The sequence below is a fragment of the Anomaloglossus baeobatrachus genome, chromosome 1 (genome assembly GCF_048569485.1).
Source record: "Anomaloglossus baeobatrachus isolate aAnoBae1 chromosome 1, aAnoBae1.hap1, whole genome shotgun sequence".
NCBI lineage: Eukaryota > Metazoa > Chordata > Amphibia > Anura > Aromobatidae > Anomaloglossus > Anomaloglossus baeobatrachus.
The window spans coordinates 331,354,752-331,643,109 of record NC_134353.1 but is presented as its reverse complement, the minus strand read 5'-3'; the positions used below and the strand labels follow the sequence as shown (position 1 = coordinate 331,643,109).

Below are 288,358 nucleotides of genomic sequence, written 5' to 3'. Positions count from 1 at the left end.
TAATGGGGATAGGGGAAAATATGTGTAACTGGGTTAAAAACTGGCTCAGTGATAGGAAACAAAGGGTGGTTATTAGTGGTACGTACTCGGACTGGGTCTCAGTTCATAGTGGGGTACCACAGGGGTCAGTATTGGGCCCGATTCTTTTCAACATATTTATAAATGACCTTGTTGGGGGCATGCGGAGTAGAATTTCAATATTTGCAGATGATACTAAACTCTGCAGGGTAATCAATACAGAGGAGGATAATTTTATATTACAGGGAGATTTATGTAAATTGGAGGATTGGGCTGAGAAGTGGCAATTGAAGTTTAATGTAGATAAATGTAAGGTCATGCACTTGGGTATAGGAAATAACATTTATGATTATGTACTTAATTGTAGAACACTGGGTAAAACAGACACAGAAAAAGACTTGGGTGTATGGGTGGATGGTAAACTTCACTTTAGTGGACAGTGTCAGGCAGCTGCTGCCAGGGCTAATAAAATAATGGGATGTATTAAAAGAGGTATAAGTGTTCATGAAAAAAATATAGTTCTACCTCTGTACAAGTCACTAGTGCGACCGCACTTAGAATACTGTGTACAATTCTGGTCACCGATATATAAGAAGGACATAGCTGAACTGGAGAGGGTGCAGAGAAGAGCGACCAAGATTATTAGAGGAATGGGTGGGCTGCAATACCAAGACAGGTTATTAAACTTGGGGTTATTTAGTTTGGAAAAACGAAGGCTTAGGGGGATCTAATCACAATGTATAAACATATGAGGGGACAGTACAGAGACCTTTCCAAAGATCTTTTTACACCTAGGCCTGTGACTGGAACACGGGAGCATCCGCTACGTCTTGAGGAAAGAAGGTTTAATCATAATCACAGACGAGGATTCTTTACTGTACGAGCAGTGAGACTATGGAACTCTCTGCCGCATGATGTTGTAATGAGTGATTCACTACTAACATTTAAACAGAGCGTGGACGCCTTTGTTGAAAAATTTAATATTACCAGTTATGTATATTAGATTTTATGACAGGGTATTGATCCAGGGAACTAGTCTGATTGCCGGATGTGGAGTCAGGAAGGAAATTTTTTCCCCATTGGAACTTGTTTGCCACATTGGGGTTTTTTTTGCCTTCCTCTGGATCAACATGTTAGGCTACGGGTTGAACTAGATGGACTTAGAGTCTCCCTTCAACCTTAAAAACTATGATACTATGATACTTACAGCTCTCCGGCCTCTCTCCTATTTTTACCACCCATCGCCATCCTATGGTCACTGAAAGACTGATCAATCTTGTGAGTGACCTGCCTCTGCCGCCAAAAATCCCTCTTGAGCAGGTACCATTATTCCCTGGTCCTAACAACATTTTTAGATCTGGACTATAGATATGTGCTTGCACAAGATTCCTGGTGAATAAGGCAGGTTACTCAGACAAGAGTGACTTGTCATTCAATGACCAGAGGACAGCGAGGGATGTGGAGGTTGGAGAACTGTAAGTGCTGAGCCAAGCCCCATATGCCACTCATTTACATTCAAAATTAGAAAAGCAATTACGTGGAAATGGAAAAAAGGATTGAAAAAAAAAACAAAGGTACAGAATTTATGTGTATTACAGTGAACTTGTACAGATTCGATCAGTTAGGACTACTAAAAGATTTTAGGAAAAAGAGAATTGTATTCAGCTCACCCCTCTTCACTCCAGGATGCCACCACTGATGCACGGAGACGCCCTGGCCTGGGCGGGAGGAACATTAAACAGCAAGACAAAAGATCCAGCATCAGGACGGAGATATAATATGAAACTGGGAATTTATTAGAATCCATTAAAAATGTAGGTACAGTGGGGAACACAGTGACACAGGGGAGCAGATGCTATCCTACGCGTTTCAACCTTACGGTCTAAGGGTATGTGCACACGTTGCTTTTTTTTCCGCGCGGAAAAAAACGCACCCTCTGGCAGAGGGGAGAATTGTAAACAATGCTTTTTGAGAAAAAAGGCATCAAAAACGCATGCGTTTTTCATGCGTTTTTCATGCGTTTTTTTAGGTGCGTTTTTTAAGACTTGTCAGTGTTAATAAAGTTGGTTGAACACAGACCTTTGGAAAAAAAAACCTGTGATGTCATTTCCTTCTCCACATTCTGTTTGGATAAATGGGAGGGCTTGGAATGGAAGGAGCACCATTTGAATTTTGGAAAAGTTGAAATAAACTTCGCGCACCGAGCCCCTTGGGTACCTATACGTCAGAAAACCCCCACAAGTGACCCCATTTTGGACTCTGCACCCCTCAAGGATTTTATTCAGGAGCATATTAAGCATTTTGAATCCACAGCTACTTCACCCAAAATGTTGCTGTAGCAACAATATTCTCACTTTTAGGCCCGTTTCACACGTCAGTGAAAAACACTGACGTTTTTCACTGGCGTGTAAAACACGCACATGTCCCTCCGTGTGCCGTGAATCACGGCACACATGGGTTGTCTAAGTGCAATCCGGGCTCCGTTCTCCGTGGCCCGTGATTGCACTCAGTAATCATCTCACCTGCGCCCGCTCCCGCTCTCCATGGTGCTGATCGCTCCCGCGGTGCAGCATCCGGCTGGCGCTGACCCCCGCAGCAGCTGCTTCCGGGTCGGCTGTGTAGCGCATCATGAATATGCGCGACAATAATGAGCCGGCTCAGAAGGCTGCATGGGCTGCAGAGGACATCGCTGGATGCCGGGTGAGTTAAAATGATTTTTATTTTAAAAGCACGTTTTTTTCTGGCACGTGTTTCACGGACCACACCACTGCGTGGTCCGTGGAACATCAGTGATGCCAGAAAAAAATGGACATGTCTCCGTGCGGCAATCACGCACACGCGGGTACGCTTGCACGGAGACACGTGCAGTGAAAAATCACTGACGTGTGAGCAGACCCGTTCATTACAATGGGTCTGCGTATGTCAGTGATCCTGGTACGTTTAAAAAAAAGCACAAATGTACCAGAATCACTGACGTGTGAAAGGGGCCTAAGGCTATGTGGCCATGATCCAGCGACACGGCGTCTAGTACACAGTGTCAGCCTTCCTGCAGCTGCCCATGCCCACGATTTGGGTTCAGACTGCTGTGGACTTTAGCTCTATTCTACCTGCAGAGAACACTCTCGTCTCCGCAGCATAAATTGACATGCTGAGGCTCGGGAAGCTGCGCCACCGGTCAGTTTATGCTGCGGAGAAAAGAAGCACAGTGGGCATGGGATCTCCAAAAATCCTTCCACTGTGCTTCTACTGCACAACGCAGCGTTATGGACGCAGGGAAAACACTCAGCGCCCATAACGCTGCAAACCCTGATTGTGGGCACACAACCTAAAAAGCGTCAATGGATGAATGGATGTCAAATATATATAACGTCCCACCCCCGCCTGCATATTCTAAGCTGGCACCTTTAGTACCTTTCATGTGGCACTAAAGGGTGCCTAGCTTAGTATTTATCCAATAAAAAAAAAAAATAAAAAATGAAAAAAATGGCGTGGGGTCCCCCCTATTTTTGATAGCCAGTCAGGGTAAAGCAGACAGCTGTAGCCTGCAAACCACAGCTGGCAGCTTCATCTTGGCTGGTGATCAATTTGGAGGGCTCCCCAGGCTTTTTTTTTTATTTATAAATAAAGAATTAAAAAAAAAATAACGTGGGGTCCCCCCAAATTAGATCACCAGCCAAGGTGAAGCTGACAGCTGGGGTCTGGTATTCTCAGGGTGGGAAGAGCCATGGTTATTGGACTCTTCCCAGCCTAAAAATAGCAGGCCGCAGCCGCCCCAGAAGTGGCGCATCCATTAGATGCGCCAATCCTGGCGCTTCGCCCCAACTCATCCCGCGCCCTGGTGCGTTGGCAAACGGGGTAATAAATGGGGTTGATACCAGATGTGTAATGTCACCTGGCATCAAGCCCAGCAATTAGTGATGTCACGGCGTCTATTAGATACCAGACATAACTAATTGACAGTAAACAAAAGCAAAAAAAAATGACCAAAAATTTTTTATTAGAAAAAACACTCCCCAAATCATTCCCTTGTTCTCCAATTTAATCAAAAAAATTTGAAAAAAATGGTTCCGCAGAAATCCATATGGACGTCCCACGTCGCCTCTGGACCTTCTAGAATATGGGGGCACGTTCAGGGAACGTATCCCCCATTTTCTAGGAGGGCAGACCCTCCATTTGAGGAGAGTGGGTGCAAAGAATCTGCACCCACTCTCCCCGGGTCACAGCTGCAGAGTGCGAGCAGCCAGCACAGCTCACACTGAACACAGTGCTGGCTGTCAGCTGCTCTGCACATGTGACCGGCCGGCGTCTGCTGTGAAGGAGGAGGGGGCCGCGGGGGATCAGCGCTGCGACCGGACAGGTGAGGGGGAATACCGGGGGAATAGGGGGTGACCGGGCAGGGCCTGGGGGGGCATTTTTCTGTCGCATGTGTTATTGCACATGCGACAGAAATCATAGGAGCAGGGCGGCCGGTGCGCTACTGTGCGCACGGCCATGTTGGATTTTCTGGAGGGGGGTCGGTGCGGGCACTTTGACGACACCGGGGGCTTTCCTGGACTTTGCCAGGAAGTGAGGTCAACAGGAAACCTCTTGACCTCACTTCCAGGTAAATGCCTGCGTTCTGGCGTGCCGACAAAGGCCGCGGACCGCAACAAAAAAGCAGCTCACTGCGGTGTAGCTGCGTTCTGACCCCCATCATTGAATTAATGGGGGAGAGAACGCAGCCACACCGCACAAAAGAAGTGACATGCTGCTTTTCTTTCCGCACCGATTTTTGGCATCAAAAACGCTGCGTTTAGAAATGCAGCGTGTGCACTTATTTTTCAGCTTTCCCATACACTTTGCTGGGAAAGCTGAACGCATGCAATTTGCCACTGAAACGCTGCGGTTCAAAACGCAGCGTTTCCGCGGTAAAAAACGCAACGTGTGCACACAGCCTTAGTCATGGAATGCATGATATCTCTGAAACAAGTTATTTAAAGACATGCAAAAAACGTCATAGGTATGCATGTGCTGGCTGATTAATTAGAAAACCAGGGAGGTATACACCCTTTGTGAGTTACATAGCAAACAGCACATGAGACAAAGAATAAATGAACAAATAAAAACAGAGATATAAGTGAATAAAGTATGCAAAAATATTACATACAAAATACATAAACTGAAAAAAGGAAAAATTGAAGAAAACAAAAAGTGAAATGTTAAAAACATGTAATTGCCATGTTTGGAATATGAGAAAACTAGGTAAGGAAAATTTGATTGTCATATTAGATACAAAAATGTATATGTTTAGTATGGTGGGAGTTTTAGAAAGACTTTATTTTTTTGTAGCCATTTTTAAGGTGTGTGCTGGAAAATATCATGAAGGGACCAACAATATTTATACATATATTATAATATGTCAGCAAGTAGTGGCTCATAATTTGCTTCATCAATAAAGCTTTTTATATTTTATTCAGATCCAATAGGAGTATGAAAAAAAACTATTTAGGACTGGGGTTTTTTTAAAAAAAAAAAAGTTTATATATTGGAAAAATTTAAAAAAGATGCAAAGTTATTGGTTTTATCGGTTATGTATGATATATAATAGTGTATGGGCATAAAGTGGCCCATAGTCTACTTTATCAGTGATAATTTTATATATTCATCAAAAACATGTCAGATGTGCAGGGGTAGCCAAAAATTCAAGTATATTGAACAATCAGGTCTTGCCGAGTGTTCAAACCATGGGGAGTACGAGTGCCAAGTTTGAATATCCAGAAGGACTCTCTGTTCAGGAGCTTCCTCCTGTGGTCTCCTCCTCTGCATATGCCTGTGAAGGAAGTAAGGCATCTATTATGTATTGAAACAAAATGTTTAGATACCGCAGAAATATTCATAGCGGAAGAGTTCAGTGCGTCTGACATGTGACGCCTGATGCGTTTTTTGAGAGGACCCCCTCTGCATCCGACATACTGGACCCTGCAAATTATGCATGCTATGAGGTAAATGACATGAGGGGTGTTGCAATTTATGTAGTTTTTAATATTGTATGACATGCCAGTGTGCACAGAGGTGAAGGATTTACTCCTATTGGCATAATTGCATGAAATGCACTGATTGTGACCACAGCGATAGAAACCTGTGCACGATAGCCAATTTGCGGTAGTTTTTTGGCTATTAACAGTACTGGGTGACAAAATATTAGCTAGACTGATTGCACGTTTAGCCACAAAATTAATTTTGTGTTGATTAAGAATTACATTAAGGTTCTTATCTTGGCATAAAAGGGGCAGATGTTTTTTTATAATGCTGACAATATCACTGTACTGGGCAGAAAATGCAGTACTAAAAGTAATTTTGTTTTGAATTTGATTATTTCTGATAGTTTTGCATTTGAAGAGATCATCCCTATTGATACCACTGTACCTACGTTTTTAACAGATTCTAATAAATTCCCAGTTTTATATTTATATCTCCGTCCTGATACTAAAGATTTTGCACTTAAAGGGATCTTCCTGGGAAATGTATTGCTCTATAAATAAATATTAATTACAATAATATAAATGACTTATCTTAGTGACAGATTATCAATATCTTCGTCGTCTTGGAAAACCTTTTTTAAACTCTTTATTGACCAGTTTCATTTTAAAGTTATAAGTTATGTGGCGCCCCTGAGGCTTCAGTTGCCACAGGGTAAAGTACCTCATTTAAGGTGCTGTATTTATTCCCTGGTAAGTGAAGATGTAAGACACAGGAGTACACAGTGGCTGAGGTGAGAGCTGATAGCTCCCTCAGGACCGGCGCAGATGGGTTCTCTGTAGGACTACAAGTTACTGGGATCCATCAAACACAGCACAAGGAGGAAGGTGTTACGGGGGAACCGGCAGATTAGGACCAGGGGGTATATATCCCAATCACCAGTCGGGGCCCACCGTGCTCCAGATGATAATGGAGCTGCTAGCACCCTGTGGGTTAGGCGGAGACTATAAAGCTGGATGGCTCTGAGATAATCCAGGGAATCGGTCACGTGTGTAGCGACACATCAGACCGGACGACAACCCAGTTAGCGTTTCGGTGGAATTGGCGCAACCCCGACCACGTGTGCAGGGAACACGTCAGGCCGGATGGTGACCAGGTAGCGTTGACCGAGAAGACCGCTGCGACAGCACCCTGTCGGCCACGTGTGTCAGACACGACAGGCCGAGCGGTCCTTCGATTAGCGTTTCTGGTCACTACACGAATGGCCACGTGTGTAGAGGACACGTCAGGCCAAGGGATCACACCAGTAGCGTTGACTGGGAAGCCAAGGAGGATAATAGGTTCACACACCCAATCCTGGAACACCCTGTTAACTCCACAGGGGTCCTGGGGTATGCTGTCCGTGCGCGTAGGAGGCACAATCGGACAGGTGGCGCAACAGGTGTGTTGTCCGTGTGCGTATAGGGCACTCTCGAACAGGTGACGCAGCAGGTATGCTGTCCGTGTGCGTAGGAGGCACAACTGGACAGGTGACGCAGCAGCCACAGGCCGGTTAACGCCACTGGACTGCTCTAGCACAACAGGAACGGTAGCAAGGAAGCACGGCGCCTGACCCTCATGTGCTGAGCCACTAATCTTGGCGTGACAGGCACCATTCGCCTAGCCCTACCTACCGCTTCCAACAAGGCTTATGCCACCATGAATTTTAAGTGAATATGAGTGAAGACTGCGCCCCTCCATGTTGTTTCCAGCCCCTTTTATAACCTAGATCCACCCCAAACCCAGGGTGGAACCACCAAGGTCCAATAGCAGAGTGCCATGTCATCAGCGACGTCATCAGCGGCCTATCCGGAACCGCCACGTCATTGATGACCTCATGGCAGCCACGCCCCAAACACTTCACCAGTCATCGTCTGACGACCAATAGTGAGGTGCCAGATCATAGGGGCGGGTATCTGCGAGCCAGTCTGGAGTGGCCACGTCATCAGGACACCTGACATCCTCTGCCCTATCAGGGCCTGCCACCTCACGGACATGCTCATTGAGGTCCTTACCGGACCTAGCCTCTGATGCACTAAGTGCCTGAGCATGCTCAGTTGCCTGAACAACAGACTCAGAAATCAGACTATCTGCCTGAGCATGCTCAGTAGGCACATCCCAGAACACAGCACGAAGTCCAAGTACCTGTGCAAAGAGGCTGTTAGGATTAATTGTGGGAGCATGCTCAGTAACCTGAACCGAGGACTTAGGCGGGTTTTGCACGTTGCGACATCGCAAGCCGATGCTGCAATGTAGCACGCGATAGTCCCCACCCCCGTCGCAGGTACGATATCGTGTGATAGCTGGCGTAGCGAAAATTATCGCTACGCCAGCTTCACACGCACTCACCTGCCCTGCGAACGTCGCTGTGGCCGGCGACTCGCCTCCTTCCTAAGGGGGCGGGTCGTGCGGCGTCATAGCGAGGTCACACGGCAAGCGGCCAATAGCGGCGGAGGGACGGAAATGAGCAGGATGTAAACATCCCGCCCACCTCCTTCCTTCCACATATCCTACGGAAGCCGCGGTGACGCCGGTAGGAGATGTTCCTCGCTCCTGCGACTTCGCACACAGCGATGTGTGCTGCCGCAGGAGCGAGGAACAACATCTGACCGTCGCGTCAGCGTAATTATGGATTACGCCGACGCTGCACCGATGATATGATTACGACGATTTTGCGCTTGTTAATCGTATCATCTAGGCTTTACACACTACGATGTCGCATGCGATGCCGGATGTGCGTCACTTTCAATTTGACCCCACCGACATCGCACCTGCGATGTCGTAGTGTGCAAAGCCTGCCTAAGTCTCAGAAATTACACAATCAGGCTGAGCATGCTCACTAGGCAAAACACCGGGCTTAGACTCTGGCTGGGGTAAATCGGCGCACGCATGCGCACTAGCCGCCTCTCCACACTTAGATGTGGTGGAAGGAGCAGCCAACTGGATGACCCGAGGCACGGCCAAGAACGGCAGCCCGCGCCTGGGCGCAACAGGAACCGCAGCAGGCTGCTTCCGGCTATGGCGGCACCGGTTCGTAACAGAAGGGCTCACAGTCCCCAACACCGGTTTTGGCCTCTGACCTATCCGGGATCGGCTGAAGCCCATCACAGCGGGGAACGGTGCTCTAAGGGTGATGACCTTAAATTGAAAAAGGACCTTGAACTGCAGCCTCTGTGTCGTCCCATTTCTACCAGTGCCGTCGCCCCTGCGCTCCGGCACCATAGACTACTACCACCATCATCCTCCCTAGGGCCAAGCTCTGCCTGTGAACAGCTGCGTTACCATCTGCCCCAGAAGAGAGAAGTCACACAATGGCGGCTAATAATTGGCTGCACACCACAGGTGGCGTCACAAACAACTACCCCTATCATCCCTTATCCCCAGCTTTATTGACACCGCTGGGATCACGGAATTGGGCCAGGCCACCGCAGCGATCCAGGAGAAAACCCACGGCCCGATGACGGGTAACCTCAGACCCCGTGGGTGCATCACTTACTTACATCACTAAAGATGTTGTTTTACAAAAACTCCTGGTCTCTTAATCTGGCAGATGCAAGGTTCTCCCTAATGGGGACTCTTTAAGGTGTTCATGTACCCTAATGGGTAACTTGGAATGAGTTTGTCTTTAAGAAAATATTTCTGTCATGGTGTAAATAATTCTTTAAAATACAGAACAAATTGGGGGCCGAGAGGCAAGAGACAATACGAACAAGACGTTTTTCCTGCTGGCTCGGGTGAAGGCACTACCTATGTGTTTACTTTCCATAGATGCGGAGAAAGCCTTCGACCAGGTCAGCTGGAGTTTCATGTTGGCAGCGTTGAGACAGGTGGGGATGGGTGACAGGTTCCTTAGAGGGGTGGTCTCCCTTTATAGTACACCGACTGCCAGAATAAAGGTAAATGGGTCCTTGTCCGCGCCAATTAGCATAAAAAATGGTACCCAGCAGGGTTGCCCCTTTGTGAGGTAGCGTGGTCGGCTGCGCAGCAGAAGACACGGGATCCAGGCACCAAGGGTCACAGCACACGGTTTAATGTCCAAACAAAAGTCCACAACAATACACATGTGCCTCTCCGGCAGAGAACTCAGGGAGTTGTGTTCACTCCCTCACACCCGGCACACCCGCCCTTGTTCCTGTTTCCTTTTAACCCTTCCTTCACCCTGTAGGGAAACAGCATTAACCCTGGAGTGGAGTTACTTTCTATCATGGAGTGAGCACAACCGGGGCGAGACATACCGGCCGTCATAGATAACCCCGGTCACAGTCTCACACCTTGTACCCCCTCCTATTTGTCCTCGTAATGGAGCATTTGGCTATGGCCATTAGACAGAACCCAGATATAAAAGGGATAGAGGTGGGAGAGCACCAATGTAAAGCGGCATTATATGCAGATGACCTCCTCCTATACATTACACAGCCTCACATATCCTTTCCCTCCTTGGTTAGGGAAATTGAGAACTTCGGACATATAAGTAACTTTAAAGTTAACTATAATAAATCGGAAGCCTTGAATTTCACTCTGCCTGGGAGAGAAGTGGACCTTATTGCATCCAACTTTCCTTTTAGATGGCATACATTGGCCCTGACTTATCTGGGGGTGGCGGTACCACGGGACAGTTTCAAGATTTTTCACCTTAATTACCTCCCTTTGCTAGAGCGCACTATAAGAGATCTGAAACAACTTGATAGACAGAAACTGTCCTGGTTTGGACGTATTAACGTCATCAAGATGGATGTCCTCCCTCGTTTTTTATATATCTTTCAAACGGCCCCTATAGTACTACCATTTTTTTTCTTTACTAGAATACAGTCAATTATTAACAAATTTGTGAGGGGAGGGAGGAGCTCTCAGGTGGAGAGGAGGGTGTTGAGTAGGGTTAAGGGAGAGGGGGCAGGGTTGCCAGACTTTAAAAAGTACCACAAGGCATCCCTTCTGCTGAGACTACTGGATTGGCAATTTAATAGGAACACTAAACAATGGGTGAGTCTGGAGCAGGTCTGCACTGAAACACCCCTGCGGTTCCTCCCGTGGATCACACCGCTGCGGAGGGGACGGATAGATGGGGAGGCGGAGTTTCTCAGGGCATCGCTGAGGGTCTGGGACGTTGAGGTCCTGGTCCACTCTCATCACTTTTCTTTAACCCGGAGTTTCCCCCAGGGGTGGGAGTTGAGTGTTTCTTATGTTGGAGGAGGAGCGAGGACACACAGATAGCCCAGACTTTGCACGGTTTGGAGGTGCCCCCCTTTTCAGCCCTTTTGCTCCCAGAGGGTCGGCATCCAACGGCTTGGCTGGAATACCTTCAACTTAGGTCCTTTTTGATGGCTGATAACAGACTTGGGCATTTTGCGGCCCCGCCCACAAAATGTGAACAATTATTTTTGTGGGAGGATTCTCCCAGGCATCTTTTGTCACTGGTTTACTCCTTCCTGACTACAGAGGCGGATATGGGGGACCTTAAATATATCGAGAAGTGGAATAGAGATTTGGGTACTCCCTCCTCTTTTATCCTCACCCATAAATTTTCCATTGCCTGCGCTGCACAGGAAAAAAATTATAAGATTCTGACTCGTTGGTACAGGTGCCCGGATACTCTACACGCAATATTTCCTTGGGTCTCAGATAGTTGCTGGAGGTGCGGAGGTGAGAAGGGGACGATGCTGCATATCTGGTGGGACTGCCCATTGATGCAGCCTTTCTGGAAGTCCGTGTTCAAGGCATACTCTGTGATTTGCGGAGAGCAGTTGGTAGGTTCCCCTCAGATGGCATTACTTTCAATTCTCCCGGGATCACTTAAATCACAGAAAATGGGCCTCCTGAGATTCTGTCTTACAGCGGCACGCATGGTGATCCCAAGATACTGGAGATTGACTGGTGTGCCATCTATGAGGGAGTGGATTGTGGAGATGGCCATCATTCACAGGATGGAGTCCCTCACGGCAGAGACCAATGACTCAGTGGATAAATTCCTTAGGATCTGGACCCCCTGGACCGTGGCTCTTGATTCCCTACCATTTCAGAACCTTATTGGTAACTCATAACCTGGGTTACGTCAGTCCAATGTAGTGGCTCGAGTACTGGGGAAGTAATCCCTGCCATGCCTTTTCTCCCTCCCTTTGCTCTCCTCCCCCCCCCCCCTCCCTTCTTTTCCTTATCTTTCCCTCTTACTACTTTCTTTTCTTTCTGTTTCTATTTAAACCTATTTTTTTTTTTCTTTCGGCAGTGGCGTCGTTTTGGTTGAGGCGTAATTCTCCTTTGGAAGGAGACTGTTCGTATTATAAAATGTGGTTACATGTCCTATACGTGCCTTTTGGTAGTTAGTAAAAGAGGATGTATTAGTTAGGATGTGGCTTATATTTTTCTCTGTAAGTTGACACAAAGTAATCACTCATCTGAATTTTCTTTTTTTTTTCCTGTAAATTGTCTTGTTTACTTTAATAAAGAAAGATTAAACATAAAATACAGAACAAAAAAGATGTGTCACGTTAATTCCTTTATTGATATGTGTAGCTAATGAAAGGGTTTATTGCAAAGCTGTAATTCGTGTAAGGCAAAGCTATAAAGCTAAATTGGTATGAAGCATTGACAAGCACTGCGGAAAATGCATAACCAAAGCACGTCTTAAATTTCCCCCTTATACTGTGCTGCCTGGTTGAGGCTACTGTAGTATATCATTACTATATATTTTATTCATAACAGGATTCAGGAGTTAGAGATACTTTCTTCATTATTGTCTTTCCATCGTATGTGAAGGGAACGAGACTTGTGTAGCATTTGTTTCTATCATAAGTGTAGCAAGAATCCTCATAAGGTTTACTGCAGCTTCCTTGAGAAACAAGAACTGGTTCACCACCAATTTCAATTTCAACTGGGTCACATTTTTTCCATCTAAAAAAAAATGAGAAATATAAGGCTAACTACAATGAAGTGTTTTAATAGTACAAATACAAACTAGATGAGGAATCATTATTGGTAAGAGCTGGTATAAAAATATTGTATCTTACAGGTTGGAAAGATTATAAACAAATTTGATTCGTAATGGAGAAGTTGGATCTGAAATGTTCATTCTCCTCCTCAGTGGAACCCTGTAGGTTAAAATACAAAACCATGTTATAAAGTTTTCATAGAACACTAATAATAATGAATATATCATTGATAAAGTTTGCGACATAGTGAACCATTAAGCTAGTTAATTAACGGCATGCTTTGCAAATACTATGAAATTTCTGGAGTAAAGGTATGTACACACAACATTTTTTTCTGTTGGAATCCACTGCGAAAACTTGAAAAAAAGTAAATGCTCAAAAGAATAAACATATGCATTTCTATATAAAACAACTTGATGTGCATTTCAGGTTTCTAAAATCGTTAAGCGGGTAAAAGAAGTTACCTGACCGTCTTGTGGCCTGAACGTCTTTGGATCATTCTGCTAAAAATAAAAGCGCTAGCAGTCTCTTTATTATTCATTGGGGTGGAAAAAACGACTGTAAAAAAAGTCTCAAAACCATGAGAAAACCCACTAAAAAAATGACAAAAAAGACACTTCAGGGTAAAAAGACGCCAGAGTTTCCAAAGCATTTTCTGATTTAAAAACGTGTCTGGTTTATCCTCTTCACGACCATGGACGTACTGTTACATCCAAGATCGTGTTGCTGCCTTTGATGTGGGCTCCCATGGCGAGACTGCATCGTTCCCTGCACACGTCGGCTAATCTGATGAGCCAACGTGTGCCTCCAACAGCCATGGGCGGATTTCTGGTGCTGTTTCTGAAAGACATCACAAATGCAAGTCTCCACCCACCAGCTCAGAGAAGACTGAAAGTTAGAGACAGACTCAATGGAGGGAAATAATGCTGGATACAAGTCATGTAATAACCAGAACAAGGGTTAATCCTCATGCACACTCAAGAATCACCTAAGAACGAAGTCAAGGTACGTGCTAGGTTTATGGTAAAATACAAGGCGCCTGAACAGGGACTTGAACCCTGGACCCTCAGATTAAAAGTCTGATTCTCTACCGACTGAGCTACCCAGGCTCGTGCATAGCAGCACATTTAGCACATTTATGAAGAATATCTCACTATGCATTTCGATGAACCTTCAGAGATGTTACTTTTTGCTTATGACTGTACACAAACAAAACCAAAGTCCGCACACATTCTGCCACAGAAAGCAAGTGCCAGGTTATATCTCCTGGTATTCTCTATGGAGACAAAAGTGGGGAAAAGGAGTAAGGAGCATCGTGAAAGACAATAAGAATTGGCTAAGTATAGTCAGGTGCAGCTGCAGTATTAAGCAACTGTTTAAGCTTTTTTTCAAAACTCAATTCACTGCCACACAGATCATTAGGGCTGTGTAATGTCTCACATACTTTTACAGAGAAAAACAAAACAAGGAGTCTTCGATTTCTGTGTGCTGTTTCTGAAAGACATCACAAATGCAAGTCTCCACCCACCAGCTCAGAGAAGACTGAAAGTTAGAGACAGACTCAACGGAGGGAAATAATGCTGGATACAAGTCATGTAATAACCAGAACAAGGGTTAATCCTCATGCACACTCAAGAATCACCTAAGAACTAGAGATGAGCGAACCGGCCGTGGTTCGGCTCGAGTTCGGTTCGTCGAACGGAGGTCTCGTTCGAGTTCAGTTCGGCGAACGTTCGACGAACCGAACTCGAACCGCATAGGAAACAATGGGAGGCAATCACAAACACATAAAAACACCTAGAAAACACTCTCAAAGGTGTCCAAAAGGTGACAAACAACTCACAACACAACACAAACACATGGGAAAGTGACAAGGACATATACTCATGCGAAAAAAAAAGAGCAGGACAAGGAAAAAGAGGAGGAGACACACATATGGGTATATGCAAGGGAACGTCCATGCTATTACTGTGCAACTTGAGCCCTGCTCATTTTAGGCTTCCAATCTGGATAAATTGCCTGAGCTCACCATGTACGCCTTGGGGATCTTGTTGTGTCCCGCAGCCAGCGTTCTCTCGGAACGTGTCCTCAGTGCTGCTGGGGGTGTGCTGACAGCTAAGCACACGCATCTGTCCACTGACAATGTGGACAGACTAACGTTCACCAAGATGAACAAGTCATGGCTCTCAGAGGACTTTTCTTCCCCTGGCTCAGCCAGGGGAGCTGAAAGGCACGCGTATTTTTGAGAGTGCTTCATGCAAAGCATCTTTTTCATCTTGAAAATGGGGGTCAACTGATGCCAGTCAAGTGGGGTGTGTGTGGCCCAATTAGTGGAAACGAGGGAGACTGTGGTTGGAGTCCCCTTGCTGTGTTTTACATGCTTTTAGAAGGGCATGACATGGCTTAGAGCTTGACTTTCAGCATCTGCAAACTGTTGGCTACCAAAATGCTTCCTTTCCAACCTTTTTAACCGAGGATTTTCGAGACCTTATGCCCATCGCAGCGCCCCAAGAGCCGATGCCCAGGCGCCACTCCTTCTCCAACAAAGACGTGCACGCGCTACACCAGCATGTCACACCAAACATCACCGCTTCTTTGAGAAACTGTGTGACAGGGTGCATTTCACCACAGATACTTGGCCCAGTAAGCATGGACAGGGGCGTTACATGTCGCTGACTGGGCAATGGGTTACTATGGGGAGAGATGGAGAAGGGTCTGCTGTACAAGTCTTGCTGTCCCCACGAGTTGTATCAATCCTTCCTCTGTATGTAGAAGTTAATACACTGCTTCTGCCTCCTCAACCTCGTGTGGGTCCTTCACCTCGGCCCAAACCCTGTGTGGTCAGGGCACCCTTCCTTGTAACTGCGCACAAGGAAAACCACACACCTCCTCCTTACTATGCTTGCAGCAGAGCTCAATGCCATCATGCGGTCAAATGTTTACTTTGAAATGTATGGGAAATGTGAGTCACACCGCTGAGAAGTTGTGGACGGTTAGCTCTTGAGACCTAGTTTCATCAATGGTTGTCTCCACTCAACCAGCAGCCAGGGAAGGCCGAGTGTGACAATGATGCAAATATGGGTGCGGCCCTTCGCCGTGACAATGTGACACACGTGCCTTGTGTGGCTCACGTGTTGAATCTAATTCTCCAGCAATTTTTAAAACACCATCCCGGCCTACATGGCCTTGTGCAGCGGGTACGCTCGCTATGTGCTCACTTCCATCATTAGCACACAGCAGCTCAACAACGTTCGTCGCTCCAGAAGTCTTTAGGTCTGGTGGTGAAACGCCTGAAATGCGATGTGCCGACACGCAGGAATTTGAATCTGCACATGTTGCAGCGTTTGTGGCAGCACCGCCGAACCCTGCTGCAATACGTTATGACATATAGCCTGGCCTAAGTTGATCCAGAGGTGGTGCAGATCACGCTGCTGGAGTGGTGTCAGATCAAGGACCTATGCACCCTTCTACACAGTTTACAAATGTCGACGAAGATGTTTAGCACTGGCAATGCCATTCTCAGCGTGACAATTCTGGTCATCTACATGATGGAGCACACTGTAAGCATTATTCGGAGTCAGGTGTTGGGACAAGAGGAAGGGGAGGAAGTACAGGAGGAGTCATATGCGGAAGGAATAACAAGATCTACGAGGTCCAGATGGTCAGCGGCACCTAGGCGGCAGTCATGGTGGGGGAGAGGGATTAACAAGGGCGCATAGTATCAGCAAAAAGTGTTGAGGAAGGTGCAGGAGCCCATGAAGAAATGGAGGACGAACTGGCGATGGGCATGGAAGACTCAGCAGATGAGTGAGAGCTTGCTCACATTTCGGTTGTGCGAGGTTGGGGGGAGAGGGCAGAGGAAGGAGGCACGATTCTCACCTCTCTGCCACCAACACACCAAGGACTTGGTCCTCCTGGATGAACAAGACACATGACCGCCTTCTTGCTGCACTACCTACAACATGATCCTCAGATTGTACGAATTCGAAGTAATGCTAACTACTGGGTTGCCACACTGTTAGATCCCCGGTACAAGACAAAATTTGGCGAAATAATTCCTGCCATAGAAAGGGACGCATGTATACAGGAGTATCTGCAGAAGGTGGTACGCAATCTTAGATCTGCTTTTCCACTAAACACCAGTGCTGCACAGAGTGAATCTCAACGCTTTGTCATGGATAGGAGGAAATGGTCTTTTACTTGTCCACATCTGAAGGACCGAGGGCTGGCTGCTGTGCTGAGATGGCATTGAGTACGGTGTCCCTGCAGAGTTGCACTTTTGGTCATATACAAAATGAGTTGAAAAACGACAGATGCTGGTGGAAAGGGGAACAGGTGTGTTGGAAAGGGGAAAAAAGTTTTTGTCCGTGGGTTTGGTGGTTAAGCAAAAGTAACATTTGCTGAAGAAACACCATCTGTTACGGTGGGACTGGCAGATTTGGATAAGGTGGTATATACTATGTTACCGCTATATAACGAAAATTAATAAGAAAAGAAAGAGGTATATATCCCCATCAGCAGTCAATGTCCACCGTGCTCCCAGATGGAAAAGGAGAGGTTGGCAACTGGAAGGTTAGGTGGAGGATACAGAGCTGTGTGGCTATGAAACTAATAGTAGCCTGAACCGAGTTAGACGCCACTCGGATCTGGAGACTGGGAGCCCTGTTAGCGTCACAGGGTCCACACGCCCACCCAGCTCAGGAACTCCCTGTTAACATCACAAGGGCCATTGAGTACGCTGACCGTGTGCATTGGGGCCACACCTGTGGACAGCAGGCGCATCAGCAGCAGCAGGCCTGTTAATGCCACTGGGCTGCACAAGCAGGACTTGTAGGACAGGAGCTGGTCTTAACCGTTCTGCGATATCAACTGTGGTGGCGGCCTGCATCGACGCCCTATCCCTGCCTACCTCTGGCCTAAAGCCGCAATGGGTTCAACACATGGAGTTGTGCTCTTTCGGAGCATAATAGAAGACTGCGCACCTCCTTGTTGGCTCCAGCCCGTTTTATAACCTGGGTCCGCCCCAAACCAGGGTGGACCACAATGCACCTCCTGGAGACAAAAGCAGAGTGACACGTCATGAGTGGCATAACTAGCGTCCTATTTGGAAGCGCAACTTCAATAATGACCTCATGGCTGCCACGACACAAACACCTCACCAGTCATCGTCTGACCATCAATAATGAGGTGACAAGTCATAGGGGCGGGCCTCTGCAAGCCATTTGGGAGTGGCCTGGCCACATCGTCAGGACACCTGATGCCCTGTGGTCTATATGGGCCCCCCACATCAGGGGCAGGGCCAAAGAGGTCATTACCGGACCTAGTCTCTGATGCAGTAAGTGCCTGAGCATGCTCAGTAGCATGAAATACAGTCTCTGAAAAAAAGACTATCAGCTTTAGCATGGTGTCTAGGCACAAAACAGGACTTAGACCCGGCACGGAATGCAAGTACCTGTGCAAAGAGGCTTTTCGCACTAAGTGTGAGAGCATGCGCTGTATCCCGAAATGAAGACTTAGCCTCAGGAATGGCACAGTCAGGCTGAGCATACTCACTAGGCGAAACACTGTAGTTAGGCTGCGGCTGGGGTAAATCGGCACACGCATGTGCACTAGCTGCCTCTCCACACTTAGATGTGGAGGAGAAATTGCTCTTCGGGTGTGGACTTGGAGATGCTGTCTATGAACAGAAGGAAAAGCTAAAGGTGTGTGTTACAGCAAGGAGCCACCGCGGAAACACTTCTTTCAATTGTGAGGGGAGTCATTTTGGAGTTTGGTGAGGAGTACCGTAACGCCAGTGAGCAGCATCCTGTGCCACAGACCAACATTCTTACGGTGCTGTCTATACTGCTAACCGTGAGAGTAGCGTAAAGTCTGTATTTCTGGCAACTGGACATCACAGTACCCGGGTACAGTAGGCTGTGCCCAGACAATAATGCGGGCACGCAACACTTTGTTTTATTAGCAAAACACATATCTGTTCTGGGTAGGCCGACTATTTATAGACAATAAGACTTGCTGCCTCTGCACTGTCAAATTGTCACGTACAGTTTAAATCATAGAGGGACAGCGACACATGTTTGCATTGACTGTTCATTTTCAAGATTTCCATGACTGTGTTGCAGAGCTGTGTGGTTTGAATTCACACTGTTATCATCTGCATTATCTGTGAGGCTTCAGCTAACAAGGGTATTCAGGGGGGGTAATGTGTTTTGTCTATGTTTACGTAGATAACTGGGAAGCTCTTGTGATGCACCACTGGTAAGTCGTGTTCGCACACACACACACACACGCACAAACACACAATTACTGCTACGCAGAGGGATTAGCAGGTAGTAGGCAACAGAATAGATTGTTCAATTATTTAAATTGTATGCATGGTTCTTATTGTTTGTTTTGGTAAAGTTAAACAATCATTTATCAACCCAACTGCCTAGAGTCCTTTTCCTGTTGCCTGGTTTTGCTGCATACTGGGGAGCCCACCCTGTACACGACTTAAAATGAAGCATAAGTCGCAATGTGAATTTCACTGTGCTACAATGTGGCCTAGCGTGCCTGTGCAATCACCGCCTGCCCCATCAAGTGCATCTGCGTGCTCTTCATCCTCTGTGACTGTGGGGACAGCAGTCTCACATGGTTTTTCACACTGAACTTCCACCCCTTTACACGCAACAGGGAGTGTGATTGGCAGGTCATCACTTGTTTTGGAAGTGGAAGCAGATGGTATTGTTGAGCTGTCAGACATCGAGAAAACCAACATTGGATGCAGGCTACATTATATCCACACCTGCACCTTCGTCACAGATTGGCTGGACTACCTGCATTTAATAATTGCATTCCAGAAATGGAAAGGAGTGTAGAATGCACATGTGTTGTACCTTGCTTGGCAGCAAAGGAACACTAACTTAGTATTACAGACAATTTTAGGAAGGCAGAAAAAGAGTCAGCTCTTTGGGCAAATTAAATAGCGTGGCAAAAGTGGACAGGTGGGTACAGTGGCCGTGTTCTGTGGGTACCAGGGCAGTAAAGGAAGCCTCACTTTCTATCCCTCCAAATGATCAAATGCAGCAACGAATTCCCTGAGTTTGCTATAAAATTAGCATAGCAAAATGTGCATGAGGGTGTCGTGCAGAGGTGCTGCAAATAGATTTGCACCAGTGGAACACTAATGGAAGTCCAACAGTCACTTCTTATATGCCACTAAATGGCAGCATTTTTTGCTATTATTATAGCTTATTAAAAACAGAGCAGGAGGGTGTCATGCAGAGGTGCTAGAAATAGCTTTGCACCAGTGGGACAGTAATGAAGTCCAACAGCCACTTTTAGGATGCCACTACGTTTCCTCAGTGTTTGCTAGTATAATGGCTTAGTAACAATGAGTCTGAGTGTGCAATGCAGAGGTGCTGGAAATAGATTTGCAATAGTGGGACACTAATGGAAGTCCAACAGCCACTTTTTGTATGCCTCTAAATGGCAGCATTTTTTGCTATTATTATAGCTTATTAAAAACAAAGCAGGAGGGTGTCATGCAGAGGTGCTAGAAATAGCTTGGCACCAGTGGGACAATAATGAAGTCCAGCAGCCACTTTTAGGATGCCACTAAATGGCAGCATTTTTTGCTATCATTATAGCTTATTAAAAACAGAGCAGGAGGGTGTCATGCAGAGGTGCTAGAAATAGCTTGGCACCAGTGGGACAATAATGGAGTACAACAGCCAGTTCTTGTATGCCACTAAATGGCAGCATTTTTTGCTATTATTATAGCTTATCAAAAACAGAGCAGGAGGGTGTCATGCAGAGGTGCTAGAAATAGCTTGGCACCAGTGAAACAATAATGGAGTACAACAGCCAGTTCTTGTATGCCACTAAATGGCAGCATTTTTTGCTATTATTATAGCTTATTAAAAACAGAGCAGGAGGGTGTCATGCAGAGGTGCTAGAAATAGCTTTGCACCAGTGGGACACTAATGAAGTCCAACAGCCAATTTTAGGATGCCACTAAGTTTACTCAGTGTTTGGTATTATAATGGCTTAGTAACAATGAGTTTGAGTGTGCAATGCAGGCAGACGTGCTGCAAATATCTTTGCACTAGTGGGACAATAATGAAGTCCAACAGCCACTTTTAGGATGCCACTAAATGGCAGCATTTTTTGCTATCATTATAGCTTATTAAAAACAGAGCAGGAGGGTGTCATGCAGAGGTGCTGCACAAAGATTTGCACCAGTGGGGCACTAATGGAGTACAACAGCCACTTCTTGTATGCCACTAAATGGCAGCATGTTTTGCTATTATTATAGCTTATTAAAAACAGAGCAGGAGGGTGTCATGCAGAGGTGCTAGAAATAGCTTGGCACCAGTGGGACAATAATGGAGTACAACAGCCAGTTCTTGTATGCCACTAAATGGCAGCATTTTTTGCTATTATAGCTTATTAAAAACAGAGCAGGAGGGTGTCATGCAGAGGTGCTAGAAATAGCTTGGCACCAGTGGGACACTAATGGAGTAAAACAGCCACTTCTTGTATGCCACTAAATGGCAGCAATTTTTGCTATCATTATAGCTTATTAAAAACAGAGCAGGAGGGTGTCATGCAGAGGTGCTAGAAATAGCTTGGCAGCAGTGGGGCACTAATGGAAGTCCAACAGCCACTTTTAGGATGCCACTAAGTTTCCTCAGTATTTGCTAGTATAATGGCTTAGTAACAATGAGTGTGAGTGTGCAATGCAGGCAGACGTGCTGCAAATATCTTTGCACTAGTGGGACAATACAGAAGTCCAACAGCCACGTTTAGGATGCCACTAAGTTTCCTCAGTATTTGCTAGTATAATGGCTTAGTAACAATGAGTTTGAGTGTGCAAATGGCAGGAGGGTACAGTGGCAGGGTTGTGGGTCTGGGTACAGGAAAGGAAGCCTCCCTTTCTATCCCTCCTAATGGGGAAATGCATCGAGGAAATCCCTGACCTTAGCTACACAGAAGCTGTCATCTTGTGTAGCTGTTAAAATCTGTTTTCATGGCCCTGACTGTCACCTATGGCTCTGACCCTGCCGGTATTAGCCCTTACAAGGGCTGAAAGAAACTTCTATCCCTATTCTGTATAGTGCTGTGTATAGAGCGTACACAGCAGTATCAGAGACAGGAGCTACGCCAGCGGTGACTGACACCCAGACGCAGAAGAGATAATGGCGTCCGGACGGGCAGATACTCGTTTTTATAATGCAGGGACATGTGACATGGACATCCTATCACACATGCCGTTGCTTCTCTGGCTAAAAGTCCACTTAGCTGTGTGTGTGTCTGGGATTGGCTGACATGCTGGCCCGCCCCACTACACGCGCGCGCTTAGGGAAGGAAGACAAGGAGAAAAAAAAAAATGGTGATCGCCATTATCCATACAGCAGTGATCTGAATGCGCTGTTCCCGCACACTATACACTGAAATTTCATTATAGTGTGAGTCACAGAGTGACTTACACTATTACAGCGGAAAGCCAGCTAGTAATTAGCTTGTCTTTTTGCTGCTAGAACCGTTCTAGAACGTATCTAGAACTATCGAGCTTTAGCAAAAAGCTCGAGTTCTAGTTCGATCTAGAACAGCCCCCAAAATCACTCGAGCCGCGAACTGGAGAACCGCGAACCGCGCTCAACTCTACTAAGAACTAAGTCAAGGTACGTGCTAGGTTTATGGTAAAATGCAAGACGCCTGAACAGGGACTTGAACCCTGGACCCACAGATTAAAAGTCTGATGCTCTACTGACTGAGCTACCCAGGCTCGTGCATAGCAGCTCATTTAGCACATTTATGAAGAATATCTCACTATGCATTTCGATGAACCTTCAGAGATGTTACCTTTTGCTTATGACTGTATACAAACAAAACCAAAGTCCGCACACATTCTGACACAGAAAGCAAGTGCCAGGTTATATCTCCTGGTATTCTCTATGGAGACAAAAGTGCGGAAAAGGAGTAAGGAGCATTGTGAAAGACAATAGGAATTGGCTAAGTATAGTCAGGTGCAGCTGCAGTATTAAGCAACTGTTTAAGCTTTTTTTCAAAACTCAATTCACTGCCACACAGATCATTAGTGCTGTGTAATGTCTCACATACTTTTACAGAGAAAAACAAAACAAGGAGTCTTCGATTTCTGTGTGCTGTTTCTGAAAGACATCACAAATGCAAGTCTCCACCCACCAGCTCAGAGAAGACTGAAAGTTAGAGACAGACTCAACGGAGGGAAATAATGCTGGATACAAGTCATGTAATAACCAGAATAAGGGTTAATCCTCATGCACACTCAAGAATCCCCTAAGAACGAAGTCAAGGTACGTGCTAGGTTTATGGTAAAATGCAAGGTGTCTGAACAGGGACTTGAACCCTGGACCCTCAGGTTAAAAGTCTGATGCTCTCCCGACTGAGCTACTCAGGCTCGTGCATAGTGGCACATTTAGCACATTTATGAAGAATATCTCACTATGCATTTCGATGAACCTTCAGAGATGTTACTTTTTGCTTATGACTGTACACAAACAAAACCAAAGTCCGCACACATTCTGCCACAGAAAGCAAGTGCCAGGTTATATCTCCTGGGGAAAGTGGGGAAAGTGGGGAAAAGGAGTAAGGAGCATCGTGAAAGACAATAAGAATTGGCTAAGTATAGTCAGGTGCAGCTGCAGTATTAACCCCTTCATCCCCGGCCACTAAAACACCCTAATGACCGGGCCATTTTTTGCAATTCTGACCAGTGTCACTTTGACAGGTTATAACTCTGGAACGCTTCAACGGATCCTGGCGATTCTGACATTGTTTTTTCGTGACATATTGTACTTCATGTCAGTTGTAAATTTAGGCCGATACTTTTTGCGTTTATTTGTGAAAATTTAGGAAATTGTGCGAAAATTTTGCAATTTTCAAACTTTGAAAATTTATGCCCATAAATCTGAGAGATATGTCACACAAAATAGTTACTAAGTAACATTTCCCACTTGTCTACTTTACATCAGCGCAATTTTCGAAAGAAATTTGATTTTCGTTAGGAAGTTAGAAGCGGTCAAAGTTCATCAGCAATTTCTAATTTTTCCAACAAAATTTACAAAATAATTTTTTTTAGGGACCACATCACATTTGAAATGACTTTGAGAGGCCGAGGTGACAGAAAATACCCAAAAGTGACCCTATTCTAAAAACTGTACCCCTCACTCTGCTCAAAACCACATCCAAGAAGTTTATTAACCCTTTAGGTGCTTCACAGGAACCAAAGCAATGTGGAAGGAATAAATGAAAATTTTACTTTTTAACACAAAAATGTTACTTTAGCCATAAAATTTTCATTTTTACAAGGGAGAAAAGAGAAAGTGCACCCTACAATTTATTGTGCATTTTCTCCTGAGTACGCTGATACCCCATATATGGTAAAAATCAGTTGTTTGGGTGCACGGCAGAGGTCGAAAGGCAAGGAGCACCATTTGAATTTTTGAACGCAAAATTAGCTGCACTCATTAGCGGACGCCATGTCGGGTTTGAAGACCCCCTGAGGTGCCTAAACAATGGAGCTCCCCCACAAGTGACCCCATTTTGGAAACTAGAGCCCTCAAATAATTTTTCTAGATGTTTGGTGAGCACTTTGAACACCTGGGGGCTTCATAGAAGTTTATAACGTTGAGCCGTGAAAAGAAAAAAAATTTTTTTTTACCACAAAACTGTTGCTTCAACTAGGTAGCTTTTTTTTTACAAGGGTATCGGGAAAAAATGCAACTTAAAATGTATTGTCCATTTTCTCCTGAGTACGCAGATACCTCATATGTGGTGGAAATCAAATGTTTGGGCACACGGCAGAGCTCGAAAGGGAAGGAGCGCCATTTGAATTTTTGAATGCAAAATTAGCTGCACTCATTAGCGGACGCCATGTCAGGTTTGAAGACCCCCTGAGGTGCCTAAACAATGGAGCTCCCCCACAAGTGACCCCATTTTGGAAACTAGAGCCCTCAAATAATTTTTCTAGATGTTTGGTGAGCACTTTGAACACCTGGGGGCTTCACAGAAGTTTATAACGTTGAGCCGTGAAAAGAAAAAAAAATTTTTTTACCACAAAACTGTTGCTTCAACTAGGTAGCTTTTTTTTCACAAGGGTATCAGGAAAAAATGCACCATAAAACATATTGTGCAATTTCTCCTGAGTACACAGATACCTCACATGTGGTGGAAAGTAATTGTTGGGCGCATGGCGGGGCTCAGAAGAGAAAGAGCACCATTTGACAGCAAAATTGGTTGGAATCATTAGCGGACGCCATGTCACGTTTTTAGACCCCCCCTAGGGTGACTAAACAGTGGAGCTCCCCCACAAATTACCCCATTTTGGAACTAGACCCCTCAAGGAATTTATCTAGATGTTTAGTGAGCCCCTTGTACCCCCAGGGGCTCCACTGAAAGTTGATAACGTTGAACCGTGAAAATTATTTTTTTTTTTTTAATTTTTTTTTTAAATTTTTGCAGCAACAAGGTAGCTTTTTTTTTTTTCTCTTTACAACGGTATCAGGAAAAAATGCACCATAAAACTTATTGTGCAATTTTTCCCGAGTACGCAGATACCTCATATGTGGTGGAAATCAATTGTTTGGGCGCATGGCGGGGCTCAGAAGACAAGGAACGCCATTTGACTTTTCAAACGCACAGATGCAGTGCACTGATCGGCCGCTGCAGCAGGCACGGTCGGATGAGATACAAAAAGCGCTGGGGATACGGAAAAAAAAAAAAGTCACGCCAAAAATTGAGCAGGGATGCTGATCGGCGGGACGCACGGACAGATGCAATACTTTTTTTTCCGTATCCCCGACGCTTTTTGTATCGCATCCGTCCGTGCGTCCCGCCGAGCGCTGATCAGGGATGCACATAATGGATCGGCATCCCTGCTCAATTTTTGGCGTGACTTTTTTTTCCGTATCCCCGATGCTTTTTGTATCGCATCCGTCCGTGCGTCCCGCCGAGCGCTGATCAGGGATGCACATAACGGATCGGCATCCCTGCTCAATTTTTGGCGTGACTTTTTCCGTATCCCCGATGCTTTTTGTCACGACAAAAATTGAGCAGGGATGCCGATCCGTTATGTGCATCCCTGATCAGCGCTCGGCGGGACGCACGGACTGATGCGATACAAAAAGCGTCGGGGATACGGGAAAAAAAGTCCCGCCGAAAACTGACCACGAATGCAGATATGTTATCTGCATCCCTGATCAGCGCTCGGCGGGACGCACGGACTGATGCGATACAAAAAGCGTCGGGGATACGGGAAAAAAAGTCCCGCCGAAAACTGACCACGGATGCAGATACGTTATCTGCATCCCTGATCAGCGCTCGGCGGGACGCACAGACGCATGAGGTGTAAAAATGGACAGGGGATAGAGGAAAAAAAAAAAAAAGTTATACTCACAGTACCAAGAGGATTAGCAGGAGGACAGCTTTACAGCGTCAGCCAGCAGGCAGGAAGTTGGACAGCTCAGCAGAAGACCCAAAAAGAAGGACCCAGCGATGGAGGCAGATGTGATCGGCCTGTGAAGACAGGTAAGAGGACGTCGGGGGGGACAGCAGAGGGGGAGGAGGACAGCAGAGGGGGAGAGCAGAGGAGGAGGGAGATACCGGAGGAGCTGCAGAATAGAGATCACGGGGGAGGCCGGCAGATTGGGATGTCGGGGGGAAGATTGGGATGGTGGGGGGCAGATCGGGATGGCGGGGGGCATATCGGGATGTCGGAGGGCAGATCGGGATGTCGGGGGGGCAGATCGAGATGTCGGGGGGGCAGATCGGGATGTCGGGGGGCAGATCGCAGGGGGGGCACGGGCAGGGGCCATTACGGGAGCGCGCAGGAGCAATCACAGAAGCGCGCAGGGGCTGCAAGGTGAGCACAATACTCACCACTCCTGCTCCGTGACGTGGCAGCAGCAGCGGTGGCATGGTACCACTAGTACCAGCCAGTGCTGCACGCTGCTGACATGTTGGAGGAGGGTCCCCAGACCAACACAGGCCTGGGGAGGGCGACCACCAGCAAATCAAACCGCCCCACTGCACACTGATTGGAGCGATTGCGCGTCATAGCACGATCGCTCCAATCAGTGCTGCAGGGGCTGGGGGCGGCATGTTTGAGATCCACCTATGATCTCCTGTACCTGCTACGGCATCTCATAGCTGGATCTCACAGTATCGCACTATTTACGGCATTATTTTTACCGAAATCAGTGCGAAAGATGTGGTTGGCGGTTCAGATTTGAACAGCCAATCACATCGATCGTCGATGGGGGGTGGCGATGCCACCCCTCCTGGGGTGAAGCAAAGGTCCTCTGCTGTAAGAAACAGCAGGGGACATCATTTGAAAGCCGTTGCTATGGCCACGGCAATCAAATGAACTTTAGGCAGTAAAATTACGTCCCTGGTCGTTAAGTCACGTTAAAATAGGACGTAATTTTACTGCCCGCGGTCGTGAAGGGGTTAAGCAACTGTTTAAGCTTTTTTTCAAAACTCAATTCACTGCCACACAGATCATTAGTGCTGTGTAATGTCTCACATACTTTTACAGAGAAAAACAAAACAAGGATTCTTCGTTTTCTGTGTGCTGTTTCTGAAAGACATCACAAATGCAAGTCTCCACCCACCAGCTCAGAGAAGACTGAAAGTTAGAGACAGACTCAACGGAGGGAAATAATGCTGGATACAAGTCATGTAATAACCAGAACAAGAGTTAATCCTCATGCACACTCAAGAATCACCTAAGAACGAAGTCAAGGTACGTGCTAGGTTTATGGTAAAATGCAAATCACTTGAACAGGGACTTGAACCCTGGACCCGCAGATTAAAAGTCTGATGCTCTACCGACTGAGCTACCCACGCTCGTGCTGCACATTTAGCACATTTATGAAGAATATCTCACTATGCATTTCGATGACCCTTCAGAGATGTTACTTTTTGCTTATGACTGTACAGAAACAAAACCAAAGTCCGCACACATTCTGCCACAGAAAGCAAGGGCCAGGTTATATCTCCTGGTATTCTCTATGGAGACAAAAGTGGGGAAAAGGAGTAAGGAGCATCGTGAAAGACAATAAGAATTGGCTAAGTATAATCAGGTGCAGCTGCAGTATTAAGCAACTGTTTAAGCTTTTTTTCAAAACTCAATTCACTGCCACTCAGATCATTAGGGCTGTGTAATGTCTCACATACTTTTACAGAGAAAAACAAAACAAGGATTCTTCGATTTCTGTGTGCTGTTTCTGAAAGGCATCACAAATGCAAGTCTCCACCCACCCACCCACCAGCTCAGAGAAGACTGAAAGTTAGAGACAGACTCAACGGAGGGAAATAATGCTGGATACAAGTCATGTAATAACCAGAACAAGAGTTAATCCTCATGCACACTCAAGAATCACCTAAGAACGAAGTCAAGGTACGTGCTAGGTTTATGGTAAAATGCAAAGTGCCTGAACAGGGACTTGAACCCTGGACCCTCAGATTAAAAGTCTGATGCTCTACCGACTGAGCTACCCAGGCTCGTGCAGAGTAGCCCATTTAGCACATTTATGAAGAATATCTCACTATGCATTTCGAAGAACCTTCAGAGATGTTACTTTTTGCTTATGACTGTACACAAACAAAACCAAAGTCCGCACACATTCTGCCACAGAAAGCAAGTGCCAGGTTATATCTCCTGGTATTCTCTATGGAGACAAAAGTGGGGAAAAGGAGTAAGGAGCATCGTGAAAGACAATAAGAATTGGCTAAGTATAGTCAGGTGCAGCTGCAGTATTAACCCCTTCACCCCCGGCCACTAAAACACCCTAATGACCGGGCCATTTTTTGCAATTCTGACCAGTGTCACTTTGACAGGTTATAACTGGAACGCTTCAACGGATCCTGGCGATTCTGACATTGTTTTTTCGTGACATATTGTACTTCATGTCAGTTGTAAATTTAGGCCAATACTTTTTGCGTTTATTTGTGAAAATTTAAGAAATTGTGCGAAATTTTTGCAATTTTCAAACTTTGAAAATTTATGCCCATAAATCTGAGAGATATGTCACACAAAATAGTTACTAAATAACATTTCCCACTTGTCTACTTTACATCAGCGCAATTTTCGAAAGAAATTTTTTTTTCGTTAGGAAGTTAGAAGGGGTCAAAGTTCATCAGCAATTTCTAATTTTTCCAACAAAATTTACAAAATAATTTTTTTTAGGGACCACATCACATTTGAAATGACTTTGAGAGGCCGAGGTGACAGAAAATACCCAAAAGTGACCCCATTCTAAAAACTGAACCCCTCACACTGCTCAAAACCACATCCAAGAAGTTTATTAACCCTTTAGGTGCTTCACAGGAACCAAAGCAATGTAGAAGGAAAAAATGAAAATTATACTTTTTAACACAAAAATGTTACTTTAGCCATAACATTTTCATTTTTACAAGGGAGAAAAGAGAAAGTGCACCCTACAATTTATTGTGCATTTTCTCCTGAGTACGCTGATACCCTATATATGGTAAAAATCAATTGTTTGGGTGCACGGCAGAGGTCGTAAGGCAAGGAGCACCATTTGAATTTTTGAACGCAAAATTAGCTGCACTCATTAGCGGACGCCATGTCGGGTTTGAAGACCCCCTGAGGTGCCTAAACAATGGAGCTCCCCCACAAGTGACCCCATTTTGGAAACTAGAGCCCTTAAATAATTTTTCTAGATGTTTGGTGAGCACTTTGAACACCTGGGGGCTTCACAGAAGTTTATATTGTTGAGCCGTGAAAAGAAAAAAAATTTTTTTTACCACAAAACTGTTGCTTCAACTAGGTAGCTTTTTTTTCACAAGGGTATCAGGAAAAAATGCACCATAAAACATATTGTGCAATTTCTCCTGAGTACGCAGATACTTCACATGTGGTGGAAAGTAATTGTTGGGCGCATGGCGGGGCTCAGAAGAGAAAGAGCACCATTTGACAGCAAAATTGGTTGGAATCATTAGCGGACGCCATGTCACGTTTTTAGACCCCCCCTATGGTGACTAAACAGTGGAGCTCCCCCACAAATTACCCCATTTTGGAACTAGACCCCTCAAGGAATTTATCTAGATGTTTAGTGAGCCCCTTGTACCCCCAGGGGCTCCACTGAAAGTTGATAACGTTGAACCGTGAAAATTATTTTTTTTTTTTAATTTTTTTTTTAAATTTTTGCAGCAACAAGGTAGCTTTTTTTTTTTCTCTTTACAACGGTATCAGGAAAAAATGCACCATAAAACTTATTGTGCAATTTTTCCCGAGTACGCAGATACCTCATATGTGGTGGAAATCAATTGTTTGGGCGCATGGCGGGGCTCAGAAGACAAGGAACGCCATTTGACTTTTCAAACGCACAGATGCAGTGCACTGATCGGCCGCTGCAGCAGGCACGGTCGGATGAGATACAAAAAGCGCTGGGGATACGGAAAAAAAAAAAAGTCACGCCAAAAATTGAGCAGGGATGCTGATCGGCGGGACGCACGGACAGATGCAATACTTTTTTTTCCGTATCCCCGACGCTTTTTGTATCGCATCCGTCCGTGCGTCCCGCCGAGCGCTGATCAGGGATGCACATAACGGATCGGCATCCCTGCTCAATTTTTGGCGTGACTTTTTTTTCCGTATCCCCGATGCTTTTTGTATCGCATCCGTCCGTGCGTCCCGCCGAGCGCTGATCAGGGATGCACATAACGGATCGGCATCCCTGCTCAATTTTTGGCGTGACTTTTTCCGTATCCCCGATGCTTTTTGTCACGACAAAAATTGAGCAGGGATGCCGATCCGTTATGTGCATCCCTGATCAGCGCTCGGCGGGACGCACGGGCTGATGCGATACAAAAAGCGTCGGGGATACGGGAAAAGAAGTCCCGCCGAAAACTGACCCCGAATGCAGATACGTTATCTGCATCCCTGATCAGCGCTCGGCGGGACGCACGGACTGATGCGATACAAAAAGCGTCGGGGATACGGGAAAAAAAGTCCCGCCGAAAACTGACCACGGATGCAGATACGTTATCTGCATCCCTGATCAGCGCTCGGCGGGACGCACAGACGCATGAGGTGTAAAAATGGACAGGGGATAGAGGAAAAAAAAAAAGTTATACTCACAGTACCCAGAGGATTAGCAGGAGGACAGCTTTACAGCGTCAGCCAGCAGGCAGGAAGTTGGACAGCTCAGCAGAAGACCCAGAAAGAAGGACCCAGCGATGGAGGCAGATGTGATCGGCCGGTGAAGACAGGTAAGAAGACGTCGGGGGGACAGCAGAGGGGGAGGGGGACAGCAGAGGGGGAGAGCAGAGGAGGAGGAAGATACCGGAGGAGCTGCAGAATAGAGATCACGGGGGAGGCCGGCAGATTGGTATGTCGGGGGGCAGATTGGGATGGCGGGGGGCAGATCGCGATGTCGGTGGGCAGATCGCGATGTCGGAGGGCAGATCGGGATGTCGGGGGGGCAGATCGGGATGTCGGGGGGGCAGATCGGGATGTCGGGGGGCAGATCGCAGGGGGGCACGGGCAGGGGCCATTACGGGAGCGCGCAGGAGCAATCACAGAAGCGCGCAGGGGCTGCAAGGTGAGCACAATACTCACCGCTCCTGCTCCGTGACGTGACAGCAGCGGCAGCAGCAGCGGTGGCGTGGTACCACTAGTACCAGCCAGTGCTGCACGCTGCTGACATGTTGGGGGAGGGTCCCCAGACCAGCACAGGCCTGGGGAGGGCGGCCACCAGCAAATCAAACCGCCCCACTGCACACTGATTGGAGCGATTGCGCGTCATAGCACGATCGCTCCAATCAGTGCTGCAGGGGCTGGGGGCGGCATGTTTGAGATCCACCTATGATCTGCTGTACCTGCTACGGCATCTCATAGCTGGATCTCACAGTATCGCACTATTTACGGCATTATTTTTACCGAAATCAGTGCGAAAGATGTGATTGGCGGTTCAGATTTGAACAGCCAATCACATCGATCGTCGATGGGGGTGGCGATGCCACCCCCCCTGGGGTGAAGCAAAGGTCCTCTGCTGTAAGAAACAGCAGGGGACATCATTTGAAAGCCGTTGCTATAGCCACGGCAATCAAATGAACTTTAGGCAGTAAAATTACGTCCCTGGTCGTTAAGTCACGTTAAAATAGGACATAATTTTACTGCCCGCGGTCGTGAAGGGGTTAAGCAACTGTTTAAGCTTTTTTTCAAAACTCAATTCACTGCCACACAGATCATTAGGGCTGTGTAATGTCTCACATACTTGTACAGAGAAAAACAAAACAAGGATTCTTCGATTTCTGTGTGCTGTTTCTGAAAGACATCACAAATGCAAGTCTCCACCCACCAGCTCAGAGAAGACTGAAAGTTAGAGACAGACTCAACGGAGGGAAATAATGCTGGATACAAGTCATGTAATAACCAGAACAAGGGTTTATCCTCATGCACACTCAAGAATCACCTAAGAACAAAGTCAAGGTACGTGCTAGGTTTATGGTAAAATGCAAAGTGCCTGAACAGGGACTTGAACCCTGGACCCTCAGATTAAAAGTCTGATGCTCTACCGACTGAGCTACCCAGGCTCATGCAGAGCAGCCCATTTAGCACATTTATGAAGAATATCTCACTATGCATTTCGATGAACCTTCAGAGATGTTACTTTTTGCTTATGACTGTACACAAACAAAACCAAAGTCCGCACACATTCTGCCACAGAAAGCAAGTGCCAGGTTATATCTCCTGGTATTCTCTTTGGAGACAAAAGTGGGGAAAAAGAGTAAGGAGCATCGTGAAAGACAATAAGAATTGGCTAAGTATAGTCAGGTGCAGCTGCAGTATTAAGCAACTTTTTAAGCTTTTTTTCAAAACTCAATTCACTGCCACACAGATCATTAGGGCTGTGTAATGTCTCACATACTTTTACAGAGAAAAACAAAACAAGGATTCTTCGATTTCTGTGTGCTGTTTCTGAAAGACATCACAAATGCAAGTCTCCACCCACCAGGTCAGAGAAGGCTGAAAGTTAGAGACAGACTCAACGGAGGGAAATAATGCTGGATACAAGTCATGTAATAACCAGAACAAGGGTTAATCCTCATGCACACTCAAGAATCACCTAAGAACGAAGTTAAGGTACGTGCTAGGTTTATAGTAAAATGCAGGGCGCCTGAGCAGGGACTTGAACCCTGGACCCTCAGATTAAAAGTCTGATGCTCTACCGACTGAGCTACGCAGGCTTGTGCATAGCAGCACATTTAGCACATTTATGAAGAATATCTAACTATGCATTTCGATGAACCTTCAGAGATGTTACTTTTTGCTTATGACTGTACACAAATGTGGCGCCCTGGACAAGCCAGGGGCCACAGAGAACAACACCAACACATCCCACACTCCCAGCAGGCAAACCGAAGTCAGACACAAAACCCTTGTTGCCTTCTTCCAGGGGCTGATGTTCACACCAGGGGGTGGGCCAGGCGGTTGGCCACACCCACCGTGGAGTTCACAGTCCTGGAGGCGGGAAAAGCAGGCAGAACAGTGTTGGTAGTGAAAGTGGAAGAAGGGAAAGTAGTGAGAGAGGAGAAAAGTGACAGCTAAGCAGCCTGAAGTTTGTCCGGGTGTGTGGCCCGGACAGATCAGCAAGGTTGGCAGACGGTGGTGACCGTCTGCAGGAGTGGCCGATTGGAGTCTACCGTAAGGACCGGTGGCCCGGCGGTACCGGACCGGTACGCAAAGAGAAGCCAGCACCATCTGGCAGGGGCTTACGGACCCCGGCAAGGCTAGGAGTTGTCGTGAATTTGCCGAATTCTTTAGTGAAGGGAACCTCCTGGGTTTCCCAACAGCCAAGTCCCGACAGAAGGCAACAGTCGAACCAAGTGAGGGAGACACCGCCACCGCCAAGGCAACCGTTTCCCAGGGCCAGCGCCTGCGGGCAAAAGGGGCTCCTCCGGCCCATATCCAAGCCGGGGAGCGGGTTACCGGTGGGAACCCATTGGAACCGTACAAACTACTTAGGTGCAGGGAAAGGCAGTCACCATCAACCTGCCGGGAGAAAACAACACCGCAGCCGTCTGTGGGACCCGTCCATCCAGCCGTGTGTTTTACCGAGAACTGTGTCCTCATCATTGGCTGAGTGAGTACCACCGTGCCGTCCTGCACAGCGCTGCCCCCGCGACCCTGCACCTCACCAGGCCCCGTAACCTGCCATCCATCCCTACCCCATCACCGGGCCCCGGGACAACCCTACCCACGGAGGGGAGAACTAACAACCAAGCTGCTCCCTGTCACCGCTCCCGGGATCCCCGTCTAGAGCAGCGGTGGTGTCAACAATATCACCACAACCGTGGGTGGCGTCACGGACAATAATCAAAACCCCCACAATCAAAATCCCCTTTTCACTCACGAGCGAGGAACGCCGCTCGAGTCCCCGGGATCCGGCCCACCGCTCGAGCCACCACCGAGCAGCAGCGGCAGCCGCAGCACCAGCTGCGGCCGGACCTGAGCAGTGGGAGAGCGCAGCGTCCCCTCCGCCCGCTACACAAACAAAACCAAAGTCCGCACACATTCTGCCACAGAAAGCAAGTGCCAGGTTATATCTCCTGGTATTCTCTATGGAGACAAAAGTGGGGAAAAGGAGTAAGGAGCATTGTGAAAGACAATAAGAATTGGCTTAGGCTATGTGCCCACGGTGCTTTTTTTTTCAGTACAAAAAAAGCTGCTTTTTTCTGTGCTTCTTTTCATGCTTTCATGCTTTTTTTCATGCTTCTTTTCATGCTTTCATGCTTTTTTTCTTGCTTCTTTTCATGCTTTTTTTCTTGCTTTTTTACCTGCGTTTTTTCATGCTTTCATGCTTTTTTTCCTGCTTTTTTTCATGCTTCTTTTCATGCTTTTTTGTTACTATTGAATGCTTGTTTCAGCTCATTAAAGTTGGATATGAAAAAAAAGGTGTTCTGATATTATTTCCTTCTTCAACCCATTTTCTTCAATCTCCATTTTGGAATAAAACTGACAGGAAAATGATGACCCCTGAGACTCTTATGCTGCGCAGGCCATACCTATACCTGCTTATAATAATTGTGATGAATCTAGTGCGTCGTCGCAGAAGACAGGTAAACTAAAATCTATTTTTTTTTCTGTTACATTTTATAATCATGTGGTGTTTATAAAGTGTTTGGTTTTTTTAGGCTCTGTCTAGAAAACCAAGAAAAATGTGGGTACACCCAATGTTATCTGACCGTTCTGAAAAGGGTCATTTCCATGTTTTGTACATGGATTTAAGAAGGTAAGTTAAAAAACATTTACAAAGCTGCAATCGGATGTTAACATTTTTTTTTCATGTCCATATTTTTAATTTTTTTTTACAGCTATCCTGAGAAATTTATTTCTTTTTGTCGACTGACCATCCATGAATTTGATCGCCTGTTGAATATTTTAGAAGCAGAGCTAAAGTATTCTGACACGATTATGCGACAGGCGATCTCTCCTGAAGAGAGGCTGCTCATCACCTTGCGGTAAGTTTTTTTTTACGTGTAAAGAAATTTTTAAATGTACCGTATTTTTCGCTTTATAAGACGCACCTGATTACCCCAAAATTTGGTGAAGGAAAAGAGAATTTTTTTTTTTAATGTTAAATGGGGTCCATCTTATAATGCCAATGTCCGTCTAACAAATCATGTAGGGTATATGTCCCTCATAACCTTCCATCCTAAAATTAGCCCCCTTAATCTGGATATGGCCCCCTTATATTGAATATAGCCCCCTTGTGCTGGCACACGTTTCCTGTGCTGCCTATGGCCCCCTATGGATTGCACACGTCCCTCTGTGCTGCCTATGGCCTCCTATGGACTGCATATGTTCCCCTGTGCTGCCTATGGCTCCCTATGGATTGAACACGTTCCCCTTGTGTTAGATATGGCCCCCATGCTGCTGCCCATAGTAAAATAAAACACTCTTTCCTTACCTCATCCAGCGCTGATCTCCCTCCTGTCTCTCTCCGTGCTTCTGTTCCTCCACTTCCTGGTTCTCGGTGCGGTCATGTGATCGGCACAGCAGAGTGAGATCATCGCTGCGTGCCTGATCACAGTGGAAGCAGGGACATGGGGAGAAACGCTGGAGGGGGTAAGTAAAGCTTTTTTATTTTAGGATGAGCAGCAGCATAGGGGCCATATCTAACACAGGGGGAGGGCATGTGCCATCACAGGGGGCGCAGGCTCATATAATATGCACCGCTCCCCCAGCCCCTCACTGCGGTGCGGTTTCAGCACCACGGTGATGGACAGCGGCTGTGCATATTATATGAGCGGGAGCAGGAGATCCAACGCTGCCGCCCGCCCCCAGCAGCGCTCCAGAGCTGCCCCCACCTCCCCTGGACCCTGCAGTGTGTATATATATACCCCCCTTCCCCCCGTATATTCGGCTTATAAGACGCACCCCCTACTTTCCCCCAAAATTTGGGGGAACAAAAGTGTGTCTTATAAAGCAAAAAATACGGTATGTTTCCCCATTTATTAAAGGAAATACTGTATTGTTGAACCCTTTATCCTCTGGGTGATTGTAAAGTTATCTTTTGTTCCCTTTTTTTTTTTTTATTTGTTTCACAATCTTGCCATTGAGGGCTTTTGACAAAAACAATTTTTTTTAGCATGGTGTACTGTAAATGGAAATAAAATTACCACCATCGTACATGAGACTAGAGCTGCTGGGAGATCCCAAATTTCTGTAGGGTGATGATACCCAAACGGTTGGTTAAGTATATGATAGTGGCCAGTCAGACGTATATTTTTAGTTAGCTGAGGATCGATTTTCAGTGTGAGGTGCAGGTCCCTTGAACTGAGCGTGACTGCTGCATAGAAATACAAGAAAACTTGCTTGTTTCAGAAGATATGCTTGATAGTCCACGGATTGTGATGTTCCCTCATACAACTGAAACACCTGTGTAATTGTGTCCATAACTAAATTTTGTATTCCAATAATGATAAACTTTACTGTGCACTGCACTATTCTCAATATTATGTGTGCAGTAACATCATATAATTTTTAGGGGTGTATGTTGATTGATTTCCTTTTTATTTTTGGCCACAGGAGAGAGCTATGCATCACTGCACCTCCAATTTAGGGTAAATCCACCATTTCCAGAATTGTGAGGTGCACATGCAACGTGATCTGGCAGAAGTTGCAGCCCATGGTGATGCCTTCCCCAGCCGAGGAGACTTGGCTACAGGTTGCAGCAGGCTTTCAAAAAGTAGCCAACTTCCCCAACTGCATACGTGCCGTTGATGGCAAACATGTGAGGGTGCAGAAGCCACCGCGATCAGGATCACGCTTCTTTAATTATAAAAAAATTGTTTAAAAGAACAGAGAGTCCTCAGTGGTTGATACCTTTTAATGGCTAACTGAAAAGATGGTAATAATTGCAAGCTTTCGAGACTACTCAGGTCTCTTCATCAGGCATGGTATAACACAAAATCTGAAGAGTCACGTATTTATACACAACAGGACTTAGAATAGTGCAGTAAAAAAAAAAAAAAAAAAAAAAAAAGAACAAGTTATATGAAACAGAACTATCTCTATGGCAGGGGGACAAGCTGTTCTAGCCATAAATACTGCTGCAGTTCAGTGTGAAAGTTTTATTGTCCTTTGATAAGGGTCTGGTCCAGGGCTGTGACACGCTCGGATGGTCAGAGGAGCACATCTTTTAACTGATGTAAAAAGACATGAATCCATGAGACACATTCATTCCTTCTCTGAATGTGTCAAAGGTCATCATAAGTTTGTACTCCCATAGTCTCCTGTCTCTCTGGCTCCTCTGACCATCCGAGCGTGTCACAGCCCTGGACCAGACCCTTATCAAAGGACAATAAAACTTTCACACTGAACTGCAGCAGTATTTATGGCTAGAACAGCTTGTCCCCCTGCCATAGAGATAGTTCTGTTTCATATAACTTGTTCTTTTTTTTTTTTTTTTTTTTTTTTTTACTGCACTATTCTAAGTCCTGTTGTGTATAAATACGTGACTCTTCAGATTTTGTGTTATACCATGCCTGATGAAGAGACCTGAGTAGTCTCGAAAGCTTGCAATTATTACCATCTTTTCAGTTAGCCATTAAAAGGTATCAACCACTGAGGACTCTCTGTTCTTTTAAACAATTTTTTTATCTCTACTGGCTAACACGGTACAAAGATATATTTTACTTGTATCTTTAATTATAAGAAGTATTTTTCAGTGGACCTCATGGCGGTGGCTGATGCACATTACAAGTTTATTGCCATTGACGTTGGTGCTTATGGTAGTACGGGGGATTCTCGGGTGTTGCGAACATCACAGATTGGTCTTCAAATTCTTCAAGATTGCGGTACGCTCCCAGCCCCACGACCTTTGCCGGGTTCCACACATCCAGTTCCCTTTGTGATGGTATCGGATGAGGCCTTTCCCTTAATGCCAAACCTGCTGCGCCCATACCCACGGAGGGGACTGAATGCCCGGCGGAGGATTTTTAATTACCGGCTGAGTCGTGCACGCAAATATGTGGAGTGCACCTTCGGAATCATCAGCAGTCAGTGGAGGATCTTCCACTCAGCCATCCAGTTGGAAACAGGCACAGTTGACACTGTGATTAAGGCATGCTGTGTTCTCCACAACTATGCTCATGAGTACAGCACTGACATAGTTGAGGAGACACAGCTGCCAGCATTTAATCCAGTGCTCAACTTGTGTCCTGGACGGCCATCCAACTTGGGTGTCTCAGTGCGAGAGATCTTCACTGACTATTTCATGAGTCCAGAAGGTGTCGTGCACTGGCAGTACTCCTGTGTCGGTGAAGTGCAGCCTGATCAGGAGAGAAGTATGGAACTCCATTGAAAATTGATTACGTTATCAACAGAACACTGCAGTGCTTTGAACAGATGAATACGCCGGTTGTGAAGATGTTCAACAAAGTTGAAATCATAACACCTGTGATGAAAATTTCAAAAATAATGTTATGTACTTTAAACTTCAGCACTATCTGGATTGTATATAATTAATAACAATTCTTGTTTCAATAACCACACTGAAATTATTTATTTTGGAACATTAGAAAATTAATAAATTTGTTATTGGTTAAACATTGCTCTTGTATTTTTTTTTCGAACAGAAACTTTATAGGAGGTATAATATTGGTAATTTATTGGAATGTAATATGTAAACAAAAATGATCTTTCATAACTCAAAGTCACATTTTTAGTAGTCTTCCGTGTTCAGTGTTCCGGTTGTGGCTTCCGTCAGAATTTTGTCTAGCTGATGGTTTTGATGGAAGACCCAACGGGAACAGTGAACGGTGGACAAGACGTAAAGTGCAAACACAAAATTTAAATTATTGCTAACAATGCAAATGTAAAAATTTACCATATGACAAATATTAAAGTGCAAGAATAACATTTACCAAACAATGTGAAATTAGATGGACTGGAATGACTGAGATGAAAAGCCATAACCAGCAAGGCTTTCGGAGCGAAGGCCTACATTACTTGAGGGGCCAGATCTTTGGTTTCCTCCAGCAAACTGGGTTACCTCCCCACCTTCCATATAATTAGGGAATGTGCTGGGAAGTCTACCAATATTTACATTTTGATGTTGCACAGGTTCACCATATGCTGGCAAACTATAGCCTAGTCTGCCAGCATATGGCTGCTGCTGAAATCCTTGCCCTGTTCTGTTTATTGGTAGCCAAGCATTTTGTATTGCATTTACTACGTAGCCAAGTGAAGGCAATGGTGCCTGTGACTCATATGCATCCAAAAGGCTGTAAGCTGCAGCCATAAAGGAGGAATGCCTGTCTCGTGGCATTTCTCGCACACGAGTAGCTACCGAGTATGCAAAGTGGAGGAAGTTATCCTCCACCGTTGATCGCCTTAGAAGGCTGATTGCTTCTTCTGTGATGTCACTTTCATCTGCTTGCTTTAATTTTCCTCTTTTTCCTTTTGCCCTGCTGGTTTGGCCCTGTCTCCTTGCAGTATTTAGATTACTAGTAGGTAAGGTAGCTGCTGTACTGATGGCAGCTGTGGTTGCAGAGTTGGTAGAGGCTGTGCTGATTAGGTCGCTTGTTGATGGGCCTGCAACTGTGGAAGTAGTTGTGACTGCTTCGTCAGATGTAGCCCAAAAACAGCTGGGCTCTACATCGCTTTCCAACAAAGGTGAGCCCTCTGCACTCTCAAGAATTTCTTCTGACTCTGTGTTTGGTTTGGGAATATTCCCTGCAGTTCTGTTTAATAACCAGAAATAGATGTTAACAATACATATCAATTTATCATTGTGATTACAAGATTAGAAGGCTTGAAACTTACGGCCGCAATGTTCGGCTTGTCAGGGTGAATTGAAGTTCCTCAAAGTAGGCACATGTATTTTTTAGTGGTGACGAACTGCTACGATTTTGCTTGAGTAGCAATTGATTAAAACGATCACGCACGGATCGCCACCGTTTTCTGACGTCTTTCTCTAAAAAAATAACAAAACATTGTTTGTTTGCTTTCCATAACAAAAATAGTGTGAGTGGAAGGGAATAGATTGAAAGTTATAGACAATCCCTTCCAGAATAAAATTACATTTGAATTATATTTTAATTAAAAAAACATATCAACAGCCTTTGTCCATTCCTTTTTTAATTCTGGTGGAGGGATGTTCAGATAAATTTGTGACAAATTACTTACCAATTGTAATCTGTAGTTTCTCACTAGCTTCATCCCAGTGAGGGAACAAATCCCTACATACAGAGGTCCAGCCTCTTTTCTCGGGTTTGTTTTTGACTGTACCCATATGAAGCAGCATCCCACAAGTCTGGGAGATCCTCCACCTAAAATGAATATCCAAATGTCATTAGATACCATAAAGAAACATTACACCCAGACAATTACCATATTTTGTTCAGATTATAAGACACACTTTTCCTCCCAAATACTGGGGAGGAAATTGAGGGGTGCATGTTAAAATACGAATGTTGCTTACTGGGGGATGGTGAAGAGGAGTCACATTAGGCAGGGGCGTTGCTGCGGACTGTGCTGGGCTGCAGGCACTATTCTGTGCCGAAGCTGTAGGCGGTGAGGGCTTCAAATAATGACGCACAGTGTTGGCATGTGCGCAGATACAGCTCACGGCTCAAGATCTCATCTGTGCACGCGCCGTCTCCGGCCCAGTGATGTCCCAGCAGTGAACTTAACGAAAATGGTGCCCGGTGGTGGCGCGTGCGCAGATGAGATCTCAGGTTGTCATTGAGTCGAAAAGTCAATCTTCAAACATGCCGACTCTGGGCGCCATTTCTTTGAATTGCATATTAAGTCTCTATATAATGACCATTTAAACATACCTAGGAAAGCAACAAAAAGGATTTCAATACACTTTTTCCATCAAGAAAAACAAGTCCTCAAAAAATTCCCTTAAAAATTACATTTTATTCCATAATATAATAAAAGCTAGAAGAACAGTTTATAAAATTTAAGCAAGGGGTCCAAACCTGGACACAGGAACAGGTTTGGACCCCTTGCTTGAATTTTATAAACTGTTCATCTAGCTTTTATTATATTATGGAATAAAATGTAATTTTTAAGGGAATTTTTTGAGGACTTGTTTTACTTGATGGAAAAAGTGTATTGAAGTCATTTCTTTGAAGTCCGCTCTGCCAACATCTTCAGAATGGCCCGTGCCTCACCGCCCACAGCAAGTGCACATGAATACATAGGGATGCAAAGGGGAATATAGAAGTGTGTGCATGTAGGTATGTTTGTCAGTCCAAACAAGCAGAGAAGTTAGACTGAAATAAAGACCGACAACACAACCTAGCCTCAATTTAGGCATGAGAGACGGTACTCACTATATTAAACCCTTAACGACCTAGGACGTACTGGTATGTCCTAAATCATTAAGGGGTAATCACTGCTGGCTGCAGTTTTGAACTACAGACGTGTGTATCAGGCGATAACAGTAATGTTTGGTATTTAGGAACTCATACCGGTCTGAGGCATCACACCAACACATCACTTTTACCATTCAGTGAACACGGTGAATACAATACCCCCAAAACAATCATGCAATCACATTTTTTTTTGCACTTTTCCCGGACTTAGAATTTAGCCATTTTCAAATACACTACATGGTAAAACCTCATGGTTTCACTCACAAGTATATATCTCGTCACACAAAAAAAAGACCCTCACATGGCAAGAATTAGACCCTCACATGGCAAGATTAGAATTTAACCATTTTCAAATACACTACATGGTAAAACCTCATGATTTCACTCACAAGTATATATCTCGTCACACAAAAAAAAGACCCTCACATGGCAAGATTGACAAAACAATAAAAAAGTATCAGCTGTCTGAAGAAGGGGAGCAAAAAACAAAAAATAAAAATGTAAAATCGCTTGGTGGTTAAGGAGTTAAAGGGAACCTGTCAGGTGCGATATGCACCCAGAACCATGAGCAGTTCTGGGTGTATATTGCTAATCCCTGCCTAACTGTCCCTGTATACACTAGCATAGATAAATTTCTAAATATTGTTTATTATATGCAAATGAGGCCATGGACTAGTCACACGGGCGTTACTTCCCCTAGTTAGTCATCCTCGTTAGCACGCCCACAGTGGTGTAATAACATACTAATGAATATGCAGCGACGCCACATATACCTCACTCTTGATGGCGGCTGGCTAAGGATGGATATGTACTATATATGATCAGGAGTCCCAATATTTCTGGTCATGCACACTATACCTCACTGAAGCCAGGAAGCTTACACCCAGCATTAGTTTAGTGTGCATCTGTGGTGCCCTGGCCTAGCCAGGTCGTCACAGATAAAACACAAACACCCCCACCCCCATCAGACAGGGACAACAGCCAAGCAAAGATCCTTGTTGCCTCCGTCTGATGTCCACACCAGGTGGGGCGGAGCCAAGCGGTTGGCTCCACCCACCAAGGCGTTCACAGGCCTGGAGGCGGGAAAAGTGACAGCTCAGAGTTCAGTGTTGAGCAGTGAAGAGTGAGGAGTGAACACTTGGGTGTCTGGGTTTGTGGCCCAGGCACTGACAGCAAGGTTGGCAGACGGTGGTGGCCGTCTGCAGGAGTGGTGGAGCAACGCGGAACCGTAGGACCGGGGACGGGCGACGGCCCGCCGGTACCGACCGGGGAGCGAAGTGAAGCCAGCACACACAGGCAGGGCCATTGGACCCCGACCAGGCTTGGAGCCTCCGTCAATAGTCAGATCCGAATGTGACTGGAACCCCAGGGGTTTCACAACAGCGAAAGTCCCGATTGAAGGCAACCGCCCACACCGTGAGGGTATACAGCTACCGCCTAAGGCTAGAGACCCAAGGGCCAGCGCCTACGGGCAAACGGGCTCCTCCGGTACCTATACACCGGGGAGCGGACTACCGTTGGGAATCCATAGTAGTCAGAAGAAGAACATCAAGGTGCAGGGAAAGACAGCCGACATCACCTGTCCGGGGAGAGACACTGCAGCCAGTTGCGGGACCCGTCCATCCAGCCACTTGGTTTACCGAGGACTTTTTACCTTTCTTGCTGAGTGAGTACACCCGTGCCATCCGGCACCGCGCCGCGCTGTCCCTGCAACTCTGAACCTCACCAACCCTGCCTCCCCGTCACATCATCGGACCCCGGGACCACCGACCCCTACCCACGAAGGGGGAAAACAACATCCCAGCTGCTCCCTACCATCGCTCCCGGGATCCCCGTCACCAGCAGTGGTGGTGCCTATCTTCACCACGACCCGTGGGTGGCGTCACGGACTAAATTCCCCAAACCAACCACCCCTTTCACTCATGGGCGAGGAGCGCCACTCGAGTCCCCGGATCCGGCCCACCGCTCGAGCCTCCGAGCAGCCATCTCAGCAGCGCCGGACCCGAGCGTTAGCAAGCGCAGCGCAGTGGCGTCCTCCCTGCCCGCGACATATCCATCCTCCGGCATCTGCCATAAACAGTGAGGTGTGTGGTGTCCCTGCACATTCATTAGCGTGTTAGTACGCCCACAGAGGTGTGCTAACAGGGGTCTGACTAGCCAGGGGAAATAACACCCTTGCAACAAGTCAGTGACAGCATTAGCATATAATAAATAATATTTAGAATTACTTTTTCTAAAAATCTCTTTATTAATGGGACAGTTAGGCAGAGATTAGCAATATGCACTCAGAACTTCTCATGGTTCTGGGTGCATATTGGACCTGATAGGTTTCCTTAGGGTATGTGCGCACGTTGCTTTTTACCTGCTTTTTTGCTGCTTTTTCTTCTGCGCTGTTTAATGCCAAAATGGATGTGTTCTTCTATTCAAGCAAAGTCTATGGGAATTTGGGTTTCTTGTTCACACTATGTTGTTCAAAATGCTGCCTTTTTGTGGCAGAACTTTGGTCAAAAACTCAGCTTTGCAGTGCAAAACCCAAATGGCAAAAACAATTGACATGTTGCTTCTTTGAAAAGCTGAGTTTTTGACCAAAGTTCTGCCACAAAAAGGCAGCATTTTGAACAACATAGTGTGAACAAGAAACCCAAATTCCCATAGACTTTGCTTGAATAGAAGAACACATCCATTTTGGCATTAAACAGCGCAGAAGAAAAAGCAGCAAAAAAGCAGGTAAAAAGCAGGTAAAAAGCAACGTGCGCACATACCCTTAGAGGCTCATTCTGTTGCACTAGTGCGGTGGTAAACAGGATAATAATTGGAGTTGCTGTCAGCTGGGTAGTCTAAGCTAGCATCAAGCCCAATGGTTATATTAATGTCAAGCCATCTATCAGACACCTGACATTAATAAGCTATTATTTTTAGCAATAACAATACAAACAAATTTGACAAGTCTTTTATTTGAATAATAAAAAAAACAAAAAAAACAATGACTGACGTAATTCAATGTATGTCCCACAATGTCTCAGAATCAGTCATCCTGGCTATGTAGATTCCTTCATAGAAGAAAGCCACATAGCCCCTGTCAGCTGATGTTTCCTTATCTCCCAGTGTTTACAGCCTTTCTGTGGGAAACCCTGCTGACTCACAAGGTGAGCACAGTCCATGCAGGAGCATTAGGGTACCGTCACACTTTAGCGACGCAGCAGCGATCCCACCAGCGATCTGACCTGTCAGGATTGCTGCTGCGTCGCTACATGGTCGCTGGTGAGCTGTCAAACAGGCAGATCTCACCAGCGACCAGTGACCAGCCCCCAGCCAGCAGCGACGTGCAAGCGATGCTGCGCTTGCACGGAGCCGGCGTCTGGAAGATGCGGACACTGGTAACTAAGGTAAACATCGGGTATGGTTACCCGATGTTTACCTTAGTTACCAGCGCACACCGCTTAGCGTGTGCAGGGAGCAGGAGCCGGCACTGGCAGCGTGAGAGCTGCGGAGGCTGGTAACGAAGGTAAATATCGGGTAACCACCTTGGTTACCCAATGTTTACCTTGGTTACAGCTTACCGCAGGCTGTCAGATGCCGGCTCCTGCTCCCTGCACATTCAGGATTGTTGCTCTCTCGCTGTCACACACAGCGATGTGTGCTTATCAGCGGGAGAGCAACAATAAAAAAACGAGTTACCGGGTTTGCTGGAGATCCCCCGCTGGGATGAACTCTTCCCCTTGTGACGTCAGCAGGGTTCCCTGCAAAGATGTGACGCGGTAAAACACCGCGAGAATACTGAATGCCTGCTGCACTGTCTATGCCACATAAGTGCAGGGAACCCCCGCTGACGGTACAAGCTGAAGAATTCATCTCTGTGCACGGATCTCCAGGAAACACCAGTGAGCCTCCTCCATGCACCTTGTGCCATCAGCGGGGTTCTCTGCAGAGACGTGTGGATGTAAAACACCGTGAGACCTCGGAATAGATGCTTGGACTGGCTCGGGGGCAGGACGGCAGACATGGAAAAAGTTTGTGGAGTTAAGTGGTGTGTGTGATGATGGGGGGAAAGTGGAAATTGACCGAGTGGATGTATGGAGAGCGTGTGTGTGTGTACACGTACCAGCTGAATTAATTTCTTCACATTTATGTTCATTCGATTGTACCACGACATGGTAGCTTATTCTTTTCTTTCTTCTTCTATCGTCTCCAAAATAGTGTACTCTTGTTCCTCTTCCTCTGACCTCACATCCTGCCTTTCTATTTTTGTTATAAAAAACGCCCAAACGCATAAAATAAAGCAATGTGGGCATTACACATGCGTTTTTTCCTGCTTTTTTCCACTACTCCATTGAAGTCAATTGGTGAAAAAAGCAGGAAAAAATGCTAAAACAATTGACATGTTGCTTCTTTTTTCAGCAAGAAAAAAAGCAACTGAAAAAGAAGCAACGTGGGCACAGCAAGTTCCGATTCTCATAGACTTTGCTGGGATGCTTTTTCCTTGCTTTTATTGATTAAAAAAAGCAATGAAAAACGCTAGAAAAAACGCTATAAAAACGCCCTATGGGCACAAGGCCTAAGTATAGTCAGGTGCAGCTGCAGTATTAAGCAACTGTTTAAGCTTTTTTTCAAAACTCAATTCACTGCCACACAGATCATTAGGGCTGTGTAATGTCTCACATACTTTTACAGAGAAAAACAACACAAGGATTCTTCAATTTCTGTGTGCTGTTTCTGAAAGACATCACAAATGCAAGTCTCCACCCACCAGCTCAGAGAAGACTGAAAGTTAGAAACAGACTCAACGGAGGGAAATAATGCTGGATACAAGTCATGTAATAACCAGAACAAGGGTTACACTCAAGAATCACCTAAGTACGAAGTCAAGGTTCGTGCTAGGTTTATGGTAAAATGCAAGGCGCCTGAACAGGGACTTGAACCCTGGACCCTCAGATTAAAAGTCTGATGCTCTACCGACTGATCTACCCAGGATCGTGCATAGCAGCACATTTAGCACATTTATGAAGAATATCTCACTATGCATTTCGATGAACCTTCAGAGATGTTACTTTTTGCTTATGATGGTACAGAAACAAAACCAAAGTCCGCACACATTCTGCCACAGAAAGGAAGTGCCAGGTTATATCTCCTGGCATTCTCTATGGAGACAAAAGTGGGGAAAAGGAGTAAGGAGCATCGTGAAAGACAATAAGAATTGGCTAAGTATAGTCAGGTGCAGCTGCAGTATTAAGCAACTGTTTAAGCTTTTTTTCAAAACTCAATTCACTGCCACACAGATCATTAGGGCTGTGTAATGTCTCACATACTTGTACAGAGAAAAACAAAACAAGGATTCTTCGATTTCTGTGTGCTGTTTCTGAAAGACATCACAAATGCAAGTCTCCACCCACCAGCTCAGAGAAGACTGAAAGTTAGGGCTAAGCCCTAATCGGACTGAGAAAACAATCGCAGCATGCTGCGATTGTAAGCTGAGTCTCTTTCTCTCGCACCCATTCAAGTGAATGGGGCGAGAGAAAAATCGCACTGCACTCGCGGTACACCGGTGTACTGCTAGTGCAGTGCGAGAATGGCAATAGCCGGCTACGCAGTAGAGAGGGAGAGAAATCCCTCCCCTCCTGGGTGCCGGCCCGCCCCCCGCAGCTGAGGTCTGCTCGCACGAACGGACCTCAGTTGCAAACACACAGGCATGACACTCGGCTCTGCTGTACTGCCAGCACGAGCCGAGTCTCATGCAAGTGGATCGCAGTAGTGCCCGTGTGGCCCCAGCCTTAGGGACAGACTCAACGGAGGGAAATAATGCTGGATACAAGTCATGTAATAACCAGAACAAGGGTTAATCCTCATGCACACTCAAGAATCACCTAAGAACGAAGTCAAGGTACGTGCTAGGTTTATGGTAAAATGCAAGTTGCCTGAACAGGGATTTGAACCCTGTACCCGCAGATTAAAAGTCTGATGCTCTATCGACTGAGCTACCCAGGGTCATGCAGAGCAGCCCATTTAGCACATTTATGAAGAATATCTCACTATGCATTTCAATGACCCTTCAGAGATGTTACTTTTTGCTTATGACTGTACACAAACAAAACCAAAGTCCGTAAACATTCTGCCCCAGAAAGCAAGTGCCAGGTTATATCTCCTGGTATTCTCTATGGAGACAAAAGTGGGGAAAAGGAGTAAGGAGCATCGTGAAAGACAATAAGAATTGGCTAAGTATAGTCAGGTGCAGCTGCAATATTAACCCCTGCACCCCCGGCCACTAAAACACCCTAATGACCTGGCCATTTTTTGCAATTCTGACCAGTGTCACTTTGACAGGTTATAACTCTGGAACACTTCAACGGATCCTGCGATTCTGAGATTGTTTTTTCGTGACATATTGTACTTCATGTCAGTGGTAAATTTAAACCGATCATTTTTGCGTTTATTTGTGAAAATTTAGGAAATTTTGCAAATATTTTGAAAATTTCGCAATTTTCAAACTTTGAAAATGTATGCCCATAAATCTGAGAAATATGTCACACATAATAGTTACTAAATAAACTTTCCCACTTGTCTACTTTACATCAGCACAATTTTCGAAACAAAATTTTTTATCGTTAGGAAGTTAGAAGGGGTCAAATGTCAGCAATTTCTCATTTTTCCAACAAAATTTAGAAAATAAGGTTTTTTTAGTGACCACATCACATTTGAAGTGACTTTGAGAGACCTAGGTGACAGAAAATACCCAAAAGTGACCCCATTCTAAAAACTGTACCCCTCACTCTGCTCAAAACCACATCCAAGAAGTTTAGTAACCCTTTAAGTGCTTCACAGGAACCAAAGCAATGTGGAAGGAAAAAATGAAAATTTTACTTTTCAACACAAAAATGTTACTTTAGCCATAAAATTTTTATTTTCACAAGGGAGAAAAGAGAAAGCGCACCATGCAATTTATTGTGCATTTTCTCCTGAGTACGCTGATACCTCATATGTGGTAAAAATCAATTGTTTGGGCGCACAGCGGAGTTCAGTAGGGAAGGCGCGCCATTTGAATTTTTGAACGCAAAATTAGCTGCACTCCTTAGCGGACGCCATGTTGGGTTTGAAGACCCCCTGAGGTGCCTAAACAATGGAGCTCCCCCACAAGTGACCCCATTTTGGAAACTAGAGCCCTCAAATAATTTTTCTAGATGTTTGTTGAGCACTTTGAACACCTGGGGGATTCACAGAAGTTTATAACGTTGAGCCGTGAAAAGCAAAACAATTTTTTTTACCACAAAACGGTTGCTTCAACCAGGTAGCTTTTTTTTCCACAAGGGTATCAGGAAAAATGCACCACAAAATGTATTGAGCATTTTCTCCTGAGTACGCAGATACCTCATATGTGGTGGAAATCAAATGTTTGGACACACGGCAAGGCTCGGAAGGCAAGGAGCGCCATTTGAATTTTTCAGTGCAAAATTAGCTGCACTCATTGGCGAACGCCATGTCGGGTTTGAAGACTCCCTGAGGTGCCTAAACAATGGAGCTCCCCCACAAGTGACCCCATTTTGGAAACTAGAGCCCTCAAATAATTTTTCTAGATGTTTGGTGAGCACTGTGAACACCTGGGGGCTTCACAGAAGTTTATAACGTTGAGCCGTGAAAAGAAAAAAAATTTTTTTTTACCACAAAACGGTTGCTTCAACTAGGTAGTTTTTTTTTCCACAAGGGTATCAGGAAAAAATTCACCATAAAATATATTGTGCATTTTCTCCTGAGTACGCAGATACCTCATATGTGGTGGAAATCAAATGTTTGGACACACGGCAAGGCTCGGAAGGCAAGGAGCGCCATTTGAATTTTTGAGTGCAAAATTAGCTGCACTCATTAGCGAACGCCATGTCGGGTTTGAAGACCCCCTGAGGTGCCTAAACAATGGAGCTCCCCCACAAGTGACCCCATTTTGGAAACTAGAGCCCTCAAATAATTTTTCTAGATGTTTGGTGAGCACTTTGAACACCTGGGTCTTCACAGAAGTTTATAACGTTGAGCCGTGAAAAGCAAAACAATTTTTTTTACCACAAAACGGTTGCTTCAACCAGGTAGCTTTTTTTTCCACAAGGGTATCAGGAAAAATGCACCACAAAATGTATTGAGCATTTTCTCCTGAGTACGCAGATACCTCATATGTGGTGGAAATCAAATGTTTGGACACACGGCAAGGCTCGGAAGGCAAGGAGCGCCATTTGAATTTTTGAGTGCAAAATTAGCTGCACTCATTAGCGAACGCCATGTCGGGTTTGAAGACCCCCTGAGGTGCCTAAACAATGGAGCTCCCCCACAAGTGACCCCATTTTGGAAACTAGAGCCCTCAAATAATTTTTCTAGATGTTTGGTGAGCACTTTGAACACCTGGGTCTTCACAGAAGTTTATAACGTTGAGCCGTGAAAAGCAAAACAATTTTTTTTACCACAAAACGGTTGCTTCAACTAGGTAGCTTTTTTTTCCACAAGGGTATCAGGAAAAATGCACCTCAAAATGTATTGAGCATTTTCTCCTGAGTACGTAGATACCTCATATGTGGTGGAAATCAAATGTTTGGACACACGGCAAGGCTCGGAAGGCAAGGAGCGCCATTTGAATTTTTGAGTGCAAAATTAGCTGCACTCATTAGCGAACGCCATGTCGGGTTTGAAGACCCCCTGAGGTGCCTAAACAATGGAGCTCCCCCACAAGTGACCCCATTTTGGAAACTAGAGCCCTCAAATAATTTTTCTAGATGTTTGGTGAGCACTGTGAACACCTGGGGGCTTCACAGAAGTTTATAACGTTGAGCCGTGAAAAGAAAAAAATTTTTTTTTACCACAAAACGGTTGCTTCAACTAGGTAGCTTTTTTTTCCACAAGGGTATCAGGAAAAATGCACCACAAAATGTATTGAGCATTTTCTCCTGAGTACGCAGATACCTCATATGTGGTGGAAATCAAATGTTTGGAGACACAGCAAGGCTCGGAAGGCAAGGAGCGCCATTTGAATTTTTGAGTGCAAAATTAGCTGCACTCATTAGCGAACGCCATGTCGGGTTTGAAGACCTCCTGAGGTGCCTAAACAATGGAGCTCCCCCACAAGTGACCCCATTTTGGAAACTAGAGCCCTCAAATATTTTTTCTAGATATTTGATGAGCACTTTGAACACCTGGGGGCTTCACAGAAGTTTATAACGTTGAGCTGGGAAAGAGAAGGGACGGCTGCGATACAAAAAGCGTCGTGAATACGGAAAAAAGTCACGCCAAAATTTGACCACGGATGCAGATACGTTATGTGCATCCCTGATCAGCGCTCGGCGGGACGCATGAGATGAGATACAAGAAGCGTCGGGGATATGGGAAAAAAAAGTCCCGCTGAAAACTGACCACGGATGCAGATCCGTTATCTGCATCCCTGATCAGTGCTTGGTGGGACGCATGGATGGATGCGATACAAAAAGCGTCGGTGATACGGGAAAAAAAGTCCCGCTGAAAACTGACCACAGATGCAGATCCGTTATCTGCATCCCTGATCAGCGCTTGGCGGGACGCACGGATGGATGAAGTGTAAAAATGGACAGGAAACAAGAAAAAAAAGAAAAGTTATACTCACAGTACCAAGAGGATCACTGACCAGAGGAACTGCAGAGGAGCAAGAAGGCAGTGAGATGGACAGCTTTACACGAGCAGCAGGCAGGACGTTGGACAGATCAGCAGAAGGACCCAGCGATGGAGGCAGATGTGATCAGGCCAGTGAAGACCTCGGATGACCTGTGAAGGCAGGTAAGAGGACGTCGGGGGGAGGGGCAGGGGGGATGGGGAGAGGGGGGGGCAGAGAGGGACTGCAGAGGGGGCGGAGAAGCAAAGGCAGAAGGAAGGAACTTTGGAAGCAGAATAGAGATGACAGAGGAGGCAGGCAGATCGCGTGGGGAGCAGATCGGGATGCCGGGGGGCAGATCGGGGTGTAGGGGGGCATATCGGGGGGGCACGGGCAGGGCCTTCACGGGAGCGCACAGGGGCCTTCACGGGAGCGCGCAGGGTCCATCGCGAGAGCGCGCAGGGAGCGGAATACTTACCATTGGAGCAGGAGCGGTGACATCAGAGGCTGCGGCGGCAGCAGCAGCGGTGGCATGGTACCAAAAGTACCAGCCAGTGCACGCTGCAGACATGTTGGGGGAGGGTCCCCAGACCAGCACAGGCCTGGGGAGGGCGGCCACCTGCAGATCACACCGCCCCACTGCACACTGATTGGAGCGATTGCGCGTCATAGCACGATCGCTCCAATCAGTGCTGCAGGGGCTAAGGGGGCGACATGTTTGAGATCCATCTATGATCTGCTGTAGCTGCTACAATAGATCATAGCAGGATCTCACAGTATCGCACTAATTCGGGCATTATTTTTGCCAAAATTAGTGCGAACGATGTGGTTGGCGGTTCAGATTTGAACAGCCAATCACATCGATCGCCTATGGGGGTGGCGATGCTACCCCCCCTGGGGTCAAGCAAAGGTCCCCTGCTGTAAGAAACAGCAGGGGACATCATTTGAAAGCCGTTGCTATGGCCACGGCAATCAAATGAAGTTTAGGCCGTAAAATTACGTCCCTGGTCGTTAAGTCACGTTAAAATAGGACGTAATTTTACTGTCCGTGGTCGTGAAGGGGTTAAGCAACTGTTTAAGCTTTTTTTCAAAACTCAATTCACTGCTACACAGATCATTAGGGCTGTGTAATGTCTCACATACTTTTACAGAGAAAAACAAAACAAGGATTCTTCAATTTCTGTGTGCTGTTTCTGAAAGACATCACAAATACAAGTCTCCACCCACCAGCTCAGCGAATACTGAAAGTTAGAGACAGACTCAACGGAGGGAAATAATGCTGGATACAAGTCATGTAATAACCAGAACAAGGGTTAATCCTCATACACACTCAAGCATCACCTAAGAACGAAGTCAAGGTACGTGCTAGGTTTATGGTAAAATGCAAGTTGCATGAACAGGGATTTGAACCCTGTACCCGCAGATTAAAAGTCTGATGCTCTCCCGACTGAGTTATCCAGGCTCGTGCATAACAGCACATTTAGCACATTTATGAAGAATATCTCACTATGCATTTCGATGAACCTTCAGAGATGTTACTTTTTGCTTATGACTGTACACAAACAAAACCAAGGTCCGCACACATTCTGCCACAGAAATCAAGTGCCAGGTTATATCTCCTGGTATTCTCTATGGAGACAAAAGTGTGGAAAAGGAGTAGAGTTGAGCGCGGTTCGAGGTTCTCCGATTCGCGGCTCGAGTGATTTTGGGGGCTGTTCTAGATCGAACTAGAACTCGAGTTTTTTGCTAAAGCTCGATAGTTCTAGATACGTTCGAGAACGGTTATAGCAGCAAAAAGACAAGCTAATTACTAGCTGGCTTTCCGCTGTAATAGTGTAGGTCACTCTGTGACTCACACTATTATGAAATTTCAGCGTATAGTGTGCGGGAACAGCGCATTCAGATCACTGTTGTTTGGATAATGGCGATCGCCATTTTTTTTTTTTTTCTTGTCTTCCTTCCCTAAGCGCGCGCGTGTAGTGGGGCGGGCCAGCATGTCAGCCAATCCCAGACACACACACAGCTAAGTGGACTTTTAGCCAGAGAAGCAACGGCATGTGTGATAGGATGTCCATGTCACATGTCCATGCATTATAAAAACGGACATTTTCCTCCAGCACGCCATTATCTGCCTTCTGCGTCTTGGTGTCAGTCACCGCTGGCGTAGCTCCTGTCTCCGATACTGCTATGTACGCTCTATACACAGCGCTATACAGAATAGGGATAGAAATTTCTATTAGTCCTTGTAAGGGCTAATACCGGCAGGGTTAGAGCCATAGGTGACAGTCAGGTCCGTGAAAACAGATTTTAACAGCTACACAAGATGACAGCGTCTGTGTAGCTAAGGTCAGGGATTTCCTCGCTGCATTTCCCCATTAGGAGGGATAGAAAGGGAGGCTTCCTTTCCTCTACCCAGACCCACAACCCTGCCTCTGTACCCTCCTGCCCTTTGCACACTCAAACTCATTGTTACTAAGCCATTATACTAGCAAACACTGAGGAAACTTAGTGGCATCCTAAAAGTGGCTGTTGGACTTCCATTAGTGTCCCACTGGTGCAAACCTATGTGCAGCACCTCTGCATTGCACACTCAAACTCATTGTTACTAAGCCATTATACTAGCAAACACTGAGTAAACTTAGTGGCATCCTAAAAGTGGCTGTTGGACTTCCATTAGTGTCCCACTGGTGCAAACCTATGTGCAGCACCTCTGCATTGCACACTCAAACTCATTGTTACTAAGCCATTATACTAGCAAACACTGAGGAAACTTAGTGGCATCCTAAAAGTGGCTGTTGGACTTCCATTAATGTCCCACTGGTGCAAACCTATGTGCAGCACCTCTGCATTGCACACTCAAACTCATTGTTACTAAGCCATTATGCTAGCAAAAACTGAGTAAACTTAGTGGCATCCTAAAAGTGGCTGTTGGACTTCCATTAGTGTCCCACTGGTGCAAACCTATGTGCAGCACCTCTGCATTGCACACTCAAACTCATTGTTACTAAGCCATTATACTAGCAAACACTGAGGAAACTTAGTGGCATCCTAAAAGTGGCTGTTGGACTTCCATTAGTGTCCCACTGGTGCAAACCCATGTGCAGCACCTCTGCATTGCACACTCAAACTCATTGTTACTAAGCCATTATACTAGCAAACACTGAGGAAACTTAGTGGCATCCTAAAAGTGGCTGTTGGACTTCCATTAGTGTCCCACTGGTGCAAACCTATGTGCAGCACCTCTGCATTGCACACTCAAACTCATTGTTACTAAGCCATTATACTAGGAAACACTGAGGAAACTTAGTGGCATCCTAAAAGTGGCTGTTGTACTCCATTAGTGTCCCACTGGTGCCAAGCTATTTCTAGCACCTCTGCATGACATCCTCCTGCTCTGTTTTTAATACGCTATAATAATAGCAACAAATGCTGCCATTTAGTGGCATACAAGAAGTGGCTGTTGTACTCCATTAGTGTCCCACTGGTGCCAAGCTATTTCTAGCACCTCTGCATGACACCCTCCTGCTCTGTTTTTAGTAAGCTATAATAGCAAAAAATGCTGCCATTTAGTGGCATACAAGAAGTGGCTGTTGGACTTCCATTAGTGTCCCACTGGTGAAAAGCTATTTGCAGCACCTCTGCATGACACCTTCATGCACATTTTGCTATGCTAATTTTATAGCAAACTCAGGGAATTCCTTGCTGCATTTGATCATTCAGAGGGATAGAAAGTGAGGCTTCCTTTACTGTCCTGGTACCCACAGAACACGGCCACTGTACCCACCTGTTCACTTTTGCCACGCTATTTAATTTGCCCAAAGAGCTGACTCTTTTTCTGCCTTCCTAAAATTGTCTGTAATACTAAGTTAGTGTTCCTTTGCTGCCAAGCAAGGTACAACACATGTGCATTCTACACTCCTTTCCATTTCTGGAATGCAATTATTAACTGCAGGTAGTCCAGCCAATCTGTGACAAAGGTGCAGGTGTGGATATAATGTAGCCTGCATCCAATGTTGGTTTTCTCGATGTCTGACAGCTCAACAATACCATCTGTTTCCACTTCCAAAACAAGTGATGACCTGCCAATCACACTCCCTGTTGCGTGTAAAGGGGTGGAAGTTCAGTGTGAAAAACCATGTGAGACTGCTGTCCCCACAGTCACAGAGGACGAAGAGCACGCAGATGCACTTGATGGGGCAGGCGGTGGTTGCACAGGCACGATAGGCCGCATTGTAGCACAGTGAAATTCACATTGCGACTTATGCTTCATTTTAAGTCGTGTACAGGGTGGGCTCCCCAGTATGCAGCAAAACCACGCAACAGGAAAAGGACTCTAGTCAGTTGGGTTGATAAATGATTGTTTAACTTTACCAAAACAAACAATAAGAACCATGCATACAATTTAAATAATTGAACAATCTATTCTGTTGCCTACTACCTGCTAATCCCTCTGCGTAGCAGTAATTGTGTGTTTGTGCGTGTGTGTGTGTGTGTGTGTGTGTGTGCGAACACGACTTACCAGTGGCGCATCACAAGAGCTTCCAAGTTATCTACCTAAACATAGACAAAACACATTACCCCCCTAAATACCCTTGTTAGCTGAAGCCTCACAGATAAGGCAGATGATAACAGTGTGAATGCAAACCACACAGCTCTGCAACACAGTCATGGAAATCTTGAAAAGCAACAGTCAATGCAAACATGTGTCGCTGTCCCTCTATGATTTAAACTGTACGTGACAATTTGACAGTGCAGAGGCAGCAAGTCTTATTGTCTATATAGTCGGCCTACCCAGAACAGATATGTGTTTTGCTAATAAAACAAAGTGTTGCGTGCCCGCATTATTGGCTGAGCACAGCCTACCGTACCAGGGTACTGTAATGTCCAGTTGCCAGAAATACAGACTTTACGCTCCTCTCTCGGTAAGCAGTATAGACAGCACCGTAAGAATGTTGGTCTGTGGCACAGGATGCTGCTCACTGGCGTTACGGTACTCCTCACCAAACTCCAAAATGACTCCCCTCACAATTGAACGAAGTGTTTCCGTGGTGGCTCCTTGCTGTAACACACACCTTTAGCTTTTCCTTCTGTTCATAGAGAGCATCTCCAAGTCCACACCCGAAGAGCAATTTCACCTCCACGTCTAAGTGTGGAGAGGCAGCTAGTGCGCATGCGTGTGCCAATTGACCCCAGCCGCAGCCTAACTACAGTGTTTCGCCTAGTGAGTATGCTCAGCCTGACTGTGCCATTCCTGAGGCTAAGTCTTCATTTTGGGATACAGCGCATGCTCCCACACTTAGTGCGAAAAGCCTCTTTGCACAGGTACTTACATTCAATGCCGGGTCTAAGTCCTGTTTTGTGCCTAGACACCATGCTAAAGCTGATAGTCTTTTTTCAGAGACTGTATTTCATGCTACTGAGCATGCTCAGCCACTTACTGCATCAGAGACTAGGTCCGATAATGAACTCTTTGGCCCTGCCCCTGATGTGGGGGGCCCATATAGACCACAGGGTCTCAGGTGTCCTGACGATGTGGCCAGGCCACTCCCAAATGGCTTGCAGAGGCCCGCCCCTATAACTTTTCACCTCATTATTGATGGTCAGACGATGACTGGTGAGGTGTTTGTGTCGTGGCAGCCATGAGGTCATTATTGAAGTTGCGGTTTCAAATAGGACGCTAGTTATGCCACTCATGACGTGTCACTCTGCTTTTGTCTCCAGGAGGTGCATTGTGGTCCACCCTGGTTTGGGGCGGACCCAGGTTATAAAACGGGCTGGAGCCAACAAGGAGGTGCATAGTCTTCTATTATGCTCCGAAAGAGCACACCTCCAAGTGTTGAACCCATTGCGGCTTTAGGCCAGAGGTAGGCAGGGATAGGGCGTCGATGCAGGCCGCCACCACAGTTGGTAACGCAGAACAGTTAAGACCAGCTCCTGTCCTACCAGTCCTGCTTGTGCAGCCCAGTGGCATTAACAGGCCTGCTGCTGCTGATGCGCCTGCTGTCCACAGGTGTGGCCCCAATGCACACGGTCAGCGTACTCAATGGCCCCTGTGATGTTAACAGGGAGTTCCTGGGCTGGGTGGGCGTGTGGACCCTGTGAAGCTAACAGGGCTCCCAGTCCCCAGATCCGAGTGGCGTCTAACTCGGTTCAGGCTACTATTAGTTTCATAGCCACACAGCTCTGTATCCTCCACCTAACCTTCCAGTTGCCAACCTCTCCTTTTCCATCTGGGAGCACAGTGGACACTGACTGCTGATGGGGATATATACCTTTCTCTTTCTTTTCTTATTAATTTTCGTTATATAGCGGTAACATAGTATATACCACCGTATCCAAATCTGCCAGTCCCACCGTAACAGATGGTGTTTCTTCAGCAAATGTTACTTTTGCTTAACCACCAAACCCACGGACAAAAACATTTTTTCCCTTTCCAACACACCTGTTCCCCTTTCCACCAGCATCTGTCCTTTTTCAACTCATTTTGTATATGACCAAAAGTGCAACTCTGCAGGGACACCGTACTCAATGCCATCTCAGCACAGCAGCCAGCCCTCGGTCCCTCAGATGTGGACAAGTAAAAGACCATTTCCTCCTATCCATGACAAAGCGTTGAGATTCACTCTGTGCAGCACTGGTGTTTAGTGGAAAAGCAGATCTAAGATTGCGTACCACCTTCTGCAGATACTCCTGTATACGTGCGTCCCTTTCTATGGCAGGAATTATTTCGCCAAATTTTGTCTTGTACCGGGGATCTAACAGTGTGGCAACCCAATAGTTAGCATTACTTCGAATTCGTACAATCCGAGGGTCATGTTGTAGGTAGTGCAGCAAGAAGGCGCTCATGTGAGCATCCAGGAGGACAGAGTCCTTGGTGTGTTGGTGGCGGAGAGGTGAGAATCGTGCCTCCTTCCTCTGCCCTCTCCCCCCAACCTCGCACAACCGAAATGTGAGCAAGCTCTCACTCATCTGCTGAGTCTTCCATGCCCATCGCCAGTTCGTCCTCCATTTCTTCATGGGCTCCTGCACCTTCCTCAACACTTTTTGCTGATACTATGCGCCCTTGTTAATCCCTCTCCCCCACCATGACTGCCGCCTAGGTGCCGCTGACCATCTGGACCTCATAGATCTTGTTATCCCTTCCGCATATGACTCCTCCTGTACTTCCTCCCCTTCCTCTTGTCCTAACACCTGACTCCGAATAATGCTTACAGTGTGCTCCATCATGTAGATGACCAGAATTGTCACGCTGAGAATGGCATTGCCAGTGCTAAACATCTTCGTCGACATTTGTAAACTGTGTAGAAGGGTGCATAGGTCCTTGATCTGACACGACTCCAGCAGCGTGATCTGCACCACCTCTGGATCAAGTTAGGCCAGGCTATATGTCATAACGCATTGCAGCAGGGTTTGGCGGTGCTGCCACAAACGCTGTAACATGTGCAGATTCAAATTCCTGCGTGTCGGCACATCGCATTTCAGGCGTTTAACCACCAGACCTAAAGACTTCTGGAGCGACGAAAGTTGTTGAGCTGCTGTGTGCGAATGATGGAAGTGAGCACATAGCGAGCGTACCCGCTGTACAAGGCCATGTAGGCCGGGATGGTGTTTTAAAAATTGCTGGAAAATTAGATTCAACACGTGAGTCACACAAGGCACGTGTGTCACATTGTCACAGCGAAGGGCCGCACCCATGTTTGCATCATTGTCACACCTGGCCTTCCCTGGCTGCTGGTTGAGTGGAGACAACCATTGATGAAACTAGGTCTCAAGAGCTAACCGTCCACAACTTCTCAGCGGTGTGACTCACATTTCCCATACATTTCAAAGTAAATATTTGACCGCATGATGGCATTGAGCTCTACTGCCAGCATAGTAAGGAGGTGTTTGGTTTTCCTTGTGCGCAGTTACAAGGAAGGGTGCCCTGACCACACAGGGTTTGGGCCGAGGTGAAGGACCCACACGAGGTTGAGGAGTCAGAAGCAGTGTATTAACTTCTACATACAGAGGAAGGATTGATACAACTCGTGGGGACAGCAAGACTTGTACAGCAGACCCTTCTCCATCTCTCCCCATAGTAACCCATTGCCCAGTCAGCGACATGTAACGCCCCTGTCCATGCTTACTGGGCCAAGTATCTGTGGTGAAATGCACCCTGTCACACAGTTTCTCAAAGAAGCGGTGATGTTTGGTGCGACATGCTGGTGTAGCGCGTGCACGCCTTTGTTGGAGAAGGAGTGGCGCCTGGGCACCGGCTCTTGGGGCACTGCGATGGGCATAAGGTCTCGAAAATCCTCGGTTAAAAAGGTTGGAAAGGAAGCATTTTGGTAGCCAACAGTTTGCAGATGCTGAAAGTCAAGCTCTAAGCCATGTCATGCCCTTCTAAAAGCATGTAAAACACAGCAAGGGGACTCCAACCACAGTCTCCCTCGTTTCCACTAATTGGGCCACACACACCCAACTTGACTGGCATCAGTTGACCCCATTTTCAAGATGAAAAAGATCCTTTGCATGAAGCACTCTCAAAAATACGCGTGCCTTTCGCCTTCCCTGGCTGAGCCAGGGGAAGAAAAGTCCTCTGAGAGCCATGACTTGTTCATCTTGGTTCTTTTTTCAAAAGCGAGGGGACTCCAACCACAGTCTCCCTTGTTTCCACTAATTGGGCCACACACACCCCACTTGACTGGCATCAGTTGACCCCATTTTCAAGATGAAAAAGATGCTTTGCATGAAGCACTCTCAAAAATACGTGTGCGTTTCGCCTCCCCTGGCTGAGCCAGGGGAAGAAAAGTCCTCTGAGAGCCATGACTTGTTCATCTTGGTTCTTTTTTCAAAAGCGAGGGGACTCCAACCACAGTCTCCCTCGTTTCCACTAATTGGGCCACACACACCCCACTTGACTGGCATCAGTTGACCCATTTTCAAGATGAAAAAGATGCTTTGCATGAAGCACTCTCAAAAATACGCTTGCCTTTCACCTCCCCTGGCTGAGCCAGGGGAAGAAAAGTCCTCTGAGAGCCATGACTTGTTCATGTTGGTTCTTTTTTCAAAAGCGAGGGGACTCCAACCACAGTCTCCCTCGTTTCCACTAATTGTGCCACACACACCCCACTTGACTGGCATCAGTTGACCCCATTTTCAAGATGAAAAAGATGCTTTGCATGAAGCACTCTCAAAAATACGCGTGCCTTTCGCCTCCCCTGGCTGAGCCAGGGGAAGAAAAGTCCTCTGAGAGCCATGACTTGTTCATCTTGGTTATTTTTTCAAAAGCGAGGGGACTCCAACCACAGTCTCCCTCGTTTCCACTAATTGGGCCACACACACCCCAATTGACTGGCATCAGTTGACCCCATTTTCAAGATGAAAAAGATGCTTTGCATGAAAACTCTCAAAAATACGCGTGCCTTTCACCTCCCCTGGCAGAGCCAGGGGAAGAAAAGTCCTCTGAAAGCCATGACTTGTTCATCTTGGTTCTTTTTTCAAAAGCGAGGGGACTCCAACCACAGTCTCCGTCATTTCCACTAATTGGGCCACACACACCCCACTTGACTGGCATCAGTTGACCCCATTTTCAAGATGAAAAAGATGCTTTGCATGAAGCACTCTCAAAAATACACGTGCCTTTCGCCTCCCCTGGCTGAGCCAGGGGAAGAAAAGTCCTCTGAGAGCCATGACTTGTTCATCTTGGTTCTTTTTTCAAAATCGAGGGGACTCCAACCACAGTCTCCATCGTTTCCACTAATTGGGCCACACACACCCCACTTGACTGGCATCAGTTGACCCCATTTTCAAGATGAAAAAGATTCTTTGCATGAAGCACTCTCAAAAATACACGTGCCTTTCGCCTTCCCTGGCTGAGCCAGGGGAAGAAAAGTCCTCGGAGAGCCATGACTTGTTCATCTTGGTGAACGTTAATCTGTCCACATTGTCAGTGGACAGATGCGTGTGCTTAGCTGTCAGCACACCTCCAGCAGCACTGAGGACACGTTCCGAGAAAACGCTGGCTGCGGGACACAACAAGATCCCCAAGGCGTACGTGGTGAGCTCAGGCAATTTATCCAGATTGGAAGCCTAAAATGAGCAGGGCTCAAGTTGCACAGTAATGGCATCGACGTTCCCTTGCATATACTCATATCTGTGTCTCCTCCTCTTTTTCCTTGTCCTGCTCTTTTGTTTTCGCATGAGTATATGTCCTTGTCACTTTCCCATGTGTTTGTGTTGTGTTGTGAGTTGTTTGTCACCTTTTGGACACCTTTGAGGGTGTTTTCTAGGTGTTTTTATGTGTTTGTGATTGCCTGCCATTGTTTCCTATGCAGTTCAAGTTCGGTTCGTCGAACGTTCGACGAACTCGAATGAGACGTCCGTTCGGCGAACCGAACTCGAGCCGAACCGCGACCGGTTCGCTCATCTCTAGTAAGGAGCATCGTGAAAGACAATAAGAATTGGTTAAGTATAGTCAGGTGCAGCTGCAGTATTAAGCAACTGTTTAAGCTTTTTGTCAAAACTCAATTCACTGCTACACAGATCATTAGGGCTGTGTAATGTCTCACATACTTTTACAGAGTAAAGCAAAACAAGGATTCTTCGATTTCTGTGTGCTGTTTCTGAAAGACATCACAAATGCAAGTCTCCACCCACCAGCTCAGAGAAGACTGAAAGTTAGAGACAGACTCAACGGAGGGAAATAATGCTGGATACAAGTCATGTAATAACCAGAACCAGGGTTAATCCTAATGCACACTCAAGAATCACCTAAGAACAAAGTCAAGGTACGTGCTAGGTTTATGGTAAAGTGCAAGTCGCCTGAACAGGGACTTGAACTCTGGACCCGCAGATTAAAAGTCTGATGCTCTACCAACTGGGCTAACCAGGCTCTTGCATAGCAGCACATTTAGCACATTTATGAAGAATATCTCACTATGCATTTCGATGAACCTTCAGAGATGTTACTTTTTGCTTATGACTGTGCAAAAACAAAACCAAAGTCCGCACACATTCTGCCACAGAAAGCAAGTGCCAGGTTATATCTCCTGGTATTCTCTATGGAGACAAAAGTGGGGAAAAGGAGTAAGGAGCATCGTGAAAGACAATAAGAGTTGGCTAAGTATAGTCAGGTGCAGCTGCAGTATTAATCAACTGTTTAAGCTTTTTTTTCAAAACTCAATTCACTGCCACACAGATCATTAGTGCTGTGTAATGTCTCACATACTTTTACAGAGAAAAACAAAACAAGGATTCTTCTATTTTTGTGTGCTGTTTCTGAAAGACATCACAAATGCAAGTCTCCACCCACCAGCTCAGTGAAGATTGAAAGTTAGAGACAGACTCAACAGAGGGAAATAATGCTGGATACAAGTCATGTAATGACCAGAACAAGGGTTAATCCTAGAGATGAGCCACCCCTCTGGAGTTCAAGTTCGGTTCGTCGAACGGTGCCCCGTTCGACGAGCCGTTCGACGAACCTCTCGAACCTCATTGAAAACAATGGGAGGCAATCACAAACACATAAAAACACATTATGTATGCACACATACAGTTAATAAACATTGCCATAACACTTACCGGTGCCCGCGATCCGTCCTGCACTCTGTCTCTCGCCGCTTTTCCATCGGTAATTACTGCATCCTATCGGTAAACCAGCAGTGATGCAGGACCTATCATGACGTCAAAATAGCCATGTGACTAGTCACGTGTCTTTTATCTCATTGGCTACAGACTGGTCACATGCCTTTGACATCATGATAGGTCCTGTCATTGCACTCTCCGGTACACAGTGCACGTTTGTGTATCGCCGTGTACCGGCGACATGCTCTGGCACAAGGTCGACTCCCCGTTCTGCATCCCCGTTCCAATTATTGACCGGCTGACACAGCCGGTAAATAACGGAGATCACCGTTGCCATAGCAACACGCCTGTTAGTGGTTACATAGCCGCTGCAGCACCGGGAATCACGTGATCGGAGCACCGTTGCTATGGCAACCCGTCTGTCAGCGGTGATGGTACTGCTAACAGCCAGCAGCACTGATCACTCACTGAGTGAAAAGCCTGCACGGGGAGCAGCATCTTTCTCCCATGCAGTGCTGCTGATGGAGCAGAGCTGCATATGTTGAAGGAGAAAGAAGACCGAAGACCATGGATCGTGGAGGGATAAGAGGGAGTAATAAACATGGAGTCTCTAAGTTTGTCTGTGTATTTATTTCTATTAAAGTTTTTTTTCCCTGTGTGGTGCCTTTTTTTTAACCCTTTATTGGAGATTCTTAATGGCCGGGTCAAACTTGCCTGACATTAAGAATCTCTGGCTTAATACTAGCTAGTAAAACAAAGCTAGTATTAACTCATTATTACCCAGCAAGCCACCGTCACAAGGGCAGCTGGAGGAGTTGGATACAGCGCCAGATGATGGCGCTTCTATGAGAGCGCCATTTTCTGGGGCGGCTGCGGACTGCAATTCGCAGCAGAGGGGCCCATAAACCTCGGGCTAACCTGTGCTGCGGATTCCAATCCCCAGCTGCCTAGGTGTACCCTGCCGGACACAAAAATGGGAGTTGTTTTTTTTTAATCCTTTCATGAAATTCATGAAATAATTAAAAAAAGGGCTTCCCTATATTTTTAGTTCCCAGCCGGGTACAAATAGGCAGCTGGGTGTTGGGGCAGCCCGTACCTGCCTGCTGTACCTGGCTAGCATACAAAAATATGGCCAAGGTGAGGTCATTTTTTTTTTTAGTTTTTAGGGAAAAAAAAATAAAAAATGCTTCCCTGGATTTTCCATTGACAGTGAAGGTAACACCAAGCAGTGGGGGTTAGTAGCCAGTAGCTACTTGGATTACCCTTATCAAGCAATACAAAAAATGTAGCGGGAGCCCATATATTTTTTTTTTTACTATTTATTTAAATAACTTAAAAAAAAATGGGCTTCCCTGTATTTTGATTGCCTGACATGACAGTGCTGTAAAAATAAATCATTAAAGCGCTCCGCGGTATTTTTTTATTTTCAGCGCAGTTAAAGTAGACAGCTACGGGTTGCCACCCCCATCTACCTGGCGTTACCTTGGCTGGCAATCAAAATACAGGGAAGCCCATTAATTTTTTTTATTTAAAAAAATAGTTAAAAAAATGACGTGGGGTCCCCCCATTTTTGATAGCCAGCTCGGGTAAAGCAGACGGCTGTAGCCTGAAAACCACAGCTGGCAGCTTTACCGTGGTTGGGGATCCAATGTGGAGGTCACCCCAGGCTGTTTTTTATAATTATTTTACAAATAATAATAGTTACCAACCTCATGTCCTATTTAATGAAACTCAGCACTCTTTATAACATAATTACACACAACCATGGATGTCAATGGACACCCACATATACGAGTGACACGAAAGACAGTAAAAAAGACACCTTTATTAATATTGATTAAAAAGTTTAAAACAGACAAAAGGTACCGTGAACAGAGAGGGACACAGTCAGGAAAAATTACCAAAAATTGATGGTTTTTCAGGTGACCAAAATTATACACCCGTACCGATATACCTGTCTAGACTAAATGTTGAAAAATTGCAGTGTCCTGCGCTGCTCAATGGTTATGCTAAATCACTACTCAAATGCTATGCAGATGGAAATCCACCAACCTGCAGAGTATGGGTGCGAATATTAATTAACAACCATGTGCAGAACACAGAGTGCAGTAATAAAGTATTCCACCTGCAGTGAAAATCCACTTGCTACCCCTCACCCATCCAGATCCATGCATTGTCTGCGCATGGCGTATGTGCAATTCATGCCAATATCAGTCACACCCCTAAATGGGGCAACCTTCCAAGTTGGAACTATCTATATAATATGACATTCACCAAAACAAGTACGGTGAAAAAAATAGCTTAATAAAGCATGATACATGCCAGGCACAGGCAACTGAATGGATACCGAGGGGGGAGGGGGGGTGGTGATGCAGGCAGACTTAAACAGGTAAGATGGTAAATAACAGGTACATTGAAAATGGAAATAACAAATTACATCACCTGAAAAAATCCTGCCGCGGCCCTCACACTCCGACACGTGTTTCGCAGTTGCTTTCTCAAGGAGCGTGCCAGAGGTGAGGGGCAGGCTGGTTAAAAAGGCTGAAACAGCCAATGGAGATGAGCTTTTCAAATCATGTGATCAGCTAAACGTAAGTGAAACCACCTAAGGACGTAGCGCATGACAACCGTTACCACCACCGCTAATGAAATACGCTTCCTATATACCGCGATCACGTGCCCGTGACGTCACGGCCCATGTGATAATGGAACCATGGAAACCACGGGACGCTTTCAGACGCGGTTTTGGAAGCGAGCGAGCAGTTCAGCAGGCATGCGCACTAGGTGGATTCACACACATAGAAACAAACCGGAGATATTCTAAGTCTAAATGGGCTTTCAACAAACCGCCTCATGTTACACGGGGTCCGCACATATTATAACACTATAAACAACACACAATCATGGCGAGGAATAGGAACAAACACTGCATCAATAACCATGTTCTAAAAAACATAATGCAATTTTGGAGGAATATAGATTTTGTAGGCATTATCTAGCCAACCTCATCATATCATAACATCCCTATATCCATAGTTACCCACGGAATGCGCTCGGCCGCCACCGCCGCTTGTTAATGCATACATAGATATATAGATGTATAAAATTTATACGCAGTGTTCAACCATCCTCGCCATGTTGTGACATCCTTATCAAAAATTGGGAGATTTATATCAAAAGACATACATTGCTATATACAGTACAGAATACAAAGTACTCCCCCCGTTTACCCATAAACAACATTCGGCCACCTCTACCACTTTTTGGTGCAAACTCAAACATATAGTAACACCATTACTTCCTATAAGACATAAAAGCCCAAATGATTATAGTCCATAAGAACAGGATCCTCTTCATTTCTTTAGATAGACTCCATAGCCCATTGAACTCCAGAGCGCTGATGTGGGAAAATATGCTCCAGAAATAGGTAACAGCCAGACAAGGGTAACCTAATGAACTGAAAAGACAGACAATTAAAATTACATAAAACACCCACCACATACACCTAACTAAAACCAGGTATAGCCATTGATCCGCATCAAAAGATCACAATAACAAAACCAAAAGTAGACCCAAATGCATTGAAAGGCCACCTAAACACCCTATAGGAACGCTGAGAATCCCATGTTCTCATTCAGACCATTGGGGGCCAAAGTTCCCAATCTATAAATCCACTTGCTTTCGACCTGGGCAAGTAACCTGCCCAGGTCCCCCCTCTTGTTCCCATGGAGATCATATCTATACCCTTAACTTTCAACATGGTGGGATTACAGGAATGAAAGTTCTTAAAATGTCTAGGAATGGTCTTCAAAAGACTTACATCATCAATGCCTTTAGCCTTCTCTATATCTAGACAGTGCTCACAAACCCTAATCTTTAACTCCCTCGTGGTCAAACCAATGTATACCTTTTTGCAAGGGCATTCAGCCCTGTAAATGACCCCCCTTGATGAACACGTGATTCTTTGTCTGATCTCGAACTCACGGGATCCATCAAAGTTATGGAATCTTTTTGCCTTCACGAGGTTGGCACACGCCTTGCATAGGCCACAAGGGAAGAAACCAAACAGCGGTTGACCAAGCGTGCTAACCCGAGATGGTTCATAATGGCTGTGAACCAACATGTCTCTCAGATTCTTAGCACGCTTAGCCACCAAAGACGGCCGCGATGGAAGAATTGATCTCAAAATTGGATCCGTCATAAGGATGTTCCAATGTTTATGAACAATCTCTCTCAACTCATCCCATCTACTGTTATAAGTTGTGATAAGACGCACAGTTGGTTCATTCTTGTTGCTGTCTTTTACAACATTAGAAAAGAGAAGGGAATTTCTGGTCGATTTCATTGCCCTCTTAAACCCATGTCTGATGACTCTCCGACTATAACCTCTAGTCTCAAATCTATGTGCCAGTTCCTCCGAATGAGTCATAAAACTGGCATCATCCGAGCAGATCCTCCTTATTCTAAGGAACTGGCTACTAGGAATCCCCTGGATGGTACTTTTGGGGTGAGCAGAGGATGCTAACAACAACGAGTTGGTAGCCGTAGGCTTACGATACACTTGTGTAGATAACAGGCCATTAGATGACGCAGCAATCCTCAGATCTAGAAAATTAATGGTGCGCCCATATTCAAAGGTAAGTTTAATGTTCAAATCGTTCTGATTTAAACATTGCATAAATTCCTGGAGACCACTGAGGTGACCCTCCCAGATGAACAGAACATCATCAATATACCTGACCCAATTTTGGACCTGATGTGTACATAAGTTGTTATCATCCACGAAAATTTGCCGCTCCCATGCCCCCAAGAAAAGGTTGGCATAGGAGGGCGCACAGCAAGCCCCCATGGCAGTTCCCTGCGTCTGTAAAAAAATCATACCGTTAAACGTAAAAATGTTATGTGTCAAAATAAATTCTAACAAAATGAGTATTAAATCAACCGTTGGTCGCGAGATGTTACTAGCCTTCAGGTACCATGAAACCGCCCTGAGACCATCCTGGTGTCTGATGGAAGTATATAAAGACTCAATATCTGCCGACACCAACAGCATGTTATCTTCAAGATGAATACCATCTAATCGTCTCAGGGCGGCAGTGGTATCCTGAATATAAGATGGTAGTTCACAGACCAACGGTTTCAAATAAAAATCAATAACCTGACAGACTAGTTCTATCAGGCTGCCATTGCCTGATATAATGGGTCTGCCAGGGGGGTTTGCTGGGTCCTTGTGTATTTTTGGGATCAGGTAAAGTGCTGGGAGTCGTGGATGAAGTCCCTTTATGGTATCCAGGAATTTTTTCGGTATTATACCCTTATCATATGCTTGCTCCAAGATCAAAATCAAAGAATTATGAAAGGATGAGGTAGGATTATATGGCAATTTCCGATAGCAATTAGTATCACCCAGCAATTTGTTGGCTTGCTCCTCGTACTTGTCACACGGCCATATGACTAAGTTGCCGCCTTTATCAGCTGGCTTAATCATCACATCCCGCCAGGACTGTAACTCCTTCAAGCCTGCCCATTCAGCTTTGTTAAGGTTGCGGGATGGTGGTGGCAAGACAGCCAAACCCTCAATTTCCTCAGAGACAAGCTTGGTAAATACCTCTAAGGCCGGGCAGATACTCAAACTGGGAAATTTTTTTGATTTATTCATCAATTGCAATGGAAAATTACCAACCTCATATCCTGAGCTTTCCTCCTCCAAGGATTGTAAGACCAAAAGTGCTTCCTGTTCCTCCCTAGTGGTAAAGACGTCAGAAACCTGTGTTTTGTGATGTAATTTTTTAAGCAATATTTTTCTTGAAAAGAGGTGAACATCCTTCACCGCTGTGAACGCGTCTAAAACATTAGAGGGAGAAAAAGTTAGTCCTTTTTCCAAAAGCCGAATTTGTGTATCGGATAGCTTGTGCCGAGAGAGATTAATTACCTGTGGTCCATCCTTCCGTTTGTCCCGTGGATTGAATATGTCATATCCTTTGCGTTTATGTCCACTATACGAAGGATTTCTTGGACCCTCAGAACCACTAGTCGACACCATGCTCTCCGATACCGAATTCAGAGACTGATTGGACGCAGACCTAGACGTCGTTAGATTCGATGCCTTCTTTGTCTGCCATTTATATATTGTATTGGACTCAAAATCGTGGACATCCCGCTGATACTTCTTCAGTTTGTCAGCGCTAATCTCCTTCTCCCAGCGTTCAAAGTCCTTGTCAAGGCTTGCAAACAAATCATGCAATTCATCCTTAGACAGATCTTTTTGAATGACCTCCTCCAAATCTTTAATTTCTGTCTCTAATTTTTGCAGGGTAATTCTATTTTTCTCGTTTATGATTTTAATAAACTCAAATGAACAGGTGGCAGCCGCCTTACGCCATCTCATTATCAGGTCCTCCTGTTCCAAATCGAAACTGGGATACAAATGGATTCTAAGGCCCCGAGGTATTATTTCCTGTTCACAGTAGCGTTCCAATGCATTATTCGTCCACCAAATTTTAGTTTTTTTATGTAAAGCATTTTTGTATTTCTTGATGCTATCTTTGCAAGACACCTGGGGTAAACTCGTGACGGCACCTTTGCTGAATAAAGTTGAAGCTTTAGAAAGCCAGCTCGTTTCTCTGGCTTTAAAGTCCATATTGGAGTTGGACCAAGGACTTTGAACGCTGGGAGAAGGAGATTAGCGCTGACAAACTGAAGAAGTATCAGCGGGATGTCCACGATTTTGAGTCCAATACAATATATAAATGGCAGACAAAGAAGGCATCGAATCTAACGACGTCTAGGTCTGCGTCCAATCAGTCTCTGAATTCGGTATCGGAGAGCATGGTGTCGACTAGTGGTTCTGAGGGTCCAAGAAATCCTTCGTATAGTGGACATAAACGCAAAGGATATGACATATTCAATCCACGGGACAAACGGAAGGATGGACCACAGGTAATTAATCTCTCTCGGCACAAGCTATCCGATACACAAATTCGGCTTTTGGAAAAAGGACTAACTTTTTCTCCCTCTAATGTTTTAGACGCGTTCACAGCGGTGAAGGATGTTCACCTCTTTTCAAGAAAAATATTGCTTAAAAAATTACATCACAAAACACAGGTTTCTGACGTCTTTACCACTAGGGAGGAACAGGAAGCACTTTTGGTCTTACAATCCTTGGAGGAGGAAAGCTCAGGATATGAGGTTGGTAATTTTCCATTGCAATTGATGAATAAATCAAAAAAATTTCCCAGTTTGAGTATCTGCCCGGCCTTAGAGGTATTTACCAAGCTTGTCTCTGAGGAAATTGAGGGTTTGGCTGTCTTGCCACCACCATCCCGCAACCTTAACAAAGCTGAATGGGCAGGCTTGAAGGAGTTACAGTCCTGGCGGGATGTGATGATTAAGCCAGCTGATAAAGGCGGCAACTTAGTCATATGGCCGTGTGACAAGTACGAGGAGCAAGCCAACAAATTGCTGGGTGATACTAATTGCTATCGGAAATTGCCATATAATCCTACCTCATCCTTTCATAATTCTTTGATTTTGATCTTGGAGCAAGCATATGATAAGGGTATAATACCGAAAAAATTCCTGGATACCATAAAGGGACTTCATCCACGACTCCCAGCACTTTACCTGATCCCAAAAATACACAAGGACCCAGCAAACCCCCCTGGCAGACCCATTATATCAGGCAATGGCAGCCTGATAGAACTAGTCTGTCAGGTTATTGATTTTTATTTGAAACCGTTGGTCTGTGAACTACCATCTTATATTCAGGATACCACTGCCGCCCTGAGACGATTAGATGGTATTCATCTTGAAGATAACATGCTGTTGGTGTCGGCAGATATTGAGTCTTTATATACTTCCATCAGACACCAGGATGGTCTCAGGGCGGTTTCATGGTACCTGAAGGCTAGTAACATCTCGCGACCAACTGTTGATTTAATACTCATTTTGTTAGAATTTATTTTGACACATAACATTTTTACGTTTAACGGTATGATTTTTTTACAGACGCAGGGAACTGCCATGGGGGCTTGCTGTGCGCCCTCCTATGCCAACCTTTTCTTGGGGGCATGGGAGCGGCAAATTTTCGTGGATGATAACAACTTATGTACACATCAGGTCCAAAATTGGGTCAGGTATATTGATGATGTTCTGTTCATCTGGGAGGGTCACCTCAGTGGTCTCCAGGAATTTATGCAATGTTTAAATCAGAGCGATTTGAACATTAAACTTACCTTTGAATATGGGCGCACCATTAATTTTCTAGATCTGAGAATTGCTGCGTCATCTAATGGCCTGTTATCTACACAAGTGTATCGTAAGCCTACGGCTACCAACTCGTTGTTGTTAGCATCCTCTGCTCACCCCAAAAGTACCATCCAGGGGATTCCTAGTAGCCAGTTCCTTAGAATAAGGAGGATCTGCTCGGATGATGCCAGTTTTATGACTCATTCGGAGGAACTGGCACATAGATTTGAGACTAGAGGTTATAGTCGGAGAGTCATCAGACATGGGTTTAAGAGGGCAATGAAATCGACCAGAAATTCCCTTCTCTTTTCTAATGTTGTAAAAGACAGCAACAAGAATGAACCAACTGTGCGTCTTATCACAACTTATAACAGTAGATGGGATGAGTTGAGAGAGATTGTTCATAAACATTGGAACATCCTTATGACGGATCCAATTTTGAGATCAATTCTTCCATCGCGGCCGTCTTTGGTGGCTAAGCGTGCTAAGAATCTGAGAGACATGTTGGTTCACAGCCTTTATGAACCATCTCGGGTTAGCACGCTTGGTCAACCGCTGTTTGGTTTCTTCCCTTGTGGCCTATGCAAGGCGTGTGCCAACCTCGTGAAGGCAAAAAGATTCCATAACTTTGATGGATCCCGTGAGTTCGAGATCAGACAAAGAATCACGTGTTCATCAAGGGGGGTCATTTACAGGGCTGAATGCCCTTTCAAAAAGGTATACATTGGTTTGACCACGAGGGAGTTAAAGATTAGGGTTTGTGAGCACTGTCTAGATATAGAGAAGGCTAAAGGCATTGATGATGTAAGTCTTTTGAAGACCATTCCTAGACATTTTAAGAACTTTCATTCCTGTAATCCCACCATGTTGAAAGTTAAGGGTATAGATATGATCTCCATGGGAACAAGAGGGGGGGACCTGGGCAGGTTACTTGCCCAGGTCGAAAGCAAGTGGATTTATAGATTGGGAACTTTGGCCCCCAATGGTCTGAATGAGAACATGGGATTCTCAGCGTTCCTATAGGGTGTTTAGGTGGCCTTTCAATGCATTTGGGTCTACTTTTGGTTTTGTTATTGTGATCTTTTGATGCGGATCAATGGCTATACCTGGTTTTAGTTAGGTGTATGTGGTGGGTGTTTTATGTAATTTTAATTGTCTGTCTTTTCAGTTCATTAGGTTACCCTTGTCTGGCTGTTACCTATTTCTGGAGCATATTTTCCCACATCAGTGCTCTGGAGTTCAATGGGCTATGGAGTCTATCTAAAGAAATGAAGAGGATCCTGTTCTTATGGACTATAATCATTTGGGCTTTTATGTCTTATAGGAAGTAATGGTGTTACTATATGTTTGAGTTTGCACCAAAAAGTGGTAGAGGTGGCCGAATGTTGTTTATGGGTAAACGGGGGGAGTACTTTGTATTCTGTACTGTATATAGCAATGTATGTCTTTTGATATAAATCTCCCAATTTTTGATAAGGATGTCACAACATGGCGAGGATGGTTGAACACTGCGTATAAATTTTATACATCTATATATCTATGTATGCATTAACAAGCGGCGGTGGCAGCCGAGCGCATTCCGTGGGTAACTATGGATATAGGGATGTTATGATATGATGAGGTTGGCTAGATAATGCCTACAAAATCTATATTCCTCCAAAATTGCATTATGTTTTTTAGAACATGGTTATTGATGCAGTGTTTGTTCCTATTCCTCGCCATGATTGTGTGTTGTTTATAATGTTATAATATGTGCTGACCCCGTGTAACATGAGGCGGTTTGTTGAAAGCCCATTTAGACTTAGAATATCTCCGGTTTGTTTCTATGTGTGTGAATCCACCTAGTGCGCATGCCTGCTGAACTGCTCGCTCGCTTCCAAAACCGCGTCTGAAAGCGTCCCGTGGTTTCCATGGTTCCATTATCACATGGGCCGTGACGTCACGGGCACGTGATCGCGGTATATAGGAAGCGTATTTCATTAGCGGTGGTGGTAACGGTTGTCATGCGCTACGTCCTTAGGTGGTTTCACTTACGTTTAGCTGATCACATGATTTGAAAAGCTCATCTCCATTGGCTGTTTCAGCCTTTTTAACCAGCCTGCCCCTCACCTCTGGCACGCTCCTTGAGAAAGCAACTGCGAAACACGTGTCGGAGTGTGAGGGCCGCGGCAGGATTTTTTCAGGTGATGTAATTTGTTATTTCCATTTTCAATGTACCTGTTATTTACCATCTTACCTGTTTAAGTCTGCCTGCATCACCACCCCCCCTTCCCCCTCGGTATCCATTCAGTTGCCTGTGCCTGGCATGTATCATGCTTTATTAAGCTATTTTTTTCACCGTACTTGTTTTGGTGAATGTCATATTATATACATAGTTCCAACTTGGAAGGTTGCCCCATTTAGGGGTGTGACTGATATTGGCATGAATTGCACATACGCCATGCGCAGACAATGCATGGATCTGGATGGGTGAGGGGTAGCAAGTGGATTTTCACTGCAGGTGGAATACTTTATTACTGCACTCTGTGTTCTGCACATGGTTGTTAATTAATATTCGCACCCATACTCTGCAGGTTCGTGGATTTCCATCTGCATAGCATTTGAGTAGTGATTTAGCATAACCATTGAGCAGCGCAGGACACTGCAATTTTTCAACATTTAGTCTAGACAGTGTGAGGTAGCGTCGTCGGCTGCGCTGCAGAAGACACGGGATCCAGGCACCAAGGTTCACAGCACACGGTTTATTATTCAAAGCAAAGTCCACAATAGTACATATGTGCCTTTCCGGCAGAGAACTCAGGGAGATGTGATCACTCCCTCACACCCGGCACACCTGCCCTCGTTCCTGTTTCCTTTTAACCCTTCCTTAAGCCTGTAGGGAAACAGGATTAACCCTGGAGTGGAGTTATTTTCTATCATGGAGTGAGCACAACCGGGGTGAGACATACCGGCCGTCATAGATAACCCCGGTCACAGTCTCACATACCCCCCCCTCAGTTCAAGCGTGCGGGGTTGAACTCCTGCCATCAAACACGGGCCGCGGGACAAGGCATCGGCGTTGCCCTGCAACCTACCGGCCCGGTGTTCAACCGTAAACCGGAAGTTCTGCAGGGAAAGGAACCACCGGGTAACCCGGGCATTCCGTTCCTTGGCGGACCTCATCCAGACCAGTGGAGAGTGATCCGTCACCAAGCGAAACTGCCGTCCCAGCAGGTAATAGCGTAGGGACTCCAAGGCCCACTTGATCGCCAGGCACTCCTTCTCCACTACGCTATAATTCCGCTCGGGAGGGGTGAGCTTCCTACTTAAGAAGGTGACGGGGTGTTCCTCCCCCTGAACCACCTGAGACAGCACTGCCCCCATGCCGACCTCCAAGGCGTCAGTCTGTACTATGAACTCCTTCCGGAAATCAGGGTTTACAAGAACGGGCTGTCCGCACAGGACCCCCTTCAGGGCCCGGAAGGAGTCCTCGGCCTGCGGAGTCCAACGCACCATGACGGACTTCTTGCCTTTGAGAAGGTCCGTCAAGGGGGCTGATAGTCCCGCAAAATCCTTTACAAACCTCCTGTAGTACCCCACGATACCCAGAAAGGCCCTAACCTGCTTCGTGGTCAGGGGTCTGGGCCACTTCTGGATCGCCTCAACCCTGTTAATTTGGGGCTTAATCACTCCTTGGCCTATTACGTAGCCCAAGTAGCGGGCCTCCGTGAGTCCCAACACACATTTCTTGGGATTGGCTGTCAATCCGGCTGTTCGAAGCGCGTCCACCACCGCTTGTACCTGTTCCAAGGGGGTCTGCCAATCGGAGCTGTAAATAATGATGTCATCAAGGTATGCTGATGCATACGCCTGGTGGGGTTCCAGCACTAAGTCCATCAACCTCTGGAACGTGGCCGGAGCGCCATGTAACCCAAAAGGCAAGACAACATAGTGGAAGAGACCCTCCGGCGTAACAAAAGCGGTTTTCTCCTTGGCGGACTCCGTCAGTGGCACCTGCCAGTACCCCTTGGTCAGGTCGAGCGTGGTAAAATATCGCGCCTGTCCCAGCCTATCAATCAGCTCATCCACCCGGGGCATGGGGTAGAGATCGAACTTGGATATTTCGTTCAATCTCCTAAAGTCATTGCAGAACCTTAAGGAGCCATCGGGTTTTGGTATTAGGACAATAGGACTAGCCCATTCACTCCGGAATTTTTCGATGACCCCCAGGCGTAGCATTGTCTTCACTTCCTCTGATATGGCTTGTCTTCGAGCCTCCGGCACCCGGTATGACTTCAGGCGTACCTTCAGGTGAGGCTCGGTGACAATGTCATGTCGTATCAGACTGGTCCTACCCGGCAACTCGGAGAAGACATCGGGGTTCTGTTGAACCAGCCGTCTGGCCTCTCGCCTCTGTTGCTTGGTGAGGGCTTCTCCAATCCTTACTTCCGGTTCGTCCTCTCCGGAGGTTGCTGGAGCCGGGTTTGAACGACCCGAAGAGGAGGGGGATGGGGGAAAATCAACCATCAGGCTTTCCCGTTCCTGCCATGGTTTTAATAGGTTGACATGGTATATTTGTTCAGGTTTCCGCCTACCGGGCTGCAATACCTTATAGTTGACCACCCCGACTCTTTCCTTTATCTCGTAGGGGCCTTGCCACTGAGCCAGGAATTTACTCTCCGCCGTGGGGATCAATACCAACACCCGATCCCCGGGTTTAAAGGTCCGCACGGTGGCTTGTCTATTGTAGCGGCCGCTTTGCGCGGCCTGAGCCTCCTGTAAATGCTCCTTCACAATTGGCATGACCGCGCTTATGCGGTTCTGCATTCCTAAAATGTGTTCAATCACACTTTTATGGGGGGTGGGCTCCTGCTCCCATGTTTCTTTTGCCAGGTCCAACAATCCCCGGGGATGTCGCCCGTATAACAATTCAAAAGGCGAAAACCCCGTGGATGCCTGTGGCACCTCTCGTATGGCAAACATCAAATAGGGAAGCATCATATCCCAGTCTTTCCCGTCTTTGGAAATCACCCTTTTGAGCATGGTTTTCAGGGTTTTATTGAATCGTTCCACTAAACCATCCGTCTGAGGATGATACACAGACGTACGCAACTGCTTGATCTGGAGTAGCCGGCATAGCTCTTTGGTCACTTTAGACATGAATGGGGTCCCCTGATCCGTAAGGATCTCCTTGGGCAACCCCACCCGGCAGAACACAGCAAACAACTCCCGAGCTATAAGCTTCGCCGCAGTATGTCTGAGAGGTATCGCCTCTGGATACCGGGTGGCATAGTCAACGATCACTAGGATATGCTGGTGCCCTCGAGCAGACTTTACGAGGGGCCCCACCAGATCCATCCCTATCCGTTCAAAAGGGACTTCTATAATGGGTAACGGTACCAACGGACTGCGAAAGTGGGTCAGGGGTGCGGTAAGCTGACACTCCGGGCAGGTTTCGCAGAACCGTTTTACCTCCCCAAAGACCCCGGGCCAATAGAACCTTTGCAATATTCGCTCCTGCGTTTTCTTGACCCCTAGGGGACCACTCATCAGGTGTTTATGAACCAAGTCGAGGACCCGCCGGCGATACGGCTGGGGCACCACCAACTGCTCTACCCCTACGCCCCGTACTTCATCTACCCGGTAGAGTAAATCCTGCTTAAGAGCGAAATGTGGGTACCTTACCTGGGCACCGGGCAGCTGTGCCACCCCGTCAACTACTGTCACCCGACTCCGGGCATGTATTAACGTAGGGTCCTGGAGTTGGGCTGTCCCAAACGTATCCGGGGACGCCTCCAACTCCGGGATGGGCTCGACCGTCTCAGCCTCTCCTGCCAATACCTCTAGGGGCGACCTATCGGGTTCACATTCTGTCCCTATCATGGGGACCCCTACGGCAGGCGTCCCGGATTCAGGATTGTAGGGCTCAGGTCCCGGACTGACCAATATCTGAGGGGACTTAGGAGGTCCCTTCCATAAAGTCCAAAAATAGGGCAGATCCCTTCCTAGGATCACATCATAGGGAAGAGTATTAATAAGTCCCACCTCATGTTGCACCTGACCGCAAGGTGCTGTGATGGTGACAATCCCCGTGGGATAGTCTCGGCGGTCCCCATGTATGCAAACCACCCCCACGGTACGTCCTGTGGCCTTTACTTTAGCCCTTAGGGTTGATCGCACAAGGGTCACTAAGCTTCCGGAATCCAACAAGCCTGTAACCGGACATCCATTCACCTGTATTTGGCACAAGTGGGGCTCAGTCTCTGGGTAGACCAGGTCAGCGGTACACACCACCTGAGCATACATTGAACCCCGCCGGGTAACCCCACAATCCATGGGCTCCGTGGTGAGTGGACACTGGGCTTCCATATATCCCACCCGCTGGCACCGCCAACATCTAATAGGGAAGGACACCCCCTTGACGAGTTGTCGTTTAGGGTACATAGTTTTCCGGACCTCAGGGACGGAGGGTGCGGCCTCAGACGGGACGGTAGCGGACTCCCGCACCGGTGTCAGCGGTGGGTCCTTGGCCCTAGGCTTGGAGGGGCCGGACCGACGGGCGGTACGCAAAGTCTCAGTGTCCCGTATCAAGTCCTGCGTAGCCACATGCCGCTCTACCAGGCCCACTAATTGGTCCAGGGTACTTGGGTCGCCCTGTCCTACCCACCGTTGAATGGTGACGGGTAAGGTGCGCACAAAACGATCAACAACTACCCTTTCCACCATTTGCGCCGGGCTCAGTGTGTCAGGCTGCAACCACTTTTTTACGAGATGCAACAAGTCATAGGCCTGTGAGCGTACGGGTTTGGCTTCCTCATAGAACCACTGATTTACCCGCTGAGCCCGTACATAGGTATTCACCCCCATCCGAGCAAGTATTTCGGCTTTCAGGGTCGCATATTCTAAGGCGTCCTCGGTACAGAGGTCCAGGTACGCTTTTTGGGGCTCCCCCGTCAGATAGGGCGACAATACCTCAGCCCACTGGGGGGGTCGGCAGTTTTTCCCGCTCGGCCACCCGCTCAAACACCGCCAGGAACGCTTCCACATCATCCCCCGGGGTCATCTTTTGCAACGCTTGTCTCACCGCTTTCCGGACGCTGCCGTCGTCACCCGATCCCGGGGTTGTTGCTGCCGGTCCGGCACGGATCGACTTGGCCAGGAGAACCATCTGTTCTTGGTGTCTTTGTTCCTGCGATTTCAAGGATTGGAGTATGTGTGCATTGGTCTGCTGCTGCTGTGCATTAGCCTGAGCCAAATGCTTTAGTATGTCCTCCATTGCGTCGCCGGGTTTGGGCTGTAGTATAGCCGCTCGAATCCAGGACATGCGCTGCTGGGTCACCAGGGATGGATGCTACACCTCATCGGGCTGGCATGCCCGCATTCTCCACCATATGTGAGGTAGCGTCGTCGGCTGCGCTGCAGAAGACACGGGATCCAGGCACCAAGGTTCACAGCACACGGTTTATTATTCAAAGCAAAGTCCACAATAGTACATATGTGCCTTTCCGGCAGAGAACTCAGGGAGATGTGATCACTCCCTCACACCCGGCACACCTGCCCTCGTTCCTGTTTCCTTTTAACCCTTCCTTAAGCCTGTAGGGAAACAGGATTAACCCTGGAGTGGAGTTATTTTCTATCATGGAGTGAGCACAACCGGGGTGAGACATACCGGCCGTCATAGATAACCCCGGTCACAGTCTCACAACAGGTATATCGGTACGGGTGTATAATTTTGGTCACCTGAAAAACCATCAATTTTTGGTAATTTTTCCTGACTGTGTCCCTCTCTGTTCACGGTACCTTTTGTCTGTTTTAAACTTTTTAATCAATATTAATAAAGGTGTCTTTTTTACTGTCTTTCGTGTCACTCGTATATGTGGGTGTCCATTGACATCCATGGTTGTGTGTAAATAATAATAGTTACAAAAAAAAGTAGGGTCCCCCCCAAATTGGATCACCAGCCAAGGTAAAGCGGACAGCTGTGGTCTGGTATTCTCAGGGTGGGAAGGTCCATGGTTATTGGCACTTCACAGCCTAAAAATAGCAGACCGCAGGTGCCCCAGAAGTGGCGCATCCACTAGATGCGCCAATCCTGGCGCTTCACCCCAGCTCATCCCGTGCCCTGGTGCAGTGGCAAACGGGGTAATAAATGGGGTTGATACTAGCTGTAAGGTCACCTGACATCAAGCCCAGCAGTTTGTGATCTCATGGCGTCTATCAGATACCCGATATCACAAACTGTCAGTACTTAGAAAAAAATAGACAAAAAAAAATGTGTTTGAAAAAACACTCCCCAAAACATTCCCTTTTTCACCAATTTATTGTAAGGAAAAAAAATAAGGGGGTCCCACGATGACTCTGGACCATCTAGAATATGGGGGGACACGCTCAGGGAATGTATCCCCCATTTTCTAGGAGTGCAGACCCTCCATGTGAGGAGTGTGGGTGCAATGAATCTGCACCGACTCTCCCCGGGTCCACAGCAGCAGAGTCCATGTCGTAAGTGTTGCTATCAAAGCTGCAATGCCCTGCTCATGAGGTAAGGGCATGCCTAATCAGGAGAACTATTCTACATTTCCAAATATTGGTATTTGCTGATATTATTGCTATTCCACCTACTATATATTGGGGATAGGATCTTGGAGATGGAATACCCCTTTAAGTCCAGTTATCCAGCTGAATGAATACTAAACAACAGAGCTCGCTATTTAGACATGTTTTCTTGTGGCGTATAACGGACTCTCATGTTTGGTAGTCGTTCAGCAGGGCAACTATAAAATCAAATACCTCCATTTGGAAATATAGTATAGCTCTCCGGATCAACTATGTTCCTTACCTCATGAGCAGAGCATTGCAGTTGCTTACAGATGCATGGTTACCGCCACTCACAGTGTCTGAACACAGGAAGCTGAGCTGACTGCTGCTCTGTGCATGCGGCAGCATCTATTGTGAAGAAGGGGCCGCGGGGGATCAACGCTGCACAGGTAGGAGGGTCACCGGGGAACACCGGTGGGGTTATAGGGGGTGACCTGGCAGGGCCTGGCGAGGAGTTTTCTGTCGCATGTGTCATGGCACATGCGACAGAAATCAGAGGAGTAGGGTGAATGCGGCTGGCGCGCTGCTGTGCGCATGGCCATCTTGGATTTCCGGGAGGGGGTCGGTGGGGGGGGCACTTTGGCGACATCGGGGGACCGGAGGGGACCGGGGAGGAGATTTATCTCCCATCTGACATGTTTGTTCATGCCAGATGGGAGATAAATAAATAATTTTTTACCGGTGCTGTCATTTACTGTAATGTGATCATCGGTATACAGTGTATACCGGTGATCACGTGAGCGGGGACCGGAAAAACCGGACTGAATCATGATCTCCAGGGTCTCAGCTACCCCCTGAAACCCCGGAGATTTTCTGACGCTGGGGGGGGCGCTATTCACTTATTTCTGCCTGCTGTTTATAAATGGCAGATCAGAATAAGGCTACATTCACATGACCAATCCATATTTGCGGTCCGCAAAAAACGGTCCTTTTTTTTCACGGGTGCATCCGTGTGGTATCCGTTTCCATTCCATATACGGTCCGTATGTCATCTGTTTATCATCCGTGTGCCTTACCTTTTTTTTGCGTACTGCAAAAAAACTGAAGGAGGGAAAATACATAAATTTACCCAGGATCCATAGCTTCAACCTACATGAGGCGGTCACATGTTCACTCCAGAGCCATTTTCTACTGCTTTTCACAGCGTAGAGCGCTCTGGTGATTTTCCTGTGCTTGTACACTTCATATCAGTCTTTTCTGTCATTATAATGACAGACAGACACATTATGTCCCACTCTCCTGCATTTTGTAATTTTGCACCCTTTGGTGCCTTTCATGGGGCACTAAGGAGTGCTTAGCCTTGTACTTACAAAAAAAAACAAATAAATTTAAAAAAAAATGACGTGGGGTTCCCCCTATTTTTGTAGCCAGCTAGGGTAAAGCAGACAGCTGCAGCCTGCAGACCACAGCTGGCAGCTTCACCTTGGCTGGTAATCCAAAACTGAGGGCACCCCACGCTGTTCTCTCTTGTTGGAGCCATAATTCATGCCAGTCCACTTGGTGCAACAGCTCTCCAAGGTGTGATCACTCCTTTTTTAGATGCAGACTAACAAGCAGATCTTATTTGATGCAGGTGTTAGTTTTGGGAATGAAAATTTACAGGATGATTCCATAATTTTTGCCAGGGGTTGTATATGTATAATGTATATTTAGATGGGATGCCTATTCCACTAATATTGAAATAATTTGCTGTGATATTATAATTGGAGATTCATCCACATCAGGTGGTTGATCATATGGTTTTCCGTGGATATATTATGCAACTTTAACCTGTCTGCATTTTTTTATATAGAGGTATTCAGGAGCTGTGTTTGATATTTCATAGCACATGACTCTGACGAATAGCTGATCTGCACACTGCACTTTATGTGGTGATGGTGGTAGTTTATTGTGGATGATAAATAGGTTTAGTGAGTAGAGATGAGCCACCCCCTAGAGTTCAAGTTCAGTTCGGTTCGTCGAACAGAGGACAAGTTCAGCGAATGTTTGATGAACCCCATTGAAAACAATGGCAGGCAAACATAAACACATAGAAAACACCTTCTAAGGTGTCAAAAAGGTGACAAACAACTCACAAGACACCACAAACACATGGAAAAGTGACAAGGACATATACTCATGCGAAAACAAAAGAGCTGGACGAGTAAAAAGAGGAGAGAGACACAGATATTGGAGTATCTGCAAGTGAACATCGATGCCATTACTGTGCAACTTGAGCCTTACTCATTTTGGGCTTCCAATCTGGATAAATTGCCTGAGCTCGCCAGTTATGCCTTGGGGATCTTGTCATGTCCTGCAGCCAGCGTTCTCTCAGTACGTGTCTTCAGTGCTGCTGGGTGTGTGCTGACAGATAAGCGCACGCGTCTGTCCAGTGACAATGTGGACAGACTAACGTTCATCAAGATGAGCAAGTCATGGATCCGTAAGGACTTTTCTACCCCTGTGTCATCCAGGGTAGACGAAAGGCTGGTGGATTTTTTATAGTGCTTCATGCAAATCAACTTTGTAAGTTTGCAACTGGGGGACAACTCATGCCAGTGAAGTGGTGTGTGTGTGTGGCCCAATTTTTGGAAAAGAGGGAGACTGAGATTGGAGTCCCCTTGCTGTGTTTTACATGATTTTAGAAGGGCATGACATGCCTAAGAGGTTGACTTTCAGCATCTGCAAGCTGTTGGCTACAGAAATGCTGCCTTTCCATCCTTTTGAAACAGAGAATTTTTGAGACCTTATGCCCATCGCAGTGCCCCAAGAGAAGATGCCCAGTCGTCACTCCTTCTCCAAGAAAGGCGTGCCTGCGCTACACCAGCATGTCACACACAACATCACCACTTCCTTGAGAAACTCTGTGTGTGACAGGGTGCATTTCACCACAGATACTTGGCCCAGTCACCATGGACAGGGGCGTTACATGTCGCTGACTGGACACTGGGTAACTATGGTGAGCAATGGAGAAGGGTCTGCTGTACAAGTCTTGCCGTCCCCACGAGTTGTGTGTCAATCCTTCCTCTGTATGTAGAAGTTCCTCCACTGCTTCTGCCTCCTCAATCTCGTCTAGGTCCTCAACCTCCACTCAAAACCTGTCTGGTAAGGCCACCCGCATTGTAACTGTGCATAAGGAATCCCACACACCTCCTTACTATGCTGGCAGCAGAGCTCAACGCCATCAGGCGGTCAAATCTTTACTTTGAAATGTATGGGAAATGTGAGTCACACCGCAGAGGAGTAGTGGACAGTTAGCTCTGGAGATCGAGTTTCATCAATGGTTGTCTCCACTTAACCAGCAGCCAGGGAAGGCCGTGTGCGACAATGATGTAAACCTGGGTGCGGCCCTTCGCCGTGACAATGTGACACATGTGCCTTGTATGGCTCATGTGTTGAACCTGGTTGTCCAGCAATTTTTAAACCACTATCCCGGACTAGATGGCCTTCTGCAGAGGGCACGGTGTAATGCCTGCCTGGATCCACACACTCAGACGGGCTGTAAAGGATAGGCTATAGGGAAGCCACTCAACAAGCTGCACCTCTAGAACCCTGAAACCCTTTAACCACTATACAGGGATTTGGAATTACACAGGGCCCAAGGTGCTCAATACCTGTGGAAGGCTGCAGTCCGAGAGAGTAGTAGTCAGGCAGGGTCAAACCATGAATTGAGGAACATGAACAGAATCGGATGGCCAGGACTTAATCAGAAAACAAGCAGAGGTCAAATGCGGATCGGGCAACAAGGTACATAAACAGCAGGCAGGAGACATAGTCAGGAAACAAGCGGTAGTCAACACACAAAATCACAAAACAGAACTGGGCGGAACAGGAACCAGAAGTTCAGAACTATGTCTGGCAGTGGTCAGCAGACAGGAGGGGCCTACAAAAGGGTGTGGTGTCTTCCCATTGGTTTTAACTGAATGATGGTACTTTAGCTGTGAGACAACCACCACCTACAGTCAGCCAGTGGTACTGCAGATCTCAAGGTAACCCAGCCCAGTGGTTGTGCGGAACCTGCGGCCACCGGTGCCGCTGGTATTGACTCCTCTCCCATCACCAGCACTATCTATGAAAGGAATACGGTGTCACCTGGCGATCGGAGTACAAGTTGCTGGAGTGGACTCCGGTAGTGACGTAACAGCCGTGTGCAACAATGATGTAAACCTGGGTGCGGCCCTTTGCCAGGGCAATGTGACACACATGCCTTGTATGGCTCACGTGTTGAACCTGGTTGTCCAGCAATTTTTAAACCACTATCCCGGTCCACATGGCCTTCTGCAGAGGGTACGCTCGCTATGTGCTCACTTCCACCGTTAACACCCCGCAGCTGAACAACTTGCATCGCTCCAGAAGTCTTTCGGTCTGCCTGTTCACCGCCTGAAATGCGATGTGCCGACACGCAGGAATTTGAATCTGCACATGTTGCAGCGTCTGTGGCAGCACCGGCGAGCCCTGCTGCAATACGTTATGACTATGCAATACGTTAGCCTGGACTAATGAGATCCAGAGGTGGGGCAGATCACGCTGCTTGAGTGGTCTCAGATCAAGTACCTATGCACCCTTCTTCACAGTTTACAAATGGCGACGAAGATGTTTAGCGCTGACAATGTCATCCTCATTATGACAATTCCGGTCAACTACATGGTGGAGCACACTCTAAACATTATTCAGAGTCAGGTGGTGGGACAAGAGGAAGGGGAGGAAGTACAGGAGGAGTCATATGCGGAAGGGTTAACAAGATCTACAAGGTCCACACGTCCAGCAGCACCAAGGCGGCAGGCATGGGACGGTGGGGGAGAGGGATTAACAAGGGCGCATAGTATCAGCCAAACTGTTGAGGAAGGTGTAGGAGCCCAGGAAGAAATGGAGGACAAACTGGCGATGGGCATGGAAGACTCAGTAGATGAGGGAGAGCTTGATCACATTTTTGTTGTACGAGGTTGGGGGAGAGGGCAGAGGAAGGAAGCATGATTCTCACCTCTCAGCCACCAACACAGCAAGGACTTGGTCTTCCTGGATGCGCAAGACACATGAGTGCCTTTTTGATGCACTACCTACAACATGACCCTCTGATTGTCCGAATTCGAAGTAATGCTGACTACTGGGTTGCCACACTGTTAGATCACCGGTACAAGACAAAATTTGGAAAAATAAGTCCTGCCATAGAAAGAGACGCACATATGCATGAGTATCAGCAGAAGCTGGTACGCAATCTTAGATCGGCTTTTCCACTAAACACCAGTGCTGCACAGAGTTAATCTCAACGCTTTGTCATGGCTAGGAGGAAATGGTCTTTTACTGGTCCACATCTGAGGGACCGAGGGCTGGCTGCTGTGCTGAGACGGCGTTGAGTAGGGTTGTGACGCCCTGGGCAAGCCAGGGGTCACAGGTCATGACACCACCACACCCTACACCCCGGATAGGTACACCAAAGCTACACAAAAATCCTTGTTGCCTTCCTCCAGGGGCTGATGTCCACACCAGGGGGTGGGCCAGGCGGTTGGCTTCGCCCACCGAGGAGTTCACAGCCCTGGAGGCGGGAAAACCAAGCAGATCAGTCTAGTCAGAGTCTGAAGTGAGAGTGAAGTGGTAGAGGAACAAGAGAGAGGAGTAAAGGTGGAAGAGAAAGTGACAGTTGAGAAAGCGTGAAGTTGGTCCGGGTGTGTGCCCCGGACTGAGAACAGCAAGGTTAGCAGACGGCGGTGACCATCTGCAGGAGAGGCTGCTTGGAGGTTGCCGAAAGGACCGTGGACGGGTGTTGGCCCGGCAGTACCGGAGCGGTATACGAAGAGAAGCCAGCACCATTGGCAGGGGCCTTTCGGATCCCGGCAAGGCTAGGAGTCGCCGTGAATTTGCCAAATCCATCAGTGAAGGGGACCTCTGGGTCTCCCAACAACCAAGTCCCGATTGAAGGCAACAGTCCAACCGTTAGAGAGAGACACCGCCAAGGCACCAGTTTCTCAGGGCCAGCGCCTGCGGGCAAAGAGGGGCTCCTCCGGCCCATATCCAAGCCGGGGAGCGGGTTACCGGTGGGAACCCATCGCTACCAACATAGACTTAGGTGCAGGAAAAGGGACCGTCACCGTCAACTACTGGGGAAAAGCAACAGCAGCCGTCCGTGGGAACCGTCTTTCCAGCCGTGTGTTTTACCGAGAACTGTGTCCCCGTCTCAGGCTGAGTACCACAGTGCCGTGAGGCACAGCGCTGCCCCCGCGTCCCTGCACCCCACCAAACCCTGCACCGGCCCCGCCATCCCTCATCCCCCAACTCATCACCGGGCCCCGGGACGACCACCCCCTACCCACGGAGGGGAGAACCAACAACTTTGCTGCGCCCTGTCACCGCTCCCGGGATCCCCATACAGAGCAGCGGTGGTGTCCATACAATCACCACAACCGTGGGTGGCGTCACGGACAATGAACTATCCCAAAAACCAAACCCCTTTCACTCACGGGCGAGGAGCGCCGCTCGAGTCCCCGGGATCCGGCCCATCGCTCGAGCCACCGAGCAGCAGCAGGCCGCAGCAGCAGCGGCAGCCGGACCCGAGCAGTGGGAGAGCGCAGGGTCCCCTCCTCCGCCCGCGACAACTTGGCGTCAAGAACAGGATCTTACCGCTCTGCCGTTGGGTAGAGGTGCGCCTTGTGACCGCCGGAGGTGTCCGGCCGGAAAATTTCAGAAGTCGCCATCTTTGGTGCGAAGAGTTCCCGCTCGAGCGTCTTCTCGAGTAGCGGAGGTGCGAAGGCCAAAACCCCGCCCCGATAGAGGAGGGGCCGGAAAGAGGCTAAGGGGGACGAAATTGAGACTGAGTGCATGTAGCCGCGGCTATAAAAGCGGGGACGCCAGGACTCTGCAGCCATCTTGTTCCTGGGAGAAGCCACCAGCAACATGTGGATGCCGTCCCGAAGCACCGTGGCCCCCGCGCCTGGAACTGCGGCGAGGGTGGAAATCCGGACCGCGCAGCTCTACCAGAGGCTGCAGGTCAAAATGCAGCTCCTCATGGAGGAGTGGGAGACCGACATGGCGGATGTCATAGCGACCGTGCGGAGGCGTGAGGAGGAAGCTGAGGAAGGGAGGGTGAGTGACCCACGCCCCGATGCCCTTGAAGGGCCGGTCATCGCGGCTGCGGGACCCGGTCAAAACCCTCTCGCCCTGCTGCCTCCCTCGCCACCCGTCCCGGAAGCCGTGACCCTGCCACTAGGCCCGCTGCCACCGCAATCGGTAGCGATACCCAGCATGTCCGCCCAGGCAGACCGACCTGCAGCTGGAGCCCGTAGCCGACCGGAGGTGCTGCCATGGAAAGCCCCGAAAACCGAACCGGAGGCGTCCCCCGAGAGAGTCCCCGAGCCGGAGCCGATAGCCCGCTCCATGCCGAAGGCCCAGCAGAGGAAAGCCCCTGTGCCCATCCCCCACACCTCGGCTGAGGTTGCGCCTGGTTGCCGCTGCAAGGCGGCGTCCAAGGCCAAGACACCGCGGGACCTGCCGCCCAGATCAACAGTAGTGGGCAGCGTCCGAGAGGTCTCGCGGGGCCCGACCCGTGCGCCGGAGCTCGCAGCAGCGCTGTATTGGGACAGGGAGCCGGTACCGCTGGGCCTGGAAATCTGTGAGAGAGAAAGAAAGAAGGCAGAGATGGTGGCTCGTACGATCCGGGAGAAGGAGAGCCTGAGACAAGCTAACTTCCGGGTCCGGGGCCCGCGGTATGAAGGGCAGGTGAGGCGGTTTGATGTCCGCCGGGGCTATGGATTTATTTATGTCAATAAGTAAGGGTAAGCTGGGCTCAACTGCTTTGAAACCTGGTGCTCGGGAGAAAAATAGTCCATATGATGATAAAGAACCCCGGCACACAGTATGGAAGGAGGATAAAACAGTCAATGGTTTTTGTAATATGTTCGAGTTTTATTCAAAAAGGAAAAAGTTTTCACGGAGGTGTTCTAGGATATCTGGGGAAGAAAAAGAAGAAAGTTATTTAAGTCATTATAGTGACATACAACTAATATTTCATGGATTCTCATTATGCGAATGAGGAGGATTAAGATATTCAAAGATGAAAATTACAAACATGTTAATATAACATATATATATATGTATATACACACATAAAGGGTATATCTCTGATGAGGAGAGATAGATAATCATGTGATATATATTAGAAACACTGTCATGGTGCGGGAGGAGTATCACTTGGATCAAAAGGACTCCAGTGGACAGTACTTATATTATGAACAAATATTAAATCTGATGTAACAGGTAATACAAGCATTAGAAATAAAAATAAAAATAAATATAAATATAAAATAATGTAATACATGACCTAACATATAACCTCATATTCCCTGTTAAGACCTAAAGGTTCCAGGGTTTTGAGTGTATGGATCCAGTAGGCTTCTCGTGTCTTGAGTCTACTGATCCTATCACCCCCTCTTCTGATGGGGGGAACGTGTTTTATGACTTGGAACCGTAGCTGAGATATGGAATGGTTATAAGAAATGAAGTGAAAAGGTATGGGTAAAAGTGTTTGTTTGCAGCGAATTGTGGATTTATGTTTACTAATGCGGTCTCGGATATGCTGGGTCGTTTCCCCAACATATCCGAGACCGCAAGGACACTTGATCAAATAAATGACGAACGAGGACTCGCAGGTAAAGAAACCCCTAATAGCGAATCGTTGGCCTGAGTGTGGATGTGTGAAGGAGTCACCCTTAGTAATGTTCAAACATTGGGTACAATTTAAGCAGGGGAAGGTGCCCTTGCGTTGTGATGTTAAAGTAAGTTGAGTAGGAAGAGGTGTGGTTGATCCAATGTCGGCTCTTACTAGATGGTCCCTCAGATTCTGAGATCTTTTATGGCAAAAGAGTGGTGGTTGACTGAAAGCAGGGATGGAAGGATAAGATTGTGACAGTAGAGGCCAGTATTTACGTATGGTGTCTCTAATGGGTGTGTTGAAGGGATGATAGGTTGAGACAAATGGAATTCTAGAGACCTCCTTATTTATCTGTAGATTCCGTGTGGGTGACGGAGATTGTCGGGAGATGTGTAAGGGATAGCCTCTCTCTTGGAATTTACGAGTCATCTCATCATGACGGGCTATGCGAGTATCAGGATCAGTCACAATACAGGTAATTCTGTGGTGTTGTGAGAGTGGTAGAGAGTTCTTTACATGCCTAGGGTGACAACTAGTGTAGTGTAAAAGGCTGTTTTTGTCAGTGTCTTTTGTGTAGAGATCAATGGAAATGGTACCTGTGTCATCCAAAATTACGGTAGTGTCCAAGAAATGGATGGAAGTAGGATCCTGATGGAGGGTGAAGGTCACATTAGGTATACAACAATTTAGAAAGATTAGGAAATTGTTCAACGTTTCGGCTCTGCCTCGCCATATGACGAACACATCGTCTATATACCTTTTCCCCGTTACGACATGTGTCTGAAAGAGTGGAGAATTATAGATATGATGTTCCTCAAACCAGGCCATAAAAATATTGGCATATGGGGGTGCCATATTAGACCCCATCGCTGTGCCTCTCCGTTGAACATAGAACTGATCTCCAAAGAGGAAGAAGTTTTGTTCAAGGACTATGTGCAAGAGGTCCTGGCAAAAAGTATGTTGATGATCGGAGAGATTACTGTAGTGTTCGAGGAACCAGTTAACAGCCTCTATACCAAGATGATGATCTATACTGGTATAGAGGCTGTTGACGTCAAGTGTGGCTAAAAGGCAGTCAGCAGGTATGGAGCCCAGGGATCGAATATGGGTTAAGAAATCAGTGGTATCTTTTAGATAGGAAGTGATGCTTGGAACCAAGGGGGACAGTATTCTATCAAGGGTAATGGCCAGGGGAGAGAGGATCGAATCTGTGGACGCCACAATTGGACGGCCTGGTGGTCGCGTGAGATTTTTATGTATTTTAGGAAGCACATAGAAGACCGGTGTGATGGGATTGGTTTTTTGCAAAAACTCAGCTAGTTTTTTTATCAATAGTACCAGTCTGTAGATGGTAATTGATGGTAGTGGAAATGGTCTGCCATATTTGGGAAGTGGGATCTCTGCTAATAGGTGTGTAGGTAGCAGTGTCATGGAGTTGATTGTGGATCTCCGAAAGGTAGTAGGTTTTATCTAAAACCACAATCGCCCCACCCTTGTCGGCTGGTTTGATGATTATATGTGGATTATTTTTCAGATTAGTGATGGCACGCGACTCATCAGGAGTGCAATTGTGTTTAAGATGAAATTTACCCTGATGTATGTCATTGAGGGTGTGATTAATCTCGGTTGTGACTAAGGAAAAATACGTTTCCACTGGGTGATAATTCTTAGGGGGGCAGAAACTGCTAGGATTACGTAGGCCTAGGGTGTTAAGCTTAAACATCTCAGTGGACCCAGAATTATCAGGTTCAACATAACCATCTTGGGAAGTATTAAAATGCACTTTAAGGCGGAGATTCTGGAAATTATCATCAGAGCTAACAGACAGGCTGAATCTACAGTGGGTATATGAAACGAGTTTAGCTTCTAGTCTGAAAAAGAAAGAGGCAGTGCTGGAACAATGGGCCCCCTGGGCGACTTCTCCATATGCCGCGGCTCTCCCGCAACCTTCTAACTCCCCACAGTCGCCAGGCTCCTCTGAACCTTGAAGTAACTTAGAGCTGGCCCCTTGAGACAGATAACCCCAGGGAAAATGCTAGACTCACTAAGATAATTTATCTATATGGCTGCTCACCATCTCCCCCCCCCACCCTTCCCCCTATGTTTTTCCTTAGTTATCCCTAGTTCGTATTGTAGGGGTATTTAATGTCCCACAATGATATGTTGATATACCCTATATGTACTCTGTTTTTGTATTGTTACCTGTATGTGGTTTGACATGGTCAAATTTCTTTGTTATATGCTGGAAATTTAATAAAATCTTTATGATTAAAAAAAAGAGGAGAGGCCACGGAGGAAGAGCTGCTGTGTACTAGGTGGCAGACGTTGGTCTGGGCCTAGTGGGAGCTGGAATCCGGTTGCGGGGAATAGTGTCAAGGGGCACGGACTGCCGAGGATGACAGCCAGCGGCCTTGAGCTATCACCGGGCAGGGACCAGGGCACGACTGGGTACGTGGAACCCAGGAAGGAAAGTAGCTTCACGCATTTTGGTAATTTACCCGATGGAGGTGAAGACTTCAAGTGTCATCCCCAACCCACTCCAAAATCGGGGTACTAGCGCACCGATGGGATAGGACTTTCCCACTACAGTCCAAAGAAATCCTACGCGTTAACCCTTAGAGCAAACTCAGTCCGTTAGCCATACAGGTGAGCGAGACCCGGAGAGTTTCATACCAATAGGTCCAACTGAGACTAAGGTGCCAGGAATAGGGTCACAGACCAACAACAACACCAGGGGCACGGATCCAGGCGTGCTCTCCGCAGACTACAGTGGTGCTCAGAACTTTGGTTTACAAGCTGTTGGTGTGGTTATTCTGAGACTGAGTACATTGGAAACCCCCTGCACCAATTCCCCAATGGCACCCACACACCGTCCATCACCAACGGGCCCCGGGACACCAACCCCCTACCCACGGAGGGGGTAAACATCAGGCTGTTGCACCATCGTCACCGTGCTCCCCAACGGCAGCGGTGGTCCCTCACATTACCACGCACCGTGGGTGGCGTCACGAACTTTCCAACATCCCCCTGTACATATCTCCCCCCTTCTTTTAATCGAGTGTCCGCGCGGACTCCCCCGGATCCGGAGACCCCTCGAGCCACCGTGTCTCCGGATCTCCGGCTGGCGTAGGGGTGGTACACCTCGAAAAAACCTGGCGTCACGAACAAGATACGAGCAGGACCCACTTACCTGGGTGACGTGCGCCTTGAAAGCCGAAGACTGCAGGTCCGGAGTTCTTTTCCCGCCAATTCCGCCATTTTCCGTCATCTTTTCGCACCAATACCCTGTCTTCCCCGAGAAAGCACGCAAAGATTAAACCCTGTCCCTCGTCTTCCTGAAGAGGCCGGAACCGGAAGTTCCCAGAAGGCCACGGTCAGCGAGAGAGTGCTGCGAAAAGACCGAGGGGGCGGGCCAGAATGTGTTACTAGCGGAAGTGGAACAGGGACGCTAGGACTCTGCGACAACGTTCCTGGAAGAAGCAGTGGCAAGATGGTGGAGCGAGACTGGTCCCCGGAGCGTGCTGTCCCCGGCACCGCGGCATTGATAGAGGAGGAAACAGAGCAGCTGTGCCGGAGGACGCGGACGCAATTCCTCTTCATTCTGAGCCACTGGAGGGAAGAGATGAGGAGCCTGGCGGTGGCGGTGCGAGCCCGTGAGATTAAAATCCCACGTGAAGAGGGGGTAAGCGGTTACCCAGTCCCTGCTGATTGCATAAATCCGGCCAAAGTGGCTGAGGGATCCGGACTGTCCCAGAACGCGGTGCGCGCTCCACAGCCGACTACCTCGTCCTTGGCAGACGCCGAGCTGCCCCCACCAACCCCGGCAGTGGAACCTTCAGTACGTTTATCAAAGTCTCCAGCTGCAGAGATTCAGAGCAAGGCCCTCATTCCAGCCACAACAGCGGTCCCCCAGACACTGGCCGCATCACCGTGCCCGTCTTCTGAGGCGGAGCACCTGGACCCTGCAACCCCGGCTGCAGAGCAGTCGGTTGATCTGTCTACACCAGCGGGAGTGGAGCCAAGATGTCTGCACCCACTGCCGCGCGGTATCCCGACGGCTGTTGGGGCCGCCAGAGTTCAAATTAAGCCAGAGCCAGATAGGGAGCTGAGGCCGGACGCTGATGCCCCCTACTGGGAACAACAACCACACCAGCAGCAGATGATGCCAGTAATGACGACGCAAGAGCGACAACAGCGAGAGATGCTTGCCCAAACCTGGAAGGAGAAAGAGTACCTGAGAAAGGCCAACTTCCATGTCCGTGGCTGCGGCACAGAGGGTACCTCAGGCGAATTAACCCCGAGAAGGGATGGGGTTTTCTGTGGGAAGCGGATCTCTCAGAGGAAGTGTTTGTCAACCGCCGAGATGCTGAGCAGCATCTTCCCAGTGGTCACCCAGATCGTAACCTGGTTGCCGGAGTACTCATCTACACCCGCCATTGGGGTGAACGGGGCTGGTATGCCTTAGATGTTAAGCGGCTTGCTATAGTCGATGAGCGAGTAGTACCAGCCACCGCTGTTGATTACCTGCCTCCCAGTGAGCGGGAATGAATGTTAAATGCTTCAGTACTAACAGTTGCGATGCCATAGAATGTTAGGTATCGGTGTTTCGTTTGATATTTTCCACAGTTTATTTTTCATATAGAAAATGTTAGTGAATCAACCAGTTTTTAATGAAAAGAGTGAAGGTGACCTGATTTTCTAAAAAATTGACAAAGTGTGTACACCGGTACATGGACTCCGTTCAGTTTTATATATTTTAAGTAAAAATGGACCACAGTCACAGGACTGGCGTGACCAACACAAACTTGTGTCTTGTATAATAGTTGCACCTCCTGTGCCTGCCAGAGTTGTCAAAGTTACAAAACTCGGGACCTTAACCCGGTCATGGACACTTTAGGTTTCCAGGGGGAACAGTTGTTTGGGTAGCGGGTTATTGGGATCTGGGACGTTGGAAATGGGCTGTTGCAAAAAGGGGCTGCAATGGAGTAGGTTGAGCCTCCGTTACCAGTAAAACCGTTAGCGTCCCACCGTTGGGTGACGAACTCTAAAGTAGTATTTTAGTAACGTTAAGTGGGATGGACCCGTTAAAATAAAGCTTGTTAACTTATCTTTTTTTCAGTTCCAGGAAAACAAAATAAACCTCTATCATCCTGTAGCTTGCGGACGAGCTACGTTTAACCAAGGGGGAATGTGACGCCCTGGCGTATCAGGTCATCACAGGGTATTGTGCAATCTGCCCTCCCGCACAGTATCCACCCTCCTTGGATAATGGATCCCAGTCCTCTGGTGTTGTTAACAACTAGTCCAATCAAAATCCAGGAACACTTCCCACTTGAACCTACCAGACACACCATTGGGGGCCTGAAGGGAATAGGGCTGCCTACTTGGGGGCTTGGTGAGGAGAAAATGAGGACAGTGTCAGTTGACAGTTGACAGTGGAGTGTGAAGGAGGTGGTTCTCAAGAGGAGAGGCCACGGAGGAAGAGCTCCTGTGTACTAGGTGGCAGACGTTGGTCTGGGCCTAGTGGGAGCTGGAACCCGGTCATGGGGGATAGTGTCAAGGGGCACGGACTGCCGAGGAGGGCAACCGGCGGCCTTGAGCTATCACTGGACAGCTGCCAGGGCACAACAGGGTACGTGGACCCAAGGCCGGAAAGTAGCTTCACGCGTTTCGGTAATTTACCCGTCGGGGGTGAAGACTTCAAGTGTCATCCCCAACCCACTCCAAAATCTGGGTACTAGCGCACCGATGGGATAGGACTTTCCCACTACAGTCCAAAGAAATCCTATGCGTGAACCCTGAGAGCAAGCTCACTCTGTTAGCCATACGGGTGAGCGGGACCCGGAGAATTTCATACCAATGGGATCAACTGAGACTAAGGTGCCAGGAATAGGGTCACAGACCAACAACAACACCAGGGGCACGGATCCAGGCGTGCTCTCCGCAGACTACAGTGGTGCTCAGAACTTTGGTTTACAAGCTGTCGGTGAGAGTTTCATACCAATGGGTCCAACCAAGACTAAAGGCCGCTTTACACGCTACGACATTGCTATTGCGATGTCGTTGGGGTCACGGAATTTGTGACGCACATCCGGCGCATTAGCGATGTCGTTGCGTGTGACACCTATGAACGACTTTGAATCGTCGCTAAATCGCTCATCGGTGACATGGGGGTCACTTCACAAATATCGCTGCTGCAACATGTACGATGTAGTTCGTCGTTGCTGCAGCAGCACACATCGCCCCGTGTGACGCCGTAGGAACGAGGAACCTCAGCTTATCTTCCGCCGCCCGCAATGCAGAAGGAAGGAGGTAAGCGGGATGTTACGTTCCGCTCATCTCTGCCCCTCCGCTTTGATTGGGGACCCGCTTAGTGACGTCGCTATGACGCCGCACGGACCGCCCCCATAGAAAGGAGGCGGTTCGCCGGTCACAGCAACGTCGCAGGGTATGTAAGTAGTGTGACGGGTCCGGGCGATGTTGTGCGCCACGGGCAGCGATTTGCCCATGTCGCACAACCGATGGAGGCGGGTACCCACGCTAGCGATATCGGTAACGATATCGCAGCGTGTAAAGTGGCCTTAAGGTGCCAGGAATAGGGCCACAGACCAACAACACCAGGGGCATGGATTCAGGCGTGCTCCCCGCAGACTACAGTGGTGCTCAGAACTTTGGTTTACAAGCTGTCAGTGTGGTTATTCTGAGACTGAGTGAGTACATTGGAAACCCCCTGCACCTATTCCCCAACGGCACCCACACATTGTCCATCACCAACCCTCCTCGAGCCACCGCGTCTCGGCCGCTGGCGTGGGGGCAGTACATATTGATAGATATGGAGACGTTTTTGTGTTGATTCGTGAAAGCTTGTCTAATTTGGTCTCTTAGTTTTGAAACATGTGGCAAAGTCTTGTTCAGAAATGAAGCGGATCGAAAAGGACAACAGCAGACAGAGGAGGAAGTTAAGTTTTGAATAACTGTATGAGCTTATGGGATACAGACGATATATGGGTTGTAAAGTAGTCCTGTTTAGCTGAGAGCCGACTTGAATGCGAAAATTGCTTGTTTGAATGGGTGAAGACTTTCGGCAAGTACATTTTCTTCCAGCACCGCTCCGCAACTCTGGTCACGTGCCGAAGCTTTTTCATGAGATTGGTGTGCCAAGGTTATATATTGATTCTTTTTCTATTAATATGCATAAGGCCCTGTGCGCACACTACATATTTTGCTGCGGTTTTTGCTGCAGAAAAGGTTTGGTTTTTGTTCATAAAGTTCATGCAGTCCTTCCCCAGCAAAATCTATGAGAAATCCAAAATGCTGTGCGCACACTGTGGTTTTTTGTTTCCCCTACAGGTTTTGCTGCAGAAATTCTGCAGCAAAAAGAATGAGCATGTCACTTCTTTTCTGCAGGTACCTACGGTTTTGCCATTGATTATGGTTAAAAACTGCAGGGACAAAACCACGGTAAAACCGCATGTGGATTTTCGGTGCATTTTTTTGCCGCAGGTTCGGAATTCTGCCAGAGGGTGTGTATTTTGGTTAAGAAACACATCTCCCCAGTGCGCACAGACCCTAACAGTGATGACCAAATAAATAGCTGACGCTAATGTGGCACTATAGAAAACAGAGGCTGTGTCATGAAATGAAGATAAGGTGAACAGCTGTAGTAGTAGAGATTCAAAAAAGCAAGCAAATGTTGAGGTGTGAGGTTTCTGTGTCGGTGCGCTAGCTGCTGGACCTGGGGGGGGGCAGATGGAGACGTTAGGGATGAGAAAGTGATTAAATGGTGGGATAAGTGAGGTTATGTAGCGAACGGAGGTGGGTAAAGATGAAGTTTAGTGTATGTCTGTATAAATGTGGAGAACCATAGTACACAACCAAAAGATGAAGGCAATGACGTGTTTGGAGGCTGCCAACTGGTGGGTGTGCATAGCGATGTTGAAGTCACCCATGATGATGGTGGGAATGTCAGAAGAGAGAAAGTGAAGAAGCAGTTCCAGGTGATGGCAGGGCCTGGAAGTTGGTATATGATGGTCACTTGGAGGGAAACTGGATCTGGGCAATGGGAACTTCAAAGAAGAAAAGGTTGGAGGGTAGAAGTGGGATAGGGCTGAAGGTGCAATTATTAGAAAAAGCCAGCTCTTCCATGTTTAGTGTATAGAGTAGTCATTGTTATGCTGCAGAACTTGGATCCAGTGAAATGCCTCCCTGATAGCATTGCATGATGGATAAGTATCTGTATTTCTCAGGCTTGAGGACACCATTCATCTTGAACAAATCTTCAACATCATTTGCTGAAATGCAGTCCCAAACTTACAAGTAACTTCCACAACATTTCACTGTTGTTTGCAGACACTCATTATTTTACTGCTCTACAGCCCTCTGGCAAACAAATTGCTTTCTTTTACAGCCAAACATGTCATATTTTGACTCATCAGTACAGGACATTTGCTGCAATGTTCCTGCACCTCAATTCCATGAAGATGACTTCTGACCAGACTTCTCTGAATAGTAAGTGGGCATATCTAGGTCCTACTTGTAGCTGCTAGTTCTGAGTTGATGGCACTGCTAAACATCTTCCCAAGTTCATGTGTGTAAGTGTACCTAGAAGAATTGATGCTGTTTTTGAAGGCAAGTAGAGGTCAACCAAATATTGGTATGATTTCTCTTATGTTTACTCACTTTGGATTTTATTTTTTATCAAGTTAACAATTAATGCTTCTATTGTGAAACATTCTTATTTTGCAGCATGTATTCCACATCTTCATAAAACTTTGACACAGTTTGTATGTTTACCAAAACTCCATTTTAAACTTGCCCACATCTGAAACACCATAAGAAAGATTAGGTCAGTAAGACATCGACATGGGCAGGCTTAATACAGTCAGGGAAAATGACAGTTTTAGTCTAATAAAGACTTATTTTGTGGCTTAACCCCCTCCTGACATGTTGATTTAAGGCCCTGTGCGCACTTCCCGTTTTTTGCCGCGGATTTCCTGTGGTTTTGCTGCATGTTATGTTGATAACATCTCTGCAGTGATTCACTAGCAAAACCTATGGGGAAAAAAAATGCAGCTGTCAAAATCCGCATAGTGCGCACAGCATGTTTTGCTGCGGGATTCCCGCAGCAAAAACAATTGCATGTCACTTTTCCGCACGTCGCTGCGGCATTTCACTCCATTGACTGCCATGTAATCGTGAAACCCGCAGGGAATAACGCAGGCAGCAAATTCTGTGCGGATCATTGCTTTTTCCTGCGTTATTCCCTCCGGTATTTCGTGGTTTACGTGCGGTAATGTTCATCGCTGCCCTGCGTCTTGCAGGGAAGTGATGTCATTATGACAGGAAGACGAAGCGGAGCAGAGCAAAAACATACACAGACCACAGACACACCCACACATCACACTCACACACAGACATATACAACACACAAAGAAAAGCAAACGGACATATAGAAAAAAAACCACGTGTGCTCCGCCGTATTTTTACTGTCCAGCCGAGGTAAGCACACAGCGGCGGCCCGGTATTCTCGGGCTGGGGAGGGCGAGGGCCAGGGATAATGCCCCCCCCCCCGCAGCCCAGAATTTCAGCCCGCAGCTGCCCCGGGACTGGCGCATCCATTATGCGGCAGTCCCGGAGTGTCCCCAACTCTTCCTGTTGCCGTGATGCGGTGGCAATCAGGGTAATATAAGGAGTTAATGGCGGCGGATTGCCGCAACTAAAGCCTGCTTTACACGTTGCAATTAGTTGTACAATCGCATTTGCGATGTGACACGCCCAGGTTGCATACGGGATCTTATGAGAGTGCACGTAGGTCGTTCATTTGCTGTCACACGAGCGTTAGTAGTCTATGTTAAATTGATCAATTTTGTGTGCGATCCTTTAGATCATGTGTTCTGTGATGTATGCATTGGGCACCTTTTTTTTTTTTTTATTTATTGACTTGCCAAGCGTGTGTAATGTGTAGAGATGCGTTTTTACTATGTCATCTGCCATTCATCTCTGCTACATGGCCGCTGACAGCAGACACAGACAGCCATGTAGCAGCGGTGAATGGTAGTTGACAGCAGACACAGACAGAGCCGCACTGTCAGAATGAACTCGGGTGAACCTCACCCGACTTCATTGTCATGCTGCGGCTCTGTCTGTGTCGTGTCCTGATTAGTGGTCACCTGTGAAGGATTCACCGGTGACCGCTAAACTCCTGAGTAACTGAATTGAGCAGCCCTCTCTCATATACTCACCGATACCCGATCCGCGGCGCTGCACGGCATTCACACTGCTCCGGCGGTTTTTACTATTTTGAAAAAGCCGGCCGCCCATTAAACAATCTCGTATTCCCTGCTTTCCCCGCCCACCGGCGCCTATGATTGGTTACAGTGAGACACGCCCCCACGCTGAGTGACAGGTGTTACACTGCACCCAATCACAGCAGCCGGTGGGCATGTCTATACTGTGTAGTGAAATAAATAATTAAATAATTAAAAAAAACGGCGTGCGGTCCCCCCCAATTTTAAAACCAGCCAGATAAAGCCATACGGCTGCAGGCTGGTATTCTCAGGATGGGGAGCTCCACGTTATGGGGAGCCCCCCAGCCTAACAATATCAGCCAACAGCCGCCCAGAATTGCCGCATACATTAGATGCGACAGTTCTGGGACTGTACCCGGCTCTTCCCGATTTGCCCTGGTGCGTTGGCAAATCGGGGTAATAAGGAGTTATTGGCAGCCCATAGCTGCCAATAAATCCTAGATTAATCATGTCAGGCGTCTCCCCGAGAAACCTTCCATGATTAATCTGTAAATTACAGTAAATAAACACACACACACCCGAAAAAATCCTTTATTATAAATAAAAAACACAAACATATACCCTGGTTCACCACTTTAATCAGCCCAAAAAAGCCCTCCATGTCCGGCGTAATCCAGGATGATCCAGTGTCACTTCCAGCGCTGCTGCATGGAGGTGACAGGAGCTGCAGAATACACCGCCGCTGCTCCGGTCACCTCCACACAGCAACTGAAGACAGCCGCGCGATCAGCTGAGCTGTCACTGAGGTTACCCGCTGTCACTGGATCCAGCGGTGGATGCAGCGGTGGCCACGGGTAACCTCAGTGACAGCTCAGCTGATCGCGCTACTCACCGCCGCTCCGGTCACCTCCACGCAGCAACTGAGGTGAGTAGCTCGATCAGCTGAGCTGTCACTGAGGTTACCCGCGGCCACCGCTGGATCCAGTGGCCGCGAGTAACCTCAGTGACAGCTCAGCTGATCGTGCGGCTGTCTTCAGTTGCTGTGTGGAGGTGACCGGAGCGGCTGTGTATTCTGCAGCTCCAGGCACCTCCATGCAGCAGCGCTGGAAGCGACACTGGATCATCCTGGATTACGCCGGACATGGAGGGCTTTTTTGGGCTGATTAAAGTGGTTAACCAGGGTATATGTTTGTGTTTTTTATTTCTAATAAATGATTTTTTCAGCTGTGTGTGTTTATTTACTGTAATTTACAGATTAATCATGGAAGGTTTCTCGGGGAGACGCCTGACATGATTAATCTAGGATTTAGTGGCAGCTATGGGCTGCCAATAACTCCTTATTACCCTGATTTGCCAACGCACCAGGGCAAATCGGGAAGAGCCGGGTACAGTCCCAGAACTGTCGCATCTAATGTATGCGGCAATTCTGGGCGGCTGTTGGCTGATATTGTTAGGCTTGGGGGCTCCCTATAACGTAGAGCTCCCCATCCTGAGAATACCAGCCTTCAGCCGTATGGCTTTGTCTGGCTGGTTTTAAAATTGGGGGGGACCGCACGCCGTTTTTTTAAATTATTTAATTATTTATTTCACTACACAGTATAGACACGCCCACCGGCTGCTGTGATTGGGTGCAGTGAGACACCTGTCACTCAGCGTGGGGGCGTGTCTCACTGTAACCAATCATAGGCGCCGGTGGGCGGGGATATACAAGATTGTTTAATGGGCGGCCGGCTTTTTTAAAACAGTAAAAGCCGCCGGAGCAGTGTGAATGCCGTGCAGCGCCGGGGATCGGTGAGTATATGAGAGAGGGGGATAGACTGACATGGACAGAGAGAGAGGGACAGAGATAGTGACCGACTGACAGAGATTACTGAATGACAGACATTGTGAGGCGCTTCAGAACGCAGCTTTTCAGCTGCGCTCTGAAGCGGACCTTTTTTAAGCTGCGGTGCAGAGCGCACACCTGCGCACATAGCCTCAGACACCAAAATCGTATGAGGGATGTCACACGTTACAATTGACTAGGTTCGTGCAACAAAACGCTCAATTCTAGACAAAGATACGATGTGTTTGCGATCAACGGTTTTGCGTTCAATCCTGATCGCACGTAGATGTCACACGCAGATACCTCACAAACGATGCCGGATGTGCGTCACTTACAACTTGACCCCAACGACGGATTGTGAGATATATTGAAGCGTGTGTAGCGGGCTTAAGTCCAGGCTTGATCATGGTAGCGTCTATGTGACAGCTTCCATGATCAACCCGTAAGTAAGGTGAATAAACACACACCGAAAAATCCTTTATTTTAAATAAAACACAAAAAAGCCCCTGGTTCACCCCTTTATTAACCCCCCGAAACACACAGCTCCGGCATAATCCACGTCCTGCGACGCTTGCATCCAGCCACGACTGACACACTGCTGAATGCAGCCTCACAACGAGACAGACTGCAGAGAGGTAATTACCGGTCATTTCCCACGGCCGGTAATGTGAACAACACATTACCGCTCGGGAGAAATGCAGCATGTGCTCACAGGGACTCTATCTATCCTTCTATCTATTCTTCTGTCTGCTATCTATCTCAGAAGGAAATGACTTTTTTTTTCTTCTTTTTTTTTTCAATGTGCTTTATTGCATTGAATGCATTAAAGCACATGTACCAACCCGCACGCGGCAATACCGCGAACAATACTGCGGCAAACCGCTTACACCGTTATCTTGGTGTAAGCCCTGGAGAATTCAGTGTCGCCCACCGGCTAGTCAAGCAGATGTAAATCCAAACTGCTTCCCATGCCAATCTCTTGGCAGTGATATTAGAGAGCAGTGCATAATTAGTTTGGATTTACATACGCTTGACTAGCCAGTGAGCTCAGGGTGACTTACACCAAGATAACAGGAGTAGGTACAGCAATTACTCATCCTTAAAGGGCTATCCAAGCCCTATTGCAGGGTACATTAGTATTGCACTAGAAAAATCACCTGACCGATTCCATTTAATGAATGAAGTACAAAGTGTCATGTGTCACCACAAATATTAGTGCAGTCCCAGCTGGAAAAATATCTGTAGCACAGTGAACGCTGTCACTCATCATGCATTTATGGTGGGAGGATAGTAAGCCCCTGACATGTCCCAGCTCTGCCCATTTTGTCAGCGGTGTGACACAGGCATAAAAACTCCAAAAGTCGCCAAATCTTTGTGCAACTTTTTACACCTGAATTCTGGTGAAAAAACATTGAGGCAAAATACACAAGCCTAACAACTGCTAACTAGAAATTAGTGCCCCTGATTGTACAGATGGCATGGTACCAGCCACAAGAAACAAATACCATGACAGAAGTTACCTGAGACCTATAGCAAATGTTCCACTGGAGTCCAGCAATCCTCATTAAAAGACTCAATAGTTGCTGGAAGGAAAAGGTTAAACACCACGCTGCTGTGAAGAAAACATCACAGATGGTTTTTTCCTGATGAAGTTGCTGAGCCTCCAAAATGCATAGAAATAAAGATGACATCCTGTGAATACTTCAGTTTGTTGTTCACAGCAGCGTGGTTTTTAAGGCTACATTCACACTTGCGTTGTTTTGCATCAGTCACAATCCGTTTTGTGACTGATGTGACGGATGCGTTGGAGATTTGGTGCAACTGATAGGTCGGATCAATGATCCGTTGTAGCAGTTTGTACCAGAATCCAGCTGTGGCCGCGGGTAACCTGAGTGACGTCACCGCTGAGAACGCGACTCACTTATTTGCTCCGTGGTGCTCATAAGGAGCGGTGGTATTCTACAGCCGCTCTTGTCAGCTTCCAATGTAGCAGAGCTGAAAGCGTTATGGGACATTGTGTGGATTACGTCAGACCTGGAGGCGTATTTGGGTATTAATAAAATGGTAAAGAGGGTGTTTTTATGTGTTTTATGGGCTATGGGCTGCCATTAATTCCTTAATACCCCGATTGCCTCCACACCAGGGCAATTCGGGATGAGCCGGGTAGAGTCCCAGGACTGTTTCATCTAATAGATGCAGCAATTCCGGGCAGCTGCTGGCTGATATTTTTAGGCTGGGGTCTCCACAAAACGTGTGGCTTCCCATCCTGAGAATACCAGCTCTCAGCCATGTGGCTTTACCTTGGCTGGTATCAAAATTGGGGGAGACCGCACGTCGTTTTTTTTTTTATTTATTATTTATTTAGTTATTGTACTGCACGATATAGACCCGCCCAATGGCGGCTGTGATTGGTTGCAGTGAGACAACTGTCACTCAGCACAAGGGTGCATCTTACTGCAACCAATCATAGGTGCCGGTGGGCGGGGGAAGCAATGAATACGAGATGGAATAATGAGCAGCTGGCATTTTCAAAAGCAGGAGAAGCCGCCGGAGCTTTGTGATAGTTGTGCAGTGACGCGCCCGTGATCGGCGAGTATGAGAGAGGGGGTGAGAGGGAGAGAACGACAGAGAGAGAGAGAGAGAGAGACACACACTGACAGAGAGAGAGTTACCGACCGACATAGAGAGAGACTGACCGACCGACCGAGAGACCGACAGAGACAGAGCTTTTCTAACCAGAAAGGAAACATCTGAGCATGCTCTGTTGCTAAAAGACGGAACCGTTGCCAGAATCCGTCATTTGACGGATTCAGGCGCCCATAGGCTTCCATTATAAAACACGGACACAGATGCCTCCGTCGGCATCCGTTTTTTCGCCGATGGAAAAAAGCGTTACATTCAGCGTTGCTCCCGCCTGACGGTCAGTCAGTAAAAGACTGATCTGTCACGTGGCGGATGCAACACAAGGCCATCAGTCACAATCCGTCCCTAATAGAAGTCTTTGGGGGGAAAAAACGGATTCCTGCAAAATATTTTGCAGGATACCCTAATTACTCAAGGCGACGGATTGTGGCTGATGCAAAACAACGGAAGTGTGAATGTAACTCTTTCCCTTACAGCAACTATTGATATCTCTCTACGGGGACTGCTGCAGTTGTGCCTATCGGTTATGCTTCTACAGTGGTTGTGAGTTTTCACAATTTCTCCAGGTGAACAACCTCCTTGTTTGTAAAATCTGATTTACTCAGATAAAACCCTATTTGCGCCTTTCTTTCTTTCCAGTCTCTGAAATACATAGGACTCTTCAGACAATTTTCCCCCCTCTGCTCTACCAAATAAAAAAAACCGCACACATTGCAAACCTTTCTAAACTCAGTAACTAATTGGCTTAACACCTTGAGGGATGCAGGGAAAACCAAACCCTTAAAAGGGAATCTGTCTCCACGTTTTTGCTCCCTCATCTGAGAGCAGTGTAATGTAGGAGCAGAGACCCTGATTCCAGCGATGTGTCACTTACTGAGCTGTTTGCTGTCATTTTGATAAAATCAATGTTTTCTCTGCTGCAGATCTAGCAGTTATACAGAGCTCATGAATATGCTGGACTATCTTGCAGCAAGCCAAGTAGTCCTGTAATGATAATCTACTGCTGATTAATCAGTAATTTTATCAAAACTACACTAAGCAGCCCAGTAAGTGACATCGCTGGAATAAGGATCTCTGCCCCTACATTATGTTGCTCTCTGATTAAGTGGCAAAAACCTGGTGACAGATTCCCTTTAAGCTGTGTGCCCACGATGAGTGTTTGGTGAGCTTTTGCATATTTTCGCTGTGTCAAAAACGCAGTGTCTTCTGAACGGGCCCTGGAGCAGGGAGAAAACATACCCGACGGTGAGACTGTGAGACTGTGAGTACCTTGGGCCCTGCATGTTCAGCAGCACAAGATATGCAGACACAGAGGCCTGCGCTGGCAGAGGGAGGAGGGGGGAGATGTGGAGCAAACAACACCTGTTTTCACTGAGGCCATACTGAGAGACATTCTGGCAGCAATTAACTCTTGCAATACCACATTGGCCACTCTAAGCAGCCAGATGGGAACTGTCACCTCAGATATGGCCTGTATTAAACGTGAGCTGCAAGGGATGACTGTCAGAATGGGGGAGCTGGAGGAAAGAGTGAGTACAACAGAGGATAAATTACCACCAATGTCACGAGAGCTGGGAAAGGCCACACAAAATATCTCCACACTGCTAAACAAGGTGGATGATTTAGAGAACCGCTCCCGCAGAAGTAATTTGAGACTGGTGGGGGTCCCAGAGAGGATGGAGGGCAATGACCCACTGAATTTCGTTGAAAAATGGCTTAAAGACACCATGGGAAAAGACATACTATCCTCTTTTTTCACCATTGAAAGAGCGCACAGGGTCCCTGCGCGTGCCCCACAGCCGGGAGCACCCCCACGTCCTATTCTGATTAAACTACTGCACTATAAAGATAGGGACACTATCCTGCGCAGAGCCAGAGATATCAAAAAACTTGCAATTGATGGGAGGAAGATATCAATATTTCCTGATTTCTCCATGGAAAGGCAACGTAAAAGAGCGCAATTTATTGAGATCAAAAAACGATTGCACAACCTACAAGTGCCATATTCCATGATGTAGCCTGCTGAGCTGCAGATTGCTGCGAACGGAGAGACTCATTTTTTTGATACGGCTGGGGCGGCATTGTCTTGGCTGGATATCAATGAGAGATCCCTGAGGAGGAAGAATACCTGAGATTTCCCTTTCTGCCGCCAGGTGTTGTTTTTGTTTGGGACGCTATGCTGGTGAGCTCATTACAGTTAAATTCATCTAGGATCCAGGTTGGGAGACGGCCGGTTCATTGTGGACACACGCTGCACTAGCGAGTTGTGGACCCCCCTCCCTGCATGGACTTAGGGCGTATTTTTAGCCCTGATTCTCTCTATTTGGGAGAAATGTGTAAGATACACTTGATTTTGAGGGCAGGGGCACTGCGCACTGGTGTGCGGAGCCCTATCTCTCTCCTTGTTTTTCTTGTTTATTGTTGTATGATGCAATCTGTTTGGGAAGTGTGGTGTGCCTCAGTCGTGTCGCTCAACCTAATGTTTTTGAGAATCGGTGGAGAACGACTCTCTCCTACAGGTATGAAGTATCCGTCCGGATCATATCTTAGTCTACGCTTATGGCGACATCTTTAAATATTGTAGCGTGGAATGTTAGAGGGCTCGGAGATGCGAACAAAAGATGTGCTATATTTACTCACCTACAGAAACTTTTACCGGCTATTTTATGTCTCTCCGAGACCCACATGGTCAGGGATAATGTTCATTGGCTGAGGAAGGGATGGATCGCGCATGAATATCATTCCACATACTCGACCCATGCACGGGGTGTGAGTGTGTTGGTGCACAAATCCATCCCGTTCTCATGTACCAAATCAGTGATTGACCCGGGGGGCAGATTTGTATGTTTGCTTTGCACGCTGTATGGTATACAATTTATTCTGGTTGCGATATATATCCCTCCACCATATTCAGTCGAACCGGTAAAAAGGATATTGTCTATTTTAGATTCCCTTCCATCTGTGCCGACGCTTTTGATAGGGGATTTTAATAATTACTTACATCCCTATCTAGATAAATTACACTCGGGAAACATATCGGAGAACGCCGCCCCGACTTCATTTGCTAGAATGCTAACAGAGCTGGGTTTTGTAGATCTTTGGCGTGCCCAACACCCCACAACCAAACAATTCTCCTGTTACTCTAGCTCCCACCACACCATGTCACGGATAGACTTGGCTATTGGAAACGCACTTATGGCCTCATATACACAAAAGGTGGCCTACCTACCTAGAAGTGTATCTGATCACTCACCATTACATGTCACGCTTCCATGGGAAAACCCCCTCGCTCTGCCCAGGCCTATCTGGAAACTTAATCCCTTCTGGATCCAGCTTATTGGGGGATCTTTATATGATAACATTCTGGAATACTTTCATCTTAATGAGTGCTCTGCACCGCCACACATAGTTTGGGACTCTATGAAAGCTGTGGTAAGGGGCATATATATTAGAGAAATATGCATACGCAAAAATCAAACCAAATGTTACACCCAGAGTCTGATTCAGAAGGTTTCTGATGCGGAGGCTGCGGTGGTGCTCAACCCGACAGCAGAAACTAAAAACACTCTAGAGAAGGCACAGATGTCACTCAAAGAAAATCTCATGTCGGTGGGAGAAAATAAACGCTATTTCCTTAAACAAAATTATTTTATGGCGGGGAGGGTGTGGGGCACCTACTGTCCTCAGTCATTAGAGCACAGGAAGGATCTTCTTATATAAATAGGTTAAAGACGGAATCAGGTGACTTTGTAACAGAAAGCGAGGATATAATAAGAGAAATAAAGAGGTATTATATGCGGCTATACACATCAGACTGTGACCTCACGGAGACTGAGATTGAGCAGTATTTGGATGCTCTCTCTCTTCCTACACTGAGTGATGTAAACAGGGAATTGCTGGACCGGGACATCTCATTGGAAGAACTGGAGGAAGCGCTTGGCGAGACACAAAATGAAAAAGCTCCGGGAACGGATGACCTGCCTGGAGAGTTTTATAAAACGTATGCACCCTTACTGCTACCCAAACTACTTAAGGTATTTGAAGAATCTGAAAGGCAGAGGGTCCTCCCGCCCTCTATGAGGGAAGCCTTAATAGTCTTAATATTAAAACCCGGAAAAGATCCAGAGATCCCGGATTCGTATCGCCCAATTTCTCTCCTACAAACAGACATTAAATTGCTGGCCAAGGTGCTCGCCAATAGGATGTCCCGAGTCATCTCATCTATAGTGCAGAGTGATCAGACAGGATTCATTCCATGCAGAGCCACATCTATGAATCTCAGGAAATTATATTTGGGAATTCAACATAGTTCTGAGGTACCGGGGGAAAGGGCAATTTTGTCTTTAGACGCCGCTAAGGCGTTCGATAGCCTTGAATGGGAATATATGTGGGCTGTACTTCGGAAAATGGGCTTTGGACATAGATTCATAAATTGGGTAAAACTGCTATATGACTCACCGGTGGCGAAGGTTAGGGTTAATTGCAGGGTCTCCGAGTCTTTTCCTCTTGGAAGAGGTACTAGACAGGGGTGCCCGCTTTCACCCTTGCTATTCGCGACTGCAGTGGAGCCGTTGGCAGTGGCAATACGGAAATCCAGGGAGGTAGAGGGATTTCGGTGTGTAGCAGTGGAACAAAAGATATCATTATACGCAGACTATCTACTCTTATATTTAGACAGGGTACGTTCCTCGATTTTGCCGGCAATGAATATCATTCGGGAATTTGGACAGAGGTCTGGTCTACGAATCAACTGGTCCAAGTCGGCTTTAATGCCGTTGGACCCCCTTCCGGGGGACTTTTCGGACTTACAGATTCCAGTTCCTGTGGTCCGGGAGTTTAAATATCTGGGAGTAATTGTCAGCCCAATCCCGAAGGATTTCCAGGCCCTAAATCTGGAACCCCTGTTACAGCGATTCAGAGCAAAAGTGCATACCTGGTGCCGTTTGCCGCTATCAAATATCGGCAGATCCAATTTCATTAAAATGGTAATGATGCCACAATTACCATACCTTATACATAATTCTCCAGTGTGGATATGTAGGGAATTTTTTGTAAAAATTAATACAATATTCCGGGAACTTATTTGGAAGAAAAAGGATTCGACTGGAAGTACTACAGCGGGGAAAGGAGGAGGGAGGACTGGCGGTACCAAACCCATATATATACTATATAGCCTCCCAGATGCAACATCTGAGGGGTTGGGGCAAAGAAGGAGGGTATGATACCAGTGGTGATATAGTGAGAGAGGGATCAGTATGGAAGTACCCAGGTTGCCGGTTGGATGTGGGACAAAGACAGATAAATGGGGCACGATATCCCACACTGGCTATGATATTCCGGGTGTGGGACAGGGGTAAGTCTCTTTTGGGGATAAGCGGACCTACAGAGCTCTGGCCACTGTGGCAGAACCCCGACTTGCCAGAAATTAAAAAATTAGTAGGGTTCAGAGGATGGGAGGATAAAGGGATCCATTTAGTGTCACAAGTACTACAAAATAATACTCTTAAAAGCTTTGAACAACTGAGAACGGAGTTTCACCTTCCGCATGTCTTCTTTTATCAGTATTTGCAGCTGAGACACGCACTGGAAAGACAGGGGAGGACAAACCCGGTAACAGTGACACATAATCAAACATTACATAGGCTGCTTACATCTGAGTCCTCTAAGGGTCTTATTTCGGAATTATATAAAAAATTACTACCTGCCCATCTGGAAACACATCCATTGATTGTTAAAAGCAAATGGGAATGAGACGTCGGTCCCCTGACGGAAGGCCAGTGGTCTGATATATTGGAACAAGTTCCTAAACTGGCGGTATCGGAGTGCCAAAAGCTGTCTCAAATATATCTCATCCACAGGGTATATAAAACTCTCAGTCTACTATTTAAGATGGGACTCAGACCAAACACACAGTGTGTTAGGTGTGGACAGGATGATGCCCATTTGATGCATGTTATGTGGGAGTGTGGACACATTGGTGATTTCTGGAACCAAACCCTGGGACTTATAGATCAAATATATCATATCACAATACAACCGTCGCCCCGCCTGTGCCTGTTGAGTCTGTGGGAAGGAGAAGTGGATCTGGATTCTCCAACAGCCCTGGGAATAGCATGTATCTTGTACCAAGCAAGAAAGCTACTTGCATATCACTGGTTAGACCCTCTACCACCAACATTACCAGAGCTCAAAAACGAATTAAATAACGTCATAAGATTGGAAAGGGGAGTTTATTTAAAAAGAAAAACATTGAAAAAGTTTTACAGCATTTGGCGGCCATGGATGGAGTTGCCGGGCCTACCCTCTAGTGCACTGGTTCGGGATGCAATGCTGGACCGGTTACTGTTGTGCCTGCAGTGATGGCATGTGTGAGGAAGGGAATTAAAACTAGTTTTTTCTGTGACGAAGTGGACTTTGAATGAAGAGGTGAGAGAGGACTGGAATGGTTTCATGGATGACTGCACGGAGAGGGAGGGGCGGGAGAGTATAGCAATATGATGTGGAGCGACACAGCTGATGGAGGAGGTGTTACTGTTAGTCTGAGGCATTATTGCATAATTTAAGTTTTGTTTATTTGTAGAGCCACGAGGTTTGTAGGCTCAAGCTATATAATATAATTATGATTTGAGAACTCTATTATTATATTTACATACATGCAGAGAAAGAACCTGATTTATAAATCACATGTGTTTATCTGTTTATTATCAGTTATATGAAAAGTGAAATACTCTCTGTATTGATCCCTAATGATTTAATAAAAAAAAGATCTGATTAAAAAAAAAAAACGCAGTGTCTTACAATCCTGACAAAGTGTTTGGGATTTATAGAAAACTCCTGCCCACTGTACTTTATTTTTTACTCAGCAAAAAAAGTGAGCTGCGGTGCACTTTTCAAATTTGAAGCATGTCAATTTCACTTGTATGCTGAGATTTATGTGCAGATTTTTCCCATAGGCTTTTATTAGATTTTCACTTGTCCTGTCACTTTCTCACTATATACAAGGTGGCCATAAAATAACCTAAGGTGTTTGGAGCTATGTGCAGACTGACCCAGTGGACAGAATTGGCTGTATATTGGTATGTATGCTATTCAAGGCATGGGGAAACGGAAGGCATCTTAAAAAAAATTATACCAAAACTCCCCACCAAGTGAAAAAAGTGGCGCTGTACAGTGAGCGAGCGGCCCAAAAATCATGTGCTGATAATTGGAGATGTCACAAATGTTCCACAGACTAGCATAACTGTTCAATATGGCCACCATCACACATGGTGGTCATGTTCATCCTATGCAGAACATACTCAACGCTTGTGTGTAACATGTCTGGTGGGATGCTGCGCACTTACAAAATGATGCGGTCTTTGAGGTCAGCAAGAGTGTCCACATTTCCCCGAGTAAACACGCTCTTTCAAGTGTCCCCACAACCAGTGTTGTGGCCATGTGTTGGGGAAAGAGCGGCTCAAAATCCTGTAATCGGGAAAATGTGCACGCAGAACATTCTTCACATGATTTGCGATGTGAGGAGGTGCTCGATCATGCATGAAGGTAGTCGTCTGAAGACACTGATGCTGTTAGAGTTGTGGATCGATCACTGTTTCCAGCATTGTTTGCATTTCTTCATAAAAGAACGGTCCGAGGATGAATGATAAGGTGAAGCCACACCAAATGGTTACTTTTGGCGAATGCAGTGGAACCCCCTCGACCGCATGTGGATTTTCGGTAGCCCATATGCAACAGCTTTGTGTGTTCACCGTTCCATTTAGGTAAAAATGCGCTTTGTCGCACCACAGAATATTCCATGGCCAATTGCCATCCACTTCCACTCTCGCCAGAAACATGAATGCAATTGTCATGCAGGTATCATTGTCATGAGGAAGAAGTTGTTGATGATGGCCAATTTTGTACTGGTATGCCCGCAAGACCTTTCGGAGAACTTCCACACTGTGCTGTATGGGAGCCCCAATTGCCTGGAAACACTGCATGCACTGCTGTTCCCGGCAGGGTTCTTCGTGCCCTGCTCCATGACGGCAGTGACAATGTCCTTCACAACCTCTCTGCTTACCGGTCGTCGCCCTAGCTGAACACTCAGTTGCCCTGTTGCCTCAAAATGTGTCATCTGTCTGACCGAATTGACAGCCATTGGACCGCTACATGTGTGAAGGTCTTTCAAACAACGAAAGGCTCTCACTGCAGCTGTAGCATTCCTGGCATGCTCATAAAACAACCGCACTAAGGCTATGTGCGCACTTACCGGATTTTGCCGCAGATTTTCTGCGGATTTGCTGCATGTTTCGCTGCAGAAAATGTTCATAACATCTCTGCAGTGAATCACCAGCAAAACCTATGGGAAAAAAAAATCCTGTGTGCACTATGCGGAATTTGACAGCTGCATGTTTTTCTGCGGGATTCCCGCAGCAAAAACAATTGCATGTCAATTCTTTTCCGCACATCGCTGCGGGATTTCACTCCATTGACTCCAATGTAATCGTGAAATCCCACAGGGAATAACGCAGGCAGCAAATTCTGTGCGGTTCACTGCGTTTTCCTGCGTTATTCCCTGCGGTATTTCGCGGTTTACCTCCGGTAATGTACATCGCTGCCTGCAGTTTGCAGGGAAGTGATGTCATTACAGGAAGAGGAAGCGGAGCAGAGAGTAAACACACACATCACAGACACACACAGACATCACAGACACACACAGACATCACAGAACACATAGACACAGACACATAGAACACACATAGAAAGCAAACGGAAATATAGAAAACAAAACACATGGGCTCCGCTGTATATTTACCGTCCAGCCGAGGTAAGCACACAGCGGCGGCCCGGTATTCTCAGGCTGTGGAGGGAGTGGGGCAGGGTTAATGTCCCCTGCCTCACTCCCCCTCCCGCAGCCGAGAATATCAGCCGCAGCTGCCCCGGCACTGTCGCATGCATTATGCAGCACTACCGGAGTGTCCCCGGCTCTTCCTGCAGCCGTGTAGCAGTGGCAGTCAAGGTAATACAAGGAGTTAATGGTCACCGCCATTAACTCCAGGTTTGATCCTGGCAGCGTCTATGAGATATGAGACAGCTGACATGATCAACCCGTAAGTAAAGTGAAAAAACACACACCGAAAAATCCTTTATTTTAAATAAAACACAAAAAAGCCTCGTTCACCCTTTTATTAACCCCTCCCGAAACAAAGGTCCGACGTAATCCACAGCTCTGGCGTCCTGCGATGCTTGCATCCAGCCGCGACTGACACACAGCGCTGAATGCAGCCTTGCAGCGAGACAGCAGAGGTAACTCCAGGGCATTTCCCACGGCCGGTAATGTGAACTCACTGCCGACCGTGAGAAAAGCAGTGTGCTCACAGGGACTCTATCTATCCCTCTATCTATCCTTCTATCTAGCCCTCTGTCTGTCTATCTATTCTTCTGTCTATTTCTCTATCTCAGAATGAAATGACTTTTTTTTTCTTTTTTTTTTCAATGTGCTTTATTGCATTGAATGCAATAAAGCACATACCAACCCGCACTCGGCAATACCGCGAACAATACCGCGGTAAAACCGCGGCAAACTGCATGCGGTTTTCGGGTTCGGTTTTCCCGCGTTTTTTTACCGCGGGTGTGGTAATCTTTGAATACCTGCGGAATTTTCTTGAGAAAATTCCATTTTCCAGTGCGCACATAGCCTAACAGCGCACGATCCGGCAAAGAGACAGACATCTTGTAGACTGAGCCACTCGATTCATCTCCCCTTACAATAGCCAGTGGCATGACATACAACAGATTTTTGTGAAGCATTGGGGGGTGCTCAAGACAGATCCTGTGCTAAGAAAGGTGGTCTCTGATCGCCCACTCATGACTGCCAGACGGGGCAGAAGCCTGAACGATTTACTGGTTCATAGCCACTATATTTCAAAATCAGGTCTGCCCTTTCATACAGGTCGCCCCAAATGGGGTTGCTTCTCCTGTGGCTCTTGCCTCGCCTGCCGCAATATCAGACGGACCACCACTTTTTTGGCGGCGAACTCCAGCAGACAGTATGAGATTCGTCACTACATTACGTGCAGTACTGCTGCAGTCGTGTATCATGCCACATGTGGGTGTGGACTGATATACATCGGACTAACGTCACGTGAACTCCGTAGGAGAACATGTGAACATGCACGTGATATTGCGGCAGCAGCTGAAGTGGAGTCTATGGAGTCCCTGAAGACATTACCACGCCACTTCAAGCTCAAGCATAATTGTGATCCATCGAGCTTAGTGGTTTGTGGAATTGACAAGATACATATGGGCATACGTGGGGGCGACCTTATGAAGCGACTGTCACAACGAGAAGCCCAGTGGATTTTTCGGCTTGGGACAGTTGCCCCTGACGGGTTAAATGAGAGGCTTTCATTCTTACCCTTCCTATAGCACATAATTATTCTTTTTTTATTTTTTTTTTGTTTTTGATGAGTACTAATTTTTACAGCCCCTTGCTTTATTTGCACTATGGCTATTTCTGACCTCCTCTTTAGCTTACTTGGTATGGCCATCTCCCAACGGTTTAGATAAGGGACTTCCCTATATTAGTATTATCTCTACCTGTTTGGGTACATAGAGGTATTCCTTTTTTGTCTCCTTTTATTTTATTATGACCATTCTATTAGTGTTCCTCTGTATTGATATTTATCTTATGCTGCAAGTCCTGATATCGGTTTTTCCTATGCCTTCATTGTATATATTATTTTTAGCAGTGATCCATATTGATTCTTATCTTTGTATCTTTTTTCTTTAGTCTTTTTTTCATTTCTTTGCCTGCGGTGGAGTATATACCATCTGTATGAGGGATGGACAACGTGGACCGGATATCCAGAAGTCCTGGAGGATTTGTAGTAATCTGTGTTCACTGTGAACTTTACTAGTGACTGCAATGAGCACAATTTCTAATCTGTGTTATCAATGGACAGACACCACTGGTGCCACCTTGTGGATGTCTTATGGTATTAGTGTGGCTGTCTGACTAAGATTGCTATGGTGACATGAACTATGCTCTCTGCCCTTACTTTCGCCAGGACTTAAGATGAGTGCTGTGGCTCTGTGCTATTTTGGATTGTTTACTATAATTACAAGGAGCTCTACATTTAATTATGTATCTTTGCCTGCCTACCAAAGTACCAGACACCACTGATACTATGTGCAATTCTATATAAAATTACTGTGATTACATGAATTGTGCTTGTTGCCCATACTGCTGCCAGGACTTAAGATGGAGACCGCTGTTCAGCGCTGTCACAGACTCACTTCGATCCGGCCTCGGTGCTATGGCTTCTGGGTATGACGTCACCAGGAGGCTTTCCTGGAACCCGGAAGCCATATCGAGTGCCGGCTATCGGAGGGATACGCTCGCTCAGCTGAGTCCAGACACAGAGGTGATTATCACAGTGAGTCCCCACCTCTTGCCTCTATTTATACACCGCTGGCACACTGCTGGCCACGGTCTCCCGTTGAAGCACATTCGAAACACGTGTCGGGACCGGGTCCACATGTGAGGCTGACAGACTCCCTTTCTGGGTGCTATACATACCACAGGTAGGTCCTTCAGGTGCCAATTTACCCACCACTATATGACCTTTCTTTTTTTCCCTGAGATTATTCTGGTGGTGTTACATACTGGTGTACTCAGGCCCTGATTTGGACCTTATCCTGTTGGTTACTGTTTAATGTATGGACATTCCATCACTCCACTAGCCCAGGGGGTATATGTGGCGCCCCTGGACCTGGTCGCCACAACAGCATTGCCCCTCCACAGGGTTAATGCTGAACCTGGAGGTAATTGGGAGGTCTATTGGCCAGTAAATTTACCATCCAATGCAGTTTCTCCCTCAGGCCAGCAGGGGGAGCTCTGAACCTGGAGTTCCAGGGAGCATTCCTTAAGTCTGACCTGAGGGAGGAGTTAGGGTTCAGTCTGTGGAAAGAAAGCAGAGAGAGCAGACGCAGAGTAGTGCTGTCCTGCGGACTGGGGCCTGGAGCTGGAGTAGCTTGGCCCAGTGAAGCAGGAGGAGCAGAGAAGCACAGAAGAGACTCGGACATCGGAGTCTGTGGTTGCCAGGGTATAAAATCCTTCCCTGGTGGCCGAATCTGGAGGGCAGGAGAGCTGCAAGCACCTGGCCCATCAGCAATCTGAAGGTACAGCTGCATTCCAAGGGCCCGGTGTGGACTCCAGCAGAGAAGCACCAGGGAGGGCCTGCGCAGCCTACCACACAGAAAAAGGGACGAACCACCGGTCCCAGCAGTAAGAGGGCCATTGCCAATCCAGAGAGCAGGGTCCTATAACAGTAAGGAAAGAACAGGAGTAGGCCTCATACTCATCTGGCCAAAAAGATACCTCAGTTACTTCCAGGCCGGCCGGAGCCCTCGACCACCTGTAACGGTCTCCCAGGACTAACCGTTTGCAAAGTAAAAGAGGAGAAGGTAAAGAGACTGTTGTTTGTGTCCGGTCCTTTCACCGGCTGTCGGCCCTGCACTACACCTTACACCATAGACTCTCACGAGCACCAACAGTGTCCCCGGGGCACAGCTCCACCTGTGGGGAGCAGTACCACCATTGCTGCCATTCCATCACCCCGGAGGCCTCATACAGCAGCGGCGGCTTAATAGCCGCAAACCACAGGTGGCGTCACGACAAATATAAACTTTATTCACCCCAAGTCACCAGCCATATTAATTGACACCCACCAGGGCCACGGAGCCGGGCCCCGCCACCACCGACGACCCCTGGACTAGTCCGGCCCGGCACCGGGTGTCCCATAGCCCTGGGGTGGGCGAGTCATATACTATTGATATCTTTTGGTTACTTATATGCCCCCCCCCCCCCCTCCCGGGATATAGTAATACTACTTTCTTACCAGTTTTAGTTAAGGGGTAGTCTGTCTCCCTCCCTGGGACCTTTTTCTCTCTCTGTCTCATCTAATTGGATTTTAACTATGTATGTCTAACTACTAACTGTCATCACATGTGATTTTTGATATTTGCACTTTTTGTAATAATAAAAACTGTATACTTTTTCACAACTGTGGTACAGCAGTTTTACTTAAAAAAACATGATAAATACCCCTTCTTGTTCACAAGTTTTTGTATCTTGTAGACTGAGTAGCAAGGCATGCTCACTGTACAGCGCCACTTTCTCACCTGGTGGGTAGTTTTAGCATAAAAAATTTTTTAAGATGCCATTTCCTCATGCCTTGAATAGCATACATACCGATTTTCCGCCAATTCTGTCCACTGGGTCAGTCTGCACAAAGCTCCAAACACCTTAGGTTATTTTATGGCCACCTTGTACAGCATATTGTAATATAAAAAAAACACGCAAAAATTAAATACACAACAAACAATGAAAACCACAATAATAAAATTGTTAAAAAATAAAGTAAATTTAATTTATAATTCCCATATCAAATTTCTTGAAATTCTAGAAAGATTTTAAAGTAGATCTGTCAGGTCTCTTACATGAGGTCAGCAAGGAATACAGGAAAAAAAATCTTGATTTAAAGCAAAAAAATTTAGATTTTTTTTTTTTTAAATGCAGTATTTTTGTGTAAAAAGCGCTGCAACATGCTGCCAGCACTCATACAGAAAGTGTTCTGCTTCCCCTGGTCATAGTCATTGACAGATCTCCTAAATAAAGAGCCATACAAGAAAATGGAAAGAAAATGCAGGCGCTGTGAAAGAGGGTCAACAGGAATCAGACTTTTTAATGAGTCCAGGCATTGATATAGCTTTTTACATGCAAATATGAAATCATAAAAAAAAACAAAACAAAAACAATCACAAAGCACAGCATTCCTCCCTCTACTGATATGCTGCCCTCAGATAAAGTAGAGCAGTACACCTGGCAGATACATCTAGGGTTTTCATTCATCTCTTTTAGACTTTTCAGTTTCCATGATTAGAGCTGGGAGATCAGTTGGAAGACGAAGCAGTTCTTCTACCTCTTCTTGGAGAGCTTCAGCCTTTTCATTTAATAACATCTAGAAAAAAAACCAAAATGTGTATTCTCCATTAGATAACTCACAGCGACTATGCTTTTCAATTAAAGGGAGTCTGGTCAAGAGGCTCCAACAATTGCTTTTGCATGTGTGCGCTTCACTGGTGAGTGACAGCTCTGGCTTACCTGGAAAGCTCAAGCAAACCAGTGCTGTCACACCAGGCGTGAGCATGCATAACTAGTGGGCAGAAAAAGTGCACTATGTCTCTTTGCCACAGAAAGGGATAACCAAGCATACTAATTAGCATATACAATTAAGCTTAAAGAGGTTGTCCTAAGGATAGGTCATCAATGTCTGATCGGTTGGGGTCAGACACCCCACGCTCATCTAAAAAAAAAACAAACAAATTGATGAAACGTACGTAGGGGACTTGGTGCCATTCCAACAGGAATCAGTGTCACCAGGTTTGTTCTTTCATTGTTTAAACTTTTTTTGATGCCTGTCATTTGATACATGTCCTCCATAATAACTCCTTTGCAATTGTTGCTGTGGATTTTACATTGGAACATTGGCTTATTACATATTATTGTCATTTCTTTCTTTGTATATTTTTTTATCTAGTGCACTTTCATTGTTACTACACCCCCTTTTTGTTTAATTTCTATTTAATAAAATATAAACTTTATCATGTTTGCTTCAAATTTTTGTGTATTGGTTTTGTGCCCCACGCTCATCTGTTCATCAACATCATCTAGTGCAAGGCTATGACCAGAAATGCTCAGTTCCGCAGCTGCCTAGTCTTCTGATAGCGGCCGAGTACTGCACATCCACCTCCTATTCATTTGAATGGGAGGTGGATGTGCAGTAACTGGCAGTGGCTGCTATCAGAAGATAGAGCATCTCAAGAATTGAGCATTGCCTGCTGCCACCACCAGCACCAAGACCAGCTGATCAGTGGGGGTGCCAGACCCCGGCCGATCAGACATTGGGGATCTATCCTAAGGATAGGTCATCAATGTTAAAGTAAAGTAATGGACAACCTCCTTAAGTTTCTGCAGAATGGAGAAAACCTATTAGGTTATATATCCCCTACAAGCCTATGGGGTGATTCATCAAGATTGGCATGAAAATGAGAAGAGGTACTGGAGTCAGGCACTTCTGATTCATATAGAGATGTACGTGTCTTCATGAACCAGGAGAATCGAATAAGTGGCAAACACCTCTGTGTGTACCTCCCCACAGGTCCTACTGTGGTCCCTGCTAGAGTAAGATTTATGGCATTATCAACACCGCCACACGTCAATGTGACGAGCGGCAGTTGCTACACCCCAATCCTTCCCAAACTCCACGACCAGGTTGTCGGAGCTAGGCAAAACTGGTGCGAGACTACTAAAAATCTCTAAATTTTGGCACAATCGCAAGTTGTGCCAAATTTATGTGACTATTCAAAGTTTTATTCTCCAGAAAAACACTATATAAAGAGTTTATGCTGCTAGTTTGGGCTGACAAACTACTTTCAACATGGTGTTGTTAATGTTATCTATATACGTACTGTCACTAGTTGGCAGCGCTAGCTGTGTTGAATGGGGTTCATGACTTTATAAAGCTATAACTAACAATAGCATGGCATGTATATTCACCATGAGAGACACTGAAGGAATGAAAATAAATAAAAGATAAATTACTGTAGATTCTCACCTTTGCTGAGCAAATTATCTGGTTTGCTTGGCGTTTTGACAAATGCTCTATGGTTTTCACCATCATTTGTGGATCAGCATTAGCCAAATGTGCAAGGGTGGTGTAACCAGCATTGTAAAGTTGTTTTGCTCGGGCCTACAGAAGAAATAGAAAGTGATGATATAACTAGGCTTCCTTTTACATTTTGTGTTCTCATTTATCAGGATTAATTAAAAATATACTAATATACTATACACATACACAAGCATGTGATGTGAATTCTAGCACCAAGATCATGTAGTATCTATTCCCACTGAACCAATAATGGCAAAGACTATAGTACAGCATAAGAAAGGAAGAATTAATGGGAATGTACATGTAGAAAACACAGAAAGATATTTGAACAAATCGTCCTTCTTTTGGGGGCGGTTTTAGGCATCTTATCATCGGCCTTATCTCGGATCACAATGCACCGACTGGCCACACGCCTTTTAACCTGAGCAGCACAGGACAGCTTCATCTATTTCTAAGAAGCCAACACGCTAGGGTCAAGAGACATGCGATCAGTCCATACATTGCAATCCATGATGAGACCGCTGATAACAGACGTCTGAAAGAGTCCTTACTCTCCTTTTATTGCCCATGTTATGTCTCGTGCTGCAATCAATACATAAAACATGCTTCTAGAACTGTCCCAGATGATTGATTGGTTTACTCCTTCTTTAAAAACCTCAAATCAGTCCCTATCTGGAAGGTAAATGGTAGTATTCCTTCGCCGCTGCTTTCTGCTATAGAAGAGCAGCCACACTAAAGCCCCCCATATACTGTATTTTAGATGACTGAGCGATGTTTCGGTCAATCATTCGGGAGACAGTCATCTTAACTGACTGCCTCATACATAGGAACATTCATTCACTCTTGTATTCACTATGACAAATCCACTGACTGACATATCCACCAGTGGCTCTTCTCCAGAACAAAGCAATTGGCAGTCTGAAATCCCACATGTCCAATCGACATCTCCCCTGATGGCCGGTGCCCCCTATACACAAGAGTATCAGCTGTACCCGTCTGTAGCTGTGGATGCGGCTGATAGTCTAATGTATATTGGGGCTTAAGTCCCATCTCTCAATGAATCTCTACCCCTTAAAGGGAACCTGTCAGGTGTAATATGCACCCAGCACCACGAACAGTTCTGGGTATATATTGCTAATCCCTGCCTAACTGTCCCTGTATACACTAGCATAAATAAAGAGATCTTTAAAAAAAAAAAAAATATTTCTAAAAATCTTTTACCGTATGCTAATGAGCGCAGGGATTAGTCCCCTGGGCAGTAGTTCCCGGACCAGTTGGCTCCATTAGCATGTTGGTCCGCCCCTGTGGGTGTGCTAACATGCTAATGAATATGCAGCATCACAGCATGATCTCACTCACCTCTCCACCGTATGATGGAGGATTTCGGCTCAGTGTGCATGACCCCGGAGTTCTGGTGATTCACACTATGAAGCTGGGTGTACGTGTCCTGGCTTCAAACTGAAGTAATGAGCTTGACCCAAACTCCGGGGTCATGCACACTGAGCTGAAATCCCCCGTCGGACGCGAATGGCGGCGGAGAGGTTTTGAGAACATCCTCTGACACTGCACATTCATTAGCATGTTAGCACCCCCACAGGAGCGTATTAACATGTTAATGGGGCTGACTAACCACGGGAACCAATGCCCAGGGGACAAGTCCCCTCTATCATTAGCATACGATAAAAGATCTTTAGAAATACTTTTTCAAGATCTCCTTATCTATGCTAGTGTATACAGGGACGGTTAGGCAGGGATTAGCAATATGCACACAGAACTGCTCTTGGTTCTGGATGCACATTACACCTGACAGGTTCCCTTTAAATCCTGCTTTCAAGACAGTAATCAAGGTATGTGTTGTGCTAATATGGTGAATTGGTAAAAACTATTCTCTAAACAAGTGTTCATTATATTCTATAGACGTTAACATTTCGAATGGAGCTTTTCTTGCTTACATATTATTCATGTCAAATGTCATTTCTTTAATTTCACTAATGTATGTTCCATGAGTGTAGTAAAAATATTTAGTAGCTGCCGGTTTCTGCTGTTCTTGATGCTACTACGGTCTAGTTATGACTAGCTGGAATGCTCAAGTGTTTCCTGGGCAAACCAAAAGTCGCTTTTGAATGTAAATCTATGAGAGCTGGAACAAGGCTCTCATAGACTAACACTGACATCTTGTGACCGTTAGCTGATGACAGAGCAGGAGAAGAGAGAAGACAGCAGTTGGTAGTGTTTTACTGCAGACAGGGAACAAACATTAGTGATAGCACTCCAGCGGTGAAATAAAAATGCCAGAGTGATTCTTTAAACATGCTGGTGACCACCATTGTCTACCAGAATAGTAAAACCTCTGACAGGGAAAGTGAATGACGCTGATTATCTCATTGAATTGCTCCTGTCAAAATGTAAGTAAATAAACAGTCAGTTCTTGAAGTTGATGTGTTACAAGTAGGAAAAATGGAAAATAGTGTGTATGGAAAGACCCAAATTATGAGGTCTAGGTGACTGTGTCCGAGCATTTCCAAAATGGAAGGTGTTGTGTGTGCCTTGGTTGCCTAAAGATATCCCACCTAGTTCTATCCCACCAAAGAGCTACTTTAGAACAAATTGCTGGGAAGTGCTGGATATCAAAGATAAGTGATAGAACCATTAGTGTTAGTTTTGGTATGGTGCCACATGACCGAAGACTGGTCAGAGTGCCCATGCAAGACCATGGAGAGCTAGAACATGGTAGACCTGTCTAGCAATGTTATATTAGAAACTTTTGATCCCTGCATTTAGACAAAATACACCCCTTGATGACAACATTATATCCACCTATAGCAGAATAATCTGCTCTTCCACACTGCAAACATTATGCAAAATGTAAAAACAAGTCCTATGTAAAAGAGCCCCATCTAGCAAGTTACAGGACATCTACGTCTTATAAAGTCTAAAGGGTACTTTACACGCTGCGATATCGGTACCGATATTGCTAGCGAGCATACCCGCCCCCCGTCGGTTGTGTGTCACGGGCAAATCGCTGCCCTTGGCGCACAACATTGCTAACACCTGTCACACGGACTTACCTTCCTTGCGACGTCGCTGTTGCCGGCGAACCGCCTCCTTCCTTTCTAAGGGGGCGGTTCGTGCGGCATCACAGCGACGTCACATGGCAGCCATCCAATAACAAAGGAGGGGCGGAGATGAGCGGCTGAAACATACTGCCCACCTCCTTCCTTCCTCATTGCCGGTGGACGCAGGTAAGGAGATGTTCGTCAATCCTGCGGTGTCACACATAGCGATGTGTGCTGCCGCAGGAACGACGAACAACATCGTACCTGCAGCAGCAACGATATTTGGGAAAGAAGAGACGTGTCGAGTAACGATTTTTCACGTTTTTGCGCTTGTTGATAGTCGCTCCTTGGTGTCACATGCTGCGATGTCTCTACCGGCGCCGGATGTGCATCACCAAGGACGTGACCCCGACGATATATCGTTAGCGATGTCGCAGCGTGTAAAGCACCCTTAAGGAATGATGGGTCAAAAGTAGGGCTGAGCGGATCCGGACTGTAAAAGTCCGGATCCGCGCGGTTTCAATGATATCTAGATGCCGGACGCGGGATTCCGGGTGCACAATCCGGGTTTGGCAAATAAAGTGAAAATACCGTATTTTTCGGACCATAAGACGCACTTTTTTTCCTACAAATTTGGGAGGAAAGTGTGGGGTGTATCCTATGGTCTGAAGCTGCGGGGTAGGGAGCTGTGGGGAGTCAGCGCTATGCAGTGGGATCACAGGAGGCAGGGAGGGTCGCTGCTGCAGGATGCCGGCTGCTGGAGAAACCACGTGTGCCCGCTGCTTAAAGTCAGTGAATATTCATTAGCTGCTCGCCGCCCACCTCTCTCTGCAAAGATATGTATGGTGTGAACACTGCACTATTAAGGGTGGTATTGAGGTGCTAGTGAGAGGACCAAGGTCCGGACTCTAAACTGTAAATTCAAAACACTGCACTCTCATCAGCATAAGGTAACAGTAAAAGAAAGTCAACAGATTCGTTTTTATCGTGCAAAAAAAGTGTCTTTATTTATGAAAAAGTAGGTGGGAGGGACTAAGGGACGTTTCGGCCCAGACTGGGCCTTCTTCATACCAAGTCACACTGGGAAAGGGTAAAGAAAAAGAAATCACTATTTACATATATCACAGAAAAAAACATATCAACAGATCATATACATATATACATAATTACATGGAAAATCATGTCCTAGTTGTTGTAAACTGCACAGTAATAGCATCTCAGCAGTTGAAGTGACTCTCCAGTCCTCACAGCAAATAATGAAAAATGAAAAGACAAGATCTGACAATGCATGAAAGGTTTGCATACCTCCAATCATAGATGAAGTAATATCACAGAGGGAATTTTTTTCTCTCTCTCTCCTTTTTAAGGGGTTTTTTTTTTTTTTTTGATATGGAAATGGTGAGGAACTCCACCCAGGATAAAATGAATGTGGTAGTTGCAAAATGCAAGCCCTGCAGATAAAGGCATGATTATGAAAGGATAGTATTTCTATAAGGGGAGTGACACTATGGGGGAGGGGATAACGGATTACCTTGCTCGTACTAGCAAATGAATAATTATTGGAATTTGTCCTTTTATATTGGGAGAGTTTAATGACTCGTGGTCCCTAAAGGATGAGAAAGTCTGCAGTCAGCAGGTAACACATGATATGTGACACCCCCACGTAGTGCATCCCCTGCATATCACCTTAGGTTTACAGTAGGTGGATATGGTCACGTATAATGCACCTATGTCTACAAGCATAGGGGGCTTATTTGCATCTGTAATTACGGGGGATAAGTCTTAGTAACGACATTACATGCAAAAGGAGAATACAGCGGTGCGTAGAGGTTCATGAAGTGACACATATTACCTGTAGGCTTTAGGATAAGAATGTAGCAGTGGGTAATGGAGTCCTCTGAAAAGCAGAAGGAGGAGTGAAGCGTTATCAGATTGGAGGTAGAAAGGATTAGGGACAGATAGAATTATCACATACCTTTGCAGCCGTCTTCCCAGACTGTGGCTTAGAGCAATGAGTTAACAGGTTTGGGAGCTATTTAACTCCCAAACCCGGAAGTGCCTGGACACGCCGGCGCCTGCGCAGTGGCGACCTGCGCTACTATTAGTGTATTGATGGTACCGTTAAGACGTGAATAGAGGCGCCCGCGCATGCGCGGTAGGGTTGAACTCGTACATAGACGTAGGAGGATGTTTATCCTCAGCGTGTCGTTAGAGATCAATGTAGGGATAGGAGGCGGACACTGAATATGACAGTCTGTTGGTAGTGAATGACTGTTGGTACCAGAGGGGAAATTATCTATCCAGTCACTGTATAGGGCAGTAATGTATAGAACATTTGGAGGTATAGGGACATAAAGACAACTGCAATGTAATACACAGGCATATATATAAAATATAATAACTTCCTCATTTTGTCAAAGACCAGTGGTGATTAGTTTACATATAAATATTTTGAGGTATGACCTAGGAAAAAAACACATAAAAAAAGGAAGGGTCCCAATATACTAGTAGAGTGAACTATCATTACCATCTATATATGACTAAAAATAGAAAGTGCTGATTTTATACGTTACCATCTAATAGTGAGTGAACGATGGAAGAAGGAAAGGTGAGGATGGTATTTCTCAGGTTTTCTGTAAAAAATGTACCATAACATAGTTAATACGGTTTAGGGCAAATACATAGGTTCAGTACCATCATTATACTAGCCAATCTAGTTCTCTATTAAGACCTTTCGGTGCTAGGGTTTGTAGCTTATGGATCCAGAAGCTCCCTCTTTTTTTGAGAAGCTCAATATGATTTCCTCCGCGCCTGGGCCTATAAACTTTATCAATGACCTGAAACCGCAACTGCGCTACATTATGCTTAGCTTCGTGAAAATGGTGTGGAATAGGTAGCCATAATTTTCCACACCTAATGGTGGATTTATGGCTAGCAATGCGGTCACCGACATGTTGGATCGTTTCCCCGACATACAATAGTCCACAGGGACATTTGATGATGTATACAACAAAATTGCTCAAGCAGGTAAAGTATTCTTTTATTCGAAAGCTTTTGCCAGACCTGGGGTGTGTAAAGTGGTCTCCTTTGATCACGTTCGAACACGATGGACAATTTAGACAAGGGAAAGTACCCGTACGTTTTGGTGCCAGCAAGGTTTGTACATTTGTCTTGTCGCTGCCAATATCCGCTCTGACCAGGGAATCCTTTATGTTTTGGGGTCTTTTCTTGCACATGATAGGGGGGAGTATAAATGGCCCTATCTCTGGATATGCTTTTTTTAGGAGCGGCCAGTGGCGATTAATGATATTGTATATTTTAGGCATAGACGGGTGATATGTGTGGACAAATGGTATCCTTTCCACTGTCGCTGTGTCTAACCCTAAAGGGGTGGTAGAAGATAGTCTTTCTCTTTCTGTCTTAAGCAGTGTTATTGGGTAGTTACGTTCTAAGAACCGATTGGACATTTCTTCTAGTCTCTGCTCTCTTGTGTTCTCGTCCGATACTATCCTTGTGACTCTTGCAAATTGAGATCTAGGTAGACTATTCTTGGCTATTGGCTATATCTTCTTTAAGGGAAAACAAGACCATAACTATAAAACCCGCTGACAAAGGTGGAGCAATCGTGGTCCAAAATACACATGACTACATTAATGAAATTAAACGCCAACTTAATGATACTATGACTTATCAGAAAATACCCTCAGACCCGATATTCAAAATTCAACAGAAAATCCAAAAATTTCTATCTATCCACTTTGACAAAGGTTCTATTGATCAATCCACCCGTACTTTTCTCACTAAATTACATCCCATAACACCGGTATTCTACTCATTACCTAAAATCCATAAATCTCTCATTAATCCTCCTGGCCGGCCCATTGTAGCATCGACAGTCTGTTCTTTCTCCCCTGTCAATTTATCTAGAGAAAGTCCTTACCCCCTTGGCTAAAAATACCAAGTCTTTTATCTTAGATACCAACAACTTTTTACAAAAGATCAGAGACCTAAAACAGGTTCCCCCTAACAGCTTCCTCTGCACCTGGGACGTAGGTAGTCTATATACTTCAATTTCCCATCATAAAGGCATCAGGACCACCAAAATCGCGCTCAATAAGACTAACCTGAGCCAGGACTCGATTGACTTCACTATAGGCCTCCTCGAGATAGTCCTCAATGAAAATTGCTTCCTTTTTAAGGACGATTTTTACATCCAGAAACACGGGACCGCGATGGGCTCGAATGTAGCCCCAGCGTATGCAAATTTGTTTATGGACTATTTTGAGGGGCGCTTTGTGTATTCATATCCAGCCTTTGATGAACTGGCGTTTCTATGGGCTCGCTACATAGACGATATATTCTGCATCTGGCAGGGTGACTTGGAAAGCCTGCTTTTATTTTATGATCATATTAACAAAGTGTGGCCTGAGCTCAAATTTACGCTGAGTCATCATCAGGAAGAAATTAGTTTCTTGGATACGGATATCAAAAAAGACACAATGGGCAATCTATCTTCAGATCTTTACCGGAAACCGACCGATCGGAATTGTATGCTCCTATACAGTAGCTGTCATCCTAAATCAACTAAGAATAGTCTACCTAGATCTCAATTTGCAAGAGTCACAAGGATAGTATCGGACGAGAACACAAGAGAGCAGAGACTAGAAGAAATGTCCAATCGGTTCTTAGAACGTAACTACCCAATAACACTGCTTAAGACAGAAAGAGAAAGACTATCTTCTACCACCCCTTTAGGGTTAGACACAGCGACAGTGGAAAGGATACCATTTGTCCACACATATCACCCGTCTATGCCTAAAATATACAATATCATTAATCGCCACTGGCCGCTCCTAAAAAAAGCATATCCAGAGATAGGGGGGGGGGGGGGGGGGGAGTATAAATGGCCCTATCATGTGCAAGAAAAGACCCCAAAACATAAAGGATTCCCTGGTCAGAGCGGATATTGGCAGCGACAAGACAAATGTACAAACCTTGCTGGCACCAAAACGTACGGGTACTTTCCCTTGTCTAAATTGTCCATCGTGTTCGAACGTGATCAAAGGAGACCACTTTACACACCCCAGGTCTGGCAAAAGCTTTCGAATAAAAGAATACTTTACCTGCTTGAGCAATTTTGTTGTATACATCATCAAATGTCCCTGTGGACTATTGTATGTCGGGGAAACGATCCAACATGTCGGTGACCGCATTGCTAGCCATAAATCCACCATTAGGTGTGGAAAATTATGGCTACCTATTCCACACCATTTTCACGAAGCTAAGCATAATGTAGCGCAGTTGCGGTTTCAGGTCATTGATAAAGTTTATAGGCCCAGGCGCGGAGGAAATCATATTGAGCTTCTCAAAAAAAGAGAGAGCTTCTGGATCCATAAGCTACAAACCCTAGCACCTAAAGGTCTTAATAGAGAACTAGATTGGCTAGTATAATGATGGTACTGAACCTATGTATTTGCCCTAAACCGTATTAACTATGTTATGGTACATTTTTTACAGAAAACCTGAGAAATACCATCCTCACCTTTCCTTCTTCCATCGTTCACTCACTATTAGATGGTAACGTATAAAATCAGCACTTTCTATTTTTAGTCATATATAGATGGTAATGATAGTTCACTCTACTAGTATATTGGGACCCTTCCTTTTTTTATGTGTTTTTTTCCTAGGTCATACCTCAAAATATTTATATGTAAACTAATCACCACTGGTCTTTGACAAAATGAGGAAGTTATTATATTTTATATATATGCCTGTGTATTACATTGCAGTTGTCTTTATGTCCCTATACCTCCAAATGTTCTATACATTACTGCCCTATACAGTGACTGGATAGATAATTTCCCCTCTGGTACCAACAGTCATTCACTACCAACAGACTGTCATATTCAGTGTCCGCCTCCTATCCCTACATTGATCTCTAACGACACGCTGAGGATAAACATCCTCCTACGTCTATGTACGAGTTCAACCCTACCGCGCATGCGCGGGCGCCTCTATTCACGTCTTAACGGTACCATCAATACACTAATAGTAGCGCAGGTCGCCACTGCGCAGGCGCCGGCGTGTCCAGGCACTTCCGGGTTTGGGAGTTAAATAGCTCCCAAACCTGTTAACTCATTGCTCTAAAGCTGGTGTCACACTAAGCGACAGCGACAACGACGTCGCTGTTATGTCACCATTTTCGGTGACGTAACAGCGACCTTGTAAGTCGCTGTTATGATCGCTGCTTAGCTGTCAAACACAGCAACGCAGCAGCGATCATAACGTCGCTACATGTGCAGAGAGCAGGGAGCCGCGCTTAGCGCTGGCTCCTTGCTCTCCTAGGTACAGTACACATCGGGTTAATTAACCCGATGTGTGCTGCAGCTACATGTCACAGTGCAGAGAGCAGGGAGCCGCGCGCACTGCTTAGCGCTGGCTCCTTGCTCTCCTTGCTACAGTATACATCGGGTTAATTACCCGATGCATACTGCAGCCACATGTCACAGTGCAGGAGCCGGCACTGGCAGCAAGAGCGGAGGCTGGTAACCAGCGTAAACATCGGGTAACCAGGGAAAGGTCTTCCCTTGGTTACCCGATGTTTACGCTGGTTACAGCTTACCGCAGCTGCCAGTGCCGGCTCCTGATCGCTTCATTTCGTCGCTCTCTCGCTGTCACACACAGCGATGTGTGTGTCACAGCGGGAGAGTGACGACCAAAAAATGAAGCTGGACATTCAGCAACGACCGGCGACCTCACAGCAGGGGCCAGGTCGTTGCTGGATGTCACACACAGCGACAGCGACGGGACGTCGCTGCAACGTCACAGAAAATGGTGACGTAGCAGCGACGTCGTTGTCGTCGTCGTTATGTGTGACACCAGCTTTAGCCACAGTCTGGGAAGACGGCTGCAAAGGTATGTGATAATTCTATCTGTCCCTAATCCTTTCTACCTCCAATCTGATAACGCTTCACTCCTCCTTCTGCTTTTCAGAGGACTCCATTACCCACTGCTACATTCTTATCCTAAAGCCTACAGGTAATATGTGTCACTTCATGAACCTCTACGCACCGCTGTATTCTCCTTTTGCATGTAATGTCGTTACTAAGACTTATCCCCCGTAATTACAGATGCAAATAAGCCCCCTATGCTTGTAGACATAGGTGCATTATACGTGACCATATCCACCTACTGTAAACCTAAGGTAATGATATGCAGGGGATGCACTACGTGGGGGTGTCACATATCATGTGTTACCTGCTGACTGCAGACTTTCTCATCCTTTAGGGACCACGAGTCATTAAACTCTCCCAATATAAAAGGACAAATTCCAATAATTATTCATTTGCTAGTACGAGCAAGGTAATCCGTTATCCCCTCCCCCATAGTGTCACTCCCCTTATAGAAATACTATCCTTTCATAATCATGCCTTTATCTGCAGGGCTTGCATTTTGCAACTACCACATTCATTTTATCCTGGGTGGAGTTCCTCACCATTTCCAGATCAAAAAAAAAACCCCTTAAAAAGGAGAGAGAGAGAAAAAAATTCCCTCTGTGATATTACTTCATCTATGATTGGAGGTATGCAAACCTTTCATGCATTGTCAGATCTTGTCTTTTAATTTTTCATTATTTGCTGTGAGGACTGGAGAGTCACTTCAACTGCTGAGATGCTATTACTGTGCCGTTTACAACAACTAGGACATGATTTTCCATGTAATTATGTATATATGTATATGATCTGTTGATATGTTTTTTTCAGTTTTTTTCTGTGATATATGTAAATAGTGATTTCTTTTTCTTTACCCTTTCCCAGTGTGACTTGGTATGAAGAAGGCCCAGTCTGGGCCGAAACGTCCCTTAGTCCCTCCCACCTACTTTTTCATAAATAAAGACACTTTTTTTGCACGATAAAAACGAATCTGTTGACTTTCTTTTACTGTTACCTTATGCTGATGAGAGTGCAGTGTTTTGAATTTACACCTCTCTCTGCAGTCAGCGGGGGTGAGGAGCAGCTAATGAATACTGGAATGAATACAAGTGTTTAATGTAAACAGCGGTCACACGTGGGAACTCCAGCCTACGGCAACGGCTGGGGAGACTGTGTGTCCGCTGTGAAGGAGGCAGGAGCAGGGAGCCGCTGCAGTCATATCTGGCCCGGGGTAAAGTGCAGATCACTGCAGTGTCCGGGCCAGAGCACGGCATACCTTCACAGCACAGCCGCAGTCTCTGTGCTGAGGGCTCAAATTACTTTCACTTTGCTCCTGCCTCTGCACTTCTGCACTAGAAACAGTCTCCCTTAGGCTGCTTTCACACCTCCGGTTTCTGCAATGCGGCACAATCCGGCACTTTGCAGGAAAATCGCAACCGTTTTTTTTTGCTGCCGGTTGCGTTTTTTCTGCATAGACTTTAATTAGTGCCGCATTGTGCCGCATGGGCTCCCGTTCGGTCCGGTTTTTGCCGCATGCGGCAGATTTAGCCGATGCGGCGGCCGGATGGAACGTTGCCTGGCATGTTTTTTCGTGCGGCAAAAAAAAACCGCATCGCGCAGCATTCGGCCGATGCGGCGCATTTTTCAATGCATGCCTATGGCGGCCGGATGCGGCAAAAACCACATCCGGCCGCCGCACGCGGTTTTTGCCACTGCGCATGCTCAGTAGCATGCCGCAAGCGGCAAAAACCGGACGGGCCGCATGGGAAAAACTTATGCAAAGGATGCGGTGTTTTCACCGCATTCGTTGCATAGCTTGCACAGCCGGATTGAGCCGCACAGCTCAAGCCGGATGTGTGAAAGCAGCCTTAGCTGACATGGACCTATAGTGATGTAATGCAGAGGGGTGGGCCAGAGCAGCACAGAACAGCAGTGCCCTGCCTCTTCATTATATCACTGCAGGTCCTTGAGATAGGAGAGGCTTTGTACTGCCAGGACCAAACTGAAGCATGGTGAGCAGCACATCAGTAAAAGTAAGGCAATAAATAATATAGTATATAAAGGCATTACTGTACACCTGGATGGGGTTGGATCATATATATATATATATATATATATATATTTACACACACACATACACACACTATATGACTATATATATATACACACACACACACACACACACACACACACACACACACACACTATATATGTAACTATACACACACACACACAATATATTATATATATATATATATATATATATATATATATATATATATATATATATATATATATATATACATACATACATACACACACGCACACACACTATAACAATATACACACACACACACATCAGATTGGAGGATCACACATATAATGATGGGGAACATACATATTCCACGATGGGGGCCATATATACCTGGAAGGTACCCAGAATGGAGGATATGAGGACAGAATTTGGGGATATTATTACCTCAGTAACACTGTCAGCAGTAAAATAGCAGTGTGTCATGACCACATTCTTTTACTTTAATTTTATTTTTTTTCTATTTTTTCCTCCTCTAAAACAAGGGTGCGTCTTATAGTCCGAAAAATACGGTAAATAAAACAACAAATAAGCTTCAGTTTCATACTTACCGAGACCCGGTGTCATGGCGGCACACTACTTTCGAGTCGCGCTTTCAATTCCTGTACTGTGCACGCAATCACACAGCTTTCCGTGTTTTCCCCGCCCACCGGCCATCCTCTCATCTGTGATTGGCTGCAGGCTGACGCGTCCCCCAGCCTGTGACAGTCTCTGCTGTGGTCATCGCTTATTGCGGCTCAGTCATAGGCTACACTCAGAGCTGGCAGTCTTCTCTATGGCTGCTCGCTCTGAGATGTAGCAGTGCTGGATGTGTCGCCGTGGGACGTCGTGTTGGTTACGCCGGACCCGGAGGCTGTGTTGGGGGTTAATAAAGTGGTGAAGGAGGGCGTTTGTATTTTATTCCAAATAAAGGATTTTTCTCTGTCTTGTTTATTTACAGGTTTGTGATGCAGGTATCTGATGGATGCCTGTGCCATCACAAACCGAGGGTTTAGTAGCAGCTGTGCGCTGTTATTAACCCCTGCTATTACCCCGATTGCCACCGCACCAGGGCACCGGGAAGAGCCAGTATTGCACCGGGATTGTCACATCTAATAGATGCGGCAATACCAGGCGGCTGCGGGCTGAGAATATACCAGCTCCCAGCCGGCATTATCATGGCTAAGATGAAAACTGGGGGGACCGCACGTCGGATTTTTTTTTTTTAATTATTGATTTAAATAAAAAAAAAAAAGCCTCATGCGAGGGACTCCCACGAGTCTGACATTGCAGCACAGCCGCACACTTCTGACAGGAGCGTGCATGTGTTTCTAGGTACTTGCACACTCATGCTCAGAGAACGGCAGGCTGTGCCGGGTGATGTCATGCTTGGCAGACCCGTACGAGTCTGACATCACCGACACAGCAGCACGCTCATGTTCAAAGAACGGCAGGCTGTAAAAAAAAAAAAAAAAAATATTTCAGCACCAAATTTGCATCCCTTGGCCCAAAAATAAAAAAAAAATTCTGCCAGCAAGTGGAAATTTGGTGCTGATAGCTGGGGCAGATGACTCCAGCATGAAATGTGCACCTCCTGGCAAAAAACCATGGCAAGAATCGCGGAAAAATAACCGCGGCAAAAAAAATGCGTCAAAACACCGCGTTTTTTTGCCAGGAGGTGTAGATTGGATGCTGGAATATGGTGTAAAAATTTCAGCATAAAATCTGCATCTCTTGGCCAAAAAAACTGCGATTTTTCTGCTAGGAGATGCAGGTCTGTGAACTCAGTGACCTCCACCTGAGGTCAGGTTATCTGCGATCACAGATGAAGGACCGTGGGAACCTCCAGCTGTGACCGCAAATGACCTGAGTAACGTCACCGCTCAATGCGCAGCTCATTCATTCTCTGGAGCTCACAGAGAGCGGTTGGTCGTGCCTCTCTCTGTGATATTCAGATGTAGCAGAGCTGAAGCGGCGTGGGACCTCGTGTGGATTACGTCGGAGCTGCAGGGTGTTGGGGGTTAATAAAGTGGTGAAGGAGAGGGTGTTTGTATTTTATTTAAAATAAAGGATTTTTTTCTGTCTGTGTTTATTTACTGTCACTTACAGGTTTGTGATGCAGGTATCTGATAGACGCCTGTACCATCACAACCTAGGGTTTTAGTAGCAGCTGTGCGCTGTCATTAACCCCTGCTATTACCCCGATTCGCACCGCATCACCCCACCGGGAAGAGCTGGTATCGCACCAGGATTGTCACATCTAATAGATGCGGCAATACCGGGCGGCTGCAGGCTGGAATACCGGCTCCGGAAGGTAAAAGCGTGACCCGGAAGGAGTGTGCCACCATGACAGCGCCTAGGTGAGTACACCGCGCTCGCTCCTACTCCCCTATCCCCTCCACAAACGATTTTAACCTCCGGATTCCAGTCCCCATTGACTTATATCGGTACCGGGTTCTGGAGCGTATCGGACTCTTTAAAATCTGGCAGTGATTTGCCGATACCGGATTTTAGGCCGTTAGATCAGCTCTAGTCAAAAGCTATTTGTGGGGAGGGGGGTTAAGGTGAGAACCACACAATTGTAGGCAGTTGGTCTTATTGTTATGACTGACCACTGAATATTTCAGCTTTACTAACCTCTAAAACACCAGCCACTTCCATTAGGGGAATTAGCTCGGATTTAACACAATAACTAAGCTTCTTGGTGACACCCAGAAGAAGAGCTTTGTAGGCCCAGAATTCATCCAGCTCCTGTATTGAAACAGAAAACATATAAAAAAGAACTGCAACAGTGAAAAAATAAAAAGTATTTTAAATAAATTGTTTGGAAACAGAAATACATTGCATTGAAAAAGTATTTATAACCTTTGAACTTTTCCCTATTTTTTCCATGTTATAGCCACAGACTAAGGTTACATGCGCACGCTGCATTTTTTGCTGCGTTTTTGGCTGCAGTTTTGTTGTTAGAACTTTCTGATATTTGACATCCCAGCAAAGTCTATGAGAAGTCAGATTTGCTGTGCGCACATTGCAGTTTATTTTTGTCAGCGTTTTGTCAAAAGTTTGTGACAAAAAAAATGCAGCATGTTCATTCTTCCTGCGTTTTTGTCAAGATATGTCACAAAAACGCATGTTGTGAAAAACTCACCGAAAACACAGCAAAAACGTACCTACAATTACAAGAATTTGTGACATTTCCAGGCTCTCTCTGACAACGTGCAGTTTTGGCTGCAGTTTGTGAACACAAAAAGATCCAGTGTGCGCATGTAGCCTTAATTGTATTTTATTGGGACTCAGAGGAGACCAAAGTAGAACCTTTCGGGCTAAATGCTATGTGTGGCAGAACACTAACACTGCACATTAACCTGAAAACACCATCCACACCGTCAAACAAGGTGGTGGCAGAATCATGCTGTGGGTGGCTTTTTTACAGTAGGGACTGTGAAGCTGGTCAGAGTTGATGAGAAGATGGATGGAGCTAAATACAAGGCAATCCTGAAGAAAAACCTGTTAAAGGCTGCAAGAGACTTGAGACTGGGGTATAGCTTCACCTTCCAGCAGTACAATTAGGGCGGTGTAACACTTGCGATTGCCTTGCGTGTATCTCGCGCGCAAGTCTCGCGTTGCATTACCCGGCACGGACTCGCACTCTCTTCACAGGACCGGGTCAGTTGCATAGAGATGCATGCAACTGACCCGGTCCTGTGAGGAGAGTGTGACTCCGTGCCGGGTGATGCAACGCGAGACTTGCGCGAGATACAAATGAGGCAGTCGCAAGTGTGATACCGGCCTAATGCGGACGTCACACGATACGATCTATCGTGCGATCGTATCCGCCCCCGTCGTTTGTGCGTCACGGGCAATTAGTTGCCCGTGGCGCACAAAGTTGTTAAACCCCCATCACACGTACTTTCCTGCTGAGCGACCTCACTGTGGGCGGCGAACATCCACTTCCTGAAGGGGGTGGGACATTCGGCGTCACAGCGACGTCACACAGCCGCCGGCCAATAGAAGCGGAGGGGCAGCGATGAGCGGGACGTAAACATCCCGCCCACCTCCTTCCTTCCGCATAGCCGGCGGGAGCCGCGGGACGCAGGTAAGCTGTGTTCATCGTTCCCGGGGTGTCACACGGAGCGATGTGTGCTGCCCCGGGTACGATGAACAACCGGCACAAAGAAAAATAAACGACTTTTTAAAAATGAGCGACATGTCAACGATACACGATTTGTTACCGATTTGCGAACATTCAGAGTCGCTCGGAGAGGTCACACGAAACGACGTCGCAAACGATGCCGGATGTGCATCACGAAAACAGTGACGCCGGCCACATATAGCACGATAGATCGTCTAGTGTGACGCCCGCATTACTCTAAACATACTGCCAGAGCTACAATGGAATGGTTATATTACCCCCTTCACCCATGGGTGATTTTCCATTTTTTTTTTTATTTTTGCTCTCCTTCTTTCGAAAACCGTAACTTTTTTTATTTCTTCGTCAAACTTGCCATATGAGGGCTTGTTTTTTGCGGGATGAGTTGTACTTAAAAGTGAAACTATAAGTTTTACCATATAATGGACTGGAAAACAGCAAAAAAATCCAATTGCCAAAAAATTGATAAAAAGTGCAATTGCACGATTGTTTTTTGTAGTATTTTAGTCACTGTGTTCACTATACGGTAAAACTGATGTGTTGATGTGATGCCTCAGGTCAGTAGGAATTCATAGACCGCAAACATGTATAAGTTTACTTAGCTATAAGTTAAACATAACTCCAAAAATTGTCGTTAAAAATTGGCGAAAACCGTAGTGCTCTTATGTTTCAGGATATGGGGCTCAGTGAAGGCTTATTTTTTATGTCTCGAGCTGACATTATTGGTACCATTTTTGCGTAGATGCTATGTTTTGATCGCCTGTTATTGCACTTTGCACAAAATCTGCGACGACCAAAAATAATCTAATTTTGGCGTTTGGAATTTTTTTTTGCTGATATGCAGTTTACCGATGAGATTAATTGATTATATATTTTCATAGATCGGGCATTCCTGAAAACGATGATACCAAATATGTGTACATTTTTTATCCCTTTAATTTTCAATGGGGCGAATGGGGAGTTATTTAAACTTTTAGTTTTTTGATATTTCATAAAACTTTTTTTTTATTTTATTAGTCCCCCTAAGAGATTATAAGATTCAGCAGTCTGAACGCTGATTCATTTCTCCTGATCAAATCAGCATCGCTCTGTTCTGGAGAAATCCTGCATTCTTGTTACAACCGGCCCTCTGTTGGCTGTAACAGGAACTACGTGATGATAGCAACAGGAGTCATCACATGACCCTGTGATACCATCGGCTCCCTGTGATTGCGTCACAGGGCCTCCGATGGCGGAGGGAAAAAAAAGAATTTTGTTTACTTACCGTAAATTCTTTTTCTTATAGTTCCGACATGGGAAACCCAGACCATGGGGTGTATAGCTTCTGCCTCCGGAGGACACACAAAGTACTACACTAAAAGTGTAGCTCCTCCCTCCGAGCATATACACCCCCTGGATGACAAATCTAACCAGTTTAGTGCAAAAGCTGAAGGAGGACATCCACCCATAAGTAGAGATAGAGTAAAACCCAGAATAACCGGAACCTCTGTCTACAACAACAGCCGGTGAAAACACACGGAACAAGAACTGCCAACAGGCAACAGGGAGGGTGCTGGGTCTCCCATGTCGGAACTATAAGAAAAAGAATTTACGGTAAGTAAACAAAATTCTCTTTTTCTTCATCGTTCCTTATGGGAGACCCAGACCATGGGACGTCTCAAAGCAGTCCATGGGTGGGAATAAACAGAAACTGAGAAGTAGGCAAAACCTAACTTCACAAATGGACGACAGCCGCCTGAAGGATGCGTCTGCCCAAGCTCGCATCTGCCGAAGCATGAGCATGCACTTGGTAGTGCTTCGACAAGGTGTGCAGACTAGACCAAGTGGCAGCCTGACAAACCTGCTGAGCCGTAGCCTTGTGCCTGAAAGCCCAGGAGGCACCGACAGCTCTGGTCGAGTGCGCCTTAATCCCTGGCGGTGGGGGCACCTGAGAACATTGGTAGGCATCGGATATGACCGACCTAATCCAACGAGCTAGGGTCTGTTTAGAAGCCGAGAGACCCTTGCGCTGACCCGTGGTTAGCACAAAAAGAGAGGTGCACCGCCTAAGCACAGCGGTGCGTGACACATAGATCCGGAGCGCCCACACCGCTTTAGATATAAAGTATGCAACGCTTTCTCAAAGCGATGCACAGGAACCGGACAAAAGGAAGGCAATGAAATGTCCTGGTTAAGGTGGAAAGGAGACACCACCTTAGAGAGAAAGTCCGGAGTCGGACGGAGAACCACCTTGTCTTGGTGAAAAAACCAAAAAGGGTGACTCCGAAGAGAGCGCAGCCAAATCAGAGCCTCTCCTGAGAGAAGTTATGGCCACCAGAAAGACCACTTTCTGTGAAAGACAAAACAAAGAAAACCTCCCAAAGAGGCTCAAAGGGGGGTTTGTGTAAGGCCGTGAGGACCAGATTGAGGTCCCAGGGATCCAGAGGCCGCCGGTAAGGCGGAATGATGAGAGATGCGCCCTGCATGAAGGTGCGCACCTGAGCCAGTCGGGCGATACGCCGCTGGAACAACACTGACAGAGCCGAGACCTGTCCCTTGAGGGAATTGAGGGAAAGTCCTAGCTGCAGACCAGACTGTAGAAAGGACAGGATGGTCGGCAAGGAAACGGCCAAGGAGCATGGCCGTAAGAGCGACACCAGGACAGGAAAATTCTTCAAGTCCTGTGGTAAATCCTGGCCGAGGAAGACTTCCGAGCCTGAGTCATAGTGGAGATGACCTCGGAAGGAATGCCTGAAGCCGTCAGGATCCAGGACTCAAGAGTCACGCCGTCAATCTGAAAGCCGCAGAATTCTGGCGGAAAAACGGACCTTGTGAGAGAAGGTCTGGGCGGTCCGGGAGATGCCACGGCACCTCTACGGACAGACGGAGCAGGTCTGGGTACCAAGCTCGCCTGGGCCAGTCTGGAGCAATGAGTATGACCCGACGGCCCTCCATTCTGATCTTGCGCAGGACTCTGGGCAAGAGAGCTAGAGGGGGAAACACGTAGGCTAGACGGAACTGGGACCAATCCTGAACCAGCGCGTCCGCCGCCAAGGCCTGAGGATCGTGGGAGCGAGCCACGTAAACCGGGACCTTGATGTTGTGCCGGGATGCCATTAGATCCACTTCCGGAGTGCCCCACTCGCGGCAGATTGACCGGAACACTGCCTGATGCAGGGCCCACTCGCCGCTGTCCACGGTTTGACGGCTGAGATAATCTGCGTCCCAGCTTTCTACGCCTGGGATGTGGACTGCGGATATGGTGGACTTGGAGTCCTCCGTCCACTGAAGGATACGTTGAACTTCCAACATTGCCAGGCGGCTGCGTGTCCCACCCTGGTGAGTGATGTAGGCAACTGCTGTCGAGTTGTCTGACTGGACTCGAATGTGCCTGCCCGCCAACAGGTGGTGAAAGGCTACGAGAGCTAGGAGCACAGCTCTGATTTCCAGCACATTGATCGAGAGGGCTGATTCGGACGGAGTCCAAGTGTCCTGTGCTCGGTGGTGGAGAAACACTGCTCCCCAGCCGGATAGACTGGCGTCCGTGGTGAGAATCACCCAGGACGGGGCCAGAAAGGAGCATCCCTGGGACAGAGAGAGGGGCCGAAGCCACCACTGAAGAGAGCTCCTGGTCTGTGGCGACAGAGCCACTGGCCTGTGCAAGGAAGAGGTCCGCTTGTCCCAACAGCGGAGAATGTCCAGCTGCAGGGGACGCAGATGGAACTGAGCAAAGGGAACCCCTTCCATTGGCGCCACCATCAGACCCAGCACCTGCATGAGGTGCCTGATGGAAGGACGGCGGAGCCTCAGCAGAGAGCGTACCGCCAGATGAAGGGACTGCTGTTTGACTAAGGGCAGCTTCACAAGTGCCGGTAGAGTCTCGAATTGCATCCCTAGGTACGTAAGTTCCTGGGTCGGGGTCAGAGTGGACTTGGGTAGATTGACAAGCCACCCGAACTGGACTAGAGTGGCGAGAGTGAGTGAGACACCCCGCTGCCAGTCTGCACAGGATGAAACCTTGACTAGAAGGTCGTCCAGGTAAGGAATCACTGCCAACCCCTGGAGGTGCAGAACCGCAACCACTGCTGCCATGACCTTGGTGAATACTCGAGGGGCCGTGGCTAAGCCGAAGGGGAGAGCCACGAATTGGAAATGTTCCTCTCCGATTGCAAAACGTTGCCAACGCTGGTGTGAAACTGCAATTGGCACATGCAGATAGGCATCTCTGATGTCGATGGATGCTAGAAAATCTCCTTGGGTCATTGCAGCAATGACCGATCGCAGAGATTCCATGCGAAAGTGCCGCACCTGAACATGCTTGTTGAGAAGCTTGAGATTCAGGATGGGCCGGAAGGAACCGTCCTTCTTGGGGGCTAGGAAGAGTTTGGAGTAGAAACCTCTGAACCGTTCCCGGGCGGGAACCGGTACAATTACTCCGTTGGCCTGCAAGGAAGCCACGGCCTGAGAGAAGGTGGCGGCTTTGGAGCAGGGGGGAGCGGACAGAAAAATCTGTTTGGCGGGCTGGAAGAAAATTCTATCCTGTAGCCGTGAGAGATTATATCTCTCACCCACTGATCGGAGACGAGTTGGAACCACACGTCGCCAAAGTGGGAGAGCCTGCCACCGACCAAGGACGATGCTGGCGCAGCCAGATAGTCAAGAAGAGACTGCCTTAGTGGCAGCGGCTCCTCCGCTTTTTTGAGGACGCGTCGTCGTGCGCCAGCTGGGTTTCCGATCCTTGGCTGAGTTAGTGGACGAGGCTGAGGACTTAGAGGATGACCAGTTAGAGGAACGAAAGGAACGAAACCTCGACTGGTTCCTGCCCTGGACAGGTTTCCTGGTTTTAGTATGTGGCAAGGAAATACTCTTCCCATGAGTAGCTTCCTTAATAATTTCATGCAGTTGTTCACCGAACAGCCGGGACCCAGCAAAGGGGAGCCCAGCAAGGTACTTCTTTGAAGAAGCATCTGCCTTCCACTCTCGAAGCCACAAGATCCTGCGGATAGCGAGGGAATTAGCGGAAGCCACCGCCATGCGGTGAGGAGCCTCCAGAATGGCAGACATGGCATAGGATGAAAAAACCGAAGCCTGGGAAATTTAAGGCAACCATTTCGGCATAGAGTCCCTGTGAGAGAATGCAACTCTGCCAGAGAAGCAGAGACGGCCTTAAGAGCCCATACCGCTGCAAAAGACGGACGAGGCCCCTGCCGCCTCATATACAGATTTGGCCAGAGGGTCAACCTGGCGGTCAGTGGGATCCTTAAGTGAGGTGCCATCAACCACAGATACAACTGTCTGGGCTCTAGACACCGGAGGATCTACCTTTGGTGAATGCCACTCCTTGACCACCTCTGGTGGAAAGGGAAAACGGTCATCAGAACTACGCTTTGGGAAGAGTTTGTCAGGACAGGCCCTGGGCTTGGTCACAGTGGCCTGAAAACTGGAGTGGTTAAAGAACACACTCCTTGCTCTCTTAGGTGAGGTAAACTGGTGCTTCTCTACCAGAGAGGGTTGCTCCTCTAATACTGGTGGATTGAGGTCCAGTACAGAATTAATGGACGCAATCAAATCACTAACATCTGCATCACCTTCGGTGAGATCAATGGGGCACATGGAGGTAGCGTCCGAGCCCACAGTAAAAGCATCCTCCTCGTCCTGCGATTCAGCTCGTGAATCAGAGCCGCGGGACGAGGAAGGAGAGGAGCCCCTGCGTCTCCTTTTAGGAGGACGGGGTCTGGGACCAGATGAAGAATCCTCTGCGAGCTCTGTTGAGCGAGCCATAGCAGCAGGGGCACCCTGAGAAGGGGGCTGATGCATGCTCAGCAGAGTCCGGGACAGCTGTCCCATGGAGTCAGCAAAGGACTGGGAGATAGACTTAGAGGAGTCTACCCAAGCCGGGGGTTCAGCCACCGGAGCCGGAGCAGCCGGAGGGACCACTGGGGATGAGACCTCAGGCTGAGGCACCACCATGTTAGAGCAGGCATCACAATGTGGATAAGTGCTCGGTTTAGGCAGTATGAGCTGACATGCAGTGCATATTGAGTACAGCCTTGCAGCCTTGCTCCTAGTGAGAGACATGCTGCTGAGGTGGAGGTTCTGCAGTAAAGAACACACTCCTTCAGAATGACCCCCAGAGAGTACAAGAAAGTCCACAACCAGAGGTTGTGGCCGTTTTGTGTGCCCTCCGGATTCCACAGCTTGGACCCCCAGACAGATGCAGAGCTGCAGCAGCCAGCGCCAATCAGTGTGTGAACGCTGATAAAATGGCGCCGGAGTGAGGAGGGGGGGGCGGAGGATTAGTCCAAGAGCGGGAACCGGAGGGCCAAGGGGATATACAGGGGAGGGAAACATTTCCTCAGAGAGGAGTGTCCTCCCCTCTGCTGAACGGCAGGTGGGCGGCGCTGCACTGTTCCCCTGCATGACTGACATGCAGGGGCAGTGAAATCGAAACTAGGCCGCATCTGAAGCCAGGGCCTAGATTTTTCCATGCGGCCGACGAGCAGGCACCCTCGGCGCGGTTCTCAGGAAAAAAACCAAAGAACCGGCCGGAAATCACAGCAAAGTGACAAAACACACTCTCCCCACAATAAATGTACCCGGGACCCCTGAATAACGTCTCAATACTTAGCTTATGAGACGCAGGGCCAGGTCCCTGGGGGGGGGGTGAACGCTCCGTCCGGCAGGATCCTGACAGGGCTGCGGATGGAGACCGGTCTCCTGCAAAGCAGAGAGAACCGTGATGGCTCCCACTTCAAGCCAGAGCCTCAGGGGATGGTGAAGGAGCGCGGCATGTGAAGGCTCCAGCCTTGTAAAATCAACCTTAACAGCACCGCCGACACAGTGGGGTGAGAAGGGACATGCCGGGAGTCCAGACTGGACCCGCTTTTCTTCCAAATCTTTGAAATCAAAAATCAGATGAGAATGCATGTGTGTGTGTGACCTCCTGAACACAAAGCATTGAACTGGTTAGATTTGTCATCCAGGGGGTGTATATGCTCGGAGGGAGGAGCTACACTTTTAGTGTAGTACTTTGTGTGTCCTCCGGAGGCGGAAGCTATACACCCCATGGTCTGGGTCTCCCATAAGGAACGATGAAGAAAGGCGTGTTCCCTGCTATGGCACTTTAAATTGTGGTGTCACATTTTGACAGCACAATTTAAGGGGTTAACAGGCGCGGGAGGATTTTGGATCCACCTGCAGCTGCGAGGCACACGTCTGCTGATCAAATATCAGAAATGTGCATGGATCACCACCGGCTCATCACAGCAGCCGGTGGTGATCACGCCTTCATGATTTAGGACGTACCGTTACATCCTAGGTCGTGAAGGGGTTAAAGCATATTCATGTGTGCGAATGGCCCAGTCACAGTCCAGACCTAAATCCCATTGTGAATCTGTGGCAAGACTAAAAAATTGCTGTTCACAGACGCCTCCATCCAACCTCACTGAGCTAGAGCTATTCTGCGAAGAAGAATGGGCAAAAATTTCTGTCTCTATATTTACAAAGCTTGTAGAGACAAACCTCAGAAGACTTGCAGCAGTAATTTCAGTGAAAGGTCCTATAAAGTATTGACTTGATAGGGAGGGAATGAAGGAGGGGGGTGGAGGCGAAGAATAATAAAAAAAAAAATCACAAGTTTCAGATTTATAGTTTTAAAAATGTAGAAAACCATATATCATTTAATTTACACTTCACAAATACTTGCTACTTTGTGCTGTTATATCACAGAAAGGCCCAATAACATACATTTCAGTTTCTGGGTTCAACGTGGAAAAGTTCACAGGATATAAATACTTTTTCAAGGCACTGTTTTTGACTAGATTGTCACTTACTGGTCAATATTTAATTATAATAGCCACCTAAAATATAGACCAAAATCAGATGTGAGAAATGACTGTAGGATCCCTGTATGTTGTAACACAAGTAAAAGGTCATGCCCACAGTGGCCGAGCGATTTCCATTTACACATTCATCTGGTGGAGTTACCTCACAAAAATGCAGGACGCAGGAGGAGAAAGAAGCAGACGAGCTCAGAAGATTCTGAATAAACCCTCGTGGCACATTATATTTTGTAGACACGGTCCATATGTCTAGTTCCTTCATGAGGGCATATAGAATGAAGGCAAGATAAAGCCGATTCACCTCTCTTTCTTCTGCACACTAAAACAGAATGGTCATAGTAAAGAACCTGAAATAATATGATTATTATGCAAACCCATAGATTACAAGAAAATGACAGAGTAAAGGCCGCTTTACACGCTGCGATATCGATATGACTGATATCGCTAGCGTGGGTACCCGCCCCCATCGGTTGTGCGACATGGGCAAATCGCTGCCCGTGGTGCACAACATCGCCCAGACCCGTCACACTACTTACCTGCCTAGCAACGTCGCTGTGACCGGCGAAACGCCTCCTTTCTGAGGGGGCGGTTCGTTCAGCGTCATTGACGTCCCAGCTGCGTCACTGAATCGCCGCCCAATAGAAGCGGAGGGGCGGAGATGAGCGGGACGAACATCGCGCCCACCTCCTTCCTTCTGCATTGCGGGCGGGAGGCAGGTAAGGTGAGGTTCCTCGTTCCTGCGGTGTCACTCGTACCGATGTGTGCTGCCGCAGGAACGAGGAACAACTTCGTTACTGCTGCAGCAACGATATTAGAGAATGGACCCCCATGTCACCGATGAGCGATTTTGCACGTTTTTGCAACGATGCAAAATTGCTGAAAGGTGTCACACGCAACGGCGTCATGAACGTTTTTTTGTTGTAAAAGTGCATCCTGTTTTTACAAAGAAAAAACGCATGCAAACGCATGTGTTATTTTGCAGGATCCTGTCACTTGAAGTTTATGGGCGGGCATTGGAGTCATGTGATCGGGAGTGAGGGGAACTGAACGTGATAGACTGGGAGCCGGCATCTGACAGCTTCGGACGCTGGTAACCAAGGTAAACATTGGGTAACTAAGCAAAGTGCTTTGCTTGGATACCCGATATTTACCTTGGTTACGAGCGTCCGCAGCTGCTAGAAGCCGGGCTGCCTGCTCCCTGCACACGTAACCAAGGTAAACATCGGGTAACTAAGCGAAGCGCTTTGCTTGGTTACCCAATATTTACCTTAGTTACGCACGTCCGCCGCTCTCAGGCGGGGGAGAGAGGGAGAGGGAGGGGGAGAGAGAGACTGATCACGCCAGGCTGGTTTCTGGGCATGCTCAGTAGAGCAAGCAGGATCCTGTCTATCAGCATGCCAGCGTTCACATGCGTTTGCGTGCGGTATAGTCAGGATCCAGTGAAAAACAGTATTTAGACGCAGCTCAAAAACGCTACAAGTAGCGTTTTTGAAAAAAGTAAAAAAACTGCAAGTCGCTGGATCCTCACTATAACGCACGCAAACGCATGTTGACGCGAGTCCATTGCAAATGCATTGAAATTAAAACGCATTTGCATTGGATCCATTCTTGCGGTAAAAAAACGTTCATGACGCATGTTAAAAAACGTAGTGTGAAAGCAGTTTAACAGATCCTGTAAGAAAAAACCCCAGATCCGTTACAAATGCAAGAGCAATAAAATGATTAAATAACAATCCATTAACTGATCCATTCTCCATTGACTCCCATGTTAAAAAAAAAAAAAAGGTCTGGCAAACATTAGTTATTTAAAAATGGACAAAAAGTTGTGTTTGCAGGACTTTTTTCCCAACAGATCTCTGCATGATCTTCTACCGAATGATTACTGGACATGTGAACTCAGCCTTAGGGGTACTTTGCACGTTGCGACATCGCTAGCCGATGATAGCGATGCTGGTGGAGGCAGGTAAGGAGATGTTCCTCACTCCTGCGGCTTCACACACAGTGATGTGTGCTGCCGCAGGAACGAGGAACATCATCGTATCTCCTATTGGTGCGACATTATGAAAATGTCCGACGCTACACAGATCACCGATTTATGACGCTTTGCGATCGTTTATCGGCGCATCTAGGCTTTACACGTTGCGATGTCGTTAAAAGGTGCCGGATGTGCGTCACTTTTGATTTGACCCCGATGATATCGCAGTAGCGATGTCGCAACGTGCAAAGTACCCCTAAGATCGGTCAAACAGCTAAAGTGGTTTTCCTACACATTTTACACTTCTATGAATACACTGTGGGGACAATTCATCAAAGCTTTTAGGCCAGAAAACTGTCTGAAAAACTGTTGGGAAAGCTGTGAAAAGTTAAAAACTTGTAATTTTGGAGTTTTTTTTTTTTTTAAAGTTTAAATCAGCTCTACTAAAATGAGCTGAGGAGGATCCAAAACTGGACAGCGCGAGTCCACTCCCGCCCATCCAATTCATTAAAAGCGCTGCAGTAGCATTTTTGACACAGCACACAGAGGATCACGTAACTTTGAAGAATTTAGTGCATGTGCCTATTAAAGAATTTGGTGTCTTGTACTGCAACAAGAATTGCAAAGCTAGACCAGCCCTAATGAATCAGCTCCTGTATGACCAAATAATCAGTTTCATTTTTTATAGATTAACATTTTTAAAAACTAGTTTCAGTCATTTATTTTTCAATAGGAAGAAATATAACTATAATAAAGCCAATACTATATTCAGATCTCTGATTTGTTGGTGACAAGCCAGCATTAGATTAGGTTTCTGTCTTGACGCACTGTTCATGGTCATCTAACAGAACTAAAAATGGCTTCCATGAATGGGCTAACGTATAGGTTGCCCTGGCCTACAACCTTTACAGGGATCTGTACTTACACAGAGTCCCCTGACCTGGTGCTATGGAGTCAGCTGCTGTTCAGTGGTGCAAACCAACAAGAAAAAAGTCAGGTAGGAGGTACAGTGGAACCTCGGTTTACGAGTAACTTGGTGTGCGAGTATTTCGCTATATGAGCAAAGCTTACTGTAAATTTGTAAATCCGTTTAGAAGCAAGCTTTGCTGCACGAGCAAATACTCACTGCACACATTTCTGGTTCCGTACTTTCAACCGCGCTCTGGCCCGCTTTTGCAGTCTGCACAAACACACACACACGTACAAACACACATGCACACGCACATATTATGCTCACCTTACCTTTCGTTCAATTGCCGGCCTCCCAGTTCTTGTAGTTCGCCGATACAGGATGTGTATCGAGCAACAATCACGACAATGGAGGAACTTCCGCTGTCAGCCGCTTCTCAAAGGCAGCACGCTGACCAATCAGAGGCAAGTGGCTCCTGCCTTTGACGTCAGCGCTCAGGCAGCAGAAGCTACGGCATTGGTTGTGATGGTTACCCGATACACATCCTGTACCGGCGAACTACAAGAACCAGGAGGTCGACGAAGAAATAGAAGATAAGGGGAGCATAATATGTGTGTGCGCGTGCGTGTGTTTGTGCATGTGTGGAATGGCACAATTGGTGACTAGGATGGGACATTGAACAAGTTGTGAAACGAATTGTCTGAGCTTGCATTATTTCCTATGGGAAATTTTGCTTTGCTAGATGAGTAACTTGGTTTACAAGCACACTCCCAGAATGGATTGTTCTATAAAGCAATGTTCCACTGTAGTCCTGGACAAATTCTTGAATAAAGGCCCCGTCACACTAAGTAACATCGCTAGCAACATCGCTGCTAACGAACAACTTTTGTGACGTAGTAGCGATGTTGCTAGTGATGTCGCTGTGTGTGACATCCAGCAACAACCTGGCCCCTGCTGTGAGGTCGTTGGTTGTTGCTGAATGTCCTGGGCCATTTTTTAGTTGTTGCTGTCCCGCTGTGAAGCGCAGATCGCTGTGTGTGACAGCGAGACAGCAACAACTAAATGTGCAGGCAGCAGGAGCCGGCTTCTGCGGAGGCTGGTAACCACGGTAAACATCGGGTAACCAAGAAGCCCTGTCCTTGGTTACCCGATATTTACCTTTGTTACCAGCCGCCGCAGCTCTCACTGTCAGTGCCGGCTCCTGCTCTGTGCACATGTAGCTGCAGCACACATCGGGTAATTAACCCGATGTGTGCTGTAGCTAGGAGAGCAGGGAGCCAGCGCTAAGCATTGTGCGCTGCTCCCTGCACTGTGCACATTTAGCTGCAGTACACATCGGGTAATTAACCCGATGTGTGCTGTAACTAGGAGAGCAACGGCCAGCGCTAAGCGGTGTGCGCTGCTCCCTGCTCTGTGCAGCTGCACCCTGTACTCTATACCCTATATATGTACCCTGTGCAGCTGCACCCGGTGTGTGCTGCTCCCTGCTCTGTGCACATTTAGCTGCAGCACACATCGGGTAATTAACCCGATGTGTGCTGTATCTAGGAGAGCAGGGAGCCAGCACTCAGTGTGCGCTGCTCCCTGCTCTATGCATGTGTAGCTGCGTGCGCTGGTAACCAAGGTAAATATCGGGTTGGTTACCCGATATTTACCTTAGTTACCAAGCGCAGCATCTTCCACGCGGCGCTGGGGGCTGGTCACTGGTTGCTGGTGAGCTCACCAGCAACTCGTGTAGCGACGCTCCAGCGATCCCTGCCAGGTCAGGTTGCTGGTGGGATCGCTGGAGCGTCGCAGTGTGACATCTCACCAGCAACCTCCTAGCAACTTACCAGCGATCCCTATCGTTGTTGGGATCGCTGGTAAGTTGTTTAGTGTGACTGGACCTTAACTGGAGTGAAACTGAAGTTTAGTTAACAGATTTTAAAACTCAGATGTATTGAATAGTCATGAAAGGGTAAAAACAGCCTTGTGCCTACACCACTACTGTAACACACTATCATCTTATGTCATAGTGTATTGATATCTATCTCCCTCAAGCATCAATAATAAGGTACGTGACTTTCTACTTTCTTCATATACAGAATTGTACTGTTATGTACATTACCTTATTCACACGATGACCTGATACTTTTCGGGCAAGAAAACTTTCCGGGACGCCTACATATCCTGCCACTTTCTGATCAACCGGATCAAGGAGATTAAACTGAAAAATATATTTTTAAAGTTCCGTGGTTAAAACATGTGAACAAACAGTGATGAAGGCAACAGAACATCTAGCAATTCTATCTATTTTACCTTCATTTCAGATACGTTTCTCATTAAAACCGGGAAAATAATTCTCCATATTCAGGATGTTGTGCCCTTCCAGAAAACTTTATTTACTGTCTGTCTCTTTGGCATCTCTGTACAGTATATCATCACTAACATCAGTCACCAACGAGATCCCTGATCTCAGGCACCTTCTAGAGCCAATTTTTAGAACATATTTATAACCTCTATAGTGTTTTGAAGTCCTTACACTTGTAGGCTATGTGTGCACGTAGCGTTCTGTCCCTGCAGAAATTTCTGCAGCGATTTGAACAGCACATGGGCGCTTCAAATCGCTGCAGAAAGAGACCGTAATGAAAAAAAAAAAAGCAGATTTCATGCGCTCTGACTGCAGCTCCTCCCATAGACAGGGCGGGGGCTGCAGGCAAAGTGCATGGAAGAAGTGACATGTCACTTCTTAGAACGCACGCTTCGGGCAGCAGCCGAAGCGCTGCGCTCTAATACGCCACGTGCGCACGTGTCATGCATAATCTTCATAGATTATGCTGGGGACGCAGGACGCATGCAGTTACGCTGCGGTGCAGATCGCAGCGTAACTGCATGCAAATACACAACGTGCGCACATAGCCGTAGAAGGATTAATCATTTTACCTGTCGAAAGTAAATCATCCAGTCCGGGCTGCACTGAGTTACCATGTCATAGGGGGTCACAAGGTAAAGAAGATGAAGATGGCTCTGAAGTACCAGTCCCCCCAGTCCCTTCTTCAGATCACCATAGAGCACGTTACAATAGGATATATCAATTGACCCTATAGGAAATGGAAGGAGTTAGTGCAAACACAAGCCAAGTAATGATAAAATAGTGGGCACACCTCACAATTACCCACCTTTATAAGTTGCGTGGCCAAGCTCTGATACCTCAAATATAGACTGCTCTGTTTCAGGGTGCTGCTTGGGGCACACAAGACCTTGGCTTGTCAGATACTCTAAAGACTCTCTTGTTATATCCCATAAGGACTTTTCATTACTCAGATGTTTTTGCTGAACACTGAATAATGTATAACATGCAAACTGATAGATGTCTTCTGGCGTTTTTGCAATCTTTAAAAAATAAAAAGTTATATACATTAATGTAGGGGGGCATACTAGAATTATCTGTTGGGAGTGGTGGTAGTCGTCATATAACAAATCTGGCACTGTGTTGCGTAAATCACAGAAATCATGACACAGATGTGAACAGAATCTAAGGTATATTTCTTGGAAATAATGAAAGGAATTTTCTCAAGATCAATCTTCAGGAGTGCCTCTCAGCTTCTTGCTTACTCACGGGCAGTGTGCTCCTGATAAGTGACAGTTCATTTCGGTGGTATGGTGGGGCTGCTGGTCCGAAATATGCGCTCTCTGATGTCACAATCAGAAGCAACTTTACTTCTGCAGCATCGGAGGAACACCATAGAACTGAAGCTGGGTGCTTCAGAGCAGAGCCTACAAGCTCTAGAACCCAGGACAGGCAAGTAGGGAGGATCTAAGGCAGGGGTGCACAATCTATGGCTTGGGAACCACATGTGGTTCACAGGACCATGATGTGTGGCTTGCAGCTGTCTGCCAGCTTGGTGCATTGTGCATCAGATCAGGTGAACATCTAAGAAGAACAGGTCTGCAGAAGGTGATATTTCTCAGAGGATCAGATAAGGATGTGCCTATACTGTGTCTGTCTTGCACACACATACATATATTATATATATATATATATATATATATATATATATTATGCGCAATAGTGTGATGAGTGTGCTTGATGTAATAATACTGACTGGACGTAAAGTGGCCACTGCTTGATTTAAGTATAGTGCCTATCAAGAGAGGGGGCAAAGGTCCTGGTGTGCTCTGGGGAATTTTTGGCTGTTTTTATACCAGGTTCTGGGTGGTACAGCGATGTGGCGTGGGGGACTGAATGTTGCTCGTGACCATCTCTCAGAGCTGAATGTGGCTCTCACAGTTAAAAAGTTGAGGATCATTGATCTAAGGAATCACTCGGCCTTCTCTTGGTTTATGACAATCTTAGCATCCACATAGAGAAGTATCATAACTTAGTGATCTCGAATTAGTGATTAAGTTAATTATACTAATTACTTAAGAAGTGTACCAGGGCCTATAGGTATGTGTAAAGTATGAGCATTTTTAATGTATACCTTCAGCCCAATCAGTGAAAGCAGCAAGCTTTGGAAGCCTTTTCCACAGTCATGCATGAGATTGCTGTAGCAGTTTTCTGGTGGTTTACTAACCAGCTCTCGAGCCTTAAAAGGAAAAAAAAGCAAAAGTAAGATAGAGATATACAATTGAGGACCATGCAAGACTGCAGTCATCGCAGATCCACTGATCAAACATTTAGTTAGGTGATTTTTGTGATCCACCAGATTTAAGCAATACATATAAAAGTTAGAAAGTAATGGAGCACAGCCTAAACCTTACAAGCTCTATGCAGAACCAGCATCTGGGTAATGATCTGCTAAACATTTAAAATAATGTTTTTTACAGGGCATTTTCAGTTTAAAATATTTATGCTAAGTTTGAAATGATCTATCCTCGTGATAGGGAATAACATCCTGATTGCTGGGGTCCGACTGAGGCTGCCAAAGCAAGCTGCGCATGTGGCCATCTCTGAGAGACCAAGCATGTATAGAGCAGATGTGCGCATGTTTGACCTCTGTTCCATGCAGACATGGCTCGTCAGAGCAGTTGGACCACCAGCGATTGGGAGGTTATCCTTTATCCTGTAAATAACGAAATTTTAAAACTTGCCACATACCCTTTGCATCTGTACACAGCTCTGTGAGCACACTCAGACAGAAGCTGTGTACTCCAATATCCTGAGTGGCACACTATTTGGCGGTATATTGATGAATTAGTGGGGGTCTCCATATGCAGACACCCACTGATCTGCAGTCAATTAAGGTGAATGCCAAATATGAAAAACACTGTGAAAGTTTACTCTTTAAAGGGAACCTGTCAAGTCCCCCATGTCCTCCAACTCAGCAGCACTAACATGTGAATGCCAAAATTCCCTGCCTAACCAGCCCTATATAATGCTATTTACTAAAAATCAATGTTTAAAAAAGCATTTATAGAGTGTGCTGTTGCCAATTAGGGCCTTCATTACTCAAAGGGGCATTAGTTCCCCAGACTAGTTGTCCTGCTTTCCCTTTTATCATGCCCCTGGGGGTGTGATAACATGATTTCCATCGCAACGCCTGGAAATCTTGCGCATGGATGCAGCTCATTTCAGGAGCATCACTGTACTTCAGAAGCTGGGTGTACGCGTCCTGACTCCAAAGAGGCACACTGCGCGTGATCAGAAGTGCAGAAGCTGTTCTGCACACTGCGGGACGCGTACATCTGACTTCTGAGGCACAGTGACGCTACCAAAATGCGCTGCGCACATGTGCAAGATTTCCAGGAGCTGCGATGATGCCAGCTTGTGAAAATCATGTCATCATGCCCACAGGGGTCAACTAGTCTGGGGAACTAACGCCCATTCAACTAGTCAAAGCTCTAATTAGAATAAGAACAGCACACTTTATAAATGCAAATGCAGAAATGCGCTAAGAATGTATTAAACATGGCTGCAAACGAGTTTTGCCAAATAACATAGTATAAAAAAAAAAAAAGCAAAGTAACTATATTTAAAACATCCCAAACAATAAAAGACAACATTTTGCAGTGTCAAAAACACAATAAAAACGCATGTAATTAATTTAATAGGTGCAAAAATGCTGCAGAAAATCTGCAACATCAAACACTTAACAAAGACTTGGAATGTAGCCTTAAAGGAATTTAGTTTGCAGCTGGCACGGCCTACAATCCTCACTTATGGGTCCTTATTTACTGGAGCTTTTGAAGCTTTAGAGTTGACATCTCATAACAGCTCAGCTATTGATCATATTGTACAACATGAATCACATAATTTGTGAGCAGCCATTATATTAGTGGTTGTGTTTTTGTTAGACTTGGCTTATTACAGGGAACCTGCTCTATAAGCTGCGGCAACCACCACTGTGCTCTTATATACAGCATTCTAACATGCTGTATATAAGAGCCCAATCCGCTGTGTACAACATAAAAAACATTTTATAATACTCCCTTAAACCAGTCGCTGCGGTGGATGTGGCTCAGATGGGCATCTTCGTCCTCTGGTGCCGTCGCCGCCTCTTTCCGCCATCTTTGTCACCACCTCTGTTGTCCTTCTGAAGCCGCAGTGCATGACACGTCATCCACACTTGCCGGCATTCAGGTCCTCAGAAGGTGCACTTTGATTTGCCCTGAGCAGGGCAGATCAAAGTATTGTAGTGCGCATGCGCAGGACCGGCGACTGTGTATGACATAGACGCGTCATGCACCACGGCTTTAGAAGGAGGACGAAGATGGCTAAAAGAGGCGGCATCGGCACCGGAGGACGAAGACGCCCATCTGAGCCAGCCACATCCACCGCAGCGACCGGTTTAGGTGAGTATTATAAAGTGTTTTTAATGTTCTACACAGCGGCCTGGGCTCTTATATACAGCATGTTAGAATGCTGTATATAAAGAGCCCGGTGGTGCTGGCCGCAGCTTATAAAGGAAAAAAAATGGTGACAGGTTCCCTTTAATTTTAGTGGTTTAGTCATACTGAGCTTTGGTTCTTATTTTCCCCAGGTCAGGATGGAGGAGACATCACCTTCTGCTTATGTATATGACTCCGTTGTTTCTCAGTCTGGTATCCTACATTTACTAGAAGTCTTGCCTTGTAAAGAGGAAGTTTTATTAACAAAACCAGTGCTTCTATACATTATACTTGGCATATGCAATATAATTACCATTTCCTTGTCTTTTTCCTGTAAGATAAGAATACTTTCCCCGGCATTGTCAATACCAGCCCGACCAGCCCTGCCAACCATTTGTTTATACTGGGCCCTCTTGAGGAAATCCTTAGCTACATAAGGAGCTCGCAAAATGACCCTGTAAGAGAGAGTAAAACAATAACAAGATGAAGAGATTTTCACAGAAATTGTATAAATAATGTTCACATTCTGTTACCATCTTCTTTTTGCCATGGATTTCTGAGTAGAAGCTAGAGCAACAATTTACTTTGAAATTCAGAGTCCCCGATTATACGTGGCAGTGTATGAAGGGCAGAATTTAGCATACGCTTCTAAATAGCAATATTCTATATCAATGAAATATATATTTATGTACATATAGAGATTTAAAAAAGCAATTGGCCCAGGAAGATAACCCCCCAATATACTGTGAGAACCCTTGTCAAGGCATACATATCCCTCATAATGGCCTAATGCAGGGGAAATGTAGCACTACAGAGTGGGAGATCCATGCACATCAGCTCTCGCTCTGTTGTAGCAAATGGAGAGGGTCCTAAGTAGCCCTTTATGCCATTAATAGGCCTTAACAGTACAACAGATAACTGAAAAAAATGGCCAGTGACTAAATAATCTCATGAAAAAGTGATGCCCCACTCCAATCAATAATAATACACGACAGCTACCAGATCAAGGCATACATTATAATCCAGTAGCTGTCTTACTGAAGCGGTTGGATCTTAATTCCTATACGTAACCAAGTATATATGTCTTAGCCTCTCTAGATATTTTAGTATTAAATACTCTATTAAGTCTGATACTCCTTTCCAATATTTATGGAGTTGGGTGCACTCTCGGCATATTGATCAAATCAACGAAGTATGTTGTGTTTTCGACACAGCGAAAATACACAGTATCTAAAACTCTCAAAAAATTAAATCCTGGGCACACGGCCTAAGAGTTCAGAAATGATAAAGAATATGCTATTACTGTATATAGTGTATTTTTATTTTACCCTTTTAAAAAGGGAATCTGTCAGGAAGTTATTTTTACCTATGGTAGTAGTGGCATGGCTACTTGACACGCCCCAATGCACTTCCAGTCCAATTACATATACCGTATTTTTCGGATTATACAACGCACTTTTCCTCCCAAAAATGTGGGAGGAAAATGAGGGGTGCGTCTTCAAATCCGAATATAGCTTATTGGGGGGGCTCTTGGGTGTGCGAGCAACCAGGTGCACGCGGCGGCCGGCTGCCTCTCTGTGCGGGTGGCCTGCTGGCTGCCACTCTGTGCGGGTGGGTGGCTGTGCGGACTGCGATGGCTGTGCGGCGGGTGTGCCAATCTGTCCGCAGTCCCGGTTTCAAATGATAGCATCGGGAGTCAGCGCGTGCGCAGATGGAGCTCTTGGATGCGCATGCGCTGCTCCAGGCGCTATCATTTGAACCGGGACTGCGGACAGACTGGGACACTCACCGCACCGGCTTGCTCCACCACTGACCCGCACCAGCCTGTTCCACCGCTGACCCACCTAGCGCCACTCCCACTGACCTGCTGCCATTGCCAGCACAACCTCTGCCTCCTGTGACCACGCTCCATCACCACTGATGCCCCCCTCTGGTAAAACAACACTGGAGTATAAAACGGACCCCATTTTTATTTTGTTTACCTTTTTTATCTCTAAATTTGGGGTGCGTCTTATAATCTGGTGCGTCTTATAAAACGAAAAATACGGTAACTTCTATGTTAGATTTCTCATGGCTGACACAAATAAGTAAAAAGATCAAGTTGCCCGGTTTCCTTTAAATATCTGAATGAAGCAAATAGCAAAATTGGCTAGCACTGACCTTCTGGCAGGTAAATTCACCCCAGCTGCTAAGGTAGAAGTGCAGGTAAGGAGACACAGAACTCCCGAAGAATAGGCTTCTTCCACCAATTTCCTTTCATCACTGATCAGCCCACTGTGATGATAAGCAATACCGAAAGGAATAGTACGCTTCAAAACGGAGCATATGGTACCATTGCCTGTATTCCTCAAGTCGTCAATCAGTGCTTTCTTTTCTGTTTCTCTGTGACTCAAGTATGCTCTTCGATAAATAGGCAAATTTGGTATGGAATTATGCAAAGAAAAAAAAATGTTTACAATAAGCAGATCATTCAAGAAGTAATCGTAGATACACAAGAGTAAAAACTCTTCTGTTGTGGCATATTTATGCTATCATAGGTGTTAAGAATGAAAAATCTTACTTGTTGAGGTATTTGCAAATCATTTCTGCAACATTTTCACAGTTCCTTTTGGTGGGACAGAAGACCAAACAGGACTGATTGGGAATGACCTCAGTCACCAGGGCAATGATGTGATCAGGATCTATTCTAAGCATGTTACTTGAATACTAACGATAAAAAGAAATAATAAATAAATGAGAATTATACCTTTTTATTAGCTTATCCAAAAAAATGTACTCCTTTGTACAAATTAAAAAAGGAAAGAAAAATCCTAAAAAAATAAAAAAAAAATAAAAAATACAAAACTATGTTAAATGCTACGATTTCAAAGACAAAGACATCTTCATAGAATTTTATAGGTAACTGTAGTAAAACAGTAATTGGACATCAATGTCTGAATAAACCCCAGGGATATAGTAATTTAATCCCAGATAATGCTATACTGAAAAAAAGAGGATTTTTGGTACTCAACATAAAAATCTTTCTCATAACCTTCATTGGAGATGTGAAATCTGCTGCCACCTGGAGGCTGACACTAAAAATACATCTTAAAAACGAAATTCTCTTTACAAAGTACGGATACCGTTATTCAGTTAGTGCAAAAGCAGTAGAAGCAAAATAAAATCTACCCAAACAAGGAAGGATGTTTTGCCCCCAATGAAAGCTTCAAGAAAGAAATTTTGTAGTGAGTAACATAAATGGGACATCCCAAAGACGTTCCTGGGGAGGGAAAATAGAACGGTCTTGCAGAAGGAGGAATAGTAATACCTCAGATTACCAACCAAGTGAATGACACTTAAAAGTACCCTTTGCCCACGCATAGGAAAGAGCTCTGTAAAGATGTGGACTGAAGATTAAGTAGAAGGACAGACATCAGAAGATGTATGACCTAGGAGGCTTCTAGCGCTCCGGTGGAGTGAGCCGTGACCAGCTGGCGGCACCCTGACTAAACCATATCTTACCTTGACAGATTGAAATTAGCGAGTAATGGCAGCCTTAAAAAGGTGGTCAGCTCTCTGCAAGGGCCTACCTGTATGACAAACAAGGCATCCAAATATCTGAAAGGAGCTGGGAGAGACAGGTAAAGTTGCACAGTCCTACCTACTTCATATTGGGTAATAACAACTAGTGATAAGCGAGCACTACCATGCTCTGGTGCTCGATACTTGTTAAGAGCACTTGCATTCTTGGATGGGCGCAACTTGAGCACCAGAATATAATGGAAGTCAATGGGGTACTCGAGCATTTTTCCAGATTTCCTGGAAAAATCCTCGAGCCTTCCATTATACTCAGGTGCTCGAGTCACGCCCATCCGAGCATCCAACTGCTCTTAACGAGTACCGAGCACCAGAGCATGGTAGTGCTCGCTCATCACTAGTAATAACAGCTCAGGGAGATGAGAGATGAAGGACATAAGGAAGGAGAACAAGCTCCTTATTAAGATGGAAGGCGGAGAATGTAGGTAAGAGACATGACTATACCAGGAGAATATACTACATTTCTAATTGGAGGTATGTCCTAATATTATATTATTATTATTATTATTATTACTACAACTACTACATATTGGGATAAAATCTTGGAGATGGGAATAACCCTTTAAGAAGCATTATTGTTATAGGTGTAATCAAAAAATTGTGACAGTCAGATGAGTACACAAGGGCATTATTACTTTCTAGGGGGCAAAATATGGTCACTGCTTTCTAAGGCAATTGCACAGGGAATAATATTTTTAAGGAGTAATTTCACCATCTAGAGGGCACAAAGAAGGCATTTTACTACAGCGGTGGCATTATGTGGAGCAGTAAGAGTAGCCATGGACATATACGGCAGCAGCGGCTCAGTATTGGGGTATCAGCAGGATGGGAAGTTTGTGCAGGTTGGGAATAGATTGGGACGTGCTGGAAATTTGATGAGTCAAATGTGTCTGTGGTAATTTCTGCAGACGAGTTGTGGTTGGAAGAAGGCACTATGTTGGTCTGAGCCAGATGGAAAATGTGGGAAAAGTGAACAACTCCATTAAAACGAATGTCAGCTGTAAGTTTTGGTCTTTGCGTAGATGCTTTATTTTCAGTAACAGTACAGTTCTCTGCTGAGGTTCCCCTATACTCATATTGGGGTCCGGCACCATAGTTGTAATGAGGGTTAGCGGCCCATTCAGATGTTTGCCCCCTCCCCCCCCCCGAGCTAAACTCGTAGCTACACCTCTGGGTCCCATGGATCCAAAATGGTGGTCCCAATCTCACCCTGCCCTAGCAAACAGTCTTGCCCTGAGGCCTAGAAATCAGAAGGCAAGACCCTGGCCACTAGGGGCCAACCCTGGCTCAAGACTGGAAGCTAAAATTAAAAATAGGAGAACATAGGAGCAATTCTGCTAGATTCCAACCTATGGAAAAGACTTATTACAAATAAAATGGTTGAAGTGTGACATCTAAGATCTTCGTCACTCTGCCAACCCAGTCAGGAAGGCCAGAAGCCTTCAGAACTGCAACCTGAACAGCTGGTTGAAAAAACTATGTTAAGGTGCAGAAAGTGGTTAAGAGGTATGAACAGTACTGAACCTTTCTAACAGTTTGGTTATTTCTATGGCTGCATTACTCAAATGCAGCACATCACATACATGCAGGACATCCAACTGTTACATAATGTATATTACACACCAATCTCAGCACAAACGTTTCCATTTATAAATACCATAAATGATACAGCTCTGATCAGAATGTTATAGGTGGCTACATTCAGTAAAGTTTGGGGTGCAGCGCTGTTGTCATCCACCATTATTTGTATCCTGCACAGCATGGTAGTTTCTATTATGTTTTGCATATTGCACCATGGCCATTTTATTCTATTGACGTGTGTTAATAAATAAATATCTGAAAATTTCATTTACCTTGTAGTTTAGCACTCGTGATAATGTAAAGTTGTTTTCTGCTTTACTGTCAACTTCATATATACTATCTCTTAATTTTACAAACTCCTTTAATTCAACCTGGGAAAAAAACGAAGGCTTTTTTACTGACGTTTTATATGCATGGTTGCGCAGTGGCTATCAGTGCTTTCTTGCAGCAATGGGGGTTGACGATGGACAACATTGGTTGATCTTTTGAGCAGATTTCTTGCCACCATTTTCCTACCACGTTCTAACTGAAGGGGCTTCTCAGGGCTTTGTCAAAACTGGTTACTGGGAAAGGATAAAATAAAGCCATAAGCGCCACCATTTTAAACCACTGCTGACCCTGCTGCTCAGGGGTCTCCACTGGGACTGGACATGATGGCGCCCCGTCTAGTCACTCACCTGTTGAAGGCATTGATTGTCTGCATGCTCCAATGAACGAGAGATGGAATGTCATCTCATATGAAGTGGTGTAAAACAAGGCCTATGCCTTCTAGATAGGATTATATTCAGAAGGCATATGGCAAGAGAGACAAGGGTAAAGGTTCTGTTGAGTGAGATAAGGCAGGTTTCACACTTTGTTTAAAAAAGACTGCACCAAAAACTAAGCCATGAGTGGATGTGAGCTTTCCTCACTTTTGCATCCAGAAGAACAAGCCATACATTCTATACAGGAGGCATGGAAGAAGCTGCTGCATGGAAAATGCAGTATTACGCAGTGCCAATTCCCATCCGGGCACAGCTGGCATGGTGGAAGTTCAGAAGGTAAGGAACACTTATATTCTATAGTTTATATAGAATCCCACACTCTTAACACAGGGATAAGAAACCATAAGGGTCTGTATGCACTGGGAAATTTGCTTTTCTTAAGAAAAATGCGCACCCTCTGGCAGAATTCCGCACCTTCAGCAAAAAAACGCAGTAAAAACGCAGCCACTATTTTACCGCGGGTTGGTCCATGTGGTTTTTTACCATTATCTATGGCAAAAACGCAGGTACCTGAGGAAAAGAAGTGACATGCTACTTCTTTTTTTGCTGCAGAAAAGCTGCAGAAATTCTGCAGCAAAACCTATAGGGAAGAAAAAAAAAAAACGCAGTGTGCCCACAGCAATTTGGTTTTCCCATAGATTTTGCTGGGGAAGGACTGCAGAGAGGTTATGAACAAAACCGCACCTTTTCTGCAGCAAAAACCACAGCAAAAAACGCAGTGTGCACACAGGGCCTAAAGGAGTTTCCCACTTTAAGAAAATGATCCCAAAATTATATAATGCAAAATAAAAAAACAGATTGTGCTAGAATGGGGAGCTGTAAATAGTGTGTCTGTTATTTTACACTACAGGAATCCTTTGGGGCCCATTTTCTAAAAATAGAAAACCCCTTTAAAGAAATTGATATACTATATAAATTAAGTAAAATAAATATTGAAAACAAAAAATTAGCAATTGCAACTGCTTACAGGCCTGAAGTTATCCGTATAAAATTCTGCCTTCAGGAACTGCTGTAGCTCATGTACATTGTTTAATGTTGCACTCATTCCAATGATCTGTGTGGTTTCTGTAAATAAGCACAGGTTCATGGTTAGCAATTACATTTAGGAAAAGCACTCCTATGTGGACAATGGTCTCTTCTATAATAACGATAAATTCAGAAAATTCAGAACAAAGTTTTAGAAAAACCTTTCTGATGACTCCCAAAAGGCATGTAAAGATTTTACACAGTCCTTTTTTACAAAATCTGTCAATGTAATCTTCTCGCATTACTTTACATCATGTTAGAACATATCCCCCAGATTTAACCTTAAAGAGTAAAGGGTACTTTGCACGCTGTGACATCGCTAGCCGATGATAGCAATGTCGAGTGCGATAGTACCTGCCCTGTCACACATGCGATATCTTGTGATTGCTGCCGTAGCGAACATTATCGCTACGGCAGATTCACACGCACTTACCTGCCCTGCGACATCGCTTTGGACAGCGACCCGCCTCCTTCCTAAGGGGGCGGGTCATGCGGCGTCACATGGCAGGCGGCCAATAGAAGCAGAGGGGCGGAGATGAGCGGGACGTAAACATCCCGCCCACCTTCTTCCTTCCGCATAGCCGGTGGAGGCAGGTAAGGCGATTATCCTCGCTCCTGTGGCTTCATACACAGCGATGTGTGCTGCCGCAGGAACGAGGAACAACATCGTATCTCCTATTGGTGCGACATTATGAAAACGACCGACGCTACACAGATCACCGATTTACGACGCTTTTGCGACCGTTTATCGGCGCATCTAGGCTTTACACGTTGCAACGTCGTTACCGGCACCGGATGTGCGTCACTTTCGATCTGACCCAGACGATATCGCAGTAGTGATGTCGCAACGTGCAAAGTACCCCTAACTGTTGTGTAATATTGATTTATGAAATAAAAATAAACATCTTTGTAATATATCTTATCAGACAATTCTGTAGCTTTCTCTGCCAGAATTGATCAGACATTATCAAACCTCTCAATTCTGAGGTAAAATCTGTATTCAGAGAAGAAAGAAGAGGGACGAGTAGGCAGAGCTCTGCCTCTAGGTCCTCCCTCTGCCTCTAGGTCCTGCCTCTGCCTCTAGGTCCTGCCTCTGCCTCTAGGTCCTGCCTCTAGGTCCTGCCTCTGCCTCCAGGTCCTGCCTCTGCCTCTAGGTCCTGCCTCTGCCTCTAGGTCCTGCCTCTGCCTCTAGGTCCTGCCTCTGCCTCTAGGTCCTGCCTCTGCCTCTAGGTCCTGCCTCTGCCTCTAGGTCCTGCCTCTGCCTCTAGGTCCACCCTCTGCCTCTAGGTCCACCCTCTGCCTCTAGGTCCACCCTCTGCCGCTAGATCCTTTCCCCATATAATCTCCTCAGTAAGATCTGCCATCTCCTCTCTCAGTAATAGGAAAGTCTTCACTGAATACAGATTTTACATCAGAATTGAGAATTTTGATAATGACTGATCAATTCTGGCAGAGAAAGAAGCAAAATTGTCTGTTAAGATATATTACACAGTTGTGTATATTAATTGATTTATGAAATAATAATTAAAACAGCGGTTACACTGTAAGTTTAATGTGGCTGACCTAAATAGAGCCATATACACATGGCTGTTGTAATGTTCTTCAGTAAAGCTACGGCTGAGTTACTACATTCATACTGCATTGCCATGCCTCCATTAGGATATATTATTCTTGACTGTTAGGGCTTATGTCCCTACCATAGAAGCATTACTTAAAGGGAACCAATCACCAGGATTTTCGTATATAAGCTAAAGCCAGTGCTATACTGGCACTATCAGGCTGATTCTACACATACCTGTAGTGCTCAGCTCGGATGAATAGGTTTTGAAATCCAAGAAAGGGAAGTTTGTAAAATGAGCTGCTTCTTGAATGACAGCAGCTAAGGAGTAGATCATATATTCATAGTTAAGAGCAATAGTGAAGAGAAACATCCCGCACCACTGGGTATTACCTTGCGGAATCACACGTTTGATATGAGTTTTGCTCCAAAGTTAAATGTCCACCAGATGCGGGGTGCCCGTCCAGATGAGAAAGGATGAATCCAAATGTTCCAGAAATGAAAAAGACCGCGCTCCTCCGCTGTGCCGGAATCCTCTTTATTATAACACGTGCAGGTTAAAAGACAGGTGCCTTTTAACCTGCACGTGTTATAATAAAGAGGATTCCGGCACAGCGGACGAGCGCGGTCTTACATTTCTGGAACATTTGGATATATTCATAGTTATCCTCTCCCCTTGTTAGAATTAGCATAAGTATTATACAAACAAATCACTTTGTCTAGCAGGACCTGTGTGAGGTCATACCCATGTTACCAGAAGGGGCAGGGCCTCAGCCACCAAAGCTGGATACCAGGTCACATGGATATGACCTCACACAGGTCCTGCTAGACAAAGTGATTTGTTTGTATAATACTTATGCTAATTCTAACAGGGAGAGGGGATAACTATGAATATATGATCTGCTCCAGTGCAACTGTCACTCAAGAAGCTGCTCATTTTACAAACTTCACTTTCTTGGATTTCAAAACCTAAACATCTGAGCTGAGCACTGCAGGTATGTATAGAATCAGCCTGATAGTTCCAGTATAGCACTGGCTTTAGATTATATACGAAAATCCTGGTGATAGGACTACCGCTTTAAAGGGAACCAAACTATTGATATATGGCGGCCAGGATTATAACACAGCTGAGTGGGCTGGGCTGTCATTTCTGTTGTTCCATATTAAATAGTAAGGGTTACAGAAACAAAGTATCATGTGAATGCTTAGTAAAGTTACCTGGGCCCTCCGTTATTATACTTCTATCATAGGTCTGCCATTACCCAGGCTTCACTATCTTACCTGATATGGCAGCAGCCCTTCTCAGACTGCCCAATGCATACCGTGTGGGAATCTGAGACACTACCATCACTACCCTTGTTGTCGGAATACCCAGCACTGCTCATGTTCTTGCATCATTACCGTTGTTGTCAAAATACCCAGCACTGCTCATGTTCTTGCATCACTACCCTTGTTGTCGGAATACCCAGCCCTGCTCATGTTCTTGCATCACTACCCTTGTAATCGGAATACCCAGCACTGCTCATGTTCTTGCACACTACCCTTGTTGTCGGAATACCCAGCACTGCTCATGTTCATGCATCATTACCCTTGTTGTCGGAATACCCAGCATTGCTCATGTTCATGCATCATTACCCTTGTTGTTGAAATACCCAGCACTGCTTATGTTCTTGCATCATTACCCTTGTTGTCGGAATACCCAGCACTGCTTATGCTCTTGCATCACTACCCTTGTTGTCGGAATACCCAGCACTGCTCATGTTCATGCATCACTACCCTTGTTGTCGGAATACCCAGCACTGCTCATGTTCATGTATCATTACCCTTGTTGTTGAAATACCCAGCACTGCTTATGTTCTTGCATCATTACCCTTGTTGTCGGAATACCCAGCACTGCTTATGCTCTTGCATCACTACCCTTGTAATCGGAATACCCAGCACTGCTTATGCTCTTGCATCACTACCCTTGTTGTCGGAATACCCAGCACTGCTCATGTTCATGCATCACTACCCTTGTTGTCGGAATACCCAGCATTGCTCATGTTCATGCATCATTACCCTTGTTGTTGAAATACCCAGCACTGCTTATGTTCTTGCATCATTACCCTTGTTGTCGGAATACCCAGCACTGCTCATGTTCATGTATCACTACCCTTGTTGTCGGAATACCCAGCACTGCTTATATTCTTGCATCACTACCCTTGCTGTCGGAATACCCAGCACTGCTCATGTTCTTGCATCACAATCTTGCTGTCGGAATACCCAGCACTGCTCATGTTCTTGCAGCACTACCCTTTTTGTCGGAATACCCAGCACTGCTCATGTTCATGCATCATTACCCTTGTTGTCGGAATACCCAGCACTGCTCATGTTCTTGCATCACTACCCTTGTTGTCGGCATACCCAGCACTGCTCATGTTCATGCATCACTACCCTTGTTGTTGGAATACCCAGCATTGCTCATGTTCATGCATCACTGTTTTCTGTGTATGGGACTGTGTTATCTGACATCTTTTTATCAATATAAGCTTTAAATTTACTGAGCAATTTATGCCACAAAAAAAAGCTCTTCTGTAGCATCAGACTACACATGTTAGGGATTTCTCCCCACAAGCTATAATAAGTCTTTATTGCCCATAACAATGCATGCCACCACCCCACTCAACCTCTCGTTCTAAATAAGTTCTGACGGCTAGGTGACAATAACTTACCACTTGCGTACAGAATCTTAGCAAGAGTCATTTCTAAAATTGCACCGCGACTCCCTTCATTGAGCATATGCAGCTAAGGAAAAAAAGAAAAAAGAAATAAAGACATTTAATACATAATCTAAAAATATCAACGACTAACAGAATTAGTTAGACTCATAATCTGAGCCTTTAGACCTTTTCAAAATATCTGCCATATATCTATGGGAATTGTTGAGTGCAGATGTATAGAGCTGAGCCTGCACAATATCTAGCAGATGCCAGCTGTAATAAACAGCTGGAATATGCCTGTAACAGCAGCTATTAGAGCTGAGCACAAGTTCCCAATGTTACTCTTTAAATGCTGCTGTCAATATACTGGGTGCAAGCTGACTCTTCCCAATACAAACCCCTGCGCGTGACATCAGTGCAGGGTCCTGATGGGTGGCCAAGGTTCAATCACCTTGAGGAGAAGTAAAATATGTACCGTATACATGTTCAAAAAAAGCAGACAGCACACTACAAGAATATCTAGAGAGTGATCAAAGTTTAATTTGCCATGTGTGAAAATAAAAAAAAATTGCTCCAAAAAGCCTATGTCCAGACGTTTGTCAGGCTCTTTGGAGCTGAAACTTTGCGTTTTTTTTCTGCACACATATCAAATTATTGTCTTCACTTTGATATCCCTACAGTGTGCTGCCTGCTTTTTTTGTACTTATATTATTAGGTTACTGGGCTGCAACCTGCAGGCTGCCACCTATTTTCTACATTTTTTTTTTTTAGCTTGCGCTGCCTCATTTTTTTTAGCTTATATTTAAACAAATCTAAAACTGAAATTTGAATCACCCCCTTTCCCCCTCCTTCATTAAAATATTTAATATTATAATTTTTCCCAGGACTGTTGTGCGTTGTAACACATGATAAAAACATGTGTACTTTAATTTGGTATCAAAAAAAGTAAGCTCACCACGCTGAAAACAAAAAAAAAAAAACATCCCACAGGTCCATTGACAAAAAAAAAAAAAAAAAGTTACCAGTCTCAGAAAATGGCTGCACAAATCAAATTATTTTTTTCTATCCAATTTCCTTTTGTTTTTACTACTAGATACCAAACATGTGTAGGTTTACTTTAATCTAAAGGGTAAAAAAAACAAAAAAAATCAGAAGTTAGTCCAAAAAGAGTGGTGCATTTTTTACACCATTTTCCGTGACCCGTAGCGTTATTTTTCAGAATCTACGACTCCGTGATGGCTTATTCTTTTGCGTCTGGACCTGAAGTTTTTAATGCTACTATTTTTGCGCCGATGTTACGTTTTGATGGTCTGTTATTGTATTTTGCGCAAAATTTGTGGTGACCTAAATTCCGTAGTTTTGAAGTTTGGATTTTTTTTCCACTACGCCGTTTATTGATCAGATTTATTGATTTTATATGTTGATAGATATGGCATTTCTTATACACATATTTGGTATTACTGTGTTATTTTTTATTTTTTCAACCCCTTCATTTTCAAGGGGGGGGTTATTTGAACTTTTAGGTTTTTTATTTTTTTTAAAACTTTTTTTTTTTTTTCCCTTTTTTTTATTTTACTATTCTTCCTAGTGGGCTTTAAGGATCAGCAGTCGGATCGCTCATTTATTTCTGCTGATACTCACCTCTTGCCACTGACAGCAGCCAGCCGGGTGAAAAAAGAAGTGAGTCATATGAGCTACAGGAGTGATCAGATGACCCTGTTCTACCATGACAACCATCAGCTCACAGTGATCAACTCGTTGCAACGCTGATGGAGTCGGGTGAGTAAACATTTACCGCGATCAGTATTTAAATGCCGCTGTGACATTTTCACAGCGCCATTTAAGGGGTTAACAGGCGCAGGTGGAAAGTGGATCCACTCATGCCAGCGAGGCACACGTCAGCTGTACAAATCAGCTGACATGTGTGTGGATCCCCGCCGGCTGTGGCCGGCGGAGATTACACTATAGCCCGCTTAGGACGTAATTTTACTGCCCGCGGTCGTTAAGGGGGTTAATTAATGAAGACAAAATTACATAATAATAATAATAATAATAAAAAACAATAACAGCAATGACGGCACAATATTTAACCCCTTAAGGACGAAGCCAGTTTTGTACTTAATGCCCAGGCCATTTTTTCTAATTTTGACCAGTGTCCCTTTATAAGGCAATAACTCTGGAACGCTTCAATGGATCCCGGTGATTCTGAGATTGTTTTTTCGTGACATATTGGACTTCATGTTAGAGGTAAATTTAGGATGATATTTTTTTATTTTATTTGTGAAAAAATCTGAAATTTGAGAAAAAAATTAAAATTTTGCAATTTTCAAACTTTTAATTTTTATGCCCATAAACCAGAGAGTTATGTCACACAAAATGGTTAATAAATAACATTTCCCACTTGTCTACTTTAGATCAGCACAATTTTTGAAACAAAATGTTTTGGGGTTAGGAAGTTAGAAGGGTTCAAAGTTAATCAGCAATTTCCTATTTTTTCAACAAAATTTACAAAACCATTTTTTTAGGGACCACATCACATTTAAAGTGACTTTGAGAGGCCTAGGTGACAGAAAATACCCAAAAGTGACACCATTCTAAAACCTGCACCCCTCAAGGTACTCAAAACCACATTCAAGAAGTTTATTAACCCTTCAGGTGCTTCACAGGAACTAAAGCAATGTGGAATGAAAAAAAATAAAAATTAACATTTTACCTAAAAATGTTGCTTTAGCACAAATTTTCTTACTTTTTCAAGAGGTAACACCAAAAATTGGACCTCAGCTGTCAGCTTCACCTTGGCTGGTGATCTAATTTGGGGGGACCCCACGTTTGTTTGTTTTTTTAATTATTTATTTATAAATAATTAAAAACAGCTTGGGGAGCCCTCCAAACTGATCACCAGACAAGGTGAAGCTGTCAGCTGTGGTTTGCAGGCTACAGCTGTCTGCTTTACCTTAGCTGGCTATCAAAAGTAGGGGGGACCCCACGTCATTTATTTTAATTTTTTTTTTCTTTTTGGGCTAAATACAAGGCTAGGCATCCTTTAGTGCCACATGAAAGGCACTAAAGGGCGCCAGCTTAGAATATGCAGGGGGGTGGGATGTTATATATGTTTGACATCTATCCATTCATCCACTGTAGCATTTTAGGCTGTGTGCCCATAATCAGGGTTTGCAGCGTTTTGGGCGCAGAGTGTTTTCCCTGCGTTCATAGCTCTGCGTTGTGCAGAATGGTGTCTGGTATTCTCAGGGTGGGAAGAGCCATGGTTATTGGACGCTTCCCAGCCTAAAAATAGCAGGCCGCAGCCGCCCCAGAAGTGGCGCATCCATTAGATGTGCCAATCTTGGCGCTTCGCCCCAACTCATCCCGTTGCCCTGGTGCGGTGGCAAACGGGGTAATAAATGGGGTTGATACCAGATGTGTAATGTCACCTGGCATCAAGCCCAGCAATTAGTGATCGAAAAGGTAGCCCCGGCACACAGTGCAAGAAAATAGGAAAAGTCCAGGTATGGTATGCTTGAACAAAAATTTTTTATTTTTCACCAACAAACGGTACTGCCCAACGTTTCGGCCCGTACAAGAGCCTTCACCAGGGACAAAAGTACCGTGGTAAATGGTTATAATAAGAGATCTTATAGGTGCATCAGGGCCTGAAAACAGGAAGGAAAATTATGGAGTCAGCAATTTTCCTTCCTGTTTTCAGGCCCTGATGCACCTATAAGATCTCTTACCTTTTCGATTGGCTATATTTTTTCTCCCAAGCACCAGGACTATAGCAGCTGAGCATAACTTATCCCTTTTAGCAATTAGTGATGTCACGGCGTCTATTTGATACCAAACATAACTAACTGACAGTAATAAAAAAAAAAAAAAGACAAAAAAAATTTGAAAAAAACATTCCCCAAAATATTCCCTCTTTCACCAATTTATTGAAAAGAAAAGAAAAAAAAAATCGTGTCCCTGTAATCCATTGTGAAAGTCCCACGGCGATTCTGGACCTTCTAGAATATGGGGGGCACGTTCAGGGAACGTATCCCCCATTTTCTAGGCGTGCAGACCCTCCATTTGAGGAGAGTGGGTGCAAAGAATCTGCACCCACTCTCCCCCGGTCACAGCTGCAGAGTGCGAGCAGCCAGCACAGCGTCTCTGAAAGCAAAGCAGGAAGCGGAGCTGACAGCCACGCTCTGCACGTGTGACCGGCGTTCACTGTGAAGGAGGAGGGGGCCGCGGGGGATCAGAGCTGAGACAGGTACGGGGAACACCGGGGTGGGAATAGGGGGTGACCTGGCAGGGTCTGGGAAGCAGTTTTCTGTCGTATGTGTCATAGCACATGCGACAGAAACCAGAGAAATGCGGCCGGCGCGCTGCTGTGCGCGCCGGTGTGAGCGGCCATCTTGTATTTTCGGGAGGGGGGGGGGACGGGGGGGATCGGGGGGGGGGACACTTTGGCGACACCGGGGGACCGGAGGGGACCGGGGTGGACATTTATCTCCCTTATGACATGTTTGTTTATGCCAGATGGAAGATAAATCATTTTTTACTGGTGCTGCCATTTACTGTAACTTGATAATTGGTATACGGTGTATACCGTTCATCAGGTGAGCGAGGACCGGTAAAACAGGCCTGAATCATGATCTCCAGGGTCTCAGCTACCCCCGGCAGCTGAGACCCTGGACATTTTCCGACTCTGGGGGGTGCTAGACCCTTTTTTCCGACCGCCGTTAAAAAGCGGCGGTTTGGAAGAAGTACCCTAATTTGCCGCCATTAAAAGGCGTATCGGTGGTCGTTAAGGGATTAAATAAAGAAAAGGGGGCACATCACAGCGGAAGCTGGAGGAGGAATATACAGCAAGGACCCGACACACAAAGGCCCGCCCCCGCTGCACCTGTCAAAGTGCAGTGCATTTCTGCAACTTTGATTAAAGATATTTCATCAACCAAGCATCGGATATTTCTACAACAGGTATGCCTGGATTCAGCATTGTAATGCCAGTATGGCCCTCCCTGCCTTTACTTCATACTGCAAAATCCTGGTGATTGGTCCTCTTTTAAAGATCGTAAAAATACAAAAACCAAAGTTCAAATCACCCCACCTTTACTTCATTAAAGAGAAAGTAAAAAAAAATAAAAAAAATGATATATATAAAATGGATATTTGATATTGCTGCATCTGTAAATGTCCAATCTACACAAACAAAAAATAAATTGATTTGATTGGGCAATGGTGTAAAGAGAACACAATCTACAATAAAATACAATAACAGGCAACCAAAACATCACATCAACCCCAAAATGATATCAGCAAAAACATCCGCTTAGGGCGCAAACTGAAATCCTTATGGGTCTTGAAAAATGGCAACAAAATTTTTTTTTTTTTTACAAATTTCTGAATTTTTTTTCACTATTTAAATGTAAGAAAAATAAAAACTATGCATGTTTGGCATCTACAAACTTGTACTGACTTAAAGAATCATATGCCAGGTAAGTTTTACCATATAGTAAACATGGTAAAATAAAAAAAAAAAATAATATGATAAAATAGATGGTGTCACTCAAAACTACAAATGTGTCACACAAAAAAGAAGCCCTCATACAGCTATGTGGACAGAAACACAAAAAGTTATGGCTTTTGGAAAAACGGAAGAAAAAACGAAAATTGGCCGTGGAGTGAAGGGGTTAAATAAAAGAGGGAGTTACCAGTGTGACATATGTAGATTAGTACAGCAGACTGTCAGTCATTACATGTCTCACACTAGTAACTTAATTAATTTAAAATGAGCTCTGAAGGCAGATTCTCAGGGAATAATGTCCGACCCATAGATTTAAACCTCTCATTTACATATTAAGAAAAACATGGACTTCTCTGAAATAAGACATCAGATCATGAATATCAAATTATCACTTTATTCAGCTTCCTATGACTTCCATGCCCATATAGATGGCTTAGGAGGGTTGTTCCTACTGACAGAGTCCCACTAATACATATAAAAGCCCATTCTATGTAAATTACAGTAGAGGTCCCAGCATGAATTAACAAAAAGCACCATCTCACATCCATAGATCGTCAACACATTGGGCTGATTGAACCTCCTTGGGCAAAAAAATGAATGTTTTTTTTATTTAGGTATATGGAGGGATGTTCTTTTCCTAATAAACTTTCCATGGAAAGAATGACTCTTTTAAACAGTGGTAGAATCAAAATACTGAATTCACTACACCAAGGGTCAGCTCCAGAGTGCATCCTTAGCCTAATGAGGATGATAGCCCACCACATACACTACAGTTCAAAAGTTTAAGGTCACTTAGATATTTCATTATTTTTGAAAGAAAAGCACATTTTTTTCAATGAGGCTAACATTAAATTAAACAGAAATACACTCTATACATTGTTACTGTGGTAAATGACTATTCTAGCTTCAAACGCCTGGTTTTTAATGCAATATCTAGATAGGCGTATAGAGGCCCATTTCCAACAACCACCACTCCAGTGTTCTAATGGTACATTGTGTTTGCTAACTGTCTTAGAAGGCTAATGTATGTTTAGAAATCCCTTGAAAACCCTTGTGCAAGTATGTTAGCACAGCTGAAAACAGTTTTGCTGATTAGAGAAGCTATAAAACTGACCTTCCTTTGAGCTAGTTGAGAATATGGAGTATTACATTGGTTGGTTCCATTAAACTCTCAAAATGGCCAGAAAAAGGACTCGAACCAGAATAGAAAGAGAAGTGGGAAGCCCTGGTGCACAACAAGACAAGTACATTAGAGTCTCTAGTTTGAGAAATGGACGCCTCACAGGTGCTCATCTGGCAGCGTTATTAAATAGTACCCGCAAAAGGCCAGTGTCAATGTCTACAGTGTAGAGGCCACTCCGAGATGCTGGCCTTCAGGACAGAGTGGCAAAGAAAAAGCCATATCTGAGACTGGCTAATATAAGGAAAAGATTAATATGGGCAAAAGAACACAGACATTGGACAAAGGAAGATTGGAAAAAAAAAGTGTTATGGACAGATGAATCGAAGTTTGAGGTGTTTGGATCACAAAAGAAGAAGAACATTTGTGAGACGCAGAACAACTGAAAAGATGCTGGAAGAGTGTCTGACACCATCTGTCAAGCATGGTGGAGGTAGTGTGATGCTCTGGGGTTGCTTTGGTGCTGGTAAAATGGGAGATTTATACAAGGTAAAAGGGATTTTGAATAAGGAAGGCTATCACTCCATTTTGCAATGCCATACCTTGTGGACAGCGCTTGATTGGACCCAATTTCATCCTACAACAGGACAATGACGCAAAGCACACCTCCAAATTATGCATGAACTATTTAAAGAAGAAGCAGGCAGCTGGTATTCTATCTGTAATGGAGTGGCCAGCCCAGTCACCAGATCTTAACCCTATTGAGCTGTTGTGGGAGCAGCTTGACCGTATAGTGCGAAAAAAGTGCCCATCAAGCCAGTCCAACTTCTGGAAGGGTCTTCTGGAAGCCTGGGGTGAAATATCTTCACATTACCTCATCAAATTAACAGCTAGAATGCCAGAGGTCTGCAAAGCTGGAATTGCTGTAAAGGAGCATTCTTTGCCGAAAGCAAAGTTTTTAGGAGAAAATTATTATTTCAAGTAAAAATCATTATTTCTAACCTCGTCAATGTCTGGACTATATTTTCTATTCATTACGCAACTCATTTGATAAATAAAAGTATGGAAAAGACAAAATTGTCTGGGTGACCCCAAACATTTGAACTGTAGTGTATATACAGACTTACCTCATCAACAACGACCAGACCCAAGTCACTGATTCGTTCAGTTTCAATCAAGGAGTTAATAAGACTGTGACCTTTTTCAATAGTTGCAATGTACAGAGACTTTTTTGTTCTCCTTTTTATTGGAGGAAATCTTCCTTTGCTGCCAGCGTACTCCTCTATTAAAAACTCCAGGTCCACTCCAAAACTTGACAAGCCACGAACCTCGGGAAAATATGCAATATCAGAGGTTTTGTTAAAAGGTTTCTACAGCTTCATGAATGATAGAAAAATAGAGAGGAAATACAACGTGGTCTAATTTCCATCAAGGATATCCTGGATCCCCAACAAGGACATTAATATCATATCTACATTACAGGACCTCTGAATCAGTATCCAAGCTCAGCCCTTGATTCAGAGGATAGATCACTTTATGATGGTAAAACACCGGCCTACTAAGGATTAATGGGTATTCCCATCCCCTGTTTATGGCAGATCTATGTGATATGTTGTACATGTATAGAACATGTTAATCCTACCACAAGAACCTGCATCAATATCGAGAAGAGATCCAGGACATACCGCTGTCAATGGAGCTGGTCAAAATTCCCATTCCTTTGTATGGGAATTCCGACTGATTCTCTACTGAAAGCAGCGCTGATGGTGCCTTCTTCACAAGATAAATATGAGACCCATTGGTGGGATCTGCATCTAATATACCATAAAATACAAATAAAGGGAATCTGTCAGCAGGTTTTTGCCATGTAATTTGGAGACAGCAGCTGACAGAGTTCAAGGATTTGTCATGTATTACCCTACTGTGCTGTTTACTCGTAGTGAATGTTTTATCACCTGGGATTATCATTCCCAGGACAACACTTGTCTGACAATGCTGCCTCCCCCCAGATTAGTACCCCTCTGTCTATATACTTTGTACAGAGAGAGCCTGTTTTGGGCGGGTTAACTTTCTGAGCTCTGGAACAAGCCAAATCTAAAAATTCTGGTGTCACAACTGCTGCACACAGTAAACTAAGTGATACATCGTTGGATTCAGGGTCTTTTTGCACACATGATGCTGCTCTCAGATTAGATAGCAAAATCCTGCTGACAGATACCTTTAAACTTTATCCTGAAAACACATCAATATTACTATACATCATCCAAAAGTTTAATTTATCTCTTATTCGGTTTCATAATAGTGGAGACCTATGACAGTAAGTTTTATTAAACTTTAGGTAGATGTATGGTCCAGTTTAAAGTAGAATTTAATGAAATGCTATTATATTAGTACACATCAGGATCAGTAAAAGAATACACAAATGTCAATGGAAACTAAAAAAGTGCAGCATCGCACTCCTTTACGGTAATACAAAAAGCTCACAAGGTGTGATATAATTATGACTAGTGAGATTAATGGAGCAGCTAAAAAGTCCAGAATTGACCACTATGGAAAACTCACCTTTTCCTGTACAATAGCCACATAAGGCAAGATCATCAGTACGTCCCTTTTCCTGCACAGAAGTTCCTGAAGTATTACAATTTCTGCAACAAGAGTCTTACCACCACTGGTTGGTAGTGAGTAAATCAAGTTCTTCCGCCGTCGTAGGGATTCCAAAGTTAGGCATGTATGTTGCCAGTCTGAAGAAAAAAAAAAAAAGAAAGAAAATAAATATTTATTTACTGTAGTTAGAAAATCAAATGACTCCGTGTCATTGGACGGCACATCCATTATTCCAAAAATTAGTATAACAACCTTTGCAAAACTAATAAATACACAGCTGATAATTATTATACATATGTAGGTGGATCATCTATTGAAAACTATAAAACTGCACCGTACAGTTCAATTATCCTCACACTACCCATAATTCAGTGTGACAATGTTGCTGCTCTTTACTGCTCCCCATCCCCTCTGGGACATTCCAGCACACATTAGGGGGCATAGCCTGCTTCATGCTGATAGTACCAGCCAGCCCACTAATAATAGCTTCTCAGTTCTGTCCAAGAGCAGGGTTAGGGGGTGGGGGGGGGGGGTCACACTCCCGGTTCTACAACTGCAGGGAAGCAGATATTCTCAGGGGGCTGGATGTTTCGAACAGCATGGAGTAGGCCACACCCCCGATAGGATAGTAGCTGCTTTTGTTCTATCCAAGAGCAGGGGGCTTGGTGAGGGGCATGATCCCTGTTCTCCAACTGCAGGGAAACAGCTATTATCAGGGGGCTGGCTGTTACCAACAGCATGGAACAGGTCACACCCCCTGATGTGTGATGTAACGTCCCAGAAGGGAGGGTGAGCAGTGAAGAGCAGCAACAGCTTCTCACTGAATTTCAGGTGGTGTGAGGATAATAGAACTGCACTGTGCATGTCATCTTTATAGTTTATGAGGGCAGGGTCAGTAGAAGAATTTTTTTTTATCTCCCCAAAGTACCTCTTTAAGCTGGGCAACAATTGTAGAATGATTTAAGCCCGCTTTACACGCTGCAATGTATCTTACAATGTGTCGGCGGGGTCACGTCGTAAGTGACGCACATCCGGCATCGTTAGGTACATTGCAGTGTGTAACAGCTACGTGCGATTGCGATTGAACGGTAAAACGTTCATCGCATGCACGTCGTTCATTCCTCATGAATTGAACGTCAGATTGATGATCGTACCCGGGGTAGCACACATCACAGTGTGTGACACCCTGGGAACGATGAACAGATCTTATCTGCGTCCTGCGGCTCCCGGCCGGTAATGCGGAAGGAAGGAGGTGGGCGGGATGTTTACGTCCCGCTCAGCTCCGCCCCTCCGCTTCTATTGGCCGGCTGCCGCGTGACGTCACTGTGACGCCGAACGTCACCCCCACTCCAGGAAGTGGACGTTCGCAGCCCATATCGAGGTTGTATGGACGGGTAAGTACGTGTGACGGGGGTTAATCGTTTGTGCGGCACATTCAACAAAATTGAACGTGCCGCACATACGATGGGGGCGGTTACGATCGCATACGATATCGTATGCAGAATCGTAACATGTAACTTGTTTGTAAGCAGGCTTTACTCATCCCATCAATTGATGAAGGAAGTAGAGTAATAGGTTTCCAGTAAAGGAGACATTTCTCAGGGTTTCACCCCTACAGGTAAGACAGATGGGAAACTCTAATCTACATATTACTTATAGCATTAAGGGGGTATAGTGAGGCTGTGACAACTGAGGCATGTGCCACAGGTACCTGGTGAGGGTGCGAACACGCTACTTTGCCTTAATCTGGGTATATAGGTGTAGGGCAACTTAGCTTTTGCCAAAGGTGAAGGCAACAGAGCTACACCTTTGGTTTTGAGGCAACATTGAAACAAAGAAGTATCCAATTACCATAAAGTTTTTTAATGCCTTTATACTGTTCAATAAGTTCAGCAACTTTGCTGGGCAAACCGTAAAAAGGACCCAAGTCAATTTGAGACAAGGTGTCCACAGTCTTTTGTGCAACATCAAGTTCCTCCATAATAACGGTTTCTTTTATTTGCATGGTCCTAGAGATATGAGAAGTATGTACTTTAGCATTTCCAGCCAGCTTATTCTTCAGACTGTCCCGTAGACTTTTTGTTTTTTCATCTTTTGTATGGGAAGTAATGGAAGTGTATACGCCACTTGCTTTATCAATGCCACGCTTATTACATGTTTGTTCAGTGTCCGATGGTTGATTCGCATCCTCATAACAGAGAAGCTGCGAACAAGGAAGATCTTCGCATAAGTCCCAGGAGTCCGAATTATCCCCTGTAAACAATGCATTTCGATGCAATTGGTTTAGTAATCCTTTTTCTTGTACTGTGGATTTAAAGGGGTTGACGGGTGTCACACATTGGTTAGAGGTATCAGGTTTGTGCGTAACAGGTGGAGTGTTTGCAGTCTCCCGTGTACACTTTTCCTCCAAGTTATCCATTTGTGCTAGAAGAGATGGGTCCTCGGCAAAGCTGTCATATTCTCCAAACATGTCGTCATCGCTGTCACAGTCCTAGAAAAAACAAGGACTGCTATGAAGATCACACATGTACAATTTCTAAAAACACAAGGTTGCATAGTGTGTACAAAGTACTTGTGGCCTTTTACGGCCTGACGGGAATCAAGACAGGCCCAAACTGATTGTATATTCTACTGACACTCATGAGTGGTGGCATTTTATAAGTACACCTCCATATATTATATATATATATACACTATATATGTAAAGCGCTGTGGAATTAATAGCACTATATAAATGAATAAAATTACATTATATATATATACACATATATATACATACATATACATACATACACATATATATATATATATATATATATATATATATATATATATATATATATATATATATATATATATATATATATATATATATATATATATACACATATACACATATATATATATATATATATATATATACACATATACACACACACACACACACACACATTAATATATATATATATATATATATATATATATATATATATATATATATATATATATATATATATACACACACACACACATACACACATTATATATATATATATATATATATATATATATACACACACACACACACACACACACATATATATACATACACACGCATACATTATATATATATATATATATACATATATATATATATATATATATATATATATATACAGTGCCTACAAGTAGTATTCAACCCCCTGCAGATTTAGCAGGTTTACACATTCGGAATTAACTTGGCATTGTGACATTTGGACTGTAGATCAGCCTGGAAGTGTGAAATGCACTGCAGCAAAAAAGAATGTTATTTCTTTTCTTTTTTTTTTTTAAATTGTGAAAAGTTCATTTATTATTCAACCCCTCAATCCACCAGAATTCTGTTTGGTTCCCCTAAAGTATTAATAAGTATTTCAGGCACAAAGAACAATGAGCTTCACATGTTTGGATTAATTATCTCTTTTTCCAGCCTTTTCTGACTAATTAAGACCCTCCCCAAACTTGTGAACAGCACTCATACTTGGTCAACATGGGAAAGACAAAAGGAGCATTCCAAGGCCATCAGAGACAAGATCGTGGAGGGTCACAAGGCTGGCAAGGGGTACAAAACCCTTTCCAAGGAGTTGGGCCTACCTGTCTCCACTGTTGGGAGCATCATCCGGAAGTGGAAGGCTTATGGAACTACTGTTAGCCTTCCACGGCCTGGACAGCCTTTGAAAGTTTCCACCCGTGCCGAGGCCAGGCTTGTCCGAAGAGTCAAGGCTAACCCAAGGACAACAAGGAAGGAGCTCCGGGAAGATCTCATGGCAGTGGGGACATTGGTTTCGGTCAATACCATAAGTAACGTACTCCACCGCAATGGTCTCCGTTCCAGACGAGCACATAAGGTACCTTTACTTTCAAAGCGTCATGTCAAGGCTCGTCTACAGTTTGCTCATGATCATTTGGTGGACTCTGAGACAGACTGGTTCAAGGTCCTCTGGTCTGATGAGACCAAGATCGAGATCTTTGGTGCCAACCACACACGTGACGTTTGGAGACTGAATGGCACTGCATACGACCCCAACAATACCATCCCTAGAGTCAAGCATTGTGGTGGCAGCATCATGCTGTGGGGCTGTTTCTCAGCCAAGGGGCCTGGCCATCTGTTCCGCATCCATGGGAAGATGGATAGCACGGCCTACCTGGAGATTTTGGCCAAGAACCTCCGCTCCTCCATCAAGGATCTTAAGATGGGTCGTCATTTCATCTTCCAACAAGACAACGACCCAAAGCACACAGCCAAGATAACCAAGGCCTGGTTCAAGAGGGAAAAAAATCAAGGTGTTGCAGTGGCCTAGTCAGTCTCCTGACCTTAACCCAATTGAAAACTTGTGGAAGGAGTTCAAGATTAAAGTCCACATGAGACACCCAAAGAACCTAGATAACTTGGAGAAGATCTGCATGGAGGAGTGGGCCAAGATAACTCCAGAGACCTGTGCCGGCCTGATCAGGTCTTATAAAAGACGATTATTAGCTGTAATTGCAAACAAGGGTTATTCCACAAAATATTAAACCTAGGGGTTGAATAATAATTGACCCACACTTTTATGTTGAAAATTTATTATAATTTAACTTAGCAACATAACTTGTTGGTTTGTAAGATTTATGCATCTGCTAATAAATCCTGCTCTTGTTTTAAGCTTGCAGGCTCTAACTTATTTGCATCTTATCAAACCTGCTAAATCTGCAGGGGGTTGAATACTACTTGTAGGCACTGTACACACACACACACACACATTTTATATATATATATATATATATAAATATACATACACACACATACACGCATATATATATATATATATATATATATATATATATATATATATATATATATATATATATATATATATAAATATGCGTGTATGTGTGTGTGTATATATATATATATATATATATATATATATATATATATATATATATATATATATCTATCTATCTATCTATATATATATATATATATATATATCTATATAATTGCCTTATTCTGTCTGTCTGTCTATCTGTCTGTCTTGCTCCAAAATTGTGTCCTTACGGTGACACAAAGCTGATTGGCCGCCGGGCTCGCCATGGCCCCGCCCCCCCGCACGGATTGGCCGCTCGCCCAGGCTGCGCCCCCACACGGATTGGCCGGCCGCTCGCCCAGGCTCCGCCCCCCCCACAGATTGGCCTCTCGCCCCGGCACCCTGCAGGCATTGGCAACTCGGCCACGCCCCGCCCCCCTCACGCAATGCACGCTAGCTCTGGCCCCGGCCCCCCACGCATTCCCCGAACCGACACGGTCACGGAACCACGACTCCCAGGTGAGTACTGTACCCCCGGGAGCCCACATCAGCGTACGCCGCCAACCCAGCCAACACATACCCTCGCATTGCTGGGGCTGGCCGGCGTATGCTGGTGTGGGCTCCCGTGCGAGCGGGGGACGAGATACGCTGGTAACCATGGTAGCATAGTTACCAGCGCATCAAGGTCCTGCAGCGGCGGAACATACACACACGCACACACATAACAGCACACACACACACATCAGATCACACTCACTCTCACACACACACCTCACACACACATCACATCGCATCCACACACTCACAACATCCTGGGATATCGCTTGCTTCTCGGCGGCGATACTGTGCAGTGAGCTTCCAGGACCTGCCGGAGGATCACATGGCCAGAAGCATGTGGTATCTCCGGATGTTGTGAGTGTGAGCGCGTATGTGTAATATCGTCAATGTGTGTGTGTGTGAGTGTATGCGATCGGGTGTGTGTGAGTGTATGCGATCGGGTGTGTGTGTGTGTGTGTGTGTGTGTGTGTGTGTGAGTGTATGCGATCGGGTCTGTGAGTGTCGCCAGAGGAGCACGGCGTGCTGGAGGAGGCTGGGAGGAGAGAGGCTGATCCTGGGGAAGGCTGGGATGGGGAAGCTGGGAGGGGGGAGGCTGAGAGAAGAGAGGCTGATGCTGGGGGAGGCTGAGGCTGGGGTAGGCTGGGAGGAGAGAGGCTGATGCTGGGGACCGAAAAGGCTGATGCTGGGAGGAGAGAGGCTGATGCTGGGAGGAAAGAGGCTGATGCTGGGGGAGGCTGAGGCTGGGAGGAGAGAGGCTGATGCTGGGAGGAGAGAGGCTGATGCTGCGGGTAGAGAGGCTGATGCTGGTGCAGCATGGGGGATGGAGCACGTTTGGGAGTGCGCAGCATGGTGGATGGAGCACGTTTCGGAGTGCGCAGCATGGCGGATGATGCACGTTTCGGAGTGCGCAGCATGGCGGATGGAGCACGTTTCGGAGTGCGCAGCATGGCGGATGGAGCACGTTTCGGAGTGCGCAGCATGGCGGATGGAGCACGTTTGGGAGTGCGCAGCATGGCGGATAGAGCACGTTTGGGAGTGCGCATGGCGGATGGAGCACGTTTGGGAGTGCGCAGCATGGAGGATGCAGCACGATGGGGAGTGCGGAGTATGGCGGATGGAGCACGTTTGGGAGTGCGCAGCATGGTGGATGGACCACAATTGGGAGTGCGCAGCATGGTGGATGGAGCACGTTTGGGACTGCGCAGCATGGCGGATGGAGCACGTTTGGGAGTGCGCAGTATGGGAGATGGAGCACGATGGGGGTGCGCAGCATAGGGGATGGAGCACGATGGGGAGTGCACACCTCCCCCTAACACACACACACACACACACACACGCGCGCGCGCACTGCACATCACACCACACACACACTGGGAACCACAAACAACTGCCCTACACAGACACCCACACACACACAGACAAAGCTGCACACACACAACACCCAACACACAAACACCGCGGCACACACAAATATACGCACATACCGCACAACACACACATTGCACAAAACATACCTCCCCCCAAAACACACCACACACACAAACTGCGCAACACACACACACACAACGCTACAGACACACAGCGCTCCACAAACAACGCAACACACGCAACACACCGCTCTCACCCCCCGTCACACCCAGACAACACCCAGAACATGTACAGCGCCCTACACAAACACTTGGTAACTACACACAACAACATCTATATATCTATATATATATATAACAAAAATCATACATGAACTACACAATACGTAAATTCTAGAATACCCGATGCGTAGAATCGGGCCACCTTCTAGTATATATATTATATATATATATATATATATATATATATATATATATATATATATATATATACACACATACATACATACATACACACACACACACACACACATATACACATACATATATATTACACACATTTTATAATATACATATATATATATATACACAGTTAGGTCCAGAAATATTTGGACAGTGACAAGTTTTGTTATTTTAGCTGTTTACAAAAACATGTTCAGAAATACATTTGTATATATATAATATGGGCTGAAAGTGCACACTCCCAGCTGCAATATGAGAGTTTTCACATCCAAATCGGAGAAAGGGTTTAGGAATCATAGCTCTGTAATGCATAGCCTCCTCTTTTTCAAGGGACCAAAAGTAATTGGACAAGGGACTCTAAGGGCTGCAATTAACTCTGAAGGCGTCTCCCTCGTTAACCTGTAATCAATGAAGTAGTTAAAAGGTCTGGGGTTGATTACAGGTGTGTGGTTTTGCATTTGGAAGCTGTTGCTGTGACCAGACAACATGCGGTCTAAGGAACTCTCAATTGAGGTGAAGCAGAACATCCTGAGGCTGAAAAAAAAGAAAAAATCCATCAGAGAGATAGCAGACATTCTGAGAAAAAAGGAATTGACTGGTGAGCTTGGGAACTCAAAAAGGCCTGGGCGTCCACGGATGACAACAGTGGTGGATGATCGCTGCATACTTTCTTTGGTGAAGAAGAACCCGTTCACAACATCAACTGAAGTCCAGAACACTCTCAGTGAAGTAGGTGTATCTGTCTCTAAGTCAACAGTAAAGAGAAGACTCCATGAAAGTAAATACAAAGGGTTCACATCTAGATGCAAACAATTCATCAATTCCAAAAATAGACAGGCCAGAGTTAAATTTGCTGAAAAACACCTCATGAAGCCAGCTCAGTTCTGGAAAAGTATTCTATGGACAGATGAGACAAAGATCAACCTGTACCAGAATGATGGGAAGAAAAAAGTTTGGAGAAGAAAGGGAACGGCACATGATCCAAGGCACACCACATCCTCTGTAAAACATGGTGGAGGCAACGTGATGGCATGGGCATGCATGGCTTTCAATGGCACTGGGTCACTTGTGTTTATTGATGACATAACAGCAGACAAGAGTAGCCGGATGAATTCTGAAGTGTACCGGGATATACTTTCAGCCCAGATTCAGCCAAATGCTGCAAAGTTGATCGGACGGCGCTTCATAGTACAGATGGACAATGACCCCAAGCATACAGCCAAAGCTACGCAGGAGTTCATGAGTGCAAAAAAGTGGAACATTCTGCAATGGCCAAGTCAATCACCAGATCTTAACCCAATTGAGCATGCATTTCACTTGCTCAAATCCAGACTTAAGACGGAAAGACCCACAAACAAGCAAGACCTGAAGGCTGCGGCTGTAAAGGCCTGGCAAAGCATTAAGAAGGAGGAAACCCAGCGTTTGGTGATGTCCATGGGTTCCAGACTTAAGGCAGTGATTGCCTCCAAAGGATTCGCAACAAAATATTGAAAATAAAAATATTTTGTTTGGGTTTGGTTTATTTGTCCAATTACTTTTGACCTCCTAAGATGTGGAGTATTTGTAAAGAAATGTGTACAACTCCTACAATTTCTATCAGATATTTTTGTTCAAACCTTCAAATTAAACGTTACAATCTGCACTTGAATTCTGTTGTAGAGGTTTCATTTCAAATCCAATGTGGTGGCATGCAGAGCCCAACTCGCGAAAATTGTGTCACTGTCCAAATATTTCTGGACCTAACTATATATACACACACACACATACGTATATACATACACACATATTCTACAACATAATTTATGGCAGTAGACTGAAATGAAATCATAAAGGTACTACTTTGTCCCACATGAGTGAGGTCTGGTATTGAAACCCTATTCGAATGTCCCCTGTAACACCAGACAAATCCAATGGGCCTGAGTGATACAAAAGAAGCCAGCCGAAATTTTTTGCCTGCAGTACAAATTAACCATTTCACTTTAACCGGGTAGATATAAAGTACAAATCCAGCGCAATCTCATGAAATAGTAAAAATATATTTTCTTCTTTATTCATAAATTTCCATAAAATCCAAGGGGTACATGCAGCATAAAATTATTAGATGCCCAGAAAAGAGCGACGCGTTTCAACATGGCCATGACTAAGACAGTTTGTTGAAACGCGTCGCTCTGACCTGGGCATCTAATAATTTTATGCTGCATGTACCCCTTGGATTTTATGGAAATTTATGAATAAAGAAGAAAATATATATATTTACTATTTTATGAGATTGCGCTGGATTTGTACTTTATATCTACCCGGAGACTTGCATGTAATTACGCAACGTGCGCACATAGCCTAACGTCCCATCCCACTGATAGGTGTTTCAGTGTATACATTGATGTGGGCTTACAATTGTCTGAGAATATGATAAAGTGCTACAGGAAAGGTTATAAAATAAACTAAAAGACATTATTCATTACCAATATTCCATGCTCGTCTATGCTTACTAATGGGGGAAAGACATCATGTACATGCATGTGACCACTGCAGTCAATCATGTAGCTGCATGGGACCTCACTACTGCATGCTAAGTACGGTAAATAGGTCTGCATTAGTGGGGGATTTGATAGATCAGCAATAGTTGGTTTGATGGTTTAACCCTTTCACGACCGGCCGATTTTTCGCTTTCCGTTTTTTTTTTTCGCCATTCTTTTTCTGAGAGACGTAACTTTTTTATTTTTCAGTCAATATGGTCATGTGAGGGCTCATTTTTTGCGGAACGAGCTGTACTTTTAAATGAAACCATCAGTTTTACCATATTATGTACTAGAAAATGGCAAAAAAATTCCAAATGCTGAAAAATTGCAAAAAAAGTGCGATAGCACTATGGTTTTTGAGATATTTTATTCACTGTGTTCACTATATGGTAAAACTGATGTGTGGGTGTGATGCCTCAGGTCAGTGCGAGTTCGTAGACACCAAACATGTATAGGTTTACTTTTATATAAGGGGTTAAAAAAAAATCGGAAGTTTGTCCGAAAAAAGTGGCGCACGTTTTACGCCATATTCCGTGACCCGTAGCGTTCTCATTTTTCGGGATCTTAGGCTCAATGACGGCTTATTTTTTCCGTCTCGAGCTGACGTTTTTAACGGTACCATTTTTGCGCAGATGCTACGTTTTGATCGCCTCTTATTGCATTTTGCGCAAAAGTTGTGGCGACAAAAAAACGTCGTTTTGGCGTTTGGAATTTTTTTGCCGCTACGCCGTTTACTGATCAGATTAATTGATTTTATATTTTGATAGATCGGGCGTTTCTGAACGCGGCGATACCAAATGTGTGTATATTTTTTATTTTTTTAACCCTTTAATTTTTAATGGGGCGAATGGGGGGTGATTTGAACTTTTAGGTTTTTTTGTTTTTTTTTAATTTTTTAAAACTTATTTTTTTACTTTTTTTTTTTATTTTACTAGTCCCCCTAGGGGGCTATTGCGATCAGCATTCCGATCGCTCTGCAGTATCTGCTGATCACAGCTGGAAGGCTGTAAACAGCAGATACGCTGTCTTTCTCTTTTGCTGTGCTCCGGGCACAGCGAAAGTGAAACCAATTCATGTGTAGTACAGGAGTCATCACATGACCCTGTACTACCATGGCAACTATCGGGAGTCACGTGATCGCGTCACGTGACTTCCGGTTTCGGCGGTAAGTAAAACTTTACCGCGATTGCGCTTATAATGGCGCTGTCATGTATTGACAGCGCCATTATAAGGGGTTAATCGGCACGAGCAGATAACGATTCTGCTCGTGCCTAGCAGGCACACATCTCAGCTGTGAAAATCAGCTGAGATGTGTGCCGATCGCGGCATGCTGCCGCCGGAGGACCGCGGGCAGTAAGATTATGTCATTTAGGACGTAATTTTACGGCCCGCGGTCGTTAAGGGGTTAAAAAATGTACAATGTCTTTTAGATGTCAACGTACCCAAGTTTTTCAAGGACAAGAGTCTTCAGGAAAGAGCCTCCTTTGCTGTCATTTTTTTATTACTTCCACATACAAAATAGTAACTGGCTTCTAAGAAGAATGGTTAGGTCACATCTTTTAACCGCTTAATCTAAGAAAAAGACTGATGGCACATCCTATCTTTCTAATGTGAACAGGTGCAAACTGCATATGAAACATAGTAACAAAAAGGAGACAGTTGCACACTGCAGTGCTAGGATATGTGGAATAATGACTATAGGAATATAGAAATGCATTATTGCTATGGAAAACATGTACAAAATTGAGATACTTAGCACACAAAATTGGCCAGATTTTATGTGAGCCCAACGGCCAGGTGACCTCATGTTATTTGGGTCCGTATCAAACTAATGCCTCTGTTTGGGTTATATATATAAAAAAACAAAACAAAACAAAACAAACTAAAAAACAGGTTCCTGTCTGCCCATAAATTGTAGGTTTGATTGGCTTGCTGACAATGTACACATGAAGCTGCCAGTAAGGGGTGTGGGTGGGGTTATACACAGGCCAATAGTTTCAGCTCTACTACATCTACATCAGACAAAACAAAGATTCTATCAGCACTGCGTCATGCGGTGTGAAGGGATAGCAGGGGACTGGGACTCAGACTGGCCCTCAGGCTAGGGGGGCCCTAGCTGTCTCTAATCCCAGAGATACTTCTGGGCCGCCTTTCTTGCCCTGCAAGCCCTGATCTTATACCCCCACTCCACCACCACTAGAGACCACTGGGACAGGAGTGGTTAAACCCACAGACAAACAGGGAACCCAAAAACTAATCACACAGCTTGCACACACAGAGATATAAGACAATATGTGATCAGGAGGAAATAGAGAGCAGGGAGGAAATAAACAGTTGACAAGAGGATTACCACAGTACACCAAGTAGCACATAGTAAATCAATAGGAACACAACAGCACACGGACCAGTTTAGGAAAATCTATCATCGGCATGGGAAGACAGGCTCCACCATCTTAAAAAGGCAGGGAGAACCTGTGATAGGTCTCCCACAACATGTGATCCAAGAGGTAACCAGCAAGCTAGAGATTAACTACTCCAAGCCCAATCACACATGAGTACACAGCTGGCTGATGCCTAAAGCCCTGTGTGCATGCTGCAGATGTACCGCGGATTTTTCTGCGGATTTGCTGCAGAAAATGTGTCTAATATTGCTACAGTCAATTCCCCAGCAAAACCTATGGGTTTTAAAAACAAAAATGCGTTTTTTTATATCCGCAGATTTACCCGCAGATTTTCCGCTGCGGAATTAATGAGCATGTCACTACTTTTCCACAGGTGCCAGCGGTTTTTGCCATAGATAATAGTAAAAATCTGCGGGGACCAACTTGCAGAAAAATCTGTGGCAAAACTGCAGCAAATACGCGGGTGCGGTTTTTACTGCGGGTGCGGGATTATTTCAAAGGGTCCGTTTTTTTTCTTAAGGCCCCTTTCACACGTCAGTGATTCTGGGACGTTTGTGCTTTTTTTTAAACATACGAGAATCACTGACATACGCAGACCCATTATAATGAATGGGTCTGCTCACACGTCAGTGATTTTTCACTGCACGTGTCTCCGTGCAGCGTACCCGCGTGTGCGTGATTGCCGCACGGAGACATGTCCATTTTTTTCTGGCATCACTGATGTCCCACGGACCACGCAGTGTTGTGATCCGTGAGACACGTGCCAGAAAAAAACGTGCTTTTAAAATAAAAATCATTTTTACTCACCCGGCGTCCAGCGATGTCCTCTGCAGCCCGTTCTGCCGGCTGCTTCTGAGCCGGCTCATTACTGTCGCGCATATTCATGAGTGCACGACACAGCCGACCAGGAAGCAGCTGCTGCGGGGGTCAGCGCCGGACGGATGCTGCACCGCGGGAGCGATCAGCACCATGGAGAGTGGGAGCGGGCGCAGGTGAGTTGATTTCTAAGTGCAATCACGGGCCACGGAGAACGGAGCCCGGATTGCACTTAGACAACCCACGTGTGCCATGAATCACGGCACACGGAGGGACATGGGCGTGTTTTACACGTCAGTGAAGAACGTCTGTGTTTTTCACTGACGTGTGAAACGAGCCTAAGAAAAAGGCACTTTCTAGTGCGCACATAGCCTACGCCTGTCTGCAACTCAAAAGCACCAGAGAAAGCACAGTGTGTAGTGTTACAGGCTGCAGTGTAAACAGCATCAGATGCTGCCATGACACTCGGCAAGTTAAGAGTCAAACACTGTACCAAGCAGTTAAGTGATTCAGCGCTGGAATCAGGCTTTCTTGTCCTATTATATGCTGCTATCAGATTCCATGGCAAAAACTGCTAACCAATTCCCTTTTAAAGGGAAAACACAGTGCCAATGATCTCCTTATAGGTTACACATGGGAAGATCATTTTTAGGAGGTAATTGATTTCCAGTACTCTACACCACTATGAATCCTTAGACGCTGTTACTGAAAATCTGACAACAATCCACACAAAGTTCCATTTAAATCAAAATTCATATTTTAGCAGTGTGAGCAGAAGTGATAACACACGTAAGGTTTCTGAACTGCTGCTTATGGGAATGTTCAAAGACACTAGAAGAAAACTAGTGTTTCTTTACTACCTCCTTGCAGTGAAGCTAGAATTGACCATATGTCAGTGGATATGTCTGTACCAATAATGAGTAAATGAAAATACTGTTAAGCCTGGCATCCATATTTTACCTGCTGGCCTGAATACATGGCGTTCACTTCTTCAGGACAGTCTCTCATGTGATGGGGTTTAGATGTTATGTTCATTTCCTCACTTCCGCTCGGCTTCTTCTTGACCGGTGTGTAAAGACTGTGTCCCGAGGAAAGATTTCTTTTCCTTACTGGTGGACGCCTCCGAACATTGAGTTGACCAGTTTCCATCATCGAGATGTGAAGAAGCCCATGCTACGAGCTGGATATTATGTCTGAAAAAAAGGTCACTGAGGTCCCCAGGTGAAGACATGAGATCCAATCTTGAAATTTCTTGCAGTTATTTAAATTATATTTTTTATTCCGTTTTGTTAAATTGTCCAAGGTTGATATCCACCATAACCTGAAGAGCCATCTCACAAATAACATACATTGGTGGTCACAGTTTCTTGGTTTTACTTGGTGGTAAATCTAGGGGACTAGAACGACTTTGAAGTGTCCTGAAGACTTGTTCATTTCTTACAAGGCTTTTGAAGCAGAAATCTAAAGAATGAAAAATAAGAAAGTGATTATCTGAGCAAAAACCAAATACTCAGTGCGCACGTGTCTATATGTATGTGACCTAGCTGCAACAGGGAACCCCTTTCTATGCAATGTACTGGTGTTATGGGAACAGCTGACCACAAATAAACCATCAATACTCATAACTCCTATGGAAGCAAATGAAGAGAGGACAACCATGCTCGGATCAGAGGAGGACGACCATTCTCGGATCAGAGGAGGACGACCATTCTCGGATCAGAGGAGGACGACCATTCTCGGATCAGAGGAGGACGACCATTCTCGGATCAGAGGAGGACGACCATTCTCGGATCAGAGGAGGTCGCCAGCAGCCACCTAAAAAAATGGCGGAATCTGTGCTCTGGACATACCTGTGGGCCCCCTCCATCAGATATTTATGGTATATTGTGTGCATATGCCACAGTGTCTCAGTATGGGAATGTCTTTATACAGGGGTTTGCCGGAAAACACCACATTTACAATTGACTTAACTATCCATGAAACACTTTTCTCCCACCTCTCCACAACAGAAGTGTATGAATGCTGGTGGTCTGATTGTTGAGACCACCAATAATCACAAAAGCAATAGTCCAAAAAACTCCATGTGAATGAAGTGGAGGTGAGCATGACAGCTGCTCCATTCACTTCTATGGGACTCCCACTGGTCACCTACAGGGACACCAGGTAACAAGTCATTTTTGGGGGATAAAGGAGCCCTCCAGCAGTCTTTATTGCCCCATTACCAATCAGTCGTGTGTGTATAGTGAGTGTATTATAATACTTACCAGTCATTGTCTGATGCCATTTCCAATACCGCTCCGGTACTCTCCGGCATAATGTGACGGTGCTTGTGACCTGCCGGAAGCCACATTGATCCCCGTTCCGTGTCTCATAGACTTATAATGAGAAGGTCTCCTCTGCTCCACACAGGAGACGCAGTACTAACCGGTAGGTCATAAATGTGGTCATGTTAGGCTGCTTTCACACATCCATTTTTTCCTGTGCGGCACAATCCGGAGCTTTGCAGAAAAAACGCAACCGTTTTTTTTGCCACTGGTTGCGGGTTTTTTTGCATAGACTTACATTAGTGCCGTATTGTGCCGCATGGGCTTGCGTTCCGTCCGGTTTTGCCGCATGTGGCAGATTTAGCGGCGGCCGGATGGAACGTGGCCTGGCACATTTTTTTTGTCCGGCAAAAAAAAAAAAACGCATTGCGCCGCATCCAGCCGATGCGGCGCGATTTGCAATGCATGCCTATGGATGCCGCATGCGGCGTACTGCAGCAAAAACCGCATCCGGCCGCCGCATGCGTTTTTTCCACTGCGCATGCTCAGTAGCGTTCCGCAAGCGGAAAAAAACGGACGGGCTGCATGTAAAAAACTTATGCAAAGGATGCGGTTTTGTCGCCGCATCCGATGCATAGGTTTTAGAGCCGGATTGGCCGGCTCTGCTGAAACCGGAGATGTGAAAGTAGCCTAATGAAGAAAAGGAACCAGAGCAGTGCTGGACATGGCAGAGGACAGCGGCCAGGAAGAATGGGAATACACATACACAAGGAAACAAAAGGGGCAATAGAAGAGGCCAGAGTGCGCCATCACCTAATGCAGTGTGTGCAGAGGCAGGTGCACCTTATTGTTCAATACTATCAATATTGTGACATTTGCTTACAATCTATTCACATCACATTACACAAAAAACTTAAATACAGACCTTATCAAGTATAAATACAGCTTATTAGCCAGTTTAATGCAAAAGAGTGGGGAACTGCTCAACCAATAGTTCTAACAGCGCCTGCCTGAAATGGCTGATAACAGGGAACAGAAGAATGAATTGACCTGCACTGCATATGAGGTGTATTGTGTGCGGCAGCTTTCTCTTACATGCTCTGACCTTACCTTATTATGTTACGTTCCTGAAAATAAATATCAATGTGTATAGGAGACGTCACTAACGAGTCATAAGGTGTTTACACCCTATTCTTCTATTGCCAGACATTATTTGAATCTTCGCATTACAGCGCATGCTCCTAGCAACCGTGTAACCGGCGCGTACTGATGACGTCAGACTCTCCCGAGCAGCCATTTTTCATTGGGGAAAGTTCTATACTGTAATATAAATAACAATGCGGTTATATTAAAGCGGCTCTTTTGTCCTCTCCTCATTGGTCTCTAAGTAGATGTAGTCGCAGTGGCATCGTGTGCAGTGTGTTTAGCTCGTGTTGCTGTGACTTACAATCCGGAACTGTTATACATGGAGCGGTGTTGTGAGCCGGACCGGTAAGGTGAAGGACAGGGAGAGTAGCTGCTTCCTCTCCTTCTGCAGGTCACAGCAGACAGTGTGGAGCAGGATGCTGGTGGTCAGGGCATGGCGGGGGGCTGTGCTGAGGCGGCATCAGCTGCCAGTACTGCGGACCTCCTCTGTACACAGCACAGGTAAGGACTGATGCCTCAGAGCAGGCACTGCTACAACAGATCTGGGGCAGAATTAGATGCACAGGTAAGGACTGATGCCCTAGAGGTAGGCACACAAGCAGATACAAGCACAGGTGAGGGCTGATGCCCCAGAGCTGGGCACTGCCACAACAGATCTAGGGCAAAATAGAAGCACAGGTGAGGACTGATGCCCCAGAGCCCAACACTGGCACAACAAAACTAGGGCAGAATAGATGCACAGGTAAGGACTGATGCCCCAGAGGTGGGCACACAGGCAGAATAGAAGCACAGGGAAGGACTGATGCCCCAGAGGTGGGCACACAGGCAGAATAGAAGCACATGGAAGGACTGATGCCCCAGAGGTGGGCACACAGGCAGAATAGAAGCACAGGGAAGGACTGATGCCCCAGAGGTGGGCACACAGGCAGAATAGAAGCACAGGGAAGGACTGATGCCCCAGAGGTGGGCACACAGACAGAATACAAGCACAGTTAAGGACTGATGCCCCAGAGGTGGGCACACAGGCAGAATGCAAGCACAGTTAAGGACTGATGCCCCAGAGGTGGGCACACAGGCAGAATAGAGGCACAGGGAAGGACTGATGCCCCAGAGGTGGGCACACAGGCAGAATACAAGCACAGGGAAGGACTGATGCCCCAGAGGTGGGCACACAGGCAGAATACAAGCACAGGGAAGGACTGATGCCCCAGAGGTGGGCACACAGGCAGAATACAAGCACAGGGAAGGACTGATGCCCCAGAGGTGGGCACACAGGCAGAATGCAAGCACAGTTAAGGACTGATGCCCCAGAGGTGGGCACACAGGCAGAATAGAGGCACAGGGAAGGACTGATGCCCCAGAGGTGGGCACACAGGCAGAATACAAGCACAGGGAAGGACTGATGCCCCAGAGGTGGGCACACAGACAGAATACAAGCACAGGGAAGGACTGATGCCCCAGAGGTGGGCACACAGGCAGAATACAAGCACAGGTAAGGACTGATGCCCCAGAGGTGGGCACACAGACAGAATAGAAGCACAGGGAAGGACTGATGCCCCAGAGGTGGGCACACAGGCAGAATACAAGCACAGGGAAGGACACTGTACAGGAGTCACCCCCATTCGAGTGTCCAATTGCGCGTTACGAGTCCTGAGCATGGTACTGCTCGTAATTGTTTTCACAAAACACAAGTCCAATATAATTAGTGATGAGCATGTGTGCTCGATCAAGCATCGGGGTGCTCGGATGTGTCATTTGTGAAAAATCAAACAACGCACAGGAATGATGTGCGCCGGCCCCCCAGTGTGAGCACGTTGCAGTCTCTGAATGGCTCTCACTGGGGGTAAAAACAAGGTTTTCTGCTGTAGTGTGTCCAACACACACACACACACACTGCCAATCATTGACTTCCATTATACTTGCTACTCAAGTCAAGCCCGTCCGAGGGTCCAACCTGATCTCAAGTAAAGAGCACCCGAGCATTGTAGTGCTCACTCATCAATACGAGTACCGAGCATGGTAGTGCTCACTCATCAATACAAGTACCGAGCATGGTAGTGCTCACTCATCAATACGAGTACCGAGCATGGTAGTGCTCACTCATCAATACGAGTACCGAGCATGGTAGTGCTCACTCATCAATACAAGTACCGAGCATGGTAGTGCTCACTCATCAATACGAGTAGCGAGCATGGTAGTGCTCACTCATCAATACAAGTACCGAGCATGGTAGTGCTCACTCATCAATACAAGTACCGAGCATGGTAGTGCTCACTCATCAATACAAGTACCGAGCATGGTAGTGCTCACTCATCAATACAAGTACCGAGCATGGTAGTGCTCACTCATCAATACGAGTAGCGAGCATGGTAGTGCTCACTCATCAATACGAGTAGCGAGCATGGTAGTGCTCACTCATCAATACAAGTACCGAGCATGGTAGTGCTCACTCATCAATACAAGTACCGAGCATGGTAGTGCTCACTCATCAATACAAGTACCGAGCATGGTAGTGCTCACTCATCAATACAAGTAGCGAGCATGGTAGTGCTCACTCATCAATACGAGTAGCGAGCATGGTAGTGCTCACTCATCAATACGAGTAGCGAGCATGGTAGTGCTCACTCATCAATACGAGTAGCGAGCATGGAGTGCTCACTCATCAATACGAGTACCGAGCATGGTAGTGCTCACTCATCAATACGAGTAGCGAGCATGGTAGTGCTCACTCATCAATACGAGTAGCGAGCATGGTAGTGCTCGCTCATCAATACGAGTAGCGAGCATGGTAGTGCTCGCTCATCAATACGAGTAGCGAGCATGGTAGTGCTCGCTCATCAATACGAGTAGCGAGCATGGTAGTGCTCGCTCATCAATACGAGTAGCGAGCATGGTAGTGCTCGCTCATCAATACGAGTAGCGAGCATGGTAGTGCTCGCTCATCAATACGAGTAGCGAGCATGGTAGTGCTCGCTCATCAATACGAGTAGCGAGCATGGTAGTGCTCGCTCATCAATACGAGTAGCGAGCATGGTAGTGCTCGCTCATCCATACGAGTACCGAGCATGGTAGTGCTCGCTCATCCATACGAGTACCGAGCATGGTAGTGCTCACTCATCAATACGAGTACCGAGCATGGTAGTGCTCACTCATCAATACAAGTACCGAGCATGGTAGTGCTCGCTCATCAATACGAGTACAGAGCATGGTAGTGCTCGCTCATCAATACGAGTACCGAGCATGGTAGTGCTCGCTCATCAATACGAGTACCGAGCATGGTAGTGCTCGCTCATCAATACGAGTACCGAGCATGGTAGTGCTCACTCATCAATACGAGTACCGAGCATGGTAGTGCTCGCTCATCAATACGAGTACCGAGCATGGTAGTGCTCGCTCATCAATACGAGTACCGAGCATGGTAGTGCTCGCTCATCAATACGAGTACCGAGCATGGTAGTGCTTACTCATCAATACGAGTACCGAGCATGGTAGTGCTCACTCATCAATACGAGTACCGAGCATGGTAGTGCTCACTCATCAATACGAGTACCGAGCATGGTAGTGCTCACTCATCAATACGAGTACCGAGCATGGTAGTGCTCGCTCATCAATACGAGTACCGAGCATGGTAGTGCTCGCTCATCAATACGAGTACCGAGCATGGTAGTGCTCGCTCATCAATACGAGTACCGAGCATGGTAGTGCTCACTCATCAATACAAGTACCGAGCATGGTAGTGCTCACTCATCAATACGAGTACCGAGCATGGTAGTGCTTACTCATCAATACGAGTACCGAGCATGGTAGTGCTCACTCATCAATACGAGTACCGAGCATGGTAGTGTTCGCTCATCAATACGAGTACCGAGCATGGTAGTGCTCGCTCATCAATACGAGTACCAAGCATGGTAGTGCTCGCCTATCACTAATTATAAACTAAGGGGCACTTTGCACACTGTGACATCGCAGGTGCGATGTCGGTGGGGTCAAATTGAAAATGACGCACTTCCGGCATCGCATGCGACATCGCAGTGTGTAAAGCCTAGATGATACGATTAACGAGCGCAAAAGCGTCGTAATCGTATCATCGGTGCAGCGTCGGCGTAATCCATGATTACGCTGACGCGACGGTCCGATGTTGTTCCTCGCTCCTGCGGCTGCACACATCGCTGTGTGTGAAGTCGCAGGAGCGAGGAACGTCTCCTACCGGCCTCACTGCGGCTTCCGTAGGATATGCGGAAGGAAGGAGGTGGGCAGGATGTTTACATCCTGCTCATCTCCGCCCCTCCGCTCTGATTGGCCGCCTGCCGTGTGACGTCGCAGTGACGCCGCACGACCCGCCCCCTTAACAAGGAGGCGGGTCGCCGGCCACAGGGACGTCGCACGGCAGGTGAGTGTGTGTGTGAAGCTGGCGTAGCGATAACTTTCGCTACGCCAGCTATCACCACATATCGCTGCTGCGACGGGGGCGGGCACTATCGCACTCGGCATCGCAGCATCGGGCTGCGATGTCGTAGTGTGCAAAGCCCGCCTAAGGGGCTCTTCACATATCTGTGTTTATTTGTGGGCCATGGGCAAAGCAATCATGGAGAATTGTCCGTTTTTGGTCCTAGTTGCATTCCGCTTTGCGTGTATGGGAAAAGCACACAGATGGCATCACTGTAATTCCTGAATATTGTAGTGTATAGAAGCTTTGCAATGTATTTAATTTTTCATGAAAAAAAACCACTGAAGGTAAAAACTGAGCCACCATCAAACACATATCAACATTGGTCCATAAATGAGGCCTTCATGTATGTTCACATATGTTTGTTCACAGGTGTTCTGTCCAGGAGGAAGCCCCACAGCGTATTACCACAGGAGGATGAGGTGTCCATAACTCTCATCCACACACCACAGGGATGCTTCTCCCAGAAATTGATCTGTGGCGCAGGATTATAAAATCTGCTGCATGTCAATTCTGATGAAATATTTTCCTCAATGAGTTCAGAAGGCAGGCATGATCATCCTGCGTCGATTTGTGAATGTATCTACGTGGCCTACGTTTTATCATCTGAGCAGATTCATTAGCTTCCTCAAGTGGTGGCCACAATTTTATACTTTGACTCTTAATGGCTGGGTGAAGGGAAGGAGAGGTTTGGGGGATCTGTATCAGAGGACAGGAGCACCGATCCATGAAAAGATATCACATTTTTGGTGTAACAACAAAAGGCTATCCAGAGCTAGATGCATAAGGTATGATAGGGAGAAGACCACCATCTATTGATTGACTTCATTCTTTTCCTAGTAACCCCAGACAGCAGCCAAGCAGCACTTGAAGATATGGTAATGTAAAAATTGTTGTATAGTAGAATAGTTTAATGCATATATTTTTTTTTTCTTTCTTTAAGGGGCACCTATCTAAAAGGTAATTGCTGTAAGCCCCATCTGCATGATTGTGGGCTGCTTGTTAGTCCTGTGAGACTGAAATGATGTTCTCTGCAGGTAGTAAAGTCAGTTTTTTACAGCAATTTTCATTACACCATAGCAGTTTTCTTGTAGTATGTAGGATACTGTTATTTTAGGTTTTAAGGGTTAGGGCACACTGTGACTGTGCACTTAGCCTAAAATATTCCTGAGGAGCCACTCCCATAGGCAGCCATCCACAGACGTAGGCCAAAAGTGTGTTACTTTGGCCTGCATCTGGCAGATACAAGTGCATTTCAATAAATTATAATATAATCAAAAAATAATTTATTTCAGTAATTCAATACATAAAGGAAAACACATGTATATTTCTGTTAATGTTGATGATTATGGCTTACAGTCAATGAAAACCCAAAAGTCCTTATCTCAGAAAATTAGAATAATTACCACAAACCCCTGCAAAGGCTTTCTAAGCATTTAAAATTGTCCCTTAGTCTGGTTCAGTAGGCTACACAATCATGGGGAAGATTGCTACCTTGACAGATGTCCAGAAGGCAGTCATTGACACACTCCAAAAGGAGGGTAAGCCACAAAAGGTCATTGCTAAAGAAGCTGGCTGTTCACAGAGTGCTGTATCCAAGCATATTAATGTAAAGTTGAGTGGAAGGAAAAAGTGTGGTAGAAAAAGGTGCACAAGCAACTGGGATAACCACAGCCTTGATAGGATTGTTAAGAAAAGGCAATTCGAAAATTTGGGGAGATTCACAAGGAGTGGACTGCTGCTGGAGCCATTGCTTCAAGAGCCACCACGCACAGGCATATGCAGGACATGGGCTTCAACTGTCGCATTCCTTGTGTCAAGCTACTCATGACCAATAGACAACACCAGAAACGTCTTACCTGGGCCAAGGAGAAAAAGAACTGGACTGTTGCTCAGTGGTCCAAGGTGTTGTTTTCAGACAAAAGTAAATTTTGCATTTCATTTGGAAATCAAGGACCCAGAGTCTGGAGGAAGAGTGGAGAGGCCACAATCCAAGCTGCTTGAGGTCTAGTGTGAAGTTTCCACAATCAGTGATGGTTTGGGGAGCCATGTCATCTGCTGGTGTAGGGCCACTGTGTTTTAGCAAGACCAAAGTCAGCACAGCCGTCTATCAGGAACTTTTAGAGTACTTCATGCTTCCCTCTGCCGACAAGCTTTTTGGAGATGGAAATGTCATTTTCCAGCAAGACTTGGCACCTGTCCACACTGCCAAAAGTACCAATACCTGGTTTAATAACCACAGGATCACTGTGCTTGATTGGCCAGCAAACTCGCCTGACCTAAACCCCATAGAGAATTTATGGGGTATTGTCAAGAGGAAGATGAGAGACACCAGACCCAACAATGCAGACGAGCTGAAGACTGCTATCAAAGCAACCTGGGCTTCTGTAACACATCAACAGGGCCATAGGCTGATTGCCTCCATGCCACGCAGCATTGATGCAGTAATTCATGCAAAAGGAGCCCCGACCAAGTATTGAGGGCATTTACTGTACACATGTTTCAGTAGGCACCAACACTTTTGAGTTTAAATTCATTTTTTTCAGTTGGTCTTATATAATATTCTAATTTTCTGAGATAATGACTTTTGGGTTTTTATTGGCTGTAAGCCATAACTATTATCATAAACAGACATAAACACTTGAAACAGATCCCTCTGTGTGTAATGACTCTATATCATATGTGTTTTCCTTTTTGTATTGAATTACTGAAATTAATTTTTTATAATATTCTAATTTATTGAGCTGCACTTGTATGTATCTGCATACCCTTTAGAAAATTACAGCAGACTTTTCCTATAAAGAAAAAGGATTACCTCTGGATATTCTGTTTAATTGTACTCTATGGGGATCGGAGGTTAAGACATTCATCTAGACCAGGGGTCCCCAACCTGTGGCTCGGAGCCATGTGGCTCACGGGCCCATGATTTGTGGCTTGCGGCTGTCTGCCAGCTACATGTATTAGCACCAGGACTAGCAAACAATTATGAAGAACAGGTCCTCAGATGGTGATTTTGGTAAGTAGCCTCACACAAAAGAGACGATCTGAAAGGGGGTAAGGTAGGAAGTTGAACCCCTGGAGCTTGGTGTAGTGTCTTAGTGTGATTTCTGTGGAAAACGTTGGCTGTCATTATACATGGGGGGTCTGGGTGTCACTACTGTGAGGGCAGGAACTAAATGTGGCTCGTGACCCTCTCTCAGACCTGAATGTCGCCCTCAAGGTCAGAAAGGTTGGGGACTCTGATCTAGACACAAAAATGGTGGTCATACAAACAGTTTGGTTGCATTAAGTTTCATGTGCACTTTCCCTCTAAAGTTCTTTTTTGATCTCAAAGACATGTGTAAATCAATGCTTCATATTGCTCTCCCGAAATTAAATAGTAGCAGATCAGAACCTTTACATTGTGGTTCGAGATAAAGATGGCCTCCCACGACAGCGCCATACTTACTGACTGTAGTACTCATTAATAATGGTGAGATTGGGCCAGGGCTTTATTCTATTTTCTCGGCTTTAGGCCCTGTGCGCACTTACCGGTTTTTGCCGCGGATTTCCTGCGGTTTTGCTGCATGTTTCGCTGCAGAAAATGTTCATAACATCTCTGCAGTGATTCACCAGCAAAACCTATGGTAAAAAAAAATGCTGTGTGCACTATGCGGATTTTGACAGCTGCATGTTTTGCTGCGGGATTCCCACAGCAAAAACAATTGCATGTCAATTCTTTTCCGCACGTCGCTGCGGGATTTCACTACATTGACTGCAATGTAATCGTGAAATCCCACAGGGAATAACGCAGGCAGCAAATTCTGTGTGGTTCACTGCGTTTTCCTGCGTTATTCCCTGCGGTATTTCGCGGTTTACCTCCGGTAATGTACATCGCTTGCCTGCGATTTTGCAGGGAAGTGATGTCATTACAGGAAGAGGAAGCTGAGCAGAGAGTAAACACACACACACACACACACACACACACACACACACACACACACACACACACACACACACACAGACATAGAACACAGACATAGACATACAGTGCCTACAAGTAGTATTCAACCCCCTGCAGATTTAGCAGGTTTGATAAGATGCAAATAAGTTAGAGCCTGCAAACTTCAAACAAGAGCAGATGCATAAATCTTACAGATTAACAGATGCAGATTAACAGATGCATAAATCTTACAAACCAACAAGTTATGTTGCTCAGTTAAATTTTTAATAAATTTTCAACATAAAAGTGTGGGTCAATTATTATTCAACCCCTAGGCTTAATATTTTGTGGAATAACCCTTGTTCGCAATTACAGCTAATAATCGTCTTTTATAAGACCTGATCAGGCCGGCAGAGGTCTCTGGAGTTATCTTGGCCCACTCCTCCATGCAGATCTTCTCCAAGTTATCTAGGTTCTTTGGGTCTCTCATGTGAACTTTAATCTTGAGCTCCTTCCACAAGTTTTCAATTGGGTTAAGGTCAGGAGACTGCTAGGCCACTGCAACACCTTGATTTTTTTTCCCTCTTGAACCAGTCCTTGGTTTTCTTGGCTGTGTGCTTTGGGTCGTTGTCTTGTTGGAAGATGAAATGACGACCCATCTTAAGATCCTTGATGGAGGAGCGGAGGTTCTTGGCCAAAATCTCCAGGTAGGCCGTGCTATCCATCTTCCCATGGATGCGGACCAGATGGCCAGGCCCCTTGGCTGAGAAACAGCCCCACAGCATGATGCTGCCACCACCATGCTTGACTGTAGGGATGGTATTCTTGGGGTCGTATGCAGTGCCATCCAGTCTCCAAACGTCACGTGTGTGGTTGGCACCAAAGATCTCGATCTTGGTCTCATCAGACCAGAGAACCTTGAACCAGTCTGTCTCAGAGTCCTCCAAGTGATCATGAGCAAACTGTAGACGAGCCTTGACATGACGCTTTGAAAGTAAAGGTACCTTACGGGCTCGTCTGAAACGGAGACCATTGCGGTGGAGTACGTTACTTATGGTATTGACTGAAACCAATGTCCCCACTGCCATGAGATCTTCCCGGAGCTTCTTCCTTGTTGTCCTTGGGTTAGCCTTGACTCGTCGGACAAGCCTGGCCTCGTCACGGGTGGAAACTTTCAAAGGCTGTCCAGGCCGTGGAAGGCTAACAGTTGTTCCATAAGCCTTCCACTTCCGGATGATGCTCCCAACAGTGGAGACAGGTAGGCCCAACTCCTTGGAAAGGGTTTTTTACCCCTTGCCAGCCTTGTGACCCTCCACGATCTTGTCTCTGATGGCCTTGGAATGCTCCTTTGTCTTTCCCATGTTGACAAAGTATGAGTGCTGTTCACAAGTTTGGGGAGGGTCTTAATTAGTCAGAAAAGGCTGGAAAAAGAGATAATTAATCCAAACATGTGAAGCTCATTGTTCTTTGTGCCTGAAATACTTCTTAATACTTTAGCGGAACCAAACAGAATTCTTGTGGTTTGAGGGGTTGAATAATAAATGACTCTCTGAATAAACTTTTCACAATTTAAAAAAAAAAAAAACTAAAAAAAGAAATAACATTCTTTTTTGCTGCAGTGCATTTCACACTTCCAGGCTGATCTACAGTCCAAATGTCACAATGCCAAGTTAATTCCGAATGTGTAAACCTGCTAAATCTGCAGGGGGTTGAATACTACTTGTAGGCACTGTATAGAACACACATAGAAAGCAAACGGAAATATAGAAAACAAAACACCTGGGCTCCGCTGTATTTTTACCTTCCAGCCGAGGTAAACACACAGCGGCGGCCTGGTATTCTCAGGCTGGGGAGAGCGAGGGGCAGGGTTAATGTCCCCTGCCTCCCTCCCACCTCTCGCAGCCGAGAATATCAGCCGCAGCTGCCCCGGGACTGTCGCATCCATTGTGCGGCAGTACCGGAGTGTCCCCGGCTCTTCCTGCTGCCGTGATGCAGTGGCAGTCAGGGTAATACAAGGAGTTGATGGCGGCGGATCGCCGCCACTAAGTCCAGGCTTGATCATGGCAGCGTCTATGTGACAGCTGACATGATCAACCCATAAGTAAAGTGAAAAAAACACACACACCGAAAAATCCTATATTTTAAATAAAACACAAATAAGCCTCGTTCACCCTTTTATTAACCCCTCCCGAAACAAAGCTCCGACGTAATCCACGTCCTGCGATGCTTACATCCAGCCGCGACTGACACTGTCTCAGCGCTGAATGCAGCCTCGCAGCGAGACAGCAGAGGTAACCACAGGGCATTTCCCACGGCCGGTAATGTGAACTCACTGCCGACCGTGAGAAATGCAGCGCTCTGTCCTCTATCTGTCTATTTATCTATCTACTATATCTCAGAAGGAAATGATGATTTTTTTTTTTTTTTCAATGTGCTTTATTGCATTGAATGCAATAAAGGACATGTACCAACCCGCACGCGTCAAAACCGTGGTAATACCGCGAACAATATTGCGGTAAAACCGCGGCAAACCGCATGCGGTTTTCGGGTGCGGTTGGCCGCGTTTTTTTATTGCGGGTGCGGTAATCTTTCAATGCCTGTGGAATTTTCTTGAGAAAAATAAATTTTCCAGTGCGCACATAGCCTTAAAAAGTTGCAAGAAAATGGGACAGGGCCTTCCTGGGAGGGGAAAGGCCAACCACAGCCCAAAAGGCTTCCCATCATTAATGCCAGAAATGTGCATAAAATATAGCATAAATCTGGTTGACACTGTCAAAGATGTTCTTCCCGTAGTCTGCATGGCTCTACTTGATTTTTTTTGCTTGTTTGCAGTAGGTGACTGAGCTATCTGCTAACGATATAGTTGGGTTGTCTGTTCTAGCGCCCAGCTCTATGCATTCAGTAGCAGATGGAGACGCCCAGCTATTCAATTGGTGAGGTGAAGGGAGAACCTGGCTAGAATCATCCATTCCGGCCTTAGTGTATTACTTTTTTACTTATAGAGAAATCATTTTATATTATTTAGTTTTTCTTTCTTAGACTATTTGAACTCCATTTTTTCTTATTGGATTTGTAAAACAACTTGTCACTTTCTGTTGATTACAGCCACAGAAAATGGAAAATCCTTTTCAAGAGCCTCCAAAGAGGTGTATCTTGTGCAGCATCTCTGTAGATTACAAGAATACACAGGTATGTATCTACAAGCTTAAAGGGCCTGGCCACTACATTAGATGTGCCTTTCACGTGAACTGCCATAGATAAAGCAAAGTATTTAGTAAAGTGCTTATCAATTCCTGGTATAACCTGACGCTCTTCTGGTGACATGGTCTCTGGCAGAGAACCTTCTGGCTTCCTGTAATATCACCTCAGTTCTGGGCTCTGGAATGTGACGGATGAGCGGGGCTTGCTGTATGGGTGGATCTCTATTCAGCAGAGCTCACTCTGTTCCTGTGCATGCAGCTGCAGACACAGCTCTCACTTATCGTATGTATTTTACTAGTGTATAGCACCATTAATTCCACAGCGCTTTACAGACGTGCCCAGCAGAGCTCACTCTGTTCCTGTGCATACAGCTGCAGACACAGCTCCCACTTATCGTATGTATTTTACTAGTGTATAGCACCATTAATTCCACATAGCTTTACAGATGTGCCCAGCAGAGCTCACTCTGTTCCTGTGCATACAGCTGCAGACACAGCTCCCACTTTTATCTTATTTATTTTACTCGTACACAGCGCCATTAATTCCACAGAGTTTTACAGACCTAACGATCACTGACCCCATTGGGACTCACAATCTAAATTTCCTATCACTATATCTTTGGAGTGTGGCAGAAAACCACAAAACCCAAAGGAAATCCAAACATGGGTAGAACATCTAAACTCTAAGCAGATGTTGTCCTTGGGGGGATTTGTACCCATTACCCCCAGTGCTGCAGTGCTGCAAAGCAACAGTGCTAACTACCGTGCTGCAGAAATCTGTATGTATACAACAGGGTATGTACACATACTGCTGTTCACCATGTGTAATTTATATATCTTCTTTATATTATGTATCTCTCCCCATCCATTAGTCAGTTAGGGGAAGTAGGGGATAATTCTTACCAGGGCTGCTGTTCTGGTGCTTTATGCAATACTTCTATTTCCCAGAAGTTTCCTGTACAGGAGATGATGCTGTGGAAGGGGTTTAGCCAGAATTACAGGTGGTGTGGCTTGCAGTCAAGCTCTTCTTGGTGATCTGTATCACTTGACTCAGCTCATCACCTATTAAATGTGTTCATCACACGTGAACACATTTTAAAATAAAATCACCGTGGCCAAAATCTCTCTCATATACAGCTACCCAATGAATTTCTCAGGAGAATCAGAATTGCCAGACCAGACATCTGCGTTGCTCCAAGGTCCTCCTGCGATCTTGTGCGGGCGCTTCCAGCAGGTATAATCCACGCAGTAGTCCCCTGCTTCTGGCCGACACTCACATATATCAGAGCGCACACACACACTCACCACATCCTGCGATACCGATTGCTTCTGACCGGCAGGGGAACCTGAGACGCAGTGCAGTGGAGCGCAAGGTCCTGAGGTGGAACGCATTGTTGCGTTTCAACGCAGGTCCTCACACTCCACTATACTGTGTCCCAGGTTCCCCCTGCAGGTCAGAAGCATTTGGTATCTTCAGATGTGGAGAGTATGTGTGCGATCTGATGTGTGAATGTGTGTGGGTATGCGTTCCACTGCAGATCCTCCCGTTCGATGTCTGGTGAATATGATTGTGGGGTCTGTTTTCTGCTTTCTATAATGAAGTGTCCTGCATTATTCTTAAAATTTTTCAGCTGCACGAACACTTCATTATTGAACTGCGGTTAGGGCTTATTTTAAGGCAGGGCTTATATTTAAGCCTTGCTCCAAAAATTCCCGCTAGGGCTCATTTTCAAGGAAGCACGGCATATTGTAGATTGCACGGAAATATACAGTATGCATTATATGTCAGTGACAAAGGGGAGGTTTGCTTTTTTCCAGTTCCATTAGGCCTATAGTAGATGAAGAATCATTTTATTAGCTTATCGAGAATGTTAAATGTTTTTACTAATTTAGCATTTTATATACAGTGGGTACAGAAAGTATTCAGACCCCTTTACATTTTTCACTCTTTCATTGCAGCCATTTGGTAAATTCAAAAAAGTTCATTTTTCTTTCCATTAATGTACACTCTGCACCCCATCCATTCTTAGAGAAAAAAAACAAATCTCCAAATTTTTGCAAATTTATTAACCGCTTAACGACCACAGGCAATATTACGTCCCTGTGGTCATAGTGTTAAAGCCCACCTGCTGCTGCGGGCTGCACGCGAGGATTTGCGCACATGTCAGCTGACATGTGTGCCTCGCAGGTATGAGTGGAATCGCTATCCACTCGTACCTGTTAACCCCTTAAATGGCGCTGTCAAGATGTAGAGGTTTACTCACCGCCCAATACCAGAAGTCACGTGATGTGATCACGTGGATCCGGTGGTTGTCATGGTAGCACAGGGTCATGTGATGACTCCTGTAGCTCACATGACTCAGGTCCTTTAACCAGTAGCCAAGTACTGCAGGTTGTCAGAGATGAGCATTTCTCCTGGTCTGAGTGGTGATGCTCTGATCAGGAGAAATGAATTAGCGATCAGACTACTGACCCTTATAGTCCCCTAGGGGTACACCACTTTTTTCAGACAAACATCTGATTTTTATTTTTTTTTTTAACCCATTAGATAAAAGTAAACCTATTCATGTTTGGTGTCTACGAACTCGCACTGACCTGAGGCATCACACCGACACATCAGTTTTACCAGTTTTATAGCGAACAAGGTGAATAAAATATCTCAAAAACAATAGTGAAATCGCACTTTTTTGCAATTGTTCCACATTTGGATTTTTTTTTTTGCCGTTTTCCAGTACACTATATGGTAAAACATATGTTTTCATGTAAAAGTACCGCTCATTACGCAAAAAACGAGCCCTCACATGACCAGATTGACAAAAAAATATCTTTCAGAAAAAGAATGGCGAAAAAAAAATGAAAAGAGCAAAATCGACCGGTCATGAAGGGGTTAAACAAGAAAAACTGAAATATCACATGGTTATAAGTATTCAGACCCTTTGCTTCGTATTGAGTAGATGTACCCTCTTGAACTAGTACAGCCATGAGTCTTCTTGGGAATGATGCAACAAGTTTTTCACACCTGGATTTGGGGATCCTCTCCAGTTCCGTCAGGTTGGATGGTGAACAGCCATTTTCAGGTCTCTCCAAAGATGCTCAATTGGGTTTAGGTCAGGGTTCTGGCTGGGCCAGTCAAGAATGGTCATAGAGTTGTTCTGAAGCCACTGCTTTGTTATTTTAACTGTGTGCTTAGGGTCATTGTCTTGTTGGGAGGTGAAGCTTCGGCCAAGTCTGAGGTCCACAGCACTATAGAAGGTTTTCTTCCCGGATATCATTGTACTTGGCTGCATTCATCTTTCCTTCAATTGCAACCAGTCGTCCTGCCCCCATAGCATGATGCCGTCACCACGTTTCCGTTTCTATTGGGCAGGTGATGAGCAGTGCTTGGTTTTCTCCACGCTTAGAATCATACCAAAAAGTTCTATCTTTGTCTCATCAGACCTGAGAATATTATTTCTCGTAGTCTGGGAGTCCTTCATGTGTTTTGTTGTTGTTTTTTTAAACTCTATATGGGCTTTCATATGTTTTGCACTGAGGAGAGGCTTCCGTCGGGCCACTCAGCCATAAAGGACAGACTGATGAAGTGCTGCCGTGATAGTTTCACAAAGTCAACTTTCTCCCAGCTTCCTACTGCATCTCTGGAGCTCAGCCACAGTGATCTTGGGGTGGTTCTTTACCTCTCGCACCAAGGCTCTTCTCCCACGATTCTTCAGTTTGTCTGGACGGCCAGGTCTAGGAAATGTTCTGGTGATCCCAAACTTCTTCCATTTAAGGATTATGGAGGCCACTGTAATTTTAGGAACCTTGGCGAGATCTGTGCCTTGCCACAATTCTGTGTCTGAGCTCCTTGGGCAGTCCCTTTGACCATATATCTCATTTGGTCTGACATGCGCTGTGAGGTCTTATATAGACAGGTGTGCGCCTTTCCAAATCAAGTCCTATCAATTTAAACACAGCTGAACTCCAATGAAGGAGTAGAATCATCTCAAGGAAATTTACAGCATGTGACTTATGAGTGAGAAAGGTTTCTCTCAACTACCTTGTGTTGCCATTAGTGCCTGTGAGCAGCGCTACTGCGGTTCGCTTTTCTCCATCGCCTGACCCCCGGGCTCAGTCACCTAGGGGATCCGGTGAGGTCACGTCAACTTCCTGCTCACTTGACATCACCGTGGTAGTCCCCAGTCTCCGTGAGTCACTGGGCTGTAGGCGGAGTTTCATCATGCATTACAGCCCAACGTCCCTCCTGCTGGTGTGCTCTGCAGTGAAGGAGTGAGCAGGGAGGTACTGGGCTGTGATCAGGGGGGAAACGCCACCCACAGTCCAGAGACTCATGGAGACTGGGGCCGGCTGTGGTGATGTCAGGTGAGCAGGAAGTTGATGTGACATCACCGGACATCAGAGGTTACGGAGCCCGGGGCTCAGATGATGGGAAAGAGAGGTCCGCAATAACGCCGCTTTATTGCCAAGACAAGGTATTTTTGAGAAACATTGTTTCTCAACATATCGTTGTGGCCAATAATGAATATGGGTGAACCACTCCCTTTAAATATGTGTCGTAGCCGGTGGGGGAGAGTTGTCCGAGGTGTGGGAGAGACTGTGCAGATTTCTGGCACATGATATGGGAATGCCAGATCATTCACTCTAATGCTAAGTTCACACTTCTGTTGTTTTGTATCAGTCACAATCAGTCGCCTTGAGGAATTACGGTATCCTGCAAAATATTTTGTAGGATTCCAGTTTTTCCCCATAGACTTCTATTAGCGACAGATTGTGACTGATGATGAAGCGTTGCATCCGCTGTGTCATGGTCAGTCGTTTTTTGACTGACCGCTGGGCGGGAGCAACGAAGCCTGTAACGTTTTTTGTGCAGTGGAATCCGTTGGATATCGCTGCGCATGCGCTCTCTGGCTCCCTGCACAGGTAACCAGGATAAACATCGGGTTACTAAGCAACGCGCTTTGGTTAGTTACCCAGTATTTACACTGGTTACATGTGCAGGGAGCCCACGCTAAGCGGTATATGCTGGTAACCAAGATAAATATCGGGTAACCAAGCAAAAAGTGCTTTGCTTTTACCCAATATTTACCCTGGCTGTGCACGGAGCCAGACACTTCACCGCTCGGCTCCGCCCCCTCCCGCACTGTCCTGCAGTCCGCGCGGCACTGACCCCCGCACACAGCATGTGTATGTGTATATTATATATAAATACATATATATAAATACACACACACTTACACTCACCTGTCCTGCAGTCCCCGCGGCACTGACGTACTCAATGCCACGGCCCCACTCGGCTCCACCCACCCTGAACTCCGCCCCCCGCACACAACGGAATCCGACAAAGAATTCTGTTCTTTGTCATCCGTTGTACAGCGCATCAGTCACATGCGTCAAGTGACGCATGTGACTGATGCAAAACAACGGGAGTGTGAACTTAGCCTTAGTGGGGTGAGGTTATAGCGGTTCTGTCCTCCATACTTGAAAAACTGGTCCCTATGAGCCAGACTCTGTGCCTATTTGGTGTGGTAGATGTGCACTCTTGGTCCCAAGATGAGAATTATTAAAAAAAGGTACTGTTTCTGGCCCGGAAGGGCATTATACTAAATTGGATGAGTGCTCATCCCCCATCTAGGGCTTCTTGGATTGCACTGGTAAATACTATAATTCCACTAAAACAATTTGTATTCAAGACAAGATGCTCTTTAAATAAATTTGACAAAATATGGGGCAGATTGTTGGGTTCGCCCTTGACTGGGGGCTCACCCGGTTCCCTGGCTAATAACCTATAGACACTGCTGTCTCAGTAATAATTTGCTATCATACCAGTGATACAGCAGGGGAAATCTATAGATAAGGTTATGTATTAGCAATGTGACAAGGTCCCCGACACCTAGTTTGCATATTCCTTGTCAATATGAGTTTTTTTTTACCCCATGTTAGATATAGCTTGTGAGCAGACACATTTGAGGTATCTACTGTTACAATGTTAACCTAAGGCTATGTGCCCGCGCTGCGGAAAATGCAGATGTGAAATGCAGAAATCTGCAGCACAGCTACTCCCCAGCCATTTCTATGGCATTTGGGAAATGCTGTGCCCACGCTGCGGATTTTTCCGCAGCGGAAATCGTGCGGATTTTCGTGCTGAAAAATCTGCAGCATGTCAATTATTGTTGCAGATTTCTCCGCAGGGTCCCATATACTTACCTGCCTCACCGGAGTCACTTTCTCTGTCCAGTGTACAGGAGCGTGGTGAATCCAGGTACAGGAAGAAAGAGGTGGGCGGAGCCTGCACGCGCTCCGGTCATGTGACAGCCGGAGCTAGTTCAGGCCCGCCCACCTTCTCCTGCAGACGCTGAGAGAGTGACCTGGCTGCAGGAAAGCGAGGTGCTGCGTGATGGAGGTCAGTATGAACACCTGATTACTCAGCACTTGTTCTGCATTGAGGATGCAGTGCCGAAGCCATGGTACTGTATCCTCAATGCAGAATGCCCGCACCATATCCGCACGACATTACGCAGCATGGAAACAGACAAAAGTTGTGGTGCTGTTTCCTGGGAGCACCTGCGGAATGTCCTGCGGATATATCCGCAAGACACTGTCCCCGTGGGCACATAGCCTAAGAGTACAGGATGTTGACTTTTTATTATTGATGTTTTATGACTCTGGCTATTGATCAATATTTACCCATATCCTAACTGTACAAATTGTTGACTTGATTTCTGATGTAATGCCATACTTAACCTTCAATAAAACGAGTTTTAAAAAAAAAAGTGTTGTAGCAAAAGGTCTGAATACTTATGACCATGTGATATTTCAGTTTTTCTTGTTTAATAAATTTGCAAAAATGTCTACATTTGGTTTTGGGGTTTTGTTTTTTTTTTTACAAGATTGGGTGCAGAGTGTACATTTTTTTTTCCTCAATGAACTTTTTTGGATTTACCAAATGGCTGCAATGAAACAGAGTGAAAACTTTAAAGGGGTCTGAATACTTTCCGTACCCACTGTATAAAATGTGCATCTAAATGAACATTAGACTAAACAATAAATAACAATGTGGGTTACTCTGCTTGTATCACCCTTAGCTCCTGTCTCAGTTTGTTTCACCTCACACTGGTCGCATTTATGGAAGGCATATAACCGGTAAGTCTCAGGAGAACTTACAGCAACTTTTTCTGACATGTTATGAACTGTGGTTTAAGTAAACTTTTTTTGTAGTATGTAAATTGTACAAAATATTAGGGGAACAGAACCTTGTTAACAATGCCCTATGCCATCAAAATAGTTTTTCTTATTTGGCGGACATCTTAAAGGGAACCTGTCACCAGGATTTTCCCCTATAAGCTGCAGCCACCACCAGTAAGCCGTTTTACATACAGCATGCTAGAATGCTGTATATAAGAGTCCAGGCTGCTCTGTTGAACGTAAAAAAGACCTTTACTATACTCACCGGAGGGCTGGGCTGGTCTGGTCCAATGGGTGTCGCTGATCTCGATCCTGCGCCTCCTCCATCTTGTGCAGTTGCCATCCTCCTTCCCAGCCCCATGTGCATGACGAGTCTTACGTCATCCACACAGAGGCCTCCATTTCACACCTGTGCAGGTGCACTTTGAGTGCAGATCAAAGTATTGTAGTGCGCATGTGCGGGCGGTCTAGGACCTTTCCCTGCGCATTATAGTACTTTGCTCTGTCCGAAGCAGGGTGGATCAAAGTGCGCATGAGCAGGACTGCAATGGAGGCCTCTCTGCATGCGAACAGGGCTGGGCAGGACGATGGTGACTGCACAAGATAGGAGGCGCCGGACCGAGAGCAGCGACACTTGTTGTACACAACCGCCCCCTTCCCTAGTTGAGTATAATAAAAGTCTTTTATAGGTTATCCAGAGCATCCTGGATTCTTAAATACAGTGTTATAGAATGCTGTATATATAAGGGCTTACTGGTGCTGGCTGCAGGTTATAGGGGAAAATCCTAGTGACTGGTTCCCTTTAACAGGGTTCTCCAGTACCAATATACTGATGACCTGTCGATACTGTAGGTCTCATATCAGATCAGTGGGTGTATACTACACAGTGTGACAGACCTGAGGTGTTCTTTTACATCGAGACCTGATAACAGCTGATTGGTGGGAGTGCCAAACTCCTATTTATGACCTCTGGATAGGTCACTAATATTATAGCAATGGAAAAACCCTTAAGGAAAATGGTAATCATAGAAGGAAATTTTCCACTTGAGGCTTCCCGAGGAATCTAAGCCCGTCCTTAATGGATTTCAGGTTTAAAGGACTGTCTGTCATGAGTAACTTCCATGTTAAGTTTCAAATTATGTTGTGGTTGTACTATAACTACAAACAGCTTCTGGGTAAAAAGTTACAAATGTCTTTTGCAATAATTCCCTCTTTGGGAATAATAGAGAACACAAGTAGCTTAGAAAGAATACACATCAATGATGAAGGTGAAAGGGACAGTCTCAATATAGAGTAAAGCTACCATGATGAGGTTATGTTTCCACTATTACGACAACTAAATAAAACTGCAAAAAAAATTTGGTATTTTATGAAAATCACAGCCCCAATTTGTGAGTGCAGCCTAATCTGCAGCTTTGAGTGCAATTCTACATAACCAATGCATTGTTACTTTTACAGGGTTATGTGGTCTGAAACAGAGGGCCATAGCAAAAGCCATTAAAAAGGCGAAGATTATGGGTAAGTTGTGACGTGTTTGCGCCTTTTTCTCCCCGCATGATTGTGTACATGACTAAGCCAATATGACATTGTTTTCTAGGATTTATGCCCGACACGTACAAGGACCCTGCCTACCTCAAAGACCCGAAGATTTGTGATATTTAGTATAGTGCTTTAATAAAAGATTGTTTTGACATATTATTGACCATAGTATCCTAAACCTTCTTAGATTTATTTTACTATTACCAAAATAGTTCTTTATAAGTCAAGACAGTGGAGAACATAACTCCTAACAGCAAACTTTTATGGGGGAGACTGGTACAAAATGGAAAATATCAATCACTTCAGTATATTTGTGATAAAAATAAACAAACAACTCCTGTAGGAAAAAAAAAGCCCTTTATGTCCTTTTACAGCAGAATTTGCTGTAAAGAGTGGAGCCACACCCTCCAATTTCCCGCATTAAAATGTGGGGGAGTGTGACCCCGTCCAGTCCGGCCGGAGCTGCTCAGAGTCATCTGTCTCTGTGCCACTATTCAACAGTATACGGTCATTGATGCTGTTCTTCTGTCGTGTAGTGCTTCTAGTCTTCGCTCTCGGGAAACACGATTTTTTTTGAGGTGGTCTTTTTCGCTTGCCAGTTTTCTGCATAGGGACTTGAGAGTATTCATTAGGTTCAAGTAATAAGGTAAGATTATTCAGGTCGGAGCAGTCATGGTTAATGGCACAGATGTGTGGTATGGTCTCCCCATTCACAGTGAGGGAAGAGGACTGGAGAACAGCAAAATGAGGGAAGAACTTGCGCAAAGCTTGACACAGGAACACATTTTCTTCAGGGTTTGCCACTTCTTTCTCCCCTACAATATAAAAGGTGCAATATTAAACCTAATAGAGGAGCAATACTTCATTTTCACAAAGTTTATTCAGCTTATTAAAGTTGATCAGTGAGAACCTTCCTATCGGTTCCTCTCCGATCAGGTGTTAGAAGACATGGCAACAGTACAGCAGCCTCTTCAGGTGAACGGAGGAGGAACTGAGAGATTCATTTTAAATTTAACCCTTTTAAAAAGGCATGTAATGGGATACGCTATACTTTTTGACTGGTAAATGTTCAACTTCTGGAATTCCCATGGATTCCAAGAATCTAATTTATCACTGCGTCCCCTTTTAACACTAGAAGTTCCAGAGAGGGGTCATTTAACATTTCTACCTTTGGAACCCAGAGACGGGTCGAATGACCTGAAGGATTTTAGCTAATATCCTATAATCACAGTCTTTTGTTGTGTAATTAAGGCCATTACTGTCGCACCACAGGAGGTTGTTGTTTTCCATTGAGTTTAGCCATTTAGTTTCTAGTTAGTTCTATTCCGTTCATTTGACCCTCGTTGGGGACTTCAGGGGGGGAGCTCGAAATTTCTGAAACTTCTAGTGTTAAAAGGCATTGCCCCCTCATGGACAAGGTCCTCTTAATTCAGTGCCCCACAGAAAATACAATAAATACTCCGCTCCTGCAGTGGCACAGTTCGGCCATGTGCACACTGTGTATTTGTAACCAAACCAGTCTATTACGTCTGATGTCCGCCTCCAATAGGCATATACTCCTGATAATGGTGCACGACAGAGTAGCACATGGGGACATACAGTATATACCAGCAAGGGGTAGAGTTGAGCGGATAGTGAAAAATCCGGGTCCGATCCGATCATGGGGAGTGGAATCCGGGGAAGAGAGAGAGAGATCTCGCGTCCGGGTCTGACTCGAATCTGCCACTCAAACCGTGCAAATCCGGATTTTGCAGATCCAGTTCCACTCAACACTAGCAAGGGGCCCAAGATGGGGGACATTATCCCCATCACTATGTTAGCAGATCAACCCCCCTCATAAGTGAGTCATTACCACTTTTTTTTCTCCTATTTTCCTGCTCTAAAACTTAGGTTCAGTGCAGTTTACGGTATATTCAGTTTTTGCAGCGCTTTTTTAATTGGTTTTATGCAGATACATGCTGCTTTTATAGCAGCACAGCCTGAGATTTCAGAAATCTCATGCGCACACTCAGGCGGTTTTTTTTCCCTAACTGAAATGGTAATCTGCTTGGTTTTTTATGCATTTTTGAAAGAAACAGCATGTCAATTCTTACAGCAGTTTGCTTTGTATGGGAGAAAAGAAGGGAATTTTGTTACTTACCGTAAATTCCTTTTCTTCTAGCTCTTATTGGGAGACCCAGACGATTGGGGTATAGCTACTGCCCTCTGGAGGCCACACAAAGCACTACATCAAAAGTGCAAGGCCCCTCCCCCTCTGGCTATACCCCCCCGTGGTATCACGGGTTCTCCAGTTTTAGTGCCAAAGCAAGAAGGAGGAAGCCAATAACTGGTTTAAACAAATTAACTCCGAATAACATCGGAGAACTGAAAAAACCGTTCAACATGAACAACATGTGTACCCGCAAACAACAAAAAAACATCCCGAAGGACAACAGGGCGGGTGCTGGGTCTCCCAATAAGAGCTAGAAGAAAAGGAATTTACGGTAAGTAACAAAATTCCCTTCTTCTTCAGCGCTCTATTGGGAGACCCAGACGATTGGGACGTCCAAAAGCTGTCCCTGGGTGGGTAAAGAAATACCTCATGTTAGAGCTGCAAAACAGCCCTCCCCTACAGGGGTGTCACTGCCGCCTGCAGGACTCTTCTACCTAAGCTGGCATCCGCCGAAGCATAGGTATGCACCTGATAATGCTTGGTGAAAGTGTGCAGACTGGACCAGGTAGCTGCCTGGCACACCTGTTGAGCCGAAGCCTGGTGACGAAATGCCCAGGACGCACCCACGGCTCTGGTTGAGTGGGCTTTTAGCCCTGAAGGAACCGGAAGCCCCGCAGAACGGTAGGCCTCTAGAATTGGTTCTTTGATCCATCGAGCCAGGGTGGCTTTAGAAGCCTGCAACCCCTTGCGCGGACCAGCGACAAGGACAAAAAGTGCATCGGCACGGCGCATGGGCGCCGTTCGGGAAATGTAGATTCTGAGTGCTCTCACCAGATCTAGCAAACGTAAGTCCTTTTCATACCGGTGAACCGGATGAGGACAAAAAGAAGGCAAGGATATATCCTGATTAAGATGAAAAGAGGATACGACCTTAGGGAGAAACTCCGGAATAGGGCGCAGCACTACCTTGTCCTGGTGGAACACCAGGAAGGGAGCCTTGGATGACAGAGCTGCCAGCTCAGACACTCGCCGAAGCGATGTGATCGCAACAAGAAACGCCACTTTCTGTGACAGCCGAGAAAAGGAAACTTCCTTCAGAGGCTCGAAGGGCGGCTTCTGGAGAGCAACTAGTACCCTGTTCAGATCCCATGGATCTAACGGCCGCTTGTACGGGGGCACAATATGACAGACCCCCTGCAGGAACGTGCGCACCTTAGGAAGACGTGCTAGACGCTTCTGAAAAAACACGGATAGTGCCGAAACTTGCCCTTTAAGGGAGCTGAGCGACAAGCCCTTTTCTAACCCCGATTGCAGGAAGGAAAGAAACTTGGGCAATGCAAATGGCCAGGGAGACACTCCCTGAGCAGAGCACCAGGACAAGAAAATCTTCCACGTTCTGTGGTAGATCTTAGCCGAATTCGACTTTCTAGCTTGTCTCATTGTGGCAACGACTCCCTGAGATAATCCAGCAGATGCTAGGATCCAGGACTCAATGGCCACACAGTCAGGTTCAGGGCCGCAGAATTCTGATGGAAAAACGGCCCTTGGGACAGTAAGTCTGGTCGGTCTGGCAGTGACCACGGTCGACCGATCGTGAGATGCCACAGATCCGGATACCACGACCTCCTCGGCCAGTCTGGAGCGACGAGTATGACGCGGCTGCACTCGGATCTGATCTTGCGTAGCACTCTGGGCAAGAGCGCCAGAGGCGGAAACACGTATGGGAGCTGAAACTGCGACCAATCTTGAACCAAGGCGTCTGCCGCCAGAGCTCTTTGATCGCGCGACCTCGCCATGAATGCCGGGACCTTGTTGTTGTGCCGGGATGCCATTAGGTCGACGTCCGGCACTCCCCAGCGGCGACAGATTTCCTGAAACACGTCCGGGTGAAGGGACCATTCCCCGGCGTCCATGCCCTGGCGACTGAGGAAGTCTGCTTCCCAGTTTTCTACGCCTGGGATGTGAACCGCGGATATGGTGGATGCTCTGTCCTCCACCCACATTAGAATGCGCCGGACTTCTTGGAAGGCTTGCCGACTGCGCGTCCCTCCTTGGTGGTTGATGTATGCCACCGCTGTGGAGTTGTCCGATTGGATTCGGATCTGCTTTCCTTCCAGCCACTGTTGGAAGGCCAGTAGAGCAAGATACACTGCTCTGATCTCCAGAACATTGATCTGAAGGGTGGACTCCTGCGGAGTCCACGTCCCCTGAGCCCTGTGGTGGAGAAATACTGCTCCCCACCCTGACAGACTCGCATCTGTCGTGACTACTGCCCAGGATGGGGGCAGGAAGGATCTTCCCTGAGACAATGAGGTGGGAAGGAGCCACCATTGTAGAGAGTCCTTGGCCGTCTGGGAAAGAGAGACTTTCCTGTCCAGGGACGTTGACTTCCCGTCCCATTGGCGGAGAATGTCCCATTGAAGTGGGCGCAGATGAAACTGCGCAAAGGGAACTGCTTCCATGGCTGCCACCATCTTCCCTAGGAAATGCATGAGGCGCCGCAAGGGATGCAACTGGCCCTGCAGAAGAGATTGCACCCCTGTCTGTAGTGACCGCTGCTTGTCCAGCGGAAGCTTCACTATCGCTGCTAGAGTATGAAACTCCATGCCAAGATACGTTAGTGATTGAGTCGGTGATAGGATCGACTTTGGAAAGTTGATGATCCATCCGAAAGACTGTAGGGTCTCCAGCGTAGCATTCAGGCTGTGCTGACATGCCTCTTGAGAGGGAGCTTTGACCAGTAAATCGTCTAGGTAAGGGATCACCGAGTGTCCCTGAGAGTGCAAGACTGCTACCACCGCCGCCATGACCTTGGTGAAGACCCGTGGGGCTGTCGCCAGACCAAATGGCAGAGCTACGAACTGAAAATGGTCGTCTCCTATCACAAAACGTAGAAAACGTTGATGTTCTGTAGCAATTGGCACGTGGAGATAAGCATCTTTGATGTCTATTGAGGCAAGGAAGTCTCCTCTGGACATTGAGGCAATGACAGAACGCAGGGTTTCCATCCGGAACTTCCTGGCGTGCACATGTTTGTTGAGCCGTTTTAGGTCCAGAACAGGACGGAACGAGCCGTCCTTTTTTGGAACCACAAAGAGATTGGAGTAAAACCCTTGCCCTTGTTCCTGAGGAGGGACTGGGATCACCACTCCTTCCGCTCTTAGGGAGTCCACCGCCTGCAGCAGAGCATCTGCTCGGTCTGGATGTGGGGAGGTTCTGAAGAACCGAGCTGGAGGACGAGAATTGAACTCGATTCTGTACCCGCGAGACAAAATGTCCGTCACCCACCGGTCTTTGACCTGTGACATCCAAATGCCGGAAAAGCGGGAGAGCCTGCCCCCGACCGGCGATGCGGAGGGAGGGGGCTGGAAGTCATGAGGTAGCCGCTTTGGAAGCGGTACCTCCATTTGCTTTCTTGGGGCGCGTGTGAGCCCGCCACGAATCTGAGTTTCTTTGCGTCCTCTGAGTCCCTTTGGACGAGGTAAATGGTGTCTTGCCCGAACCTCGAAAGGACTGAAACCTCTGCTGCCACTTTTTCTGCTGAGGTTTGGTTGTTCTGGGTTGTGGTAAAGAGGAGTCTTTACCCTTGGACTGCTTAATGATATCAGCCAATGGCTCGCCAAACAGTCTATCTCTAGATAAAGGCAAACTGGTTAAACATTTTTTGGAACCAGCATCTGCTTTCCAGTCCTTTAACCACAAGGCTCTGCGCAAAACTACCGAATTGGCGGACGCCATTGAGGTGCGACTGGTAGATTCTAGGACCGCATTGATAGCGTAAGACGCAAACGCCGACATCTGCGTGGTAAGGTGCGCCACTTGCGGCACTGCTGGATGTATGATAGCATCCACTTTTGCTAAGCCAGCTGAAATAGCCTGGAGTGCCCATACGGCTGCGAATGCCGGAGCAAACGACGCGCCGATAGCTTCATAGACAGATTTTAACCAAAGGTCCATCTGTCTGTCATTGGCATCTTTAAGTGAAGCCCCATCCTCCACTGCAACTATGGACCTAGCTGCGAGTTTGGAAATCGGGGGGTCTACCTTTGGACACTGTGTCCAGCGCTTGACCACCTCAGGGGGGAAAGGGAAACGCGTATCTTTAGATCGTTTAGAGAAACGCCTTTCTGGGTGAGCGTCGTGCTTCTGGATTGATTCTCTGAAGTCAGCGTGGTCCAACAAAGCACTCAATTTACGCTTGGGATAAAGGAAACGAAACTTCTCCTGCTCCGCAGCCGCCTCTTCTGCTGAAGGGGCTGGGGGAGAAATATCCAACAGCCTATTGATGGCTGAGATGAGGTCGTTTACCATGGCATCCCCATCAGGGGTATCTAGGTTGAGAGGGATTCCAGGAATGGATTCCTGATCACTCTCATCAGACACATCACAGGGAGACTGATTGCGCTGAGACCCTGAGCAGTGTGATGACGTCGAGGGTCTTTCCCAGCGAGCTCGCTTAGGGTGGCTGGGGCTATCATCTGAGTCATAATCCTCGGCCTGTGAAGCCGGGGACCCCCCTGTGGGCTGGATTAAATCCAAGTGAGGGGGACCTGAGGACAGAGGCCTCGCCGTGTCCAAAGACTGAGCCCCATGCATAGATTGCAAGGTTTCAAGGATTTTTGCCATAGAGACAGACATATTATCAGCAAAAACTGCAAAGTCTGTCCCTGTCACCGGGGCAGAACTTACAAGCGTCTCAGCCTGGGTCACTACCCCTCCTGACTCCGGCTGGCGAAGCAGCACCGGGTCGGAGCATTGCACACAATGGGAGCCTGCTGGTAGATTAGCCCCACATGCAGCACACGCAGCACACACAGCCCTGGCCTTGGCAGCCTTGCGTTTTAAGGATGGCATGTTGCTGCTTCCACAGAGTGATCTGGGAGATGCAGCCAGAAGCGACCTCACAGTGCAAGAAATACAATATTTATATATCTGTACAGTACACCGATACACCGTGAGGCACTAGAGGGACCAGCACAGACAAATCGCTTACCGCCCGCTTAAAAAGCGGGTGTGTGGTCGCCAGATAGCCCCTAGTCCAGGTCTCCCAGAGCCTTGCGTCCTTCCTCCAGCCAGACTGCATGTAATGGCTGCCGGCGTCTGAGAGAGAAGGGGGGCGGGCCCTGGGCGTTCCTGGCCAAGAGCGGGAAGCCTGCTTCCCTCTGTGCCTAGTGTGAGGGCTGGAGCATGTAAATCAGGCTCCAGCCCTCGTCGCTGCTAGCGAACAGCGTCTCTCCCCTACCCTGAATGACAGGGTGGGGGCGGGAACGAATCGGAGCTGCCGGCGTCCTAGGCCCAAAAAGCCGGGGACTCAATTTATAACCGCCGCCGCCGTAAAAGCGCGGACGGCGGATCCCCGGCGCACCACAAGTCACAGCAGCGCCGCCCGGTCCAGAGGGGGTCGGCGCTGCGTTCCCATACACAAAAAATCCCCCAGTAATCTGTAGGGACACTAACTCCAACGTTGCGGTCCCCGGCGCACTACAACACCCAGCCAGCCCGGAGTGTGTCTGTGCCTGCCGGGGACACAGAGTACCTGTATGATGCAGGGCCTGTCCCTGATCATACTCCTGCTCCGTCTCCAACAGGTTCTAATGGGTCTGTGGATGGAGCCCGGCGTCAGAGCTGAGAGGCCGGCAGGATCCCACTTCCACAGAGCCCTACCAGGGGATGTGGAAGGAAAACAGCATGTCAGGCTCCAGCCCTGTACCAGCAATAGGTACCTCAACCTTACAACACCATCCAGGGGTGAGAAGGGAGCATGCTGGGGACACTATATGTGTCCTCTTTTCTTCCATCCGAAATAGTCAGCAGCTACTGCTGACTAAAATCTGTGGAGCTATGCATGGAATGTCTGACCTCCTTCGCACACAAAGCTAAAACTGGAGAACCCGTGATACCACGGGGGGGTATAGCCAGAGGGGGAGGGGCCTTGCACTTTTGATGTAGTGCTTTGTGTGGCCTCCAGAGGGCAGTAGCTATACCCCAATCGTCTGGGTCTCCCAATAGAGCGCTGAAGAAAAAACATGGCAATGAGGAAGTGCAAAAATTATGTAAATACCACAGGTTATTTCCTGCCAAGAGATGAGGTTTTGCTACAGCTCTACTGCAGAAAAAAAAAATAAAGCAGCAAGAGCACCCTGTATGAACATTGCCTTATTCTCTTCACCTCCAGCCACTTTCCTATTTTTTTTTTTTTTTGCTCCCCTTCTGAGAGACATAACTTTTTTATTTTTCCGTCTATCTTGCTATACGATGGCTTTTTTTTTTGCGGGATAAGCTGTACTTTTTCAATTAAACCATAAATTTTACCATTATAGTGTACTGGAAACATTCGCCATGTTCACTATAAGGTAAAACTGATGTGTCGATGTGATGCCTCGGGTCAGTATGAGTTTATAGACACCAAACATGTATTAGGTTTACTTTTATCTAAGGGGTTAAAAAAAAAATCAAACGTTTGTCCAAAAAAGTGGCGCACTTTTTAAGCCATTTTCCATGACCCCTAGCGTTCATTTTTTGTCATCTATGGTTCAGTGACCGCTTTTTTTTGCGTCTCGAGCTGACATTTTTATTGGTACCATTTTTGGGCAGATGCTAAGTTTTGCTCGCCTGTTATTGAATTTTGCACAAAATTTACAGAGACCAAAGAAAAATGTAAAGAAGGGAATTTTGTTACTTACCGTAAATTCCTTTTCTTCTAGCTCCTATTGGGAGACCCAGACGATTGGGTGTATAGCACTGCCTCCGGAGGCCACACAAAGCATTACACTAAAAAGTGTAAGGCCCCTCCCCTTCTGGCTATACACCCCCAGTGGGATCACTGGCTGCTCAGTTTTAGTGCTAAAGCAAGAAGGAGGAAAGCCAATAACTGGTTTAAACAAATTCACTCCGAAGTAACATCGGAGAACTGAAAACCGTTCAACATGAACAACATGTGTACCCGAAAAAAACCAACAATCCCGAAGGGCAACAGGGCGGGTGCTGGGTCTCCCAATAGGAGCTAGAAGAAAAGGAATTTACGGTAAGTAACAAAATTCCCTTCTTCTTCGGCGCTCCATTGGGAGACCCAGACGATTGGGACGTCCAAAAGCAGTCCCTGGGTGGGTAAAGAAATACCTCATGTTAGAGCTGCGAAGACAGCCTTCCCCTACGGGGAGGTAACTGCCGCCTGCAGGACTCTTCTACCTAGGCTGGCGTCCGCCGAAGCATAGGTATGCACCTGATAATGTTTGGTGAAAGTGTGCAGACTCGACCAGGTAGCTGCCTGGCACACCTGTTGAGCCGTAGCCTGGTGTCGTAATGCCCAGGACGCACCCACGGCTCTGGTAGAGTGGGCCTTCAGCCCTGATGGAACCGGAAGCCCAGCAGAACGGTAGGCTTCAAGAATTGGTTCTTTGATTCATCGAGCCAGGGTTGCTTTTGAAGCCTGCGACCCTTTGCGCTTACCAGCGACAAGGACAAAGAGTGCATCCGAGCAGCGCAGGGGCGCCGTGCGGGAAATGTAGATTCTGAGTGCTCTCACCAGATCTAACAAATGTAAATCCTTTTCATACCGAAGAACTGGATGAGGACAAAAGGAAGGCAAGGAGATATCCTGATTAAGATGAAAAGAGGATACCACCTTAGGGAGAAACTCCTGAATGGGGCGCAGCACTACCTTGTCCTGGTGGAACACCAGGAAGGGAGCCTTGGATGACAGCGCTGCTAGCTCAGACACTCTCCGAAGAGACGTGACCGCCACTAGAAAGACCACTTTCTGTGAGAGACGAGAAAGTGAAACATCCCTCAGAGGCTCGAAGGGCGGCTTCTGGAGAGCAACTAGTACCCTGTTTAGATCCCATGGATCTAACGGCCGCCTGTACGGAGGGACGATATGACAAACCCCCTGCAGGAACGTGCGCACCTGAGAAAGTCGTGCTAGACGCTTCTGAAAAAACACGGATAGTGCCGAGACTTGCCCTTTAAGGGAGCCGAGCGACAAGCCCTTTTCCAACCCAGATTGCAGGAAGGAAAGAAAAGTAGGTAACGCGAATGGCCAGGGGGATACTCCTTGTGCAGAGCACCAGGATAAGAAAATCCTCCACGTTCTGTGGTAGATCTTAGCAGAAGTGGACTTCCTAGCCTGTCTCATGGTGGCAACGACTCCTTGGGATAATCCTGAAGACGCTAGGATCCAGGACTCAATGGCCACACAGTCAGGTTCAGGGCCGCAGAATTCCGATGGAAAAACGGCCCTTGGGACAGTAAGTCTGGTCGGTCTGGTAGTGCCCACGGTTGGCCGACCGTGAGATGCCACAGATCCGGGTACCACGACCTCCTCGGCCAGTCTGGGGCGACGAGTATGACGCGGCTGCAATCGGATCTGATCTTGCGTAGCACTCTGGGCACGAGTGCCAGAGGTGGGAACACATAAGGGAGCCGGAACTGCGACCAATCTTGCACTAAGGCGTCTGCCGCCAGAGCTCTTTGATCGCGAGACCGCGCCATGAACGTCGGGACCTTGTTGTTGTGCCGCGACGCCATTAGGTCGACGTCCGGCACCCCCCAGCGGCGACAGATTTCCTGAAACACGTCCGGGTGAAGGGACCATTCCCCTGCGTCCATACCCTGGCGACTGAGGAAGTCTGCTTCCCAGTTTTCTACGCCCGGGATGTGAACCGCTGATATGGTGGATGCTCTGTCCTCCACCCACAGCAGAATCCGCCGGACTTCCTGGAAGGCTTGCCGACTGCGTGTCCCTCCCTGGTGGTTGATGTATGCCACCGCTGTGGAGTTGTCCGACTGAATTCGGATCTGCTTTCCTTCCAGCCACTGCTGGAAGGCTAGTAGGGCTAGATACACTGCCCTGATTTCCAGAACATTGATCTGAAGGGTGGACTCCTGCTGAGTCCACGTCCCTTGAGCCCTGTGGTGGAGAAAAACTGCTCCCCACCCTGACAGACTTGTGTCTGTCGTGACCACTGCCCAGGATGGGGGCAGGAATGATCTTCCCTGTGATAATGAGGTGGGAAGAAGCCACCATTGCAGAGAGTCCTTGGCCGTCTGGGAAAGGGAGACTTTCCTGTCCAGGGAAGTTGACTTCCCGTCCCATTGGCGGAGAATGTCCCATTGAAGTGGGCGCAGATGAAACTGTGCAAACGGGACTGCTTCCATTGCTGCCACCATCTTCCCTAGGAAGTGCATGAGGCGCCTTAAGGAGTGCGACTGACCGTGAAGGAGAGACTGTACCCCTGTCTGTAGTGACCGCTGCTTGTCCAGCGGAAGCTTCACTATCGCTGGCAGAGTATGAAACTCCATGCCAAGATACGTTAGTGATTGAGTCGGTGACAGATTTGACTTTGAAAAGTTGATGATCCACCCGAAAGTCTGGAGAGTCTCCAGCGCAACATTCAGGCTGTGTTGGCACGCCTCTTGAGAGGGTGCTTTGACAAGTAGATCGTCCAAGTAAGGGATCACCGAGTGTCCCTGGGAGTGCAAGACTGCTACCACTGCCGCCATGACCTTGGTGAAAACCAGTGGGGCTGTCGCCAGACCAAATGGCAGAGCTACGAACTGGAGATGTTCGTGACCTATCACAAAACGTAGAAAACGTTGGTGCTCTGTAGCAATCGGCACGTGGAGATAAGCATCTTTGATGTCTATTGATGCAAGGAAATCTCCTTGAGACATTGAGGCAATGACGGAGCGGAGGGATTCCATCCGGAACCGCCTGGCGTTCACATGCTTGTTGAGCAGCTTTAGGTCCAGAACAGGACGGAACGAGCCGTCCTTTTTTGGAACCACGAAGAGATTGGAGTAAAAACCTTGCCCTTGTTCCTGAAGAGGAACAGGGATCACCACTCCTTCTGCTCTTAGTGAGCCCACCCCCTGCAGAAGAGCCTCTGCTCGGTCGGGATGTGGGGAAGTTCTGAAGAACCGAGGCGGAGGACGAGAACTGAACTCTATCCTGTACCCGTGAGACAAAATGTCTGTTACCCACCGGTCCTTGACCTGTGGCAGCCAAATGTTGCAAAAGCGGGAGAGCCTGCCACCGACCGAGGATGCGGAGGGAGGAGGCCGAAAGTCATGAGGCAGCCGCCTTGGAAGCGGTTCCTCCGGTTGCTTTCTTGGGGCGTGAGTGAGCCCGCCAGGAATCTGAGCCCTTTTGCTCTTTCTGAGTCCCTTTGGACGAGGAGAATTGGGCCTTGCCAGAGCCTCGAAAGGACCGAAACCTCGACTGCCACCTCCTTTGTTGAGGTTTGCTTGATCTGGGCTGGGGTAAGGAGGAGTCTTTACCCTTGGACTGTTTAATGATTTCAGCCAATTGCTCACCAAACAGTCTGTCTACAGATAGTGGCAAGCTGGTTAAACATTTTTTGGAAGCAGAATCCGCTTTCCATTCTTTTAACCACAAGGCTCTGCGCAAAACCACCGAGTTGGCAGACGCCATTGAGGTACGGCTCGTAGAGTCCAGGACAGCGTTGATAGCATAGGTCGCAAACGCAGACATTTGCGAAGTTAAGGACTTCACTTGCGGCACTGCTGGACGTATGATAGAGTCCACCTGTGCCAGACCAGCTGAAATAGCTTGGAGTGCCCACACGGCCGCGAATGCTGGAGCAAATGACGCGCCGATAGCTTCATAGACAGATTTCAACCAAAGATCCATCTGTCTGTCATTGGCATCTTTAAGTGAAGCCCCATCCTCCACTGCAACTATGGATCTAGCCGCAAGCCTGGAGATTGGGGGATCCACCTTTGGACACTGGGTCCAGCGTTTGACCACGTCAGGGGGAAAGGGATAACGTGTATCCTTAAGACGTTTGGAGAAACGCTTGTCTGGATAAGCCTGGTGTTTCTGGACTGATTCTCTGAAGTCAGCGTGGTCCAGAAAAGTACTCAGTTTACGCTTGGGATACCTGAAATGGAACTTCTCCTGCTGTGCAGCTGCCTCTTCTGCTGAAGGGGCTGGGGGAGAAATATCCAACAGTCTATTGATGGCCGCTATAAGGTCATTTACCATGGCGTCACCATCAGGAGTATCCAGATTGAGAGCGGTGTCAGGATTAGACTCCTGATCACCCTCCTCTGTCTCATCACGCAGAGACTCTTCTCGCTGAGACCCTGATCCGCGTGATGACGTGGAGGGTCTCTCCCAGCGAGCTCGCTTAGGCTGCCTGGGACTGTCATCTGAGTCAGAGCCTTCAGCCTGAGATGCCTGGGACCCCCTTGAAGCACGGATTAACTCCAACTGAGGGGGACCGGGGAACATTGACGCAGCAGTATCCATGGTCTGAGTGACCGGCCTGGCCTGCAAGGTCTCTAGGATTTTTGTCATAGTGACAGACATCTTGTCAGCAAAAACTGCAAACTCTGTCCCCGTCACCGGGACAGGGTTCACCGGTGACTCTGCCTGGGCCACTACCACCATAGACTCCGGCTGACGAAGTGGCACAGGGACCGAACATTGCACACAATGGGGGTCTTTGGAACCTGCCGGTAGATCAGCCCCACAAGCGGCACAAGCAGCGTATACAGCCTGTGTCTTGGCACCCTTGCGTTTTGCGGATGACATGTTGTCGTCTCCTCAGAGCAATATAGGGTATACAGCCAAGAAGCGACCTTACAGTGCAATATATATATATATATATATGGTATAGAGAAAAAAATACACCAATATAACACTGTGGCACTAGTGGGACCAGCACTAATGTGCTGCTTACCGCCCGCTTAACGCGGGTGTGTGGTCGCCAGAAATCCCTTGTCTGGGTCTCCCAGAGCCTGTGTCCGTTCTCCAGCCAGACTGCATGTAGGAATGGCTGCCGGCGTCCTGTGGAGAGGGGCGGGCCCTGGGCGTGCTGCCGACAAAGAGCGGGAACTGGCGTCCCACTGTGCCCAGTGAGAGGGCTGGAGTATGTAAATCAGACTCCAGCCCTCGGCGCTGACTACCGTACAGCGTCTCTCCCTTGCCCTGATTGACAGGGTGGGGGCGGGAACGAAGCGGAGCTAGGCCGCAAAAGCCGGGGACTAGATTTATAAGCGCCGCCGTCGTAAAAGCACGGTCGGCGCTAAGTCCCCGGCGCACCACAAGTCTCAGCCGCGCTGCCGCTCCAGGGGCGGCCAGCGCGGCAGTCCCCAACACATAAAGTCCCTCAGAGAAACTGCAGTGACTGTAACCCCAGCGCACAGCGCTACTGTCCCCGGCGCACTAGCACACCCAGCAAGTCTGGAGTGCGCGCGGCCTGTCCCTACGGGGACACAGAGTACCTGAAAGTCGCAGGGCCTTGTCCCTGAACGGTACCCAGCTCCGTATCCAGCAGGTTCTACGGGTCTGTGGATGGAGCCCGGCCTCAGGGCTTGGGGGCCGGTAAGATCCCACTTCCTCAGAGCCCTCAGGGGGATGGGGAAGGAAAGCAGCATGTGGGCTCCAGCCTCCGTACCCACAATGGGTACCTCAACCTTAACAAACACCGCCAATAGGAATGGGGTGAGAAGGGAGCATGCTGGGGGCCCTAGTATGGGCCCTCTTTTCTTCCATCCGATATAGTCAGCAGCTACTGCTGACTAAACAGTGGAGCTATGCGTGGATGTCTGACCTCCTTCGCACAAAGCTTGAAAACTGAGCAGCCAGTGATCCCACTGGGGGTGTATAGCCAGAAGGGGAGGGGCCTTACACTTTTTAGTGTAATGCTTTGTGTGGCCTCCGGAGGCAGTGCTATACACCCAATCGTCTGGGTCTCCCAATGGAGCGCCGAAGAAATTGGCATTTGGTAAACTGCGTAGCGGTAAAAATACCAATCATATTAATTGATTTTATATTTTGATTGGGCATTTTTAAACGCGGCAATACCAAATGTGTAATTTTTTTTTTAACCCTCATTTTCAATGGAACGACTGGGAGGCGATTTGAACTTTTAGGGGTTTTAATTTTTTTTATTTTACTAATCCCCTTAAGGGACTATAAGGATCACCGCTGATGGGGCCAGGTGAGTGAAGATTTACTGCGGCGGGCATTTAAATCGCTTTGTCACATTTTGACAATGCGATTTAAGGGGTTAAAAAGCGAGAGTGGATTGCAGATCCACCTGTGCCTGTGAAGCACACGTCAGCTGTTCAAATCAACTGATCTGCAAGAACTGCCACCGGCTACCCGCAGCAGCCGCCGGTAATTACAACTATATGGCTTAAGACTTAATGTTATGGCTCGTGGTCGTTAAGGGGTTAAAGTCCAAAAAATATAGTGCCTAACAAACATAATACACTGCACAATGAAAAGCTCGTCAGATCTTACTTTTACCTCGATTACAAAGTTGTCGCTTCTTTGCTATTTGCATCTTCAACTGGTTAACTTGCTGCAGTAGTTTTTCTACAAAACATTCACTGTCTGCCACACGACTGCAAGTTTCCTGGAAAGGAAAGCGTTCACAAAAAATTACAAATGCTGAGCAATGGTGTTGTCTATTGGCTAGAAGTATAGAGGAGTGGACCCACTGATTCAGCTGGACTTTATCTAAACTTCTGGTCTGGATATGAACTTGACCTGAACCCCATTGGAAGTTACTGATTGGGCAGTTCGGCTCTTGGTCCACATACAGCCAAACAGAGCACCTTCCGGGGGAGGGTGGAATTTTTTATTTTTTTTTGGATGCACACTACATCTAATCGTGCTTTTGTTACCCCCAGTGAGAGCCATTCAAACACTGCAAGTGGCTCGCAGAGGGCTCAGCCCAGAGCGTACCCAAGCACAGCGCTGCTCACTTGAGTGGTCAGCATACAAAGCCCCTGAGCTCCGTACACTGATATATTTTTGTATAGTCAGTACTTGGTATAAACACCGACCTTTACTGTTCGGGTTCACTCATCTCTAGTTGTAAGTAAAAATAAATCAAATATTGAAAAACATGCCTGGTAGCACAGCAGTAGTACACCGATAAACATCATAAATCAACTTCTCAATTTTTCCCCTTTAAACCAAACATTGTCATCGGTTGCCTTTACTGTATGTTAAAAGCAGAATTTTAGGAACTGTTAACTTAGAACATACAGCAGCTACATGTATCATCATAGGAAATATGAATTAAAGGGAACCAATCACCAGGATTTTCGTATATGGGTATGTGCTGACTTCATACCCATGTGACCAGAAGGGGCAAGGCCTGAGCCAACAAAGCTAATACCAGAAAGCAACATTTTTCTGTTGGCTGAGGTCCTGCCCCTTCTGGTCACATAGGTATGACCTCAGCACAGGTCCTGCAAGTCAAACAAACATTAAATCGATTGTATATTTGTGCTAATTATAACAGGGAGGGATAAGTATGAATATCCACCCCAGATATCTCATCCTCAGCTGCTGTCACTCAAGCTGATTTTATAAACTTTACTTTCTTGGATTTCAAAACATATACATCCGAGCTGACCACTACAGGTACGTAGAGAATCAGCCTGATATCTATCTATCCATCTCTATATCTATCTACCGTATTTTTCTTTTTCGCTCTATTGGGAGACCCAGACAATTGGGTGTATAGGCTATGCCTCCGGAGGCCGCACAAAGTACTACACTTAAAAGTGTTAGGCCCCTCCCCTTCTGCCAATACACCCCCCGTGCTCCCACGGGCTGCTCAGTTTTTTGCTTTGTGCGAAGGAGGTCAGACACGCACAGCACAGCTCCACAGATTAGTCAGCAGCAGCTGCTGACTATGTCGGATGGAAGAAAAGTGGGCCCATATAGGGCCCCCAGCATGCTCCCTTCTCACCCCACTCTTGTCGGCGGTGTTGTTAAGGTTGAGGTATCCATTGCGGGTACGGAGGCTGGAGCCCACATGCTGCTTTCCTTCCCCATCCCCCTTTGGGCTCTGGGTGAAGTGGGATCTTACCGGTCTCCAGGCACTGAGACCGTGCTCCATCCACAACTCCTGTGGAGCCTGATGGATAGGAGCCGAGTATCGTTCAGGGACATGGCCCTGCATCTTGGAGGTACTCTGTATCCCTGTGGGGACCGCGCACGGCATCACCTCAGCTTTGCTGGGTGTGCTAGTGCACCGGGGACCGCGGCGCTGACCGGGTCTATATGTGCCATTACACACTCAGCGTCGCTGAGTGTGTTTATATGTAAGGGCTACCGCACTAATCGCCGCTGCCATGGGACACTGCGGCGCGGCTGGGACTTGTAGTTCGCCGGGGACTTTCACGCCGGCCGCGCTTTTACAGCGGCCGCGTTTATTACTAGAGTCCCCGGCTTCCTTGCGGCCTAGTTTACTTTTCTCCCGCCCTCAGCCCTGACAGGCAGGGGGAAGGGCGGGACGCTGCAAGGAGCAAGCAGCTCTGAGGGCTGGAGTATGATTTACATACTCCACCCCCCTCACTGTGCACGGTGTGAGCACCAGTTCGCGCTCTCTCGGCCACGCCCACAGCTCCCTCATCTCGTCAGGACGCCGCAGCCATTCCTGTCAGCTCCACCGACGCTGCAGAAGAGGGACAAGTCCTGGGAGACCCAGACACGGTCTCTGGTGGCCTCACAACCGCTTTAGGCGGCTGGTAAGCAGCACCTGTTGGTGCTAGCCCCATGGTGCTGTAGGGTATTGGTACATTATTTGTGTATCATATATACTTTACACTGTATGAGCACAGTGCATTCTGGCTATATACTCAAGGAAAACTATAGCATGGCGCCCACAAAAGGCAGGGGTGCCAAAACACAGGCTTATTATGCTGCCTGCGCCGCTTGTAAGACCCCACTACCGGCAGGTTCCACTGACCCTCATTGTGTGCAGTGTTCGACCCCTGTGCCACTTCTTCAGCCGGAGCCTATGCTAAGAGGGGCCCAGGGGGAGCCACCTGTTGGCACTGTCCAGGTGACGGGGACTGAGTTTGCTAAACTCTCTGAGACTATGGCTAAGATACTAGAAGCCTTGCAGTCCAGGCCGGTATCTCAGCAACGGGACCCTGTTGAATCGTTGTTCCCGGGCCCCCCTCAGTTGGACCAACAATGTCCTCCCGGGGTATCTCCTACATCCCAGTCTGAGGGTTCTGACTTAGACCCCAGCCCCAGATTGACTAAGCGGGCTCGCTTAGAATTTCCCTCGACATCATATTGTTTAGGGTCTCAGCGGGGGGAATCTTTGGTTGATGATGCGGAGACAGCTGATCAGGATTCTGATCCTGAGAGCGCTCTCAATCTTAATACTCCAGACGGGGACGCCATAGTAAACGATCTTATTGCGTCCATCCATCAGTCGCTGGATATTTCTCCCTCAGCCCCTCCGGCGGAGGAGTCAGCTTCTCAGCAGGAGAACTTTCGTTTCAGGTTTCCCAAGCGGACACAGAGTATGTTTCTAGACCACTCTGATTTCAGAGAGGCAATCCAGAATCACCATGCTTGTCCAGATAAGCGTTTTTCTAAGCGCCTTAAGGATACACGTTATCCTTTCCCCCCGGACGTGGTTAAAGGTTGGACTCAATGTCCCAAAGTGGATCCTCCAATCTCCAGACTGGCGGCTATATCCATAATTGCAGTGGAAGATGGGGCCTCGCTCAAAGATGCCACTGACAGGCAGATGGAGCTCTGGTTGAAATCCATCTATGAAGCTATCGGAGCTTCTTTTGCCCCAGCATTCGCAGCCGTATGGGCGCTGCAAGCTATCTCAGCAGGTCAAGCGCAAATTGAAGCAGCCACATGCACGGCCGCGCCACAAGTGGCATCCATTACCACCCAGACCTCGGCAATTGCGTCTTACGCTATTAATGCTGTCCTGGACTCTGTGAGCCGTACGGCGGTGGCGACCGCCAATTCGGTGGTAATCCGCAGGGCCTTGTGGCTACGGGAATGGAAGGCAGATTCTGCTTCCAAAAAGTGCTTAACCAGTTTGCCAATTTCTGGCGACGGGCTGTTTGGCGAGCGTCTGGATGAAATCATCAAACAATCCAAGGGAAAGGATACATCCTTACCCCAGCCCAAACAGAACATTCCCCAACAGAGGAGAGGGCAGTCGAGGTTTCGGTCCTTTCGGGGCGCGGGCAGGTCCCAATTCTCCTCGTCCAAAAGGTCTCAGAAAGAACAAAGGAACTCTGATGCATGGCGGTCTAAGTCACGTCCTAAAAAGAACATTGGAGGCACCGCTAACAAGGCGGCTTCCTCATGACTTTCGACCTCCTCTAGTAGCATCCTCGGTCGGTGGCAGGCTCTCCCGCTTTTGCGACGCCTGGCTGCCACAAATAAAAGACCGCTGGGTGAGACATTCTGTCTCACGGTTACAAGATAGAGTTCATCTCTCGTCCCCCGACTCGATTCTTCAGGTCTTCTCCGCCTCCCGAGAGAGCCGAGGCTCTTCTGCAGGCGCTGGGCACTCTGAAGGCAGAAGGAGTGGTGGTCCCTGTTCCTCTTCATCAACAGGGCCACGGTTTTTACTCCAACTTGTTTGTGGTCCCAAAGAAGGACGGGTCTTTCCGTCCTGTCCTAGACCTGAAACTTCTCAACAAACACGTAAAGACCAGGCGGTTCCGGATGGAATCCCTTCGCTCCGTCATCGCCTCAATGTCCCAAGGAGATTTCCTTGCATCGATCGATATCAAAGATGCTTATCTCCACGTTCCGATTGCCCCAGAGCACCAGCGCTTCTTGCGCTTCGCCATAGGAAACGAACACCTGCAGTTCGTGGCACTGCCATTCGGCCTGGCAACAGCCCCACGGGTTTTCACCAAGGTTATGGCTACTGTAGTAGCGGTCCTCCATTCTCAGGGTCACTCGGTGATCCCGTACTTGGACGATCTGTTGATCAAGGCACCCTCTCTAGAGGCATGCCAACACAGCCTCGACGCTACCCTGGAGACTCTCCAGAGTTTCGGGTGGATCATCAATTTTCCAAAGTCAAATCTGACACCGGCCCAATCGCTCACATACCTTGGCATGGAGTTTCATACCCTCTCAGCGATAGTGAAGCTTCCGCTGATCAAGCAGCGGTCACTACAGACAGGGGTACAATCTCTCCTTCAAGGCCAGTCACACCCCTTGAGGCGCCTCATGCACTTCCTGGGGAAGATGGTGGCAGCAATGGAAGCAGTCCCTTTCGCGCAGTTTCACCTGCGTCCTCTTCAATGGGACATCCTACGCAAATGGGACAGGAAGCCGACGTCCCTCGACAGGACCGTCTCCCTCTCTCAGGCGACCAAAGCTTCCCTTCGGTGGTGGCTTCTTCCCACTTCATTGTCGAAGGGGAAATCCTTCCTACCCCCATCCTGGGAAGTAGTCACGACGGACGCAAGTCTGTCAGGGTGGGGAGCGGTTTTTTCTCCACCACAGGGCTCAGGGTACGTGGACCCGGCAAGAGTCCTCGCTTCAGATCAATGTTCTGGAAATTCGGGCAGTGTATCTTGCCCTGAAAGCGTTCCAGCAGTGGCTGGAAGGCAAGCAGATCCGAATTCAGTCGGACAATTCTACAGCGGTGGCATACATCAACCACCAAGGCGGCACACGCAGTCGACAAGCCTTCCAGGAAGTCCGGCGGATTTTGATGTGGGTGGAAGCCACGGCCTCCACCATATCCGCAGTTCACATCCCAGGCGTGGAAAACTGGGAAGCAGATTATCTCAGTCGCCAGGGCATGGACGCAGGGGAATGGTCCCTTCACCCGGATGTGTTTCAGGAGATCTGTTGCCGCTGGGGGGTGCCGGACGTCGACCTCATGGCGTCCCGGCACAACAACAAGGTACCAACGTTCATGGCACGGTCTCAAGATCCCAGAGCTCTGGCGGCAGACGCCTTAGTTCAGGATTGGTCGCAGTTTCAGCTCCCTTATGTGTTTCCTCCGCTGGCACTGTTGCCCAGAGTGTTACGCAAGATCAGGGCCGACTGCCGCCGCGCCATCCTCGTCGCTCCAGACTGGCCGAGGAGGTCGTGGTACCCGGATCTGTGGCATCTCACGGTCGGCCAACCGTGGGCACTACCAGACCGACCAGACTTGCTGTCTCAAGGGCCGTTTTTCCATCTGAATTCTGCGGCCCTCAACCTGACTGTGTGGCCATTGAGTCCTGGATCCTAGCGTCTTCAGGGTTATCTCAAGAAGTCATTGCCACTATGAGACAGGCTAGGAAACCAACGTCCGCCAAGATTTATCACAGGACGTGGAAAATTTTCCTGTCGTGGTGCTCTGCTCAGGGTTTTTCTCCCTGGCCATTTGCATTACCTACTTTTCTGTCCTTCCTTCAATCTGGACTGGAAAAGGGTTTGTCGCTCGGTTCCCTTAAGGGACAAGTTTCAGCGCTCTCTGTGTTTTTCCAGAAGCGCCTAGCTAGACTTCCACAGGTACGCACGTTCCTGCAGGGAGTTTGTCACATCGTTCCACCTTACAAGCGGCCGTTAGAACCCTGGGATCTAAACAGGGTGCTGATGGTTCTTCAGAAACCACCATTCGAGCCAATGAGAGATATCTCCCTCTCACGACTTTCGCAGAAAGTGGTTTTTCTAGTAGCAGTCACTTCTCTTCGGAGAGTGTCTGAGCTAGCAGCGTTGTCGTGCAAAGCCCCTTTTCTGGTTTTTCACCAGGACAAGGTGGTTTTACGTCCGGTTCCGGAATTTCTCCCTAAGGTGGTATCCCCCTTTCATCTCAATCAGGATATTTCCTTACCCTCTTTTTATCCTCATCCAGTTCACCAATGTGAAAAGGATTTGCACTTGTTAGATCTGGTGAGAGCACTCAGACTCTACATTTCTCGTACGGCGTCCCTGCGCCGCTCGGATGCACTCTTTGTCCTTGTCGCTGGCCAGCGTAAAGGGTCACAGGCTTCCAAATCAACCCTGGCTCGGTGGATCAAGGAGCCAATTATCAAAGCTTACCGTTCGGCTGGGCTTCCGGTTCCCTCAGGGCTGAAGGCCCATTCTACCAGAGCCGTGGGAGCGTCCTGGGCTTTGAGGCACCAGGCTGCGGCTCAACAGGTGTGTCAGGCGGCTACCTGGTCGAGCCTGCACACTTTCACGAAGCACTATCAGGTGCATACCTATGCTGCGGCGGATGCCAGCCTAGGTGGACGAGTCCTTCAGGCGGCGGTTGCCCACCTGTAGGAAAGGGCCGTTTTACGGCTCTCTTACGAGGTATTATTTTACCCACCCAGGGACTGCTTTTGGACGTCCCAATTGTCTGGGTCTCCCAATAGAGCGAAAAAGAAGAAGGGAATTTTGTTTACTTACCGTAAATTCCTTTTCTTCTAGCTCTAATTGGGAGACCCAGCACCCGCCCCTGTTTTTTTGTGTACACATGTTGTTCATGTTGAATGGTTTCAGTTCTCCGAGTTTCCTTCGGATTGAAGTTACTTTAAACCAGTTTATAATTATTTTTTCCTCCTTCTTGCTTTTGCACCAAAACTGAGCAGCCCGTGGGAGCACGGGGGGTGTATTGGCAGAAGGGGAGGGGCCTAACACTTTTAAGTGTAGTACTTTGTGCGGCCTCCGGAGGCATAGCCTATACACCCAATTGTCTGGGTCTCCCAATTAGAGCTAGAAGAAAAGGAATTTACGGTAAGTAAACAAAATTCCCTTCTTTTGGATTATAAGACGCACCAGACTATAAGACACACCCTTTTTTTAGAGAAGGAAAAAATAGAAAAAAAAAAGTAAAGTAAAAAAAATGTGGTCATGACACACTGTTATAGGGGGGTGGGTCTGCTGCTGACGCTGTTATGACGGTAATAATATCCCCAAATTCTATACTCATATCTCCCATTCTGGGCCCCTTCCAGGTAGATATGGACCCCATCGTGGAATATGTATGTTTCCCATCCTTATGTGTGTGATCCTCCAACCTGGTGTGTGTGTATATTATATATAAAATGATCCAACCCCATCCAGGTGTACAGTAATGCCTTTATATACTAAATTTATTTATTGCCTTAATTTTACAGATGTGATGCTCACCTAACTTTGTTTGGTCCTTCCTCTGCATTAGAAGCAAAGTCTCCCATATCTGAAGAGGACCTGCAGTGATGTCATGAAAAGGCAGGGCACTGTGCTGTCCTGTGCTGCTCTGGCCCCACCTCTTCATTACATCACTGCAGGTCCTTGTTCAGCTGCGGGAGACTTTGTGTCTAGTGCAGAGGCAGAACCAAGCTGAAAGCAATGTGAGCACTCAGCACAGAGACTGCGGCTGTGCTGTGAAGGTATGCTGTGCTCTGGCCCGGACACTGCAATGATCTGCACTTCCTCCGGGCCAGACATGACTGCAGCGGCACCGTGCTCCTGCCTAATAAAGAGCTGACACACAGTCTCCCCAGCCTCTGCAGGAAGCCGCGGCTGGAGAACCCATGTGTGTCCTCTGTTTACATTAAACAAGTATTGGTTTGCTGCTCCTCACACCTGCTTCTAGTCACTGACTGAAGAGAGCAGAGAGTGGTGGGCGGGGAGCAGCTAATGAATATTCGCTTACTTTAAACAGCGGGCACACGTAGTTTCTCCAGCCCCGGCTTCCTGCACCCGCGACCCTCCCTGCCTCCAGTGGTCCCACTCCACAGCCGCTCCCTCCCCACAGCACCCTACCCCGCAGGTACCCCGCTTTGACATTCAGACCATAAGACGCACCCCACACTTTCATCCCAAATTTGGAGGGGAAAAAGTGCGTCTTATGGTCCGAAAAATACGGTATCCATCTCTCTATTCTCTATATATAAAATCTCTCTATTATTATATATCTATATATAATCTATATATATCTATCTTGCACTGGCTTTAGGTTATATATGAAAATAGTATCCATGTAACGAAACCCTCTGAAAACTCCACTCGCATACCTTCAATTCTTCTTGTAAACTTGCACACACGGCAGTGATTTTATTCACTTCCTTTAAACTGCCATCTTCGTTAAAAAAATCTGATCTGTTGAAATAAAGCAGGTAAAAAAACATCACAAGACTGTACTCAAAGTCTTACTAATGCCCCAGGAAATGAGAAAGAAAAAAAAAAAAAAAACAACAAAAGCAGGTTTATTTGAAACATGACCCACCAAAAAGAGTGTAAAGGAAAAGAAGGGAATTTTGTTTACTTACCGTAAATTCCTTTTCTTCTAGCTCTAATTGGGAGACCCAGACAATTGGGGTGTATAGGCTATGCCTCCGGAGGCCGCACAAAGTATTACACTTAAAAGTGTTAAGCCCCTCCCCTTCTGCCTATACACCCCCCGTGCTCCCACGGGCTCCTCAGTTTTGGTGCAAAAGCAAGAAGGAGGAAAAAGAATTATAAACTGGTTTAAAGTAACTTCAATCCGAAGGAATATCGGAGAACTGAAACCATTCAACATGAACAACATGTGTACACAAAAAAAAAAAAACAGGGGCGGGTGCTGGGTCTCCCAATTAGAGCTAGAAGAAAAGGAATTTACGGTAAGTAAACAAAATTCCCTTCTTCTTTGTCGCTCTATTGGGAGACCCAGACAATTGGGACGTCCAAAAGCAGTCCCTGGGTGGGTAAAATAATACCTCGTAAGAGAGCCGTAAAAACGGCCTCTTCCTACAGGTGGGCAACCGCCGCCTGAAGGACTCGTCTACCTAGGCTGGCATCCGCCGAAGCATAGGTATGCACCTGATAGTGCTTCGTGAAAGTGTGCAGGCTCGACCAGGTAGCCGCCTGACACACCTGCTGAGCCGTAGCCTGGTGCCTCAAAGCCCAGGACGCGCCCACGGCTCTGGTAGAATGGGCCTTCAGCCCTGAGGGAACCGGAAGCCCAGCCGAACGGTAAGCTTCGATAATTGGCTCCTTGATCCACCGAGCCAGGGTTGATTTGGAAGCCTGTGACCCTTTACGCTGGCCAGCGACAAGGACAAAGAGTGCATCCGAGCGGCGCAGGGGCGCCGTACGAGAAATGTAGAGTCGGAGTGCTCTCACCAGATCTAACAAGTGCAAATCCTTTTCACATTGGTGAACTGGATGAGGACAAAAAGAAGGTAAGGAGATATCCTGATTGAGATGAAAGGGGGATACCACCTTAGGGAGAAATTCCGGAACCGGACGCAGAACCACCTTGTCCTGGTGAAACACCAGGAAGGGAGCTTTGCATGACAGTGCAGCTAGCTCAGACACTCTGCGAAGTGAAGTGACTGCTACTAGAAAAACCACTTTCTGCGAAAGGCGTGAGAGAGAAATATCCCTCATTGGCTCGAATGGTGGTTTCTGAAGAACCATCAGCACCCTGTTCAGATCCCAGGGTTCTAACGGCCGCTTGTAAGGAGGAACGATGTGACGAACCCCCTGCAGGAACGTGCGTACCTGTGGAAGTCTGGCTAGGCGCTTCTGGAAACAACACAGAGAGCGCTGAGACTTGTCACTTAAGGGAGCCGAGCGACAAACCCTTTTCCAGTCCAGATTGAAGGAAGGACATAAAAGTGGGCAAGGCCAAAGGCCAGCGAGAAAAACCCCCAGCAGAGCATCATGACAGGAAAATTTTTCACGTCCTGTGGTAGATCTTGGCGGACGTTGGTTTCCTAACCTGTCTCATAGTGGCAATGACCTCTTGAGATAATCCTGAAGACGCTAAGATCCAGGACTCAATGGCCACAGTGTCAGGTTGAGGGCCGCAGAATTCAAATGGAAAAACGGCCCTTGAGACAGCAAGTCTGGTCGGTCTGGTAGTGCCCACGTTTGGCCGACCGTGAGATGCCACAGATCCGGGTACCACGACCTCCTCGGCCAGTCTGGAGTGACGAGGATGGCGCGGCGGCAGTCGGCCCTGATCGTGCGTAACACTCTGGGCAACAGTGCCAGCGGAGGAAACACATAAGAGAGTTGAAACTGCGACCAATCCCGAACTAAGGCGTCTGCCGCCAGAGCTCTGTGATCGTGAGATCGTGCCATGAACATTGGTACCTTGTTGTTGTGCCGGGACGCCATTAGGTCGACTTCCGGCCTCCCCCAGCGGCAACAGATCTCCTGAAACACGTCCGGGTGAAGGGACCATTCCCCTGCGTCCATGCCCTGGCGACTGAGAAAGTCTGCTTCCCAGTTTTCGACGCCCGGGATGTGAACTGCGGAGATGGTGGAGGCCGTGGCTTCCACCCACATCAAAATCCGCCGGACTTCCTGGAAGGCTTGCCGACTGCGTGTTCCGCCTTGGTGGTTGATGTAAGCCACCACTGTGGAGTTGTCCGACTGAATTCGGATCTGCTTGCCTTCCAGCCACTGCTGGAACACTTTTAGGGGAAGATACACTGCCCTGATCTCCAGAACATTGATCTGAAGCGAGGACTCTTGCTGAGTCCACGTACCCTGAGCCCTGTGGCGGAGAAAGACTGCTCCCCACCCTGACAGACTCGCGTCCGTCGTGACCACCTCCCAGGATGGGGGTAGGAAGGATTTCCCATGCGATAAAGAAGTGGGAAGAAAGCCACCCCCGAAGGGAAGCTTTGGTTAGGATGTCCCAATGAAGAGGACGCAGGTGAAACTGCGCGAAAGGGACTGCCTCCATTGCTGCCGCCATCTTCCCCAGGAAGTGCATGAGGCCCCTCAAGGCGTGTGCCTGACCTTGAAGGAGAGATTGCACCCCTTTCTGTAGTGAACGCTGCTTGATCAGCGGAAGCTTCACTATCGCTGATAGGGTATGAAACTCCATGCCAAGATATGTCAGCGATTGGGCTGGTGTCAGATTTGACTTTGGAAAATTGATGATCCACCCGAAACTCTGGAGAGCCTCCAGAGAAGCGTCGGGGCTGTGTTGGCATGCCTCTTGAGAGGGTGCCTTGATCAGCAGATCGTCCAAGTAAGGGATCACCGAGTGACCCTGAGAGTGGAGGACCGCTACTACGGGAGCCCTAACCTTGGTGAAAACCCGTGGGGCTGTAGCCAGGCCGAACTGCAGTGCCACGAACTGCAGGTGTTCGTCTCCTATGGTGAAGCGCAAGAAGCGTTGGTGCTCTGGAGCAACCGGTACGTGGAGATAAGCATCTTCGATATCGATCGATGCAAGGAAATCTCCTGGGGACATTGAGGCGATGACGGAGCGGAGGGATTCCATCCGGAACCACCTGGTCTTTACGTGTTTGTTGAGCAGTTACGGATCCAGGACAGGACGGAAAGACCCGTCCTTCTTTGTAACCACAAACAGGTTGGTGGAAAAAACCTTGACCCTGTTGCTGAAGAGGAACAGGGACCACCACTCCTTCTGCCCTCAGAGTGCCCAGCGCCTGCAGAAGAGCCTTGGCTCGCTCGGGAGGCGGGGATGACCTGAAGAATCGAGTCGGGGGACGAGAGGCGAACTCTAACTTGTAACCGTGAGACAGAATGTCTCTCGCCCAACGGTCTTTTACCCTTGGCAGCCAGGTGTCGCAAAAGCGGGAGAGCCTGCCACCGACCGAGGATGCGGATTGAGGAGACCGAAAGCCATGAAGAAGCCGCTTTGGTAGCGGCACCTCCGGTGGTCTTTCAGGACGTGACTTAGACCGCCATGAATCGGAGTGCCCTTGATCTTTCTGAGGCCTTTTGGACGAGGAGAATTGGGACCTGCCCGCGCCCCGAAAGGACCAAAACCTCGACTGCCCCTTCCTCTGTTGGGGTATGTTCGGTTTGGGCTGGGGTAAGGATGTATCCTTTCCCTTGGATTGTTTGACGATTTCATCCAAACGTTCGCCAAACAATCGGTCGCCAGAAATTGGCAAACTGGTTAAGCGCTTTTTTGGAAGCAGAATCTGCCTTCCATTTCCGTAGCCACAAGGCCCTGTGGAGTACCACCGAATTGGCGGATGCAACCGCCGTACGGCTCGCAGAGACCAGGACAGCATTAATAGCGTAAGACGCAAATGCCGACGTCTGTGTGGCTGCGTCAATTTGCGCTTGACCTGCTGATAGCTTGTAGCACCCATACGGCTGCAAATGCTGGGGCAAAAGAAGCGCCGATAGCTTCATAGCTGGATTTCAACCAGAGCTCCATCTGCCTGTGAGTGGCATCTTTGAGTGAAGCCCCATCTTCCACTGCAAGTATGGATCTAGCCGCCAGGCTAGGATCCACCTTGGGACACTGAGTCCAACCTTTGACTACGTCAGGGGAACAGGATAACGTGTATCCTTAAGGCGCTTAGAAAAAAAAAACGCTTATCCGGACAGGCACGGTGATTCTGGACTGCCTCTCTGAAATCAGAGTGGTCCAGAAACATGCTCAGTGTACGCTTGGGAAACCTGAAACGGAATTTCTCCTGCTGAGAAGCTGACTCCTCCACTGGAGGAACTGAGGGAGAAATATCCAGCATTTGATTGATGGACGCAATAAGATCGTTCAATATGGCGTCCCCGTCAGGCGTATCAAGATTGAGAGCGGCCTCAGGATCAGAATCCTGATCAACTGTCTCCGCTTCATCAACCAGAGGTTCCCCCGCTGAGACCCCGACCAATATGAAGATGTCGAGGGGATTTCCCAGCGAGCTCGCTTAGTCGGTCAGGGGCTGGGGTCTGTATCAGAGACCTCACTCTGGGATCTATGAGACACCCCGGGGGGACCTTGCTGGTCCAACTGAGGGGGGCCAGGGAGCAATGATTCAACAGTGCCCCTGTGCTGAGATACCGGTCTGGATTGCTCAGTGGATCCTGCCGGTAGCGGGGTCGTACATGCGGCGCAGGCAGCATAGTAAGCCTGTGTTTGGCACTCCTGCCTTTTATGGGCGCCATGCTGTTGTCTTCCCTGAGCAACACAATATATATATCCAGAATCAACTGTGCACCATAAAGTGTAAAGTATATCTTATAAACATATAATTTAAAATTACACTCCTGCAGAAATGTGGCTAGCACCACAGATGCTGCATGCCCCCCGCTTAAAGCGGTTTGTGAGGCCACCAGGGTCCCTGCCTGGGTCTGTCAGAATTTGTCCCCCTCTGCAGCGTTCAAGGAGCTGACAGGAATGTCCTGAGGAGAGGTGGGAGCCGTGGGCGTGACCCAGAAAGTGCGGGAGCTGGTGCCTGCACTGTGCACAGTGAGGGGAGTGGAGTATGCAAAGCATGCTCCAGCCCTCAGTGCTGCTCGTCCTGTGCAGCGTCCCGCCCTTCCCCTGCTTGTCAGGGCTGTGGGCGGGAGGAAGAAAGACTAGGCCGCAAAAAGCCGGGGACTCGAGTAATAAACGCGGCCGCCGTAAAAGCGCGGCCGCGTGGAAGTCCCCGGCGCACTACAAGTCCCAGCCGCGCCTCAGTGTTAAACATGGCGGCGGCGGTCAGCGCGGTAGTCTCCCTACATAAACACACTCAGCGATGCTGAGTGTGTAATGGCACATTAACCCGGTCAGCGCCGCGGTCCCCGGTGCACTAGCACACCCAGCAATGCTGGAGTGTTGCTGTGCTCGGTCCCCACGGGGACACAGAGTACCTCCAAGTAGCAGGGCCATGTCCCTGAACGATACCCGGCTCCTATCCATCAGGCTCCCAGGAGTTGTGGATGAAGCCCGGTCTCAGTGCCTGGAGACCGATAGGATCCCACTTCCACCAGAGCCCTGAGGGGGATGGGGAAGGAAAACAGCATGTGGGCTCCAGCCTCCGTACCCGCAATGGATACCTCAACCTTAACTACACCGCCGACAAGAGTGGGGTGAGAAGGGAGCATGCTGGGGGCCCTATATGGGCCCACTTTTCTTCCATCCGACATAGTCAGCAGCTGCTGCTGACCAATCTGTGGAGCTGTGCGTGCATGTCTGACCTCCTTCGCACAAAGCAAAAAACTGAGGAGCCCGTGGGAGCACGGGGGGTGTATAGGCAGAAGGGGAGGGGCTTAACACTTTTAAGTGTAATACTTTGTGCGGCCTCCGGAGGCATAGCCTATACACCCCAATTGTCTGGGTCTCCCAATAGAGCGACAAAGAAAGGGCTACATTCTGGAATAAAAAGCGATAAACTATTTCATACACATTGCAATAGTAGGGAAAGTTGAGACCTCCACAAAAACTGATGTGTTTTGAATGCTTAACATGTTCTTAGTCCTGGTATACAACAAATGCATTGTAAAGGGCAAGCTTATGTCAGCATAGTCAATTAAATGGGCTTTATTAATTGAATGGTGAAATAGACGCATATATTGTTTTCAAAGAAAACAATTGGGTATGTGGAACACATTTAAAAAAAAAAAAAGTGAATAATGTTGTAAAATCGTGTGTTATAATATTAAAAAAAACACTATGAAAAAAAACCCCAATATGAATCAAAGCGATCCATGAAACCTAGGGGGGTCAATAATGTAACAATTTCCTTCTTAAGCGGATTTTCCCACAAAGTTCATTTTAATCATTAGATCTTGGAATAATTCACAATTGGATGTTTAAAAAGAAATGTTCTTGTGCTGAGATAATCTTCTATATGTGCCTCTGCTGTGTACTGTGTAATGGCCGTGTCTGACCGTACAGGAACATAGTCTGATCATACCACATCTCCTGGGCTGGAGAGGAAACAAAAGCGAGTATATAGAGACAGGACAGTACGGGATCGCAATCTATCTCCCTGTACGGTCAGACACGGCCATTACACAGTACATAGCAGGGGCCCATATATAAGATTATCTAAGCACGGGAACATTTTGTTTTTTTAAACATATCCAATTGTGGAACTTATTCCAAAATCTATTGATGTGTTTGTGGGAAACTCTAAAAGGAACTAGTGTGTTGAGTATAGATCTTAAATGCTTCTCTATTATGGAGGGCACGTTCCCCATCACCTCCACAGGTATGGAAAGATGTATGTTCTACTGCATATCTAATATAGTGTGATACATTCCTATTATGTGTGGAGAGTAAATGTTTTCATGCATTTGAAATATTGCGATCTTGTAGTGTCATATGTGTTCCATTAAATGATATGGCATATACATAGACGACACGCGAGGCTATGAGTAGAGATGTCTTTTTTTTTTTTTTTTTTACACAGGTTTAAGAGTTTTATATCACTTTGTTAAACCTGGTTATTAACTTAAACTGGTCTGACTGGCTTGTAATGAAAGCCAGACAAGGCGCCAAAAATTATTTTTCTTACAATTTATGAATGGCATGTGTGATGCGTTATTTCCCCTTCTGCACAAAAGAAACAATACAGGAGATACACAAAAGGTTGTATGCAGAGAAGGCAAAAGGTTAACGAAATGTGACAGTTAGATAATAAAGAGGAGCTTAGGTAATGGAGCGCACTAGCAGTGAAGGAGGCACACTACAGTTCAAAAGATTGGGGTCACCCACACAATTGTCTTTTCCATACTTTATTTATCAAATGAGTTGCATAATGAATAGAAAATATAGTCCAGACATTGACGAGGTTAGAAATATTGATTTTTACTTGAAATAATTTTATCCTTCAAACTTTGCTTTTGCCACAGAATGCTCCTTTGCAGCAATTCCAGTTTTGCAGACCTTTGGCATTCTAGCTGTTAATTTGCTGAGGTGATCTGGAGATATTTCACCCCATGCTTCCAGAAGACCCTCCTACAAGTTGGATTGGCTTGATGGGCACTTTTTGCTTACCGTACAGTCAAGCTGCTCCAACAACAGCTCAATAGGGTTGAGATCTGGTGACTGGGCTGGCCACTCCATTACAGATAGATTACCAGCTGCCTGCTTCTTCCCTAAATAGTTCATGCATAATTTGGAGGTGTGCTTTGGGTCATTGTCCTGTTGTAGGATGAAATTGGCTCCAATTAAGCGCTGTCCACAGGGTATGGCATGGCGTTGCAAAATGGAGTGATAGCCTTCCTTATTCAAAATCCCTTTTACCTTGTACAAATCTCCCACTTTACCAGCACCAATGCAACCCCAGCCCATCACATTACCACCACCATGCTTGACAGATGGTGTCAGACACTCTACCATCATTTTTTCAGTTGTTCTGCGTCTCACAAATGTTCAAATGTTCTTCTGTGTGATCCAAACACCTCAAACGTCGGTCTGTCCATAACACTTTTTTCCTATCTTTCTCTGTCCAATGTCTGTGTTCTTTTGCCCATTTTATTAGCCAGTATCAGATATGGCTTTTTCTTTGCCACTCTGTCCTGAAGGCCAGCATCCCGGAGTGGCCTCTTCACTGTAGACGTTGACACTGGCGTTTTGCGGGTACTAGTTAATGAAGCTGCCAGTTGAGGACCTCTGAGGCGTTGATTTCTCAAACTAGAGACTCTAATATACTTGTCTTGTTGCTCAGTTGTGCAGCGGGGCCTCCCACTTCTCTTTCTACTCCGGTTAGAGCCTGTTTGTGCTCTCCTCTGAAGGCAGTAGTACACACCGTTGTAGGAAATATTCAGTTACTTGGCAATTTCTCGCATAGAATATCCTTTATTTCTAAGAACAAGAATAGACTGTCGAGTTTCATAAGAAAGTTCAATTTTTCTGGCCATTTTGAGAGTTTAATGGAACCAACAAATGTAATGCTCCAGATTCTCAACTAGCTCAAAAGGAAGGTCCGTTTTTTATCTTCTCTAATCAGCAAAACTGTTTTCAGCTGTGCTAACATACTTGCACAAGGGTTTTCTAAACATCCATTGGCCTTCTAACACAGTTAGCAAACAGAATGTACCATTAGAACACTGGAGTGGTGGTTGTTGGATATGGGCCTCTATACACCTATGTAGGTATGCATTAAAAACCAGACAGTTGTAATGTGAAGTCATTTACCACATTAACAATGTATAGAGTGTATTTGTTTAATTTAATGTTTGATTCATTGAAAAAAAAATGTGCTTTTCTTTCAAAAATAATTAAATATTTAAGTGACCGTAAACTTTTGAACTGTAGTGTACAATGGGAGACAAACTTTGTAGGCTGCATATAAAGTTCATAAGAGGGGCATACTTCATAATTGGCCTAAGCATTCATTAGGATTACTTAGCCTAGGCTCAGCATAGCTCTATTTTTCTAAGCTGACAGGAGAGGTTGCAGTGACTAATTAGCAGCTTTTCCTGCACTTAAACAGCCATCCCATCTGTGCTCTGGCTGCTATGCAGTTAAGGCCAGAATCACACTTGCTAGTGCCTCGCGTGTAACTCGCGCGAGTCTCTCATGATAGAACCCGGCTTGGCCGCACACTCCCCTGACCAGAGCGGGTCGGTTGCATGTATCTCTATGCAGCTCAGACACTCCTGGATGCATAGTGTGCGGCCATGCCGGGTTCTACCATGAGAGACTCGAGCGAGTTTCACGCGAGGCACTAGCAAGTGTGATTCTGGCCTAAGAGTAAGAACACACATCCGGCTTTTCTGCCATTTGTCGGATCCGTCGCACTCCCGTACAGTTTATACAGTACAGTGGCTGCGCTGCAACTTCCTGGTCACATGCTCCGGTCACATGACAGCATGTGACCGAAGCTTGTCGCGCACCCACTGTACTATATACACTGTACGGTAGCGCGCCGGATCCGACAAACTGTAGAAAAGCCGGATGTGTGTTCTTACCCTAAGTTGGAGTGCAGCCTGACAAACAGATCACACATCTTCAGTATTTGCCAGTGGGCTACTTTATGGTTCTGTGCAGCAGCTCAGTACAAGTCACGCCGCTCTCCACAGAAAGGCTCCCACTGAATACAGAGCTCCTCTGCACAATCAGTGTGCTCAGTAGCCCAGCTCCGACAACAGCACTGAATGACCTCTTGTGGGAAGAGGGAAAAATTTGGTTTTGAGAACAATCAGAATTACCCTACTCTCCCCCCTTTAAAGGGAACCTGTCATCAGAAATTTAGCTTTAAACCTAAAAGTTTCCCCCTCTGCAGCTCCTGGGCTGCATTCTAGAAAGCTTCCTGTACTTTTTGTGCCCCCTTTGAAACCAAATTAAACAAACACTTATAAAGTTGTACATTTTTGTCTGCCATTCTTGTAAATTATCCATGGGGGCGGGCTATCTTGCGTCCGTTGCTGTCTCTCCTGCAGATTGACGGCGTCCCCCATTGCTCCATTTCATATCTCAGGGCGCCGCCCACTGCGCCCGAGGTCCTGTGCACGCGAGGACCGCTGGTGATGTGGTCGCAGGCACGAGATTATGGGCGGCGCTGTGATTGCATCTCAAGTGCCCGCCCATAATCTCGTGACCGTGATCTCCCCTCTGCCTCCAGCGTTCTGCGCAAGCGCTGGAAGATGACACCAGCCGTCACCTCCTTCCCATCCTGCCCTGCAGCAGGAAATAGATGGGAGGAGTGGAGCAGCACAGCACAGGTTACAAAAAAACAAAAGTTTTTCACTTTTCAGAAAATGTGTGTCTTTGATTTTACATGTTTTTTTTACTGTGTATGTCACTCAGATCCTCTCCGCGTCTCCTCGTATCATGTGGTGGCCTGCTCCGCACCGCCCATCTATTTCCTGCTGCAGGGCAGGATGGGAAGGAGGTGACGTCGGGTCACCTTCCAGCACTTGCGCAGAACGCTGGAGGCAGAGGGGAGATCGCGGTCACGAGATTATGGGCGGGCATTTGCGATGCAATCACAGCGCCGCCCATAGTCTCGTGCCTGCGACCACGTCACCAGCGGTCCTCGGGCGCAGTGGGCGGCGTCCTGAGTTATGAAATGGAGCAATGGGGGACAGCGGCAATCTGCAGGAGGAACAGCAACGGACACCAGAGAGCCCACCCCCATGGATAATTTACAAGAATTGCAAACAAAAAAGGTACTATTTTATAAAGTGTTTATTTTGGTTTCAAAGGGGGCGCAAAAAGTACACGAACCTTGCTAGAATGCAGCAGGAGCTGCAGAGGGGGAAACTTTTAGGTTTAAAGCTAAATTTCTGATGACAGGTTCCCTTTAATTACATAATTTATCATTGATCGGCAGCTGATCCTTCACCTACCTGTGATTCGTAACTGCACGGTTAAATCCAGCAGATACAGATGATCCAAATAAAGTGCTGTATCCCTGCTGTTCGGCTAACCCTAAGTTAGTAATTATCAGAGGCACTTTCTGCAAAAGACTGAGATAATAGTAAAAACATCATGATTGAGAACAAACAACATATCACAACCAGTAGATGTTATTAATGGGGTGGTCTGAAACTGACAATGATTTTAAGCCTAAATGTCTATGTAATTTAACAATGTAATCACTCTAATATACTTTAAATAAAAAGTCCATACGATTGCCTTTCTAATCTGATTTTTTTCATGCCTACTTCTATTTTTATGAGATTTAGTTTTGAATACCCAGTGCATGCTGGGATACTCAAAACAGGAAGTCATCAGTGGACCGGGGCTGCAGTCACTGTGTCCCCCACCCTGAAATAAATAGTTATCATTGCCATCCCTTAGGGGGCGCTATTGAGAATGCGTCAATTGTTATCTCTGCCTTATGCACAGTACAAGCTCACTCGTCACTGTGCGGTATTCTTTTTAATGCTGCAGATCTTTTTATGTTCTTTACATGTACTATTTACTTTTTACTTATAGTAGGATATTTGCTCACTGTTTTTAACTTAAGGTTTTGACATGCCCACAGAGATTACCGTGAGCCACATCTCCTCAAAGACCACAAAAATTAGAACTCCAAAAAAAAATAAAAAAGCCCATATCTCTGGAGGGTCTCTTTCATCAAAGCTTTTTCTCTGAAAAGGCACCATTTTTTTGCACAATGGGTAGTGTCACTAGTTTAAGGCTGGAGCGAGATGGAGGTATGGTCACACCGCCTGTCTAATTCAGCACAAGTGCTGGTGTTTTGTACCCTTGTAGCATTTCTGGCACGGCGCTCAGAGGCACAAACCACAATGGGCATGTGCCTCGTAGTGAATTTAGTGCTTTGTACACCAGCAAGACTGGCAATGCACGAGCATGCACTATATCAGTCTAAAGGAATCACAGAAATACTCATGGGAGCAGAGGGGATAAATAGAGAAAAAACTGGCCATTTTGGCTTACTAACAGGTCCTCTTAAAGTCTTTGCCAGTACGATGCTGCTGCTCCAATGGTCTCCATTAGAGATAAGCAAACCCATTCAATTTCAGAGTTTGGGTGCTTTACGTATGCTGACCACTAGAGCAAGCATCGCTGTGACTGGGTAAACCTGTTGCTTGGTCCAGTGCGAGCCGCTTGCAGTGTTTGGTATAAACAGCATTATCGGATTTAGTGTGAATAATATTATTATTATTATTATTATTATTATTAATAAAAAAAAAAAAAACACACCACAACAGAAAACCCCTGCCTACCCTCCTCCGGAAGGGTTTTTTTTATGGCTGCCTCTGTGGGTGGTGAGCCAAACTGCCCAAATCAATGACTTCCATTAGGGTTCATGTCAAGTCCAGGTTCAGAACAAAATTTTATCTAAAGCCCATATGAACCTGAACTGAACTTCCATGGGTTCACTGAGTGAACCTTTGGAAGTTCGGTTCGGCAGATAGAATTGAACCTTAAAGTTCGATTTGTGACCCCCGACTTGATCCAAACCTCAATGGAAGTCTACAATTGGGCAGTTCGTGGATCCATCCACATGCTGCCAGCCATTAGTAGAACACTTCTGGGAGAGGGTGGGCGTGGTTTTTCAATTGTGTGGGCACGCACTACATCTATCTGATGACACTGACTTTACCTCCAGTGCAAGAGCTGAGCATCCCTCATACCCATGCACACCGCTGCTTGCTTAAGCGATTTGCACTAGTAATTTATTCAAACTTCAAACCCAAACTTTGTTTTTTTGGTAGTCTGTTTCAAAAAATTAAACCTCAGGTTAGCTCTCTCTAATCTTTAGTCTCCATCAGTCTTTTAAATTTCTCTGCAGTGATGACTGGTGATGACTCTGCAGCGATGCCTGCATATGAGAGCGATCACAGGAAGGGATGGTACATCTTCATTGCAAGACTAGCAAAGACAGAAGTAGAGACCAACTGAGAATCAGTGATGGACCAGCAGGGATTTCAAAAGGGGTGTAAGTGTTCATTTTTATTTTATACAGACACACTTACTCATCCTGGGGTTTATGCAACGCGTACTCCATGAGATGAGTTGATTTGGTTTCCGTTGTAGATTTTGATGTGATCAATAAGAAAACAAGTTCTGGATTACACAGATAAATCTGGAGGTTGCGATGCAAAACTCTTTCCCTGAAACTTATGGTTTGTTCGGAGTTATGGCGAAATTTATACCATCCAATCACATCCTGCCAGCACAAAGAAAAGAAAATACATATTACCTATACAACACAACAGCAAAACAATTTATTTTTGATCAGTAACTTATCAGCATGACATAAACTACAGAGTGGTAGACTATGGAAGATAGCAGATTTATAGAGCTATGTTCATACTGAAAGCCAGGAGGATATGACTTGAGTATTTTATGACAGTCCATTGGGGGTTCTGCCATTATATACTTCAAAAACAGCTCTGCAATTTACAATATTCTTGCCTAAAGAGGCAAAGAAAGTAAAAATTAAAATGATAACTTCAAGTTCTCTTAACCCCTTCACGACCGGCCGATTTTTCGCTTTCCGTTTTTTTTTTTCGCCATTCTTTTTCTGAGACGTAACTTTTTTTTATTTTTCAGTCAATATGGTCATGTGAGGGCTCATTTTTTGCGGAACGAGCTGTACTTTTAAATGAAACCATAAGTTGTACCATATAGTGTACTGGAAAATGGCAAAAAAAATCCAAATGCAGAAAAATTGCAAAAAAAAGTGCGATAGCACTATTGCTTTTGAGATATTTTATTCACTGTGTTCACTATATGGTAAAACTGATGTGTGGGTGTGATGCCTCAGGTCAGTGCGAGTTCGTAGACACCAAACATGTATAGGTTTACTTTTATATAAGGGGTTAAAAAAAAAAATGGAAGTTTGACCGAAAAAAAAGTGGCGCACGTTTTACGCCATATTCCGTGACCCATAGCGTTCTCATTTTTCGGGATCTATGGCTCAGTGACGGCTTATTTTTTGCGTCTCGAGCTGACGTTTTTAACGGTACCATTTTTGCGCAGATGCTACGTTTTGATCGCCTCTTATAGCATTTTGCGCAAAAGTTGTGGCGACAAAAAAACGTCGTTTTGGCGTTTGGAATTTTTTTGCCGCTACGCCATATACTGATCAGATTAATTGATTTTATATTTTGATAGATCGGGAGTTTCTGAACGCGGCGATACCAAATGTGTGTATATTTTTTATTGTTTTAACCCTTTAATTTTCAATGGGGCGAATGGGGGGGTGATTTGAACTTTTAGGTTTTTTTGTTTTGTTTTAATTTTTTTAAGACTTTTTTTTAACTTTTTTTTATTTTACTAGTCCCCCTAGGGGGCTATTGCGATCAGCATTCCGATCGCTCTGCACTATCTGCTGATCACAGCTATACAGCTGTAAACAGCAGATACGCTCTCTCTTTTGCTGTGCCGCTGGCACAGCGAAAGTGAAAGCAATTCATGTGTAGTACAGGAGTCATCACATGACCCTGTGCTACCATGACAACTAACGGAAGTCACATGATCGCGTCACGTGACTTCCGGTATCGGGCGGTAAGTAAAAGTTTACCGCGATCGCGCTTATAATGGCGCTGTCACATATTGACAGCGCCATTTAAGGGGTTAAACGGCACGAGCGGATAACGATTCTGCTCGTGCCTAGCAGGCACACCTCAGCTGTGAAAATCAGCTGAGATGTGTGACGATCGCGGCATGCTGCCGCCAGCAGACCGCGGGCAGTAACATTATGACCGCTAGGACGTAATTTAACGGTCCACTGTCGTTAAGGGGTTAAAGAGGACCTTTCAGCAGTCTGAGGATGATAAACTGGCCACAACATGGTATAGTGGCATGAAGCTGAATAACACATTTTATCTTTATTGTCCAAGGGTTGTACTTTTTCTCCTGCATAACACTGACCAATCATAAGAAGGTGGAGTCATACAGGGGGAAAAAGGAACACGCCCCCAAGTCAGAAGAAAACTGGAAGACATGTAATGACAGACAGCGCCGATTTCTCTAGCTACTGTGCATTATATAGCAGAGCTAAGTGTGATTACACACATTTTCGTTTTTCAGCTCATGGCACTTGGGCTATGTGCTCACGGGACAATGTACCCGTGGATATATCTGCAGGTTTGCCACAGCAGTTCCCCGGAATCTGCAGCTATCCATTGCTGTGGGATTCCAGAGAAATAGCTGTGATAAACCTGCGGGCATTCGTGCTGCTTACCTGTGGAAGTCCCGGCCTCTATCTCCATAGTGGAGGGCCGGGATTTCCGCAGGTATAATTGACATGCAGTTATGTGCGGCTGCAAGACATCCGCAGCATATCCGCAGCCGCACATACCGCAGCATGGACACAGACACCGCCCATGTCCCATAGGATAACATGGGGAGTGTCTGTACTTGCTAAAACCTGCGGATTTATCTAAAAAAAACAAATCCGCAGGTTTTCCGTGGCAAAATCCGCGGGTACGGAGTCCCGTGGGCACATAGCCTTAGTGTGTGAGAAGGAATAGAGTAGACAGTGTCCAAAGATGAAAGCTGGAAGTGCTTTCACTCACAATCAGCTCTGCTATATTTTACACCATAGCTGTAGAGATTAGGGATTTGTCACTACATTTCTCACACAGTAGAAATCCTGCTCTAAGCCTCTCTATGAGCATGTTCTCTTTAACCCTCAATGAGGCCTCCTTCTTATGATTGGTCTACATTATGCAGGAGAAAAAGTAAACTCCCCCAAAGATGAATCACTGGTAAGACCCTCTTGGGACTTAAATTATTATCTAAATATACAAGCTAATACGTATATCTGCAATAGAAAGGAGAAATTAAAAAAATAAATAAATAAATAGAAACCATGTTTTATTCAGCTCTGTGGTCTCTACTCCATAAGGTGGGTCATTTAACATGGTAAAAATCGGTAACATGTCCTCTTTAAAGGGAACCAACCATCAGGATTTTCGTGTATAAGCTGCAGCCAGTGCAGTACTGGCACTATCATGCACAGGCTGTACATACCATCAGGGGGCAGCTCGGGTGTTTAGTCAGTAAAATCCAACTTTATAAAGTTTGAAATTTCGTGCACTTTTTGATTGACGTGTGCACCTCTGCAGATAATGTCCGGGCGGGTTATGCAGGAGTTCCCCGCCCCCCCACCAGCCTGTTCCTCCCTCTCTCCTGATGTCCGGGCGGGTTATGCACGTGTTTCCCGCCCCCCCGCGCCGCCTGTTCCTCCCTCCCTCCCTCTGGCTGTAAGTAAGTTTCTAATCTTCAGAAACATGGCGCCGGAGTGGGCCTCTGCGTATAGCGCTTATCTCCGGCGCCATGTTTCTGAAGCCCGCATCACACAGCTTGGTGTCTAAGAGGGCGGCGCATGCGCCCTCGTTCCTTCAGATCCCGTTGTGACCGTGCGCGATCACAACAGGACTGCAGAACAGCTGATCGGAGGACGCGATCAGCTGTAGCTACGATGACGTGCCGCCTCAGGACACCGGGCCAGGACAGCAGCCTGCCAGCGACATCGGGGGTCAGGTGACGTAAACTCACCATGGACTCACATGACCCCGTGACGGCAGTGCTACGAGACCCGGTCACGGTAGTGATATCGGGCGGCACTGTCTTCACGGGGTCAGGTGAATGAAATTACTAGCACCTGTGATGTCATTGCCCCAGCAGTCACACACACTGCTGTGTGTGCGCTCCTGCGTTGACCTTCTGAATTCCAGGTCACTGCAGGAAAGCACTCACAGGTGTGTGTGTATAATGGGTGCGCGTATAATGTGTGTGTGCGCGCGCGCACGTGCGTATATATACACACACACAAACACACTATACACACACACACTATACACACACACACACACTATACACACACACACACACTATACACACACACACTATACACACACACACACTATACACACACACACACTATACACACACACACACTATACACACACACACACTATACACACACACACACACACTATACACACACACACACACACTATACACACACACACTATACACACACACACTATACACACACACACTATACACACACACACTATACACACACACACACTATACACACACACACACTATACACACACACACTATACACACACTATACACACACTATACACACACACACTATACACACACACTATACACACACTATACACACACACTATACACACACACACAATACACACACACACTATACACACACACACACACAATACACACACACACACACACAATACACACACACACTATACACACACACACAATACACACACACACAATACACACACACACTAACTATACACACACACACACACTATACACACACACACACATACACATACACACACACACACATACACATACACATACACACACATACACACTACACACACTACACACACTACACACACTACACACACTACACACACACTACACACACACACTATACACACACACTATACACACACACACTATACACACACACACACACACTATACACACACACACACACTATACACACACACACACACACTATACACACACACACTATACACACACACACACACTATACACACACACACTATACACACACACACACACTATACACACACACTATACACACACACACTATACACACACACACACACTATACACACACACACTATACACACACACACACTATACACACACACACACACACTATACACACACACACTATATACACACACACACACTATACACACACACACTATACACACACTATATACACACACACACTATACACACACTATATACACACACACACTATACACACACTATATATACACACACACTATACACACACACTATACACACACACTATACACACACACTATACACACACTATACACACACTATACACACACACTACACACACACACACTATACACACACACACACACTATACACACACTATACACACACACACTATACACACACACTATATACACACACTACACACACACTATATACACACACACACTATACACACTATATACACACACACACACACACTATACACACACACACTATACACACACACACACTATACACACACTATATACACACACTATACACACTATACACACACTATACACACACACACACTATACACACACACACTATACACACACACTATACACACACACACACACTATACACACACTATACACACACACACTATACACACACACACTATACACACACTATACACACACTATACACACACTATACACACACTATACACACACACACTATATACACACACTATATATACACACACACACACACTGTACACACGCGCGCGCGCACACACACATTATACACACACGTGCGCACACATTATACAAACGCGCGCACACATTATACACACGCGCACACACATTATACACACGCGCGCGCACACACATATTATACACGCGCACACACACACACATTATACACGCGCGCACACACACATTATACCCGCGCACACACACACATTATACCCGCGCACACACACACATTATACACGCGCACACACACACATTATACACGCGCACACACACACATTATACACGCGCACACACACACACATTATACACGCGCACACACACACATTATACACGCGCACACATACGCGCGTGCACACACACACACATTATACGCACACACATTATACACACACACACACACACCTGTGAGTGCTTTCCTGCAGTGACCTGGAATTCAGAAGGTCAACGCAGGGGCGCACACACAGCAGTGTGTGTATAATGTGTGTGTGACTGCTGGGGCAATGACATCACAGGTGCTAGTAATTTCATTCACCTGACCCCGTGAAGACAGTGCCGCCCGATATCACTACCGTGACCGGGTCTCGCAGCACTGCCGTCATGGGGTCATGTGAGTCCATGGTGAGCTTACATCACCTGACCCCCGATGTCGCTGGCAGGCTGCTGTCCTGGCCCGGTGTCCTGAGGCGGCACGTCATCGTAGCTACAGCTGATCGCGTCCTCCGATCAGCTGTTCTGCAGTCCTGTTGTGATCGCGCACGGTCACAACGGGATCTGAAGGAGCGAGGGCGCATGCGCCGCCCTCTTAGACACCAAGCTGTGTGATGCGGGCTTCAGAAACATGGCGCCGGAGATAAGCGCTATACGCAGAGGCCCACTCCGGCGCCATGTTTCTGAAGATTAGAAATTTACATACAGCCAGAGGGAGAAACAGGCTGGTGGGGGGGCGGGGAACTCCTGCATAACCCGCCCGGACATTAACAGAGAGGTGCACACGTCAATCAAAAAGTGCACGAAATTTCAAACTTTATAAAGTTGGATTTCACTGACTAAACACCCGAGCTGCCCCCTGATGGTATGTACACAACGTGCATGATAGTGCCAGTACTGCACTGGCTGCAGCTTATACACGAAAATCCTGATGTTTGGTTCCCTTTAAAGAAAATCTTTGAGTTCAGCTCCTGAAAATGGCAGCAAAAACAAAAGTGTGGCTTTTATGTTTTTGTTCAGTGTAAATACCTATGCTACATTATGTCTCCCTCTTTATATGAAGATCTACTAAACACATTGGAAACTACGGTGTTGGCTGCTTCTCTGCCTCTTCTGCTCACAATATAAACTTGGATGAACTGTGATAAACAGACCCCATATTCTCCAAACACATTTCTCCCCATCATATTTAGTCTGCAGAAGTACTCCCTTCCCGTAGGCTCATGGACCCTCACCGATCCGAATATTGTAGGAGCCACAATCACTGCACGGTCTTACCATGGCTACCTGCCATGCAGAGAACTAAATGACATTTAAGTGAATGGGACCAGTTGCAGTTCCCCTGCACAGCGGGTGGTCAGGAGCAGTTTAGAGGACACAGGACTTCACTTGTGATTCTCAGGATGATCAGGGTCATATCCAAACTATTTGTAAGCAGTATCTAAAGAATAATGTAATTTGTACCTGGCTCCACATGGATTGCTAAACTGAAATAGGAAATTATATGGGAGACTCAGCAGAAGTCTGTTCTAGAACCATTATAAATGCTTTTATTGAAGAATATTCCTTCAGCTCTTGCTTTGGTGATCATATCCTGACTACTTATTACATGGATGGTCATTCATATAAATAACCAACATGTAATACTCCAAGACCAAAAAAATAATATGTATGGATGGTCACAACTTCTTGTGATGTCAGCAAATCATTGAGCTGCATAAACTGAAACGTTTTTAGAACTTTTATAAAATAAACAGAAATAATCCCAATACATGTCTAGTAATGAGGAGCTGATATAAAAATCAATATAGATTAGTCCATCATGCCCGACTTTGGGTTGGTTACCTTTTCTTGGCCAGCAAGTAGCTTCTGTAATGCAAGCTTGTTCAATTCACCCACTCCACTGTAAAACCTATACATATTTATATACCATTAGACATGCAAAACAGTATTCCTGGAATCGAGTTTACACAGACTTTATAGTTAAAAACATTCTGCTTATTTAAAAGGGGAACTCTATCTGCTATCATGTAGCAGGACAATGCTGGTGGTAAATAGGCCGGTGACTGCCAGGAGCGGTGAAAGCAATGTTTTACTATTGAGGATAGTAGATGAAGCACACTATTGTGATTCTAGGACACTGACTGTTTTTATCACCACCGCTTATGACGATTTGTACGAAGGTGGTGATATAAGCTGTGAGGTAGCTGATGTCACACACTTAGCTCCGCCCCCCTGACAACATCGATATGGTGGAAACAGAAGCAGAGTGCCAGTGCTGCACTTACTTCTCGCACAGCATCTGTCACCAGGACAACCTCAGAGGGCGGCGATGCAAGAAACTGTAGTAAGTAACCACAGTGCTGCCTGCTGATGACGTCCTGTTATAGGAGGGGAGATGGACGCTGCGAGGAGTGAGTGCAGCCCCAGCTGCCTGTGATGTGCCGTTTGATTCGACTCTCAATGAAAGGTCACAGGAAGGGAAGAAAAAGCAAACCACATAGAAGACTTAACAGGATAGGGACAAGTGTACTAAAGAGAATATGCAGACAGGACACTTTAGGTGCTAGACCATAGCTTTAAGTGGGTCCCCACTGTATTAGGTGAAGCCCTGCACAGTGACCACTGCCATAACATCGTACCCACATGGGCAGCGACCAAGGCACCTAATGCTGCCAAGCAAAGACCCTCAGGGCTTACTTTGTGTTGGAGCTAAAACTGGCAGCCATTGCTGCTGTGTTTGTGGGGTGACGTGGCCAATAGCTGTGGGGAGCTTTGCTTGGTAGCATGTGTACTCTTGGGACACCTGGTAGTCACCATGTAGTGCTACACCCATTAACCACTTAACCCCTTAAGAACCAGGTGATTTTTGTTTTTCATTTTCGTTTTTTCCTGCCTTTATTCCAAGAGCCATAATGTTGTTATTTTCCATCGATATAGCCGTTTGAGGGCTTGTTTTCGGTGTGATGAGTTGCACTTTTTTTAATGACACCATACATTGTATCATAGGTTGTACTGGTAAGCAGGGAAATAAATAAGAAAAAAATGAAACTGCAAATTTATTTTTTCTTTGGGGGGAGGGGGAGAGGGGTTTGAAAGATTGGACTGTTATTGCAGCAATACCAAATGTGTGTTGTGGTTTTTTTCTTACAATTTTAATGTGGTAAAAAAAGGGGGTGATTGGAACTTATTTTTTTATTATTCATATTTTTTTTCTATTTCATACTGTATTTAATAGTCCCCTTAGGGAACTTGATCCTGGAATAGTCTGATCACCTGTTCTATATAAAGCAATGGCACAGCATTGATGTATAGAGAAGAAATCACAGTCTCCTATGAACATCAGTCATGGGCTGATTTTCATAGGTGTACTGAAATGACGGACACAGGGGTCTTCAGCAGACACCTGGCTGTAATATCAACTCATCCGCGTCCCACAATCGCCTCGTGGGAGTCTCAATGAGGGGTTAAAACAGCGCATTCCCCCTGCCAGACAGCATTAAATGCCGCTGTTAGAGATTGACAACAGGATTTAACAGGTTAACAGCTGCAAGCAGAGCGCCACTCCATTCACAGCTGTGAGAGGCACGTCGGGTGATTAATTCAGCCGATGTGCAGGGAAAGATGGGGGCTCCTCATGCAAGCCCACATCAAATGCAGCGAGACGACCCATTATGTACATAGTTCGTCTTGCATCGTTAAAAGGAACCAAACATCAGGATTTTGGTATACAGTGGAAGCTCGCTTAACGAGTAACCCAGTTAACAAGAATTTCGCTTAACAAGCAACGCTTTCTGTAAATTTGTAACTCTGTTTACGAGAAAGCTTTGCTGTAGGAGCAAAATCCTCACCACACACACTTCCGGTTCCGTACATCCACCGCGCTCTAACCCACACTTGCAGTCCACACAAACACACGCACATACATACAGTATTATGCTCACCTTACCTTCCATCGCCAGCCTCCTGGGTCGCCGGTACATCGCGACAAGGGAGGAATCCTTGCGGCGAACTACAAGATCCAGGAGGCCGGCGATGGAACGGAAGGTACACATTATGCTCACCTTACCTTCCGTTCTATGTGTACCTTCCGTTCCATCGCCGGCCTCCTGGGTCCTGTAGTTCGCCGGTATAGGCTGAGTATCGGCAACCATAGCAGGAACTTCCTCTGTCACCGCTACTCAAAGGCAGCGCGCTGGCCAATCAGAGGCAAGCGGCTCCTGCCTTTGACGTCAGCACTCTGAGTGCGGAAGTTCCTCCATCGTCGTTATGGTAACCTGATACACAGCCCGTACTAGCGAACAGCAAGTCCCAGGAGACCGGTAATGGAACAGAAGCACATGATTCCCACCCCCCACGCCGCCTGTTCCTCCCTCTCACTGGCTGTATGTAAATTTCTCTATTCAGTAACATGGCGTCAGAGTTGGCGCCTGCGCAGAGCACTTTTCTCCGGCGCCATGTTTTTTTTAAGGCTGCATTACCCAGTTTTGTGCCTGAGAGGGCAGCGCATGCGCCCTAGCTTCTTCAGATCTCGTTGTGACCGCGGTAGCGCGGAGAACAGCTGATCTTACCGATTAGCTGCAGCAGACGATATCGTACCTGCAGCTAATCTGTACGATCAGCTGTTCTCCAGTCCTGTTGTGACCGCGCACGTTCCCGCGGTCACAAGGAGATCTGAAGAAGCGAGAGCGCATGCGCCGCCCTCTCAGGCACAAAACTGGGTAATGCGGGCTTCAAAAACATGGCGCCGGAGATAAGCGCTCTGCGCAGGCGCCAACTCTGACGCCATGCTACTGAATAGAGAAATTCGCATACAGCCACAGAGAGGGAGGAACAGGCGGCGGGGGTGGGGGGTTTGGGAATCTTGTGCATAAGCCGCCCGGATATTATCTGGAGAGGTGCAAATGTCAGTCAAAAAGTGGATGAATTTTCAAACTTCATAAACTTGGATTTCACAGCCTAAACAACCGAGCTGCCCACTAATGGTATGTACAGCCTGTGCCTGATAGTGCCAGTACTGCACTGGCTTTACCTTATATACCAAAATCATGATGTTTGGTTCCCTTTAAGGGTTTAAAGAGTTTGCTGTGACATGGCAGTGGTTTACTTTTATACAATAAATCAATGTATAATATTTAGTCCATAACTACTTTTCCATGATGTATGTACATAAAAATGGGTTCTCATTCTCAGATATGATATAGTTTAAAGGGGTATTAAATTGCATTAGTTAAACATAATGAAAAAAAGCAAGTTTGCAATGGACTTGCTTTTTGTATCTGATGCCATCCTCCTGCTGTTAGAGCTTTTACAGTGTACACCTGGTTTCTAAGGAGATCAACCACCAGAGCTTGCCCTAATAAGGAAACACTTTGCAAATGCCTAAAATTTAAAGAGGACCACCACCAGGATTTTCATATATAACCTAAAGCCAGTGCTATACTGGTGCGAGGATGCTAATTCTATACATACCTTTAGTTGTGAGATCGGATGTATACTTTCTGAAATACAGGCAAGTAAAGTTTGTGAAATGCATTGGTAATTGATAGATATTCTGTAGCTGCTATCAAATAGGTGGATCGGGTTTTGCTAGTTATTCCCACATCTGTCTGTCCTTCCTCCCTCCTCCCCTTGTAATAACAGAGACTGGTAGGAAGGACAGACAGGCAGACGGGGCAGGAATAACTAGCAAAACCCGACCCACCTATTAGATATTCTATAGCTGCTATCAAATAACAGTGCATTTCACAAACTTTACTTGCTTATATTTCAGAAACTATACATCCGATCTCATAACTAAAGTTATGTTAAGAATCAGCATCCTAGCACCAGTATAGCACTGGCTTTAGTTTATACATGAAAATCCTGGTGGTTGGTCCTCTTTAACTCTTAAGACATCAGCACCCCCTCTTCAGTTCACTGATTTCTATACAGCAGTTAGCTGCTCACCTCACGCACAGTTCCTAACCAAGCTGTTCTTGCATAATCAAACTCTCCTGGTTCCTACAATCAGCAGTTTCCAGAGCAGTTCTCTTAATCAGGGCTCTCACTTTCCTGAATTTGTTCAAATGCCCAGTTATCTCAATATACAAATATAGTAATAACAGTGTACATGTCAGAACAAGAACAGCAGCAGAAGGAAACTGACCAGAACGGTCACACTCAAGAATTGCCTGCAACCTCAGCAACCAAGAAGTAGACTAAAGCTGAAGAGAAAACTTGAAAATAGAGAATACCCCTTTAAGTAAACTCCAAAATGTGAAAGAAGTTCAAGAATTAAGCCTGCTTTACACCTTACGATTGTGCATACGATATTGTATGCGATCGTAGCCGTCCCCATCATATGTGCGGCACGTTCAATTTGTTGAACGTGTCGCACAAACGATTATTTCCCGTCACACGTACTTACCCGTCCATACGACCTCGATGTGGGTGGCGAACATCCACTTCCTGGAGTGGGAGGGACATCCGGCGTCACATAGACGTCACGAGGCAGCCGGCCAATAGAAGCGGAGGGGTGGAGATGAGCGGGACGTAAACATCCCGCCCACCTCCTTCCTTCCGCATTGTCAGTGGGAGCTGCGGGATGCAGGTAAGCTGGAGTTCATCGTTCCCGGGGTGTCACACACTGCGATGTGTGCTGCCTCGGGAACATTGAACAACCTCACGTTCAATTTTAAGGAAATGAACGATGTGCATGCGATCAACGTTTTAATGTTCAATCGCAATCGCACGTAGCTGTCGCACGTTACAATATAACTTACGATGCCGGATGTGCGTCACTTACGACGTGACCCCGCCGACACATCGTAAGATACATTGTAGCGTGTAAAGCGGGCTTTAGTTAACGTGTAAGATAAACTGACTCAACGAATAGAAACATTATAGTGAAAATGTGGCATCTTTAAGGCCCCATTCAAGTGCATAGAAAAAATTCAAGAATCACAGCCGTGTGAATGCGGGCATCTACATGAGAAAATACTGCTGAGGAACTACTGCAGCTGCAAAATCCACACCAGATGATGCTAGTTTCAACTGAGGCGAATGGCACATGCCGACAAGTGCATGGAACTGCATGTTCATAGTCACCTCTACAGTTTACAGATGTGACTTGCCCATGAATATGTGCAATCACCTGAATTAAGCCAGATACACTTTTCACTTGCAAAGAAGGGAATTTTGTTACTTACCGTAAATTCCTTTTCTTCTAGCTCTTATTGGGAGACCCAGACGATTGGGGTATAGCTACTGCCCTCCGGAGGCCACACAAAGCACTACACTAAAAAGTGCAAGGCCCCTCCCCTTCTGGCTATACCCCCCCGTGGTATCACGGGTACTCCAGTTTTAGTGCCAAAGCAAGAAGGAGGAAGCCAATAACTGGTTTAAACAAATTAACTCCGAGAAACATCGGAGAACCGAAAAAACCGTTCAACATGAACAACATGTGTACCCGCAAACCACAAAAAAATCCCGAAGGACAACAGGGCGGGTGCTGGGTCTCCCAATAAGAGCTAGAAGAAAAGGAATTTACGGTAAGTAACAAAATTCCCTTCTTCTTCAGCGCTCTATTGGGAGACCCAGACGATTGGGACGTCCAAAAGCTGTCCCTGGGTGGGTAAAGAAATACCTCATGTTAGAGCTGCAAAAAAAAACAGCCCTCCCCTACGGGGATGTCACTGCCGCCTGCAGGACTCTTCTACCTAAGCTGGCATCCGCCGAAGCATAGGTATGCACCTGATAATGCTTGGTGAAAGTGTGCAGACTGGACCAGGTTGCTGCCTGGCACACCTGTTGAGCCGAAGCCTGGTGTCGTAATGCCCAGGACGCACCCACGGCTCTGGTTGAGTGGGCTTTTAGCCCTGAAGGAACCGGAAGCCCCGCAGAGTGGTAGGCCTCTAGAATTGGTTCTTTGATCCATCGAGCCAGGGTGGCTTTAGAAGCCTGCAATCCCTTGCGCGGACCAGCGACAAGGACAAAAAGAGCATCGGAACGGCGCATGGGCGCCGTTCGGGAAATGTAGATTCTGAGTGCTCTCACCAGATCTAGCAAACGTAAGTCCTTTTCATACCGGTGAACCGGATGAGGGTAAAAGGAAGGCAAGGATATATCCTGATTAAGATGAAACGAGGATACGACCTTAGGGAGAAACTCCGGAATGGGGCGCAGCACTACCTTGTCCTGGTGTAACACCAGGAAAGGAGCCTTGGATGACAAAGCTGCCAGCTCAGACACTCGCCGAAGCGATGTGATCGCGACAAGAAACGCCACTTTCTGTGACAGGCGAGAAAAGGAAACGTCCTTTAGAGGCTCGAAGGGCGGCTTTTGCAGAGCAACAAGTACTCTGTTCAGATCCCATGGATCTAACGGCCGCTTGTACGGGGGCACAATATGACAGACCCCCTGTAGGAACGTGCGCACCTTAGGAAGACGTGCTAGACGCTTCTGAAAAAACACCGACAGTGCCGAGACTTGCCCTTTAAGGGAGCTGAGCGACAAGCCCTTTTCCAACCCCGATTGCAGGAAGGAAAGAAAGGTGGGCAATGCAAATGGCCAAGGGGATACTCTCTGTGCAGAGCACCAAGATAAGAAAATCTTCCACGTTCTGTGGTAGATCTTAGCAGACGTTGACTTCCTAGCTTGTCTCATTGTGGCTACGACTCCTTGAGATAATCCTGCAGACGCTAGGATCCAGGACTCAATGGCCACACAGTCAGGTTCAGGGCCGCAGAATTCTGATGGAAAAAACGGCCCTTGGGACAGTAAGTCTGGTCGGTCTGGCAGTGACCACGGTCGACCGACCGTGAGATGCCACAGATCCGGATACCACGATCTCCTCGGCCAGTCTGGGGCGACGAGTATGACGCGGCTGCAATCGGATCTGATCTTGCGTAACACTCTGGGCAAGAGTGCCAGAGGTGGAAAGACGTATGGGAGCCGGAACTGCGACCAATCTTGAACCAATGCGTCTGCCGCCAGAGCTCTTTGATCGCGCGACCTCGCCATGAATGCCGGAACCTTGTTGTTGTGCCGGGACGCCATTAGGTCGACGTCCGGCACTCCCCATCGGCGACAGATTTCCTGAAACACGTCCGGGTGAAGGGACCATTCCCCTGCGTCCATGCCCTGGCGACTGAGGAAGTCTGCTTCCCAGTTTTCTACGCCGGGGATGTGAACTGCGGATATGGTGGAGGCCGTGGCTTCCACCCACATCAGAATCCGCCGGACTTCCTGGAAGGCTTGCCGACTGCGTGTCCCCCCTTGGTGGTTGATGTATGCCACCGCTGTGGAGTTGTCCGACTGAATTCGGATCTGCCTTCCTTCCAGCCACTGCTGGAAGGCTAGTAGGGCAAGATACACTGCTCTGATTTCCAGAACATTGATCTGAAGGGTGGACTCCTGCGGAGTCCACGTCCCCTGAGCCCTGTGGTGGAGAAACACTGCTCCCCACCCTGACAGACTCGCATCTGTCGTGACCACTGCCCAGGATGGGGGCAGGAAGGATCTTCCCTGAGACAATGAGGTGGGAAGGAGCCACCATTGTAGAGAGTCCTTGGCCGTCTGGGAAAGAGAGACTTTCCTGTCCAGGGACGTTGACTTCCCGTCCCATTGGCGGAGAATGTCCCATTGAAGTGGGCGCAGATGAAACTGCGCAAAGGGAACTGCTTCCATGGCTGCCACCATCTTCCCGAGGAAGTGCATGAGGCGCCGTAAGGGGTGCGACTGGCCCTGAAGGAGGGATTGCACCCCTGTCTGTAGTGACCGCTGCTTGTTCAGCGGAAGCTTCACTCTCGCTGCTCGAGTATGGAACTCCATGCCAAGATACGTTAGTGACTGTGTCGGAGACAGATTCGACTTTGGAAAGTTGATGATCCATCCGAACGTCTGTAGAGTCTCCAGTGTAGCATGTAGACTGAGCTGGCATGCCTCTTGAGAGGGTGCCTTGACAAGTAGATCGTCTAGGTAAGGGATCACCGAGTGTCCCTGAGAGTGCAAGACCGCTACCACTGCCGCCATGACCTTGGTGAAAACCCGTGGGGCTGTCGCCAGACCGAATGGCAGAGCTACGAACTGAAGATGTTCGTTTCCTATCACAAAACGTAGAAAACGTTGATGTTCTGTAGCAATTGGCACGTGGAGATAAGCATCCTTGATGTCTATTGAGGCAAGGAAGTCTCCTTGAGACATTGAGGCCACGACAGAGCGGAGGGTTTCCATCCGGAACCGCCTGGCGTGCACATGTTTGTTGAGCAGCTTTAGATCCAGAACAGGACGGAACGAGCCGTCCTTTTTTGGAACCACAAAGAGATTGGAGTAAAACCCTCTCCCTTGTTCCTGAGGCGGTACAGGAACCACTACTCCTTCCGCTCTTAGGGAGTCCACCGCCTGCAGCAGGGCATCTGCTCGGTCTGGATGTGGGGAGGTTCTGAAGAACCGAGCTGGAGGACGAGAACTGAACTCGATTCTGTACCCGCGAGACAAAATGTCTGTCACCCACCGGTCTTTGACCTGTGACATCCAAATGTCGGAAAAGCGGGAGAGCCTGCCCCCGACCGGAGATGCGGAGGGGGGGAGCTGGAAGTCATGAGGTAGCCGCTTTGGAAGCGGTTCCTCCATTTGCTTTCTTGGGGCGCGCGTGAGCCCGCCAGGAATCTGAACTTCTTTGCGTCCTCTGAGTCCCTTTGGACGAGGAGAATTGTGTCTTGCCCGAACCTCGAAAGGACTGAAACCTCTGCTGCCATTTTTTCTGCTGAGGTTTGCTTGATCTGGGCTGGGGCAAAGAAGAGTCTTTACCCTTGGACTGTTTAATGATGTCAGCCAATGGCTCGCCAAACAGTCTATCTCTAGATAAAGGCAGGCTGGTTAAACATTTTTTGGAACCAGCATCTGCTTTCCAGTCCTTTAACCACAAGGCTCTGCGCAAAACTACCGAATTGGCGGATGCCATTGAGGTGCGGCTGGTAGATTCTAGGACCGCATTGATAGCGTAAGACGCAAACGCGGACATCTGCGAGGTAAGGGACGCCACTTGCGGCACCGCTGGATGTAAGATAGCATCCACTTTTGCTAACCCTGCTGAAATAGCTTGGAGTGCCCATACGGCTGCGAATGCTGGAGCAAACGACGCGCCGATAGCTTCATAGACAGATTTTAACCAGAGGTCCATCTGTCTGTCATTGGCATCCTTAAGTGAAGCGCCATCCTCCACTGCAACTATGGATCTAGCTGCAAGTTTGGAAATCGGGGGGTCAACTTTAGGACACTGGGTCCAGCGCTTGACCACATCAGGGGGGAAAGGAAAACGTGTATCCTTAGAACGTTTAGAGAAACGCCTTTCTGGATGAGCGTCGTGTTTCTGGATTGACTCTCTGAAATCAGAGTGATCCAAGAAAGCACTTAATTTACGCTTGGGATAGAGAAAACGAAACTTCTCCTGCTCTGCAGCTGCCTCCTCTGCAGAAGGGGCTGGGGGAGAAATATCCAACAGTCTATTGATGGCTGAGATAAGCTCGTTTACCATGGCGTCCCCATCCGGGGTATCCAGATTGAGAGGGGTTCCAGGATAAGACTCCTGATCACTCTCATCAGACGCATCACAGAGCGACTGATTGCGCTGAGACCCTGAGCAGTGTGATGACGTTGAGGGTCTTTCCCAGCGAGCCCGCTTAGGGCGGCTGGGGCTATCATCTGAGTCATAATACTCAGCCTGTGAAGCCGGGGACCCCCTTGCAGTCTGGATTAAATCCAACTGAGGGGGATTAGAGGACAGAGACCTCGCCGTGTCCATAGACTGAGCCCCAGGCATGGATTGCAAAGTTTCAAGGATTTTTGCCATAGTCACAGACATATTATCAGCAAAAACTGCAAAGTCTGTCCCTGACACCGGGGCAGGACTTACAGGCGTCTCAGCCTGTGTCACTACCCCTCCGGACTCCGGCTGGCGAAGCAGCACCGGATCTGAGCATTGCACACAATGGGGGTCCTTGGAGCCTGCTGGTAGAGCAGCCCCACATGCAGCACACGCAGTGTACACAGCCCTAGCCTTGGCAGCCTTGCGTTTTGTGACATGTTGCTGCCTCCTCAGAGCGATCTGGGTATACAGCCAGGAAGCGACCTCACAGTGCAAGCAATAAGGAAATATATATATGTCCAGTGACACAGTACACTAATACACACTGAGGCACTAGAGGGGCCAGCTGAAAAGCCGCTTACCGCCCGCTTAAGAGCGGGTGTGTGATCTCCAAAGCCCCCTAGTCCAGGTCTCCCAGAGCCTTGCGTCCTTCCTCCAGCCAGACATGCATGTAATGGCTGCCGGCGTCCTGAGAGAGGAGGGGGGGCGGGCCCTGGGCGTTCCTGACTAAGAGCGGGAAGCCTGCTTCCCTCTGTGCCTAGTGAGAGGGCTGGAGCATGTAAATCAGGCTCCAGCCCTCGTCGCTGCCGTGAAACAGCGTTTCTCCCCTACCCTGATTGACAGGGTGGGGGCGGGAACGAATCGGAGCTGCCGGCGTCCTAGGCCGCAAAAGCCGGGGACTAGATTTATAAACGCCACCGCCGTAAAAGCGCGGTCGGCGTGTCCCCGGCGAACTAAAAGTCACAGCAGCGCCGCCGGTCCAGCGGGGGTCGGCGCTGCGTTCCCACAACACAGAAAAAAGTCCCCCAGTTAAACTGTAGGAACACTAGCTCTAGCGTTACGGTCCCCGGCGCACTACAACACCCAGCCAGCCCGGAGTGTGTCTGTGCCTGCCGGGGACACAGAGTACCTGTATGATGCAGGGCCTTGTCCCTGATGGTACTCCTGCTCGGCATCCACCAGGTGCTATGGGTCTGTGGATGGAGCCCGGCGTCAGAGCTTTGAGGCCGGCAGGATCCCACTTCCACAGAGCCCTACAAGGGGATGTGGAAGGAAAACAGCATGTGCGGCTCCAGCCCCTGTACCAGCAATAGGTACCTCAACCTTACAACACCATCTACGGGTGAGAAGGGAGCATGCTGGGGGCCCTATATGGGCCCTCTTTTCTTCCATCCGAAATAGTCAGCAGCTACTGCTGACTAAAATCTGTGGAGCTATGCATGGAATGTCTGACCTCCTTCGCACAAAGCTTGAAAACTGGAGTACCCGTGATACCATGGGGGGGGTATAGCCAGAAGGGGAGGGGCCTTGCACTTTTTAGTGTAGTGCTTTGTGTGGCCTCCGGAGGGCAGTAGCTATACCCCAATCGTCTGGGTCTCCCAATAGAGCGCTGAAGAAATTGATTGTGCACATATGCCAAGTGAGTATATACACTAAAACTTATATTTTTTCAGCTAATCAAAAAAATAATATAGCACATTAAAAAAAAATACATAAAATTAGAGCACTTTTCTCTTATAAGCAGAAACATTTACAAACCTGCACGGTTGATATAATGGTATATTTCTTTGGATATCTGCAAAATAAAATAATATAAATTGCATTAGAAGGGTAATAGTTTAAACAACAAGCAGATAAGAAGAAACTATGCCCAACTCCATGGTTTAGGTTGTGAAGGATGGGCAAGCCGAAATAAACCTCGTGAACACCAATGTTGGGTGGAGACAGCACAGGCACATCCAGCTCCATTATTTTCAGATGGTAGAATGGAATTGTAATAGCCTCTAGCCAAAGATCTATCTGAAGACCATAGTCACTCAGGGTACAGTCACACGGAGGAGTCATCCCGTGACTGTCGCAGTCACACAAGGTTTAGGAAAATGCATGCAAATTGACAGCTTCATATTAACCCCTTCCAGAAATATGAGATACTATTAGGCTATGTGCGCATGCTGCGTTTTTTTGACATGAAAAAAAAAAACAAAAAAAAAAAAAAACGCACCTGCGTAGAGACCGTGCCGACTCACGCAGATGCGAGATTTTGCCTGGCGATGTGCATTACGTCAACTGCGTTATCTACATACCTAGGCTGCACCTTTGCGGAGAACTCGCAGACCAATGTTTTCGGCGCAAAGTGCGCCTGTGCGAGACGGCAAGGTCTCTGCACAGGCGGTGGATTTTGCCCAGTTACGTAGATGGCACAAGAGGCATCATCCACAACAATCATTAAAGGGGGGCGGCGATCAGTGCCAAAAGGAGGGGCAGGAGCCGCAAAATAGGACGCCCATCAGACCAGACCTAAGGATTAACATACATGGCGGGAGATTTTATAAAAGGTATTTGTAGGGTCTACAAGGGGAATCAGGGGACAACATGCACCTTTATAAAATGCGGCACAGGCGCTGCTGAAGGTGCTAGTTTTGGTTAAGAACTCAAAAATCTGGTGACAGGTTCTCTTTAACCACTTCACAACACATGACGTACTGGATACGTCATGGATCATGTCAGGGTAATCACCACCGGCTGCTGCGGTGAGCTGGAGGCGATCCCCACACAAAGTCAGCTGATTTGAACAGTTGAGACGTGTGCCTTGCAGGCGCGAGTAGATCCGAGATCCACCCGCGCCTGTTAACCCCTTAGATCGAGCTGTCAAAATGTGACAGCGCGATGTAAATGCCCGCTGCGGTAAGCGCGCACTCACTCGCCATCGGAAGTCACGTGACGTGATCACATGGAGCCGATGGTTGCCATAGTTGCACAGGGTCATGTGATGACTCCTGTAGCTATTATGAGACACCTCCTCTTACTAGCGGCAGAGCGTCTTGGGACTTGCTGTTCGCTAGTACGGGCTGTGTATCGGGTAACCATCACGACGAGGGTGTAACTTCCGCACCCAAAGCACTGATGTCAAAGGCAGGAGCCCCTTGCCTCTGATTGGTCAGCGTGCTGCCTTTGAGTAGCGTCTGACAGCTGAAGTTCCGGCCTCGTCGCCATGCTTGCCGATACACATCCTGGAGCGGCGAACTACAGGACCCAGGAGGCCGGCGATGGAACTGAAGGTACACATATTATGCTCACCTTACCTTCCGTTCCATCGCCGGCCTCCTGGGTCTTGTAGTTCGCCGCGAGGATTCCTCCCTCGTCACGATGAGCCGGCGAACTACAAGAACCATGAGACCGGTAATGGAACGGAAGGTAAGGTGAGCATAATACTGTACGTGTGTGCGTGCGTGTTTGTGTGTGTTTTGTGCGTGCTTGTGTGGACTGCAAGTGCGGGTTAGAGTGCGGTGCCTGTACGGAACCGGAAGTGTGTGCGGTGAGTATTTTGATCGTACAACAAAGCTTTCTCGTAAACCAAGTTACAAATTTACAGAAAGCTTTGCATGTTAAGCGAAATTCTCGTTAACTGGGTTACTCGTTAAGCGAGGTTCCACTGTATATGGTAAAATTCATGGTGTCATTTAAAAGTACAGCTTGTCCAGCAAAAACTAAGCTTTTATATGGCAAGATTGACTGAAAAATAAAGTTACGGCTCTTGGAAGAAAGGATGCGAAAAACAAAACTAAATATTTCTGGTCTCAATCTGCTGAACATACCGATGGTGTAAACCACTTGTACGTCGCTCATCTGAGAATCAGTGATACTATCCTTTGCTTCTCCCTTCAAGACCCCCAAAAGAAATCCTTCCTGTGTACAAAAAAAACCAAAAAAACATAGTATTATACACAGTACCAAGACTTTCATCTGCCAATTCTACATGAAACGTACCATGCCTCTGACACTGCGCATTCATTGGCCTGTTAGCATATAAGCATGCCCCTGTGGATGTACTAAGGGGGCCAACTAGCCAAGGGACGTAACGCCCTTGTGACTAGTCCCTGGCCTCATTAGCATATCAAAGTATCTTTATAAATAGTTTTTCTAAAGATCCATTTATCTATGCAAGTGTATACAGGGACGGTTAGGCAGAGATTAGCAATATACACACAGAACTGCTCGTGGTTCTGTGTGCATATTGCACCTAACAGGTTCCCTTTAATCTCCATCTTCTCCACCTGTGATCCAGTTCTCACATGCGAGAGAATCTGATCACAGTATAATGACACTCAGATCACACTCGCAGCACAGTATGAGCTGTGTCATTAGCATATCACATCTGATGCTATACACTAGTGAGATTCTACCCTAAGGCTATGTGCCCACGGGAGTTTGTACCCGCGGATATATGCGCAGGTATGTCTGCAGGTTTCCCGCCGCTGCTCCCCAAAATCCACAGCTATGCATAGCTGCGGGATTCCAACAAAATAGCTGCGGTAAACCTGTGGGCATTCGTGCTGCTTACCTGCGGACGTCCCGGCCTCTATCTCCATAGTGGAGGGCCGGGATTTCAGCAGGTAATTCCACAGAAATAATTGACATGCAGTTACGTGCGGCTGCGGGACGTATCCACAGCTTGGACACAGCACTCCCCATGTCCCATAGGATAACATGGGGAGTGTCCGTACATGCTGAAACCTGCGAATTTATCTGGAAAATCCAGAAAATCTGCGGATTTTCTGCTGATAAATCCGTAGGTTTAATTTCAAGTGGGCACATAGCCTTAAGGCCCCGTTACACACAGCGACATCACTAACGAGATATCGTTGGGGTCACGGAATTTATGATGCATTCCATAGAGGTGCGCTCCTGAAGATTGAACATCAGCACTTCCATAGAGGTGCGCTCCTGAAGATTGAACATCAGCACTTCCATAGAGGTGCGCTCCTGAAGATTGAACATCAGCACATCCATAGAGGTGCGCTCCTGAAGACTGAACATCAGCACATCCATAGAGGTGCGCTCCTGAAGACTGAACATCAGCACTTCCATAGAGGTGCGCTCCTGAAGATTGAACATCAGCACTTCCATAGAGGTGCGCTCCTGAAGATTGAACATCAGCACTTCCATAGAGGTGCGCTCCTGAAGATTGAACATCAGCACTTCCATAGAGGTGCGCTCCTGAAGACTGAACATCAGCACATCCATAGAGGTGCGCTCCTGAAGACTGAACATCAGCACATCCATAGAGGTGCGCTCCTGAAGACTGAACATCAGCACATCCATAGAGGTGCGCTCCTGAAGACTGAACATCAGCACATCCATAGAGGTGCGCTCCTGAAGACTGAACATCAGCACATCCATAGAGGTGCGCTCCTGAAGACTGAACATCAGCACATCCATAGAGGTGCGCTCCTGAAGACTGAACATCAGCACATCCATAGAGGTGCGCTCCTGAAGACTGAACATCAGCACATCCATAGAGGTGCGCTCCTGAAGACTGAACATCAGCACATCCATAGAGGTGCGCTCCTGAAGATTGAACATCAGCACATCCATAGAGGTGCGCTCCTGAAGATTGAACATCAGCACTTCCATAGAGGTGCGCTCCTGAAGATTGAACATCAGCACTTCCATAGAGGTGCGCTCCTGAAGATTGAACATCAGCACTTCCATAGAGGTGCGCTCCTGAAGATTGAATATTAAGACATCCGTAGAGGTGCGTTCATTAGGATAGCCCCCTCATTTCAGCAGCTTGTTCTAGATTTTCTTGGAAAGTGGTGCACTGGCATTTCCATACAGGCGCTGTTTGTGCCCTGACTGTACCCACCAAATGGTATGAGTGGCTGACGGACGGACGGACGGACAGTGGCGGACGGACGGACGGACGGACAGTGGCTGACGGACGGACGGACGGACAGTGGCTGACGGACGGACGGACGGACAGTGGCTGACGGACGGACGGACGGACAGTGGCTGACGGACGGACGGACGGACAGTGGCTGACGGACGGACGGACGGACAGTGGCTGACGGACGGACGGACGGACAGTGGCTGACGGACGGACGGACGGACAGTGGCTGACGGACGGACGGACGGACAGTGGCTGACGGACGGACGGACGGACAGTGGCTGACGGACGGACGGACGGACAGTGGCTGACGGACGGACGGACGGACAGTGGCTGACGGACGGACGGACGGACAGTGGCTGACGGACGGACGGACGGACAGTGGCTGACGGACGGACGGACGGACAGTGGCTGACGGACGGACGGACGGACAGTGGCTGACGGACGGACGGACGGACAGTGGCTGACGGACGGACGGACGGACAGTGGCTGACGGACGGACGGACGGACAGTGGCTGACGGACGGACGGACGGACAGTGGCTGACGGACGGACGGACGGACAGTGGCTGACGGACGGACGGACGGACAGTGGCTGACGGACGGACGGACGGACAGTGGCTGACGGACGGACGGACGGACAGTGGCTGACGGACGGACGGACGGACAGTGGCTGACGGACGGACGGACGGACAGTGGCTGACGGACGGACGGACGGACAGTGGCTGACGGACGGACGGACGGACAGTGGCTGACGGACGGACGGACGGACAGTGGCTGACGGACGGACGGACGGACAGTGGCTGACGGACGGACGGACGGACAGTGGCTGACGGACGGACGGACGGACAGTGGCTGACGGACGGACGGACGGACAGTGGCTGACGGACGGACGGACGGACAGTGGCTGACGGACGGACGGACGGACAGTGGCTGACGGACGGACGGACGGACAGTGGCTGACGGACGGACGGACGGACAGTGGCTGACGGACGGACGGACGGACAGTGGCTGACGGACGGACGGACGGACAGTGGCTGACGGACGGACGGACGGACAGTGGCTGACGGACGGACGGACGGACAGTGGCTGACGGACGGACGGACGGACAGTGGCTGACGGACGGACGGACGGACAGTGGCTGACGGACGGACGGACGGACAGTGGCTGACGGACGGACGGACGGACAGTGGCTGACGGACGGACGGACGGACAGTGGCTGACGGACGGACGGACAGTGGCTGACGGACGGACGGACGGACAGTGGCTGACGGACGGACGGACGGACAGTGGCTGACGGACGGACGGACGGACAGTGGCTGACGGACGGACGGACGGACAGTGGCTGACGGACGGACGGACAGTGGCTGACGGACGGACGGACAGTGGCTGACGGACGGACGGACAGTGGCTGACGGACGGACGGACGGACAGTGGCTGACGGACGGACGGACGGACAGTGGCTGACGGACGGACGGACAGTGGCTGACGGACGGACGGACAGTGGCTGACGGACGGACGGACGGACAGTGGCTGACGGACGGACGGACGGACAGTGGCTGACGGACGGACGGACAGTGGCTGACGGACGGACGGACAGTGGCTGACGGACGGACGGACAGTGGCTGACGGACGGACGGACAGTGGCTGACGGACGGACGGACAGTGGCTGACGGACGGACGGACAGTGGCTGACGGACGGACGGACAGTGGCTGACGGACGGACGGACAGTGGCTGACGGACGGACGGACAGTGGCTGACGGACGGACGGACAGTGGCTGACGGACGGACGGACAGTGGCTGACGGACGGACGGACAGTGGCTGACGGACGGACGGACAGTGGCTGACGGACGGACGGACAGTGGCTGACGGACGGACGGACAGTGGCTGACGGACGGACAGTCGCTTATGGACGGACAGTGGCTGATGGACGGACAGTCGCTGATGGACGGACAGTGGCGGGAAGGGACAAATGCATCATTATCCTTTGATTATTGCAATTATTTTTATGGTTGCCCCTGATTGTGCCCAATAGATGAGCCGTGCAGCGCTGTGTGCAGGTGGTAGAGCTCTGGCAGAGGGGTTCAGGGCACCATACTAAGCACCCTCATCTACATGATGGCGATAGGACCCCCCAATACACAGCCGTCTCCGGAGCCGCTACTCACCGAGTCTGAGCCGGAGTTCACATGCTGGAAGCCGAGGGCGCCAAAAACAAACCCCGACATGAGCGCCCTGGTGCTCTCCCCTGCCATGGTGACCGCTCACTCCCCGCCACCATACCGGCCTCTGTGTGGAGCGCACCGCTTTCCTACCGGTCACGTCGCTCAGAAAGTAGAGCCGTTCACCCTGTAACGGAGAAACTCGTTATAGTAGAAGCAGGAAGTGTACTGTACACCGCGGCAGCGAGAGGACCGCGGGCATGTGTAGCGCGACACCGCAGGACAGAGCGACCCCTGCCGGACAAAACCGATCCTGCACCTAGAGGGAAAGCGCCATGACAGGTCCTAGCTGGCAGAAAAGAGGAACTCCTTATTTGTTTGTTTTTGCGCTTTCATTTTTTTATCCCTTTCTTCACAGAGCCATAACTTTGTTTTTTTTTGTCCACATCAAGGTGTATGGGATGAGCTTCACAAGATGACTATGGCCTCCTTCACACCTCTATGTTTCCGGTATGTGTGACGTACGTTTTCACACGTACCGGAGACACGGACAAACGTAGACCCATTAAAATCAATGGGTCTGCGCACACATTCGTGTTTTGACATACACCTTGTGTCCGTGTGGACATGTCCGTTTTAACATCAATCAGTGTGACACGTACCGGAGAAAACACAGGCGACATAAAAATAAAGAATTTTTATACTTGCGTTACTTCCAGGCTGCCCATTATGCTCATTGCATATTAACTGCACTGATTGCTGACCCAGAAGTAACAGCAGCACCACAGACAGCAGCGCTGGGGACAGGTAAGTATACCAGCTCATGCTGTCCGTGTGCTATCCAGATGTCATACGGCTAGCACAGGGACAGCACACGGAACACGCGTACACACCTTCACCAATGTCATTATACTCTTTTGCATCCTCCCTGCCCAGGAGCTGTGGTATAATCAGACCATGTCCCTGTACAGTCAGACACATCTGTAACGGGGTGCCAGGGGTGCCTCGGGGATTGTAGTCGTGGCCCCTTCTATCAGGCTTACCCCTGGTTCCGCCGTCACTTTGGGGACAGGAGATGACTTGGTGGGGCAGAGTGTGGTGGTGCAGACGCCGCCGTTAGTTGGACAAAGACTCTGTAGACTTGGATCAATTGAACCACAGGCATTGCAACACTTCAGACAACTTTCTGGCTGTAAGAAACACTAAAAATACATGAAAACATAATGAAAGCATATGTGCTAGCTAGTAACTGTTACTTTTCAAGACCAAACAAGGGGAAAATTATGGAATCACTCAATTTTGAAGAAAAAATTATGGAATCATGAAAAACAAAACAAAAGAACACTCCAATACATCACTAGTATTTTGTTGCACCACCTCTGGCTTTTATAACAGCTTGCAGTCTATGAGGCATGGACTTAATGAGTGACAAACAGTACTCATCATCAATCTGGCTCCAACTTTCTCTGATTGCTGTTGCCAGATCAGTTTTGCAGGTTGGAGCCTTGTCATGGACATTTTCTTCGGGCGCGGAATCCACCGCTGCATGGGGGCTGCCATGGCAGCCCCCATGCAGCGGTGGATTCCGCGCCCGCAGTCCATGCCACATCACTCCTCACATTTGTGCTACTGAGGAAGGTCCAATTTGGACCGAAAACGTTCTTCAAGCACAATAAATACACTTTTTCATCACACTTTGGGAGTGCCTTGTTACTTCTTGTTGTATGGCTTTGGAACCTGAAGTGCACCCCAACATCTTTTGAAAATATATACGAAGGAAGTGCCGTTTTCTTCTTCATATCTATGGACATTTTCTTCAACTTCCACCAAAGACTTGCAATTTGATTGAGATTCAAACTATTTGCAGGCCATGACATTGACCTTATGTGTCTTCTTTCAAGGAATGTTTTCACAGTTTTTGCTCTATAGCAGAATGCATTGTCATCTTTATAAATTATTTGATCATCCCCAAACATCCTTTCAATTAATAGGATAAGAAAAGTGTCCAAAATGTCAATGTAAACTTTGACATTTATTGAAGATGTAATGACAGCCATCTCCCCAGTGCCTTTACCTAACATGCAGCCCCATATTATCAATGACTGTGGAAATTTACATGTTCTCTTCAGGCAGTCATCGTTTTATTGTTAGCTTTTCTGTATGTAAATCCCATTTCCTTTAGGCGGTTTCTTACAGTTCGGTCACAGACATTGACTCCAGTTTTCTCCCATTCGTTCCCATTTATTTTGTTGTGCATTTCCTCTTTTGGAGACATATTGCTTTAAGTTTCCTGTCTTGACGCTTTGCTGTCTTGCTTGGTCTACCAGTATGTTTTCCTGTAACAACCTTCCCATGTTGCTTGTATGTGGTCCAGACTTTAGACACAGCTGACTGTGAACAACCAACATCTTTTGCAACATTGCATGATGATTTACTCTCTTTAAAGAGTTTGATAATCCTCTCCTTTGTTTCAATTGGGTCATTCCGTGTCAAGTGGACCAGTTTTAAAAATCGTCCCCACTCGACGTTCTCCGATTTTGCTGAAAATGTATAAGGATGTACATGTATGTTTGAAAAGAGGTTCTGTACATTTTTAGGGCCAGATCTCAAATATATTGGGCACTGTTGACCTTTCACTGGAGGCCCCCCCCAAGCCTGCGGCTTCAGCTAAGAGGATTTTGCAAACTTTGGCACATAGCCATTAGAGTTCTATACTGGCTATGATGCTGAAATTTGGCATACTAGCTCACTTAGACTGAACATTATGGCTTGGGAACCAACAAAAGATACCCAATATTAGGCTTGGGATCCTAGGCAAAGACACCCACCCTCAGGCTTTGGAACCTGGGGGGCCTCCAGTGAAAGGTCAACAGTGCCCAATATATTTGAGATCTGGCCCTAAAAATTTACAGAACCTCTTTTCAAACATCCTTATAAATTTTCAGCAAAATCGGAGAACGTCGAGTGGGGACGATTTTTAAAACTGGTCCACTTGACACGGAATGACCCAATTGAAACAAAGGAGAGGAAATTTTCAGCAAAATCGGAGAACGTCGAGTGGGGACCACTGGTCCACTTGACACGGAATGACCCAATTGACATCTCTCGTGTTGGAGCCATGATTCATGTCAGTCCACTTGGTTCAACAGCTCTCCAAGGTGTGATCACTCCTTTTTAGATGCAGACTAAGAGCAGATCTTTTTTGATGCAGGTGTTGGTTTTGGAAATGAAAATTTACAGGGTGATTCCATAATTTCTTCTCATAATTTAGTGATTCCATAATTTTTTTCCCCTGTTTGGTCTTGAAAAGTAACCGTTGCTGGTTAGCACATCATGTTTTCATGATTTTTTTTTAGTGTTTCTTAAAGCCAGAAAGTTGCCATTTGAAATGACTTTAGTTTTGTGCCATGTCTGTGATCTGCTCTTTTTAAACTAAAGTAAACAACTGAATGAACATCATCAGAGCCAGGTGAGTCCATCATTTTTGCCAGGGGTTGTATAAGATTATCTCAGCACAGGAACTTATTTTTAAACACATACAATTGTGGAAATTATGACTATTCGAAGATCTTTGTGGGAAAACCCCTGTTAGTCTGATCTCTAATGAGCACACAGCCGGTTGATGCCCGAGCCTGCCTGTGCAACTCAGGTACACCAGAGAAAATATCGTGAGCAGTCTCAAAGTCTGTGGTCTGAACAGTGTCTGATGCCGCCATAACAATCGGCGAGTTTAGAACAAAACACGATGTGACAAGATGAGGAGGTTCTCGCCTTGTTGCAGAGCAAAGAAAAGGCGACATGGGTAGCACTCACATTAGTGGTAACTAATTTTTGGGAAAACTCACGAGCAGATAACTATGAAGAGTTGGTGGAGAATCTCCTCAAAACATATAAGGAGCTTGGCTGTAATATGTCCTTAAAGAGTAATTTCTTACATTCACATCTAGACTTCTTTCCTCCAAACTGCGGAGCAGTGAGCAACAAATACGGTGTGAGATTTCATCAAGATATTGCAGCTATGGAGAAAAGATATCAAGGAAAATGGAGTCCATCAATGCTTGCAGATTACTGTTGGGCAATTGTAAGAGATGATCTGATGCAGGAGCACAAGAGACAAGCAAAAAAAAGATGTCACTGAATAAGGACCACATTTTTTAGTGCAATTTCTGTAACTGTTTATAATTTCCAATAGTGTTGTTATGCTGGTGGGTGTGGACCCACTGCACTGGTTCGGGCTTTCCCTGGATATTCATGACTAGGAAACTACTTCATCTTCACTAGAACCTCTGATGGTGAGGTTAGGCTTGTGCCCGAAGGAAGACACCAGGTACCACTCCAGGGCAGTCCCCAATTCTGTGGCATCAGACCCCAGGGGTCAGGAATGCAGGTATGGACTAAAGTACAGCTAGGACAGCTGATACAGACTGGACAGCAGGTGCTAACAGGATGGCTGGTACAGACTTGAACATGGGTATGGGTATGCAGGACATGAACAGACTCAGGAGCTTGGGTACAGGAAGGACTGGAACTCTTGTTCAGGAACATAGGACTGGAATAAGTTCAAGGGACCTGAGAACTAGCTAACATACAAACTAAGGGGGGAGTGTGTCTTAACTACCTAGTGGGTGGAGGGTGTCTTAATTACCTAGTGTCCTCCAGCCATTGGCTGAAGATACTAACAGAGTGCGCACACTGCCCCTTTAAGAGGTGGGGAGTGCGCGCGCGCACACACTTTACAGGCTACTAGGAGATCTGCGTCGTGCGTCCAGATCCTGGGAGCAGAAAGAAGTGATGGGGACCAGAGCAGAAGCTACTGGTTCCCAGGGATGCCGTTGGCATTATAGTGTGGCGCCCTGGCCTAGCCAGGTCGTCACAGGGACTACAACAACACACCCCACACCCCGAGATAGGCACATCAGTCAGACACAAATCCTTGTTACCTCCCTCCAGGGGCTGATGTTCACACCAGGTGGGGTGGAGCCAGGTGGTTGGCCCCACCCACTCAGGAGTTCACAGTCCTGGAGGCGGGAAAAGCAAGTCAGTGCAGTTAGTTAGGGAGAGTGAAAAGGAGAGGAGTGAAGGAGCAGTTGAGGAGCAAACTGACCGTGTCCGGGTACGTGGCCCGGGCACCAAGAGCAAGGTTGGCAGACGGTGCTGGCCGTCTGCAGGAGAGGCAGATCGACGCGGAACCGTACGACCGGGGTCGGGCGGTGGCCCGCCAGTACCGAACCGGGGAGCGAAGAGAAGCCAGCACAAACCGGCAGGGCCTGCAGACCCCGACCAGGCTTGGAGTCGCCGTTAAACAGGTCAAATCCGTTAGTGATCGGAACCCCAGGGGTTTCCAAACAGCCAAGACCCGACTGAAGGCAACCGTCCAAACAGCAAAAGGGAAATACAGCTACCGCCACAGCTAGAATTCCCAGGGCCAGAGCCTGCAGGCAAAAGGGCTCCTCCGGCATACATCCACGCTGGGGAGCGGGTTACCGGTGGGAAGCTATCGGGACCGAAGATACACAAAAGGTGCAGGGAAAGGCAGCCACCACCAACCGTCCGGGAGAAACCACAGCAGCCGGCTGCGGGACCCGTCCATCAAGCCGTTTGTTTTACCAGAGACTCTGCATCCATTCTTGGCTGAGTGAGTACCACCGTGCCATCCGGCACCGCGCTGCCCCCGCGACCCTGCACCTCACCAACCCTGCCTCCCCGTCACACCTCACCGGGCCCCGGGACCACCAACCCCCCTACCGACGGAGGGGAGAGAAACATCCCAGCTGCTCCCTGCCATCACTCCCGGGATCCCCGTCAATAGCAGCGGTGGTGCCCCAACCTCACCACAAACCGTGGGTGGTGTCACGGACCAAATCCCCAAACCAAACCACCCCTTTCACTCACGGGCGAGGAGCGCTGCTCGAGTCCCCGGATCCGGCCCACCGCTCGAGCCACCGAGCAGCAGCGCCGGACCCGAGCGTGGTGAGCGCAGCGCCCTCCCCGCCCGCGACAATAGTACCTCCCCTTCCGATGCCTCCTTTCCAGGCCTGAAAGGAATCTCTCCAGAAGAAGAAATTTTCCCTGGGCTTCCACAATTTCTCCTCAGGACCAAAACCCTTCCAATTAATCAAGAAATATGTCCTACCTTTGAACTTCTTCATGGCCAGTATGTTTTTTACCTCAATAACATCCCCCCCCCAGCTGAATGTAGAGGGCAAAGTACCGGGATACTGGAAGAAGCGGCTCAGAACTACAAGTTTGGGGAGAGACACATGGAAGGAATTAGGAATACGAAGCAAGGCAGGGCGTTTCAGCTTGTAGGAGACAGTTGATGTGACTGATTACTGCAAAGGGTCCTTTGTGGTGAGGACCTAATTTGTAAGACGGAATCTTCAGGTTGATATATTTAGAAGAGAGCGACATCATCCAATCGCCTCTTGTCCGCATTTTTGTTCATCTGCTCAGATGACCGCTCGAGAACGGATTTAGTGTCCTCCCACATCTTAGAGAATTCTTTGGAGAGAGCATCGGCAGCAGGGATGCTTGAAGTAGTTTACGCCAGCAGAGGCATGCTAAGTTGCTAACCATATACAATTAAAAATGGAGCTTTTAGGCCTCGCTGATATAATTATTGTAGGACAATTCCTCCTAATGCCTGCTTTACACGCTTCAATAAATCTTTCAATCCGTCGTCGGGGTCAAGTTGTAAGTGACGCACATCCTGCATCGTTCGTGACGTATTTGCGTGTGACACCTACGTGCGATCAAGATTGAACGAAATTACGGTGATCGCATACACGTCGTTTATTCCTCATACATTGGACGTTTTGTTGTATGGACCTAGTGAATTGTAACGTGTGACATCCCTCATACGATTTTGATGTCTGATGCTATTTGCGCAGGTGTGCGCTCTGCACCGCAGCTTAAAAAAGGTCTGCTTCAGAGCGCAGCTGAAAAGCTGCGTTCTGAAGCGCCTCACAATGTCTGTCATTCACTAATCTCTGTCAGTCCGTCACTATCTCTGTCCCTCTCTCTCTGTCCATGTCAGTCTTACCCTCTTACCCCCTCTCTCATACTCACCGATCTCCGATCCCCGGTGCGGCGCTGCACAGCATTCACACTGCTCCGGCGGCTTTTACTGTTTTGAAAAAGCCGGCCGCCCATTAAACAATCTCGTATTCCCTGCTTTCCCCGCCCACCGGCGCCTATGATTGGTTACAGTGAGACACGCCCCCACGCTGAGTGACAGGTGTCACACTGCACCCAATCACAGCAGCCGGTGGGCGTGTCTATACTGTGCAGTGAAATAAATAATTAAATAATTAAAAAAAACGGCGTGCGGTCCCCCCAATTTTAAAACCAGCCAGATAAAACCATACGGCTGAAGGCTGGTATTCTCAGGATGGGGAGCTCCACGTTATGGGGAGCCCCCCAGCCTAACAATATCAGTCAGCAGCCGCCCAGAATTGCCGCATACATTAGATGCGACAGTTCTGGGACTGTACCCGGCTCTTCCCGATTTGCCCTGGTGTGTTGGCAAATCGGGGTAATAAGGAGTTATTGGCAGCCCATAGCTGCCAATAAGTCCTAGATTAATCATGTCAGGCGTCTATGAGACACCTTCCATGATTGATCTGTAAATTACAGTAAATAAACACACACACGCCCGAAAAAATCCTTTATTAGAAATAAAAAACACACACATATACCCTGGTTCACCACTTTAATCAGCCCCAAAAAGCCCTCCAACATCCGGCGTACTCCAGGATGGTCCAGCGTCGCTTCCAGCGCTGCTGCATGGAGGTGACCGGAGCTGCAGCAGACACAGCCGCTCCGGTCACCTCCACACAGCTAATGAAGACAGCCGCGCGATCAGCTGAGCTGTCACTGAGGTTACCCGCTGTCACTGGATCCAGCGGTGGATGCAGCGGTGGCCGCGGGTAACCACAGTGACAGCTCAGCTGATCGCGCTACTCACCTCAGTTGCTGCGTGGAGGTGAGAGGAGCAGCGGTGAGTAGCGCGATCAGCTGAGCTGTCACTGAGGTTACCCGCGGCCACCGCTGGATCCAGTGATAGCGGGTAACCTCAGTGACAGATCAGCTGATCGCGCGGCTGTCTTCATTAGCTGTGTGCAGGTGACCGGAGCGGCTGTGTCTGCTGCAGCTCCGGTCACCTCCATGCAGCAGCGCTGGAAGCGACGCTGGAGCATCCTGGCTTCCGCCGGACATGGAGGGCTTTTTGGGGCTGATTAAAGTGGTTAACCAGGGTATATGTTTGTGTTTTTTATTTATAATAAAGGATTTTTTCGGGTGTGTGTGTTTATTCACTGTAACTTACAGATTAATCATGGAGGGTGTCTCATAGACGCCTGACATGATTAATCTAGGACTTATTGGCAGCTATGGGCTGCCAATAACTCCTTATTACCCCGATTTGCCAACGCACCAGGGCAAATCGGGAAGAGCCGAGTACAGTCCCAGAACTGTCGCATATAATGTATGCGGCAATTCTGGGCGGCTGTTGGCTGATATTGTTAGGCTGGGGGGCTCCCCATAACGTGAAGCTCCCCATCCTGAGAATACCAGCCTTCAGCCGTATGGCTTTATCTGGCTGGTTTTAAAATTGGGGGGGACCGCACGCCGTTTTTTTAAATTATTTAATTATTTATTTCACTACACAGTATAGACACGCCCACCGGCTGCTGTGATTGGGTGCAGTGTGACACCTGTCACTCAGCGTGGGGGCGTGTCTCACTGTAACCAATCATAGGCGCCGGTGGGTGGGGAAAGCAGGGAATACGAGATTGTTTAATGGGCGGCCGGCTTTTTCAAAATAGTAAAAGCCGCCGGAGCAGTGTGAATGCCGTGCAGCGCCGGGGATCGGGGATCGGTGAGTATGAGAGAGGGCTGCTCAATTCAGTTACTCAGGAGTTTAGCGGTCACCGGTGAGCCCTTCACTGGTGACCGCTAATCGGGACGCGACACAGACAGAGCCGCAGCATGACCATGAAGTCGGGTGAGGTTCACCCGAGTTCATTCTGACAGTGCGGCTCTTTCTGTGTCTGCTGTCATCTGTCATTCACCGCTGCTACATGGCTGTCTGTGGCTGCTGTCAGCGGCCATGTAGCAGAGCTGAATGGCAGATGACATAGTAAAAACGCATCTCTACACATTACACACGCTTGGCAAGTCAGTAAATGAAAAAAAAAAGTGCCCAATGCATACGTCACAGAACACATGATCTAAAGGATCGCACTCAAAATAGATCAATTTAACATAGACTACTAACGCACGTGTGACAGCAAATGAACGACCTACGTGCAATCTCATTCAATCGCATATGCGACCTGGGCGTGTCACATCGCATACGAGATCGCACACCTAATTGTAAGGTGTAAAGCTGGCTTTAGGCAACAGCTTGATCCAATCGTTATGGTGTGCATTTGTGAAATGCCGCAGGAACGCTGTCAGGATCTAATTGATCCACCGTTGGACTGGGGGTGGTAAGCCAAAAAGAAATACAACGAAACATTCAGAAGTTTACAAAAAGATCTCCAGAACTTGGACATGAACTGAACACTCATGTCAGAAACAATGTCTTGTGGCAAGCTGTGAAGATGGAAGATGTGCTGGATAAATTCTCTTGCAAGTTCGGGAACAGAAGGAAGACCAGGCAAAAGAACAAAGTGAGCCAACTTGGAAAAGCGATCCACCACCACCGAAGTGACAGAGCATCTGGAGGATACAGGAAGATCTATGAAGAAGTCCATAGTTATGTGCTGCCATAGAGCAGAAGGTACAGGAAATTGTATTAACCGACATGATGGAAGCTGCTTTGGAGTCTTATTCCAAGCACATGACGGACAGACAGAAGCAAAATCCACAATGTTTTTGAGCAGGGAGAGTGACCAATAATGTCACATCTTCTGCCCGGAATGACCAGCCAACATAGACAAGTGACCACTCTGTAGAACTAGCTTCCTGTCAATCTCTGCAAAGAAGCTCTTTCCAGGTGGAACTCGAGATACACTTACCGGAGCTACAGTAAGTATCTTGGAGGGCTCAATAATGTGTTGTGGCTCTTCCTCTTGGTTGGTTGACAAAAAGGACCTAGAATGTGCTTCCGCTTTGATGTTGTCACGGCCGGGCGGTCGGGCAGACCCAGGAGGTGGATCCACTGGACCGAACTCTCTGAGATGGTGGTAGGGAGTCCGGCAGCTGAAGCACTGATGGGCAGTAGAACAGTCCGTGCAAGAGAAGGCAGCGGAGGAGTCCCAGGGACCACGGAGTCACAGAAGGTGGTCTTGGTGACGTAGCTCAGGTTCGGAGGCCGAGGTGATATCAGGCGGGGTCCGGAACCTCTGGAGCAAGATGACGGGTCACCGCAGGGATCCGGGATGGTACGGACTGTCAGATGGCAGACGGACAGCGTGCGGGGATCAGGACACGGCAGACTGGATGGCGAGGCAGGTACGGCTCTACAAAGACAGATAGGTGAGTACAGGCACATAAACACCAAGAGACCTGACTCCTAGCTCAGGGAACACGAAGATCAGGCCCCGCCCCCTTGGACAATGACCCCCTATATACCCTGTACCTGTGCAACCTCATTTCCTGTTAATGGACGCTGGCCCTTTAAGAAAGGGTCAGTGACCGCGCGCGCGCCCTAATGCGCATGCGCGCCGCCCGGGTGCCAGAAGCCAGGGAAGGAGGCTGCGAGGAGGACGCAGGGGAGCCGGCCAGGTCCAGGGAAGCTGTCGGGCGCCGGGATCGGGGGCCCGGAGCCCTGGGACGGACGGAATCCGGTGACTGGGGAGCGGAGAGCGTGGCAGGTGAGCCGGGGAACGGGGGTGAGGACCCGGGGAGCGTGACAGATGTTCTTGTTCACTGACCGAAAATGGAGGCCAAAGTGAAAATGGACAAACAACATCGACCATCCAACTTGACATGAATTCAGCCTCTGTGGCGGCTGCAGGATGGACAAGTTTTTATGGTTAGTGTATATGACAACTGGATAGACTGCCCCTTCTAGTAGGTATCGTCACTTCTCCAAAGTCATCTTAATTGCCAATAACTATCGGTCACAAATTGAATAGTTGCATTCAGGAGCTTAGAAAGCCTTGGAAAAATAAACTGCAGGTTACCTGTAACGTCTACCAAGACAACAGTTTTAGGATGGCTGTCACGGACAGACTAGAGGCTAGCCACCCACTCAGCAGGATCCTGAGAACCCTGAAAACTTTAACCATTTAACCCCAGTACAGGGATCTGGAATTACTACAGGATCCAGGGGATCACTGCCTATGGAAGGCTGCAATCCCAAGAAGAGTAGTTGTCAGGCAGGGTCAAAACCAGGAGGTTCAAAGGGGACAAAATCGACAGGCAAGAGTGTAGCTCCCCTAAACCCATCAGGGTGCAACAAGGTTCTACATCCCCACCAGCATACAGGGCCTACCCCCTAGGGCCCCGAGAGACCAGTGCCGGTAACACACAAAAACCCAGGTAATCCCAGTTTTCCTAAACAATCCCCCCATACAATGGTGCAAAGCTAGGGTCGGACCAATGGATGGCCGCCTAGAGGTGGAGCCAGTCCCAGTCCACTAGTTGATCAGGTGGGAGGGGCAGACTGTGGAGAGTAGTGAGACAGTAGTAGGAGAGGAGTGAGGGTGGAAGTAAAGAGATGTCCTGACTCAAGTTAACGGTAACCTGGTACACAGGAGAGTAGTTGCCGGTGGAGTACGGTAGAGTACTCCCGGAACTACGCACCGATGGGGTACAGGACTTTAGGACAGGAAAAAGATCCAAGCCAACTTGTTTACACCTGCACAGCAAGGGGACCATCAAGTACCTCGCTGACCCTAAAAATTCGAAGACTCAGTAGCAAAAGGAGAACTGGGGACAGGACCAGAGACTCCAACCCCACAGGGTTCACGCTACCATCAGGCGGACAGAAGTGGACGAACCACCGAACGCTGAACCCCAGTTGCTCTACGCCACGGGGACCACTTACCAGAGACAGGTGCAGGGGAAGAAGGTACCAGAGAACTAAACTGGCACTGGGACGAAGGGGACCTGGAGGTGAAACCAGTTGGCCTCTGGTAACCAGCTACCACCAACCAGCAGTGAGTAAAAACCAGTTGCACTAAACCTCTGTGTAGACTACCTTCTTCCGACGCCCGTCACTTCACCCATCCTCTGGGGCCCGGCCCTGCTTGTGGAGGGCCTACCATCCAGGCTGCAATTAACACCAGCCCCAGTAGTGACATTCTGCAGCGGCGGCTCCATCTATATAGCCGCAACACCGCAAGTGGCGTCACATATGAACACTAATCTAATCCCCTGTAAAAACACCCCCATTACAACGGGCAACGGCCACCACAGTGACATTCCCAAGATATACACTGCCCAGGGCTGAGTACCCCATATCCCTGGGCGTGACAAGAGCGTAGTTGGAAAATTGGGCTGAGGTCAAAGTCGTTTGAGAGCAGGCAGAGGACAAAACACAGGGATCAAATACAGTGGGAAAAAAATATTTACTCAGCCAATTGTGCAAGTTCTCCCACTTAAAAAGATGAGAGAGGCCTGAAAACAAATCCAGAGAATCACCTTGTCTGATTTGGCAAAAAATTTTTTGCAAATTATGGGGGAAAATAAGTATTTGGTCAATAACAAATGTTCATCTCAATATTTTGTTTTATATCCTTTGTTGGCAATGACAGAAGTGAAACGTTTTCTGTAAGTCTTCATAAGGTTGACACACACTGTTGGTGTTATGTTGGCCCATTCCTCCATGCAGATCTCCTCTTGAGCAGTGATGTTTTGGGCCTGTCACTGAGCAACACGGACGTTCAACTCCATCGAAAGGATTTCTATAGGGTTGAGATCTGGATACTGGTTAGGCCACTCCAGGACCTTCATATGCTTCTTATGAAGCCACTCCTTTATTTCCCTGGCGGTGTGCTTGGGATCATTGTCATGTTGAAAGACCCAGCCACATTTCATCTTCAATTCCCTTGCCGTTGGAAGGAAGTTTGCACTCAAAATCTCACGATACATGGCCCAATTAATTCTTTCCTGTACACGGATCAGTCATCATGGTCCCTTTGCAGAGAAGCAGCTCCAAAGCATGATGTTGCCATCTCCAGTGCTTTTTTTTTTGTGGCGGTACTCGCCGGTACGGCGTACCAGAAAATCTGAAGAGCGCCTCTGGCTCTGTCCACATGGCTAATTTGTAAAATATGCAAATTAGCCATGTGGAGCGGAGGCACAAGCCAGAGGCGTCTCTAGGGAGGAGCTGGCGGGGCGCTGGCGGGCTGCCTGATGCGGCGGTGTGGAAGTCTGCCAGGATGGGAGCCGCTATTCTCTGAGCGCAGCTGTCATGCTGACAGCCGCACTCATAGAATCTGCAGCGCGCGACTCCCACTGCTCAATTGTCCTTGTATCTGTCAGACGTGAGGAAAATTGAAGCAGTGATCCCTGGCGATGACTTCCGGGTCAGAGCGACGGCTGTCATGTGATCAGGTCAGCTGATCAGACTGCTGACCCGGAAGCAAGCGCCGCAGCGCAGAGGCGGCAGAGAAACGCTGATAAGTGCTCCACTGTGGAGCTGAAGAAGACATGGAGGAGGAACATTATGGGGTGAGAGGTGAGTATTTATGAAACAGTATAGGGGAGGGAACTATCTGTTGACACACTTTGGGGGGACAGAGGGTGGGGAGGGGGCAATATCTATATTCACAGTAGGGGGGAACTATCTGGACAGAGTATGGTGGGAAGAGACGATGGGGAGGGGAAAGTATCTTTGGACACAGTATGGGGACAGAGAGGATGAGGGGTGATGCATGGGGACAGAGAGGATGAGGGGTGATGCATGGGGACAGAGAGGATGAGGGCTGATACATGGGGACAGAGAGGATGAGGGCTGATGCATGGGGACAGAGAGGATGAGGGGTGATGCATGGGGACAGAGAGGATGAGGGGTGATGCATGGGGACAGAGAGGATGAGGGGTGATGCATGGGGACAGAGAGGATGAGGGGTGATGCATGGTGACAGAGAGGATGAGGGGTGATGTATGGGGACAGAGAGGATGAGGGCTGATGCATGGGGACAGAGAGGATGAGGGGTGATGCATTTGGACAAAGAGTATGTGGAGCGAACTGGAAATACATTTTGAGGACACAGAAAAAAGAGCGACATCGTATGAGGAGCAAGTGGGCAGGATAGGGAGTGAGGTGGAAACGTATATGGACACACAGGAGGTAGTGAGGAGACAATAAGGAATGAGAAGAATGTGAGGGGCACAGAATAAAGACTGGGTAGTGGAGGGGGGAAGTATGGAGAGGGGGAAGAATAGGAGGACAGTGTGAGGTTATAGCAAGGAGGAGGAGTGTGATGAAGGCACAATAAAAAGACTGGGCAGTATAAGGGGACACAGTGTAAATGACACTGTAAACAGTAGGCTCAGTTTGGAAACAGGGGGAATATGGAGGGCATGTACCATAAGAGGGACAGTGTGGGTCATATTTTGTGTAGAGAATACTATGAGGGGCCATTATTTATTCTGGGGCACAGTGTAGGGCAGATATTTTTAAATAGAAGTATTATAATCATTCTGCTACTTTTAGGGGCATCGTGTCGGGATGTGTTACAGAAGACCGGAGAAGATGGAAATCTGCAGAGACGAGATGTGAATGGGAAAAGTCATCATTGCGTCAGGATAAGATGAAGAATAGAAAGAAATGACTTGAGACAACATCATCTATAAGGTACCTGAATGTAAATGTTTATTTGTGATACTGACAATGTCTTATCATTAGGCCTTGGTCCCACTTGGGCATTGCTTCTGATTTGAGCGCAATGGGACCCCCACTGATCAGCTGATTATGGTGCAGGTGGCTGGAAATGCTTATTTCTGGATCTTCTCCGTCCTCTGATGGTGTCCGCGTCCGGGTACTGCACATCCACCTCATTGATTGTAACAGGAGACTGCTGCCATCAGAAGATGGAGCAGATCCAGAACTGAACACTTCCGGCCACCTGCCACCACCGACACCTAGAGTAGGGAATGGGTGGGGTTGCCAGGTGCCAGACCCCGACCAGTCAGACATTTGTGACCTATCCTAAGGAAAGGTCATTAATGTTAAAGTAGTGGACAATATCTTTAATAAAGTCTTGTGCCATCTGACAAGTTAAGGGTTACTATCTTTTTATGTTGTTAGGAGCATTAAAGGGGTTGCCCAAATTTGTGATGAGCCTGCAGTCACTCTGTGTGTCACTCTGTGACTGCAGACTTCTGAATTCTCTCAGTGTGCACACTGCACGCTGTCAGGATTCTCTCGTGCAGGCGGTGAGAGTGGGAGGTTCTGAAGCTGTAAGTATGCGATTTACATAGATATGGTCACGTGCTGAACAGACATGCTCAATGAATATAAATTGACCGAGGCTGGAACATCAAATCAGAATGTGGCCACAAGTATACAACTCTCATACTTGTGCTCACATGGTACATGGTCGTCCACTCTCTCCACCGGCACCGGCACCCACCCCGCTCCTCAATCTCGGACGGAGGCACCTGACAGCAACCCCTCCCCCCCGCGCCTCCGAGATGAGTACCGGCAAATATTTTTTTACAAAAAAAGCACTGGCCATCTCCATGCTTCACAGTAGGTATGGTGTTCTTTGGATGCAACTCAGCATTCTGTCTCCTCCAAACACAATGAGTTGTCTTTTTACCAAACAGTTCTACTTTGGTTTTGTCGGACCATATGACATTCTCCCAATACTCTTCTGGATAATTCAAATGCTCTCTAGCAAACTTCAGACGGCCCTGGAAATGTACTGGCTGAAGCAGGGGAACACGTCTGGCACTTCATGATCTGAGTCCCTGGCAGTGTAGTGTGTTATTGATGGTAGCCTTTGTTACGGTGGTCCCAGTTCTATACAGGTCATTTCCCATGTGGTCCTGGGATTTTTGCTCACCGTTATTGTGATCATTTTGACCCTATGGGGTGAGATCTTTCGAGGAACCCCAGATCGAGAGAGAATATCAGTGGTCTTTTAAGTCTTCCATTTTCTTATTATTGCTCCCACAGTTCATTTCATCACACCAAGCTGTTTGCCTATTGCAGATTAAGTTTTCCCAGCCTGGTGCAGGGCTACAATACTGTTTATGGTGTTCTTCGACAGCTCTTTGGTCTTCTCCATAGTGGAGTTTGGAATGTAACTGTTTGAAGTTGTGGGCAGGTGTGTTTTATACTGAAGTTCAAATAGGTGCCATTACCGGTAATGAGTGGAGTTTAGAGGAGCCTCTTAAAGAAGTTACAGGTCTGTGAGAGCAAGAAATCTTGCATGTTTTTAGGTGACTAAATACTTATTTTCCACCATAATTTGAAAAAAACAAAAACCTTGCCAAATCAGACGTGGTGATTTTCTAGATTTGTTTTCTCATTTTGTCTCTCATAGTTGTGGTCTACCTATGATGTCAATTACAGGCCTCTCTCATCTTTTTAAGTGG

General features: G+C 46.8%; 3 protein-coding genes and 8 non-coding genes across 11 annotated transcripts; 1 reads left to right on the top strand and 10 right to left on the bottom strand.

Annotated features, from left to right (window-relative positions):
- Positions 1 to 13,974: 13,974 nt before the first annotated feature.
- TRNAK-UUU (transfer RNA lysine (anticodon UUU)) lies at positions 13,975 to 14,047 on the bottom strand. The gene has a single exon. It is a non-coding gene; the product is annotated as a tRNA-Lys (tRNA).
- Positions 14,048 to 22,634: 8,587 nt separating this feature from the next.
- TRNAK-UUU (transfer RNA lysine (anticodon UUU)) lies at positions 22,635 to 22,707 on the bottom strand. Its single transcript has one exon. It is a non-coding gene; the product is annotated as a tRNA-Lys (tRNA).
- A 581-nt stretch (positions 22,708 to 23,288) lies between these two features.
- On the bottom strand, positions 23,289 to 23,361 carry TRNAK-UUU (transfer RNA lysine (anticodon UUU)). Its single transcript has one exon. It is a non-coding gene; the product is annotated as a tRNA-Lys (tRNA).
- A 4,375-nt stretch (positions 23,362 to 27,736) lies between these two features.
- TRNAK-UUU (transfer RNA lysine (anticodon UUU)) lies at positions 27,737 to 27,809 on the bottom strand. Its single transcript has one exon. It is a non-coding gene; the product is annotated as a tRNA-Lys (tRNA).
- Positions 27,810 to 28,393: 584 nt separating this feature from the next.
- On the bottom strand, positions 28,394 to 28,466 carry TRNAK-UUU (transfer RNA lysine (anticodon UUU)). The gene has a single exon. It is a non-coding gene; the product is annotated as a tRNA-Lys (tRNA).
- A 3,986-nt stretch (positions 28,467 to 32,452) lies between these two features.
- TRNAK-UUU (transfer RNA lysine (anticodon UUU)) lies at positions 32,453 to 32,525 on the bottom strand. The gene has a single exon. It is a non-coding gene; the product is annotated as a tRNA-Lys (tRNA).
- A 581-nt stretch (positions 32,526 to 33,106) lies between these two features.
- On the bottom strand, positions 33,107 to 33,179 carry TRNAK-UUU (transfer RNA lysine (anticodon UUU)). Its single transcript has one exon. It is a non-coding gene; the product is annotated as a tRNA-Lys (tRNA).
- A 13,544-nt stretch (positions 33,180 to 46,723) lies between these two features.
- TRNAK-UUU (transfer RNA lysine (anticodon UUU)) lies at positions 46,724 to 46,796 on the bottom strand. Its single transcript has one exon. It is a non-coding gene; the product is annotated as a tRNA-Lys (tRNA).
- Positions 46,797 to 116,517: 69,721 nt separating this feature from the next.
- On the bottom strand, positions 116,518 to 189,443 carry HELQ (helicase, POLQ like). The gene is made up of 19 exons (XM_075352037.1): positions 189,334 to 189,443; positions 186,920 to 187,420; positions 174,861 to 175,500; positions 172,968 to 173,146; positions 171,533 to 171,733; positions 163,789 to 163,861; positions 159,461 to 159,558; positions 158,002 to 158,100; positions 155,133 to 155,278; positions 154,733 to 154,972; positions 152,886 to 153,027; positions 150,226 to 150,330; positions 148,921 to 149,134; positions 148,685 to 148,842; positions 147,870 to 147,968; positions 143,023 to 143,196; positions 133,545 to 133,658; positions 118,795 to 118,929; positions 116,518 to 117,138 (listed from the first exon to the last, which is right to left on the bottom strand). Exons 2-19 carry the CDS (start codon positions 187,109 to 187,111, stop codon positions 117,022 to 117,024), a joined length of 3,126 nt encoding a protein of 1,041 aa, XP_075208152.1. The 5' UTR covers positions 187,112 to 187,420; positions 189,334 to 189,443; the 3' UTR covers positions 116,518 to 117,021.
- A 172-nt stretch (positions 189,444 to 189,615) lies between these two features.
- Positions 189,616 to 209,815, top strand: MRPS18C (mitochondrial ribosomal protein S18C). The gene is made up of 6 exons (XM_075352027.1): positions 189,616 to 189,870; positions 194,657 to 194,694; positions 200,844 to 200,927; positions 208,018 to 208,075; positions 209,576 to 209,635; positions 209,715 to 209,815. The coding sequence occupies exons 1-6, from the start codon at positions 189,786 to 189,788 to the stop codon at positions 209,777 to 209,779; spliced, it is 390 nt and encodes a 129-aa protein (XP_075208142.1). The 5' UTR covers positions 189,616 to 189,785; the 3' UTR covers positions 209,780 to 209,815.
- A 10-nt stretch (positions 209,816 to 209,825) lies between these two features.
- Positions 209,826 to 272,105, bottom strand: ABRAXAS1 (abraxas 1, BRCA1 A complex subunit). Its single transcript, XM_075352019.1, has 9 exons — positions 271,862 to 272,105; positions 267,622 to 267,712; positions 265,565 to 265,601; positions 254,023 to 254,089; positions 246,640 to 246,833; positions 244,540 to 244,659; positions 233,565 to 233,649; positions 225,088 to 225,196; positions 209,826 to 210,471 (listed from the first exon to the last, which is right to left on the bottom strand). The coding sequence occupies exons 1-9, from the start codon at positions 271,946 to 271,948 to the stop codon at positions 210,077 to 210,079; spliced, it is 1,185 nt and encodes a 394-aa protein (XP_075208134.1). The 5' UTR covers positions 271,949 to 272,105; the 3' UTR covers positions 209,826 to 210,076.
- Between the last annotated feature and the right edge of the window lie 16,253 nt (positions 272,106 to 288,358).

Excerpts from the sequence above, each read along its gene's own strand:
- HELQ (XM_075352037.1), bottom strand. The coding sequence starts at position 187,111 with ATGATGGAAACTGGTCAACTCAATGTTCGGAGGCGTCCACCAGTAAGG. Across the intron at positions 171,734-172,967 it reads TGGCTATTGTACAGGAAAAG|GTTCGTGGCTTGTCAAGTTT; the intron begins GTGAGTTTTCCA and ends TATTTTCCCGAG. Across the intron at positions 117,139-118,794 it reads AGATAATTTGCTCAGCAAAG|ATGTTATTAAATGAAAAGGC; the intron begins GTGAGAATCTAC and ends TTTTTTTTCTAG.
- ABRAXAS1 (XM_075352019.1), bottom strand. The coding sequence starts at position 271,948 with ATGGCAGGGGAGAGCACCAGGGCGCTCATGTCGGGGTTTGTTTTTGGC. Across the intron at positions 244,660-246,639 it reads TTGCATAAACCCCAGGATGA|TCTTTTGCAGAAAGTGCCTC; the intron begins GTAAGTGTGTCT and ends CTATTATCTCAG. Across the intron at positions 225,197-233,564 it reads GTTTACAAGAAGAATTGAAG|GAAACTTGCAGTCGTGTGGC; the intron begins GTATGCGAGTGG and ends TTTCCTTTCCAG.
- MRPS18C (XM_075352027.1), top strand. The coding sequence starts at position 189,786 with ATGCTGGTGGTCAGGGCATGGCGGGGGGCTGTGCTGAGGCGGCATCAG. Across the intron at positions 200,928-208,017 it reads TAGATTACAAGAATACACAG|CTCCTGTCTCAGTTTGTTTC; the intron begins GTATGTATCTAC and ends TATCACCCTTAG. Across the intron at positions 208,076-209,575 it reads TTATGGAAGGCATATAACCG|GGTTATGTGGTCTGAAACAG; the intron begins GTAAGTCTCAGG and ends TTACTTTTACAG.